We start from the raw sequence: 276,664 nt of genomic DNA, 5'->3' as shown, positions 1-276,664 counted from the left end.
TAGACAATGTGGGTAATGAACTACTAGGCCTATGTGTATTTACTGTAGACAATGTGGGTGATGAACTACTAGGCCTATGTGTATTTATTGTAGACAATGTGGGTGATGAACTACTAGGCCTATATGTATTTACTGTAGACAATGTGGGTAATGAACTACTAGGCCTATACTACTAGGCCTATGTGTATTTACTGTAGACAATGTGGGTGATGAACTACTAGGCCTATGTGTATTTATTGTAGACAATGTGGGTGATGAACTACTAGGCCTATATGTATTTACTGTAGACAATGTGGGTGATGAACTACTAGGCCTATATGTATTTACTGTAGACAATGTGGGTGATGAACTACTAGGCCTATATGTATTTACTGTAGACAATGTGGGTGATGAACTACTAGGCCTATGTGTATTTACTGTAGACAATGTGGGTGATGAACTACTAGGCCTATATGTATTTACTGTAGACAATGTGGGTGATGAACTACTAGGCCTATATGTATTGGATCTGGTCTCATGTATTGTAGACAATGTGGGTGATGAACTACTAGGCCTATATGTATTTACTGTAGACAATGTGGGTGATGAACTACTAGGCCTATATGTATTGGATCTGGTCTCATGTATTGTAGACAATGTGGGTGATGAACTACTAGGCCTATATGTATTGGATCTGGTCTCATTTACTGTAGACAATGTGGGTGATGAACTACTAGGCCTATATGTATTGGATCTGGTCTCATTTACTGTAGACAATGTGGGTGATGAACTACTAGGCCTATATGTATTGGATCTGGTCTCATGTATTGTAGACAATGTGGGTGATGAACTACTAGGCCTATGTGTATTTACTGTAGACAATGTGGGTGATGAACTACTAGGCCTATATGTATTTATTGTAGACAATGTGGGTGATGAACTACTAGGCCTATATGTATTTACTGTAGACAATGTGGGTAATGAACTACTAGGCCTATGTGTATTTACTGTAGACAATGTGGGTGATGAACTACTAGGCCTATATGTATTTACTGTAGACAATGTGGGTGATGAACTACTAGGCCTATATGTATTTACTGTAAACAATGTGGGTGATGAACTACTAGGCCTATATGTATTGGATCTGGTCTCATGTATTGTAGACAATGTGGGTGATGAACTACTAGGCCTATATTGGGTGATATACTAGGCCTATATGTATTGGATCTGGTCTCATTTACTGTAGACAATGTGGGTGATGAACTACTAGGCCTATATGTATTGGATCTGGTCTCATGTATTGTAGACAATGTGGGTGATGAACTACTAGGCCTATATGTATTGGATCTGGTCTCATGTATTGTAGACAATGTGGGTGATGAACTACTAGGCCTATATGTATTTACTGTAGACAATGTGGGTGATGAACTACTAGGCCTATATGTATTTACTGTAGACAATGTGGGTGATGAACTACTAGGCCTATATGTATTTACTGTAGACAATGTGGGTGATGAACTACTAGGCCTATATGTATTGGATCTGGTCTCATGTATTGTAGACAATGTGGGTGATGAACTACTAGGCCTATATGTATTTACTGTAGACAATGTGGGTGATGAACTACTAGGCCTATATGTATTTACTGTAGACAATGTGGGTGATGAACTACTAGGCCTATATGTATTGGATCTGGTCTCATGTATTGTAGACAATGTGGGTGATGAACTACTAGGCCTATATGTATTGGATCTGGTCTCATGTACTGTAGACAATGTGGGTGATGAACTACTAGGCCTATATGTATTTACTGTAGACAATGTGGGTGATGAACTACTAGGCCTATATGTATTTACTGTAGACAATGTGGGTGATGAACTACTAGGCCTATATGTATTTACTGTAGACAATGTGGGTGATGAACTACTAGGCCTATATGTATTTACTGTAGACAATGTGGGTGATGAACTACTAGGCCTATATGTATTTACTGTAGACAATGTGGGTGATGAACTACTAGGCCTATATGTATTTACTGTAGACAATGTGGGTGATGAACTACTAGGCCTATATGTATTTAATGTAGACAATGTGGGTGATGAACTACTAGGCCTATATGTATTTACTGTAGACAATGTGGGTGATGAACTACTAGGCCTATATGTATTTACTGTAGACAATGTGGGTGATGAACTACTAGGCCTATATGTATTGGATCTGGTCTCATGTATTGTAGACAATGTGGGTGATGAACTACTAGGCCTATATGTATTGGATCTGGTCTCATGTACTGTAGACAATGTGGGTGATGAACTACTAGGCCTATGTGTATTTACTGTAGACAACAATGTGGGTGATGAACTACTAGGCCTATATGTATTTACTGTAGACAATGTGGGTGATGAACTACTAGGCCTATATGTATTTACTGTAAACAATGTGGGTGATGAACTACTAGGCCTATATGTATTTACTGTAGACAATGTGGGTGATGAACTACTAGGCCTATATGTATTTACTGTAGACAATGTGGGTGATGAACTACTATGCCTATATGTATTTACTGTAGACAATGTGGGTGATGAACTACTAGGCCTATATGTATTGGATCTGGTCTCATGTATTGTAGACAATGTGGGTGATGAACTACTAGGCCTATATGTATTTACTGTAGACAATGTGGGTGATGAACTACTAGGCCTATATGTATTTACTGTAGACAATGTGGGTGATGAACTACTAGGCCTATATGTATTTACTGTAGACAATGTGGGTGATGAACTACTAGGCCTATATGTATTTACTGTAGACAATGTGGGTGATGAACTACTAGGCCTATATGTATTGGATCTGGTCTCATGTATTGTAGACAATGTGGGTGATGAACTACTAGGCCTATATGTATTGGATCTGGTCTCATTTACTGTAGACAATGTGGGTGATGAACTACTAGGCCTATATGTATTGGATCTGGTCTCATGTATTGTAGACAATGTGGGTGATGAACTACTAGGCCTATATGTATTGGATCTGGTCTCATGTATTGTAGACAATGTGGGTGATGAACTACTAGGCCTATATGTATTTACTGTAGACAATGTGGGTGATGAACTACTAGGCCTATATGTATTTACTGTAGACAATGTGGGTGATGAACTACTAGGCCTATATGTATTGGATCTGGTCTCATGTATTGTAGACAATGTGGGTGATGAACTACTAGGCCTATATGTATTGGATCTGTATTGGATCTGGTCTCATGTACTGTAGACAATGTGGGTGATGAACTACTAGGCCTATATGTATTTACTGTAGACAATGTGGGTGATGAACTACTAGGCCTATATGTATTTACTGTAGACAATGTGGGTGATGAACTACTAGGCCTATATGTATTTACTGTAGACAATGTGGGTGATGAACTACTAGGCCTATATGTATTTACTGTAGACAATGTGGGTGATGAACTACTAGGCCTATATGTATTTACTGTAGACAATGTGGGTGATGAACTACTAGGCCTATATGTATTTACTGTAGACAATGTGGGTGATGAACTACTAGGCCTATATGTATTTAATGTAGACAATGTGGGTGATGAACTACTAGGCCTATATGTATTTACTGTAGACAATGTGGGTGATGAACTACTAGGCCTATATGTATTTACTGTAGACAATGTGGGTGATGAACTACTAGGCCTATATGTATTTACTGTAGACAATGTGGGTGATGAACTACTAGGCCTATATGTATTGGATCTGGTCTCATGTATTGTAGACAATGTGGGTGATGAACTACTAGGCCTATATGTATTGGATCTGGTCTCATGTACTGTAGACAATGTGGGTGATGAACTACTAGGCCTATGTGTATTTACTGTAGACAATGTGGGTGATGAACTACTAGGCCTATATGTATTTACTGTAGACAATGTGGGTGATGAACTACTAGGCCTATATGTATTTACTGTAGACAATGTGGGTGATGAACTACTAGGCCTATATGTATTTACTGTAGACAATGTGGGTGATGAACTACTAGGCCTATATGTATTTACTGTAGACAATGTGGGTGATGAACTACTAGGCCTATATGTATTTACTGTAGACAATGTGGGTGATGAACTACTAGGCCTATATGTATTGGATCTGGTCTCATGTATTGTAGACAATGTGGGTGATGAACTACTAGGCCTATATGTATTTACTGTAGACAATGTGGGTGATGAACTACTAGGCCTATATGTATTTACTGTAGACAATGTGGGTGATGAACTACTAGGCCTATATGTATTTACTGTAGACAATGTGGGTGATGAACTACTAGGCCTATATGTATTTACTGTAGACAATGTGGGTGATGAACTACTAGGCCTATATGTATTTACTGTAGACAATGTGGGTGATGAACTACTAGGCCTATATGTATTGGATCTGGTCTCATGTATTGTAGACAATGTGGGTGATGAACTACTAGGCCTATATGTATTTACTGTAGACAATGTGGGTGATGAACTACTAGGCCTATATGTATTGGATCTGGTCTCATGTACTGTAGACAATGTGGGTAATGAACTACTAGGCCTATATGTATTTACTGTAGACAATGTGGGTGATGAACTACTAGGCCTATATGTATTTACTGTAGACAATGTGGGTAATGAACTACTAGGCCTATATGTATTTATTGTAGACAATGTGGGTGATGAACTACTAGGCCTATATGTATTTACTGTAGACAATGTGGGTAATGAACTACTAGGCCTATATGTATTTACTGTAGACAATGTGGGTGATGAACTACTAGGCCTATATGTATTTACTGTAGACAATGTGGGTGATGAACTACTAGGCCTATATGTATTTATTGTAGACAATGTGGGTGATGAACTACTAGGCCTATATGTATTTATTGTAGACAATGTGGGTGATGAACTACTAGGCCTATATGTATTTATTGTAGACAATGTGGGTGATGAACTACTAGGCCTATGTGTATTTATTGTAGACAATGTGGGTAATGAACTACTAGGCCTATGTGTATTTACTGTAGACAATGTGGGTGATGAACTACTAGGCCTATGTGTATTTACTGTAGACAATGTGGGTGATGAACTACTAGGCCTATGTGTATTTATTGTAGACAATGTGGGTAATGAACTACTAGGCCTATATGTATTTACTGTAGACAATGTGGGTGATGAACTACTAGGCCTATATGTATTGGATCTGGTCTCATTTATTGTAGACAATGTGGGTAATGAACTACTAGGCCTATATGTATTTACTGTAGACAATGTGGGTAATGAACTACTAGGCCTATATGTATTTACTGTAGACAATGTGGGTAATGAACTACTAGGCCTATATGTATTTATTGTAGACAATGTGGGTAATGAACTACTAGGCCTATGTGTATTTATTGTAGACAATGTGGGTGATGAACTACTAGGCCTATGTGTATTTACTGTAGACAATGTGGGTGATGAACTACTAGGCCTATGTGTATTTATTGTAGACAATGTGGGTAATGAACTACTAGGCCTATATGTATTTATTGTAGGCACAGATCCTAGTTTAACCCGTGAAACTGGACACTAAGTTTAGTTAATGTACAAACCTGTAACTCATACAGGTTACAATAGAATGAAAAAAAAGAGTCTGTGATGTTAAAACAGGAAATATCCTTAAAAACGGACTAACACTCGAATCAATAAACCGCTATTTCTCAGACGGACATGCGGTTTTAAATATATGAAACACTTCGGTTCTACGGAAATGGATAATCTAAACAATAAAATATAAGTAATGTTTGATTTCAATTATCAAAAACGGTTCTAATAGTGAAAAATATGCTGTAGTGTTTAAAAACTCGGCTCTGTCCCTTTAACTGCAGTTCACATTCTATTTAATGTTAAACCAAATCAATACAGAGATGTGAACAATCCAAATTCGGCATTATGCCGAGGGTATATGAAATGATTCGGGTGAATTACGAAGTATGCCGCAAACTAATTTCAATATAAAATTTGTTTCAAGACGAAAAAAAAGAGAAGAAAAACCGTGATGGTATAGCCATAAAATCTGTTTATACTAGTATACAATCCAGAGTTTATTACTGCACTTTTCCCCCTGTTTGGTACTACAAACACCAGGATGACCAGAAACACTTAGGTTGTACGGAAATGGATAATCTAAAGAATAAAATATAAGTAATGTTTGATTTCAGTGATCATAAATGGCTCCAATAGTGAAAAATATGCTGTAGTGTTTAAAAACTAGGCTCTGTCCCTTTAACTGCAGTTCACATTCTATTTAATGTTAAACCAAATCAATACTGAGATGGTGAACAGTCCAAAGTTTAGGTTTAAAGCTGCTGACCCTAGACATTAGCTAGTATAAACTAGTTTTTACTATTACAGTAATTTTACCATTAACGTACACATTAATTACAATTATCAACTCATGTGTCTTTGGTTATTCTGATGTTTACATTAGCTCAAAATTAATTTTAAACAAAACAAAAGGTGCATCCCTTGGAAACTAGGTTCAACAGTTGTTATTAAATGAATGTGAATTACAGTTAAGTCGGGAAGTATATTTGTGATATTAAATTCATAAAAATCTGATATGAAAATAAACAACTTTTAAAAGCCTTCACATTTATCATGGGTTTTTTTACAAGAGAAAAACTGAGTTTGTCTGCACACATCAGACAAAATTCATCCAAAATGTTACCAATATTTTTGTTCAACTAAAACAGTAGTGATTGGAATTGGTTGGATTTCATCATTGATCATCGGTTATAATCAGCTGGCACCAACCGATCAACTTTCGATTACACAATTGGTTAGAATTCCATGACCATAAGAAGGCTTTGAATTATAAGGACCATGTACCTATTGTCGTGTGAACCCTGCAAATGGCTACTTGTACCTTTATTAACTATTTAATGTAATGTTTCTTTATGTACACATGAAAACAAACCCAAACCACTGAATATTGCCATCTATTCTATCATCTAAACTGGAGGAACAGATACAGTTAACATTTTCCTACACAAGCGATTATGGATTTTTATAATCGATCATCACATCGTAAGAGCCAATCCGATCAATTTTTTTATTATAATTGATCATTGGAACACCACTATAAAACAGTAATAATGTAATCCTAACTCGATCATACCAGTTGATGATCTTCTGAATAGGTCCTCCACCTTTGTTTTTGGATCCAAGCTCTTTTTGAACCATGTGAAAGGGATACAGTGTATCAATTGGAAACTCAATAAAGACTGGACCTGACAAAAAATAAACACTAAAATGACTGGACCTAGAAAGAAACAAGCCTTTAGAGTGCTAGAGCAATCGTCCACTACCGGACCCAACACATTTTTGTAGCCCCTTAGTTCACAGGCTATAACTCTGCCACAAATAAGTAAATCACCATGAAGATAACATTCATCTGTAAAAAAAATTGATAAAGCTATACAAAAAATTTCAGGCTATAGTTTCCTCTGGTTGGACTTTCATTGACAAGAAATCTATATTCTTTACCTTTCTATTTCTCTTTAGGAACTTTTAAGTCCTCATTTACTAAAGTTCCAATCAAAACCAATTCCACCTATTTAATTTTGATTAAAATGAATTTTGATCCCCCACCTCTTGATATAAACTGAAATAACACAACAGACTGTAGCTTCTGGCAGTTTAAACAGTTTGTAGTCTGTTTTTCAGTCACCAGACACTAGAAACTATTATGTAATGACACACCAGTATATATTATGTAAGCAAATTTCATTTAAATTTCATATTTTAATTACTGCTTACTGTATAGTAAACAAACAAGACTCAATGTATTGGAAGTATTGCATTCTGGGTAATAGCATTGCTTTATTCAGTACCTGGGGTTCCTGACTGAGCAATCTGCAGAGCCTTCTGAATTGTTGGCACAATGTCTCGAATCTTCTGAATGGATGCTGTGAACTTGCACAGTGGTTTGAATAATGACATCTGGTCAATGTCTTGCAGAGCACCTCGGCCCTGTCATATATAAAGGATATTACAGTCTCTGTCAAATATGATTTGTATCTCACAGAGTAATGTCAGTTTGCACAACGAGTGTGATATGACATTGCAGGCTTCACAATTCTGTAATCATTCATTTTAGTCTGAATTGCAAGTTTATATGTACCTATAACATATTATTAACATATTAATTAAAGTTTGATCAAATAAACTTGAACTATTTAGTTTGGAACTGCATATTCATCTTCAACATTATTATGGTTGAGAAAAATACATGAAATATTTTCCAGAATAATATGTCCATCGCTATATAACCGTAAATAAAATGTGTTGAGTGTGTCGTTGAATAAAACATTTCTTCTGTATTGTCAGAGACAAAAGATCTACCACTAATATTAGCAAGTGGTCATTCCATAGAACATTTTCAAACAGCTTGTTTTCAAACATTTTCAAACACCTCTAGAGCACATCGATTTATTAATCATCGGCTAATGGAGGTCAAACATTTCATCACTGTGGCATGAAGTCAGAGATAACCTGTTACAATTTTGTCTGCAGCAGCAAGGGATCTTTTAAATGCACATTCCAACAGATAGGACAGCACATCCTTCGATACAGCAGCCATGGGCCACTGGATGGGGGAAAACAATCAGACAACAGATCCATGAAGGGGATTCAATCCTTTCACTGAAGCACCTCACGAAAGTGCTTTACTAATTGAGTCCCGTTGAACATTTTGAAAAGTTAAACTTTGTTTTGTTTAATCATCGGCTATTGGACGTCAAACATTTGGCAATGTTGACATATAGTCTTAGAGAGGAAACATGCTACATTTTTCCATTAGTAGCAAGGTATCTTTTATATGCACCATCCCACAGACAGGATAGCCCATATCACAGCCTTTGATATACAGTCGTGGTGCACTGGCTGGAATGAGAAATAGCCCAATGGGGGCTACCAATGGGAATTGACCATGCATCGGGTGAAACATTTTCAAAGATGGCAAATTAAAGAGAGAATACATACCTTCAGTAAGGTGGCCGCTGCTCCACCAATGAGCAAGAGAGGTGACTCTGCCATCTGAGCATTTTTCACAGCAGTCACAGTGTTTGTCAGACCTAGAGAACAATTTTTATTACTAAAAAACAAATTAAATCAGAAGAATCCCAATTTAAATAAATGAGAGACTGATGAACTGAATTTTTGCACTGAATAAAAAAAAAAATGTAACTTATGGTATTTTTCTTCAGTTTGGCTTCTAATTAACAGATTATTTACCAAATGAGTCAACCACCACCTCCAAAACCCCCCCAAACCACTGTTTTGATTTCATTTCCCCCCTCTCAACCCAATCCGCCCCCTTGTGGATAGAGATTAAAAAAAACAAAACATTTTTATGGTGATTACAATTAGTTGGTCAAATTACAAGACTACACAATAATGTTATAATAGTCTACTATATAATACCCACCTGGACCGGCTGTTACTGCCGCCACACCGACTGTTCCCGATAACCTTGCTACAGCATCTGCAGCAAATACTGCTGATGCCTAAATGACAAAGGCAAAGGTCTTGGCATTATCAGAAAACACTTTTGCCAAAAATATTCTACATTACAATATTGAAATTTATGATTCTAAATACAAAGAATTTATGTGAAATTAATTTTGGTGATCTTTCTTTTCAGCTTTCAGCTTTTTTAGAAATTTGAGAATAAGGGAAAACAAAAAAATTTAAGCTTCATAACAAAACAAAACAAATCTTCTCAGGCTTCTTAAAACCCAACAACTAAACTGAACAATGATTGTATAGTAATCTGTACTTCCTTGAATGATATCGGAACCTCTACATTTCATAGTATACAATATATATATTTATCTGTTATAGTTTTTAAGTTATGACTTCAGTAGTGTCAATGTTTTTTAAAAAAATAGAGAAGTTTAAATTCATTAATTTGTCAAATAAAATAAAACCAACACTTCAACACTCTAAGAATTATTTCACTACCAAATAAATATAACATCTAATACATACATTATAGAGAAAAGTATTCATTATTGCAACAACAAAAAATTAACAACACTAAATTGAGAACTTACTTCATGTCTTGTGTCAACAACCCGGATTCCAAGTTTTTCACAGGCAACTAATATTGGAGATATGTGACCTCCAACTAATGTAAAAATATTTTTTATGCCATGTGCCTGAAATGTAACAAAATAAAATATATGTATTTAAAAATGAATGGACAAAATAAAAACAAATCTTTAAATTTGCAGTAATAAAAGAAGAAGTTTGTTTTGTTTAACGACACCACTGGAGCACATTAATTAATTAATCATTGGCTATTGGATGTCAAACATTTGATAATTCTGACACGTCGAAAACTCGCTACATTTTTCTTAATGCAGCAAGGGATCTTTTATATGCACCATTCTACAGACAGGATAGCACATACCACAGCCTTTGATATACCAGTCGTGGTGCACTGGTTGGAACGAGAAATAGTCCAATGGGCCACCGATGGGGATCGATCCCACACCAACCGCGCATTTTACCACAGAGCTACATCCCGCCCTTAATAAAATAAAGTAAACGTAGAGAAAATCATTGAATCATCTTCAGATGCTGATCACAGTGGATGCTTGGCTTCAGATGCTGATCACAGTGGATGCTTGGCTTCAGATGCTGATCACAGTGGATGCTTGGCTTCAGATGCTGATCACAGTGGATGCTTGGCTTCAGATGCTGATCACAGTGGATGCTTGGCTTCAGATGCTGATCACAGTAGATGCTTGGCTTCAACTGCTTCTTAAACACTTAAGTGCTAGATAATCCAGCAATGTTGTTTAACAAAAGTACACTTGCATATAGTTAGTTTTATGCTTTTAATTATTGGTCACATGAATATTTCTGGGATACTGCTTATTAATGTAGGTGCCCAACTTTCAGGGAACATTTTGTTTTCAAAATCTTGATTAGCAGTAGTTATAGTCTGGGTGAGCAAAACAATTTGCCAAATTGCCTATTAAACTTCAAAAATGGCCAGTTATTTTCTAAAAAACATAAATTACTACATGAAATTATTTCGCCAAACTAAATTAAAATTCATCGACTGCTTTCAAAATTCACTATTGACGAATTTGGCGAGTGCCAGAGCTAGCCCCGAGTCAGCTGAAAATTGATTAGCAACTACTGTTTAATGTACCGATCTCTGAAATCTGTGTTGTGAATCACGATGCGATACTGAACAAAATGTTCCCTGTATTTAAAGTTCCAGCCCCTCGCTAGAAACTGCTGCATCTGCCTATGAATTTACCTGCAATACCTCTGCAACTATTTCACCACCATGTCTCGCCGTCTTGTCATCTGCCTAAAAATGAGAAACACACATACACATATTAAAAAAGAAAGAAATGTTTTATTTAACGACACCTCAACTCATTGTATTTACGGTTATATGGCGTCAGACATACATACACATATCAAATGATGGAAAATATATTGATGAAAAGAAATAACGGATCACACATATAGCAACAAGAAATAATGACTGCATCAAAAATCAATTCATATTGTCAGAAGTTGACTGGGAACATATAGGCAGCACATTCAACACTACAGACATTCAATCCCACATTACAACTTGATATGAAATACAGACATTACTATGCTAGTAGTGAACTGAATTTGGTCTACAAATTGATGTGTTCCCTTATTTCTTTCCATCAGTATACATAACTATTTCTCCTAGGGTTTTCCCTAGCTTGCTTTAGCATGCTGATGGTGCGACAACATTACTCAGTAGTCTAGTGCCATTTTGCCTTAATCAGCACATTGCTGTTCTGAGATTAAACAAGCCTTTTTCAATAATTAATTCTACAACTGGCCTCAGAAAATGTATTATTAATTTATAAAATATACCTGTTATATAGTTTGCCATTCATTTATTATTATTAAAGCAAGTACATTACTTACATTCATGTTTATTTTAGTTAATATTTTGTCTTTAATGGAAAACAAGTGTCCTGAAAATGGTGAATTGCCCCAAAAGCATTTAGTATACCATGCCTTGCCAAAGTTCTAGGAAAACACTATCTTGTATCACCTAAACTACATTTAAATAACTTGGACAACAGTTCAAATACCATTTGCAGTCTTTTATCTATAAGACAGATGGCATTGTCCAGATATCACATATACTACAATTAGTGTTTTTTAATGCTTAATATACTGCAAAAACTAACTTCATTAAATGCCAGATACAAGGCTTGAAACGGCCTGTGGCCAGGTCACCAAATTCGACCAATGTCCTGTTTGGGCGACTTATATATTAAAAAAATAATGGCGTTAGTCACCCAAATAATATTATCTTCTTTAGAGCTATAACACTATTAATATTTGTATTCCACATTAAAATCTTGATTGTGGTTCGCTTACCATAATTTGCCAACATGCATTATTATTTTTTGACGAGTTTTGAACCCTGCAGATACATCATTTGAATGTTTTTGTTTGAAATATTCCAGATGGTACAAAATACATATTGGTCTAAGACATTTAAAATAAATTACTCTCATATATAGGGTTCAAGTTAGGCTAGTAAAACAGGGAGAAGTTACACATTAAGGCAGAAGTGAGGTTGGGTGATTTAAGACTGATTTAAGACATGAGACTGATTTAAGGATAATAGTATTTTTGTTTTTATTTCCGAAACGCTTTTACTTTTCTTTTTACGTCAAAGTTCTCAAACCAAACTGAAAATATTTGCAAAAAAAACATTTTGGTAAGAAGATGGAATGGACTATACATGTATGGATCAATATTCAATTTGTATTAAAACAGCATCTTTAACCAAATATTTTATATGGACTCATGCCATAAGTGGTAAAATTATATAACAAGTTTTGTTTGGATGTTTGTTTATTTTAATTTTACTTGTGGCCCACTACCTCAAGTCTCGTGCCTATGTACAGTCATTTACCATGTCCATCTAAATTAATTTAATTTGTGTACAAGTTTACAAGAACTGTGCTTTATTGTCAATCTCTGACCACAACGGTAAAACAATGCATTTTTGAAGCTTTTCATACAGTTGGTCACATGATCTCCTTTTACGTGACCAGCTAGTGACAGTCTGCCCCAAGTTCAACCAGCGAAATGTTCGCTAACGTTCATGAACTATTTGAATGGTTCCCGACGTGGCCCTTTGGTTTAACGTGAAGCGTATAAACCGGTCAAGCGTACGTTTTTCCGCTCAGTCTGGCTGAACACAGCCCAGCCGTCTCTGTAGTACTCAGTCGCAGACATAAAGTCTGTATCAATTAACTGAATGGCGTAACAAGGAGATTTTTGTGTATTGTCATTACAAAATTCCGAGAAGGTTTGCAGAGAAACAAAGAAGGCCTATTAATGATCTTTAAACCGGCTCCATTGTGGTTGAAAGCAATGAATCTTGAAAAGTCAGCAACATTATTTTTCACAAGTTATTTTTGTTTGCAATTTATTTATTCAGTTCCCATGTGTTTATAAAACAGTACGTAACAAATGAAGAATAGCAATAAAATATTGTGTTGTTCTCCAATGTATTATTAATAAATATAATTTGATGGAAATAACCGAGTCCACTGGCTGATTGCAAAATGTCGTCACGTGATCTTTGGACAAAATGGAGACGAAATGTACAGATACTTCCCAGGGAAAAAAAAAGCCCAAATCACTGTGATTTTTTTTTTGAAAGAAGGCGACTTAGAACTTCACTATGGATGAAAAGTTAGGCGAAGTTTAATATAAAAGCACAATTATTTCGCCAACGTCGCCCCCTTGCGTGATCCCTGATATGCATATGGCAAAATAATGTTTTATAAAAATGTAATTAAATGTGAGTACTCTTCCTGTGAACAGACTTGAGTCTTGTTGTTTCAGTGCTTGCTTGAGGTACTTGCGTTGTAGGATCAAACCACCTCGGTGGATCCATTCAACTGATTGGGTTTTTGTTTTCTTGTTTCAACCAGTGCACCACAACTTGTCACTTTTAATGTGCATCCATTAACAATTTATCATCTCCAAGAGCGTTTTATTGTCTCTGGTGTTACAAGTGATAGACCACGGAGTGACAGACCTAGGGTGACCACAACAAAACAAGATCGGCATATTGTTCATACCCATCTGGTTGATAGGTTACGTTCCACCAATGAAACAGCTCGGACAATTATTGATAACCACCAGAGGCACATCAGCGGTCAGACAGTTGAGCGGCAGCTTGCAGGAAGAAACCTTTGAAACAGGCGTTCAGCAAGAGGCCCCGTTCTGACACAACAACACTGCCTAGCTCGACTCCAATGGGCCCAAAATTATGTGACTTGGCATCATAGACATTGGCATACAATTCTCTTCTCAGATGAAAGCCGATTTTGCATTGATAACCAGGACGGATGTAGGCGAGTGTGGCACAGAGTTGGTGAAAGTTATGCTGAAAGATGTGTCATTGAGTGGAACTCATGGGGTGCACGGAGTGTCATGATATGGGGTGGAATTGGCTTCAGTCAGTGTGTGGGACCCATAATCTTCCAAACTGTTGGCCCAGGTAATGGAAATAGAGTAACGGCACAACGCTATATTTATCAAGTGCTCAGACCAGAAATTCTTCTATTTTTTCGTTGTCATGGAAACTATATTTTACAAGATAATGCCAGTCCACACACTGCTAGGATTACACAGAACTTTCTACAGCAGCACAACATCATCACCATGTCATGGCCATCTCTTAGCCCCAATCTCAAACAAATGCGCCCCCGACCAGCAACCCAAGCAGATTTGCAGCAGGTGATATGTGACGCATGGAGATCCCCCGAGAAATAGTAAACCGTCTGGTCCAATCCATGAACCGCAGATGCAGGGCTATCATCAGCGCAAATGGATGTCATACAGAATACTGACTATACCAAAATTAGGTCATTGAAATAGACAGTCAAAATGTATGTGAAATGTTCACTTTAACAGGTCTACACAAAAACTAATAGGATTTAAACAATAATATTAATTAAAAAATAAAGAAACCTTGATTAAATATTAAATGAATTAATATTCGTGTTTCTTTTGTTGTTCATTATATATATAGTCTGAGACTTGTTAGCTACAAATATGTCGTTAAACGCTCATTCATTCATTTTGTTAGCTACAAATAAAACCAGATCTGAATAATTTCTTTACTTTTTTCAAGAATCAATGCTATCAGCTATGTAATTTACTACAAGTTATTTATTTTTAAGCCGATTGTTTTCTAAATTGCACACAAAAATAGTAAAAATTATTTATTTATTTCTGCAACACTTTTACTTTTTTCCTACACCAAACCAAACTAAAATTATTTACAAAAAAACAATTTGGTAGGAGGACTATTATTATATAGTGACAGTCGTAGCCATGTACAATGATGTAGCCTAAATACTAATAGTAATACTAATAGTAAAACATTTTGTAGGTTCAAAGTTCACATAAAATATATTATACACTGCTGAAATCAGATAACAACCTTATGAAAAAGTTGATAAAAAATTCCCAATCGCTTTAGGAAAAATATAGTCCCAACCGCGGTTGCTGACACACCAAATGGAATGGCAAATGACAACCAATTTCTTTGCAACTCTGAAATATATTTCTCAAGAGACTCCATGCTTATTTTTGTGACCTTGACCCTTCGTCAATAAAAAAATAATACATTATTTATTTATATATTACATTCTAACAGTATTTTATTTCATATTCATACAACATAATTATACAATATACACGTAGGCCTATTATATTTTTAAATATTGTTTACCAATCCCGCATAATATTTTACTTCTGTACTCAACTTCCGAGAAGTGTCAGAACATCAAAAAAAAAGTAGTGACCGACTCGTAGAGAGAAATTTGATAGCTGCTTGTCAGAACTTGCCAACGTGTTTGTTTTCAGATTCACACTTTGTTCTTCATGTATCTAAGATTTTGAATTTACAGTTTTGGTTTTTTAAAATGTGTTTTATATAGATAAGGGGTAGTGTTTGATTATATTTAAAATGAAGGCCTAACCAGTAGTCGCCCGTAACAGTAGTGTCAGTGAGTAACGGTATCCAATTCGTAATTCAGCTAACTTGTCTTTACAAATTTTTCATTATTTCTGCAGATGATAAAAACATTGATCAATTGAACGGCTTTTGATTTTAATTTGGAGATTAAATAGAATTTCGGATAAAAGTGATACGGTAATTATACTCCTTCAGTCCTTTCTCACAATATCGCGGGTTCCACAATATCATGGCATTTACATTTTTGCAGTTTAGCACGCGCAACGCCCCCTGGTGGCACTTTTATTATTAAAAATGTGATGACACATTGTATTGCCCATTAACAAATTTGAAGAAATGTCAAAATTTTGAGAAAGTATTCATAGTTTTACTGTTTGGTCATAAAATAACAGAGAGTGTGATTTTATTGACTCCCCTATGCTTATAAATAGCTCCAGTACTTAAAATACACGCATACAATTCGGCTCTGACAGCTATCAGACTGTCGTCTGGTTGTTGACAATCAAAACGAGGCTATAGACTGTCACAGTGTTACTATATTTAGAACGCGCAACCCCTAAAAATGTATGGAAACATTTAAGGGTCATGCCTATATTTATTGGCAATTTAAACAAAACATAACTTTTAATATGTTCTATTCTTGGTTTCACTCAATAAATATTGATTATATAACTGTTGAATCTTACTAATATGATGAACAATTTAAAAAATGCCCACATTGTCTTGCAGAATAAAAATAATTATTATTACTGACTTTTCCATTGGAAAATGTAAATATGTTACTACAATTGAAAAACGGAACATTTTAAGTTGAGAGCCATTTTTGACCCGTGCAGTCCACCGTATTGTAAGTTATATATGTAACATTTGCGATTTGTCGCGATATCGTGGTAACCTTCCTTGAACAGTGTACTTCCATCAACTGTTTTAATGTTAGAACTGGATTTATTTGTCAACACAATGGCATGGACATGATGCAGATATAGCAAAAATTGCAAAACAAGTATATTTACCTTCATATATATTAGTACATTTCTTTCAAATAGTTGAGTACCGCGATATCGTGGTACCCCAGTATATATTTTGTTTAAAAGCTGTAATGTTGAAAGTTTTTTTTATTATATTTAATAATTTTAAGTAGATTGATCAACAACATACATTTTTATACCATTGCTCACCATTAGCTAAAGTATGTCAGACAAAAATGTGTTATTCTCCATTTTGAAGTTCAGAAGCTGGGCCCACTATTCCATGAATTTGTCATACGCTGTATGAAAAAAACCCATCCCCAAAACCCCAGACTTGTATACATGTGGTATGATGATAAACATTTAAAGCTTTAATGTACCGGTAGTTGGCGAAATGCTGCTTTTTTGTTGCCAAAAGCCAACTAAACTTGCTGAGTTATTAACAATAATGAAAAGTTAAAGTTGATGTAATATTTTAGACCTACATGTAATCCAATGTCAAAAAACAAATCATACAACAGATGTCAAGACACTGACTTGTTTTGTGTCACAGGTCATTTTAACACCTTGTCAGTACATTTGTTTATTTTTATGAGTGACAGTGTTAAGTTGTTGGCAAAAATAATTTTAGTAATGCCAGAACATACTAATTATTACTTTTATTAGTTAACAATTATTACAATATTAGTTACTTAATACTATCCCATTTTTATTTCATGAAAATATTCAATTGTTTTGCTTAAATTTTATTATTGTAAGTAATAACAAAATACGACAATTAGAAAAGTGCATTTGTATGTTATATTATTTTTAATCATCATTTCCATTTTCAGATCTATTTATTTAAAGTCATATAGCACTAAAGGCTAGCACACTCTGAAAATGTTGCGAGAAATGGAAGATGAAGATACACTGTTTGACAAGCAGACGCTTCTTAACAGTGATCCCACTGAGCCTGATATTGAATTCTCAGGAGGCCAAAAGTCTGACTGGTGCAGCAAGTTCACCAAGACCATTGTACTTTCAATAGCGTTTTTCGCTTTGGTAGGTTTTTATGCTTTACATGTAGGTGTCTTACACCCAGTTGTCTTATTCATTCATTCACCCACACACATTCATCATGCATCGTTCATTCATTCATAGTAGGATGTTTTTCTTTTACTTTTACATTTATAAAGCCACTGCAGGGTTTGCACGCATCCTTGAAAACCCTGGAACGTGCTTAGATTTTATTTTCATCCTGGAAAATGCTTAAAACTTCTGAAAAAATTAATTAACCCCCTGGAAAGTCCTGGAATTTTATTATTATATATATATACTCTTCAAAAAAAGAAACGCAAAAGGGTACAAATGGGTTATAACTCCGATTTTATGTTTCCTACCGGTTCATGCTTTGTGAATATACGGTCATTGCATGTCCCAAACACATTCCCACGGTTACATTCGATAAAACGCAGCTACTGTACAATAAAGTTCCAAAATGTGAATATTCGCAAAAACGCAGCCACGTGCAAACCATGTCACCACTGCACGTGCATAGTCTGCACGTGCAACATGAACACCGACAGTATAAAAGTGCAGGGTGTTCGCTTGCCTGGCCTCTGTATCTGGCCGACAGTTGACAATCCAGGACATGCCACGTCTCAGTGAACCGCAGAGAAACAACGGCTTTCCTACAGAACAACAACATTAATGTCCTTCCTTGGCCATCGATATCACCGGATTTGAACCCAATTGAGCATCTATGGGACGAGTTGGACCGACGCCTCCGACAGCAACAACGACAGCCCCAGACCCTGCCCGAGCTGGCAGCAGCCTTGCAGGCCGAGTGGGCCACCATCCCCCGGGACGTCATCCGTACTCTGGTTGCTTCAATGGGCAGGTGATGCCAGGCAGTTGTCAACACACGCGGAGGCCACACCCGGTATTGACTCCAGATGACCTTGACCTTGGTGGTGTGTCCTATCACTTACTCACAATGGACTAGAGTGAATTGTGAACAATCCTGCAACATTTGGTAATTATCGGACTCACCATTCAATAATTAAATCAATTCTCCAAATGTTACGACAATGTGGTTTTGCGTTTCTTCTTTTGAAGAGTATATATATATATATTTTTTTTCATTTAATAATAATTATTTGGAAAATATATTTATAAATAATTGCGTTTGACGTCTGGCTCCAAACTATATCCTTCATGCAACAGTAATTATAAGAGGTTAAAAATATATACACAGTAAGAAGGCATGGACATAAATGAACACAACTTGTGATTGGTTGAATAAATTATGTAACTGTCAGCAGTCTTGTTTCTGATGTTTGTGAGTTCGAAACTACTGTCAAAAATAAATAATATAGATAGCTGTAACCAGCACCTTCCAACAAAACAAATACTATGCTTCTGTGCAGCGAGACTCATGCAAAAGTTGAGAACTTGTAGTTGACACATATTCTTTTGATCTCCATTGAAGTCTTAGACGACTCAATACACAGCAAAACGGTATTCATATGTCAAGGCATATCAACAAAGCGTGTCGTTAAAAACATTCCTTTTTGGGTAATGTATTCAGACTCCTGGAAAAATGAAAAAAGGTTCTGGAAAATGAACCAAAATGGTGCTTAAAAGTCCTGGAAAATTAAAATGTTTTAAGTGTATGAACCCTGAGATTAGGTGTAGCTTATGTTTGAGACATAACAACCACTGAATAAACAGTTTGCTGGGGTGTCGTTAAAAAACCCTTTCCAGGTAATGTATTCAGACTCCTGGAAAAATGTAAAAGTCCTGGAAAATGAAAATGTTTGAAGTGTATGAACCCTGCACTGACTTAGTCATTTTACACAGCATAATAAATGTAGCTACATAGCTAAAAATATCTAAATACATAAACATTGTTATTTGTAAATATTTTAGCTAATCGTCATATTTAGAATCCTTTTCAGCTAACTGATATCATAACCTGAGTAATCTTGTGGTGACAGCAAATTTGTTCTAGTATTCTCTAGACTAAATGACTTACATTTAATTAATTAAATTGAATTTGTGCTAGGAACTAGGGCTAGTACTGGTGTGCAGAAAATTTTACTAAATTATCTATTAAGCTTTAAAAATTGCAGAAACCCACTGCTATTATCTAACAAAATTAAAATCATTATATGAACTATTTGCCAAGTTAAAATTACCCTTGTTTGACACCTAATGGTCAATGTATTACTTGTGCTGGGATGTCACTAAGCATTCATTCATTCGTTCATTCATTCGTTCATTCATTCATACCAGTGCTCAACCTTAGTGGTAGCCTGGATTGTTTTGGATACCATTTCTTGCTCGGGCTACCAAATGTAGTAGTCTGCCAGGCTACTAGATTTGTTTTGCATGTTCAGTTACTCCGCAATCAACAAGACACTTAATTCATCAGTGTCTGAAATTCCACCTTTCATGTGCTTGCTCTGCTGCCATAAGTCACTGTAACAGTGTTAACTGGTACCCCTGTCTGACCCATAGATGGTGATTGCGCAATATGATTTAGTGAAATAAAAATAGTATTTTTATTAGTGGTAGGATTTTTTAACACAGCTGATTAATAAAAATAAGTAATTCAGTAATTTTGACTGAGGGGTACCAGATTTTATCACCTGGTATCCTGGTGGGTCAAGTTATGGTCACAGCCTGCATTCCAATGTAAAGTCACGGTCAAGGTTTTTATGAGATTTATAAAATTTGCCTGTACGTAGTAACTTTCCTTTCATGGATTGCTTGTAAAAGATTTTACCAAGTAATATTCTTTAAACTGCACATCTCTGTGTTTTCATAATGTGATGTGGTTGAAGTTTATTAACAATATAAAGAAATTTAATTATTTTAAATTAATAGAAGGAAAATATTGTAATTATGTAATATGCTCTAAATGAAATGGTGTTGCAAAAATTGTCATATTTTGTATCACATAATGGTTGAACAGCCCCTTAACATTCCTTTCCTTTCTAAATACTGGGACATTGCTATCATTATTCTATAATCGTCAATGAATTTTGTTTCAGCCAATTTCACTGAAGATATGCAGTCGGAAAAGTAAATTAACTCCTCCCCAGCTGCTGACTTTCTTTATAGTTATTTTTATGCTTATATCCAATTACCAGGGTAGGTTAAACCATGCTGTCCTGAGTACACCCCCCAGCTGTCTGGGCTGTCTGTCCGAGACAGTGGAGTAGTGGTTAGTGAGAGAAGTCGATGTAGTGTAATTGAGTCATTACAATCTTATGTCCGATGACTTAATCACTACACCACCGAAAGGCCGGTCTGCTGACTTCTTCATTCATTTTATTTATTTCAACTTATTTTTGTACTTATATCCAATTAAGGTTCAAGCACACTGTCCTGGGCACACATATCAGCTATCTGGGCTGTCTGTCCAGGGTTAGTTGTTAGTGAGAGAGAAGAGGTTATAGTGGTCTTACACCTACCCATTGAGTCGTTAAAACTTGCTCTTATGTCCGATAGCTTAATCACTACACCACCGGGGCCAGTCTGCTGACTTCTGATTACCTCTGAGTATTTATGCAAATTAGTTAATTTAGCCATCTGACAAATACAGGCACCTTGCCATTTCTGTGTTAAATTGTAACAAAATGCGTGATTTTTTCTGTATATTCAGGGCCTCTGTATTGCCATCCCGGGACCAACACTATTGGATCTTGGTGAGAGAGTCCACACCGACACGGAACATATGTCCATGATTTTCATGGCTCGGTCGGTTGGTTATCTTCTCGGCTCCATCGTCGGTGGATTCTTGTTTGACCACTTCGATCAGCAAATCCTCATGTTCTACACCCTGATAATGTCAGCAATAGCAACAGTTGTGGCCCCTTGGTGCACTGTCCTGGTTGTGCTGGCGGTGATGATATCGTTTCAAGGCGTGTCCATGGGAATTCTCGACACAGGTAAATAATACACAATGGCATAGCATGTCTTGCCTTTACTGCATGATGACAACACTGATTTATCCAGGATATTTCACCAGAGTTCCATGTCTGATGGGATTGGGAAAATCAATGCAAGTAATTCATACCTAGGATATGTTTTAAGGCCACTGAATGATGCAGTACACCATTGTTAAATTAATTTGTTAGAACAGACATAATTGAATATATATATATATATATATATATATATATATATATATATATATATATATATATATATATATATATATATATATATATATATTGGACATTTGTAGTACAGAAATTGAGAATTTTCATTTGGGAAGTAATTTATGTTCGGACCCACAGAACGCCTCGGGGGGTAAATCCCAGGAGAAACAGAAATGTAGATTAAAGTGCAGCTTAACATTTGTAATAGTACTGTATATACAACGTCGTTCAAGTAAAATTTAATTCAGTGTGTGGGGAGGGGTCTACAGTGTTTTAATAAGAGTGTCCAAAGTCTTTAATACATGTAGTTTGGTAGCTTTATTATACATGCCAAAACCAGCCAAAAAGAGAGACAGAGTTGGGTGGTCGTGACACTGTATTAGACCAGTTACATTTTAGATAAGTACTTCATTGTAAACATGCAGATTTTGAAATATTCAGAAGTTAGAAAACGTCACATTCAATTTCGAAATGAAAATTTTGACTTGAGACATTTATTTTTTAAACTTGGGTCGATCCCACCCTACTCAAAGTGAATTTTCCTTTTCAGTTTCTTTTAGGGGGAGCATGACCCGACCCTCCCTAAAACTTCACTTGCCATGGTCTTAGACACCCCATGCACAATTTCCTACACACTCGCCTGTCATTTGACCTGGGCTCCAGGTTATGATGTTCCCTTCTAAGGTGACTGCTTAATACAGACCTGTTTAATTAATTTCTGGCATTGATTCAGCTTATCTTTCTTTTTCTTTCTCCTACAGGCGGCAATGTTTTTTGCATCCAGATATGGAAACACAAAAGTGCTCCATACATGCAAGGCTTGCACTTCGCATTTGGGATTGGGGCATTCATAGCTCCGCTTTTGGCTCGTCCGTTCCTGAATCATATTGAACAACCAGGATTCCTAAACCACTCGCCCCAGCTAGGACATAGCAACAATTCATTACTCACCATACCACTGGGACTTACTTCACATGCTCCTAATATTCCAAACTTTGCACTTTTTAATTCCAACGATCATTACGCCCATCTGATTAACCGTCGAGATGCGAATGATGTCACAGGAAAAACTGATAGAAGTATGCCTACCACTCCTGCTACAGTAAATTATACAGTATCAGCGTTAAAAGTTACCGACAGCAATTACACCTCCTCAACAACTTTGGCTTCCACAACCAAACCAACTAGACCCACCAAGCCAGGGATTATTGAAGGAAAGCATTTGTCTATAGCTTATTCTGATGGAAAAAATGCTCAAGATGCAATCAAAGATGCTTCTAAGAAAAAGGTTTTAGGAGATAAAAACACTGAAGATAATTCAGATGATGAAAAATTGCACAATGTTACAGCCATTCCTGTTGGAACTGTTAATGTGAGTTTTGCCAGAAATAAAACATCTGATGAGAATGCAATGTCTGCCTTGATAATGGTCCCAACATCAACACCCACAGTGAGTAGTTCTGCAGAAACAACTTTAACTGCACAGATGCCGTCATCCACTACCCAGATGCCGTCATCCACTACCCAGAAGCCGTCATCCACTACCCAGAAGCCGTCATCCACAACCCAGAAGCCACCACCCACAACCCAGAAGCCACCACCCACTACCCAGAAGCCACCATCCACAACCCAGAAGCCACCACCCACAACCCAGAAGTTACCATTAACCAGTGGAAATAACATCCTGTCGTCAACAACATCTGTTGATCACAAGTCGCCACCAAGCACTGTTGATGAGTCCACCGTTAACCAGACATTAACCATTACCACAACCGAACAACCCAAAAAGCCGGAGACATTTGGCGATTTTGTGAACAAGACTCTGAATGCTGTGGCACATATGTCGAGAATTCAGTTTGCCTATGCCATCATTGGAGTCCTCCTGATCATCAACGCCTTTATGTTCCTCGTCCTTTACTGCAAGGACCGACGCCAGTCTCCATCACAGAGACGAGCGGGGAAGGAGAATCATCGGTACAGCGAAGAAAGCACGTCATTCCGTATGGTCATGCTTCTCCTGCTGTTTCTGTTCTTCTTTGCGTACGTGGGGATGGAGGTCACCTTTGGAGGTCTGCTTTCTACGTTTGTCGTGGAGTATCTGCACTGGTCAAAGGCTCAAGGTGCCACCGCTACTGCTCTCTTTTGGGGCTCGTTAGCCGCGGGGCGAGGAATAAGCATATTCATTGCCAAATGCTTCAAACCACCCTGCATGCTTATCTCAAATACATTTCTTGTCGTCATTGGTGCATTCATTCTTAGCTTTGGAATACAAATCAATGATATTTTTCTGTGGGTGGGAACTGTGACGATTGGTTTTGGAATGTCGTCCATTTTTCCAACAGGAATATCGTGGGCTGATCATTATTTTCCGTTAACTGGGAAAGCTACTGCTGTGTTCGTAGTGGGGTCGGCTCTAGGTGAGATGGCCATTCCTGTTTTAACGGGATACCTGTATGAAAATAAAGACAAGATGTTCCTCATGTATATGATGGTAGCAGTTGGACTGTTCTGTGTTGTTCTCTATGTAATAATGCAGTGTATTGCCTCACACAAGAAGACAAAATCGGCTTCGGAGACAAAAAATGGATTTCTTAGGCTTGATGACGATGATGACAACATACCCATGGACTCGTTGGCAGCCAGCTATGGGACCTCGGATTACGTGGAACAGGCCCGGAAAAGACCGGCGACAAGTGTAAAATCGGTGGTTAATGAGCCAGAATATGATCTACTGATCGACATTGACGACTAGGTGTAGGTTTCACAAGGAATGTTACATACAAAGAATCTAACTAGATGTTATACATGCAAAGAATAACGACTCTATTTCATGATTTTTCAAGCCCAGGGTTGAAAATTAGCAGGTTATCTTTATTGGCTACAGGTGACGAAGAATTTTACAAAGGTAATACATTGGGCAACCATCGATTTTAGGGTCTGGCGAGTATGGTACCAGTTAAAAACGAAACACTAAAACTGAATTAAATGGGACAAAACATTACAGATCTGGCAGCAGAAGACATAGAACATGTTCTATATTTTTACAGCGCCAAAATAATGAATTAAGGTATCATTCATATAAAAACATATTAATTTATTACGTTTTAAACCGATGCCATCTTAAAACAACATTTTATTGGGGGTAAAGATTCAGTGTACATTAAAACAAAACTTATTTACAAATTACCATCAAACTGCTTAGGTTAACTTTTTTTCTTTCTGATACAGGTTTTATGGCAATTGATGGAACATCCATGGTATGTCTGAATGACAAAACCATAATACATGACCAGGGCTGTATCTCTGCACAAAGCAGTCGAATGGGCATTTGGCAAAATAGTGGACGATTCCATAGATCTCTATCAAGTGCCTTAACTATAGCATAGTATAGGAGAAAAGCCACTCTTGAGAAAATCATTTACTGGTGAAGTCGCCCCTCTTGCATCACCACAAAGTTTATTACATCACTCTTGCATCGCCACAGAAGACTGCCACTCCCAGACTGGTTTACTAAAACATGCACAGTTCTACCTTTAGTCTCTTTGTACTGCATTATCTTTTACTTAAGAAACAATGCAAGTCAAGCAGCATACCTTGGCTGTTCTAGCATTTTGCCTTCACCCCGTATAAAAATTGGATTTAATATGTATAATTTAATGGTATTTTGTAAAGTAACCTTTTTATCTATACTTTATTTGTTTTTCAATTTTTTTTTATTGGAGTTGGTAATGGTTTAAATATTAATAACATGTTTTATATGAATTTCAACTTTATTCATTATGAAGTTAAACACCAATTCATCGGTTTCTTTTGTTGCAAACAGACTATATATGGTGAGCACATGGTTATTATTCATCAAAAAACATTCTAGTTTTGAGTTTGGCTGTTCAGTTAAATTTCTGTGTCATACTTGGAGGGCTAGTTGAATTCGAGAAGGGCCAGTAAGATTTTTCTTCAACTGGCCCTGCTGGCGACCATGGTTTTTATGTTAATTTTCAACCCTGCAAGCCTAGGTTTTTGTTCAGTGCATGGCTGAATGTATAAATATATACATGTATTGAATTTATATATAATTTAAAGATGGTACAATAAACACATTTTAATGTCAACAGAAATTGTGCTTTGAACATTTCCACTTGTCCACAGGACAACCACCAAGGTACATTTCACTTGTCCGAATAGATTTTCACTTGTCAGGACAAACAGACAAGTGCTTATTTCGAACGCTGTATACATATTTCATTAGTACACATGCTTGTAGCTGTGTGTGTTACTACTGACATTATGTAACCTTGTGAGATAATATTCATGACATTATTATTATAGATACATGTTTGTTGACAACAATTTGTTTAATACATTTTAAAATTTGTAGAATATACTTATGTGTCTATTTGTATTGAAATATGTGATACATATATGAAAATGTTATATACGGTACAGTAAAAAACAGTTATCTTGACGAAGGAACTGAAGCAAAATAAGCTCAAGATAAACAATTGTTGTTGATGACAATTATGTCATAGGACAATGTCTCAACTTTGAGATATCATAATCGTGGACTCCAGAGATTGAGATAACAATGTTTAATTCTATATATCAAATATGTTACACAGGGTACAAACATTTACATAATACGGTATGTATACATGTTCGGTAACCATTATATTAAAAAATGTGTAGTTTTTTTTCTTGTTTACTCTGTTCATTTATCCTACAGTATTGTTTTCTTGACATTTTTTTTCCCGCATAATATTGAGTTGAAAGTTTGTACAGTGAAACCTCTCAAAACCAGACCCTCTGTAAACCGGAATTTCCCCAAAACTGGACATTTTTCAGGTTTTTAAAATCAGTACAAAACTTAACCTCTCTAAACTGGATACCTCTTAAAACCAGACATTTTACTTGGTACCAAGGGTGTCCGGTTTAGAAGGGTTTCACTGTATATAGTTTTATCATGTATAGTTAAAGAACAAGTTTGACTTTTGTGGGCATTTTCCCATTTTAGTATGACCAGATCAAGTTTGACTTTCATGCGAAATGTATTCAAAGGCCCTAACTCTGAAAGATGGAATTTATCCATGTTTGACAGTTATGGCTCTTGAATGTAGAAGGTTAACAATTGGGGGCCCAAGAGGGGTCATGTATTGCTTTAGCACCACTCCGAGAATGCTTTTGTTTTCTAAAGGTTTTTGTTTTTATTTCTAGTGTAGATATGGCCAAGGAAGTGAAACCTTGCCTCCTCCACCCACTGTATGTACATAGTTTTGGTCCTGTTTACTGAGATTAGTTTCAGTAGTCTGTGTGATGAGATTACAGCATAATAAGTGCTTGCTTTCTTATGGTTTACTATCTGTTGTGATGATCTGTTCTGTTGAGTAAAAACTGCTACAAGAAAATCTAAACACAAGTTGCTGTTAAAGACCCAAACATTTGTTCCAGAGAGATGCAACACAAGATGCCAACATACCAAGTTTCAGACAAACTGTTAATTCTCTAGGGTTTGGGATTTCCCAGTCTCTAACAAAAACGTGTATTTGATTATTTTTCTGCTGAACTATATTTAACATAATTTTATAAATTAAAAAAAAAATTAAATATTGAAATATATGGTTAGAATGTCATCAAATCTCATGCAACAAATGGCTGAAATGCAGTATATACTACATGTCTGTTCCCTAAGGTAGTACTAATAGTAATAGTTTCTGGGATAAGTTCTTTTATTGATGTTTTTTCCTGACTTATTACATAGCAAACCATTGTTTGTTCTGAAAATCACTACTAAATATCAAAGAAACTGTTATTTAATGAAATATTTTTATTTGCTTAAACTTGAAATATCAGCAGTAAATACTTAAAACTGTAGCGGGTAAGTTCAATGCAAGTTTGAGTTACGCAGATACCTAGGTAAAAATCACGTGAACCCTAAGATTTTAAAATAATGTCCCGAGCCATTATTTGAAATTTTATTCAAATTGCATTTTTAAAGGTGCTCAGTACATATCCGTCCAATGAATTTTTTTTTTTTAACCAGATCTTCATAAACCGATTTAAAATTATTTTTCTTCAATATCTGAATGTATTGACAATTTTAATTTGAAAAATTAAGTACTTTAAAAAGATGTTATGCATGTACATAGAGAGTAGATCCAGATTTTTTCAAAGTAATCAGGACACTATTATTATTTTTTATTGAAAAACATGACCTCATATGTTTTATATTGGTTTAAATATATGAAATGGAACAAATTTTATTTACTGGGACCCTTTTTTTTTTTTTTTTTAAACGTTACGATCAAACTTTAAACTATTTCTGTGAATGTTGATTTAATATACGATACATACATGTGTATGTATACCACAGAACATGTATCATTATGATATAATTATGCACCGGGTATTAATTCATCTGGCCAAACTGGCAGGATTTAGCTTGGTCGGTAGAACACTTGCCTGAGGTGCTTTTGGTAGGATGATCAAATCTCCTTGTTACACCCATTCTGTTGTTAGGTTTTTCCCAATCCAACCATATGTTTAAAATGAACTGAGGTGTTGATAAATATTTGTTTGCTTTCCTGTTTAATCAGACACATGAGGTAACTGCCATGTACAACTCTTACCTGCTGAATAGTTTAAACATTTTGGCAAATATTTTAACTAGCTTCATTCATTCGAGCAATTTCCCCTTTCTCCTAAAAATAACTCGGTATTGTTCTGGTCAGAGTTGCTAGAAGACAAGACTTTGTGGATGGTAAAATTCACATATCGTTCAGTATTATTTGTGATTTCTGTGATATTGACATTGCTTCTATAAATTTTATATTCATGTTTGTAATTTGGGACTTTCTTTAAATATAAGCTATGTACAGATACAAATATATATGATTGCATTATTTTATATGACAACATTTACTGTTCCTTGTTTCTTGGGTACATATTATTTTCGTTTGTTTTCTGTTCATAAATTTGTATTTCAAAGATATGAAAAATTGGAAAATGTCCGAGTATAAATGTATATATGTAATAATCATGTAAATTAAGAGTATCTTTGTTATTTGGTTGACTGAATCCGTCCGCCTGTCGTAAGTTTAACTTGAGTGTTACATGTACATGAATATCATGTACAATCTGATTCGTTGTTCTTGCATTAACAGAGTTGGAATGTGAGATATCATGTTACTTTTCTGCAGCATTGACAGCATAACTTAAAAGTTTTTTTTTTTTTTAAATCCCAGATCATTTTAACATGTTGAAGTGTAAAGCTAGGATTTCCTGTGCACAATTATGGCAAGCTTATATGGTTTCATTTTGCGGCATGCTTACACAGTATCTGCCTTGTTAGAGTACATATATACAGTAAACAATGCATTTTTATATTCATAGCGCTCACTTGATGCACGGTTGGTTTGGGATCGAACCCAGTCGGTGGGCCTATTGGGCTATTTCTTGTTCCAACCAGTCCACCACGACTGGTATATTAAAGGCCGTGGTTTGTGCTATCCTGTCTGTGAGATGGTGCATATAAAAGATCCCTTGCTACTAATGGGAAATTAAAAAAATATATTTTCTCATTAAGAAATATTCTGCATTGGTGTAACATACAATATTATTGGATTATTTGATGCTTCCAAACCAATAACCTTGTCATAGACACAAAATGACATCACACAGTTTAAAGAGTTTGCGCTTCTGGCTTTCTGTTATTATCCTCGATTTACTTCCCAATATACTTTTTTTTTTGCTTTTGCAAGTACAAAATTATTGGGAGATAAAATCCAGTTTGACTTACATCTGTGGTTGTTAAAAAAAAGAGCTCCATTTGTTGAAGACATGTTTCTGTTGTAGAAAATTCAGAGCAGTCTTAATACATTTAAATAGATTATAGGGGTGAATCTTCCTTTCAACAATCACTAACAACCAATGTTTATTCCTAAGGATAATTTATCAGTATGATATACATGTACATGTATGCTTAGAAAACATTGTAAACAAACATTTAAAAACCCTGTATCACGCCAGTTTACTGTGTTCCCTGCATATATACAAATGTACTTGTAGTACCGGTGTGACATACCACACATGTGGATTCTCGAGTTTATCAATCAAATGATGTAATGCTTTTGTACTTAAGCCAAGAAATCATTGTACAAAATCAAATCTTGGTTATTAGTTAGTAGATAAAGAAAAAATGAAGTATACAATGATAATTAATCAGCCTTTGTTTTACTTAAAAATAGTCCATAATTTTCTTATAATATATATTATTATTTTTTTACATAAAATAATTCATATTTAGCTTAGTGCTCAATGAAGTTTGTTGATGTATTGAACATTATATAGTATGTGATAAATATTTTTGCATAATTTGCTTTTTCTTTTAACTTGAAGTAATAAATTGTTGCTTACCACTAGAATAATATAATTATCAAGTACATATATAGACATGTATGATTAATATAGCGTGTGATAAATGTTATGCTTCACTTGCCTTTCTAGTCCCCTACCGGTCCATCCGGAGAGAACTATAGGTTTCATCTCCATCCTTCTGTCTGTCCATATGTCTGTCCCACATATAGTGTTCTGGATGTTTTTTTTAGAAAGCCTTAAGATATTAACATGAAATTTTGTGTATAGCTTTATCATATACTGTTACAGATCAAGTTTGATGATTTACCAATTTTTAGGAAGTTATGACCCTTTAAATTTGTTTTCTGGACTTTTTTTTCTCAGAAAGCCCTGAGATATTAACCTGAAATTTTGTGTATATCTTTGTCATGTGCTGTTACAGATTAAGTTTACTTTCATGGCAATTTACCTACTTGGGAGACATAAAAAAAAACAAATTCCTGACTTTTGTTTTGCAGTGCCTGAAGGTATCGATATGAAATTTTGTATATACTTTTACCTTCATCATGTACTGTTACTGATCAAGTTTTAACTTGTATGGTGATTTACCCACTTTTCACAGAAGTACATGTATGGCCCTTGAATTTAACATTTGAGTTCGGATGGGGACATGTATATCTTTAGCAGTATTCTCATAATGCTTGTTTAAATCATATATTGATTTGTGTTCATAATCGCCTGTAAATATTTGTTTATCCTGCGATCACCAGATACTCACGTATAGTACTATATGATGAATTTTGTTATTAAAGAACACACTTCAAATCATTATGCTTTGGTATGTGTTGTTAATGGAGTAATTGGTTAGTGCATCACAAATTACGTATATATGTTGCAAACATTATTACACGATTCCAGTGTGATCCAAATTTGTTATTCTGAGTAGTGTTGCTTACCAAAAGTTTGAAAAAAAAAGATGTTCCCCAATAGAATCTGGGATCTTTTTTCAAAGATGACTTTGTACATGCAATATAGAAACTTTGATATTTTTCTTTTTGTATATACTTTTTGTAACATTGTTGTGACAAGTATATCGGCTAAAGTAGATCTCAAGTAAAGAGGTATTTGTACTAATGAGTACGTACAGTTACTAAGATTTGTTTTGTTTTGTTGTCAGTACTGGGACAGTATATGTAATGAGTTGAAAGTAAAAAAACAAAACAGTTGACAGTGTTGAGATTATTTGTACACTTCAATTTTTAAATATTGCTTTTTCTCTTGAATGTATGGTAAAACCTTTATATATACACAACAGTAGAAGTATTCAATCTAGGTAGAACTTAGGTCGAGTCCTCCAGCCCTCCCCTTATTGATATTGATATGTAGTGGAAGGCTAGAGGAAACTCTAAGCAATGCTTTGGCAATGGTCGACTACCAAATGATCGCAAGTAAAAAATAAAAAGTTTTTCCTAAATCTGAAGCCACAGAGCTTTAGATTAATTATTCTCAAGTCCAGTCATGACATTAAATTTACATGTTGTTAACCAGTACCAACATTACACGAAGAAACGAGATAGCTCTATGGAAAACGAACCTGCGCTGCACTTTGTTGGGGTAATGTACAGCAAGTGTGTTCCCACATCAATAAGGAAGGGCTGGAGGTGACTCGAGCTATGTAGAACCGGTGACAGGTTTTAAATATACTGTACTATTACATTCACTTCAGGATATTGATAAAGCTTGTTTATGTCCTAGGTAAACTAATTTTCATATATCATAAGCTTTACCGAACAAAAGTAAAAACTATTTCGTGAAGGCACGCATCAAAACAAGCATATAGTATGGTAACCCATGTACATGTTAAAATAAATTAGGACTTCGTAATCTATAGGGTAGTTACAATTCCCATTATTGTTACTATAAAATCCTTTCACAGACATATATATATTTTTTATTACTTCACATCACTGTTCTTGTACCGATTCTTATGCATGCTCATGGAAAAAATAAGGGAACACATAAATAATAAAAGCATATATTGCTTGCCACCAGAATCCTCATCCGTTTTAACATGAAGTTAACTGTTATTAATGTTCAATCCCACAGTACTGACATTCAATCCCACATTACTGACATTCAATCCCACATTACATTTCTGTATATTTCTAATAGTGAATTAAATATGGTCTTAAATACTGTGTTCCCATATTTCAGGGGTGGGAATTGGTGAACTGTAAACAAAAAAGAGGAAATCTAGAGGGGTCCCGGAAATTATTGAAATCCTAATTAAAAATCTGTGCCATCTGACACATTTTGGAGGAAAGGACGATTAAAATGTGAGGAAACGCAATGTTCCTGAGAGGTAAGCAGTTGATACCAAAGAATTCCCACCCCTGATATTTATTTCCATCAGTATAATATGTGTATATTTTATATTTGAATATGGCAACACTCGAAAAATACAATTTATGTGGTGGTTTATATTTAATAAGATTTTGTGGGAAACGATGTATCATTCTTGACATGTGGCAACCTGTTTGTAGACATGTTTCAATGCCTGTTCAGTTTGTTTTGTTGAACAACACCACTAGAGCACATTGATTTATTAATCGTCAGCTGTTGGTTGTAAACTTGCTAATAAATGGTCCCAAATTGAATACTCTATTTATTGTCCATTAATCCTATTTTTATAAATATGTAAGGAATAAACAGACACACAGTAAATGTTCTTATTAAGTCAGGGCTCGACCTTAGCGGTAGCCCGGGCTGTTTTGGCTACCGATTTCTCACTTGGGCTACCAGATGTCTAAACACGGTAGTCCGCCGGGCTACTACATTTTTTGGCACATCCAGTTACTACACAGTCAACAAGATGCTTAAACACCTAAAACATGTTTAAATTAAAATAAATAATTTGGTTGTTTTCTCGTTTTAATTTTTTTTAAATTAAAATTATGTGGATTCTGATTTTTACCGAGGGCTACCAGCTTTCATAACCTGGTAGCCCAGTGAGCTACCACTGAAAAATGATAAAGTCAAGGCTTGCAAGTGTGTTATGTCTTGAAAGGATGCAGTGTGACCTCTCTCCACAGAGGGTAGTATCAATTTATACCAAGATATTGTGAACAGTAGGAGTATAATTAGTCCAACACGTCTGCAGTCATTAGAGTTTGACAGCAGATGCATCGGACAGGAGTATTAGTTTATCTTATAAATTTGAACAACCAGGGTATTTATATAGTCATGTTTTAAAACAATGTTTGGATTCATATAACCAGATCTACAAATTTTATTAGTTGCTTTACTTAGTTATTTATTGCAAAAAAAATGAGATGGGCAGTTTTTACAAGTTGGTCAGGTTACATAAAAAAAAATACATTTAAAACACCCTGTTTTCCACAAAAAATTATGATTTTGTGCTGCTTATTTTGTTTGTGAATAAATATATTTTGTTCATCTGTGAGCGAGTTTGATCTTTTCAACATGGGGAAGATGGATAAAATCTTTTAGATAAAGAGTAACTGAATTATTGGCAACAAAAAAAAAGAAGAGTTTAAAAGTTTGTTGTTTAACGACACCACTAGAGCACATTGATTTATTAATCATAGGCTATTGGATGTCTAAACATTTGACATTTTCCATTAGTATCAAGGGATATTTTATATGCATCATCCTACCGACAGGATAGCACTGCCTTTGTGGTGCACTGGCTGTAATGAGAAACAGCCCACCAAGGGGGATCGATCCTAGACCGATCATGCATAAGACTGAATTTAATGGTAAAAAGTACATTAACCATCTAGCATTGTTTTAGCAATATAGTCTGTCTTACTGCTTGCTCGGGACAGAGTGCTTCAACCATAAGACAAAAGAACAAACTGATGAAGAGTCAAATATGTTTATTTTGCAGGTAACCAAGAGTTCCAAAATCAGAACACTAGATTGGCACAAACAAGATACTGTTACTGTATGCAAATTATAGCAACCTGAAAATGAATAGGAATGTAAAAAAAAAAAAAAAAAATTAAAAGTAACTAAATGGACGGAGTCAACACAAAATATGATTAATAATTCCCACAAACATAATAAATATAAAACATAATTATGACTGTTGGTAAAAGGGTTATTCCAGAAATAAAGAACGAGAGAACATTTCAGCGTATCTTTATACACACATTGATACAATATGGTCCTGTATTAGTTGAGGAAAGTTGTTGTAATGGTACTAGTAAGACAAATGGGCATATACTACTAAAGTCCGAACAACATGGTTAACAACTATGATAAGTTACTCTCCTTTACCATTAGACTTCCCCCACAAAAATTGCGGAACACCATTATAATGAGGCAGATTTTACATACTACATTGTAACCACAACACCTTTATCGACAAAAGCCAAGTAAATTTCGCTACCTGACATTTTGCTTTTTCATGGAATATTCTTTAAGAGAGTATCAGGACAAAATACTGGGGAAATCTAATGGTAATTAAAGGCAGGGGAGTAATTTATTTTATTGTAGTTTTCAACTAGGAGGGTTGGTGGATTGAAAAAGATTACTTGTGCAAAAGCTAGGAGTTACATCCCCAATGCAACCCATCCCAAAAACACAATGCATCAAATTAAACAGATCAAAAGTGATTGAATTGTAACATAACTTGTACATTTTACTTCTGACCAAGCTGAATGAAGATTAACGTTCTTTAATATATATTAATAACATTTTTGATATTTGTCAGATATGTAAGGATGTACATATTTAACTTCGAACACAGCAAGATATATATTTATTTCTGGAATAACCGTAACTTATTACAACAAAAAACATTTTGGTTATGATAACTGTTTTGCACTACAAATGTAATCAATAAATGATAAAAAAAATTACACTATAAACTTTAAATATTACAAGAACTTGTCAATTATAGTATCCATACAGATTGATGCAAAATATAAGACTGGAGAGAGAGAGAGATATACATTGTATATAAAACTGAAGTTATGAAACACCTAACTCAATCATCTACTGGTAAGGGGGATCAAATATTGCCCATAATTGGCCCAGTGGTTAAGTCGGTGCAGTGCAGTCCATATTAAAGCCGCACACCCTAGTTCCATCCAGCGAAAATAAATTATAATTTGGTTAATCTACAAACCTGTAACACACTTAGATCACGCTTTTATCAAATTGAGTGAAAAAGCAGGTTTTATATCGATAAATACCATGGGAATCCCCATGTCCCAATTGCTTGAAATAATTTTGAAAGTTAGTATTCTGATGTCACCGGTAGAAGCACAACAATGCCTACGTCACGACAAATTTCACAGACTTGGGGTGTGTTCGTTTCACCTCTCCTGGACATGTTCCAACTGTTCTGTCCTGGTTGTATCCCCTCTCCAGATATCGTAAGACTTAGCAAAATTATTCGTTTTAAGGGTTTGTAATGTTTTGTATTGAGACACTTACTTGTCTGAACTTTATTGTTACTGAAAATGTTCATGAACTGTGAAGAAAAATCTCACAAATGAACAACAACAAATCGGATGTTGATTGCGCGAACCGTGCACGAGAAAACAAACCGAACCAAAATGATAACGGTCACGTGATATACCAACGTCTGTGACATTAAAAATAGATTGGACCTTGCTTGCTTAACTGTTTTCTCTCGACAACACGTTTTGTGAAAAAAAAGCAAAAAATGCATTTCGTGCTTTTACACACATCAGGATTACCAAAAAGCACTTCAGGTGAATGGAAATGTGTATTCTAAATAATAAAATGTAAGTAAAGTGCAATTTTATTTGTGAAAAGTGGGGTTTAATAGCGAAAAACAACGCCGTAATGGTTAACAAATAAACGTAACTAGGGTGTGTCCCTTTAAGGAATTGTTAATGGATATTACAGATATTTTGCAATAAGAATTAGGATTTCAACTGGAATCAGAACATTAAATTTAAGCACACTTCATTCTCTGAAAAAAAAACGGACTTAAAGTTTGTTTAACAAGACCACTAGAGCACATTGATTTATTAGTAAAAAAAATTAACACTTTGTCAATCACATAAGAATCCAGTTCACAGTAACTGAGAAGTTAAAAACAAGAAAAATATTTTGCATTCAGGTATTTCTTATAATTCAGTGTCAGTTAATTGATATCTAGTACTGGAAAATAAATTGTGACACAGTTAACCTACAACTAATTTCACAGTAATAAAGTACAAATCTTTAAAAATGTGTATAAAACAATACCGACAGATGTTAAATTAATTATAAATAACTACAAATGCATTAACTTGGCAATAAATATTTATGCACCAACAATTCACTGTACCGGTAAGTAAAAAACAGTTTTAGGTTGCTTTAATTTTATAAACTGATATCAGAACATGACCATCTAAAATAAGTCTAAGTAGCAGTTTTATACCTTTGCTAGACGTAATCATTTTAATAAATACGAAGCTCAATTTTATAAAAAGCCTAAATAAATAAAAATTACACAAAATAAAATCACTAAATGTGAAATGAAAAACCCCTACTTCAACCAAAGTTTTTCTTCAGTAAAAAAATTGTCATATTGCCAATAAAAAAATATGATTCAAATCCATGAATAATAAAGTGATAAATAGTTGGATTGTTTGTACAGTAACAGTTTGATATATATAGATTATTATACGAGCTTGTATGTCGTATTGATATTACGAAACGAGTGTCAGGATTTTTGTATTGCCCGAGCGAATTTCGTAAAATCAGTACGATACACAAGCTGCGAGTGTAATAATTTCTTTATTATCCATATTTTTATTTTTGTTTTGTTTTTAGAATAGCAAGGACCGTCTCAAAATTATTCAACCACAACTTGAAGGAAACGATGAAATGACGTCATATTCCACATGCAGTCTGAGCTAAGACTGGGGAAGCAACGTCATAACATGATGTCATTTCCAAAAATTATGTCATTACACGTGTGCTTTGTATGATGATTATTAACTCGGTTATGTTGAACCATATGGATAATAAATCCATGTTATTCACTTGGATTTTAGAACTTTAACTTTAAGTATTGTCAATGTATGGTGAACATTCAGGTAATTAACATCAAGGCATTAGGTAGAATATTTTCCTTTTTTTGGTATTTGGAAATAGTTATCACAGATGAACACACTTAAGACATGGCCAGATGTGAAATAGACAGTCTGACCCATCTGATTTACATCGGACCTCTAAATGAATGACAGAAGAAGAAAGTTTCACATCTTTATGACTGACATGCCTTTCTTAACAGATAGGTTTTCTTATCACTGTCAAAAACAGAACACTATCTACTTATACAATACATCATAAAAATAATTCATAAAAAAAAAATTCAACAAAACTTAAAGATCAACAACAATGTGCATATTTTATAATATACCATCTCACGAGTATGCATTGTAATATTAACTAAAGGTCTGTTTCTGAGTAACTGTTTTGGTTTCATTTTAATTATTTATTTACCGGTAATTAATACAAAGACTATATATATTATATATATATATATATATATATATAAACATATATATAATAGTTTGGTTTTAAGTCCCATTTTCTGAATCAGTGGACTACAGATGTGGTTGAGTTAGGGTTTCATTAATGAGACCAGTTTTCACAAGTCCTGCAAGTGACCTTCTAAATAACGTTTTACCATAATCTATACAACATATCACATTTTATTAAGTTAGGTATCAAACATAATATATTACATTCTCATGTATACATAAATAAACATTTACTCCTGTCAAAGAAAACAAAATACTGGAATAAATATGATATGAAAAAACAAGCCCTAGTCAGCATAACAATCTGTTTGTGGAACGAGAGCAGTCAATTTCAATAAATACAAAATAGAAGGGTTTTGATTAAAAAACAAAAGGTTAAAGATATTTAGCTTACTTAAATATATGTTAGATATAATGCATGACTTCATATGTTCCATCGTGCCTTTAATGGAAATGCGGTGCTCAATACTAGCCAAATTTCACATCAATGACATAAAATGGAAACAAAGCTTTATTTCACAGATCAGTATTTAAGATCACCGATAAAATGATTAAGTTTTTCCAGGTGAAAGTGACAGCAATAAGAAACAAATATCTTTATGCAGGTATGTGTTTTACATTCAAAGACTAATTGTTTTGTGAATTGTTTTTGTTTTTAGGTATTGGTAACAAATATAAAATCACACAACAAACACTGATACATCAGAATATATCTAGTTATTTATTCCCTCCATTCCCAGGGTAGACCTGTTCAAATAAACCATACAAAATGCTTCGTCTATATTTGTACATTATCCTCACTTTGCTTTCTTATTGCTATAACTAACATACATGAATAAATCAACATTGTAAGTTTAGTTAGCTGAAAATTCGATTATTCAGGTCCCAACAAATAATATATTTTTAAAAACGGGCCATGTAGGTACTGGAATAAATCACGTTAACTTTATCCTAAATCAAACTTTAAACTAGATTAATATTATGCTTTGTTTTTGTTTGTTTTTTTTTACGAATACAGAATTTCATAAACAACTGTTGGTATCTGCAGTACATATATGCAATGAAAATAATGCATGCATACACATTTTGTGACATAAGGTTGAGCGCAAACAAGGCAAAACTGTATATGCATGCATTTTTCTCCCAAATTACAGTATGCTACACAAATTCTTGTTTGGGTGATATTCCTAGATTTGCCAGTATGCTTTTATTAGTGCACCAGAAAAGTATTTTCTTTATTACATCCCTACATTCACAGAGAACCAGGCGAAAGGAGTAACAAACACACAAACTTACCAAAAGATAACAGAAACATTTGGTCCCACAATGGTTCAGTTTACTTAAAGGTAACCCTATTATACAAGCCAACCCTTCAATCTGACCAGGATGTTGTAAAAACTTTCAAAACAAATCACAATCAAATGTACATCGTTACACAGATATCAGTAATCAATACAGCTAGCAAACTAGTGATCAGCATTTTTACTTTTAATCAAAATTTAAGGTCATCAGTCCAAAATTCTTCATTCAAAAAAATGGTACAACGGATCTTCATTGAGGCCACACTTCTAATTTAAAAAACCCAATTTACTGCTGTTTAATCCATTATTTTAGTTATAGGTTTGTTGAGTTGTTATTTTATTATTATTATTATTATTCATATATTAAAACTCTAACCCTAGCTATTAGTAGAAAATCCTTGTGATGGTTACCAAATGTTTACCATTAAATTACAGGTCTTACTTACTTTACCACGTTTGACAAATCCAATGAATGGCTCATCCTGGTGTTTATAGTACCTCGAAATACATATTTACTCAAAACAGAAAATATACTCATCTCTGAAATTAGGATCAGTGACCAATTTTTTTTTTTTTTAAATTGATGGAAAATTGTTTTTGTTCAGATTATATTATAGATTATATTATAAAATTATAGATAATTTTTCTTTACGGTTGGCCTCAGCAGGAAGCACAGAGTAATTCTTACATTAAAGGCTACACCACTCGATACGAGTTACAAGTGCCTCCTACGACAATAGCCAATTGTGACAAGACTAACATTATGATTTCAGCGGTTGCTATACAATCAGCTATTCTCATACAAGACACTCATATGACAAAGACGATCAGGCAACCCATGTCAGCATGGACACAGCAGCAAGGGACAGAACTGTAATATCACAGGTGTTCACCAAAAATAAAGTATTTTCTACACAACCATTGACAGTGGCAACACATGCAGGTGGACAAGTTTTATCCCGTAATAAACACATAAATCATGTAAGTATAGACATACTGTACAATAATACTCGGTGAAAGCTTTCTCTGTTCTTATAAAACTTTAGAATCCAGACTTTAGACTTTAATAAAGCTGAGTCCATAAAAAGAGCATGTAGAGTCAGGAGACTTTACTTAAGTCTTCAATCTGAACTTCAAAGTTGTATAAGCACGGGTCCTTGTAATTCTATTTCATGTTGCATAAAATTAACGGTAAGCCGATCATTTGTGCTTCTGATAAATACACCATCTGTTCTGTTAAAATGCCAAAGTGTAAAGCAGTCAGCGTTGGTTCTATAAACAGAAGTTAATCTGATTTCACTATGAAACACGTCCAATATGTCTCTGTACCATAAACAGACGTTATTCTGATTTCACTTTGGAACCAGTCCACGAGACGTTGGATACATTGGTGTTGAAACTCCTAAAGACTTTTTACTTGCAGTTTTAGGTCTGAAAACAAAATGATTACACACAGGTTATATAAAATTATAAAGGACAAGCAATTTGCTACATTATAAAATAAAAAATTTCATTAACCTTCTGACTACTGCAGGTGAAATATCTCACCCAATGTCACGTCGGTCGACATATTGTATACTGTATACAGAGCATTTCCCAATTCATATTTTCTGCCGTTCTGCACATGGCACTCACCGGAAATGGAAATATAATAAAAGAAAAAATATTTCTTTTCAAAATAGTGGCTTTTATTTTGAAAATACCTTGAAATTTTGAGTTCAAAAAGTGGTTTTCGGCAAGTATTACAACAATGGCGGCATATCGCAGTCATTTTCTGGGATAGATAGCTGATTGTGACAGCTAATTTGATAATACATTTTATCGTTTTACCATCAACGAAAAAAATCACCAAATATTGCAATATGAATTTAAAAAACAATTCTGGTCAGAATTCATATATGAACTTTATTTCATGTATTTATAAAACATTTAAGTGAATATATGCCAGTAAAAATGATAAACTTGTACCCAGTTAATGTGGTTTTTGTCAAAAATTAATCCAGTAGTCTAAAGGTTAACACAAAGTTTATATTATCTGACAGTTTTCTACAGACTACCACTGCACATTTCAAAGTCCAGCTCAAATTAAGCTTAGATAAATAATATTGACAAAACAGACAAGTGCCATAAATTATGCTTTAAGCAAGTGTCTGCAATTACTCATAAACAGAACTGGGTCCAAAAATCAATGCAGTAGCTTACTGTGTCAGTTATAAAATAAAATATAATCGACCTGTTCTTCTTCATTTATTTTTGTAAAGATTCATTACTGGTACAGAACATAAACAGTACATTAAGTTTCTATGATAGTGGATGCATAAATTTATTCTACAAGCCAAGTTCAAAAGGGCCAATCATGTCATAGGAACCATATATATATATTTTTTTTGTAACAAAAGTTGTGCCTTCATTCATAACTGGGGGCGGGACGTAACCCATTGCTAAAGCATTCACTTGATGTGTGGTCAGTCTTCCATTGATCCCTGTCAGTGGGCCCATTGGGCTCTTTTTCATTCCAACCAGTGCACCACGACTGGTATATAAAAGGCAGTGGTATGTGCTATCTTGTCTGTGGGATGGTGCATATAAAAGATCCCTTGCTACTAATGGGAAAAATATAGCGGGTTTCCTCTCTAAAACTATATATCAAAATTACCAAATGTTTGAAATCCAATAGCTCATGATTAATAAATTAATGTGTTCTAGTGGTGTCATTAAACATAACAAACTTTAAACTTTTATTCATAACAAACAGCTATTCACGCTGTTAGACTAAACTGGCATAACAGGTTCCTTGGAACAAAACAAAAGCAGAATTTTGTTGACCAAAATCTGCAAAAATAAGACTTTCTTATTATAAATCTGATACCAATCATTATGCAATTTAATATATTAAACTTATCTCTTTGAAATCTCTTAATTTGGTCGATTGTTCAGGATCGTGCTACATTACAAAAAACTAAATTCTGAGTTTGTTCGTACTAAGAAACAAATTATACCAATTAATTCTATGCTGAACCTAATTTTGGCTTATTTTGACCAATGTATAATAATTATTAAATGAGCAAACTCTTTGGAAATTCTAGAATAGAGGCCATTAAAAGTATTCACATCATTGTTATATTAACACTATCTTACCTCCATTTTTTCCCAAAATAGAATTAGATAACGGTAATGTAATAACAGAACAAACAATTTTTTTAGAGGAAACTAAAAAATTCTATGAAAACTTATACTCTAAAAGGAAATCCATCTACTGGCGATAACATCCAAAATATTAATAATATTAATGCAAATAATCTATCAGATGCAGTAGCAGAAGGCTTAAAAGGAGAAATAAAATATAGTGAAGCACTAGAATGTCTTAAAAATATGAAAAACGATAAAAGCCCTGGTTCAGATGGTTTTACGGCTGAATTTTTTAAATTCTTTTGGATTGACCTAGGTCGCTTTATTGTTAGATCTCTTAATTATAGTTATAATATAAATGAAATGTCCAACACTCAAAAATTAGAAATTATTACTTAATTATTAAATAAACCAAAGCAGTTTTTCAAAAATTGGCGTCCTATTGAACTGTATATACAAAATAGCTTCAGGATGCAAAGCCAATAGAATAAAAACAGTACTTGATACAATTATTGCTAAAGATCAAACTGGTTTTATCAAAGGCAGGTACATTGGTGAAAATATACGATTAATATTTGACATAATGGACTATACAGAAAGACAAAAAATACCAGGTATGTTGGTTTTGGTAGATTTTGAAAAAGCCTTCGACTCGGTCTCCTGGGATTTTATTGAACAAACACTAGATATTTTTAACTTTAAATATTCAATAAAAAAGTGGATAAATACTCTTTATAAAAATTCTGTGTCGCGAATATTACAAAATGGGTTTCTATCAGAAAGTTTTAAGTTAGAAAGGGGTTGTAGGCAAGGCGATCCACTATCCCCCTATATTTTTATCATATATGCTGAAATTCTAGCAATATTAATAAGAAATTCAAAGGATATTAAAGGAATACATATTGATGGGGAAGAATACCTTCTATCTCAGTATGCAGATGATACCACCTTTATTTTAGACGGATCACTCCAGTCCAAGGACGATACTTTAAGTGTATTAAACATGTATGCAGATGTTTCTGGTTTGAAAATAAATTACTCGAAATCGAAAATTATATGGATAGGAAGTAAGAAATTCTCAAAAGAGGTCTTTCATCCATCAAAATGGAAGCTAGAATGGGGAGCTGAATCTTTTAGTCTATTAGGAATAAACTTTTCTCTAAATATGCAACAAATGATTGATGAAAATTATGAATAAAAAATATTGGAAATGAAGAAATCTATTAAACAGTGGCCAACAAGAAAATTAACCGTTTTGGGTAGAATTATTGTGGTAAAATCGCTTGTAGGTAGTACTAAACCAAATAACTTCCGGCTGGGTCAAAGTTCGAGGTGCACCCAACTTTTGATAGAGAAGTGAACACCACAAGTCCTGTGATTGGTTATAAATGTGAGTGTGTTGGTTGTAAAAAATAATAATTTCATCTGGGTAAAAAAAATGTGCAATTTTATTTCATCTAGTACCAATGTGTCAAGTAGCCTTGTGCTTGAAACATGTATGGGGTACCTGTAAAAAAAAGTACTAGAATTTTGTGTGAAACTAGGGTAGTCATAGACGCTAACCCATTATCTCAGAAATGAGCTGCTTGACCCCCATTTTTTCCTGATTCACTTTAAGTGTAAGGGGTGGTAGTATTTATATCCGTGGCATTTATGTCGGTTGATACGTTGCAGGTAGGAGTTTTAGCCACATATGTTACTATTGTCATCTATGGGATTTGATTTGGTAGTATACACCCTGTAATACCCGAAATAACGCATTTACTTATTTCTTTACCAAATCCACCGGAAAGAATAATAAAACAAATAAATAAATTACTTTTTAATTTTGTATGGCAAAACAAACCTGACTGGATAAAAAGAACAATACTAGTGCAAGATTATGAAAAAGGTGGGCTTAAAATGATAGATATTATACATTTCTCTACAGCATTAAAACTGACTTGGATAAAAAGACTGTTTGGGTCAAATTCTAAATTGGCAAATATTTTTCAGTCTATAACAGGTTTAACAACCAGAGACTTAGTTATACAAGGTGATTTTTTAATTCAGCTTAGGATAAAGAAAATTAAAAATATGTTTTGGAAGGATGTATTAAATAGTTGGATCTTATTTCAACAAAAATTAACATTTCAAAATGAAGAAGAAATTCTAAGTTTGAACATTTGGAATAATAGTAATATACTAATAGACAGAAAACCTATATTATATAAGAATTTCATTGAAAAAAGGCGTTATATTTTTATATGATTTATTAGATAGCCAAGGGCAGTTTATGGATTATAACACTTTTAATGCAAAATATAATATACGATCAATTTTTTTAGAATATGCGTCTTTAATATGTGCAATCAAATTATTTATACGAAACAAAACAAATTTAAATAAACAAACATACGAAGTGCCTAAACATCCAGTATTTCCTTCGAAAATAAAGCTTCTTGCGAAAAACAAATCAGGAAGTAGAGAAATATATAAAGTACTGAATAATGCTACTGTAGTTCCTACATCATAATTGAAATATTCTCGTGAAGGATGCTGTTTTCCTACTTCAAAATGGGCAAAGTATTATAGTCTTCCATTTATGATTTTGAAAGACCCAACTCTATTATGGTTTCAGTACCAAATTTTACATAGGATTATACCAACAAATTAGTTTTTATATAAAATAAAGTATATTGCTTCCAGTACTTGTAACTTTTGTAATCAGCAACCAGAAACATTGCCCTAAAGTCAGTGAACTTTGGAAAACTATAGAACAATGGTTACAGCAAAAAGACGAATATATTCAGCTTGATAAAAGTATGGTTCTATTCGGCAGCATACATACAAATCATAAATTTGTGAATTGGCTTATTGTCAATGTAAAGCTTTATATATATATATAGAACAAAACTTCAAAAGAATATACTTCATATAACTGGAATTAAAAATGTAATTCCAGATAAATTACAAATAGAGAAATACATACTCTATAAAAACTGTTCACATAAAGAGTTTGATGAAAACTGGGCACCTTAGCAAAGATGTCTAGAAAATTAAATTTAGCCTTAATAGTTAAAAATAACTCCAATATAAGACACATACTGTTGGTGGTGTGTTTTTTGTGTAACCTAAAAGCCAATAACGTTTGTTTTCTATATTTGGAAATATGGATTTTTCTTTTCTTCTTTTCTCTCTGTCTATCTGTTTAATTTCTTTTTTATTATATATTTAGTCTGTCATTAATTTTGTGCTCCAAATTTGACTATTTGAATTAACTAGTAATTTTACTGAATGCACTTTATATTTATGTATCTATTGTTAGATAATGATTTCAGGGCCCCAACCTGGACATTATCAATATATAAATATCTGGGACAATAAATATATTAAAAAAACAACAAAAAAACAACAAAAAACAAAACAAAAAAACCACTATCTTACCTCGCTGATTTTTCTCTCTTCTTAGGATTTCTTGCTTTTGGATTGAAAAGTCCAGCACTGACAAAGTAAAAGAGATGAATTATTAATTAAATTGTAATAGACTTTTATTCTTAACATAAATATAGCTTCTGTAAGTCTGCAATTTTATCTCAAACTTGTGCAAGTGCAACTTGGGTGATTGCAGGCTTCACCACTGCAACAAAGTACCAGACTGAGTTCATAATACATAGAGTCACCAAGTACAAATAATAATGTACGGACATAGAATTTATTTCGGATCTAGTCAACTTAGTGGATATATTAACTGCAGCTGTGGAATGCAAATCAGTCATTTTGCCTGTGAAATTTGGGCGACTTTCCAAGATGAAAACAGAACAGTGGACAAACAAAAATAAAACAAAAATGAAATAAAATAAAAAACAAATTATTTTTAAAGTATTGAATGTCATTTCACCAATTTCAGGTTATTCTCTGATTCAAGTACCAAGCACTCTTCAGTAGAATAAGACCTTTTAGGATGAAAAAGTATGTTATCTTCACTAATAACTACTAACAATACCATTCACCGACATTTTAATTTATTTCACTAAACATTACATATTAAATAGCTGCCCTCTTCCACTGTAGTTTAACTTGCCATGTTTCCACATGTTACCATCAATTTCTATATATATATCCCACTACATATTAATAAATATTAATCTGACATCTTTCACAATTATTCAATCAGTCATTTTCATTACATATTCTCACCCACTACCACCAATATCTAGAGCTTCTGAATGTTACATAATAAATAGTTAGCTATTTCTGGTTCCAAACAGTGCACCACGATTTGTACATCAATGGCCATGGTATATGCTATACTGTCTGTTGAATAGTCCATAAAAACGATCCCTTGCTACTAATGGAAAAATTACCAAATGTTTGACATTCAGTAGCCGACAATGAATAAATCAATGTGCTCTAGTGGTGTCGTTAAAGAAAACAAACTTTCTCCACATGTTCTCACCTGCTACCATCAATATCGATATCTTCCTCCTCCTGGAGAGCTGTGTCAATAGCGGCCTGCACCTTGGGCGCTATGGCCGGACCCTCATAGTCACGGGTCGTCCGGTTCGGCATGTCCAGTTCCACTTGCAGAATGTTTTCACCCTTACAAGAACAAATGTTAATATGAGCACAAGCCAACGATATTATGTTATAAATGAGATATGACAAAACAATCAGTAAAATAAAAACTTCATTTAATTATTTTCAAAATGCTTTTTAATAGATTCACGACCTGCACATTCAGAGTCTGTACACTGAAGGTAGTACTAGACCAAATAACTTCCGGCTGGGTCAAAGTTCGAGGTGCACCCAATTTTTGATAGAGAAGTGAACACCACAAGTCCTGTGATTGGTTATAAATGTGAGTGTTGGTTGTAAAAAATAATAGTTTCATCTGGGTAAAAAAAAAAGCAATTTTATTTCATCTAGTACCAGTGTGTTAAGTAGCCTTGTGCTTGAAACATGTATGGGGTACCTGTAAAAAAAAGTACTCGAATTTTGTGCAAAACTAGGGTAGTCATAGACGCTATCCGTTATCTCAGAAACGAGCAGCTCGACTCCCAATTTTTTCTGATTCACTTTAAGTGTGAGAGGTGGTAGTATTCATCTCCGTGGCGTTTATGTCGATTGATACGCTGCAGGTAGGAGTTTTAGCCACATATGTTATTATTGTCGTCTATGGGATTTGATTTGGTAGTATACACCCTATAGTGTTAAAAATTCTCAATATTTAATGTTAAAGTCCATTACCTTATATCTTGGGTTACCTCCCATGGCAGATGCCATTTTTGAAAACTCTGAGACAGGACGTCGGTTACCAAGAGCAGACACAGGTCTCTTTGCCATTGTCTGGGAGCTGAAATCCAGTAAAGAATAGTGTTTGAGAAATTATTATTGTGCAAGTGTGTGTGTCACTGAACAAAACAACTGGTTTCTTTTTCTATAGCCAAGAGCAAATTACAAGTTATAAAATGTGATATTACAGAGTTTGTAAGTGTGGTAACACGGGCATTATCACAGAATGACAAGTAGCATGCGATACATAATTTTCTGTTTTTGCACCTTTTTTGTGCTGTATAACTTGAAATGTGAATTAAAAAGAAAGGAAAAAAGATATGTTAATTTTCAGATTACTTCAAAATTACAAATTAAAGAACATTTCATAAAGGACAAAACATATTTGTATATTTTCTTATCTCAGAGATTATCTGACTGGGAGCTAGTATAGTTGAGAACTCACTTTTTGTTTGCGAGTGGTCTCAGTTTCCACATGTCTTCATCTTCATCATACACAGCTCGGTTCTGAACTTTGGTTTTCTCTTCAGGTGGAATAAAATTTTCTATAATCAGCAGTCTGAACAAAGAGAAGAGAAATTAAGTAATAAATGCATTGCAAAAACAAAACACATCAATGTAGTTTATTTGCAGTTTGTTTTGTATCACATACATTGAAAATGTTGGTATTATTAGTCCACTACCAGTCCAACTGGAGGGGATTAAAGCTTTCATCTCCGTACTTCTTTCTGTCTGTCCCAATTATAGTTTCTATGACTTTTGTTTTGCAATGCCTCAATATATTGAGCTGAAATTTTGTGCATAGCTTTATCATGTTCTATTACTGAACAAGTTTGAATTTAATGGTGATTTACCCCTATTTGACAGAGTTATGGCCCTTGAAGTTAGGAGATACAAAAATGTGGGTTTTGTTTGACATTTTTTGGCAATGCCTGAACATATTGAGTTAAACCGGACACCCTTGGGACCAAGAAAAATGTCTGCTTTCCACATATTAAGCAGGGATGTGATACCTATTTTAAAACATAAGCTGAAAATATATTTTAAAAGCTGAAATATCTATATAAAGGTAATTTTTTATGCAAAAAAAGCTGAAATGAGATAAATCCCTGATTAAGATCTGTAATGATTTTTAAAAAGGGACCCTGTAAAATGTTCGGTTTTGAAATTCCAGTTACCAGAGGGTTTGGTTTTGAGAGGTTCCACTGTTTATACGTATACTGAGTGTAAGTGTGAGTGTATTTACTTGAGTTTGAGTTCGCGTGTGAGTTCCATCTGAGTCTGAGTGTGAGTGTATTTACTTGAGTTTGAGTTCGCGTGTGAGTTCCATCTGAGTCTGAGTGTGAGTGTATTTACTTGAGTTTGAGTTCGCAAGCTCCATCTGAGTCTGAGTGTATTTACTTCAGTTTGAGTTCGCTTGTGAGTTCCATCTGAGTCTGAGTGTGAGTGTATTTACTTGAGTTTGAGTTCGCGTGTGAGTTCCATCTGAGTCTGAGTGTGAGTGTATTTACTTGAGTTTGAGTTCGCAAGCTCCATCTGAGTGTGAGTGTATTTACTTGAGTTTGAGTTCGCGTGTGAGTTCCATCTGAGTCTGAGTGTGAGTGTATTTACTTGAGTTTGAGTTCGCGTGTGAGTTCCATCTGAGTCTGAGTGTGAGTGTATTTACTTGAGTTTGAGTTCGCGTGTGAGTTCCATCTGAGTCTGCTCCAGCTCCTGTCGCTCCTTCACGTGCTCCTCCTGCAGGTCCTGAATCTCTCGCTTCGTCACCTGCAGCTTGTTGAACAGCTGCAACACAAATACAAACAGTCACAGGCCTCTCACAACTGAAAATCTGTGTGACCCATTTATCGATTAATCAATCCTGGTAACCCATTGCCTTTTTGCGTAACCCATTATATCCATGTAAATGATGCTCCAAAGTTTGTGCGTAACCCATTATATCCATGTAAATGGTGCTCCAAAGTTTGTGCGTAACCCATTATATCCATGTAAATGGTGCTCCAAAGTTGTGTGAACAAAAAATAGGCAACACAAAATTAGAATTGCATGAACAACGCGTGAATGAAACGATCGCTCTCACAATTTTCAGAGGCCTACAGTCAACAACCAGTGCTGTATTGGTTAAGCCATTCAACTTAAGGCTGGTAGGTACTGGGTTTGCATCCTGGTACTGGGTTTGCATCCTGGTACTGGCTCCCATCCAGAGTCAGTTTAACAAGTCAATGGGTAAGTGTAAGGCCACTACACCAACTTCTCTCTAACTAACCCTCTGTCTTCGACAGGCTGCCCAGATAAACTGAGGTGTATGTCCAGAATAGCATGCTTGAACCTTAATTGCAGATAAGCATGAAAAATAACAGGGCTAGCTCTGGGTGTTTAGTAAATTTTGCTATATTATCTCAAAAATGCAAAACCTATAGCTATTTTTGAACAAAATACCAATTATTATGCAAATATTTTTTTCCAAATTAATTGTTAAACCGTTAATGAAATTATATGTAATACTGTATAAGACAGTGATTTGAAGTTTGTCCGTATTTTGTCACCTTCTTCAGTTTCTTCGTTTTGACATCGACCTCCTGTTGAAGAGAGGCATATGTCTCCTGCATTCCCACTGTGAACTCTTCCTTTTCCTCCAGCTTCTGCTGAATCTCTCGCTCGACACGCTTAAAACATTTAAACACACATTAACAGCAGTCATCTGTAACAATTCAAAACTGTTCAAATCTCACACTTGTCCCGCTGAAAACATTTAAACACACATTAACAGCAGTCATCTGTAACAATTCAAAACTGTTCAAATCTCACACTCGACCCATTGAAAACATTTAAACACACATTAACAGCAGTCATCTGTAACAATTCAAAACTGTTCAAATCTCTCGCTCGACCCGTTGAAAACATTTAAACACACATTAACAGCAGTCATCTGTAACAATTCAAAACTGTTCAAATCTCACACTTGTCCCGCTGAAAACATTTAAACACACATTAACAGCAGTCATCTGTAACAATTCAAAACTGTTCAAATCTCACACTCGACCCATTGAAAACATTTAAACACACATTAACAGCAGTCATCTGTAACAATTCAAAACTGTTCAAATCTCTCGCTCGACCCGTTGAAAACATTTAAACACACATTAACAGCAGTCATCTGTAACAATTCAAAACTGTTCGAATCTCTCGCTCGACCCGCTGAAAACATTTAAACACACATTAACAGCAGTTATCTGTAACAATTCAAAACTGTTCAAATCTCACAATTGTCCCGCTGAAAACATTTAAACACACATTAACAGCAGTCATCTGTAACAATTCAAAACTGTTCAAATCTCTCGCTCGACCCGCTGAAAACATTTAAACACACATTAACAGCAGTCATCTGTAACAATTCAAAACTGTTCAAATCTCACACTTGTCCCGCTGAAAACATTTAAACACACATTAAAGCCGCACACCCTAGTTCCATCCAGCGAAAATAAATTATAATTTGGTTAATCTACAAACCTGTAACACACTTGGATCACGTTTTTATCAAATGGAGTGAAAAAGCAGGTTTTATATCGATAAATACCATGGGAATCCCCATGTCCCAATTGCTTGAAATAATTTTGAAAGTTTGTATTCTGATGTCACCGGTAGATGTTGCTCGAAGCACAACAATGCCTACGTCACGACAAATTTCACAGACTTGGGGTGCGTTCTTTTCACCTCTCCTGGACATGTTCCAACTGTTCTGTCCTGGTTGTATCCCCTCTCCAGATATCGTAGGACTTAGCAAAATTATTGGTTTTAAAGGTTTGTAATGTTTTGTATTGAGATACTTACTTGTCTGAACTTTATTGTTACTGAAAATGTTCATGAACTGTGAAGAAAAATCTCACAAATGAACAACAACGAATCGGATGTTGATTGCGTGAACCGTGCACGAGAAAACAAACCGAACCAAAATGATAACGGTCACGTGGTATACCAACGTCTGTGACATTGAAATGGAAATATCCCGTCTAAAAATAGATTAGACCGTGTCTGCTCAACGTTTTTTTCTAAAACGTGCGTCCGTTTTTCAGAAATACGAAAAAATATTTTGTGGTATTACGAACACCAGGATTACCAAAAAACAGTTCAGGTGAATGGAAATGTATATTCTAAATAATAAACGGTAAGTAAAATGCAATTTTATTTGTGAAAAAATGGGTTTAATAGCGAAAAACAACGCCGTAATGGTTAACAATTAGCCGTAACTAGGGTGTGTCCCTTTAACAGAAGTCATCTGTAACAATTCAAAACTGTTCAAATCTCATTCGACCCGCTGAAAACATTTAAACACACATTAACAGCAGTCATCTGTAACAATTCAAAACTGTTCAAATCTCACACTCATCACACTGAAAACATTTAAACACACATTAACAGCAGTCATCTGTAACAAATCAAAACTGTTCAAATGTAGCTATTTGGTGTTGAACAAATGGCCGTTTCGACACTTTGTAGGGTAAAAAAATTGAAATTTGTTACTTCCACACAAGTTATTCTTACTAAAAGATCTGATACAGTGTTCTCGCTGGGTGAAAATTAAAGGATGGCGGCCGCAAGGCACCATACTCTTCAAAAACAAAACAAAAAAACAAACCACCAAAAAAAAAAGAAAAAAAAAAAGGTGGGGGTGGGAGCTTGGTTACCATATTGTTGCGTGTTGGTAGACTTTGTGGAAAGACAAGTAGACTCGTCTTTTATTTGAACCGAAGATGTTATCGGCCTGACATTCACAGGTAGTTCCGGTTTTACTGAAACGATCAACGTTTTAATATTATGTTAAAAAAGATTTCAAGATGTATGAAAAACAATAAAGTTTCTTGTACAGTGATCCCCTAATGTCGGATACATTTTTTGTTATTTCCATCTTCATAGAATGAATCGATCGCTGTGATAAAATATTATCGCCAGCTGATAAAAAGTTTAGTTTTTGTAAAGGCGGTGTATATATTATTTGGCACCCAAGATAAATTATTTACGTTGTTTTTATAAGCAGTGATATCCCCCCAATGCTTCATCTTCAGAGTAAGGGGCCCGGTGTCCCCCAGTCAGTCTACTTCCGATACCTCTGATCATGGTTGTGGTGTGGGGAAAATCCATTGGGTATGTCAAAGGGGACTGCTCAATGATGCATCATACCTCTGGTAACAATAGTATTTTTAAAACATGTATTACACTGAAATCAATTACACTGCAATACATACTACAATCATCTTGTTTTTTAATGAATCACATAAAAATTTGCCATAAGTATTACTTGAGCATTCCAGTCCATTACAACTTGCATATCAAAGGTTGTGGTATATACTGCTCTAAATAGGAAAATAATCATGAATGACATGTTATTGAATCGAACACGAACCTTTTGTTCAGCAATTTCTTGTCGACGGTGCTCCAGAGCTCTTTGCTGTTCATTTGTGTGGTCGACAATGTTTTTCCCTCCCATCAGCAACTTGCTTTCCATTGCCTGTAAAATTAATGACAATTTCATTATCATTTACTATTAAAGCAAAAAGAAGAAGACAGATCCCCACCCCTCAAACCTCTAATTAACGTTACACATGTCAGGATTTTTAAAAGGTGTCTAACAGGAATCACCATTATTAAACTTGTTGTGCCAACTTTTAAAAAGGCTACTCACAAGTAACTACATTGACCTGTATTCATTGCATACTTTAAAGACAGTGTCTTTTTATGAAAGGAGATGGTAATGTGTTCTTGTACATCACATGTGGAGAGTTGGCAATATTCATGTTAACAGTGAATTATCTGAATATATTAGTGAACTAAATGTTTTATTAGTTGCTAGTGATATTAACCCCTTTTTACTCCCACAATTAGAGGATGGTGGCGAAGATTAAAAACAGGGGAAGAAGACAGTGATGGAGGGAGTAACTGTTTTTTTTGGAAAAAATATACAAACACTTGAGTATCTTCTCTCTGCTATAATTTACCACAAGCTAGTCAATACGTCATGGCATGCAAATGAGGAAATGATGCTCTTTAACAATATGATTGCACACTTCTTTTAATGAGACACAAAACATATTCAACAGAAAAAAAACACTAAACATATTCACAGATATTGTGTACTCGTTTTTGAAATTGTTTACATGCTTATTCAAAGTCTTTCATTGTATTCTAAAGGTTAACTGGCATGTATGAATTTGTTGCAGAATATTATATTTTAAATGCATCAAACCTTGATTTTCATATCAAGTGCATCGCGCTGTTCCTTTTCTCGTCTCAAAACTTCCTCCTTTTCTGTCAAGGTTTCCAGAAGTTTGTTCTTCTCCTGCAAGTATTAATTACAAACAAAAATTATTAAAGCACTTTTTATCCCTGCACAATTAACACTAACATTTTGCCTTTTGCCTTCATCAAAGCAAAACAAAAATTAGGTAATACATTTATAATACCAGTACATTGATTTGATTTTAAAACATACAGTGTATATGACTGACAACATATCAGCACATTTTAAACTATGGTTTCTACTATTCAGCGTAACAGGATTATTTCACAATTTGGTCTATATGGAGATGACACACACCGCTGTCACCACAGCTTCTCCTACTAAATCTATACAGGAGTTTTAATAAGCTATTGCCACAGCCTTTAGTATACCGTTTGTGGATCACACTGGTTGGGATGTTAAAAACCCATTGGTCCTATGCGGGATGGGGGTGGGATTGATCCTAGAAACCCCCAACTGTGAACAAAACGTGCGTGTTGAAGAGCGTACCTCTGAGAGAAGTGACTGGTCATTGAGGATGGCTCTCTTCTCTTCCTCCAGCTTCATCTGGGCGTCCTGCATGTAGTGTTCAACATCAGCCTCATCCTCCTCCTCATCCTCACCGCCACTGTCCTCGATTATCTCACCTGGCAGAGAGACAATTAATGTCTGACGCAATTCATATCATGCAGTAACACTACCAACAAGTCTAAATCAATTGACATCACACAGTAACATTACAATCTAACTCATTTCACATCACAGTAACATTACTAGGTCTAACTCAATTCACATCACACAGTAACATTACCCTGTAACTCATTTTAATTCACAGTAACATTACCACCTAACTCAATTGACATCACACAGTAACATTACCATGTAACTCAATACACATCACACAGTAACATTACCATCTAACGCAATACACATCACACAGTAACATTACCATCTAATGCCATACACATCACACAGTAACATTACCATGTAACTCATTTTACATCACAGTAACATTACCATGTAACTCAATAAACATCACACAGTAACATTACAATCTAAGTCAATTCACATCACACAGTAACATTACCATGTAAGTCAATTCATATCACACAGTAACATTACCATGTAAGTCAATTCACATCACACAGTAACATTACCATCTAACTCTATTCACATCACAGTAACATTACCATCTAACTCAATTCACATCACACATTACCATCTAACACAATTCACATGACACAGTAACATTACCATCTAACTCAATTCACATCACACAGTAACATTACCATCTAACTCAATACATATCACACAGTAACATTACCATCTAAGTCAATTCACATCACACAGTAACATTACCATCTAAGTCAATTCACATCACATCACACAGTAACATTACCATCTAACTCAACTCACATCACACAGTAAGATTACCATGTAAGTCAATTCACATCACACCACACAGTAACATTACCATCTAACTCAATTAACATCACACAGTAACATTACCATCTAAGTCAATTCACATCACACAGTAACATTACCATCTAAGTCAATTAACATCACACAGTAAGATTACCATCTAAGTCAATTCACATCACACAGTAACATTACCATCTAAGTCAATTCACATCACATCACACAGTAACATTACCATCTAACGCAACTCACATCACACAGTAAGATTACCATGTAAGTCAATTCACATCACACCGTAACATTACCATCTAACTCAATTAACATCACACAGTAACATTACCATCTAAGTCAATTCACATCACACAGTAACATTACAATCTAAGTCAATTAACATCACACAGTAAGATTACCATCTAAGTCAATTAACATCACACAGTAACATTACCATCTAACTCAATTAACATCACACAGTAACATTACAATCTAACTCAATTCACATCACACAGTAACATTACAATCTAAGTCAATTCACGTCATACAAAAAAGTAAAGTTTGTTTTATTTAACGACGCCACTAGAGCACATTGAGTTTTTATCTTATCGGCTATTGGACGTCAAACATATGGTCATTCTGACACTGTTTTTAGAGGAAACCCACTGTCGCCGCATAGGCTACTCTTTACGACAGGCAGCAAGGGATCTTTTATTTGCGCTTCCCACAGGCAGGATAGCACAAACCATGGCCTTTGTTGAACCAGTTATGGTTTACACCTACCCATTAAGCCTTGTGGAGCACTCACTCAGGGTCTGGAGTCGGTATCTGGATTAAAAATCCCATGCCTCAACTGGGATCCGAACCCAGTACCTACCAGCCTGTAGACCGATGCCGATCACACATCATACAGTAACATTACCATCTAAGTCAATTCACATCACACAGTAACATTACCAACAAGACTAAATCAATGTGTAAATAAGTTTAATTTAAAAGTCTTATACATCTCACTTTTTTTTTCTAAATACATTGTATAATAAAACCATATAGAGATTTTTATCTTATGCATAATTTTGATATCTAAACATTATTATTAAATAATTATCATTGTACAAAAGTTAGTTTCCCTTACAAAGCTCATTTTAGTAAATACATGCAGAAAGATTTAAAAATAAAAAAATTAAAAATGAAAGGAATTTTTCCCCACCCTCATTTCCCTTTTACAATGCTGGAGATTATTTTGTATTCTCTGGTTTTTCCCCTACTCTGTTCAAACCAAATTGTATATCTATTTTTAACAGACTAAGGATTAATTTTTCAACTCTGCTTACCATTCTTATTTCTTCTCACTCTTCTTTTCTTCTTTTTCTTCCGTGGTCCACCACTACCATCCAACTGACCTTTCAACCTGTGCATAAACAATTAACATTTTGTTGCGATATGTATTTGCTGCTAAAATCAACATTGAATTTATTGAATCAGATTTATTCAATAAAATTAATAAGCACGTTTTCATGTGTCCACCAGCTGTCTAGGAATCGTAGGCACAGAGTTTTTGCATTCCACCTGAGACAATGGGTAATTTTTCATCCAACCAAAGTGAGTGCACCTCAATCTTAAAGGGGAATGGTTGAAGGCCACAAGTGTGATTATGAGTAGATGTAGCAAGCATTGCAAGTTTGATATAGCCCAAGTTCGAGAACTATCATGATAGCTCAACTGACATTAAGTGACAAGTATAACGTTATTAAACAGTTCCCCATTCCCCATCCCATAGTGGAAATTATGTTGTCTTACCATTTTCCTAATCCTCATTAAAAATATGTTTTTGTGCAGGTGCTCAAGACTTTCATAAAGTATTGCTTATACACGTACCATATAGTTAAAGCTAATCTTAACCACAAATGTGTATGCTTCTACATTAAAGGTTTATTGTGTATTGTGACAATACAATAAATGATTTTGGCAAACTACTTAACAAATACTCCAAAAAAAGTTTTTTTACTTAAAAAAACTAACTAAACTCAACACACATTAGCAATAAAAATTTATGAGCAAGAGTGAAATAATTCTATGACAAATAAAGTCTTAAATGATGACAATGAGATAAAATATTTAAAGAATAAATACAAACTCACCTTGCAATCTCTTCCTGGAACTCTCTAAGCAGTGCATCTTTTGGATCTTCATTGATCTTAGGTTTATTCTTAATGTTTTTAGCCCGGTTAGCATATCTGAAATAACATGGAAGAAAAGAATATTAAAACATAATGAAACATCTAATATTATTTCCCACCGACAATTATTTAAGCGATTAAAGATATCTTTAGATATCTGTTCTTTTATAGTGAATTATATTGGGAGTTTACAGTATTTTAGTGAAAATCTGTGTGTTTTTTGTAAGATAGTTTTAATTATATTGATTTGCATAAAGTCGATATCTGAACAATAACAAATGTAGGAAGCAGACAAAAAATATCAAAATAAATGAACAAATTTGTAATTTAAAAGTCATACTTTGTACAATGAATACATAAAAAACAAACAAAAACACAACAATTTATAAATATATTAACAACTTGACTTCCTTATTTGACAAAACACAGAAGAAAAAAAAAAAAAGAGAGAGACAAAGAACCTAATAATCAAGGACAAAACTTCTTTTTTTTTTTAAATATTAGGATGCAGAATGAATCTGTGCCTTTGGCCTTGACCATGGACACTATTTGTTTGAAGTAAACCATTTTTCTACATATGAAGTTACCTTAAAGTGGTGAGTGTTTCATCATAGTTGTAACCAGCCGGACCAATGTTGGCTACCATTACAGTCTTTGCATTTCCTCCAAGAGAGTCTGAAACCCAATAATATACCAATACACATTGTCAATAGTACAAAGTAGGAATGCATTAATTGTTACTAGATGCCAAATCTGACAACACTATTAACTGAGAATTATTGTGGAGCCAACTGCAGCTCTCAAACGTTGCAGTCGAACTTAGCAGTGTTACTGCAAAAGCTGCTGCAATGTCAGTTTGAACAGTATTTTTTAGAATATTTGGATATTTATTTTGTTATTGTTTATACCAAACCAATGTGGCATGTGCCCCCACTTTTCAGATATTTTGCTTTATAATACTGTAAAAGTGTATAAATATAAAAGTGTGCCCCCCCTCCCCCCTGGCACCTTCCTACGCCACTGTAATGGCTTATAACATATTAGCAATTGTCATTAGGAGCACTCATTATATGAATAGTACTTTCAATTATTAGTGTCTATCAATAATAAATACCTGTACTGGTATCAAAACATACCTTGTAAAAGACGTGTGAGCTTGGAATCTCTGTACGGAATGTAAGAACTCTTTCCATCAACCAGAGCAGATATCACATTTCCAAGTGCTGACAGGGATAAGTTGATTTTTGTGGCTTCTTTAAATCTTTCACCCTAAACAAACAAAAATAAGAAAAAACCCTGATGCAAAGTTTGTAAAATATGTTTAACTTGTGTTTGCTGCTGCTCAGACATACATGTATCTATCTGCCCTTGCTCTTGGCAAAATTATTTAGAAATATTGTGTCTGGTTTTAATGATTAGTATGATGGTGTGAAAACACTAGATTAAAATAAAGACCTTGCACTAGGCAGCATTCTCTAATGGCGGCAAGCAGTAAGTAAGAATCTGAGAAAAAAAATCCTGAGAAAAAAGGCACCACTACCAATAGAAAAAAATAAAAAGACCAAGACCGCCCTCCCCCACCTATCACCACAAGTAATTTGGTTTAGATATATTATTTCTATGATATCTGTATGGTATTGATAGTGAAGTACCGTGGATCCTGTTTTGGCTTGTCTCTCACTACCTGCCAAATCTACCATGTTCAGCTTCCCGACTCGTATGTGATTCTCACCATCCATTCCCAACTGAGAAAGAGAAAGTAAACATTTAATACAAGGCACAACTTAGCTTACTTGTTCACCTGAGATAGTACATATTCATCACTACCCTTTCATCTATTAACATTATTGTATGTATTAATATTACAGTCAAATCCGCTTAATTGCATAGCCCCGGAGCGTGCCAAATTTATGCTAATAACCGGTATAACCGATTATCTGATAGAGCCCCATTTCCAGATTATAACCAACGGTAAACTTTACAAATGCCTTGTGGACAGTCTATATTACTCTTAACTAGTTAACTGCAGAACATTGTCTGAATGCCGATACATGTTTGCATTTCATTTGTTTATACATGTATTTTAAAATAATAATTTATAAATAAAATAACAATAAATGTTGTAAGATCAAATATTTTTAATTTTGCATTGCTAAAAATCTGCAGTTGTGTTTACTGATGCTATTTCTAGCTACTAATATTCATGATGCAATTAGTTGCACATGGCTTTTCTACAGTTCACACCTATTGTTCTGATGTAGCCTTCCCAAGTGAAAAACAAAAATGATGTTTATTTCTTTCATGGGGAAAGCCACTTGTTATAACATAGACTGACTGTAAACTGTCGAGTGGCTGAAACAATGAATTAATTGACAACTAGTAATACACTGAGAAGGCATGGACAACTGGATTAGTTCATAGTTGTGAACATTTTACCTCAGACTTGGTAAGTGTGTCTCTGTTGAAAACAATACCAGTGATGTGGTTAGTTGCAGTTTTTATAAAAAAATTAAATTATTGTTTTAACATAAATCAACAGCAGTGCTAATGAATGTTAACTTAAAATACGTTGGTTCAAATATGACATACAAAATACAGTAAAAACTAATCATATTTAATTATTTTTATAAAATTTATTCTGGGACACAATTGCCTTGACCAAGTCTATCTTTCAGTTTTATCAAAACCTTTAAGCTAAGGCATGTGCACCTATAAATAACAATGGACTATTCCACTACTGCATGGGATGTTTTGTATGTTCTATCAACGGAGTTCCGTTGTCAGTGTTGTTTTAAGTGATTTTGTAAGAAAGGACAAATTACACCTGAAATCCTGACATCAAGACTTAAATGGTGCAATAATGGTCCCAGGATTACTGCAATAAACACTTGAACACATTGCTATAAGCACTACGATGAGTCTTGTAGCGTGAGATGTTAACATTGTACATCGCCTGTTTTAGTAACCGCTTTTACTTTTTTCTTGTTTTAATATTAATTTTTAATCAACATAGGACATTCTGCTTTATTCTCTGTGAAATATCAAAGGATTGTTGAACATTTTATGATGAATTTTTTTATATTTTGGGGGGGGGGGGGGGGGGGGGGGGGTGTTTTCGTATGCAATTAACCGGTTTATCTTTATAAAGCTATTCAAATATACAACATAATTTGTATCGATTTAATGCTAAATGGTTCTGTGCATCATAATAATATGCAAATAACCGATTTATGCTATAAACCAATATGCAATAAAGTGGATTCGACTGTATTAACCTTTTAAAGTGAAAATATGTAAGCAGAAGTTATAAACTTATAATCCCTAAAGGTGTTTTTTGTCCAAAGGAAGGAAACGTTTTATTTAAAAACACACTCAACACATTTTATTTATAGTTCTATGACATCGGACATATAGTTAAGGACCACAGATATTGAGAGAAAACCAGCTGTTGGCACTTCCTGAGCTACTCTTTTCAATTAGCAGCAAGGGATCTTTTATATGCATCATCCCAGACAGGATAATACAGCCTTTGTTACACCAGTTGAGGAACACTGGTTGGAACGAGAAATAGCCGTATGGGCCCACTGATGGGAATTGATCGCGCATCAGGTGAGTGCTGTACCATTGAGCTACAACCCGCTCATTTTTGTCCAAAACTTAAGTCTAACTAAGCTAACTAATTGCTACTTTACTAGCTATTACGGAGTCCCTTCATACGAATGTCACTACATTGACACCTGCACATCTAATTCACTAAGACTCACAAAATACACGAGGGATAAGACAAACAAGTCGGGGAACATTTTGTTTTCAAAATCTTGATTAGCGATATTTCTAGTCAATTGAAAATTGATTAGCAACTACTGTTTAATGTTTTAATATTGTGTATCGATCTCTGAAATTTGTGTAGCGAATCGCGACGCGATACTGAGCAAAATGTTCCTTGCAAGTACTGAATAAATAATAAATATTAATACACATTTTAATGCTCACCTCACTGCATTCAACTGTGATAATGAAAATAGCATGAGATCGGGAACTGTGTTCGTTCATATTTGTAGCTCTGGAATATAACACAAAAACATATAGCGAAACATTTAGTTCTTAATATAAACCCTTTAAAAAAAAAAACTGGTGTGGGGTTGGTATCCCAAGAATCAAAATGCACAAGTTTCAACTTTGTAACTCTAAAAAATCTTCAAAGATCTAAGCTTCAGCACAAATTGTCTAAAACTTGCTGATCATTAATTTGGTAACTGAACATTTTGAAATAACCTCTATTACCAGGTTGATCTGAATACTGCAAAGAGATTTATATACAGAAATGTTTTAAAAGAGACTTCTTGAATACAGTGATAAAATTAAGTACAAGTAACATAGTATCCACAAACATTTTTATTGTTGCTTAAACTGGCATTTTATATGAAACATTACATGAAAACTAATATTGGTTCAAGAATATTGTGCATTATTACTGTGATTTTTCAACTGTAAATTTTCCCCTCGTATACAACAGTTAACTTTGATAACTTGTATTTTATTATTAAATTTATTATTTGCAGAACCCATTTACATTTGTTATCTGTCCCAACCATAGGGATGAAGTGACAGAGTTACAAAACTATACATAGAGGATTCGTCACTCGTATTTTTTAATATGGGAAATATCAACCGAGGCTTTGTTAATCTGTATTTGTCGAGGCTCTGCCGAGACAAATACAGATCAACAGGCCGAGGTTGATATTTCCCATATTAAAAAATACGAGTGACGAATTCTATTTATCATATCACTGTCAATTTTGTTTATTTTTCACTTAAATGATTAATAAACAAAACCCCAACGCTCGGACTAACAATCTGTTATGACGTATGAATACATGTGCATGTCAATCAGTCAGCTGATTATCGGTTTGTCAATACACCTTGAAGGTTATCTATGCTTTCTGAAACTAGGTTAAAAGCGCAAACAAAGATTGTAGCTATTTAAACAATTTAATACTAATTTAACAGTTTTATATATAAACAATGAAATTATAATAAAATAACTGACAATAGCCAAATATTTCAAAATAACTTTTCGCAGCATTTTGTCGAGTACTACGTCATTGTCAGACATAGGCCTATCTACATCACTGACCTATTTAAGGGCTGCATCAAGTTCAGTCTGAGTCTGAATCACTGTCGAAAATGATTCTTCGTTGTTTTAGGGGGACAACAGGACTTTTAGGCTGAGCCACATTTATTACGATGTTGCTTTGGAAAGAGGTAAGACTGTTCGATTCGTAATGTCCCCCGGTTTCTTTTCATACACTGATGTAAAACTTGCACAGAATTACATCGAATTCTAAAACTTCTTTGGGGGGCATTTCATGTATTGGTCTGGACTCATTGATTGATTGTAGATAGTTTTTAAAAATGCGCATGTCGTATAGAGTTTTTTTGGGCAGTATTCTTATTTTCATTTTCTGTAATGACATTACCAATCATCGTATCATCTACTTCTACAGATCTACGAGTTTTGTTTTTGGGCCTGCCGGACTGTGGCGTCTGCTTCGATGTCCGTGGATCTACCCTATGCCCTGTTTGCACTAACTGTAAACATTCTGGTGACAATTCAGCTTGATAACTGGACCCGTCAATCATAACTATATAATTACCGGAAGGTAGAGTTGCTTTGATTGTAGCACTTCCTTTTTTATCGATAGTAACGCTATCTCCGACTTCAACAATTTTGACTGGTGTAAATAGTTCTACGTTTTCGGTATATAATTTGCATAGTAATGTAATTTGCATACTTATGTTCTAAATATTTGCATACTTATGTCTCAAAATATGTGATTTATGTAATGGGTGTGCCCAATGCTATTCCTTAGTAGTGATATGATAAATGTAAATATTACAATTCCGTAAACTGATCACAATATTCATTCAGTATTTACAATAGTTATAATTAAGAGGTTACCTGTATGAACATTAATGATAAAAATAAGTGTGGTGTGGTGGGAGTGTATGGTATGTGTGCGCATGCGTGAGTGTATATTTATTTTGTGTATCCCTATTTTACTAATAATTAATAACTGAAATAGAGAAACCGATTGCAAACAAAACCATCAAATATAGTTCTAAATGATTAATTTTTTCCCTTACCCAACCGCTCTGTTCTGGTTTCCTACATTCATAACATGTTCAATTTCTTTCACACTTTTTGTCACAAATGAAGACAAATCCTGAAAAGAAGAAACCAAACACCAGTCAACCATATGAAGTAGTAAGAAAATATGCCCCAAAACACTAAATGGACACCCCAAATATACAAGATCACCTACCAAGTCTACGTTTGTAGTATTTTCTACAAATTTATAAAATTTAGTTTATACTTTTTTCTTCTACAACGAGGGCTGCCACAACTGCAATCAGTACCAAATACTAGAGCTGGGCGGTATACTGTATATACTGTTCGGTATCGGTATCATGTCAATACCAATTTACCATACCAAGCAAATATCAAAATACCGAAATTTTGGTATTAAATTGTTTTTACCCCATATAGTAAAGCACTAACAATATATTTGCCTTGTGTATGGAATTTATTTAGATGAAATTAGTAGGCAAGCCTTAATTTGAGCATGCATTTAAAGCTCAGTATAACAAAAATAACGCTCAGTAACAGTATCGGTATTATGTCCGTTCCAAATACTGTACAGATACCAAGGTAAATCACCCCAAAAATACTGATACCGACCCTGAAATTTCAATACTGTCCAGCTCTACCAAATACCCCTAAATAAACCACAGCAAGTTTGATTCGTCTTACCTTCACATACACACCCGTATCAGGTCTTTCTTTTAGTTCTAAAAACTTAGACTGGTCTCTGGATAATAAATCACGGATTTCTTCCTAAAAAAAGCAAGAAAAAAAAAATGGATTGCCAAAGTAAATGTACCAAATCATAGCACTAACAAAATCAAAAGGGACACCCCTGGAACAAATGTTGTTAATTATTGCCTGTTAGGATTACAAAATGCAGTAAACAGAAAGTGACCCATAAGCAACACCTTACTTCCACATCAACTACTCTTTTTAATTAACATGACTGTTAATTATGTGACCTTTCACAAAGACATGCTAGCACCTACCATAGCATTTAATAAAGCAGTTGTAACTGGTTCAATTAGGAAATTGCAATTTCACTGCAGATATTAAGATATCAAGTTTCACTGCCAACCTAAACCTCAATCCATTTTAAACGATTACTGACAACCTATACACTAAGAGTATACAGAAAATAACAACACACCTGGTATATTTCGAGGTAAGATGCTCGAACAAGATACTGCTGGTTTTCAGAACGTGAGATGTGCTGAAATATCTGCTCAAATGAATTTGGTATCACACCCCTTAATTCTGGATCATTTTTAACACCTTCAGAAAAGAAAAAGCTATAATTATTATTATCATCAGAGAAAATAATAAAACCAATTGACTATGATCTCTCTCTGTTATAATTCAGGTTTAGCAAACAATGCCAAATTCATATGTTATAATTAAAATTGGGCAAAAATTTCTTGGTCAATTTAGATTAGCATGCTACTAGTAATGGTAAACCTGAAGAAAATTCAACCAATCATGAAGGGGAAATAACTCTCTAAATAAATCAATGATAAAATCAACTTTTTTAAAACTAAATTAATATACCTGTGTATTTATAGTCTTTTGCAGGTAAAATTTACAATCAGAGATGCTGTGACCAAAGTTAATTGGTTACTATATAAAACCTTCTGTGTAGTTTACTAGAAACAGTTTTACCTTGCATTGTAAAAGTTTTTCCAGTTCCAGTCTGGCCATATGCGAAAATGGTGCCATTGAAACCTTCTAACACCGAGTCAACCAAGCCGTAGAAAATGTCATCATATAGGTCTCGTTGCTTTGAACTAAATTAACAACAAGCACCTTAAGTGTTAACTATAATATCATCAATAGATTTCTTAAAACAAACTTGTTTTATTAAATACATTCATGATTCCTGAATATAATCCCCACCCACCCCCTTAAAAAACAAAAAACCATATAAAAATGCACATCATTATACCACCTATGTATGTGAAATAATTTGCATGGGTGCAGATGGTTTTCCGTTCATATATTCCCGAATGAATCCTCTTATGTAAAAAATATTTGAGAACTGATAAATGTCATGCACTACTTCAGTTTAAAATGAAATACCTGAAATTGTTTTCCCATGGCTTCCCAAAATAACAACTATGGACTATTTTTAATTATGTTATTAGTTTGATGGAAATTAATACTCAACCATGAATAAAGTTATGAATTAAAATGTTTTATAGTTAGTTATTATAGTCTGTATCTAACATTTGCTCCATTGAAAAATTTTTTAAAAAGACAATCAGATTTGTGAAGGCATTGAACAACATTGTTACTCAGTAGCTATTAATAAGCTCATGAGTAATCATGAAATTTGTGTGAGCATCTTATAAGTCCAAATATTGCATCAGTGAACGGCAGTGATCATGGATTTAACAAAGTTACTGTTTTAACTGTCTCTTGTCCATTAGATAAGAAGGCTTAGTCTGCCCGATGGCCATTTTGCAGTAAAGCATTGATATATAAGGAATAACTGGTTACTGTCTTAAGATATCGGCTTTATCCAGCGAAGGTTAGAATGGCGAATGCAGCGAGGCTGTGTCGAGCTGCATTTGCCATTAGACCTGAGTAGGATAAAGCGATATCTTAAGACAGTAACCAGTTATTTCTTTTATCCTGCAATCCTACAGGAATATTCGAAAAATCATGATTAATTCCAATTTTGTGTACGCAAATAGAGCATTGTCAACTTAGCAAGGCTTTTGCCGTATGATGTCATACAAGATACATGACGTCTGACGCTAGCTACATCCTGTCACATTAAAAATGTGTTTCTAAACTTAATTCATAAATAAATATACAAGTTTTGTATTGTTATCGCAAAACTAAAAGTTATTTGCATTTACTATACTTCAACAAATGATTTAAAGAGTATGTTTATCGAAAATCTACTCCGAAATACTCGAATCGAGTCGGGTTTATGTCACGTGACCTACATTTTTGGTTAGTGACCGAAAATATAGAGATTTATCTAGTTCAGGGTTCATACACTTCAAATGGTTTCATTTTCCAGGAGTTTTAAGGGCTATTTTCGTTCATTTTCCAGGACTATTTTACCTTTTTCCAGGGGTCTGAATATACGACTTGGAAAGAAGTTTTTGTTTAACGACACCCTAGCAGATTGTTTAGTCAGTGGCTGCTATGTCTCCAACATACAATACTTGTTACACATGGTCTACAGTAGTCACACCCCACTCTGGATATAACTTTTGGATGGTAAAGTTGTAAACTAAAACTGTTGAAATAAAATATTTTATTAACTACATTTGTTGTACATTGTACAAAATAGTGATATAAACATGTATCTAATACTCAAATAGAGTACATATATATATACACACACACACACACATATATATATATATATATATATATGCACACACACAAACAAGTATGAAACAGCTTAGAACGTTTATAATTATTGGTGTGATCTAAACCGGTCTTGTCCACGCCTCCTTGTGTAAATTAGTTGTCAATTAAATCCTTGCAGCTAAAGCTCAGCTGCTAAATCAAAGCGTGTTGCACGTGCACCTTCTGAAATATACATCTCCTTTGTTTTGGTTTGGCTCAAGTAGATCGAATAAACATATGCGACACCACCAAAAGAAACAAGTGTAACAATGTTATACACTGTTACGATTGTTGAAAGGAAACCTTTGCAAATCTCTATGGTGTTAAACTCATTCTTAATCTCACGTTACATCGATGGGGTTTATTTAAAGATATGGGCTTCTTTCCGGTCAAATGATTAATCATGGTCACGACTTGCCGCACAGGATTCAGACCCAAGCGGTGGGCCATTGTTAAAGCGATAGCTCACTTTGTGAGGTGTTAATTCCTACTTAATTATACAGTTTAATTAACGTTTACGAGCTAAATGGATTTATTCAGTTACTCCAATTTGTCGGGATTTAACAGGTCCATAAAATTATTTACATGCAAGTAGTCAACTTATATGACGTCAGACGCGTGCTTGTTTTTCTAAAAATAATTTTTTTTAGCCACCTGTCGTTAAATGTACACTTTCCGTTAGGCATTTTCGCAGAAGTGATTTACACATCTACCCGTTTTTCTTTTTCTTTTTTTTAATGTCATACTGGTATATATTTTTTATCCGGATTCCATGCTTGAAGAATTGTGTCGCCATCTCAATTAAGATTATCTACTTGTGCTCTAACGAGCACCACTACACCTATCTATAGACCAAATAAACCAACACAGTATTTCCTGCTCAACAACTGACCAATGGCAGTCGACCTCATTATAATCATCGATGCGTTTAGGTATAGTTTTTGGGGGGTGGTGTTCTTTTTTGGGGGGGGGGGGGGGGGGGGGGGGTACCTAGTCAAACACGATTATTTATGTATTTGTAACATCACTAAAAATAATTTAGAAACAAAATTTCGAATTTCCAACTTTCCAGGAGGTAAACTGACTTTTCCAGGACATTTAAGGATTTTCCAGGGTAAAAAAAAATAATTAAGCACTTTCCAGGTTTTTCCAGGATGCGTGCGAACCCTGTAGTTATTGTATCTTGCCAATGTATACAGTGACTGCTGGATAAATGTGGATACTGGCCCAGAGTGCATTTCAGTGGCTCAACCAGCCTCAGTGGTGTCGTGGTTCAGCCACTGGACAGAAGGCTGGTGGGTTCTTGGTTCGCAGTTTCTCACAAACCACTAACCAGCATTCCTGGACAGACACAATCATAAATGCTTACTGGTGATGAAGGAGATGTTAAACCATATTCCCAATTTTTTTATTCAGCACGTGTTACAAATTTCAGTGAGTAATGACAGAAACTGACTTACTCCCAGTCAAAAACTGAATCGAAGGTGAAGGTCTTTGGTGCTTCTGCAGATAATCCCTTGGGATTCTTCACATCAATGACTCCCCTCTTGACAAAGACATCAACAACCCTACAAGAGAAACAAAAACATGAACAACTATACAGGAAGGAAAAAATACCACAACCTATCAGAAGTCATAATAATAGCAGTACACTGGTGGCACCTAAGTCTGCGCACCTAAGCATTTGTGTTATATTTTAAAGTTAAAATATTTCTTTAAAAATATTAATTTCACTGCCACAGTACAATGGAACAATAAACGTGTTACAACTAAAGTTATTTTAATTTTAATGTTTTTTAAACTCAAGTAATGAGCGCATTTTTAGTGGGACCCCCCTGCATTTACTGGCCTGCATGACGGCACATAAGTCTGCGCATAAACATCAAAACAACCACTTCTGTCGCTAATGTTTACATAAAACAGCAACAAACAATGTATCCGACTTTTTACAAGTTCTAAATAACAAACACTTCCTGTTATAGTATGTTTCAGAAACATTTAGATTGTGCAAATGAGATAAATATAAATGGTGTTCCATGCTCCTTAGTTTGGACAACACAAAATGACAATATTAAAAAAAGCCAATGTAAAAATATTTGATCATTATTCACCAAAAATTTCTATTATTAACTCTGTAAATGAGCACAAATAGTGTTCGTTAGACATAGGACAATCAATGATAATTTTGAAACAGACTATAGCTAAAATAGGCCATGCTGTCAGTGCAATCTTCAAAGTCTGTGTGCAGCCATTTTGCATTGTGTCACTCGGAGGGAAATTCAAAGTATGCTTGGATGTTTACGTTAACAGATTAAATAAGACATTCATTTGATTTATGGATTCATAAATTACAATAAGGTATGTATTGAAGCTTCTATGTAAATTTATGTAAGTTGATATGCAAGGTTGAAGGTTGACAGACACGTGTTGACAGGTGATAGAAAAACACGTTGATCGAGGCTGGCAACAGTATACTTTTAGTGCATTAAAAGTGTTATCGACCAGTTTTATACATATATTCACAATCAAGATGTGTTGTTTTAACAACGGTTTTGTGAATTAAATTAACGGTGTTTGTTTGTTTACAAACATACCCCGACACTTGTTTCGAGACGTAATGTAATGTCATTAACGTGCGCAGACTTTTGTGCTGCGCAGACTAAGGTGACATGAGTGTACTACAAACCATCCTATGCTACACTGACATAAAAATAAGTTCTAGTTTGTAAGTCCCAAGCCAGAAACCATGAAGGTTCAGCATGTGGAATGTATCTTAAAATGTAGAAAAATAAGTAGAGACAGAAATTGGGTCCATAAAAGTTTTTAAACATTCCTAAATACAAGAACCTTGCATCAGAGTTTTTACTTTTTAAAAAAAAAATTTATTGCCACTCTGATTTGTTGGTTACCATTCCCTATCTAGGAGACAAAAACACACAGTGACCTAGCACTGACAAAAGACACTTCTGAACTCTTTCACAGAATGTGATACCACAGCCTTTGATATACCAGTCATGGTGCACTGGGTGGAAGAAGAAATAGCAGAATGGGCCCACCGATATGGATCGATGCTACACTGACTGTACATCAGGCAAGCACTTTACCATTGTGATATGTTCCACCTGCGACAATAGTGAAATACACCAGTTTTATTAAAGTTGTAGCTGTTTTAAATTAGAAAACATTGTAGCTTATAGCTTGGTTAGATAAGTAAGTTACCTCTGATGACCGTCTTTTATTTCTTTTTCATTCATGGGCCGGCATCTCACCACCACCTTCACACACTCATCAGACTTGCTTTTCGACTGCAATTTTAAAGAAAACAAATTTGAGGGAAAGGAAAGTAATGTTTATTTAATAATGCCTTGACACATATATATAAAACTACTTACAGTGGCGTAGGAAGGTGCCAAAAACGTGTGGTAGGGGCCATACATACATATATATATATGTATAAATATAAATATATATAAACCATCGCGGTTGCTACTGGATAAAGAAAAGTGGGGGGAAGACATACCCTCCTCACCCACTTCCTACGTCAGTGACTTAATATCTAATATGAGTTAACTCCAATGTTTTGTCTCAAAAGCAAGAGAAAAACCTCACTGTTGCCACATAAGCTACTCATAGTCAGCACTACCAAATAGTCTACAGGCAACCAATCTTGCATATATACACTTTTTACACATATACAACAGCACATACCATAAAAATTTTATAGACCAGTCACAGAGCAAATTTGTTTTTGTTTATAAAATTTATTTGCAAAATTCAAGTTTACTACACATTTGGTGACTCACAGCTTAAACCGTGTATACTCATTATCATAATAATTTAATTAAAAAAACATCAGTGGTTATTCATGAATGTTTAATATTTATTTCACAATCATACCAATACATTCATGGGTAACACTTACCATTGTACTGAAGCTTGTATAAACACTTCCTTAGTCACATTGATGAACTAACATCAAATGCATCATCTGCAGAAAAAAACAGCGATTTTAGATGCTGATTTAATCATTTATGTACATGTACATGTAGCTTACTTGTATACATTTACTTACACTAATTAGAAACGCAAAACTGTGACTTTGCATGCAAACTGTTACATACATGTTATATGGCCAACCTGGCCAGATGTATTCAGGTAGAAGTTCCAGCAATAGAAAAATCTGACAAGATTAAACTAACAACCAACATACAAACTTTCAAAGAAAAGGAAATGTTTTATTTAATGACGCACTCAACACATTTTATTTACAGTTATATCGCGTCGGACATATGGTTAAGGAACACACATATTGAGATAGGAAACCCGCTGTCGCCACTTCATGGGCTACTCTTTTCGATTAGCAGTAAGGGATCTTTTATATGCACCATCCCACAGACAGGATAACACATACCACAGCCTTTGATATACCAGTCGTGGTGCACTGGCTGGAGCAAAAAATAGTCCAATGGGCCCACTGACGGGGATCATTCCCATACTGAATGCGCATCAAGCGAACGCTTTACCACTGGGCTACGTCCTGCCCCTAACTTTCAAGGAAGACTCATAGCATGACATGAACAAAAATTCAATATTAAACACCAGTATATATATATATATATATGAGTATATGGTTGTGTTCAGGGCCGTTCTCGAATAGATCCTCTTTGGTGGGCTTATTGGGCAACTTCCAAGGCTATAAAAGATCCCTTGCTACTAATGGTTGTGTTGTAGGTTTCCTCTTTAAGACTATATATCAAAACTACCAAATATTCAACATCCAATGATTAATAATTCAATGTGCTCTAGTGGTGTTGCTAAACAAAAACAAATTTTAACTTATTGGATGCAGTGCACCATAAGCAGGGTTGAAACTTAGAATGCCAATCACTGGCTGGTCTTGTAGTAAACTCACCCCAGTGCTCAGTCAACTAGTATTCATCAACCCGCCCCCATCCCAATTCAGGCCTTTGACAATTGAACATTTACTAAAACCATTTATGGGTTAGGCAAAAACAAATTCAGGTAACCCATTTCTCAGTTTTTTACATAATAGGAGAAGCCACGGTGACGTCACATGTTTTGATCACGTGGTACCGCGTGAGCGCTGGTAGGCAAGAAACCAGCTGACAATACTGGCATTAGTAGTAATGAACAATCGAATGTTTTTCCGTCAATTAAATCAGTGTAGACTAGTTTTGATGAATGGTATTTTGTCGTGGTAATTTCATATGTTGTTGTTAGATGCACAAGTCACTGTAGTAAGGATTATGAAATTAGTTTCATCAAATACAGTGGAAGCGAAACGTTGAACAGTTTAAGCTGACAACAATCAACTTTGCCCATCCCACAACGGAGATCGTCATTTTATACAAGGTTTGTTGTATGTTATTCATTCGTAATACTAATACACGTCCGTCAGTATTTATTGAAATGAAAATTGAAGAGATAATAAAATAAAAAATAATAATAATAAAAGCCCCCACAAAACTGACATGGAAACAAAGATACCCTGTGAACAGTAGGCCTACCCAGTCAATCGACAAACGTTTTATATAACTTTTTGTTTGTATTGACAGATCCATTATAGTGGGTAAAACAAAAATCTGAATATATTTTATATTGTATTATGCCATAAAATATGTAGGTGGCTGGAGTATTTATATTTTTAATTAAATAACAGGGAGCTGTGTGTGTGTGTGTGTGTGTGTGTGCGTGTGTGCAATCAAGCATATATATATTGTTTCATATGAAAATGGTTCTGAAATATTTCCATTTATTAATTATATTAGCGGTATATGTTAATTATAATGTTTTACTTTTTTTTATTGAAGAAGTGATCCACAGGTGTATTTGTAATGTGTAAGTTGATTTTTTAATAATAAAATAAAAGGTATAAACATTTCAGGGTGGGATATCAGATGTATTAAATCATTTGTTTGGGATTAAAAATAAATAAATACTAATAATAAAACTGGATATTGATCCACAAGTTGGTGATAGCCACCATATTTTATTAAAAACATAAATTATGTTATATGCATTTATTATATAAGTTATCTGAATTTGTTTGCAGCAAATAAAGAAAGAAAAGGGGAGCTGATTGTATTTATAAGTATTATTGTCATCAGTGACAGATGTCAATATGTCTTCACAAATACATTTATGTGTATTCAAATATTTCAATATACACAATATAAAACTTTCATACTTATATATCATAGAAATTTACCAATTTTCTTATTTTTTTCTAGGTATCAGTGATCCCTGTTTATGGACAAAAAGAGAACCGGCAACTCTTGGATGAAAAATGGGCCTTTCACGATGAATTAAGGGCGTTTAAGTTTTAGGGTGAATTAAGGGATGCTAAGGAGAACACTGGTATCAGATTCAGCGATTCTTTTCTACAGTATCTCATGTTTCTGTGCATAAGAAGGATACCAGAACTGTTTTCACTGACTTTCCAAACTACCATATGCAATATTATTGGTGCTATTCAGTATGTGATGATGACATTGATAACACTTGGATTTAATCTTCTTTTTTTACCACGATCTCTATTTTCTAATAAAAACAGACTTTACAAAATCAATAAAATTATGTCGAGAAACAATAGACAACACATATTTATTATTTTCTTTTTCTATTATCATTATAAACCAATGATCAAATGATATTTGCATTGTGTTAATGTGTGTCTTACATTAAAACATTGTATTGTTACCATTTACAGTAATTTGTTGTTTTAACTGGTTTATTAATCAGGTTGAAAGTGATAGCCTTTGAAACTGTGCCTCTTGTCAAAGGTAACTGACACTGTTTTAGATTTGAAAGGAAGGAATCTTTTATTTAACAATGCACTCGTCATTTTAATTACGGGTATATAGAGTCGGACATGTTTAGGGATCACACAGATAATATTAGGGAGGAAACATGCTGCTGTCACACAATGGATTACTCTTTCCGATTAACAATAAGGGATCTTTTATATGCATCAGCCCACAGACAGGATAATAAATAGTGTAGCCTTTGTTACACCACTTGTAGAGCACTGGCTGGAATGAGAAATAGCCCTATAGGACCACCAACAGGAATCAATCCTAGATCGACTGTGTATTAAACTATGTCCTGGCCTGCATGGGATTAGGCGATTAAAATATTAATGGCAATTTTTATGTATATATATATATAAAAAATAATGCTACAAAATGTTCTGAAGATGGAACCACAAAGGTGAGGGATGAAGTAAATTTGAGATATATCCGGTTTAAAAGGCTAAGTTTATGTATATGTATATGTATATGTATATGTATATGTATATGTATATGTGTATGTGTATGTGTTTATATTTATGTGTATCTATATGTACATATATATGTATATGTATATGTATATATACATATATGCATATATATATATATATATATATATATTTATATATATATGGGTTATTTAAAATTGTTTAAAGAAATAATTTCCTTTAACAAAGTGTAGGCCAATTATTTCTTTTAAACAGTTTTAAATAAAAAATATAGGCCTACTCGTTTTATTTTATTATTTTTATTTCTGTGTGCGCGCGCTCGTTTGTAATGCTTTACTTGAAATATGGACCAGACGCTTTAAAAATACATGGACTAAAAATATTTATTCAGGTGAAAAGAAAAAGAAGGAAGTTTGCTATAGTTTTGAACTCGGTCAATCGTCAAATTTTATGGGTGGAAAGAGTACATGTATCTCCTCCATACAGGAGCTATGTAGAATAGCGTTCCCGTGCTACAAGCGGTAATTTAAGCACGTGTTGGCCATTCTTTGCTATTCACGCTACGCTAGTTCGCTTTGTTACTAATGGCCATTATGATAGACTTCTGCCTACCAGATGCGCGCGCATGCTGATACGTGACGTCACTTCCCTAAACACATGGCTTCTCCTATATGTCATGACCATGTAAATGATATCATAAATTCAATTCTCAAATGAAAAATGGGTTACACAAAACTATGCACTTCATTACAAGTATTTGTAAGTTATAAATTTGTGTGTGGGTAAATGCCACACAAATCTGTTTACGAACAAGCTGGGCTAAATAGCATAACATTATGTATGCTCATTCAAATCAGTTTTATCAGCCATGTATCTATGAACAATGTTTTTGTTGTACATTTTTTTTAAACATGGTTGTTGGGGAAAGAATTGAGTCCCCTCCCCCTTGGAGTATTGAATTATGTAATTAACTCAGTGTTGTGCTAAGCACTACGAGTAATGTAATCATGTAGGCCTATTATGCATGGTTCTAGAATTTGGTTATGCCGGTAATACATTACTTTGTATTATTACTACTACTACTAAGTATATGAAACAAAACTAAGCCTTATAGCACGAATGACAAACAATAATACGAAAACATTTAAACAAATATTAATTAACTACTACCGAAATATGATCATTTTACTGAAGGTTTGTGAAAAGACATCACTTCATGACAGACACAAAAAGTCAATATTTCATGAAAACAACTATTTTTGAACATGCGCAGTTGGATTAGACGGTTTCCCGGGCGTGTTTTCTCCCTTATGAGAAATAACCATAAACAAGAAAGAAGCGTAATGACGATAAAGGGAATCAGTTTTACTAATAGTCTCGTTCTTCAGGTTTTGTACAGAAGCGACGGGTCTTGGGATCGATCACCATGAACGTTTAAACGTCGTCTCTCTCTCTCTTTTTTTTATTTTTTTTAAATCAATAAATTATTATGATAAAGCATTACTAAGAATCGTTGGATGGCATGCAATTAAACAATTTTATAAAGCGCACTTATTGCGTTACACCCTATACTTGTGAGATTTTTGCTTCCTCAATTGAGAAGCAGATAGTTTTAAGACAAAAACTTTTGCTTTAATTAAAATATTAAATAATTATATTAAATTATATTTAAAATACCTACTTTTGTGAAACAAAACAATCTAAACGTTTAAATATTGTTAGAACTGTTTTATTTATTCGCATAAATATAGCCCAACACTAATTAACAGCACGTGTAACTTGCATATTAAATAGAGGATACTCCCATCGTGTCTTGTGATATCATAATTTATCAGCACTCGTTAATAAAAGTATGAAATCCGAGGCTTGCCGAGGATTTCATACTTTTATCAACGAGTGCTGATAAATTATGATATCACAAGACACGATGGGGGAATTCTTTTTATCATGTAATGTGGGTTGATTGTCAGCGGTAGACTCGTTAACTAACAGAACGGCAATGGCGTGACGTCACTAATGGTCGGTTTAGCGCTGAAATAAACATAACAGTGACGTAACAAAACAGCGGAGATATCACAAATTATAGTGCCATCGATATCTCCTACAAAAGCCATATATTGTTGCCAGGATATGAATAACAGTAATTTAGAGATATTGGTCTTCTAGAGGTATTTTCCAGTACTAATATTTACAGTGGCATAGTAAGGTGCCAAAGGGGAGGGGCGGGGCGGCACAAACACATACACATGTAAAAGTAAATATATATAAACCATCGCTGCTGCTACTGGATCAAGAAAAGTGTGTGTTTGTGTGTGTGAATGTGTGTGTATGTGTGGGCTAGTCATTTATTATTGTTTAGAAAATTCAACGTGTATATTGTTAGTTGTCCTGTAGCAGCTTGAGACTGTCTTGACACAGGCAGGAATCCAGGGAAGGAGCGGGGTGGGGGTGCGAGCATGGTAAGAGATCTTTGATCATCCTTTTATTTAATTTTTTCGTTGACGTCAGCGAAACACCCCCCCCCCCCAAAAAAAAAAAAACCGGATGGCGCCCCACCTGTCTTGACGTTATGTGTTATGTACCATTTGACGCGCACCGGAATTTTCATGATAGTGGTATATATTTAGAAATATATCCTATGTATGTGCATGTGAGATAAATTAGAACACTTCAAATGATCATAAATATGAGCATTTAATTTTATTCGTCTTCAGATAAGGTTTGAACATTCTGGATTGAAAGTGCAGACGAAACACAGTGGTAAAGCGCTTTCTTGATGTGCGGTCAGTTTAGGATTGATCCCTGTCGGTGGGGCTATTTCTCGTTCTAGCCAGTGCAGCATCCTGTCTGTTGGATGGAGGGTATAAAAAATCCCTTGCTACTGATAGAAAAATTTATCGGGTTTTCTCTCCAAGACTAGGCCCTGTATGTCAAAATTACCAAATGTTTGACATCCAATAGCCGATGATTAATAAATCAATGTGCTCTAGTGGTGCCTTTAAACAAAACAAACATTAACTTTTTCTGTGTTGAGGATATAGCCCAAGTACTCTGCCGTTAGAGCTAGACGGAAATATGGAAGTTCTAATTGTATTTTAAAGCACTCTAACGATTATACATTTCCAAATGTCCGTCTAAACAGCAGAGTAGGCGTACTTGGACTAGGTTGAGAAATGCCCGACGAATTGTGGTATAGGCCTACACTTATAAACAAAATTCAACTGATCCATGTGAAAAAATTATACTGCAAATTCAAACATCAAACTAAATTTTCGAGAGAAACATCATATATCTTGAATCTAAATAAAACTAGTTGAGAATTGGTTGGAATTCCATCATTGATGATCGGTTAAAACCAATTTATTCAGACCGATCAATTTTAGAGTATACAATTAGTTACAATTACATGAACTCAGGAAGGGTTTTAATGATTAAAATCATTAATTTATTGTCATGTTAATCAGGAAAGACTGCAAATGACTGATTTTAACTTTATACCTATTCAGTATAAATCCGTTTTCTTCAAATGTGAAAACAAAATACACACCAGCATATTTATATAGCAATTTTATCACCAATTTTCCACCACAATCGATTATATATTTATTTATTTTTACAATTGTATCATAACATTGGTAGAACTCAACCAATCAATTTTCTATTATAACGGATCATTGTTGGAACATCACTATCAAAAACAATGGAATTGTAAGTAAAGAAAGTAACTCTGTATTGTAAAATAAGCATAAAATTATACTACTATTTATGATCATCAAGTGCTACTTATTTTGTCTTAGTTAACTATCTGATAAGCAAAAACTAAATACTCAACTTCTAATAACAGTAGAATTTTATCCCTGGGCACACCAAAGACTGCAACAAATGAGTTTTGTTTAAATCTTGTTTTTGTTCAATATTTAACAACACCACACAAAACCAAAACACATCTTAATGGGAATTTGTGATAATGAATGACCAGTTTAGCATATGGAGCTGCCTTCCCCAACCTACTTGGTTATTATGCTCATGAGTCAATAAAGTGATCAAAAGCAAAAACAGGACCAGCTATATGGATCCCTCCAGACAAGCCATTATAGAAAGGAAGAAAACAGATGTCAGGTGAATAATGTGCAGTAAAACTTGGCAAATTAATAAAAAAAAATCAAACAAAAGGTCATTTGTTAAATATATTTATTCCAAAGTATAACTATTGTTACTGAAGAAATATGGTTACATCTTATTTTACACATGAAAACTTGAGAAATACATACAGGATCCATTATTGTTTTCTAATCACAGACTACCACTAACAGATTCATAACATTAAGAAGTCAACATACTATATGATAAAAACCATACACAGACACTAGTCAGTTATTGCTTTTAACCTTCTATCCAACAATAAATATTTTAAAATTGTATTTATTAAAAAAAAGAGAAAAAAAGCAAGTGTTTTGCAATATGATGTCATCCATGGCAAGTGAAAATTCTTGGTTAGATTTTATGTAAAATAAAATATCTCAAACTTTAATTTCCAAATAAGTATTTATATTTTAAATACCATAACAGAAAATATATCCATAAATACTGTACATTATACATTTAAAAATCTAGTCCTTAGTAAACAAGTCTAGTCCTTTGTAAACAAGTTGTGTTTGGCTTATGCCACTTGACAATTGATATATCTAACAGCAAGATAAAACTTTACTTTGTCTGGGTACCATATTCTGTCAATTCAAAAGATGACTGAAGGATAGATGATAAATACATGTATGTACATATTGCTTGGAAATGGCCAACAAAATAGGACCCCAACACACAGTATCCCCAATTAACCCAACTTCAGGTGGTTTGGTGGGTCTGTAACACTGTCAAAATGTTTAAACATATTTCCAGTATAAAAATGATACAAAATTACTTCTAAATGTTTGCATAAACAAAACTAATAATGTTCCTTCATAAGTCTATGATGCTAAACCTATTATTCATCATACAAAGCAACAATGCTAAGAATATGTACTATAGGACTGCAATAAAAATCCATGACTTTTTAAAGATTTTGCAGTGCATTTATTTTCAGTATCTGCTGTAAACAAACCTCTTCAGATTAAATGCTCTTTTATGAAAATATGAATATTAAAAAGGTTCCAGAGTGTTTTTTCAAGTATGGACAAAATGAAAAGGTATAAACCTAAGTGATACGAAAGACAAAGACAATTATAAATTATTTATAAAATGAAAATGTCAAATGTCAATATTTTCATTCATTAATTAACTGACAACAAAGATCAGGCCTACATAAAGAAAGCACTAAAATGCTTTATATATAATTATAATTTGTGCTACACACATTTATTTTGATTGCAAACTAAACAAAGGTACACCAGTGTTCTAAATTATGTACATATATTTGGAATGTATCAATAATGAAAAGGGTTACAATATCAAAAGTGCTTGATACCTAGTTGATGTATGGTTAAACTACTTTATTTTTATTTATTTGCATAATCTAGTATAGAGATAGACATGTAAAACTAATACCTACACCATGAAAATGAGAACACTGAATTAATTCAGACATAAACTACATGCAAAAATGCTATATTAATTTTCACTAAAGATAATTCCATTTATTGTTTTGATACAAAAGACTGGCAGTGTTCTATGAATACAAATATTATAAAGATCCACTAAAGTAGTAATGAAAATAAAGCATCATTTGCATTTTACTTTTGTACAAATAGGTACTGAGCAAATGAGAGATTGTAACCTAAATATTAATCTGAATAAAAATATAATATGAAATTTTTTTAAAAGGCAAAAACTCCATGATTTTTAATTTATTTTAAAGATACGCTATTTAGTCATGTATTAAGCTACTCTCTATCTTCATAAATCATCAATTTAATTTTATGATTCATGTGTAATGCAAATTAATGAATAATTCATGTCTAATGTTTTAGCATATTTCAAAACATTAAAAAGCTATCTATTAACCACACATTTCATAAAAATATGATCTAAACCAGTAATAAATGCAGACAATGTAGCAGATACACTGTCAATACTATTCCGTAAACTTCTTAATTTCTGTCAAAGAAAATAAGTTTTACTCTTAAATAACATACAAAATCTAAGTTCTTCTTTCAGAGGTAATACTAACTTTAAGAACAAGAAGCTAAAACAACCTACAGGTTACTTGTACAAGATATATACAGCATACATGTACACGAGTTAATAATCAAGTTTGATTATGGAAAAGGTGTTTGAATGACTTCGATGTTGCAGTGATGCAGTCATGAAGATGGAAGTCACATGATCATGGCATTTGTCTCCGAGCAGCCCGCTGCTTGTCAAATCGAGCCTCCATGTTTTCTAGGACTTGCGGCGTATATCGCACAACAAGACGAACAACACCTGAAAATAACAACAGTACATAATATATAAACTATTCCTGTATAATTTTTTTTGAACAAACTTGTTTCTTCCTGTAGCTGGTGATCGGTCATTTAAAGGATAGAAAAAATAATTAAAATAATATTAAAAATACAGTTACATAAGGAAGGAGAAGAACAATAAGAAGAAGTGTTTTATTTAACAACACACTCAACATGTTAACTATGGTTATATAGCATAAGGTTAAGTACCACACTGATAATAAGAGAGGAAACCAGTTGCCTCCATGCATGGGCTACTCTTTTTGATTACTGGTTGGCAAGGGATGTTTTATATGCATCATCCCAGAGACATGATAGTTCACACCAAAGCCTTTAGTTACACGAGTTGTGGAGCATTTGCTGGAATGAGAAATAGCCTAATATCCTAATGAACCTAGACTGCCCATGCATCAGGCAAGCCTTTTACCATTGGGCTAGGTCTTGTCCAAAATTTACATGAAATCGGACTTGAGAAAGCATTCTTTGAAAACTTGCAGAAGAGTATATTTGTACAACAATGTATTAATATTAATTACATTATTAAAATAGTTTTGCCTTTTCCACCAATTCAAATTTACCTGCCAACTACTTATCATCTTATTACCACAGTAATGTTCCATAGCTACCAGATGGTTTTAATAGGTTAGAGATAAAATCCAGATTAGTATGAGGTGTTTTATGTAAATGATTACACAATATCTGCACAGATGGTTGATCATGACATTTCACTTTCATACAAACTTTTAACTCAAAACTTGAAATGTTTCAATACTTGTTTAAGAGCAATCACTTAATCTACCCCCATTAACAATCCAAGGCATGACAGCCCCCATTAACAATCCAAGGCATGACAGCCCCCATTAACAATCCAAGGCATAACAGCCCCCCCCCCCATTAACAATCCAAGGCATGACAGCCCCCCCCCCCCCCATTAACAATCCAAGGCATGACAGCCCCCATTAACAATCCAAGGCATGGCAGCCCCCATTAACAATCCAATGCATGACAGCCCCCATTAACAATCCAAGGCATGACAGCCCCCATTAACAATCCAAGGCATGACAGCCCCCATTAACAATCCAAGGTATGACAGCCCCCATTAACAATCCAAGGCATGACAGCCCCCATTAACAATCCAAGGCATGACAACCCCCATTAACAATCCAAGGCATGACAATCGATGTCTTACTAGATGCATTCTTCAGCAGTTCCACAGCTTTTTCATGGTGTTCACCTTCCACACTCTGAAATAGGAAAGAAGTCAAATGTAACAATTTTTCAGTCAAACATTACATGTAATAATAATTAAAAACAAAACAATGTGAGATATGTATAAGAGAAAAAAAAAAATTCAATTGAAAAGACTGCCCTAAGGATAGCTATATTAGACAGAGTGCAATAATATAGTGATAAAAGAAATCATCACACCAAAAATATCTCTATAAAAACAAAACAAATAAATCCATGTAAATTAACAAATGAACTGAGTGAATAATAGATTTAAAAAAAGCATAAAAGTATAAATTATCATTTGGATATTAAAGGTATTACAAACAACACACAATTTTCAAATCAGCTTTTTGGCAAATTGACAAAGACATATATTTGCCAAATTCAACTTTAAATTGTATTTGGTTATTTGGCGAATGGCAGCTTACACGCTGATAATGGAGATATAAAAAGTTTGCTTTGTTCAATGACACCACTAAAGCACACTGATTTATTAATCATGGGCTATTGGATGTCAAACATTTGGTAATTTGTTTTCTCCAATAGTAGCAATGGATGTTTTATATGCACCATACCACAGACAGGATAGCACATGCCTTTGATATACTAGTCATGGTGCACTGGCTGGAACGTGAAATCGTCTAATGGGCCCACCGACGGGGATCGATCCCAGTCGGACTACGCATCAAGCGAGCACTTTACCACTGGACTACATCCCATCCCTAAATGAGCAGAATGCAAGGGTCCAACTCCAACAGTCAGTTCTGGAATTACACATACATGTATCTAACAATAACAACCAGAAATATGTCGATGTGTGTTCTAGTACATACAGATGAAGGAAGGAAATGTTTTATTTAACGACGCACTCAACACATTTTATTTACGGTTATATGGCATCAGACATATGGTTAAGGACCACACAGATATTGAGATAGGAAACCCGCTGCAAGGGATCTTTTATATGCACCATCCCACAGACAGGATAGTACATACCATGGCCTTTAGTATACCAGTCGTGGTGCACTGACTGAAATGAGAAACAGCCCAATGGGCCCACCGACCTGGTCACCAGCAGATGAATGCAAAGAAAGGATGGATAAGCCGAATACCACACGACTCTTGCACCACATAATATAAGACATATAATGGACACAATCTAAAATTTATTCATACAACTCCATTGACGGACAGAAGCTGGTCTCCACGCTTTAACCCCTTATGTTTGTCTGCCACTCCATTGGGAATAATACGAGAGATGTAGATCGGAGAGTTTTGTTCTTTGCCACCCATCACATTAAAACCTAGGCCTTCCTCGGTCTTCATAAGTTCAACAACTCTAGGATGGGCGTGGCCTTCACTAGCTGCAAATGCAGCAACTGTTGCCTGCAAATACGATAATAAATTAGTAGAAACAGAGAATATATGTGTAAGGCATCAAGATAAAGACTTGTTTATACTTTAACAATATAACAAAATATTCAACAATAGTATATAGATAACTTTAATAAAGTACCTGCATATTATGTGTCAGGCAAGTATATGAGAATGAACCTCTAGCTGCTATATCAGGTATCGTTTCTTTAACCATCAATTTCCCAAAGGCTGGGACAGCACACGCAAATACGTTTGGACAAAAAAATTCACTTACCTAATGGAAATACTGAATTTGTGATTTGTTGCACCCCAAGACACTACCACTGAACTACAAATTCATATTTACCCCTTATTAGCTATTAGCTATTAGTGTTGAGTGTCACACTTACAGTAATTATGATCAACAACCGATGGGAACATAACTAAACACAGATTAAACACAGGCATGGTTATTTTTTTATTTATAACTGTTAAAAACAGTGTTACAAGGAACAAAACTAAAAAACAACAACACCAGATTAACACAAGTACAAGTATTTTTATTTATAACAAAGTAAACAGAGTTGTGGTTGGTTGGAAGGAAGGAAATGTTTTATTCAACAACACACTCAACACTTTTACTTAGTTATATGTGTCAGACATATGGTTAAGGACCACACAGATACAGAGGGGAACCCGCTGTCGCCACTTCATGGGTTACTCTTTTATATTAGCAGCAAGAGATCTTTTATATGTACCATCCCAGACAGGATAGTACATACCACAGCCTTTGTTACACCAATCGTGGAGCACTAGTGAACGAGAAATAGCCCAATGGGGCCACCGATGGGAATCGATCCTAAACCGACTGCGCATCAAGCGAGCGCTTTACCACTGGGCTACGCCCCCCCCACCCCCACCCCTGGTTGGATGGATTCAACACAAGTACATGTATTTATATCACTCACCTTGGCTGTTGCATTAGCCCTGATCTCTGCACTGCCGGACAAGTCGACTGTCTCGTACACATTTTCATACACCTCCCTGACAGCCGTCAGAAAGTCACTCTGCAGAATGCGTTGAAGAGCTTGTAGTTTCTGGGATGGAAACTCCCCACCTGAAATATCACCAGAACAGGCTGCTGAAAATAGTCAATAGTTTTTAAAGTGAATGAACTGCATTGAGCTTAGTGAATGAGTGAATGAGCTTAGAGCATGTTTAAATGTTACAAGAACAAATTGGTTAAATGATTTAAAAAAAAAACCGAACTTGACAGTTGAGGAAACTGATAACGTAAGCAAATAACTCACCTACTGCAATTTTGAGCCTGCCTACAACGTTTGTAACAAATATAAAAAGCAAAAATTATCCATTCAACCAATAATTTTTATCCAGTCTAAAAAAAACTGCTATTGGCAATTCATATCGCAATGACGGCAATTACCTTGCAACTGGTAGGGTGCATATTTTCATAAATATTCTAATTACAACAACAGATGTATTTTAAAGTGCCAATCGAAGTCACATTATTTAATCTTTATATTTATTTATATTTAAATTTGTGTAGTGGATTGTCACAATATAATTACACTATTTCTGTTACCCGACACAAATATTAAGATATCAATGGTATACAGTATGTTTGTCTGCGGCTGTTAGTGAATACTAATGAAGAGGACCTATGCAAGAAAAAAAATCCTTACTTCTCTGCAGCATGTCCAACAATTCAACAGCTCTGTTCACATCTGTTAAATAAAAAAATATAAAAATTAAAAAAAGAACTTACAGGTAAATATAAATGTTAAGTCTTAAAATTCTTTGATCATATGTGATATAATTCACTACTATAAAATAAAATTGACTAGAATACAAAACTCAATTTGATAAACAAATCATCCCATATTCAGGGCGTCTACAATTTTTTTTAAAATCCACTAACCATGGGATTAGTGATCTTAAACATGTACTAACCACGATTAAAAATTCACTAGGCCTACTTTAAAGTTAATACAATTATACTAAATAATAGTAATAATCAGATGTCACCTAAACTTAAAAACACTAACATTGGGGTTTGGGTTGGGGTCAAGATATTCATATTTACAACATAGACTTAACTGCAACATTTGACTTTTTTCCCCACTACTGTCGGGCATGGCAATAGTAGTTGTTTACTAGTCCAACAATGAATATCTCCAGCCATGGCAATGGGGCTACCATAATGTAGAAGCCCACTGGTTTTTTAAAACTTATTTATATAAATTGAATCACTGTATATTGGCAATATTACAAAGTATGATAATGAAACTTTTAACTTGGAGATAACCAAGAGCTCTATAGAAATTGGGCTTTAGCCAGTTTAGGACTTGAAGTTAACATTCTAAACTAAACACTGTGAACCTAACTAAAAAAAACTTGGAAGCAAAATATTTATTATAGGGACACACTATTAGAAATGACCCCCCCCCCCCCCCCCTCCATTAATTTATAACACTTTACTGAACATTTGTAGTTCAACTGTGACATCATATTCATATTTGTGGATTGACACTCCATGTAGTGAGATTGCAAACACAGGTCTGTTAAAATGATTAATTTAATGTGATATCACTTGCATAAATTCTAAACTTGTTGCATACTGTACATTAATCAACCACCAACTAATGTTACATTGGCAGCATTGATTAACAAGATTCCTATTCATTTCTACACACATAATATAGACAGGGATGGCCACGCTGTAAGTACATTGGTAGGATTTCCATATTTCCTCTATATATAAATTATAATCATGACCCCATCCTACTCTTTACCCTAACCTTAGATAGTTATCTCACCAGGTTTATCTTAATGATCCAATCTTAACAAATTTTAAAACCAAGGTAGTTTAAAGTTACATTCTCTGGTTACCATATTATAACATCATGTACAAATGTGAAATACAAGCTCAAATGCACTTTAAAAAAACTTATGTGTGTTCGCTATGAACGGATATCGTCAAACATATACGCTTGATTCATCGCCTGTGCCACCATAGTTCGGCAAAGCACAAACGACAGCCTGTTGTCAGTTTCAGTTAACATGTGCGTTTGCCGATTTCAAATTGTAGGGTTCGTCTCAAAAAATTAAAAGAGAAATCTTGCGCTGTACGAAGAATGTTAGGTTGAGGATACGGTACTAGAGTCTTTAGTTAAAACCGGTTTGATCTTGACAACGTTTGATACCCTATCGACAGTCGTACCGTCCTATTTCAGAATTGATATTTTATAAAGTGTTAGTAGAACTTTCAAAATTTAGTTTGTATACTAGTAACACATTAATCATGTATATATTTTTAAAATAAAATATACTAAAGTAGACAATGAACGTTTTCACTTCTTAATTTTACGATGTTAAATGTTAAATTTTAATGTTAAAATCGACAAATTCAAATAAATATTATTTCGTTTGGAAAGGGTAAAGTTGGGGGTGGGGGGTGGGTGGGCGACGTGCGTTGTTTAATGACATCAAAGATAAAGCATTTTGATTTAATAATCATACAACCGTAAATAAAATGTGTTGAGTGCGTTGTTAAATAAAACATATCCTATCCTTCCTTCCATCTGCTGTTGGATGTCTAACATTTGGTAATTTTGACATATAATCTTAGAGAGGAATCAGGTGCATGTGCAGGGGGAGGGTATTGGAGGTTGAAACCCTTACTTGCCCAAGCTTAAAAAAAATTTGAAATGTATTTTGGGGGGGAGCATGGCCCCATATAAACTTGGCTTAGCACAGTCTATAACCCCAACCCCGCTGAAATCCCTGCTACATTTTTTTTTAGCAAGGAATTGTTTATATGTACCATCCCACAGACAGAATATCACATACCATGGTCTTTTTGTATACCCGCCGATGGGGATCAATCCTAGACTGACCGTGCATTTCCAAAAAAAACCTTTTTAGGTCTAAGTAATGAATAAAAATAACATATAGTCTTGAAAAATGTTACATAAATCGAACACAGTACCCTCTTCCTCTACCCCTAGTGCGTTACGTAATTAGTAACACCTCCTTACATGTAACGCATATGCCAACAGCTAGCCACTGTCAAAATTTCAAGGCAAATCCCCCACTCACCGACCCCTGGAAAGGCGTTGTACCATACCTCTATAGATATAAATATGTTTTGGAGATATGAGACGACCCCTCAATCAAGACAGTTAAATATGTTAAAAAAATTGCGAAATCTCACGTGATCTCTTGTTGGGGGAATTCTATACTTGTGATGAGCCAATGAAAACCGAGTGTTCCACTTTCAAAATCATGGCTTTGTTTTGGACCTAGATAAGCCAGCGTATGAAACCAATGTGGAGTGCGGCGTCATATATGCACCAAACATAATTGGATTTTCTGTTCTATATGCTTAAATAATAAAAATATTCCAGGGAATGTAGTTTTAAACATTTATGGTAAATTTTTATATATTTTGAGGGCTATTGTTGCTGCAACAATAACTAAGGTCGATGACAGATACAGGCTGCACCATTACTTTGCCTTCATGTTATTACATATTCAATAAATATAAGTAACATATCCAATATGTCAGGGAACATTTGTTTTCAAAATCTTGATTAGTGATATTTCTCGTCTAGGACAATTAATTAGCAACTACTGTTTAATCTTTTAAAATTGTCACATTGTGTAGAAACCTTTGCCACTTTCGTAGCAAATCGCAATGCAAAACCGAACAAAATGTTCCGTGATTGTACACAACTGGGAAACTTTCTAAAAAGTTTGGGACGTAAAGTATGGTCGCATTATCCAACAAATCATAACTAATTCGATCCCTGGCTACAGATTTTCGAAGCTATTTTAATGCTATGAGATCATAAAACAGTAATAAGCTACAGCGTCATTTAACACTTACCAAAGCGTAAGACTGTTTTACAACAACATAGCACTAAGATATGTTCGAAAATATGACCCCTAGGCTTTACAAACTAAAAACAATTGAAAACTTCATAAAGGGAGGTAATCATAAACAAAAATAGAATTCACAAGGTTTTACTTCAGCTTTTAAACATATTATACAGCAAGTGATTATTTCTAAAATTTCTATACATATTAAATAAAGTACTGAAACATGTAAGTAAGAATATGCTTCCATGTTTTAATTATTAACGCAGTAAAATCGAAACTACCTCTTTCAAGAGTCAAAGGTTCTGAAACCGACGCCATACTTTTTCTTTTTCAGTACGTATATTCCTCCTCTATCCGTAGAACATCACTATATTACTTTTTCAGCCACACTTCAAGTTACAACGATAACTTGAAAGTGTTGAAGATCCCAAAGGTATTAACTTGGCAGCATTGATCACTTTGAAACATTCAATATTCGTTTGTTTAAAAAAAAAACCTGTGTAATTTATGGAGTACGGACAATTGCTCACCGGATAATTGCTCACCGGACAATACCTCACCGGACAATTGCTCACCGGACAATTGCTCACCAATAAAGTGAGAAATAGGACAATTGCTCACCTTTATTATTATTACTGTTTACTTTCCTTTTTCATGATCACCCTAATGTCGTGGTCACCTTTGATATGTTTTCTTTTGTTAATAAAACATATAATTTCTAAAGGCACAACTTCGAAGCTGTGTTAATAACACAATTCACTTAATTAATGTTATTGTTGGTTTAGGTAGATCAAACCTTTAAAAGTGTGTGTTGTTTTTAGTAATTAGTTACTTTGTAGCCTTTTATCACTACACTTAATACATGAAAGCTTTAAAAAAAAAAAAAGGATTAAAAACATCACAAAAAATAGTAAAATTGACATGACTCACTCACATAGGAGTACTTCTTCAATTATAGGTATATATAGTTATTGGGTTTCTGTTTGGAAGATTGGGAGATTTCCTTCAAAACATCTCGCACAATATTCGATTGTGCTGAACATTTCTATACTGAACTGATGTGCTGAACTTGTTTAAAATATAGTTGTATTATAATTGGTTTTGTTATTTTATTAAAATGTGTTTAACTGACATTTCTATACTGAACTGATGTGGTTAAACTTGTTTAAAATATAGTTGTTTTATAATTAGTTTTGTTATTTTATTAAAATGTGTTTAACTGACATTTCTATGCTGAACTGAGGTGCTGAATTGGAATAAAATATAGTTAATTTAGAATTAATTTTGTTATTTTATTGTGTTTAACTGATATTTCTATACACCCACTGATACTGGAAATGAAATTTTTATTTAAAATTTTTTTTTAATTAAAAATGAAAAATAAAGGTGAGCAATTGTCCTATTTTTCACTTTATTGGTGAGCAATTGTCCGGTGAGCAATTGTCCGGTGAGGTATTGTCCGGTGAGCAATTGTCCTACATTCGTAATTTATTCGATATTTTTCACCGAAGCATGACAGTTACTATTATCCTGTTCAATTATTTAGACCCAAAGTTTTTTGCAAATGTTACGTTTATTTCCTATTCGATATTTGTTTTCTTTGCATTTACATGAAAACAAACCCAAACCCCGACAGGTTTTATATACAAATCATCATATAAAATGCACGAAGTTGACTTAATTCCACTTTTTAAAAATCTCTGTGTCTTTTGAATGCACGTTATTTCTCCTATAAATAACTAAGGTCATTTGCATATCAAAAGCATCATTCTGTAGTGCGTTTCAAACTAATGTTCGGTTCTATCGTCCTATCCGCACAAATCGTAGTAAGACCTATATTTAAGAAAATATCTGTAAACATGAAGCAGGCGCGGATTCAGGTGGGGAGTTCAAGTGACAAAACCTCAGTTTGAAAAAAAAATATGTATCAAATATTATAATTATATTGTGGAATACACAAGCGCGCGCGCTGAAGGGAGAGACAGACAGACAGAGAGAGAGAGAGAGAGAGAGAGAGAGAGAGAGAGAGAGAGAGAGAGAGAGAGAGAGAGAGAGAGACGTCATTTATGTAACGACGCACTCAACATATTTTAATCTATGGTTATATGGTTATAGGGAGAGAGAGAAGAATATGGTATGCATGCGATTGGTGGAGGTGTGACCCTCTACACAACCCCAACCCCACTTAAGGCTTCTTTTGTATATGGAGCGGGACGTAGCTCAGAGGTAAAGCGTTCGCTCATGGTAGGTCGACTGATCGATCCCATATGGTGGACCCATTGGGTTGTGTCTAGTTCCAGCCTGTGCACCACAACTGATGTATAAAGGCTGTGGTATGTGCTATCCTGTCTATGGGATGGTGCATATAAAACGTCCCTTATTGCTTATCAAAATTGCTTATCGGAAACAGTGGCCCATGTGGCGGTAGCGAGTTTCTTTCTTACTGTCATAATGCTCCTTAACCGTTTCGTCTGACGCCACATAAACGTATATCAAATGCGTTGAGTGTGTCGTTAAATAAACATTTCTCTCGTATGTATGTGTAGTCTATATGCATTTCTAGTCCATTAGTTTATAGGTTGTTAGGTTGTTTGATAGTGAATGATATGGAAATAAATTGTTTTTGGTGTTAAAGAGTTCATGCATATATTAAAGTAATACTCCTGATGGGTATGGAGAAATAACTTAATCAGTCGACGAACTCATTTCTTCATCACTATCTTCGTTAAGGGGGACTATCACAGGGGGTATTTTATTTCTTATAAAACTATTTTGTTTTCTAAAATCTTCTTCGATCTTTATTACATGTTTAACTGCGTCAGAGAAGTGTGTAGGTGTGACAGAGTTCAATGCATGTGCAAGTTCTCTCCGCACTGTGGTCATTTTACCATCATTATGACGAGCTATGTGCCCTTTGACTTGACTCCAGATTAGTTCTATCGGATTGAGTTCAGAATGTCTTGGCGGCAGTCTTAGACACAAGTGCCCATGGCGTTCAGCAATATCATCAGTAACAAATTGCTTTGCACATTTGTTACTTTTCACAAGTTCACAAAGAACTGGCTTTGTCATGTTACTCTCAAAAGGTATATTTTTGTTTCGTAGCCACGACTGAATTTCTTCCTTTTTAGCGTTTAGTGCAGGACATCGTGTAATCACAGTTAATTTGTTGTGGTAGCTTACGTTATCCATGACGATAACAGAAGGTTCTGGTAGAGAAGGCATAAGTTGTTCTTCAAACCATTTGATGAAATTTTCATGATTCATCTCACCATGATAGTCTCCGTCTGTTTTTTTTAGCCTCAAAGATCAATTCACAGCCATCTATCAATCCATATTTATCACAGCCAGCATGACAAATAATAAGTCTTTTTCCCTTCCCAGTCACCGAACAGAGTTTAGGAACTCGATCAGCAGCGTCTGATTTCGGCAGGTGATTGGCGGTACTTGTGCCCGGGTGGATATCTGTCCAGTGGTGGGATGTTGTGTGGTTGACATTCACCCAGGTCTCATCTTGATACACTATTAAATACCCCTGTTCTCGTAAACTGGATATTTCATGGAGATAGGACAGTCTCCTGTCTGGTATATTGGCGTGCTCAAAAATCACTTTTCCGGTTGTAGACATATGTTGGTATTTAAAATCGAGGTCATGGAGTGTTCTTCGTAAAGTTGATATGGATATGTTGATTCCACATTCCTCCCTTAAAGCCACGTTAATCTTATGTAATGTAGGTAATTCGCCCTCTCTATAAAATCTGTATACTCGTCGTCCGTCTAATAACATCTTTATCAAATAAATCGATGAGTTTTCGGTCGCGTTTTTTAACAGTGATTTCTGTGCTTTGATTCGTAGAGCTTAGATTTTTCACAGTTCTTTTTACTGTTGAAACCGAAACTTTAAGTGCAGCGGCAACTCGATCGACAATTCGATAAGAAGCATACCTAGGTCTACCGCGCTGATATTCATCTACAAAATAATCAAAAACGTTCTTAATACACGATTTTACATCAACTGAAGTGTTTTTCGATTTACCCATATTTTTCCTCAAATAACAATAACAAGAATGTCGTCTAATACGTGGTTTACACATTGCTACAATAGCACGTGCACTCATAGATCGAAATAATGATGTTATTGACCAAGCAATGCTATCGTATTTTGAACATTCAGGGCTGTGTCTGCGGGATGAAAAAGTGGTTGAACCCATACGAGTCCGAACAATAGCCCTTTGGTTTTTCGCATTACAAATGTAACACCCAACCCCCAAACCCCAGCCCCTAGCACCACCCTAAATACTATATATATATATATATATATATATATATATATATATATATATATATATATATATATATACTACTACTCAAAAGAATTTAAGGGTCAAACATTTATAACCAAATAAGTTTCAGAGTGTATTAGATTGATGATGTAAACTACACCAATTTTTTAATTTATTGTTCCATATTTACAAAAAACCCACAAATAAACGTCACTGTATACAAGAAAGTCACATGACATGCTGTCAAAGTTGAAGGTTGTCAAACATGATTTTACACATTAGAACATTCGTTTAATAGTGTGTGAATCCACCCCTGGCGCGAATACACTCGACACATCGTTGCCTCATGCTGTTGATCAGACGTCTGAAGAACTCTTGGGGAATGGCCTGCCACTCTGCCATAAGAAGTTGACCCAGATCATGAAGGTTAGCCGGAGGGGCATGGTTATCCCGAACTCTCCTGCCTAATTCGTCCCAGGCGTGCTCTATTGGGGCCAAGTCAGGAGAATATGCTGGCCAACCCATCCTGGCGATACCTTGTTGTCTGAGAAAGTCCGTTACCACCCTGGCGCGGTGGGGTCTGGCATTGTCATCCTGCAGAACTGCCCCGCCGCCAATCTGCTGAAGGCCTGGGAGAACCAACGGCCGGATAATCGCATTCAGATAGCGGATTCCATTCAGATTGCCATCCACCACATTGAGGGGGGTCCTGTGGTGGATAGAGATGCCGCCCCACACCATGACGCTGCCACCACCGAACCGGTGACGTTGTCTAACGTTAACGTCAGCGAAGCGCTCCCCAGGACGTCTGTAGACACGAACCCGACCGTCGTTGAACTGGAGACTAAACCTGGACTCATCAGTGAACATCACTCGGCCCCACTGAACACGTTGCCACCGCAGATGAAGCGTGCACCAGTGACGTCTGGCCGTTCTGTGACGTGGTAGGAGTGGTGGTCGAACAGCCTGGCGACGGCAGCGTAGATTATTGGCTCTCAAGACGATTGCGTATGGTTTGATCAGACACTCGAGTTCCAGTCGCAGTCCGCAGATTGTCACGTAATCGGCGTGCAGTGGTTGTGCGTTGACGTAGAGCCATATTGGTGATGTAGCGGTCCTCTCTATTTGTAGTGCTTCGGGGTCTTCCCGAACGTGGACGATTTCGAACAGAATTCGTTGCTTGGTACCGTTGCCACAGTCGGCCAACGACACTCTGACTGACACCAAGTCTCAGAGCAACATTTCTTTGCGTATTGCCATCCTGAAGCCAAGCAATAGCCCTTCCTCGATCTTCGATAGTCAGTTGAAGTCGTACCATTATTGAATTTGGAGTGTGCACCGTACACGAACGCAAGCTCCAATTATACGGAAATTCAGCATTGGGAACATGGAATACACGTGCAAAGCGTGCAAATGAAGCGCTTTGTGAAAAAGCAAGTTATGGGCACTTAGCAGACCTTTCGCTTTCGCCCTAATTTACATGCAAATGTAAGCATGTTTTCGCCATTAGAACTAGTCGACAGTGTCAATGACAGTGGATTTTAATTCATTTATGGATTGCTTAGACCCACTTTCGTCAAAATGGAACAATACCATGCGTGAAATTATGGTCTAGCTAATATAATTGACATTCAGAAAATAATGTCGAAAATATCGTCTGACCCTTAAATTCTTTTGAGCAGTAAGGCAAATTAAATAACATTTTTATTATTATTTGATGTTGGTGGCCTTTGACATTTTATCCCCTCCCCCTGGTCTTCTGGGTCCGGCCCTGCATTAAATTTATTTATAAATTTGGAAAGCATATCCTGCGGTGTGTGAGGTGATTTGTGTTTATTACTGTGCTACACCTCAGTTGTGTTAGGTTAGGTATGGTATGCTAATATATAATTGATATAATAAAATAAAAATACATAATACATTAGCTAAATTTATTAAATATAATGCACCTACAAGAAAGGGTTACATGTTCTGTTTGTTTACATCTATGTTTAACGGAAAGATTAGACAATGCTGTTACACACGGCAAAACAATACTAACCTTGATTTAGTGAAACACGCTATAATGGCCTTCATGTAGCCTCAGATCCCAATGTTTTGATATGCAAATGACCGTAGTTATTTATAGGAGAAATAACGTGCATTCAAAAGACACAGAGATTTTTAAAAAGTGGAATTAAGTCAACTTCGTGCATTTTATATGATGATTTGTATATAAAATCTGTCGGGGTTTGGGTTTGTTTTCATGTAAATGCAAAGAAAACAAATATCGAATAGGAAATAAACGTAACATTTGCAAAAAACTTTGGGTCTAAATAACTGAACAGGATAATAGTAGATATATTAGTATACAGTGAAGTAAGTGAAGTGAAAGAGTTTACGTGCATATTCAGAGCAAGCTGTTGTAGCGCACGCCTATACTGGGCACAGGGACCGGCCTTGGCCGGATCCCTCTCTCCAGGACAGGAAACTAGTATACAAGATATGCTTCGGTTATATACCTGCAAATGAACGGCCATCACTGGTCAAAAGAACCAAGTAGCCAGCTGTATGTATATTTACATGGTACAAATAAAAATATTATGGTTACTACCCAACCAAAATTACTTATTTTGAAAATACACCACTCAATGATAAATGCCATTTCGCTTTCAAAGAGGGCATTTTCGACGACAAACCCCACCTAATTAGTTTCATATTTCAGAGGTGCAACGCCTGATTTTAGTTCACATGTTAGAGTTACGGAATGAATGAATGTTTAACGACACCTCAGCATGAAAAATATATCGGTTATTAGGTTAGAATTACGGACAAGAACTGGAATGATTAATGAGGCAACAGAAAAAGAAAACGTAAAAACTTAGGTTATAACTTATAACATTTCCTTCCTTCTTTGATATAGCAGTCGTGGTGCATTGGCTGGAGCGAGGAATAGCCCAATGAGCCCACTGGCGGGGGATCGATCCTAGACCGACCGCGCATCAGCCACTAGGCTACGTCCAGCCCCACATACAGACTCCGACGTTTTTTGTCAGGACATGACAAACAGATGATATCGATGATAAGAGAGTGTTGATATATATATATATATATAATGTGACGAGGAATATGACACCGTTACGTGACGTTTATGTGTCCACATACTGGCATTTCACGTGCATTGAATGCAGCATGATTGAGCATGTAGTGAACGCATTTCACACCATTTTGTGTGTTTCTGCTATTGTATGTGTAACGAAAACAAAACCAGGATTAAAACCCAGACAAAAGTACTAATCAATGGCTTCCTGTCATAAATTGTTATTTTAAGTCCAATAAATATATTTTTCATTAATCACAACAAAATATTGAAAAATATCTGTTTTGCGTTTTCATTGTGTGTCAGTATATATATATATATATATATATATATATATATGTATCTGTCTATCTATCTACACACACACAGAATCGCCCGCATATTGCAGACTAACCACGATACGCTCTGAGCTATTAAGGCATCCATAAAAAGGATGCTCTTTAACTCAACCACATGCATGGGGCCTATTATCTATGCGGTCGATCCCACTTACGTGTATGAAACAGTGGGCAGACCAGACACTGGCTAGTATGTATTTATGTATGAATATCTATATATTGTATGTATGTCGAGGTTGACTGTTACATACGTAGATATTAACGCACTGGCACAGGGGGTAATTAAATCCTTTCTGGCCTCACATATTGTCCCATGCCGTTGCTGGGACTCGAAACTGTGGCATCGAATCCCCCGCATATTGCAGACTAACCACGATGCGCTCTGAGCTATTAACACAGCATAATTTACGAATGTTAATGAAGTAAGAGAAATCTCAAGCTGGTGATGTAGTTTCTTGTATTTACTTTCCAAACATGAAACGTGATTAATAAATTAACAACACGGGGATACAGATAATATACAAGTCAGAGCTCTTTAGTGAATGACACACAGGTCTCCCGATAGAGTTTGCTTATGCTACAAAACTGTCTCTCGGATCTTCCAGTAGAGTTTGTGCTTCGGTGAGAGAACTTCAAGGCGTGTGAACAATATCTGTTCTCCCCGAGTCTGTCTTTCATGGGTAAATTAACCTTATTTATAAGATGCATACTAAACACGTATCTATGTAATATACAGTTGTCAAGGTGTACTCGTTCAGACGCCTGTAATACCCGTGGCAACAATTAAATTGCATTATATTATATTGCTCGTTACATATTTAATTAGTGCTTGACACTAATTGGTTTGATTGGCATGTCTCTAAGTGGATCCCATGGCAGACGTCAGATTACCAATTAACTAATTCTAATTAATGCACATGTAAAAATAAAGATATAATCCGTATTGTTATAAAGTTGAAGTTTAGCACTGTGACACTATTAAGACATCCATAAAAAGGATACTCTTTAACTCAACCACGTGCATGGGGCTTAGAATATACACGGTTGATCCTACTTACGTACATGAAACGGTGGGCAGACCAGGCATTAGCTAGTATGTATTTATGTAAGACACCCGACAGCTCTCCCCCTTAAATAATATTCCGATTAAATACGTATAAAATTTGCTGATGGGTTTCTTCCTGTTGTGTGATTAATATGTGAATTTTTTTTTTTATTATGGAGCTCGAAAATGATCGATATAAAGGTATTTAACGTCAAACATAGGATTGTTGTTGTATTAGAGCTCAAATCTTTGACTACCTTTTGGTAGATAGCGATTGCGCAGAATTTATATAGGTTGGTTTCTGGCGGTAAGAGGTTGTTGATAACTGTCCAAATGTCCGTCTAGCTCTCTTACCGTCATAGCTCTCGGGCTAGACAGGGCTGTGCTCCGCACTTACTGTCAGTTGAGGTATCTCGGTACCACCCAAGCCCGGGGTTAACAGAACCCACAGTGACTGCTGGGTAATCCTACCCCACTTGGGGGGGGGGGGGGGGGGGGTCCTTACACTTGGACGACAGTACCCACAATCACAGCCTTGGAGTGAGTGAAACTCGGCGTGACTGTAACCTCCCCATTGAGCTTTGTTTGTGGTCAAATGTAATAAACAAAGAAAAACACGATATACGTTTATTTATTCCTCAAGCTTTATTTGTTAGCACCTAAACAGGCAAGCAGTATTGCGATTTTCTGCCATTGCAGGACATTACAACAGGTAAACAGCCAAGCTATACAACAGTCAGTCCATTTTTCAAATGTCTTAAAGTACGGCCATTTTTGTCAGGAGATGAAATAACAGCGCTGTTTGATACGGCGCTAGCCGTTTTGAAAACATTCCCAAGGTAATTGGCTTTTCTTACTTGACCAATACCTGAAATGGAAAAGGGTTTCAATTAAACCAGCAGTAGCAGCAGCAGTAGCAGCAGCAACAAACGATTTTCTGATCTCATTATTATTTTAAGCAGTTACAACTAAAACTAAACGATATACTTTGTAATATAGTTAAAATTACCAGTACATAGTTTTAATTCACCACATTTATAAATAAGATGAAATACGATAAATGCCTCCGACAGCGACAACCACAGCCCCAGACCCTGCCTGAGCTGGCAGCAGCCTTGCAGGCCGAGTGGGCCACCATCCCCCGGGACGTCATCCGTACTCTGGTTGCTTCAATGGGCAGGCGGTGCCAGGCAGTTGTCAACACACGCGGAGGCCACACCCGGTATTGACTCCAGATGACCTTGACCTTGGTGGCGTGTCCTATCACTTACTCACAATGGACTAGAGTGAATTGTGAACAATCCTGCAACATTTGGTAATTATCGGACTCACCATTCAATAATTAAATCAATTCTCCAAATGTTACGACAATGTGGTTTTGCGTTTCTTTTTTTGAAGAGTATATGTTAATGTTATCCCCTCCTGCTCATTCAACTAAGTCCCCCTCCCCACGCGCGCACGCACATAACTCGAGTATCACTCTGCTGCCCTAATCGGTACCAGATCATCATCATAATGAAAACGTATTGCTATCAGCTTCGCACACCACCAAGTAAACAAGAAACTGCAATCAATACATGTACCTTGTTGGACACTGCAATCAATACATGTACCTTGCTGGACACTGCAATCAATACATGTACCTTGCTGGAGACTGCAATCAATACATGTACCTTGTTGGACACTGCAATCAATACATGTACTTTGTTGGACACTGCAATCAATACATGTACCTTGTTGGACACTGCAATCAATACATGTACCTTGCTGGACACTGCAATCAATACATGTACCTTGCTGGACACTGCAATCAATACATGTACCTTGTTGGCAATCAATACATGTACCTTGTTGGACACTGCAATCAATACATGTACCTTGTTGGACACTGCAATCAATACATGTACCTTGTTGAACACTGCAATCAATACATGTACCTTGCTGGAGACTGCAATCAATACATGTACCTTGCTGGACACTGCAATCAATACATGTACCTTGTTGGACACTGCAATCAATACATGTACCTTGTTGGCAATCAATACATGTACCTTGTTGGCAATCAATACATGTACCTTGTTGGACACTGCAATCAATACATGTACCTTGTTGGACACTGCAATCAATACATGTACCTTGTTGGACACTGCAGTCAATACATGTACCTTGTTGGACACTGCAATCAATACAAGTACCTTGCTGGAGACTGCAGTCAATACATGTACCTTGCTGGAGACTGCAGTCAATACATGTACCTTGCTGGACACTGCAGTCAATACATGTACCTTGCTGGAGACTGCAGTCAATACATGTACCTTGCTGGACACTGCAGTCAATACATGTACCTTGCTGGAGACTGCAGTCAATACATGTACCTTGCTGGAGACTGCAGTCAATACATGTACCTTGCTGGACACTGCAGTCAATACATGTACCTTGCTGGACACTGCAGTCAATACATGTACCTTGCTGGACACTGCAGTCAATACATGTACCTTGCTGGACACTGCAGTCAATACATGTACCTTGCTGGACACTGCAGTCAATACATGTACCTTGCTGGACACTGCAATCAATACATGTACCTTGCTGGACACTGCAATCAATACATGTACCTTGCTGGACACTGCAATCAATACATGTACCTTGCTGGACACTGCAATCAATACATGTACCTTGCTGGACACTGCAATCAATACATGTACCTTGCTGGACACTGCAATCAATACATGTACCTTGCTGGACACTGCAATCAATACATGTACCTTGCTGGACACTGCAATCAATACATGTACCTTGCTGGACACTGCAATCAATACATGTACCTTGCTGGAGACTGCAATCAATACATGTACCTTGTTGGACACTGCAATCAATACATGTACCTTGTTGGACACTGCAATCAATACATGTACCTTGCTGGACACTGCAATCAATACATGTACCTTGCTGGACACTGCAATCAATACATGTACCTTGTTGGACACTGCAATCAATACATGTACCTTGCTGGACACTGCAATCAATACATGTACCTTGTTGGCAATCAATACATGTACCTTGTTGGACACTGCAATCAATACATGTACCTTGCTGGACACTGCAATCAATACATGTACCTTGTTGGACACTGCAATCAATACATGTACCTTGCTGGACACTGCAATCAATACATGTACCTTGCTGGACACTGCAATCAATACATGTACCTTGCTGGACACTGCAATCAATACATGTACCTTGTTGGACACTGCAATCAATACATGTACCTTGCTGGACACTGCAATCAATACATGTACCTTGCTGGACACTGCAATCAATACATGTACCTTGCTGGACACTGCAATCAATACATGTACCTTGCTGGACACTGCAATCAATACATGTACCTTGTTGGACACTGCAATCAATACATGTACCTTGCTGGACACTGCAATCAATACATGTACCTTGTTGGCAATCAATACATGTACCTTGTTGGACACTGCAATCAATACATGTACCTTGCTGGAGGTACCTTGTTGGACACTGCAATCAATACATGTACCTTGCTGGACACTGCAATCAATACATGTACCTTGCTGGACACTGCAATCAATACATGTACCTTGTTGGACACTGCAATCAATACATGTACCTTGCTGGACACTGCAATCAATACATGTACCTTGTTGGACACTGCAATCAATACATGTACCTTGCTGGACACTGCAATCAATACATGTACCTTGTTGGCAATCAATACATGTACCTTGTTGGACACTGCAATCAATACATGTACCTTGCTGGAGACTGCAATCAATACATGTACCTTGCTGGACACTGCAATCAATACATGTACCTTGCTGGACACTGCAATCAATACATGTACCTTGTTGGACACTGCAATCAATACATGTACCTTGCTGGAGACTGCAATCAATACATGTACCTTGTTGGACACTGCAATCAATACATGTACCTTGTTGGACACTGCAATCAATACATGTACCTTGTTGGACACTGCAATCAATACATGTACCTTGTTGGAGACTAGCAATCAATACATGTACCTTGTTGGAGACTAGCAAGGCGTGCGTTTACATCCCGCTTCCGTCTGTTTTCTGTGGTACAAGAAGTCTGAAAGAAAACCAGTGTATGCTGCTAACACAGATCTGAAACGTAATTATGTTTCGATGTTGCTATCTTTTTTCTTGTTACAAACATCACTGGCGTAGGAAGCGGGGTGGGGGATATGCCCCCACGTTTCTTGATTCAGTAGCAGCAGCGATGGTTAATATTTCGCTAAATAATTAAGTTTTAGTCAGCTAACTTTTGAAATGTACCTTTCATATAGTAGCTAAACGTATTATTAGTCAAATATAAAATGTAAGATAACTTATTTTTAACTTGTTTTCCAACCCATAGCTATTGTTGAAGAATATACTACAAACTGTATGCATTTAAAATACAGAAAAAGTATTTTGTTTTTTAACGACACCACTAGAGCACATTGATTAATTAATCATCGGCTAAGTCAAACATTTAGTAATTCTTACACGTAGTCATCAGAGGAAACCCGCTACATGTTTCCTAATGCAGCAAGGGATCTTTTATATGCACTTTCCCACAGACAAGAGCGCTTTATCACTGGGCTACGTCTCGCCCTTGAAATACAGGGAAAATGCCACTAGTATCTTGATGTCACTCTTCCCACTTTACAACACGATAACCGGATTACAACGGACACCACTTAATGCTAGGCTTTCTGATCTAACGACTTCTACGACTGTCCAGTTGCTAGTATGAGCACCCTTGCAACCCGATTCTCGCGGTGTACTCCTCCTACGATCGATTAGTTGTTAATCTGAGAGTACCTATCGGGAGTTGTGACAATTACCAAAAACACAACAACAAAAAAACAACAAAACAAACCCGTCAAGTTGGCCAACTTCGTCGAGACAGTTGGCAGTCTGCCACGACAAAGTCGGCCAACTTTCTGTTCCCACAACTTCTACGACTGTCCATTTGCTAGTCTGATCGCTCTTACAACTCGATTCTCGTCGTATAACCAATTAGTTGTTAATCTAAGCGCAACCGTCGAGTTGTCCAACTTCGTCATGACAGTTGGCAGTCTGACACTAGCATCAACGAACTGTCCTGAGTTTGCTCCCATTGTCAGATGTTTCTGACCGTGTTTCTGATCTTCCCCCACATCCCGAGTCAGGCCACCGATCTTATCGGAGGTCGGACTCGGGATGGGCGTGTTCGAAACCCTAGAAGTATATGGGCACGTTAAACTAGTTATCATCATCATCATCTGATCTTCCAAGTGTTTATATGGGGCGGGACGTAACTCAGTGCTACAACGCTCGCATGATGCGCGATCGATCTAGGATCGATCCCCGTCGGTGGGTCCATTGGGCTATTTCTCGTTTCAGCCAGTGCTAAACAACTGGTGTAACAAAGGCCGTGGTATGCACTATCCTGTCTGTGGGATGGTGCATATAAAAGATCCCTTACTGCTAACTGAAAAGAGTAACCCAAGAAGTGGCGACAGCAGGTTTCTCCTCTCAATATCTGTGTGGTCCTTAATCATATGTCCGACGCCATATAACCGGAAATAAAATATGTTGAGTGCGTCGTTAAATAAAACATTTCCTTATCTCCTACTGTTAGTAAGTAGCCCAAACTGGATTTCGCCTCTCAATAATGTCATATGTACGAAAAACAATATTTGGACATAAAATGAAGTTTGACCTACTACAAACACTAAGATATCAGAAACACATTTCTTACACATCCATTGCTGAGGACATTATTTGTTATTTTGATAACACACACTGTTAACACATATATAAGTGTGAACAGTATGTGTTAACGTTTGATAATAATTCAAGACATACGACTGGCTATCATAGGTGATGACTAGGTCGCCAATGCCATACCATCCAATGAAAAAACAAACACACGATCGAAATCGATTACATAACTGTGACATATAGTTAACCCGAAATTGATTTGTCTGTGACGCCTAAGTTAGCTACAAGGGCAAGAGCAGTAAATAACTTTAGTTCGGAAAAGACGTTTACATTTGCTTAAAACCTGTGGGTTTTTTAGGATATGTAAGAAATTGTTTTTTGTTTGTTTTTGTTTTGTTTAACGACACCACTGGAGCACACTGATTTATTAATCATCGATTATTGGATGTCAAACATTTGGTAATTTCGACATATACTAGTAGTCTTAGAGAGGAAACCTACTACATTTTTAAAATTAGTAGCAAGGGATCTTTTATATGCACTATCCCACAAACAGAATAGCACATACCACAGCCTTTGATATACCGGTCGTGGTGCACTGGATGGGGCGAGATTCAAGAACTAGAATATTATATTCGTTTTTGTTGGATACATTTTGAATGAACTCATTGTAAGACAACTGGTATCTAACGGCCACTCATGTAGTATTCTCTCTTTACTATACAGAGTAACACATGTATTTAATATGTAATTACAGTAGTTAAAAGGGCCCTGTTAGTCGGCAACGTCTTAACAATGACATAAAACTCAGGACAGTCCACTTAATATATTTAAATACAAATAGAGACTTTTAAAACTATAATTCAGACAACATACCCCGTCACAGTGTACGCCAACAGGACATACTATAAAAACGACAATTCAGACAAGTTACCCCGTCACAGTGTACGCCAACTGGACATACTATACAAACGACAATTCAGACAAGTTACTCCGTCACAGTGTACGCCAAATGGACATACTATTAAAACTACAATTCAGACAACATACCCTGTCACAGTGTACGCCGACTGGACATACTATTAAAACTATAATTCAGACAATATACCCCGCCACAGTGTACGCCAACTGGACATACTATTAAAACTATAATTCAGACAACATACCCCCCCTCCCCCGTCACAGTGTACGCCGACTGGACATACTATTAAAACTACAATTCAGACAACATATACCCCCCCCCCCCCCCCGTCACAGTGTACGCCGACTGGACATACTATTAAAACTATAATTCAGACAACATACCCTGTCACAGTGTACGCCAACTGGACATACTATTGAAACTATAATTCAGACAACATACCCTGTCAGTGTACGCCGACTGGACATACTATTAAAACTACAATTCAGACAACATACCCTGTCACAGTGTACGCCAACTGGACATACTATTGAAACTATAATTCAGACAACATACCCCGTCACAGTGTACGCCGACTGGACATGCACTGACGATACATTCAAATGTGAGATTGGTGCACCCCTGCAGTCTAAATGCTGAAAAGTATGGACTATAGATCGTCTGGTTCACTGTTAGGAATCCATCGTTCTTCTTGAATACAACTCCATCTCCACAGCTGCAACGAGAAATACGCTAGGCTTGAAAATGGGAAGAATTTTTAAAATAGCAATTAGTGAAAAAAAAGTTAATAGAATTAAAAAAAAAGTCAAAAATAAAAAGAATTGACTGCTCGGCCGAATATTTATATAATTTGGAGCATTTTAGAAGGACAGTCCAAAAATAAATAAGAGAAAGATGAGAGGATCGGACTATTTAATAATAAAGTAATTTCAACATAAAATTTTGAACGAAGGTCTAAAAGTTTAAAGTCCGATCTATATGTCCACGTGTGTGGCCTCGTTAGGGCCGTTAGGGTGCACAGCTTATAGGGACGAGATGGGTTGCATCCCGTCAAGAAAACCCCTAGATTGACAATCATTAGACGTTGAACGTGTAATGCTGTGTTGAAATACAGATCTTGACAAGCCGGATCCGTCTGAACGAGAGTATCAGACTAGGATCTAGTCCAGTCGTCATGGGTTGGTATTATGGTGCGAACGGGTCCGACTCCGGAGGATACGAGATGGTATCAATATAAAATAAAGTAAAGTCTAGAAAAAAGTAGTAAGGGTCGACCCCGCTTCCTATTTCTTCTTGGAGTGGGGCGGTCAATCTTCCAGTGCTGCTAGGACAGGCTCAGACATTTAGAGACTAAACACGAACAACCGTGGCGTTCTGCAAAATGTCATGGAAAAACTAGTCGACATAAGTCAGCCGGAGAAATGACGTGGATGCAAGGAATCTCGCTAAAAGAGAATCCAACGTGGTGGTGCAGGCTGTCGAAACGAAAAGCGTTCCAGCGTTCAATCAGTTCCAATTGCCGCATACATCCCAGTAGAAAACTCCATTTCGCGGACAAAAACAAAACAAAATGCAGAATTCCAATGTCCAGCACACGAAAGCACGTGCAGTATGTACAAGCAAAACAAACACGTCTTATCGCGTCGAGCTTCAGACAAGGAATGATACATTATGAACGACCGTATTCAACAAGAAATACATTCTGAACACAAAAACATCACCATAATCAACAAAAATACATTATGAACGACAAAACTATCACCGTAATCAACAAAAATACATTATGAACGACAAAACTATCACCGTAATCAACAAGAAATACATTCTGAACGACAAAACGATCACCGTAATCAACAAGAAATACATTCCGAACGACAAAACCATTACTGTAATCAACCAGAAATACATTATGAAAGACAAAACCTTTACTGTAATCAACAAGAAATACATTCTGAACGGCAAAACCTTTACTGTAATCAACAAGAAACGTTTTTTGGTTTTGGTGCACTGTGATGAACGTCAATAGGTACAACTATAAACCAAGTTTCACTGACCTAGAACTTATGGTTTGTTAGAAACTGATCTAAACGCGAAATTTACGCAAACATTTTTGTCCGCCGCCGCCTCCGCCAATTGAAATGTAATCTCTTTATTTCGACCTTGCACACGGCAGTGTCAGACTCAAAGGGACATTTTAACCACTAGCTACTACATGTAGGAAAACAACTATCATAATCAAGATAATCTTCAAATGTGGATTCTGTTGTTTTTATATGATAAACGTGTCGATCTGCGTCTGTTACATACTTTATGGAAACCAGGCTTAAGTATCATACAGTAGATCTGACCAAAATCAGTGATATCGCGTGTCTCGATGACCTTTCATTCGCCAAATCAAGACACAAAATGGACGGTGCCTAAACATGCTGAACCGCATTGGTTATATAACTGATTGCAAAGATGGGTCACCCGAACACGAATATGTTTGGATCATGTCAGATCCTCTAACAGTAACCAAAGCTAAGTGGAAGTAAAATATCCGATTTTGGTCATATCAATAATCGTGCTTACCCGGCAATCAGAATCGTGTAGTTTCTAACTTCATTCGTCGCCCAGCATTGTTGTGCTTTCACGAAGTCAACACCTGTTAAATATTAAAGTACTAAAACGGTTTTATTTGAGCTGCTAGCTTGGTGGGTGTTTTCTTTGTTTGCCGTTTTGTATTATGAGAAGTTCTAATTTTAGAATTCTTGTCTGTCTATATTAAGTTCAATACGTGGATATGCAGACCCATTCTCCGTCTCTGTCTCTTTGTCTCTCTTTCCTGCCTGCCTCCCTCACCCGTCTCTCTCTCTCTCTCTCTCTCTCTCTCTCTCTCTCTCTCTCTCTCTCTCTCTCTCTCACACACACACACACACACACACATGCCCGCACAAACGCACACACGCAAGCACACACACACACACAGAGAGAGAGAGAGAGAGAGAGAGAGAGAGAGAGAGAGAGAGAGAGAGAGAGAGACACACACACACACACACACACACACACACACACATTATGATTATCGTGCATGGCATGTCATTACTATGTTTGTTGCTGTGTTTAAAACTATTAACCCTTACAACGTTCATTTATTCACAGAAATATAAATTTGTGCTTGTATCAAACTAAGGTTCTAGCACACTGCCATTGGTAACAATACCGGCAGCTGGACAACTGACCAGTTATGGTGATGACAATTCGGATGATGGTGCCCAGAGCAATGTCGCTATCCATGACGTTATCCCTGGTGTCCACCAACCTAAGATCTATACCAGACGTAATGGGTTGGCCTTTATCTTCGTATATCGAATTGGGAGGCTGTTTACTGAAATAAGAAACAGAAGACTTTGATGATGATGATGATGATGATGATGATGATGATGATGATGGTGATGGTGAAATATAGCAGACGTAATGGGTTGGCCTTTATCTTCGTATATCGAATTGGGAGGCTGTTTACTGAAATAAGAAACTGAAGACTTTGATGATGATGATGGTAATGATGATGGTGGTGGTGAAATATACCAGACGTAATGGGTTGGCTTCTATCTTTGTATATCGAATTGGTAGGCTGTTTATTGAAATAAGAAACAGAAGACTTTGACGATGATGATGATGATGATGGTGGTGGTGGTGGTAGTGGTGGAATATACCAGACGTAATGGGTTGGCTTCTATTTTCGTATATCGATTTGGGAGACTGTTTACTGAAATAAGAAACAGAAGACTTTGATGATGATGATGATGATGATGATGGTGATGGTGGTGGAATATTTAACTTCAAAACTTGGCAGGGCGGTAGCCCAGTGGTAATGCACTTGCCTGATGCGCTGTCTGTCTTGGATCAGTCCCCGTTTAGTGGTCCCACTGGGCCATTTCTCATTCCAGCCAGTACACCACGACTGGTATGTCAAAGGCCGTGGTATGAGCTATCCTCTCTGTGAGATGGTGCAGATAAAGGATCCCTTGCTACTAATGGAAAAATGTACCAAGTAATGAGATAGAAAAAGCCCTGCTTCAACTGCATGGGCTACTCTTTCAGTTAGCAGCAAGGGATGTTTTATATGTACCATCCAACATGTACAGACACAACAGCGCATACCACGACCATTGATACACCAGTTGTGTAGTCCTGCATGGAACGAGAAACAGCCCATTGGGCCAATATATGGGGTTCGATCCTAGATTGATTGTGCATCAGGCGAGCACTTGGCTACCTTCTACCTATTACTCCGGATGCTAGGAAAATAAGCATTTAGCGGCTAAGCATGCCATGCCCAGCTTAATAAAACACATTTTAGAACAATCGTACCTGGAATCAATTGAAGTTTTGTGTGTCTTCGATGAACCGAAGTTGTCGTAACTGCACACGACCAAGTACTGGTCTCTGACCAGCAAGATTGACGATCTTTGATTGATAGAGTCCCAGGCCAAGTCGAGTATGAGTGTGTACATTCTAGAGTTGGACTTCCGCTGTGAAAATGAAATAAACTTTTAAATAATTCCAACAATACACTATGTTGACCAGTTGTAAAGCAAAGCAAAGAAAAACAAACAGACAAAAGAAAGTAAATTGATAAGTAGAAGTAAAGTCTTAAGACAACAAACACCACTAACCAACAATAAAAACCCACACACCCATACGTACGTACAAGATATTGCATGTTCCCTACTAAAAACTAAATAAATGCATTATATTCATCTGCTAAATTGTGGATTGTTCAGGACACTTCGGATTTCGGAGTGTGTGGGGTGGTGTGCACACCCCCAGCAGCTTCCCTTTGGTACGTGCCTCAAGTAGGCTACCTCTTGTAGCTCCGACTGTCAATGTAGTAGTGTTGTATAAAGTGCTCCTGCTGGCAATGTAGATTGCTTTATCTGTAGAACGATAGAAGCATCCTATCTACTGGCAGTGTAGATTGCTTTATCTGTAGAACGATAGAAGCATTCTATCTGCTGGCAGTGGAGACTGCTTTATCTGTAGAACGATAGAAGCATTCTATCTGCTGGCAATGGAGACTGCTTTATCTGTAGAACGATAGGAGTATTCTATCTGCTGGCAATATAGGTGGAAAACAAATTAGTGCAGTGCACATTAACGCGCTTTAAACACACACACACACACACACACACACACACACACACACACACACAAATTGACTGGTGTTTGCAAAAAGTATTACAAGGTGTGGACGGTGAACCTTGCGGAACTTTTGTCTTGTGAGTATGGAAAGCTTTTTATTTTTGTTTCTTCTTCATTCAGGGGCGTAGGCTAGGGGGGTTCGGGGGGGGGGGTTCGGACGACCCCCCCCCCCCCCCCCCCCCCCCCCCCCCCCCCCCCCGCTTAAACAAATGGTCCGCTTTCAGAGCTAAAACATACAGGTTTATATATATGGAGTTTCTGGTGGTGCAAAAATAAAATAGAAAAACGTCCACTTAGTTCATATTCGAACCCCCCCCCCCACCCACCCAGGTCCAGATCACGCTACGCCCCTGTCGTTTCTCCTTTTTCTTGATTTGTTTTTATTAGGCCTAGTTAAAGCTAGTTTCGCCCTGCCTTCACCACTTTAAAAAAAAAGGTGTTTTAAAAATGTTGCGAAACTATAGCTTAGGCTAAATAGCAGTATCGGGTTAGTCCTATTAATATGTAAAGCTAGACATGTAGTCCCATGGATATGTTAAAAGTCTGCACCTCAGTTTATATTTGTGGGAAAATGCGTATAAAAGAGCCCTTGCTGCAGTAGGCAAAATGTAGTGTTTCCTGTTATGACTACATGTGAGAATTACCAAAGGTCTGACATCCAATAGCCGATTATTAATTAATTAATGTGCTCTTGTGTTGTCGTTAAACAAAACAAACTTTAACGTTTGTTATTGAAACCTTCAAAAAGAAAAAACAAAATTTTGAATGCCACTTCGATGGTTTCCGTATATTACGGACATTGGCGGAAACAACTATTACGTCAACAATTCAATGACGTTTCAGTATGGTTATGGACGTCAAGTTGCACTGCGTACATTCTTGTAAAATTAGCTTAAATTCAGAAATATGTGGACAGTATCGCTATTTGACGTCCATGAGCATATTTAACGTGTACAAAAACTCCATTAAATTACTTAGTATGTATAAATTATCAAATTTTAAAGATGTGGTGCAGCTGCCCCAACGGTAGCTAGAAGGCCTACTGTTCTACAGTGTGGATATCAGTATTATCACCAAGACAGGTCAGTGTATTCATTACATATTTTAGTAAAATATCTATAAATTATTTCTTAGTGATATAACAGTGCTATCAATTACTAGTGAGATCAACGTTTTAGGGGCAGATACAATAATGTTTCTAGGGAGGGGATGTAACGTTTAAAAGGGGTACCTACAGTATTCCAGGAAGGGGCGCAATTTTTAGCATTCAAACGAACAGCAAAATCATTGATATATTATGGCAATCGTCCCCAGAAACACAGTCCTGTCCAACATATCTCCCACTAAGCACAAATAGGGCCTAAACAAAATCACTACAATCAAGAAAGGTCTTGACATCCAGTAGCTAGGATAATGACCGCGATGACCTTAACGAGAGGTGTGTGTATGCATTTGATGTATGGGTATCTATAACTTATATTTATGTCGGGGACTGACTGTTACATAGGCCTATATAGATATTGACGCATTGGCGCAGGGGATAACGAAATCCTTTCTGGCCTCAGAAAATGTCTCATGTCGTTGCTGAGACTCGAACCTGTGGCACCGAATTGTCCGTACATTTCAGGCTTGACACGATACGCTCCAATGGGTGGGGGCAATGACTCAAGTTTAAACAATATTTTTATTTCTATTCAATGCTTTAATGAATGGGATGAATACTTTCATACCAAGAACCGTACATATATATAGCAATTCCAATTGTGCCGTACCAGTATAAACCGAACTGGACATATTTATTAGGACTCTAAAATATAAATATAATCAACCATATAATCCCGAACCTGAAATAAAAGCAAATCTTACCTCGAAAAGACATTTGGAACCGTCTTGATTCGTGAAGCCAGCGTGTGCCAGATAATGGACCCCGTCTGATGTGTTCATTTGCAACACGTAATTATTTTTGCAGTGGACGTGAATAGTCATGGGAAGATCGGCGGTAACGGTGATGGGAACGAGGTTTATTGGAGATGGGTTACATTTTGATGTCACTACAAAAAAGAGAAGTTTTGAAGGTCAAACAGTTTGCCCGTCCAACCCCTACAACACTGAATAAACGCCACCAGTAACAAATATAGTCAAACTTCGACCCCTCAAACTGAAGCGACGGCCCCGACCGAATTGCTATTTACAAACTATTAACAGACTTCGAAAAATCAAACCTCGAAAACCCAAGCAATCTAATGGTGGTGGTCGTGGTGGTGGTGGTGGTATTCCAGTTTTATACATTTAATTTCGTACTAGGTTAAAAGACATTACCAATGTATAATGAACAAGAAAAAGAAAAGAAAAAAGTTTTCTTTATTTGAAATTATTCAATTTGAATCCATTTAGTTTTTGTGTCTTATTAAAATATCGATGTCTTGTGAACATTTTAGGCCCATTTTGACAGTCTATTTATCGAATACATTTTATCATTAAAAAAAAAGAATCGCATTTTCGGGGGAACATATTTAAATAAAAAAACGTACCTTCATACAGACTATTTGGTTTCCTAACCACTATCGGTCTCTGAAATTAAACGAAAAAAACCACGATTCACATTAATACTGGTTTGTACGCTGTCACGGGGATCCTATAATACCCGTAACTGAATGAAACACGATTATCCAAATATCTCTCTCAACTGTATATCTATTAGATCTCTCTGTAACGGGCAATTCAACCCGCGTGTGGCTCGTCTAGGTATGATCAGAGATAAGATCTTATATAAAGTATATGTAATATAGCACGTTTAGTTCACTAGAAAACACAACAAAAACACTATACACTTTGGAATCTGTATTACTACTACGCAGACAAATGTACTGCCGCAGTAGTTAATTAACAAAAACAAATAATAACAACCCAGAACTGATCACTTAATTAGTTAATCTCTAGGTGTCTAGTTTACACAATATTGTAATCACTTCACCGTGACACAACACCCACACGTGTGATAATTGAGAAACGCTTCCAGGGGAACTTAATTAATAAAGGAATTACAACTCTATTCCTAACTGGTTAATTTTTAATTAACCCTTACTACTCATTCAGTAACGTGTGATAATTGAGAAACGCTTCCAGGGGAACTTAATTAATAAAGGAATTACAACTCTATTCCTAACTGGTTAATTTTTAATTAACCCTTAACTACTCATTCAATAACCTTGTAATACAGACTTAATACTGGTACCTATCACAATAAAGACAATAACCTACAGTTTACCTAGGTCCTCTAGGATGACTGGTTAAGCTTTATATATATTAGACAGTGAGCCTACAGTTTACTGCGTCAGATGACCGGCAGCACCGTCTAAATAATATTGGTATAATACAGTATTAAAATATTTAAAGTCACATCAATCACATCAAGGTTATACACAGAGCAGAACATATACAATTACCAGTCCGGACGGACAACGATCCCTGGAAGCCTTCCAATATGTTTCTCCCTGATATCTCTAAAACCCTAGCTATTTATCATAAAAGCCGAATATCGCCTGGGGGTACATCGCGGCCCTCCCCCTATCAAGTGATATTTCCACAGCGACCATGACGGCAATTTTCTCTTAGATGGCCAGACTCACTGTCGCCTAGTCGGTCGTAAAAACCGCACTCGCGGAGGTATTACGTAACTACTGGCCACATGGCCTCCGCACCTGGTCTGGGTGTGTATTGAGAACTGCACACGGCCCTCTAAAACAATTTATATCGCCACAGGCGAAAACAAAATTAAGAGCATGTTCCGTCACATACGCCATTCTACAGGGCCGTACCCATCGAGGGGCAGGGGTGCAGCTGCACACGTCTCACAAAAATGCGACAAATACCATATAAGATTTTTAAACAGTGTTTTTTTTATTCAGCCTATATTACTATGCCTTGATTCTTTTTACTGCGCCCCCGTCCCCCTTTCCCCCGTTACATTAGGCCATGAACAGTCCTGTCGTCGACATAATTTTCACAAATATAATGATTCTTGATTGGACGTACTGTAACCTAAAGGGAAATATTCAATGATAACAAATTATATAGTAATAAATCGTATTGTTCATAGATCGTGAGAATGATCTGTAAAGAATAAAAGTACCAGTAATCTTATGTACATGCTGCTATAGTAAATATTCATCATCAACAGTAACGGGAGGAGTAGGTTTCCTTGTCACCATATCATTTAAATCTTAAAAATCTATGTGGAGACGAACAGTTTGTCCAGCACTATATAACTATATATAACTACATGTATAAACATGTTGAGTCATTCACGTTTCAAACTATCGGGCGGGTGATAAATTACTCTACTCAAAAGCTATAGGCGACTGATTTGCATTACATCGCAAGTAAAGCTTGCACATATTGACGGAAAAACGTTTTGAATGGCACACATGGAACAATATAATTATACGGGTATTCAACCATTGGGGTTATAGCAGCTTCTTTTCACATAAAACGCGGAAAGCGCGCTGAAACCATGGTTTTAGGTGGACGATAAAATGCGCTTCTGAGATAAAATTAAGGTGCGCTTGGGCGCGCAAGTGCGATCGCGCACCTCAGTTGTAAAGAGCTGCATGTAAAACCATATATAACTATATAATTATAACAGTTATAAAAATAATAAGTATATAACCCCCTTCATAGTCCATTCCTTGACGTGGTGAAGGGGCTTGTATGTCTCAGTAACCCAGAGAGCTATGCCAGCAGGAGCTATGGCTTCCGTTAGGGACACCTAAGCTGGACTGGTCATTGGGTAGAGGCTAGACTGATGTGGACTAAGGGCGCTGAAGTCAGAGGTATTGGGCCGCACGACGCACTCAAATAGACCACAATATCATGCACCAAAAGCTATTATGACTACTATATAACTACATGTATATGTATATGTGTATATATGTATGTGTATGTGTATATGTATGCAAGCGTATGTGTATTTTGTAACAGTAGATTCACATCTTTAGTTATGAAGTTAAAATTTATAAAACCGATATGACATGTTAAAACGGCCAAACTGTAAATGAAAACAAGGGACATTAGCAAAATTATTTCCCCCATTGTAATAATTGACTTGCTTTTAGTTTTGATTGTTATAAGCATTTATGTGTACAAGTCCGATTGGGCTATTTCTCGTTCCAGCCAGTTCACCACGACTGGTATATCATAGGCCGTGGTATGTGCTATCCTAATTACGGAATGATGCATATAAAAGATCCCTTGCTACTATATGTGAAAATTACCAAATGTTTGACATCCAATAGCCGATGATCAACAAATCAATGTGCTCTAGTGGTGTCGTTAAACAATTTTTTTTTTTATGAGTACCTGATTTGCCATAGTATTTAAGTTTAGAATTTTTAAAAATTATTTATATATATATACTCTTCAAAAGAAGAAACGCAAAACCACATTGTCGTAACATTTGGAGAATTGATTTAATTATTGAATGGTGAGTCCGATAATTACCAAATGTTGCAGGATTGTTCACAATTCACTCTAGTCCATTGTGAGTAAGTGATAGGACACACCACCAAGGTCAAGGTCATCTGGAGTCAATACCGGGTGTGGCCTCCGCGTGTGTTGACAACTGCCTGGCACCGCCTGCCCATTGAAGCAACCAGAGTACGGATGACGTCCCGGGGGATGGTGGCCCACTCGGCCTGCAAGGCTGCTGCCAGCTCGGGCAGGGTCTGGGGCTGTGGTTGTCGCTGTCGGAGGCGTCGGTCCAACTCGTCCCATAGATGCTCAATTGGGTTCAAATCCGGTGATATCGATGGCCAAGGAAGGACATTAATGTTGTTGTTCTGTAGGAAAGCCATTGTGAGACGTGCTGTGTGAGGCCTGGCGTTGTCATGTTGGAACACTGCGTTGGCGTTGGCCATAACTGGAACGATGTGTGGCCGGAGGATCTGGTCAATGTAGCCCTGTGCATTCAGGTTGCCCTGCACGTGGACCAGGTCAGTTCTGCCAGTGTTTGAGATGGCTGCCCACACCATGACACTACCCCGCCGAATCTGTCCACTTCCTGCACGCAGTTTGCCGCATAACGTTCACCACGACGCCTATACACGCGACATCTTCCATCATGACGTCGGAGCAGAAATCGGGACTCGTCAACTGAACCACACCTGTCTCCATCGCAGTTGAGGCCATTGTCGATGAATCTGGCACCACACTGCAGTCGGAGTCGACGGTGTTGTGGTGTTAAGATGACACCTCGAACTGGACGTCTGGCACGAATTCCTACCTCACGTAGGCGGTTCCGTACGGTCTGGTCGGATATCCTGCGCAAACCTGGTATTGCTGCGGCTGTGGAGGTGGCAGTAGTCAATCGTTCCCGAAGGTGGCGTACCCGGATGTAGCGGTCCTGCCCGGGGGTAGTGACCCGTGGTCGACCGATCTAGGGAGGTCACGTGTTGATCCATGTTGCTGGTAACGGTCCCACAGTCTGGAGATGGTGCTTGGGGACACATGGAATGCCCTGGCAACGGCCGTTCTGGATTCGCCTGCGTCTAGTCGGCCGATGGCATTGTTTCTCTGCGGTTCACTGAGACGTGGCATGTCCTGGATTGTCAACTGTCGGCCAGATACAGAGGCCAGGCAAGCGAACACCCTGCACTTTTATACTGTCGGTGTTCATGTTGCACGTGCAGACAACGCACGTGCAGTGGTGACATGGTTTGCACGTGGCTGCGTTTTTGCGAATATTCACATTTTGGAACTTTATTGTACAGTAGCTGCGTTTTTATCGAATGTAACCGTGGGAATGTGTTTGGGACATGCAATGACCTTATATTCACAAAGCATGAACCGGTAGGAAACATAAAATCGGAGTTATAACCCATTTGTACCCTTTTGCGTTTCTTTTTTTGAAGAGTATATATATATATATATATATATATATATATATATATATATATATATATATATATATATATATATACGAATAATATTGTACGCAGTTTCAAAATTAATTACTGTCAGTGTACAATTGCAATAAACATTGCCAGAGACATTGGTTATAAAGACACTGGAATTCTAAACAAGAAAATTCATTTCGCCAAAACGGCCCTGTTACGGTTCATAGAGACTCCGTGTTCGAGATAAAAAAAATTGGGCAGTATCCCAGTTGGATACATACATTTCAAAATCTGGTATCCCACCTGATAATTTAGTATCCCACTTAAATGAAATTCATAAATAACATCGTAACAAATGTGGACGACACTGTTACTTAACTTCACCAGTAAATGACGACTTTCACCGTTTCAGCGAAAAAAATCCCGCAGGATTACCCCCCCCCCCCCCCCCCCCCCCCCCCCCCCCAACATTATATGGTATCCCGGTGGGATACTGGGTTATTGAAGTCTGGTATCCAAAATTAAATACTGGTATCCCCGGGATACCGTTAATCTCCAACACTGAGACTGGATGACAGTGGACGCGGCCCGTGCGTGCGGTCCGAATGTTGGTCAGATGCCTCTGTTTGTTGCGTTTTGGGTATATATAAGCCATATACAATTATTTCAGTGCGGCTGGCCGCTTGCGTTTTGGGCATATAAACCATATACAATTATTTCATTGCGGCTGGCCGCTTGCATTTTGGGTATATAAACCATATACGATTATTTCATTGCTGCTAGCCGCATGCGTTTGTCAGACGCACGCATCGCACACATTCAGTGTAGACGGCGACGCTCTCATTGAAATTAATGTATTTCGATTTTTTCTTTTTATCCGGATCGCACGCACGCACGCACGCACGCACCGCTTCCAGTCTACATGCGCCTTTACAATGGGTGCAAACTCAGAACAGTCCCTTTAAAATAAGATGTATACTTACAACACACACTATGTAAATGCTGACCAGCATAAATAGTAATGGTATCTGGAAAACGAAAATATTGGATACAATGTTTACGAAAAAAACTCACTCATTCTCTGTCTGTCTGTCTGTCTGTCTGTCTGTCTCTCTCTCTCTCTCTCTCTCTCTCTCTCTCTCTCTCTCTCTCTCTCTCTCTCTCTCTCTCTCTCTCTCTCTCTCTCTCTCTCTCTCTCTCATATATTGTTAATCAGTTATCCAGTAATAAACGGATGTACTAATGAAGTTCCAGACTAGGATCCTCAGCTCCGAGTTCTGACTACGCACTTGACCCTTATGAGGGTGGGACGTAACTCAGTGGTACAGCACTCGCCTGGTGCGCGATCGATTCCCGTCGGTGCTCCACAACTGGTGTAACAAAGATCGTGGTATGTACTATGCTGTCTGTGGGATGGTGCATATAAAATATCCCTTGCTGCTAATCGAAAAGAGTAGCCCATGAAATGGTGACAGTGGGTTTCCTTTCTCAATAGCTATGTGGTCCTTAACTCAGACGACACATAAAATGTGTTGAGTGCGTCGTTAAATAAACCATTTCCTTCTTTCCTTGACCCTTATGAAAGAACTGCTTATTTTAAAATATTTTAAAAGGTAAACTTCAGTTGCGCATGTGAAGTAAAGTGTGCAGGGAGAGGGTTTCAGGCGCGTGCGCGGGGGGGGGGGGGGGGGGGGTTTGGGTCGACCCCCCGTTCAAGGCGAATTTTTCGGGCTTGTTATCGGGCTTCGCCAGACACCTCGACCCCTCCCCCCCTGCAAATTTTCCTGCGCACGCCCCTGGGTTTGTACTGTGAAGCGCGAAGAGATATCGAGTCATTCTAGGAAAATATATTTAAAACAAAATCCCTTGGAGCAGGGCAAGGGGAGGGGGAGGCTCGATCCCGAACGCGCCTATCTAAATTTATTGTATTGACAATAAATAGTTAACGAAACTTACCAAAGGACATTTTGTCGATACGCCCATGATGTCAGACTGCAGAGCAGATCAGCGCGGAAGTAAATACACATGCATCGTGTATACGCGCGCGGAAGTAAATACACGTGCAGAGAAATGTACACGCTTCAGGCCTGCACGAAAGAAATATTTGTGTCTCGACTCGGTATAATATCCGCCCGGTCCCCTCCATTATTATTTTTAGTTAGGTTAGGGGTTAGGGGTTAGGGTTAGGGTTAGGCTTGGGGTTGGGGTTGGGGTTGGGGTTGGGGTTGGGGTTGGGGTTGGGTTGGGGTTAAGGTTGGGGTTAAGGTTAGGGTTAAGGTTAGGGGAGGGGGGGGACCGGGCGGATATTTTTCCTTGATATTCGTTAGTCAATATACATTTTTGTATATATATATTTCTGCGGATAATTTAACGTGCACGTTCAGATCAAGGCGATGTAGCGCACTCCTGTCTTGGGGTGGGGGACGTACCCCAGTGGTACAGCGCTCGCTCGATGCGCGATCGGTGTGGTATCGATCCCCGTCGGTGGGCCCATTGGGCTATTTATCGTTCCAGCCAGTGCACCACAACTGGTATATCCAAGGCCGTGGTATGTACTATCCTGTGTGTGGGATGGTGCATATAAAAGATCCCTTGCTGCTAATCGAAAAGAGTAGTCCGTGAAGTGGCGACAGCGGGTTTCCTCTCAATATCTGTGAGGTCCTTAACCATATGTCTGACGCCATATAACCATGAATAAAATGTGTTGAGTGCGTCGTTAAATAAAACATTTCTTTCTTTGCCTGTCTTGGGCGCAAGTTCACGCCAGGTTTTTTGTTCGTACACAGGAGAGATGGGAAGGGAAAAGAAGGTACTCTCATACATAAACCTTCATGCACAAGGGGGCGGGATGTAGTCCAGTGGTAAAGCGTTCGCTTGATGCGCGGTCGGTGTGGGATCGATCCCTGTCGGTGGGCTCATTGGGCTATTTCTCGCGCCAGCCAGTGCAACACGACTGGTATATTAAAGGCCGTGGTATGTGCTATCAAGTCTGTGGGATGGCGCATATAAAAGATCCCTTGCTGCTAATCAAAATGAGTAGCCCATTAAATGGCGACAGCGGGTTTCCTCTCTCAATATCTGTGTGGTCCTTAACTATATGTGCGACGCCATATAACCGTACATAAAATGTGTTGAGTGCGTTGTTAAATAAAAAATTTCCTTCCATCGTGCACAGTGGGGCACCAGCAGGCGGATGGTGGTATATATGGTGCTATGGAATTTGGAATGTCCCGTAGGATTAAGCCAAAGAGAAAGGGAGCGCAGTTTTGTAGAGGAAATTATGCGCAATTTTGAACGGTCTGCCAAAAAGTAAAATAGGGAGCTACGTATAGTTTTGGAAGATTAGTATGCCGAGAGTAGCTCGTTAAGTGGACCTAAAACTGGATTGCAGCTAACAGTCTTTTATATGCTCTCCAGGGCCGTAGCTAGGATTTTTTGCTGGGGAGGGGGGGGGGGGGGGCAACTGAGTAGTCAATAGTCTAAAACTCCATAAACAGTTAAGAAGAGAATTTTCTTTAAGTTTCTATAATGCTTTCCGGATTTTCTTCTGGCCTTGCCCCCCTGCTAGCTACGGTCCTGCTCTTTCTCCATAGTTAGAATAGCATACAGCACTGCCTTTCATACACCAGTCAAGGGCGTGATGCAGCTTGGTCAGAGAAATCTAACGACACCTCAGACCTCAGCCAAACGTCAGGACCGTAGCCAGCTGGTGTCATTAAGGGGGTAATTCAAGTTTTAATGGGGAGGGGCACACTTGATCAAAGCATGCACACAAGTCTAGCAGATTCTAGAGGATAATCGTTTTTCAGGGTGGGGTGTGGGTGAGAGATGGGGCGCAAAAGGCCTACCAAGCTATCTACAAGAGAGCCCTAAGACATCTTCTCAAGACAAAGGTCCTATCTGTATGGAACCATGGCTTACGACTGTGACCCCGGGCCTACACAACGGTATTATCTGTAATATAATTCGCAAGGCCTTTTTTAATAGTTTCTGATCCTTCTGATCGCTTCTCATCCTTTGATCTACACTGCCGACTGCCATCTTTACCCGATGCCGCGCCTCGCAAGGATCTTTTTGCGCGAATGTCAAGTGGACTACCGTACAGACACATATGCCAAATATTGCGTACAAAGATGGATCCTTAAATTCAACCTCCATTGGCGCTGCCATCTTTGTGATCACGGCGGCTGAGTATATACTATAATTATAGCCTCGGCGAATGAAAAGCTGGCTATCTACACAGCGGTCGTAGTTTTTGGTGAAAGCCTATTGTAAGGCCAACACACACTCACACACACACACACACACACTCACTCACTCTCTCTCTCTCTCTCTCTCTCTCTCTCTCTCTCTCTCTCTCTCTCTCTCTCTCTCTCTCTCTCTCTGCATATAAAAGATCCCGTGCTGCATTAGGAAAGATGTATTGGGTTTCCTCCGATTCTGTCAGAATTACAAAATGTTTGACATCCAATAGCCGATGATTAATTAATCAAGGTGCTCTAATGGTGTTGTTAAACAAAACTAACTTTAACTCACCGGGTCAAAGTTCGAAGTGCACTTAAACTTGGAATGACGCATTAAAGTTACATTCTCTGGTTACCATATTACAACATCATGTACAAATGTGAAATACAAGCTCAAATGCACTTTTAAAAAAAGTCGTGTGTGTTCGCTATGAACGAATATCGTCAAACGTATACGCTTGATTCGCCGCCTGTGCCGCCATAGCTCGGCAAAGCACAAACGATAGCCTGTGTTTCTGTGCCCGGCTGTGGACAGTTTTGGCAGACGGGTAACACATTTGCTTAATAATTAAAAATACACAGTTTAACCAAACACATTAAAACTTGGAAGATAACTAGCTAAGATAACACAGAAAAGTGTGCTAATGTTAGTTTTTTTTGTTAAAGTATTATATCTTGCTTTGGTGAGGAGGGGACGCTTTTTAGCAAATTTGCGAAATTGGCCTCTGGAATATCCATTGACGTGTCATGTTTACATCTATGCTGGACAAGATTTATGATGAAATGTTATTACATTTTGTGAGTTTTTCTTCTAATTAGGTCCATTTGCTTCAGTTTACGTTATAAAAGTCATAAAAAAGTATGTTAAAAAAAATGCTTGTTGTATGCTAAAACAACAGCAACCTCATCGCCACTATCAGGGTGGGGCCTACTACTGAGGACTGACCCCAGGGCAGCAAAGGGGGCGTCACAGTTGGTCCTGATAAACTTCTGTCCATTAGAAAGTCTAGAATAAAAAAAACCCCAGATTTCCTGAACGTCCCCGAGTTTGAAGTTAATTCTCTGGTTACCATATTATAACATCATGTACAAATGTGAAATACAAGCTCAAATGCACTTTTTAAAAAGTCATGTGTGTTCGCTATAAACGGATATCGTCAAACGTATACGCTCCATGCGTCGCCTGTGCCGCCATAGCTCGGCAAAGCACAAACGACAGACTGTTGTCAGTTTCAGTTAACACGTGCATTTGCCGATTTCAAATTGTAGGGTTCGTCTGAAAAAATTAAAAGAGAAATCTTGCGCTGTACGAAGAACGTTCGGTTGAGGATACGGTACTAGAGGTTTTAGTTAAAACCGGTTTGATCTTGACAACGTATTATCGACAGTCGTAACTTCCTATTTCAGAACTGATATTTTATAAAGTGTTAGTAGAACTTTCAAAGTTTAGTTTGTATACTAGTAACACATTAATCATGTATATATTTTTAAAATAAAATATACTAAAGTAGACAATGAACGTTTTCACTTCTTAATTTTACGTGTTAAAATAGACAAATTCAAATAAATATTATTTCGTTTGGAAAGGGTAAAGTTGGGGGGGGGGGGGGGGGGGGGGATTGTATAACGACATCAAAGAAAGCATATTGATTTAATAATCATCCGACCCCATACAACTGTAAATAAAATGTGTTGAGTGCGTCGTTAAATAAAACATATCCTATCCTTCCTTCCATCTGTTGTTGGATGTCTAACATTTGGTAATTTTGACATAATCTTAGAGAGGAATCGGATGCATGTGCAGGGGGAGGGTATTGGAGGTCGAAACCCTTACTTGCCCAAGCTTAAAAAAAATTGAAATGTATTTTTTGGGAAGCATGGCCCCATATAAACTTCTATAACCCCAACCCCGCTGAAATCCCTGCACACACACCTTGGAAACCCGCTACATTTTGTTTTTAGCAAGGGATCGTTTATATGTACCAGAAAGAAAGAAAGAAATGGTTTATTTAACGACGCACTCAACACATTTTATGTTACGGTTATATGGCGTCAGACATATGGTTAAGGACCACACAGATTTTGAGAGGAAACCCGCTGTCGCATTTCCATGGGCTACTCTTCCGATTGGCAGCAAGGGATCTTTTATTTGCGCTTCCCACAGGCAGGATAGCACAAACCATGGCCTTTGTTGAACCAGTTATGGATCACTGGTCGGTGCAAGTGGTTTACACCTACCCATTGAGCCTTGCGGAGCACTCACTCAGGGTTTGGAGTCGGTATCTGGAATAAAAATCCCATGCCTCGACTGGGATCCGAACCCAGTACCTACCAGCCTGTAGACCGATGGCCTGCCACGACGCCACCGTGGCCGGTATTTATATGTACCATCCCACAGACAGGATATCACATACCATGGTCTTTTATATACCCGCCGATGGGGATCGATCCTAGACTGACAGCGTATTTCCCAAAAACACCTTTTTAGGTCTAAGTAATGAATAAAAATAACATATAGTCTTGAAAATTGTTACGTAAATCGAACACAGTATCCTCTTCCTCTACCCATAGAGCGTTAAGTAATTAGTAACACCCCCTTACATGTGTAACGCGTATGCCAACAGCTGGCCACTGTCAAAATTTCAAGGCAAATCCCCCACCCACCGACCCCTGGAAAGGCATTGTACCATACCTCTATGGATATAAATATGTTTTGGAGATATGAGACGACCCCTCAATCAAGACAGTCAAATTTGTTCAAAAATTGCGAAATCTCACGTGATCTCTTGTTGGGGAATTCTATACTTGTGATAAGCCAATGAAAACCGAGATCGGTACGAGCCCGTCAAAAGTGTCCCACTTTCAAAATACTGGCTTTGTTTTTGACCTGGATATCCAGCGTAGTGAAACCAATGCGAAGTGCGGCGTCATATATGCACCAAACGTAGTTGGATTTTCTGTTCTATATGCTTAAATAATAAAAAGATTCCGGATACTGTCGCTTTAACAGACTTGTTTTCATAAGACGTAGTATTGTCTGACCAGTAAATTCAACTAATTTCATTTGAACAACTATTGTTGACCTTGAAACATGTGCGGGGGTTCTACTAAAATTAGGATAATTTGTGTGCGGAAATTGTGCAAGTTTGGATTTCTAAGCTAGTCTCTGGAGTGGGAGTCCTTCTACAGGCGGTACAGGAGGGATGAAATAGCCCGTTACGAATCTATATGGGGAGTGACGGTCCTCCTAAGGACGAGTACCTGATAGTGGATCATGGAAGCAATCACTACTCTGCCTAAAACATCCCTTCGACTCTGCCTTGTGCATATATACAATTTTGATTATGGAATACGGTATAGCGACCACCAAGCTAAGGGCCGCAACTCTAAACGCGAAAACAAAAAAGTGACCCCGAATAGCTACATGTAGATTCCGGCTTTACGAACAATAACGACTGAATTAATCGTCAGAAATCGGTAGTGTTCGTAAACTAAGATGATGAATAAATGTGTTTACGTGACTCTAGCACCTTAGTTGTGGTGAAATTATTTTCCCAAATATAGGTTATCAATTTGTAACCATTTATCAGTCATAAACACCATTTATATGTATATGTTATTATGTGCAATATTTTAAAGAACCGATTTATGTCACTAACAAAAATTTAAACCGATGTAAGTAAAATAATTTAAGTAATTATGATTGACCGGGATTTTTATACCAAGGGTCATAACTTTGAAATTCTCGCCACTAATTTTAAGATTGTTTCTTTCATAGCGCACACATAATCTTAAACTTGCATACATATTGCAATTATAATCAAGACTGACTGATGCCAAAAATAAAATAAATAAATTGCAAAAAAGATTTAATGAGCATAAATTATTTTCAGTCTCGATTTTGCCTCATATTTGACTAAATACAGTTATGGGCCAAATATTTTCAGTGTGACAGTTGAAAAGCAAAAGTATAAATGTAATACATAAACATGACAATTTGGTAAATTTACAATGTGAAAATAAAAGACAAGTATGTACTTTAGATATACATTAAATAAAGGTATTGCAATTTGTTCACATATGAATATTTATAGTTCACATTTATTTATCTATAATTACCAAATTAATTTCCACCGACAGCCCATAACGACTCCATACTAATGTCTCTTGATCTAGTTGGTTTGTTCACCTCATAACAAAACAGCTTCAAAACGTGAATTGATATAAAAGTTAACAATGTTTATCGTCAGTTCAATATATTATCATTAAAATTAAAATGCTAACACTTGGCAGGAACAACATATGTACTGTGGCCAGAAGGAATGATGGTTAATTAGTTTTCAAGCCAATGTCCACTGTTAAAGCAAAATAAAGTTGCACTTTTCAATGCTTTATGTATGTCATATTAAAAATACTCTACACCAAATAATTGTTTACCTACCCTGGGTTTCTGCCAGAGGGTACGGAGGGTAAAATTACATGTATGTACCTGACACGGGGATTCTATAATTCCCGTAACTGAATAAAACACGATTATCAAAATGTCTCTCCTACTTGTATATCTATTAGATCTCTCTGTAACAGGCTGTTAAACCCTAGTATGGCTCGTCTCTAGGTATGATCAGAGATACGATCTTATATAAAGTATATATTATTATAGCACGTTTAGCTCACTAGAAACACAACAAAACACAATACACTTTGGAATCTGTATTAATCTACGCTGACAAATGTACAGCCGTAGTAGTTAATTAATAACAGCAATAATAACAACCCAGAACTGATCACTTAATTAGTTAATCTCTAGGTGTCTAGTTACACAATATGCGAATCACTTCACCGTTACACCACACCCACACGTGTGATAATTGAGAAACGCTTCCAGGAGAAGTTAATTAATAAAGGAATTACAACACCATTCCTAACTGGTTAATTTTTAATTACCCCTAACTACTCATTCAGTAACCTTGTAACACAGAATTAATACTGGTACCGATCACAATAAAGACAATAACCTACAGTGTACCTAGGTCGTCTAGGATGACTGGCTAAGCTTTATATTACCAAATACTCATATAATGTTAGAACAAGAAGTCTACGATTTACTTCGTCAGATGACCGAAGACACTGTCTAAAGAATATTGGTATAATACAGTATTAAATATTTAAAGTCACATCAATCACATCAAGGTTATACACAGAGCAGAAATGATATTTACCAAAGTCCAAACGGACTAACGTTCCCTCGGAGCCTTCCTATTCGTTCTCCTCGATATCTCTAAAACACTAGCTATTTATTATAAATCAGGATTTTGCCTGGGGGTACAAGGCGGTACCTCACGTATCATCTCATATTCTACCTCTTCTAGAGTCGGTATATTTCTCTCTGTTCGTCAGTCTGGCTGTCGCCAACCGCGAGCAATCTCCTGGCCATAAACAGCACTACCGGAGATATTACGTAACTACTAGCCACATGGCCTCCGCACCTGGCTGGGTGTGTATTAGGCGTACCGATCGAAGACCGTCGCGCAGAAGTATTACGTAACAAGTTGCCCACCTGGGCTTAAGTGCAATTAAACTGCACACGGCCCTCTAACACAAGTAAAATCGCCACAGGCGAAAACAAATTAAGAGCATGTACCGTCACAGTACCCAAAAAATCTCGGAAATTAATGGATATATTTTGTTTTAATTTTTAGATAGATTATAGTAAGAGAATTTCTGTTTAAAGATTGTAAAAGTGCATTAAATAAAATGTCCAATAAAAAAACTAACATTTCAAAACCATACGCCTTTGAATATATTTAGTTTTATTACGTATCCTCAAATTATTTTCTGGCAGAAAGCCTGCTACCTTTGGCAGAGGTTGAAACAATTGGTCGTCTAATTTTCGACTGTTACCATAAAATAAAATAATTAATCACTTTTGGCATCTAGCAATTTAAAGCAAAATTTACAATAGTTACCACTTGGAATAAGCATCATATATTATTTTGTTTTGTTTTACCTGTAATATATTTAAACCAGGAATTCCTTCTTCCTCCATGAATGATTAAAGAAAATAACACTGGATATATTGTAATTATTTTTGTTTTATTCCAATATATAACACGTGTTTTATGTCAGTATGTGGAGCAAACTACCTGAAACAGTTGGTTTGAAATCCTGAAGATAAAAGGAAATGGCTCCTAACCTCAGCCTCTACATATTATCTACATTTGTAAAGGTCTGTAGGAACGATATTTGAAGTGTGTGTGTGTGTGTGTGTGTGTGTGTGTGTGTGTTTGTGTGTGTGTGTGTGCGTGTGCGTGTGTGTGTCTCTAGTGAGGGCTATAAACTAGATTTTAATCGTTATATCATCTTTATTTATGTAGAGTAGTGAACATTTTAAACATACATTTTCGTCCTCAAGTGTAGGATGGAGAACAAGCCCCAAGGCCCGCCCTCTCCCACCCCAGCCCAGTCTTACGGGCCTGGTGTATTTTATATTAATAAATACAAGGAAGGAAATGGTTTATTTAACAACGCACTCAACACATTTTATTTACGGTTATATGGCGTCAGACATATGGTCAAGGACCACACAGATATTGAAGGAGGAAACCCACTGTTGCCACGTCATGGGCTACTCTTTTCGATTGGCAGCAAGGGATCTTTTATAGACACCATCCCATAGACAGGATAGCACATACCACGGCCTTTGATGTACCAGTCGTGGTGCACTGGCTGGAGCGAGAAATAACCCAATGGGCCCACCGACCGCGCATCAAGCGAGCGCTTTACCACTGGGCTACGTCTCGCCTGTAATAAATACAAAGACTACATAATGATATTGTCAATAAGACATATTAGTTGTAAAGTGATTGTCAGTATTTGCTTAATAATTAAAAATACACGGTTTAACCAAACACATTAAAACTTGGAAGATAACTGGTTAAGATAACAAAGAAAATTGTGCTAATTTTAGTTTTTTGTTAAAATATTATATCTTGGTTTGGTGAGGACGGGACGTTTTGTTTTGCAAATTTGCGAAATTGGCCTCTGGAATATCCATTGACGTGTCAAAAATATATGATGAAATATTATTACATTTTGTGTGTGTTTCTTCTGATTAGGTTCATTTGCTTCAGTTTACATTAAAAAAGTCATAAAAAATTATGTTTAAAAAAATGCTTGTTGTATGCTAATTTTACAGTATTTTAATTATCATATTTGGATTCTACGCATATTTTAAAATTAGAAATGATCTTAGTACATATAAGTATTTGCATGATTTAAATTTTTCACTCCATGTTCACTTTGGCGCGGAATGATCAACATGCGTTTTATTTATCGGTTCCTCGGTGGGTTTAGATGCTTCCAAAAAAAAAAAAAAATGATCCCAAAAGAGTTCGTCATACATATCTTGCAGTTCAGTTGCGATCGGTAGGTTAAGTCTGGAGGGGCTATGTGAAGTAACTGTTTCGGCCACTTTGGTCAGTCGGTACTTGGTAACTTGCCGCATGATACCAGCGCTTGTTCTTATATTGTACATGTTGTACGAACCAAGTGGCTGCACGATTGAAGTCACCCGTCAACCATCTCGCCCATCAATTTTCACTAAGTCATTTTAAAGTCGCACGCCCTAGTTTCAGCCCGCGAAAATTAATTCTAATTTTGGTTAATGTACAAAACTGTAACACACTTAGATCACGTTTTTATAAAATAGAGTGAAAAAGCAGGTTTTATATCGATAAATACCATGGGAATCCCCGTGACCCAATTACTTGAAATAATTTTGAAAGTTAGTATTCTGATGTCACCGGTAGATGTCGCTCGAAGCACAGAAATGCCTATGTCACGACAAATTTCCCAGAGTGCACACAGACTTGGGGTGCGTTCCTTTCACCTCTCCTGGGCATGTTCCAACTGTTCTGTCCTCTCCAGATATCGTAAGACTTATTGGTTTTAAGGGTTTGTAACGTTTTGTATTGAGATACTCACTTGTCTGAACTTTATTGTTAATGAAAATGTTCACGAACTGTGAAGAAAACCCTCACAAATGAACGACAAGCAAACGACAACAAATCGGATGTTGATTGCGCGAACCGTGCACGAGAAAACAAACCGAACCAAAATGATAACGGTCACGTGGTATACCAACGTCTGTGACGTTGAAACGGGACGTTCCCCTCTGAAAATAGATTAGACCATGTCTGCTCAACGTTTTTTCTCAGACGCGCGTGCGTTTTTAAGAAATACGAAAAATGCATTTTGTGGTATTACAAACACCAGGATTACCAGGATTACCAAAAAACACTTCAGGTAAATGGAAATGTTTATTCTAAATAATAAAATGTAAGTAAAGTGCAATTTTATTTGTGAGAAAATGGGTTTAATAGCGAAAAACAACGACGTAATGGTTAACAACTAGGGAGTGTCCCTTTAAAGGGACATTCCTGAGTCTGCTCCAATTTTTAAAGATGTTATCGACTAATAAAATATTTCTACGATTAAACTTATATATTAAATATATTTTCTTGTTTAGAATATTAGTGGCTGCATATTAAACGTGTTTCTGGTCGTTCTAATATTTGTAGTAGGTTAATTTTCATTTTATTTCCTAAAATAAATTTTTTCGTATGTACGAAATTATTTGAAGACAAAAGGATTTCTTACAAATATTAAGACGACCAGAAACACATTGAATATACAGACACTGATATTCTAAACAAGAAAATATATTTAATAGGTAAGTTTAATCGTAGAAATATTTTATTAGTCAGAAACATCTTACAATGCAGCAAACTCAGGAATGTCCCTTTAATATGACAACCCAAAAATATAAATATAAAATAATTATTTTTGATACAACGAACGTAAACGTTTTAATGTCATGTAATTTATGAATGGAAGAAAGTAGTTCCGTTGATCAGCTGACCGAGGTCGTGACCTCCGAAGAAGCATATTCCACAATGTGAAATACGATTTCTCTCACAGTTGTCTCCCACACTGCGGTGTAATATACAACATTTTTGTCATGTTAGCGTCGTAATCTCTGTATTGATTGATTGTAACACATTTTATTACATACCTATTCAATATTACTAAAGTGTTAAAGACATTTTCAAACCGTGTGATACATTTATTTTGTATCGCACATATGTGCGGTCTGGACCAGAACTTTTAAATGGGGAATTCCCTTTTTAATTTTTACTGCAGTCAACGCCTTTTATTTACTGACGTCATGTATGATTTACAAATTACGTCACATCGTATTTGAAACATTACACAAAGCTTCTTAACGTTAAAGCAATCCATGAAAGTAGTTTTGATCATAGATTTAGCAAAGTGTTGTTTTTTGTAAAACATGAAATAAGGATGTAATAAATACAGAACTTCACATACGTTATTTTCGCTTCCTATTTATTGCACTCGTTTATTTTGCGAAAGAACATACCAATCAACTGCCACGCGGGCTCGTGGTATATATTATTGCGCAAAATAAACTCGTGCAATAAATAGGAAGCGAAAAACAACGTAAGTGAAGTTCTGTATATGTATTGCTGTTTTGAAAACCAAATGGATTAGGCACAAGTTATACAACTTACTAGACCTTCTTCATAATACATATACGTCACGACAGTAATAGCGATTATTATACGAACTTGTGTGTCATACTGATTTTACGAAACGAATGTCAGGATTATTGACACGAGTTTCGTAAAATCAGTACGACTCACGCGCGAATATAATAATTTCTTTATTATCCACATTATACAAAATATAACTTTTATGAATAACAAGCTAGGAGCATGTCAAAACGTTTGAAACATTACTAAAGAGAGACGACGAAACAACGTCATTTTCCGAAATGATGTCATTTTTCATAAGCGTTTACACTGAGGAAGCCACATTAAGTTATGGCGTCGCTTCACAAAATTACGTCATTCGTGGTGCACGTGAAATCATTATGAAACACGTGGGTCATACTGATTATATTTCTCTGATTCTGTGGCGTAGGCAGGATTTTGTATTGGGGGGGGGGGGGGGAGTGGGGGGCACCTGGCAGCCAAGTAAACAATGATATCGAGTATGCCACTGAACACACCTAAATTTCCCTGGATTGGGGGGGGGGGGGGGGGGGGCCCCCCCCCCCCCCCCCCGCTACGCAATTGCGCTGAATATCTTGAACTATGTGGATAATAAAAATATTTATGCAATTTAAATATGAATAGAAATAAATATTATGCCATGGAAAGAAAGAAGGAAAGAAAGAAAGAAACAAAGATTATCTGTGTTCGATAATTAGACAGCACGTTTGCTACAATCAAAATAACAAAAACACAAACAAGCAGTCGTAATCTGACTACGTAGAGGCTATACACGAATATCCATAGATGGAACGAGAAATAGCCCTGTGTGCCACCGACGGGGATCGATCCCAGACCAACGAGCGCTTTACCACTGGGCTACGTCCCGCCCCCTATGTACTAATTAGTCCATTGGGCTATTTGTTTGCTCTAGCCAATGCACCACGACTGGTATATCAACGGCCGTGGTATGTGCTATCCTATCTGTGGGGTGGTACATATAAACGATTCCTTGCTGCTAACGGAAAAACGTAGCAGGTTTCCTCTCTAAGACTACATGTCAACATTACCAAATGGTTGACATCCAATAGCCGATGATTAATAAATCAATGTTCTCTAGTGGTGTCGTTAAACAAAACAACAACAACAACAACTTTATTTACTAATTAAGGGAAATGTTTTGGTTCATTTATGTATTGATTTTCTTGGAAAAATATTTATCTGTTGTCTTTTTCACTTAAAATACTTTTACCATTTAAAATGAATTGTAAATGTATTGCCTGAAATCTTTGCTATGAATTCCAGTGAATGCGTCTCTGCCTTTCATATAAAATGCATACAGTCTGTATAAAGTAAAACGATATAATATGGGATTGAATGTGGAATGTCAACAATGTGAGACTGAATATCACTTCCTGACACTGTGTGATCCGTTTTTGTGTTGACAACAATTCATGCGCAATGTTGCCGACCTCTGCTAGTCGTGCCTTTACTTTCATTCCGGAATTGAAAATCATATTTAATCTTTACAATTTGATCGCAGTTTGTTAACAAAACTTTTGGATTTACATTGATTACTTTTGAAAAAAATATTTGTTTATTGTAATATTATATACTTAGGGGATATCACTGTGTTTCGTTGTTTGTTGATTTGAATCCAAAAATTGTGTGATAAATCCTTATAGTTAACAACGAAATACAGTCATATTATCCCTATACCAATACTACACCTATTAGGAGTATCTGTTTATTAAAGAAATCCCACACATTTTAAAAAACCTAATTATCTATTCTCCTTACTTACGATATTCAATGAAAATGCTTGTAGTAAGTGAAATTATGACGTAATATATATATTATTTTCTTTCCTTTGACATGATGTAACTGACTCAGGAGCGAAGCAAATTGTAGTGTGTATTTTGAATATGATTTTTTGTAATACAGGATACACTAAAAATATTGTTTCCTTTGATGTTAATTTGTGTTGCAAAACGTATGCATATGATTGGAATTTACATTTGTGAAGTGGAGTTTCAACCTCATATTGAATTATTTCGAGCAATTCGCTTGGATTAATTTTGGCCAAGAACCACGTTGATGGGATAGGTCTACAAATTTATATCTTTTACTAACATATTTTCACTTATTGTTATTATAAATAAATAAAAAAATATTCATTTACGAAATGGTAAGCATTATTGTCAAAATGTTGCGATATTTTAAAGAAGTTAATGTTGTTTAAAATTGTGTTTACCAAATCGATAGTCATATCCATTTTGTTTTCTTTATCAATTTTATTGTCCCAAAAAGTATGTTCTAAACAAAAATGGTGTACTTCAGATTGTGATACAGTTATTTCTGCTGAACCTGCTTGTGCCATTTTGGGAACACAGACTAGAATAGCAGGCAATATGACACATGATCGAATTGACTGCAGCGATCGATCAGGGACCGGACCTTACTCGGGGAGGATGGGTATTCATTACTGCTAACGAAGTCTTAAAACTTACAGTGGCACGAAATAATAATAAAATAATAACAATAACAATAATAATCTGAAGTTAGTAATATTTAAAAAAATATTTATAACAACCAGACCCGTAGCCAATAGGGGGTCGGTCGCCCCCCCCCCCCCCCCCCCCCCACGGTTTTTTTTTTAATTGTTTTTTTTTATCAATATGGCCCCGGACCCCACTAAGCAACTCGGGCGCTTCGTGCCTCACCATAAGCCTAAACGACCCTCCCCTCACAATCCTGGTTACGGGCCTGACAACGTTTAAAATTCAATGGAAGGCACGGAATTAATATATTAGCAAAAACACCACACATGAGGCCAAATAACAGCATATCGGACGAGTTCTCCGAATTTTGTCATCGTGATAAATCATGGTTGCCCATGACAGCGTATATTTATCGTCCGATTTATCACAAAAATTAACCAATGGCCACAAGTCTTACATGACAGTTGTATTAGAATAATAAATGGATGGATGGATGGATAAATCAATCAATAAAATACGACTACCACGATGTTAAGGTAGAGTTGTTTTCTTAACGTTATTATTCATGAAACTTTTGTTGACTAGTTTTATTTAGGGCACTTGATGACAATAGCATTCATCTCAAATCAAATAGGCCATACATATTACTTGGTTTTCCGAGTTAAGCTGACGATAACTACTGAAGCATTGCTGGTTAGAATTGGTCTGTTCAGTATTGGCCTGTTCAATGGTGCATAGACAAAAGCTGTTGGACATTCATAATGTTGTATTGACATTATGAATCAAACCTTTTCTTTAAAAGCCATTTGGTCCACTAGGCGTTAGTTTTGAACTGCATTCATATACGTGTACTAAATACGTTTTCAAGTCATATAAATCGGTCATTATTTCGTCGAAATAAATATAAATATAAATATAAGTATACTACATTACCATAATACATTATACATATATGCATTTATTTTAATTTGACTCAACACTATAAAGTGCTTAAATATACAACTGGATATATAATTCATATATCTCAGTTATATTAAATAATCATTAATTTAAAAAGTAATAATAATAATAAAACTATTTTCATTCCATAGGTGATGAATACACTTTGCCATATATCTTTTTAAAAATTCCATGTGCTGGAAGTTCAGTTGGCATGATTTGAGAATAGGACTTTAGGTGAAATTTTGTCTGGGGTTTGAGGCAGAAAGGGTGAGCAATAGCCATGACATTGAGATATATTTATCGATAAAAATCCATGTGGTTTGTGTCTTAAGACACAATAATTGTTCGATCAAGTCTTTTTTTAAACATAATTTTGACTGCCATGTGCAGATATACGAATTTTATAAACGGAATATGCCTTTGTCATTCCGAATTAATGATTGGAGACTTGTGAGCGAGAAATCAGTTTAGTGTTTTCTCGATGGTACTGTGAATCCACCGCGACTTGACAACGACGTCATCAGTTGGTTTTATTTAACGACACCACTAGAACACGTTGATTAATTACTCATCGGCTATTGGATGTCGAGTATTTGATAAATCTGACACGTAGTCATCAGAGCAAACCCGCTACAGGTTTCCTAATGCAGCAAGGGATCTTTTATATGCACTTTCCTAAAGACAGTAGGCCTATTTTGAGGCAGCCTTCTGTATTATGTAAACCTCGAAACATAGTGTGTCATTTCAATATAGACTTAGTCAAGTTTATTTTGCAATATCGGTCTCTTTCTTTTTCACAATTATGAACACAGACGTTCAGAGAAGCAGTCGAAGCCAGATTGATAACAGAGTTTTAGTCAAATGACTGGGTGTATTTTTCACAACAGGTAGAGTGTATCGTAAGTCATATTATTTTCTTTTTCCATAACACTACATGTATATCGGTATCGGTAATACAGGGCGGTACCCTGATCAAAATCCTAAGAGGGAGGGGGGGGGGGGGAGGAGGCACTACTTTTCATAAACAAATGAAACACTATACAAATTAAACCCTGAGATGTATATGCTATTTTCTGGAATAATAAAAAAAGATTCTCAGAGGGGCAACTACCCCCCCCCCCCCCCCCCTCCGGAGGGTACGGCACTGTAATAGTACGCACCACAGGTTTGATGAGCTTTAAAAAAAAGATTTGATCTCTTCCGACAATCCTACCTTTTGTACGTTGGTATTACCTCCATCTTAAAATCACGCCCGGAATTAGGTTACAAGACATACAGGTGATATACCTCACCGAGCAGGGATGGCCATGTTAGTGGCTATATCTTTACAAAGAATTCACACTAATGTATGAATTGTACGTTGCGTACAGATATATGCACCTGATAAATGTGTTCATGACTATGACTTTTTAAATAAAGATCATAAATACATTATGGGTAAAAAGATACAAAGTAATAGGAAATTACTAGTCAAGATTAATAACTTGAATGTCACGCTGGGCGATTGTGGTAATATGGGTATACAATGACAATGTTATACTCAAAGGTTCATTGAGAGCAATTTCCTCAGTGCGTCACATGACCTACAGTCAGCCTTTTCCCTCACCTCAAACCACATAAGTGGGTTAGGTTTACCCTTCTGGTGTCTTTAGCACTCTTCTGATGAAATAAAAACATCACGTAATTTTGCAGGAAAATGAAGACCATTCTGTTTCTAGCAATATTTGCCGGTAAGTTTCTTTTTTTGTTGGTGTTTACTGGGTTAACATTGTCCTGTTGGTGTCTTGTTACAAAGACTAATAAGCAAATAAATCAGTAATTCGTTCACTTGTAAATGTTGAAAAAGCCGTTGACTTCCTTTCATGGAACTTCTTAGAAAAAGGTTTAGCTTATTTTAAATTGAGCTCGTCAATTCAGAAATAGATAACAGCTTTCTATAATTAATGTGAATCGTGTTTATCCATGAATGGTAATATTACTGAGCGCATTAAAGTTGGCAGAGGATGTATATTATATATATATATATATATATATATATATATATATATTTGTTTTTTGTGTTGGAATTCTTGGGACCTTGGTGTAAAATAAAATATATAAAAATGATTGAGATAAACGGTAATGAATTTAAAATATCAGTTTGCCAATGACATAACCATACTATTAAATTGGAGAAAAAAAAACCTGTCCCAGCATCTATGGAAACATTACAATATTTTACAAATATCTCGTGTCTAAACTTTAATGTAGATAAAACAAAATAAGATTAGACAAAAAACGAAATGATCATAGAATTTTATTTTCCAAAATATAGATTATAATGGACTACTGAATTGACAGTTATTGATGTACAATTTTCTACTATTCTATATCAAATAGAAGAACTAAACTATAATGCAATGCTACAAGAAACGAAAAAGTGGACAGCCACTTTTGGAACCTTGAAAGCGTCCCTTTTGCCATGTAACATAGTTTCGCTTTGAATCCCTATCTTTATACCGAGGTAGGAAACTGATTTAATACCTGCAGATATTTCTTTTATTTCTAACTCTTGTCGGTAAATCAATGGAAGATAATTTGTAATCCTACTGTAAGCGAATGATTATAACATTATGATTATATCAATATAGCGGAAAGTAAAGTTAAACGTTTTAGCCAGATTCCTTTGTTTTGATTTAACCAGATTCATAGGCATAGAGAAACAAATCGGCGAGTAGGGGAGCACAGTTGATGCCAGTGGGGAATCCTATTTCCTGTCTATATGTCCTATCCCCAAATTTGACATATACAACGAGGAAGTCCAACATATCACATATGTTTGTCTCGGTATACTTTAATTTGGATTTACTCTAGGTTTTTATGAACTGTCCAGTTCGTAGAAGACAGTTATGTATTTATATCTTCGTTCACCGTTTTTTTGTAACAAATGACCCATTGATTAAAGAATGGAGTTTCTTCTTAAGTCAAAATGCAAAAAACCAACAACTAACGTCAACTGGATTCCAAAATGGTCTGAACATATCGCTGAGTATATTTCTACACTAAATAATAGAGGAATCAAGTTTGTAGGACAGTGTAATATTTAACAAAACTAATTGTATTATATTATTAAGTATTATATTAATTTGTGTTTCATTTATTGGTAAATTATATTGATACACACACACACACACACACACACACACACACACACACACACACGCGCGCCCGCGCACGCGCACACACACACATGTGGACATGTATATATAATTGTTTTGCAGATTTATAATATTAATACGTAGGTAACCTTTTTGTAACACGTTAGCTTTTTTATTCTTATATGTTTATTTTATCAATATGTATCAATTGTATTTTGTATACTAGATTGTGTTTTATTGCGAAAAATAACATCAATCACGACCAAAATGTTTTATTTAAAAGAATATGGCATATGTACCATTTGTCTTGTGGTTAACTTTAGTTAGGTTTAATAGATTTCCTTTACATGCCACAGCTAATACTCTTTTCACTGTCTGAAATATATATTTACATAAGTAGATCTGAGAAGTCAAACTAAGTTTAAGTAATTAACTATAACAATATTTCGTCAGCCAGCGCTTAACAGTTACTCTCTTTATATCTTATTCACTTGAGACAAAATGTAGTAACTGGAGAGAGAGAGAGAGAGAGAGAGAGAGAGAGAGAGAGAGAGAGAGAGAGAGAGAGAGAGAGAGAGAGAGAGAGAGAGAGAGAGAGAGAGAGAGAGAGAGAGAGAAAACAGACAGTGGGGACGGAATGAGAAGCCTCACTGTCGCCACATAAGCTGTAAGGGGGGGGGGGGGGGGGGAGTTGGGAAGTTTCTCAAAAATACAATAGAGCATACTACGGCATTTGATATAGCAGTCGTGGAGAACTGATAGGGGCGTGACAACCGTGGACAATCGATCCTACGTCCTTTCGCACCTCAAGAGACAGGACAGTACATTCCACGGCCTTTGATGTACCAGTTATATTAGACACTAAATAGTCGGAGTTTAAAATGCATTCGTTCAAATAACATTGTGACGGTACATGCTCTTAATTTCTTTTCGCCTGTGGCGATATTAATTGTGTTAGAGGGCCGTGTGCAGTCCAATAAGCACTTAAGCCCAGGTGGACACTTGGTTACGTAATACCTCCGCGCGACCGTACCTTCTAATACACACCCAGCCAGGTGCGGAGGCCATGTGGCTAGTAGTTACGTAATATCTCCGGTAGTGCTGTTTATGGCCAGGGGATTGCTCGCGGAATGGCGACAGCCAGTCTGACGATCAGAGAAAAATATACCGACTCTGGTCGAGGTGGAAACTCACATGATAAGATTCGGTGCCGCGATGTACCCCCAGGCGATATTCGATTTGTAATAAATAGCTAGTGTTTTAGAGTTATCAGGAGAACGAAATAGGAAGGCGTCCGGGGGGAACGTTAGTCCGTTTGGACTTTGGTAAATATATTATTTCTGCTGTGTTGTATAACCTTGATGTGATTGATGTGACTTTAAATATTTTAATACTGTATTATACCAATATTCTTTAGACAGGGTCTTCGGTCATCTGACGAAGTAAATCGTAGTCTTACTGTTCTATATTTATATATTAAATTTATATTTATATATTTATCCTAGAAGACCTAGGTAAACTGTAGGTTATTGTCTTTATTGTGATAGGTACCAGGATTAATTCTGTGTTACAAGGTTACTGAACGAGTAGTAAGGGTTAATTAAAAATTAACCAGTTAGGAATGGTGTGACGGAACATGCGCTTAAATTTGTTTCGCCTGTGGCGATTTTAATTGTGTTAGAGGGCCGTGTGCAGTTCCTAATGCACTTAGCCCAGGTGGGCAACTTGTTACGTAATACTTCGCGCGATCGGACATTCCAATATGCACTTAGTCCCGCTGTGGAGACCATGTGGCGAGTAGTTACGTAATACCTCTGCGAGTGCGGTTTTTACAACCGTGATTTTGGCGACTAAGGCGTCAGTAAGTCTGACGATCAGAGAGAAATATAGCGACTCTAGTAGAGGTGAATATCAGATGATAGGGGGAGGTACCGCCTTGTACCCCCAGGCGTTTTCTGATTTTGGAATAAATAGCTAGGATTTAGAGATATCGAGGAGAACGGAAAAGGAAGCTTCCTGGGAACGTTAGTCCGTTTGGACTTTGGTAAATATCATTTTCTGCTCTGTGTATAACCTTGATGTGATTAATGTGACTTTAAATATTTTAATACTGTATTATACCAATATTCTTTAGACAGTGTCTTCGGTCATCTGACGAAGTAAATCGTAGACTTTTTGTTCTAACATTATACGAGTATTTGGTAATATAAAGCTTAGCCAGTCATCCTAGAAGACCTAGGTACACTGTAGGTTATTGTCTTTATTGTGATCGGTACCAGTATTAATTCTGTGTTACAAGGTTACTGAATGAGTAGTTAGGGGTAATTAAAAATTAACCCGTTAGGAATAGAGCTGTAATTCCTTTATTAATTAAGTTCCCCTGGAAGCGTTCCTAAATTATCACACGTTACTGAACGAGTAGTAAGGGTTAATTAAAAATTAACCAGTTAGGAATAGAGTGGTAATTCCTTTATTAATTAACTTCTCCTGGAAGCGTTTCTCAATTATCACACGTGTGGGTGTGGTGTAACGGTGAAGTGATTCGCATATTGTGTAACTAGACACCTAGAGATTAACTAATTAAGTGATCAGTTCTGGGTTGTTATTATTGCTGTTATTAATTAACTACTACGGCTGTACATTTGTTAGCGTAGGATAATACAGATTCCAAAGTGTATTGTGTTTTGTTGTGTTTCTAGTGAGCTAAACGTACTATAATAATATATACTTTATATAAGATCGTATCTCTGATCATACCTAGAGACGAGCCATACTAGGCTTTAACAGCCTGTTACAGAGAGATCTAATAGATATACAGTTAGGAGAGATATTTTGATAATCGTGTTTTATTCAGTTACGGGAATTATAGAATCCCCGTGACAAATGGTGTTGTAATTCCTTTATTAATTAAGTTCCCCTGGAAGCGTTTCTCCATTATCGCACGTGTGTGTGTTAGCGTTTCTCAATTATCACACGTGTGAGTGTTGTGTCACGGTGAAGTGATTAGCATACTGTGTAAACTAGACACCTAGAGATTAACTAATTAAGTGATCAGTTCTGGGTTGTTATTATTGTTGTTATTAATTAACTACTGCGGCAGTACATTTGTCAGCGTAGGTTAATACAGATTCCAAAGTGTATTGTGTTTCTGTTGTGTTTTCTAGTGAACTAAACGTGCTATAATAATATATACTTTATATAAGATCGTATCTCTGATCATACCTAGAGACGAGCCACAGCGGGTATAACTGCCTGTTACAGAGATATCTAATAGATATACAGTTAGGTGAGATATTTGGACAATCGTGTTTTACTCAGTTACGGGTATTATAGAATCCCCGTGACAAACATTTATTTTCTACCTGAATCACCATTTGGCAAATGTCCAAAAAATTATCAATAGGATAGTTATCAATAGGAATATTTTGGAACCAGCATAACACAAGTAACTAGGTTAATGTATATCATTCGCAGTAGTTATTTAATTTAATGCCAAGTAAATGTTATTTAATATGATGCCATAGCTGTGGTAGCAAGGTACCTTTGACAATATTATACTCAATGGTTCCTTAGGAACAGGTTCTTCAGAGCATTACCTCACTGAGTCAGTTTTTTGTTGTTGTTGTGACGGTATTATTATTATTATTATTATTTATTTTTTGGGGGGGGGGGGGAGGGGGGTATTATTCTTTAAATTATTATTATTATTATTTTATTTTTTTTGTTATATATATTGTTTGTTTGTTGTTTTCTAAGAAATATTTAAGCAGTTTAAGTTTACCCTCTTGATATCATTGGCTATTTTCCGTTGAAATAAAAATGTTATGTAATTTCTGCCTGAAAAAAAGAAGCCATTCTGTTTATGGCAATATTTGCTGGTAAGTTTCTTTGTTGTATGTGTTTACTGGGTTAAGATTGCCTTGTTGGTGTCTTGCTGCACAGACTGAAAATCAGTAATGTGCCATTTGCCATGTAGTTAACCTTAATTAAGTGTAATAGATTTGTCTTTAAATGTCATGACTAATACATTCACTCTCCTTAAGTTTTAGTGGCGCAACGTAGTCCAGTAGTAAAGCGTCCGCTTCGTGCGAGATCGGTTAGGAATCGATCGCCGTCGGTAGGCTCATTGGGATATTTCTCGTTCCAGCCAGTGCACCACGACTGGTATATCAAAGGCCGTGATATATGCTACCCTATCCGTGGGATGGTGCACATAAAAGATCTCTTGCTACTAGTGAACAAATGTAGCGGGTTTCCTCTCTAAGACTATATGTCAAAATTACCAAATGTTTGGCATCCAATAGTCCATAATTAATAAATCAATGTACTCTAGTGGTGTCGTTAAACAAAATAAACAAACAGACAATAATTCTTCCTGTTTTAATTTTATGAATTATTTCTTTATCAGAGAAAGTAAAAGAGGGAAAGCCTGAGAAAAAGAGAATTAGGGGTGGAGGGACGTGAGAGACATAGGAAACTCGTTGACGCCAATTAGACTATTTCTTTTTTCTTGTATTATTTCTATTGTTGGGGCTATTGACTGTTCCTACTGAAAAACAGCAAGTGTTCTTTCATAGCAACCATTTATAGACAGAACACAACATACTACGGCTTTCGATACAGCAGTTGTGGGGAACTGATAGCCTACCGTAGAGACGAGACCACCGAGGACATTAGATCTTAAGACCTTTAGCATCTCAGGCAAGAAAAGTGACTTTTTTCTGGGGAAATCTTCACTGTAGAAAGTGTTATCTTCACTGTAAGAAAGCTGGAACTATTTTCCTGCTGGCATTTTAAAAATAAAGGTAAATTGCCAAAAGTTATATAATAAATAGAAAAGTTAATGTTTTTTGTCAAATATGATTTATATCCTCTATATATAACATATCTATGCAAGTCGTGTACATAGAAGATCGGCAATGAAAAGTTTAAATAATCCACATGAAATTAGAGTAGGTAGGTAGGCAGGCTCTTAAAACAAATTAGGTAAATTATTTAGGGTAGGTTAAAATTTGTTTTGTTTAACGACACCACTAGAGCACATCGGCTATTTGATGTCAAACATTTGTTAATTTACTCGTAGTCTTAAAGGAATTCGCTGCATTTTTACATTAGCAACTAGGGATCTTTTATATGCATTTTCCTACATATCACGGTCTTTGATATGCTAGTCGTGATGCACTGTTTGGCACGGGAAAAACAATCGGAGAATAGGTCCACTGAAGTGGTTCGATCATACGAACCTCGTATGAGCTCTACTGAATGAATTAGATGATATCCCATCCCCCTTGTTATTACTCGTGTGCTTCGTATGATTTTTATTAACTCGGTTATGTTGAACCATGTAGATAATACATAGAGCGACTCGTGAGATATGATTGCAAACTTCAATTGATGAGATATAAATCATATTTGACAGAAACATGAAATTTTCTATTTATTATATAACTTTTGGCAATTTACCTTTATTTTTAAAATGCCAGTAGCAAAATAGTTCCGGCTTTCTACAGTGACGATAACACAGTTTAGAGTGAAATTTTCACTCTAAAATGTGTTATCGTCACTGAGTGACTGATAACACTTTTATTTCACTGATATTTTAAGATATTTCACTAAATGTTATATAATAAATAGCAATATCACACGTACGATAGCAAGAACAACTGAACATTGGGCGGCGTATTTTCATTGTGGTCCTATGTCAAAGTTGAAACTACAATAATATTTTATTTATAGATTTATTTGTAATAAATAACTACAAATTAATCGATCTCATGCATAATCTTTCCATAATTAACTCAAGAATAATATTGTTTAAAGACTTCTACTGGATGACAAGAAGATTTTTCAAATAATTTGTGGCTAAATATAGCTTGGTCACTATCTTTGTTTCTTTGTCAGTTATCTGCAAAGAATTATGGAAAAACACTTAGTGTGTTGAATGTTTACGCATAAAACTAGTGACGTCACTCTCAAGAATCCTCTCTAAAATACTCTCATTTTTCTACTAGTAAATGGAATTATTTGGTTATAATTTTTACAGGCATATAGCCGAAGTTATAAACTTTATGTTTCAAAGCAAATTTGTTTTAATATTTTGGTGGGAACCTCCATTATTGTATTTTTGACCTTTAAGGTATATATATAGCGAGACAGCAAATGTTTCTTAAATTTAATTATTTTTATTACAATTTATTAATATTCATGTATATGGCCACAAGATTCATATACATGTGACTAAAGGCAAAATAATTATTAAACACCCTGGAAAAACAAACACAAAAAATATTTAAATTGAAAAGTTTTTATAGTTATATGTCTAGTCTGACATCTAACAATAACACAGAGTATTAAATAAATTAGTATGACAATACACACAAAGAAGTCGGATTAACATATGAATAAGCATGTTTCGATGTGTGCACCCACATGCTGCTCAATGTTTCCAATTTTAGTCCTACAAAGTATTCGACATGGGTGTGAAAGTTTTTATGGGTTTACTTTGTGGTAACATTAGCATCATCAGGTCACAACCGGTGTCTATCTATTCAATCTCGTTTGTGCTCATTGCTATGCAAATGAGATATCAGTATTAAATTATCAGCTACACGTTGGCCTAAATTCGTCCTTTGATATACCAGTTATATTACATTTTCATTTCAACTTATTTTAGTGCTTATATCCATTTAAGGTTCAAGCACGGTGTCCTGGGCACACACCTCAGCTTTCTGGGTTGTCTGTCCAGGACAATGGATTAGTTGTTAGTTGGACAGACAGCCCAGAGGTGTGTGCCGAGGACAGCGTGTTTGAACCTTAATTGGATATAAGCACGAAAATAAGTTGAAATGAATGAAATGGAGTCACATAGCTGGTCATTGCGTTTGAAGTTGACCTAGATAATGTAGAAAATCGAGCGTAACGAAACGATAGCGGTGTGGTGGGCCGTATATGTATCAAACAGAACTGGATAGTCTATTCTAAATATATATATATCACAGGGACTGCAGCTTTAACTTGTTGAACAAACATGCCTTTCCTTCCTTGTCCCAGAATCACCATCTGGCAAATATCCAAACGGTTATCAATAGGAATATTCTTGAACCAATATAGCATAAATAACTAAGTTAATGCCTTTGGTTCGCAATAGTTATTTAATACAATACCCTGGTATACATTTATGTTTATTTCGTAAATTGATTGATTATTGGCTGGATTTTCAACGAAGCGTGGGTAGAAAAACAAACAGTTGTTGCTAGGAAATAGTAATCAGTGTAAACACGCATGTGTTTTATAAGTCGTTAACTTTATTGTGAAGAACTGACAGAGCATAATAATGTATAGCACGCGCCAACGAATCGTCGTTGTTGACAACGTCTCTGCACATTGTTCGGTCAAAAGGGTGTCTTTGTCCGCGTTCAGTCGATGTAGTGCGAACGTTTGCCTCGAATAGGGGGAAGTTCAACTGACCGTTTGTCATTATCGCTTGATAGACTGATTTTTACGCTGCACGTTAAACCGAATTACCATTTCGGGAACCAGTCAATTCAATTCTTTATTCACCGTAAGTATAGCGGCTTATTGGTATGAACAAACAACAATACTAGTAAACATACATGTACATACAATTAGGATAATAAATAGAACACACACACACACACACACACACACACACACACACACACACACATGTACATATATATTCTCAATAAGGAGAATGTAAATTATAGTTTTATAGGTAGAGTATTATATACAAATTGACATTCAAATGCAACATATTATATATCTTGATAATTCCAGTATATTTAGACTAAGGAAGTTCGAATGCTTTAAATATATATTTTCCCAATTTACACAATATATTTTTGTTTTTACTGGTCAGCAACTGTATAAACTTTAGCATAGATGGCCTATTCCAGTAGTATTTCTTTATATAATTTTCTCTTAAATCTCTGTACAATGTACATATTAATACAAAATGATATTCATCTTCTACATCTCCGCTATTACAATAAATGCATACTCTATTGGGACGACTTATTTTCTTATATCTACCAGTTTCTATTGCCAAAATATGTGAAGATAGCCTTAATTTCGTAATACATGTTTTATAAATATCAGGTATAGGTTTGACCAAGTATTGTTGAGTTTTTAAGTCTTCGACCAAGTATCTATACAAATTGCCGCATTTCACAGATGTATTTATCTGATGGTAAAGATTCTGCAATGCTTGGTCAAAAATCCTTTGTTTAATTAGTGATAAATAATACATCGTACTTTCTACCAGATGATCCTGATTGTCCCAAATATAACCAAGCCCCAACTCTTGAAATGTTTTCTTAATAAAAAATACCCAGTTATTTTTATAGACGCAGCTAGATTTCATCTCACTATACATTGTACTCATTATACAATTATCAGTTTTGATCAGTTTGAACCAATATTTCATCATACGATAGGTACGTTCATGCACCAATGGATATCTACCTAATTCAAAATAAATCATAATATTGCTTGTACATCCTTTAACTTTTAGAACATTTTTACAAAAATCAAGGTGAATTTTTTCAATTAAATCTGCTTTTTGAAAACCCCAAATTTCACAACCATAGAACAGTACGCTAGCTACATACGTATCAAATTACGCCAACAATGAACTTTGGTTTAAAAACAAGGGCTTGGAACTTTTCTTCATTGCAAAACATGCTTTTCTTCCTTGTTCAGATATACATTTTATAGCATGTGAAAATTTGCAGGTAAAATGTAGGACAATACCAAGATAGTTAAATTGGTCTACTACTTCGACCGAGTCACCATCATAGGACCATTTTTCATCATCTAGTAATTTACCACGTTTTCTGAAAATCATAATTTGGTTTTTGTTTTATTTACAGTTAAACCCCATTTGTTATTATAAAGGAACAATGTGTCAAGCATATGCTGTAATCCATATATACTTTCAGAGAAAATAACCATATCATCTGCAAAGCGTAACAGAAAAACACTGAGATCTCTAAACATAGTATCAGGGCAACCCTTAACAATAAATTCATTTTCTAGGTCATTTAGGAAGAGTGAAAAAAGTATCGGTGATAAAACTTCACCTTGCATTAGGCCAATGGTATTTTTAAAGAAATCAGATCTAAAACCATTTACATTTATGCAGGATCTAACACAGTTATACATAGATTTTAATACTTTTAACAGTTTGCCATTAATTCCGTACTTAAATAGTTTGGTCCACAGATTATATCGATTCACAGAGTCAAACGCTTTCTTATAATCCACAAAACAGCAATATAATTTACCATTATGTTCCAGAGATTTCATTATTATAGAATATAGCGAAAATATAGCATCAACAGTGCTAACTCCTTTTCGAAAACCAAATTGCGCATCTGTTATAATGTTGTATTCTTCTGACCACTGATATAACCTCTTGTTAAGCACACCGGTAAACAACTTAGCTAAACAGCTTACCAAACTTATACCTCTGTAATTGTTCGGATCATTTATATTACCTTTTTTATGGACTGGTACAAAAAAAGTAAAGTTTGTTTTATTTAACGACGCCGCTAGAGCACATTGATTTTGTTATCTTATCATCGGCTACTGGACGTCAAACATATGGTCATTCTGACACTGTTTTTAGAGGAAACCCGCTGTCGCCACATAGGCTACTCTTTTTACGACAGGCAGCAAGGGATCTTTTATTTGCGCTTCCCACAGGCAGGATAGCACAAACCATGGCCTTTGTTGAACCAGTTATGGATCACTGGTCCGTGCAAGTGGTTTACACCTACCCATTGAGCCTTGCGGAGCACTCACTCAGGGTTTGGAGTCGGTATCTCGATTAAAAATCCCATGCCTCGACTGGGATCCGAACCCAGTACCTACCAGCCTGTAGACCGATGGCCTGCCACGACGCCACCGAGGCCGGTGGACTGGTACAATGACAGCAATTGACCATACAGTCGGGTAAAATCCAGTGTTCAGTATTACATTAAATAACTTACAAATCACTGGCAATAATATATTTTCAAATTCGATAAAGAACTCATTCATAATACCATCTAGCCCGTGGCTTTTGTTGCGTTTTAATTCTCTAATTACTGCTAAGACCTCGCTTTCATTAATTGGCTTGTCTAATTCATCAAACACAGTATCACTATTTTCATTGGTTTCATAACCACAAGTCGTATCTAAATTAATATCAACGGAACTACTGTCCTTAAAATAATTGAAAAATTCAGTTAGTGTTATATCAGCTCGATTCTGTTTACTTTTTGAAAAATATTTATAAAATTGTCTAGGGTTATATTTACGTAAGTAATCTAATTGGTTTTCCTCTAGTAACTTGTATTCTCTTTTCAGTTTTAATTCCATTTTCTTATACTCATGTTTACATTCATGCAGTGATTTATGATTTTTATTACACTTATGCTTGTTGAATGCACGCAAGGAATCCATATATCGGTTATACAACACCCTGCAATCATGAGTGAACCATGGTTTGTCGAATTTAGTATGCGAGAATACATTTTGTTCGTATTGGCCACTATTATTGTTACCGACTAAAGATTTCCCTCTACTTTTGTGTTTCGCAACAACGAATTGCTCTGTTATATCTTTTAGAGTATGAGTAAAACTATCAATAATGTTATGTTGTGAATTTTCTATATCTATAGGTAAACAAGCATTCAATAAATCGATGTTAACACGTAAAGCCTCTGAACACAGAGGTTTGTAGTCAGCTGACCACCGACACCTATCGTATCTGTGACCTATTTCACCTGGTTCTTCCTCCCTCCCATCAGCCAATCGGAGGCCGACTAGCTGTAGCGATACGAGCAAAGAGGCGTGATCTGAATATTGATTAAAACATCCCACATTAAACGATTCAATACATTTAAATAAACTTGGCTTTGTAATTAAATAGTCCGCAACACTTACACCTTGCGAACCATTGAAGGAAAAATCACTGGAGAAGCCATTATTACATCGTCCGTTAACAATACGGAAGCCTGATGCTTTACAAAAATTAAGTAACTGCCGCCCAAATCCGTTGATTCCTTTATCTGGGTTAGAACGGTTGTCCTCAATCAGATCGTCTGTGTACGAACATACATTTTCTATATGGCCAAGGACAGTATTGTCCAAATTATAAAATTTTATATAGTCAGCATTTTCTGCTGTTCTACTGTTAAAATCGCCAATTAAAAATACATCACCCAAGCCCGAATACAATTCGACACTGTTATGTAATTCCTGGTAAATATCGATTTCGTATAATTTATAGTAGGACGAAGTTTGTGGGGGTAGGTAAACACAGGCGATAAATGTATCATTATTGCGTTTACTGAGAAGCTTATCAATTTTCAACCAAATAATACTATCATAGCTATTTTCTACAACCGTTATGAATGGCTTAAACTTGTTTTTGATCATTACGATCAATCCACCGCCTTGAAAACACTTTCGGCGTTTCATAGCAAACACAAAACATTCGTAACCATCAATTGCTAACTCGTAATCGTTTTCCAACCAACATTCTGATAGAATAACTAAGTCGTATAGTAAAATATGATTTTTGAAATTATCGTCACATAGTTTTTCACGGAAGCCCCCGTGCACGTTCCAAGCTATGCAGTGTAATAGGTCATTCACATTCTCCGACTTGTCCTATACAGTCACTTCTATGGGTTCATCTACCGCACGTGGTATCGGATGGTTGTGCGTGTCGACAGTAACTGTTGGTGACGAGGAAACACGCGAACGTTTCGTTGGCGGTCTCGTATCACGCGCTTGGGTCTGACTGGGTCGTAGTTGACTCTGTGTGTTCTGTACCACATCACGATACGTACGCTGATCGGCGTGTATTTTTTCATCATGGGGTCTCCCATTAACAAACAATTTGTCCCGGACCAGTTTTGTCATGTGCCCAGCTTGTCTTAATCTCTTAGCCACAGGATAGAGTTTTTTCCGGCGTTCTTCGATCACGTACGAAAACTGTTCACTGATACCGTACAGCTTTCCCTTTAACTGGTATGCATGATCTTTGATTAAAGTTATGTCACGTTGGATTAGAAATCTGGCCACGATTGGTCGATATGCCCCAACACGTTTCCTTCCGAACCGATGAACATTCCCAAACTGAAAATCCACGTCCAATCCAAGTTCATGTTCCAGGAATTCTCTTATCTTGTACTCGGTAATTTCATTAGGACTCTCAGCAAGGCCAGTAAATATCAGATTATATTTCATTGAGCGGCATTGCAGGTCAGTTAGCAAATCTTTCATTTCATCATTCTCTCTTTTCAGTGCATCCATTTCCTTTTTGTAATCTTCATTACTACTGCCGGTGTTCTTAAGAGTGCGCTTTATCTGATCTATTTCAGCTTTATTTTTATCACTCATCGTTTTAACACCATCGTACAGATTACTCAACCCTTGCATATTTGTCTCCATGTTTTTGTTGTTCACGTGAACACTTTTAACATCGGCCTCTAGTGAAAGTACCTTGTTTGATAGTGACAAGATAGACGATTGAACGTCTTCAATCTTTTTAGCATATGTCTCTATATGTATAAGTCTGCTGCTCGTTTGTGTCACTAAATGAACCAAGTACTCTATGGAGGGCTCCGGGTTCGAACTATCACCATACATCACGCCTCTAGTATCATGGAGCACAGTAGATAAAACACCTTCACCTGTCGCCATTGTTTATTGCTTAATGAATCTAATGAGTAGTTCTCACAACTCGCCGTGCACCATAACTTTGCTTAAATGAGCTCGAATAATATTAATTTCAAATATAGAAATGATATTAGACATTTGCGTGAATTATGGACACGATGGATACAGCATCATTAACGATAGTATATATACTTCATAAAATAGTTATATTTGGAAATGTTCCGCGTGGAGGTATGAGTGGAAATCACATGTATATTCACTCGACATTTGACTTTCAGACTTACATACTTCTTTTTTCCTTTTTTTTCTTTTTCCCTTCCAGTGATCTTCAGTATTCTGTTTTCCTGTAGTTTTCAATTCTTCTGAAGTATAACTTTACGTCATTTTTGTAAATTTATCGGGAGCTCTCAAATTTCTGTCCACCATTTTCATTCAGACATGCGCACTCAGTCAACAGTTTGCAAGCGTTTAACGAAAACCGATTGACTGAACATTGGTTGTTGCGTTTAAGGTTAAATAAATACCCGCCTCGGTGGTGTCGTGGTTAAGCCATCAGACATAAGGCTGGTAGGTACAGGGTTCGCAGCCCGTTATCGGCTCACACCCAGAGCGAGTTTTAACGACTAAGTAGGTAGGTGTAAGACCACTACACCCTCTTCTCTCTAACTAACCACTAACAATTAACAACTAACCACTATCCATAGCCGAGGTGTGTACCCAGGACAGCGTGCTTGAACCTTAATTGGATATAAGCCAAAAAAACAACTTTTAAAAAACCAACCGACAGAGCACCTTCACTGAAAGCTCGTTGCGTGGTAACAAGCATTATTGTAACCCAACCATTTGTCACCCTTTAAAGGAGGGAACAATTAAGGCATTTGGCCTAGTATGCATATTCAACGATATATAATGCACATTATTGCTTACTATCAACAAGTATAATATATATTTAATTAATAATACGGTTAAATGTGACAGCTATTATATATAACGGGCGCAGCCATTTTGTACCATCCCAGTGAATACGCCCTCTGGCGAGCTGGTGGTTACGTAATACCTAACATGTCACGTCAGGAATTAGTCTTCGAACTGAAGAAACAAAACATATCTGATTTTTGCGAATGCATCGCAATGTTCTGTAATAATAGCCATCCCAGTAAGCCAGCAACAATTATATATTATTTTTCAATACAAAATAAACCACCATTGTCAAAGTATTGAAATAACTGTATTATGTTTTGTACATAAATTAATCCATGTACTGAAATAATAATCGAAGTGTTTTCTTGGTTAATTGGTCTTTTCTTTCCGTGGCCTGCACCTGTGGTTCCTGATTGGCAGGTGTATATTTAGACTGTCCCCAGACACTGTGTCTAGACACACTAAAAAGACGTGCCTCTTTTATTAAGATCACAGGGTACTGTGTGGTACCCCTCAAATCCTAATGGGCATTATCATCCGTCCTGCTTTATTACTGTAAGTAATTCTGTAAAACCCTTGATTATGTAGATTTCCCATCTAAAATCACAAAAGTGACCAATTACGTCGTCCCAAAGAAAAGAAAAGTATACCTTGGGTATCGTGAGTGGTCGTTTTTGGTCGAACGTAGCCTACCAATAGGCCTAATAATATGCAATTTTTCTTTGGTTTTAAAAAAAGAAGAAAAATGCTATAACTCTATTTCGTTCTATTGATGCAAATTGAAATATATTTAGTTAAATAGTTTATTATACTATCAAGTCATTTATGTTGTTTTACAAGTCAGGTTGATGAAAGCGAAGCGCCTTGTCGTAAATTAGAGCGTTTGTTTACACTGTGCATAGAAGAAATGAACGGAGCTTGTCGTAAATTAGAGCGTTTGTTTACACTGTGCATAGAAGAAATGAACGGAGCTGACATCACTTCGCCCCAAGCTATACCACCGGTCGTCACAAAAACGAAACAAAATGGCTGCCCCCAGTTAGCAGGAATAATCATGTTTTTTTAATTAACTTTAAAATTACGCGTTTTTCATTTGTTAAAGTGTCAGTATGTGTTGGTGGTCCGGGTATGCGTCTTTCCAACACATAAGGCTCTTGTTTGAGTTGATCCTACCTTTAACACTAATAATGGAACCAATATTGTAACTTTTGCGTTGGATATACTAATGCATAATATAGTTGATAATGTCGATGCTGCATCAGTTGCAGACAACTGATGTCACTTGTTAACAGTAATGGGTGAAATTGTAACCATAATGTTCTTAAATATAACTTCAACTAAAATTAACCTCTTTTTTCCGCTTATTAATTTGTACACATTGTCGAGCAAAAACCTTTGGATGGTTGTTATGATGGGATACGGTTGTCTTTCTGTCCATTCGTCTGTTCATAATTTGATAAGGTCCTTAGTTCATCCTTAAACATATTTTGTATAAACTCCAAAAAATGGTTTGATATCAAATATCATTTTATGTTTATGTAGGTGGGGGGATCGAACTACCTCAGTGGATCCGTTCAACTGATTGGATTTTTTTCTCGTTCCAACCATTGCATCACAACTGGTCAACGACCGTGGTTAGATACGATAACGTAGCGCTGACATCTACACGGTCTTCTGTTCAGCGCTACGAGATAAGGCATATACCCCATGTGTAGCAAAAACAAACTTTAGTGTTGTGCAAAAACCCCATTCACACTTTGTTGGAAACACTTACTCGATATCGTTGATATATATTAAATTAATTGTTGTTACAGATATAATTAATACAATGCAGATTAACAATTATCAGACTAAAAGCGTTCTTCGGCTGCCATGACAGATAATACGAGAATCTCGTGAGAATGTGAAATATCCATACATGAAAATATATAATCTACTAGAGTAATTTTTGTTTTATGATATATATGACGAAATATATTTCTTTATTTCTTTTATCTTTTAAAACTTAAACTTAATAGTTTGTCTAAAATTATGAAAAATAAAAACATACCGACATTTAAACTGCATTGTCTGCTATCGGAACTTTTTTTGACAGAGGTCAAGGTAAGTAGACCGGTTTTCATTTTAATGTGGCGAAGCATTGTAATAATATAGATACATTTTTTTTTGAATGACGTCACTTTACATCTCTATACAAGAAGAATAAACTGGGTGAATGACGTTTTAGTTTCAAGAACGCTGGAAACATTTCAATGCAAAATTGCTATAGAATTATTATTATTTTTTTTTAACATTGCTAATGCACTTCACTCTGAAGAAAATCTTGTGATTAAAAAAACTGTACTATTTACGAAATATGGATTTCAAGTGATATTACTGTAGGATACTTATTGTGTACAAAGCCAAAATAAGGGTGCGAAAAGTGACCGTCGTCGACCGTAATGGTTTTTAAAGTACTTACAGTGCTAATCTTTTGCTAGTAATGTAGTGGTAGAATTTCATTTTAATATTAGTGTGTATTTTGTGCATTATTGTAGTGGCCTATCTCAAATCTGAGAGGAAGAACTGTAAATAATATGTTGACTGTGCTAGTAGTGTAGTCTTAGACTTTAATTAATCAATTTGTTGTTATTATTAACACTGTATTAATTACTATTAGTGATCGCAAAATATTCCCCATGTGCTCATCTCGGACAGTATATGGTTTCAAAATACCTACAGTTTATAAATATATAGTTTTATGTATGTAAAAACAAATATTACTCGACGCAGTTTCTGCGGTGCTCCGAAGAAAATAGCGGAGGAAACTACTTACAACCAACATGGTAGTAAAGAGATAAGAACAGCCAGACGATATTGTACATTGCGAATTTTAAGGGCTTACCAATACATATGACATCTTTATGGCGCCTGATGCGTGTCAGTTGCCCCCCCCCCCCCCCCCCCCGAAAAAACCAGGAAAGCATTATAGAAACTTACAGAAAATTCTCTACAATACCGTAACTACGGCCGTGGTATGTGCTTTCCTGTCTGTGGGAAAATGCATATAAAATATCCCTTGCTGTATTAGGAAAAATGTAGCGGGTTTCCTCTAATTAACGTGTCAGAATTGTCAAATGTCCGACATCCAATAGCCGATGATTAATTAATCAAACAAACTTAGCCTCTGTGGTCAGGGCCGTAGCATTATAGAAACCTTAAAGAAAATTCTCTTCTTACCTGTTTAATGAGTTTTAGACTATTAACTACTCAGTTGCCCCGCAAACAAAACATCCTATCTATGGCCCTGGTGGTAATACTAGTATTCTGTGTTCTACAGCTACGATTTATACCAAGCGCTTTTGTACTTCTGGTAAAACATGTTCCGCTTCAGTGTTATTCAAGATTTACTTTGCGACACCGTTGGTATCTTAGTACGTTTCCCACAGTTCTACCAAACTTATCAGTTAATGCACAGTATACGTCTGCGCGTGATTTTCTTTATTTATTTTAAATTATTTTCGTGCTTATATCCAATTAAGGTTTAAGTACGCTGTCCTGGACACACACACAAGCATCAGCTATTTGGGCTGTCTGACCAGGACAGTGGATTAGTTGTTAATTGTTAGTGAGAAAGAAGCGGGTGTAGTGGCCTTACACCTACCCAGTGAGTCGTTAAAGCTCGCTCTGGGTTTGTGCCAATACCGGGATGCGAACCCTGTACCTACCAGCCTTGTGTCCGATGGCTTAACCACACGACATATATACCTACAGTGTTTAAAAACTAAGGTCTGTCCCTTTAAGGCACGGTGGGTTAATTGTTAGTGGTTAGTGAGAGAGAAGAGTGTGTTAAAACTCGCTCTGGGTTGGAGCCGGTACCGGGATGCGAACCCTGTACCTACCAGCCTTGTGTCCGATGGCTTAACCACACGACACCACCAAGCGAATTTTACTTCTGGTAAGGAATGTTCCGCTTCAGTGTTTATTCAAGATTTAGTTAAGAGACACCGTTGGTATCTTAGTTAAGAGACACCGTTGGTATCTTAGTTAAGAGACACCGTTGGTATCTTAGTATTTCCCCCACAATTCTATCAAACTTATCAATTAAAGGCGCATACCCTAGTTTCAACCCGTAAAATGAACACTAAGTTTTGTTAAGTTACAAACCAGAAACATATTTGGATAACTTAATAAGGGTGAAAGTCTGTGAAGTTGAAACGGTGAAATACCGTTAAAAATAGACTAAAACTCTACTCCATAACTTACTTCAGACGCACGTGGGTTTAAAAAAAAAAAAAAAAAAAATGCATTTTGTGATATTAGAAACACCAGGATGACCAGAAAAACTTCGGTTGTACGGAAATGGATAAACTAAATTAAACAATAAAATAGAAGTAAAGTTTGATTTCAGTAATCATAAACGGCTCTAATAGTGACAAATATACCTATAGTGTTTAAAAACTAGGGTATGTCCCTTTAAGGCACGGTATACGTCTGCACGTGGATTTCTGCTTCGCCGGGTCTAACTAACAATCTTGTCAGTAGAGCTTCTGCGAAAAATTAATGAACTAATACATTTTTAAGTGGTCTCTAAACTAATGAAAGGAAATGTGTTCAACTGTAGATTTAATGTATTTTCTTTCAAAACATTACATGTTGGAGCTAGTCTGCTCTACAGCCCCATGCGAACATAAATTGTCCATTACAGTAACAAAACATAAAGAAGAACACGGCATGATGTGACTGCATTATGAGAGTGTCTCTGTTAGTATTGCGTGTATCGTGATATAAAGAGAATAATTATATCTGAGACCCGTTCACGTAGGTGAGAGAAATGACGAAGATTATGAGACAGTTGATGTGGATGAAAGACACTAAGAAAATGGTGAGACAGTTGAAGTGGATGAAAGAAACTAAGAAAATGGTGAAGCAGTTGATGTGGATGAAAGAAACTAAGAAAATGGCGAGACAGTTGATGTGGATGAAAGAAACTAAGAAAATGGTGAAGCAGTTGATGTGGATGAAAGAAACTAAGAAAATGGTGAAGCAGTTGATGTGGATGAAAGAAACTAAGAAAATGGTGAGACAGTTGATGTGGATGAAAGAAACTAAGAATATGGTGAGACAGTGGGGAATAGAGAAACGAAGATGGTGAGGCAGTTGATGGAGAAAATGGTGCTCAATACAACTGATGTGGATGAGATCAAATATGATGATAATGAGATAGATGATGTGGATTGGAGAAACATAAAGGTGGTGAGACAGTTAATGTGATGAAATAAACGAAGGAACTGGTTTATTTAACGGCACTCAACAAATTTTATTTACGGTTATATGGCGTCGGACATATGGTTAAGGACCACACAGATATTGAGAGATGAAATAAACGAAAATGGTAAGACAGTTGATGTGGATAAGAGAAACGATAAAAACGATGAGACAGTTGATGTGGATGAGAGGAACAAAGAAAATGGTAAGACAGTGGATGTGAATGAAAGAAACGAAGAAACTGGTGAGACAGTTGATGTGATGAAAGCAACGGTGAAACTGGTGAGGCAGTTGATGTGGATGAAAGAAACGGTAAAAATGGTGAGACATTTGATGTGAATGAAAGAAACTAAGAATGTGGTGAGGCAGTTGATGTGGATCAAAGAAACTAAGAATATGATGAGACGGTTGATGTGCATGAAAGAAACTAAGGAAATGCTGAGACAGTTGATGTGGATGAAAGAAACTAAGGAAATGACGAGACAGTTGATGTGGATGAAAGAAACTAAGAATGTGGTGAGGCAGTTGATGTAGATGAAAGAAACTAAGAAAATGGTGAGGCAGTTGATGTGGATGAAAGAAACTAAGAAAATGGCGAGGCAATTGATGTGCATGAAAGAAACTAAGGAAATGGTGAGGCATTTGATGTGCATGAAAGAAACTAAGAATGTGGTGAGACAGTTGATGTGGATGAAAGAAACTAAGAATGTGGTGAGGCAGTTGATGTGCATGAAAGAAACTAAGAATGTGGTGAGGCAGTTGATGTGGATGAAAGAAACTAAGAATGTGGTGAGGCAGTTGATGTGGATTAAAGACACTAAGAAAATGGTGAAGCAGTTGATGTGGATGAAAGAAACTAAGAAAATGGCGAGACAGTTGATGTGGATGAAAGAAACTAAGAAAATGGTGAAGCAGTTGATGTGGATGAAAGAAACTAAGAAAATGGTGAAGCAGTTGATGTGGATGAAAGAAACTAAGAAAATGGTGAGACAGTTGATGTGGATGAAAGAAACTAAGAATATGGTGAGACAGTTGAAGTGGATGAAAGAAACTAAGAAAATGGTGAAGCAGTTGATGTGGATGAAAGAAACTAAGAATATGATGAGACGGTTGATGTGCATGAAATAAACTAAGGAAATGCTGAGACAGTTGATGTGGATGAAAGAAATTAAGGAAATGACGAGACAGTTGATGTGGATGAAAGAAACTAAGAATGTGGTGAGGCAGTTGATGTAGATGAAAGAAACTAAGAAAATGGTGAGGCAGTTGATGTGGATGAAAGAAACTAAGAAAATGGCGAGGCAGTTGATGTGCATGAAAGAAACTAAGGAAATGGTGAGGCATTTGATGTGCATGAAAGAAACTAAGAATGTGGTGAGACAGTTGATGTGGATGAAAGAAACTAAGAATGTGGTGAGGCAGTTGATGTGCATGAAAGAAACTAAGAATGTGGTGAGGCAGTTGATGTGCATGAAAGAAACTAAGAATGTGGTGAGGCAGTTGATGTGGATGAAAGAAACTAAGAATGTGGTGAGGCAGTTGATGTGCATGAAAGAAACTAAGAATGTGGTGAGGCAGTTGATGTGGATTAAAGACACTAAGAAAATGGTGAAGCAGTTGATGTGGATGAAAGAAACTAAGAATGTGGTGAGAGAGTTGATGTGTATGAAAGAAACTAAGAAAATGGTGAGGCAGTTGATGTGCATGAAAGAAACTAAGGAAATGGTGAGGCAGTTGATGTGCATGAAAGAAACTAAGAATGTGGTGAGAGAGTTGATGTGTATGAAAGAAACTAAGAAAATGGTGAGGCAGTTGATGTGCATGAAAGAAACTAAGGAAATGGTGAGGCAGTTGATGTGCATGAAAGAAACTAAGAATGTGGTGAGGCAGTTGATGTGCATGAAAGAAACTAAGAATGTGGTGAGAGAGTTGATGTGCATGAAAGAAACTAAGGATGTGGTGAGAGAGTTGATGTGCATGAAAGAAACTAAGGAAATGGTGAAGCAGTTGATGTGGATGAAAGAAACTAAGGAAATGGTGAGGCAGTTGATGTGCATGAAAGAAACTAAGGAAATGGTGAGAGACTTCAAGTGGATGAGAGACAAAAATTATGATATAATGCGCAGGTGCATCTCGCGGAAACCACTATCAGGTAGTAGTTTGCTACAATCTACGTGTGGTGGAGAATCTAGTCATTTAGACAATGGAATGCGAGCTTGCTGAGGTATTTTGTTAGGTACGCCTCGAACACAAAATACACCAATTGGTAAAGGAAGACTGATAAACAGACAGTCAGTCAGTCTGTACTTTGGTAAATACGAAAATAAATATGCATTTGGCGGTCTTCTCAAATAGACAGATTGACAGGCAGACAGACAGACGATGAGCATTCAATTTGTATTTTAAAAAATACCAAAATAAATATTTATTAATGGAAAAAATAATTTTACTCTAAACAGGTTGAATTAGTAATTGCATTTCTGCTCATTATTGTTAACGCTTTTAAATTTGTATTATATCATGTAATTGCATATTTGACATTTCAGTTTGCATGATTTATATACATATTACTGTTATATTTTCATTTTATATCACAAAATGGCTATTTTCTTCCACTGGATTTAAAAAAAACAAACATTATTTTACAGACGGCGGCTCTATTCTGTACAACTTCGTACATGTGCTTTGTTAAAACCCCCACATTATTGTAATCCTATTGAAAAGTACAGACGGTGGCTCTATTCTGTACAACTGTGTACATGTGCTTTGTAAAAAACATTATTGTAACCCTATTGAAAAGTACAGGTGGCGGCTCTATTCTGTACAACTGTGTACATGTGCTTTGTAAAAACCATTATTGTAACCCCATTGAAAAGTACAGGTGGCGGCTCTATTCTGTACAACTGTGTACATGTTCTTTGTAAAAACCATTATTGTAACCCCATTGAAAAGTACAGGTGGCGGCTCTATTCTGTACAACTTCGTACATGTGCTTTGTAAAAAAACCCCACATTATTGTAATCCTATTGAAAAGTACAGACGGTGGCTCTATTCTGTACAACTGTGTACATGTGCTTTGTAAAAAACATTATTGTAACCCTATTGAAAAGTACAGGTGGCGGCTCTATTCTGTACAACTGTGTACATGTGCTTTGTAAAAACCATTATTGTAACCCCATTGAAAAGTACAGGTGGCGGCTCTATTCTGTACAACTGTGTACATGTTCTTTGTAAAAACCATTATTGTAACCCCATTGAAAAGTACAGGTGGCGGCTCTATTCTGTACAACTGTGTACATGTTCTTTGTAAAAGCCATTATTGTAACCCCATTGAAAAGTACAGGTGGCGGCTCTATTCTGTACAACTGTGTACATGTTCTTTGTAAAAGCCATTATTGTAACCCTATTGACTGGTATCACATCTTACCTGTTATGGGCGCAATTGCAACAAGTAAAGTCACCAGGGCTGCGTTCAGCCAGACCAACAACGTCCGCTAGACTGGCTTATGCGCTTCACGTTAAACCAAAGGGCCACACCGGGAACCAATCAAATAGGTCGCGAACGTTAGCAAAACGTTCGCTGACTGAACTTAGGGCAGAGCTTACACAAACGGGCATAACCGTCATTTATAATTTTCTACAATATATATTGAAAATATTGATATAGAAACTTTCTTGAATGATATATCAAAACTTGATAGTTTAAATGTACCTAGAGACCGGGCAAACAAGGATAATAGCAGGGTAAATGGGCATGGTCTTAGAATTCTAGAATTATGTAAATTACATAATATATATATACTAAATGGTAGATGCGGAAAAAATAAATATGTAGGTGATGTAACTAGTAAAGACTGTAGTCTAATTGATTATGTTATTGGTTCTCATCATATCTGTGAAATTGTTAAAAATTTCGAAGTCTGTGAATTTGACCCACTTTTCTCTGATATTCACTGTGCATTAAGGTTTGTACTTACCTGTAACAGTAAAGATGACTCGAATAGACACGACACAAATAACGAATGTATAGATGAAGAACCAATACCTGTTAAGACACGTAGATGGATTCCCAATAAACGCGAAGCATTTATTAATAACATTGATAGAAACCTATTTCAAACAATCTCAGTAATTTTAGACAACGATTCTGTTGATATCCAAACACGTGTCAACCAAACAGCCGCTACATTGAAAAATCTATTTATAGACTGCCGCAATAACATTTGGTCACGTGCATGCACGTTTCAACAGCCGTGGTAAATGGCCAAATAGTAAACGACCTTGGTTTGGGAAAAGGTGTCAGAATAAACGAACAAAATAGTACGAGTCGAAAAAGCAGTATGCAATAAATAAAAATATAGCTAACAAAGTTAGATTAACAAATGCTAGTAAATCTTGTAAAAAGTGTATAGCAAAAGTCATTTCAAAAAGTAAATTCATTACGGAAAAGAAAATGCGACAACTACGTTCCAATGACCCAAAAGAATTTTATAAAATATTTAAGGGACCGAAAACACCAGAAAAACACACACACCTTCAGTGGATGACTTTAAAAATATTTTCAGAGATCTAAATAAGAGTGACCAAAATCATACTGTACCAGATTTTAATATAGACGAAGTAATTGACGAAGTAAATAATAATGATACCATAAACGGAAAATTTAGCGAAGACGAAATTAAAAGGTCCATGAATCAATTGAAAAATAACAAAGCGGCCGGCACCGACCAAGTAATTAATGAATATATTAAATCTACTGCTGATTTATTCATTCCATTCTACGTTAAATTGTTTAATACAATACTAGATCATTCTGTTTTTCCAGACGAATGGCTTAAAGGTACAATTATCCCAATCTATAAAAATAAAGGGGACCGTTCATTACCTGACAATTATCGACCATAACTTTACTCTGCTGCTGTTCTAAATTATTTACAACTATACTGAATAACCGCTTAAAAACTGAATGAATGAATGTTTAACGACACCCCAGCACGAAAAACACATCGGCTATCGGGTGTCAAACTATGGTAATGGAAACAAATAAGGTGATGATCAACATCAACAGCAAAATTCAAGATATAAATAAAAACAGTGTAAAGAACTGTGCAAAAATACAAATACAAATACAAATATCACAGATAGATACTGACTTTTACTCTAAACTTCAATTTGTGCTGTATTGGCCATTCTCAAAGAGAATGTTACACCCCTGCACCAGCTTAAGAACATTTATTGAAGAAAATGATATTTTGAGTGAAGCGCAGTCAGCTTTTCGAAAAGGATATTCAACAATATATTACATACTTTGATAGATATTAAAAAAAAACACCCAGAAATTATTATGCACTTTTGTCGATTTCCAGAAAGCTTTTGATATGGTATCTCGTACACACTTATGGCATAAGCTACTGGATTATGGCATAAACGGTAAATTTAAAACAATTATCTACCAAATGTATAAAGACATAAAATCATTAATATATGCAAACAATCAGAAATCTTCATTATTCCCATGCAGCAACGGCGTCCGTCAGGGTGAAAATTTATCCCCAGTCCTATTTTCCTTGTATCTAAATGACCTAGAAAAATATTTAATTATTTAGTTACCCACATCAATGAAAACCAACAAAACCCGCTCGACATCGGCATTCACTTACTTTGCTTACTTTATGCAGATGATACTGCTATATTAGCTACCAATGCCGCTGATTTACAACACACACACTAAATGTATTCGATCAGTACTGTAACAAAATGAAACTAAAGATAAATATCTCAAAAACTAAAGTTTTAATTTTCAATGGAAATGCCAGAGATTATAAATATACTTTCAAAATTGGAACATATGTTCTTGAAAATGGTACGGAATTTAAATACCTTGGGGTCACCTTTAGCAAATTAAATAATTTTAAAACGACCAAGGCCCAATTAAAACATCAAGCAGCTAAATTTATGTATTTTGTATTGGCGAAATCTAAAGAAAATAATCTATCGACTGAGTGTAAACTTAAAATGTTTGAATCAATGATTCTCCCAATCTTGTTATACGGTTGCGAAGTTTGGGGATATGAAAAAAACGATATATGTGATTCTGTTCAAATACATTTCTTCCGACACATCTTGCCAACCAAAAAATCCACCCCATTATTTATGTTATACGGAGAATTGGGGAAAGTGCCCGTGGAATTAAATATTCAAAGAAGAATGGTTTATTACTGGGCACGCATTATTTCAGGGAAACGATCAAAATTATCATTTCTTCTATACAGGTGCTGGGGTGTCGTTAAACATTCATTCATTCATTCATTCTTCTATACAGATTTATGTTGACAGATCATGTTACTAATAGAATAAATTATAATTGACTCACTAGTATTAAAAATATTTTGGAGCATTTAGGAATGAGCGATGTTTGGATATCACATACTTTTTTATCGAACAAATTAAAAGTAGGCAAAATGATCAATATTTACAAATATGTAACAATAGCATATCAATGTCATCAATAGGCAAAACCTATCAACTTTTTAAAGAAGAACTCATTTTTGAAAAATATTTAAATATAATTCCCGAAAGGTTGTGGAGATTAATTATAAAATTTAGAACGTCAAATCACTATTTACCTGTCGAAACTGGAAGGTGGAATAACATATTATTTGAAGACAGATTGTGTACTTTATGTGATGAAAGTAACATTGGTGATGAATCCCATTATTTATTTGTATGTAAATTTTTTCATAATTCCCGAGTAAGATTATTGTACTAGACCCTGCACCTACAAATTCAAAGAACTAATGAGAAGTAAGAAAATAAGTGTATTAAAGAAGTTGGCGAAATTTATAAATGTGCCAGGTTTTTAAACGTCCTGATAACTGAATAATTCATGTCACAATCAAAACTGTTTCCTAGCTATATTACAATTATTATTATTATTATTATTATTTATTATTACTGTACCATGTACTGCCATTACTACTACTACTACTACTATTATTATTATACTACTACGACTACCATTACTGCTACCACCATTATTATTATTATTATTACTATTATTATTAATTACTACTACTACTACTACTACTACTACTACTACTACTACTACTACTACTACTGTTTCAGTTATTATCAATTAATATCATATACAAGTAAATACATGTATTATGTATTATTTCATCCTCCTGTAAACCATCTTGTCACGTTTATACTATGTATTATGTATGTTCCTCTAACGCCGTTGTGGAACGGGCTGAGTGTAATACAGTTCTGTTCTGTTCTGTTCTATAACTATGAAAGCAATGTCCCACTATTGCATTCCACTGACTGTAGTGGTTGCAAATGAGACGGTTATTGCTATCGGGTTACACTAATGGTTACATTTCGCCCGTAGGTGTTACAGTTACGCTCACTATATTAGGGTTACAATAACGGTTGCTACATAGAGAATAATACATGAGTGGCCGTTAGATACCATTTATCTTACGAGTTTTAAAATGTATCTAACGAGCGAAAACGAGTTTGATACGTTTTTAAACAACGAGTTGTAAGATAAGTGGTATCTAACGGATACGAATGTATTATTCTATTTGTTATACATCCTCAAAACCCAGGTTTTAAGCACATGTTAACATCTTTTTCGACTAAAAGTTATTTACAGCCTTTGCACTTGTAACTGACTTACGCGGCACAGACAAATGAGTGTCACAGTGTAATTGATTTCGATCGTGCTGTTTTTTTCATTAGATGTATGGCATTGGTGACTTGGTCATCACCTAAGAGCAGCCAGTCGTATGTCTTGAAATTGTTAACAGACGTATATGTGTAAACAAGTATGTGTTATCAAAAATAACGAATGATGTTCTCACCAACGGGTGTGTAAGAAAATGCGTTAACATAATATTATAATTTGCTTATTAGAAAACCTGTACGTCACTACACTCTTCTGAGCAGCAGTTGTTTCGTTACTCATCCGTGCATTATTGTTTGCTAATTCTTACAGCAACAAAATATATTTTTAAAACATTGTGTTATCATTCTGCACTTGCTTTGCATAATCTATGTTGTTATTATAATTACACGTTTTGGACGAAAAATATTTTAAAATGTCAATACAACATCCAAAAGTTAAAGTTTTTTGTTTTGTTTAACGACACCACTAGATCACATTTATTTATTAATTATCGGCTATTGGATGTCGAATATTTGGTAATTTTGACATATAGTCTCAGAGAGGAAACCTGCTACATTTTTCCATTAGTTGTAAGGTATCTTTTATATGCACCATCCCACAGACAGGATAGCACATACCAGTCACGGTGCACTGACTGTAACAGGAAATAGCCCAATGGGTCCACCGACTGGGATCGATCCCAATCCCAAACAAATTGAATGTTTGTAATGAAATGTATAAGTAGTTAATTATGAAAAACAAAACTGAATACCTTTGCCGTTGAGTTGTAGTTATATGTTTTAACTTGTTCAAGGACATTTATTTATTTATTTAATCGTTGATTTACCTATTTATTTATTTATTTATTAGTTCATTCATTCATTCATTATGTGGTGTTTATTTTTTTCAGTCATGTATTCACATACAGTTGGCATTGGTGATCCTTGTTCAGACTGTCAAACCACTTACACTAATGGTGGCAAAACCTGCACGTAAGATTACGTCTTTTATCATCCATTAAAGGCTTTTGTAAGAGATATCGCTGGCACTATAAATTGCAATATCTCCTGCGATATCTCCGCAATATCGCTTCTTATAATCTTGATTTGTCAAATTTTAATCACAAGACAATGTTTTGTTACGTCACTGTGTTTGTTTCAGCGCTAAACCTATCATTAGTGACGTCACGCCACTGCCGTTCTGCTAGTTAACGAGTCTACCGCTGAGGTCTCACTACACAGATCACTTCCGGGTGAGAGTTCATTCATCACGGTCCACTATAGTTCCTAATTGTGACACATGTTATGGTTCAAATATTCACTTCTAGGAAATGGTGAAGAATTAAAACAATATGTATGTTTAATGGTAAGCCTTCTGGCTGTATTTTGCCCATGTTATTTTGTAATATTGTGCATCGACCTTTTGGGACATGGGTATATAGCGCACGTGACAGCCGGAGTGAATCGATTAATGAACCACCTGTTCGGACCGGTACTACAGCCAGATGCGGTCATATAGCAAAAAACTGAGACGGAAATGTTCTCAATTTTGCAGTGAAAATAAATGCTTATATAATGTATGTTCGCAATGGTGTATGTTGTTGGTGCCAATGAGAACCCGTTCTATGGGCAATCTTCACTTGAAGTTGGGCAGTTTAACATGGGTTTCAATGGCAGATGACATCTGTGTAGTGAGACCTGACATTCAACCCACATTATTGACATTGTTTACAACTGTCGCAAATGAGAAGAATGATAATGGATGATAAAAAGAATACCCCCCCCCCCCCCCCCCCCCCCCGTGTCTGGTGATATCGTAATTTATCAGCACTCGTTGATAAAAGTATATATATATATATATATATATACTCTTCAAAAGAAGAAACGCAAAACCACATTGTCGTAACATTTGGAGAATTGATTTAATTATTGAATGGTGAGTCCGATAATTACCAAATGTTGCAGGATTGTTCACAATTCACTCTAGTCCATTGTGAGTAAGTGATAGGACACACCACCAAGGTCAAGGTCATCTGGAGTCAATACCGGGTGTGGCCTCCGCGTGTGTTGACAACTGCCTGGCACCGCCTGCCCATTGAAGCAACCAGAGTACGGATGACGTCCCGGGGGATGGTGGCCCACTCGGCCTGCAAGGCTGCTGCCAGCTCGGACAGGGTCTGGGGCTGTGGTTGTCGCTGTCGGAGGCGTCGGTCCAACTCGTCCCATAGATGCTCAATTGGGTTCAAATCCGGTGATATCGATGGCCAAGGAAGGACATTAATGTTGTTGTTCTGTAGGAAAGCCGTTGTGAGACGTGCTGTGTGAGGCCTGGCGTTGTCATGTTGGAACACTGCGTTGGCGTTGGCCATAACTGGAACGATGTGTGGCCGGAGGATCTGGTCAATGTAGCCCTGTGCATTCAGGTTGCCCTGCACGTGGACCAGGTCAGTTCTGCCAGTGTGTGAGATGGCTGCCCACACCATGACACTACCCCCGCCGAATCTGTCCACTTCCTGCACGCAGTTTGCCGCATAACGTTCACCACGACGCCTATACACGCGACATCTTCCATCATGACGTCGGAGCAGAAATCGGGACTCGTCACTGAACCACACCTGTCTCCATCGCAGTTGAGGCCATTGTCGATGAATCTGGCACCACTGCAGTCGGAGTCGACGGTGTTGTGGTGTTAAGATGACACCTCGAACTGGACGTCTGGCACGAATTCCTACCTCACGTAGGCGGTTCCGTACGGTCTGGTCGGATATCCTGTGCAAACCTGGTATTGCTGCGGCTGTGGAGGTGGCAGTAGTCAATCGTTCCCGAAGGTGGCGTACCCGGATGTAGCGGTCCTGCCCGGGGGTAGTGACCCGTGGTCGACCGGATCTAGGGAGGTCACGTGTTGATCCATGTTGCTGGTAACGGTCCCACAGTCTGGAGATGGTGCTTGGGGACACATGGAATGCCCTGGCAACGGCCGTTCTGGATTCGCCTGCGTCTAGTCGGCCGATGGCATTGTTTCTCTGCGGTTCACTGAGACGTGGCATGTCCTGGATTGTCAACTGTCGGCCAGATACAGAGGCCAGGCAAGCGAACACCCTGCACTTTTATACTGTCGGTGTTCATGTTGCACGTGCAGACAACGCACGTGCAGTGGTGACATGGTTTGCACGTGGCTGCGTTTTTGCGAATATTCACATTTTGAAACTTTATTTTACAGTAGCTGCGTTTTATCGAATGTAACCGTGGGAATGTGTTTGGGACATGCAATGACCTTATATTCACAAAGCATGAACCGGTAGGAAACATAAAATCGGAGTTATAACCCATTTGTACCCTTTTGCGTTTCTTTTTTTGAAGAGTATATATATATATATATATATATAGGGCCTATATATATATATATATATATATATATATATATATATATATATATATATATAGGCTATTTCATGGGTTTTTTTCGAATACGATTTTTATGTCAACGAGTGATGTGTGAAAACCATATTTTCACGAATTGCGAAGCAATGAGTGAAAATATGGTTTTCGAGTTGACATAAAAATCGTATTCGGAAAAACACCATGAAATGGTCTATTTATTATATACATATTTCCTAATTTTTTTATAATATCTTTCGCTCTTTGATAATATCTTTCACTTATTCTATCGAAAACACGTAACGTCATGATATATTTCTTCCTATGGAACTTTGCCAGAAAATTTACTTTACCATAGACTTTTAAAAAGAAATTTGATTAAAATGTATCTTTATTAACATTTATTTAACAATACTGCGGTGCAAACATACCTGACAAAGCGATCCTCTAAAAACTCCCACAAATACAAAACGAGTCGAACGCCGTTAAATTGTTACACTTACACTCGATGGAACTACATTGTGTCATCATTATTTAGTTTCGTATTCAATTTGTTTTATATATTTTATCGTAATTGCACTTCGTATCCCGTTTTTATAGGTACAGTTGTTTAAATTACATATTTTATTTTTCAAATACGATCAGATGCATTGGTAATCATCAAATTTAAATACGAAGAACAGAGACAAAGGGAGATAATTTAATCATGCACTTTTACAAAAAAGTAAATACGACTTCTATATTTTCACTGTAGCTAAAATACAGTGAAAATATGACTTTTCACCGGATATGACTTTTATGGTTTCCGTAGATCTATATATTTCATTGCTATGTATAATATATATATATATATATATATATATATATATATATATATATATATATATATATATATTTCTCCTGCAACCAGAGTTTCTAATTTCCCATTCTTATCTTCACAAGATAAAGCCGATATCCGACGTTATTAACTAGTTATTCTCTATATATTGAATTAAGTGGATTGGCAAACAGGCCTATATAAATGTCTCTCCACGAGATGGCTTGACACTCGGTATACAATTACACGAACGATAAACAATATTTATCCTGCAACCACTAGTTCTATTGACAGAATATGATGACGGATAAAGCAAAGTCATGTCCTGCTACTACTAGTACTAGCAGGACATGACTTTTGACGTCATTCATGTGATGTCACACGCATAGCTACATTACAGAATCGCTCATTTGACTTCTAGGTCATCATACAATGTTGCTGAAATAACACAAATAATAACTTTTCCCCTTAATTTTTATGGTTTGCAGGATAAAGATAAAAATTAGTTAAGGAGAAACGATACTATCGCATGCAGCGCCACTATAGTTAGCAGCGGTAGACTTGTTAACTGGCAGAACGACAGTGACGTGACGTTACTAAGGCTAGGTTTAGCGCTGAAACATACACGATGAGGTAACAAAATACCGTCCGTCTATATATATATATAGAATACTAAACGAGCTTGCCTGTCATACCAAGTTTATGCAACGAGTGAACAGTTTTGGTATCTGACGAGCGAAAGCGAGTAAATACCAACACTGTTCACGAGTTTCATAAAAATGGTATGAGGGGCAAGCTAGTTTAGTATTTTATATATTACAAACCAACTGCAAGCAAGCCGCATCGCAGAAGTAAACAGATGTCAAGACCTGCTACAGGTTATTTTTCTACGAATTGGGTCAGCAAGTGATCTACGTCACACGTAAATAAAAACGACGTCATAGTAAGCAACGCGACGTCATCAATGTACAGTTTAGATTTTGGCGCGAAGCTTGCATAAAGGCTACCGCAGACATTTGCAACTTTGTCGCATGTAATTGAAATTGCATGATTGTAAAGCAACTTTTTTCTCGTTGCACTGATCCGCACACACATGCGACAACCAGCAATTTTAGTCTAGTAGTGATCACGTGACAGTCAAAATGGCGGGTTTTTCTCCGTATTTGTTTCGACGGTGGTCATCAAGACACATTCTACAACATATTTTTATGACGAAGAAGATTGAATTTACGTAAAGTAGCACGGAATTCGTCCCGCACTCTTTTTGGTCCTTTAGGATATAACCACACAAAGTGTGTAGAAAACCTATACTATAACGTGGTATTCCAAGCACATATTCTATTCCTGCAAGACACATCTCCCTTTTAGCCGTGTTGCTATATTCAGGGGATGCTGTGTCAAACGACATAGCATTGTCTGCCACATTACCACTAATTCATCCGCTTTTTCTGTAAATAACATGCTGCTGGAGGCTGCCATTTTGAGTCATGTGATCACTATCTATCCGTTCATTGGCAATTTAAATTATTGCGTCAAAGTTTTGTTGCATCGAAGGCGCACACGTTTGCGACGGTGTGCAATTAGATGCAATTACATGCAATAAAATCAAACATGTTTGATGGGAGCAATTTCAGTTGCATGCAACAAAAATTGCATCGCAGGCTAGCGCACACGATGCAACGACGTACGACTTTTGTTGCATGCAAGGTCTGAGGTGGCCTTTAATAATTGTTAATTAACGTATTTAAAGTCACAATAATGACTGAATTGTAGATCAGACCAGCAAAGATTGAGCTGAGTGAATGGGATTGACGAGATGTGACGCTGACATTGTATACATAGGGCCGTAAAAACTAAGTAGCATGTCGACGACATCGTTTTGGCTTTGTACACAGCACAGGTATCGCCAAACAACAACGTAAGATATATCATAGTAACGTTATGTGATAAAAGAGTATATAATTTATATATATATATATATATATATATATATATATATATATATATATATATATATATATATATATGTAACAATAGCATTTGTATTGCGGGTTTCTGTTTGGGGATACCTGTGGTACATAGTGGGTCCAAATATATCTTATCGCAATTTCCATTCATGGCCGTATTTCGTAATGATACACTTTTAAATTACACTATTTTGTACAAAAACGGTTAGATACGTTAATAGTCTCTGAACAAAACATTTTTAACAGCAGTTTTGCACTTAAATGTTTTTCTAGCGTTCGGGAAAAGGACGTGTCATGCACCCAGTTTATCTTATTGCAGGGAGATACAAAGTGACGTCATTCCAATATCGACGTCATTCAAATTAAAAAATTACCCCGCCAGTCTGCGTGTGCCAATATTACACTAGTCAGATATTGAGTAATTGTTATGACATGAGTAATATCTTACACTGGTGTGTAATAAATAGAGGATATTACATGAGTGTCCATGACAGACGATGTTTACGACACGAGTACCTAAATTATCATATTTCCCGAGCGAGAGCTAGGGATATGCGATAATTTAGGCACGAGTGTCGTAAACATCGTCTGTCATGGACACGAGTGTAATATTCTGTTTATTACCGTAGAACTGTCTTGCTAAATGAACATTCCAGTCATTGTTTATAAACTAACGTTTCCGTAACGACGGAGTAATGTTTGTTCATTGATGTCTCGAAAACCAAGTCACAACCCGTTCTAAAGTGACGTCATATTTATACGCCCATAAGTAAAGAGTACACATGTATCAACAACTGTAAATTGTAAAACATGTGTATACTAAAAAGCAAACAAATACACAGTAATTGAATTAATTAGTAACGAGTTAAATGTATTAAGTAATAACCAGGAAACAGTAAATGTTGTTATTCACCTCATTTGCAACGAACCAGTCAAGCTTACTGTGGGTCAATTGACAGAGTCACAACACTGCTAGCTACCGCGGATTTTGATTGCGGATAAACGGTAATATTAAAAGTACCTTGCACATTTAAGACATTAAATGTTCCCAGGGGTTGGATAATGCTAAGCACCCTACCAACAAGTCTTCCGTCAATTTGGACGAGATCATTTACTTGATTATTAGTAGCCTTTTTTCCCGTTCTACACAATTTTGTCGTCTGCTATGGTCGACAACAGTCACTTTTTGGACCTTTGTTTTGGCATCGTACACAATAAATAAAACATATCCAACGGTCGGGAAGTAGAGAAATATATAAAGTACTGAATAATGATACAGTAGTTCCTACATCATAATTGAAATATTCTCATGAAGAATGCTGTTTTCCTACTTCAAAATGGGCAAATTATTATAGTCTTCCATTTATGATTTTGAAAGATCCAACTCTACTATGGTTTCAGTACCAAATTTTACATAGGATTATACCAACAAATTAGTTTTTATATAAAACAAAGTATATTGCTTCCAGTACTTGTAACGTTTGTAATCAGCAACCAGAAACATTGCAACACTTGTTTTACGATTGCCCTAAAGTCAGTGAACTTTGGAAAACTATAGAACAATGGTTACAGCAAAAAGACGAATATATTCAGCTTGATAAAAGTATGGTTCTATTCGGCTGTCACGGGGATTCTATAATACCCGTAACTGAATAAAACACGATTGTCCAAATATCTCTCCTAACTGTATATCTATTAGATCTCTCTGTAACGGGCAGTTCAAAACCGCTTTGGCTCGTCTAGGTATGATCAGAGATACGATCTTATATAAAGTATATATTATTATAGCACGTTTAGTTCACTAGAAAACACAACAAAAACACAATACACTTTGGAATCTGTATTAACCTACGCTGACAAATGTACTGCCGCAGTAGTTAATTAATAACAACAATAATAACAACCCAGAACTGATCACTTAATTAGTTAATCTCTAGGTGTCTAGTTTACACAATATGCGAATCACTTCACCGTGACACAACACCCACGCGTGTGATAATTGAGAAACGCTTCCAGGGGAACTTAATTAAGAAAGGAATTACAGCTCTATTCCTAACTGGTTAATTTTTAATTAACCCTAACTACTCATTCAGTAACCTTGTAACACAGAATTAATACTGGTACCTATCACAATAAAGACAATAACCTACAGTTTACCTAGGTCTTCTAGGATGACTGGCTAAGCTTTATATTACCAAATACTCGTATAAATATAGAACAGTAAGACTACGATTTACTTCGTCAGATGACCGAAGACACTGTCTAAATAATATTGGTATAATACAGTATTAAAATATTAAAAGTCACATCAATCACATCAAGGTTATACAACAGAGCAGAAATAATATATTTACCAAAGTCCAAACGGACAACGTTTCCCCGGGATACCTTCCTATGGTCCTCCTCGATATCTAAAAAAAACTAGCTATTTATTATAAAACCAGAATATCGCCTGGGGGTACAAGGCGGTCCTCCCCCTATCAAGTGATATATCCCCAACTCCCAGAGACGCATTTTTCTCTTTGATCGCCAGACTTAATGTCACCAGTTCGCTAGAGATTCCATGGTCGCGCGGAGGTATTACGTAACTACTGGCCACATGGCCCCCGCACCTGGCTGGGTGTGTGATTAGCAAGGGTATCACGTAACAAGTTGCCCATCTGGGCTAAGTGCATTTGGAACTGCCCACGGCCTTCTAAAACAATTAATATCGCCACAGGCGAAAAGAAATTAAAAGCATGTACCGTCACACACCCCCACCTCAAAAAGGATATTTCCTCTACTCTAGGAATAGGGAAATATACTACATTAAAACAAAAAGGTACGTTAACCGACGCATATGGGCATTTATAACACATGTAATAATAAGGTGACTACCAGTAATCACACTGAGTCTCTGAGTCCCTGGTATACAAATAAAATATATATAAACAAAACAGAAATCAAGAATGTCAACATATTATCATAATGTTCAACTTCGGGACAGGGCATCAGCGATTACATTGGATGTGCCCTTGATATGTTCAATGGTAATTGGGAATTCTTGCAGAAGAAGACTCCATCTCAAAACTCTCTGGTTGGTGGCTTTCATTCTGTGAATGAAGGTAAGCGGATTATGATCAGTAAAGACCACCACTTGGTGCACTGCCGATTTCACGTAGATCTGAAAATGCTTCAGAGCTTGTACCATGGCCAAAGCTTCCTTCTCTATAGTGGAATAGTTCACCTGGCGTTTGTCATACTTTTTGGAGAAGAAACTTACAGGATGGTCCAGTCCATTTTCGTCTTCCTGGAACAGCACAGCTCCAGCTCCCACGTCACTGGCATCCACAGCTAGCTTGAAAGGCATTCGGTAGTCTGGCGCTGCCATCATGGGGGACGAGGAGAGCATCTGCTTGAGACGGTTGAATGACTTCTCGCATTCATCTGACCACTGGAACTTAGTTTCCTTTTTTAGCAGCGATGTGATGGGGGCCGCTACCGTCGCAAATTTAGCACAGAAACGACGATAATAACCGGCTATGACCAGTAGGTTAGCACGAGACCCAGAGGATATTTGTGATTTGTCTGATACGTGTGTGAGCCATGAAATTGGAGTGGATGAGGTTATCAGTAATATGGTAGATAAGTCAACTGAGGAATTAAATGTGGTGGAACCTGTTGATCTTCCGCAGAGGGGAATTGAACCAGTTGTGTTTGATAGAGGGGATTTACCTTGTAATAGACAAGAGTTAATTCTAGAGCAGGGGGCTGATCCAAAATTGTTGGCAGTTCGCACTACATTGTTAACTGAGAGAGTATTGATGAATAAAAGAGTTAGGGATAGGAGGTTGCCGGCGACCGAACTAGCTAGTAAGCAACTGAGCCATGCTCAGAGCAAAATAAAATCAGTGTTTGATAGGAAGGCTAAGAGTCGGGAATTTAAACCAGGGGATAAAGTGCTGCTGTACCTTCCCATTAAACGGGGTTCATTACAGAACAGGTATTTCGGTCCCTATGTTGTGCACAAACGGGTTAATGAGACAGGGTATGTGATAAACACTCCTGATAGGGTTAGGAAAAGTAGGTATTGTCACATCAATTTGCTAAAAGGTTATTTTGACAGACTGCCGATAGTTCCAGAGAGACCGGTCCAAATTGAGAGACACTCAATTTCCTGTGATGACGTCAAGACTGCAGAGGTCAAGTTGGCTAACGGCCAGATTCTAGCAGACTTGAGCCCCCAGCGAGCAAAGTTGACTACGTTGAAACAAGACAATGTTGATAATGGAGAAACGCTTCCAGGGGAACTTAATTAATAAAGGAATTACAACACTATTCCTAACTGGTTAATTTTTAATTAACCCTAACTAATCATTCAATAACCTTGTAATACAGAATTAATACTGGTACCTATCACAATAAAGACAATAACCTACAGTTTACCTAGGTCCTCTAGGATGACTGGCTAAGCTATATATATATATATATCAGAACGGTGAGCCTACAGAATACTGCGTCAGATGACCGGTAGCACCGTCTAAATAATATTGGTATAATACAGTATTAAATATTTAAAGTCACATCAACCACATCAAGGTTATACACAGAGCAGAAAATATATATTTACCAAAGTCCCGTCTGAACTAATATAGATCGTTCAGTGGACGGACAGCGATCCCCTGGAGCCTTCCAATATGTTTCTCCTAGATATTTCTAAACCCTAGCTATTTATTCAAAACTCTCAGAGACAGCGAATATCGCCTGGGGGTACAAGGCGGTACCTCACGTATCATCTGAATTTCCACAGCGACCAAGACGGCATATCTTTCTCTTAGATCGCCAGACTCAATGACGCCAAGTCGCCAAATCACGGTTGTAAAAACCGCACTTGCGGAGGTATTACGTAACTACTGGCCACCTGGGCTCCGCACCTGCGCTGGGTGTGTATTAGAAAAGCTCGATGACAGTCGCGCAAAGGTATCACGTAACAAGATGCCCATCTGGGCTTAAGTGCAATTTGGAACTGCACACGGCCCTCTAAAACAATTAATATCGCCACAGGCGAAAACAAAATTAAGAGCATGTACCGTCACAGGCAGCATACATACAAATCATAAATTTGTGAATTGGCTTATTGTCAATGTAAAGCATTATATATATAGAACAAAACTTCAAAATAATATACTTCATATAACTGGAATTAAAAATGTAATTACAGATACATTACAAATAGAGAAATACATACTCTATAAAAACTGTTCACATAAAGAGTTTTTTGTTTTGTTTTTTGTTGTAACCTAAAAGCCAATAAAGTTTGTTTTTTATATTTGGAAATATGGATTTTTCTTTTCTTCTTTTCTCTCTGTCTATCTGTTTAATTTCTCTTTTATTATATATTTAGTCTGTCATTAATTTTGTGCTCCAAGTTTGACTGTTTCAATTAACTAGTAATTTTAATGCACTTTATATTTATGTATCTATTGTAAGATAATGATTTCAGGGCCCCAACCCTTACATTATCAATATATAAATATCTGGGGCAATAAATATATTAACCCCCCCAAAAAACACACACAAAAAACCAACACAAAAACCCCCCAAAAACAACAAACAACAACAAACATATCCAACGGTAATTTTTTGATATGATAAATTTGACAAAAGGTACTTTTTATTTCTTTCATCTTTTAAAACATAAACTTAATATTTTCTCCGGAACAATAAACAAAATACCGACTTGTAGGCCTAAACAGTGTTGTCTGCTTGTTATAGAAATTTGACAGGGGTCAAGGTTAGTAGATCAGTTTTTATTTTAATGTGGCAAAGCATTGTAATATAGCTAATTTTGAATTTGAATGACGTCAGTATTCCAATGCCGTCACTTTGTATCTCCTTACAATAACTATAAATTGGGTACATGACGTTTCCGTTTTAAGAATAATGGAAAAATTCCAATGCAAAATTGCTATTGAAATTTTTTTGTTTGAACATTACTAATGCACTTGAATGTGTTTGAAGACAATCTTGTGATTAAAACATTGTACATTTTAAATATGGCTTTCAAATGATATGGTAAGATATGCTACATTTATTATGTACGAAGCCAAAACAAGGGTGCGAAAAGTGACTGTCGTCGACCTTAGCATAGATTTCTAACAGTCGTGAACGTTATATTCATAATTATGTGTTTGATGTGTCACAACTACATCGTAATATAATACAAGTTATCATAAATAATCAAATAATGTTTTATTAAATTAATTAAAAACAGGTATTTGTCATTACGGCATGTGATCAGCTTACACTCGTAGTAAAACTGTATGAATGAAGAATGTATTATCTGTGGAATGTCGTGTCAGCCAATCAGAAAGAAATGTACTCTTACAACAGCCAATCGTTAAACGACAATGCCAGGAGGACATACGATTCAGGTATGACATACGAGGGAAATCGTACGATAAATATGACCCTCATTATGCTGTACCTCGTAGGTAATAAAGGCTAATAGCCATAGTCTGCTTCTAGTTTTCAAAACATATTTTCTGATATATAATAATCATTTTTTCAATGGAAAATTATGTTATTTGTACTGTTTGTGTTTTTAAGAACTCAAATGAAACTGTTTTTAAACCAAAGTGCCCAAACGATTTATGGTGGATTTTTTTTTTAATGAATTTGTTTCTATGTATGGGGTACCATCGATTTTAGGGTCTGGCGAGTATGGTACTAGTTTTAAAAAATGCGCTAATACTAAATCGAATGTGATAAAATACCGCGTCTGTGACAAAACCAATCGCGTCTTTTTGACATATGTTATACAATGCTATGATAAAAATGAATCGTATTTAATTAGTTTATCTTATTCTGGGACAAAATCAAAATCTATCTTGTAGTTTTAACTCACACAAATAACGATGGAATTTTCTAATAATACAGGAATTATTCCACTGGTCATTTAATTGATTTTCGTTGTCGGTATTATTTTATGAAAATCAGATCTAAAGTCTTGATATCAATACTTACGTGATGCCATAACCGTCCAAAGAGTATTGTAATAAACAATAAGTACGTTTTTTTTTGTTTTGTAGTATAACAAAGTGCATCGTATATTTTGATAAAATGTTTGTTTGTTTTTCCACGTATTTATTATTCTTTCGATATTTATGTTATTAGTAGCCTACTAGTGTAGCATTTACAATATCTAAATTAACCGCACACGTGTTCGCGCGCGCCCGCGCGCATTACTACATTTTACTGTGGGAAAATGTTAATTGTGAGGCTATTGTCCGTTTGTATGAAAAGGAAACCTATGAATTGGCATGTAATTCATAATGAATAAAAATAAAATTCTGATACCGGCTTTAATTTGACCTCTCCGTATGACGAGTTAACCACGCCCCCCCCCCCCCCCCCCCCCCCCCCCCATCACACATGGTGCTAGGTTAGACAAATTTCAATAATGGTTGCCGATTCGCATAGGTCGATAGGAAAATCAACCGATCTGCCAATTAAGTTTTTGCCTTAATTTATTGAGAAATATTGTTGTTTAATTAAAACGCAGACAAGAGGAAACATTCAGGTATTTAACTACAGGGTGCATTTACGATTACAACGTGATTTAAATCGACGAAACCATTTTTACTTCAGTAAATCGCAGCACAAGAACACGGAAATGACGAACGTCGAATGCAACCAAAACAACATTTAGTGACATTGGCAATGACATTAAAATACAAGGCGTGGGGGAAAGGTATCAGTGTACCATAATTTTATGCACGAAAGGTTACAAAACTATAACAGAATAGTCTCCTGTGCAGGAATTATGCGGACATTGGTTTATAGACCTGCAGCCCAGACCAGTTATTCATGTTGAAAGGGCCACAAGGTTTGACCTCACTGACTGATGTAGTCATACCTGGACAACCGAAAAAGCAATTGCTGCCGGCCCTGGGGGTGTGGCTTTGACCCCCCCCCCCCCCCCCCCCCCCCAATGACAATTTCAAATTGACGATGAGTGGCATTTATTCAAAGTAACAGCGCCAAGGCTAAACACATTATCCCTGGCTTCAGTGAGGTCCCATGACTACATAATAACCAATGACAGCAATTTTATGTCGGGTTTACCCACAGAAATACCACTATGTTTTAATGTATACAACTTTTATAGAACACGCCACAGACATGTACGCTATAACGAAGTTATACGTTTTGATTTTTTTCTGTTTATGAATAATACCGTTACATAATTATCATGAACAAACAGCGGGAATAGTGCTGACTAACATGAGCAAACAATAGCAATACATCGACTCTACATGTTGACTATACGTGAGGTTAAACACGGGTTGCAGGTATGGTGGCAGCTAGTCTCTCGGAGTGACTCAACATGTTGGACATTTTGATTGTGCGGCGCTAGGTTCATACCAATACTCAGGCTTTATTATGGCCTGTATACACAGAGAACGAGAACGTCATCACGACACTAGGCTCAGACCCTGTAACAAGGAGGCATTGTTATGGCCTTGAACATAGATTACATTAGAGGCCACTCATACAAGGCAGCTCCTGATGTTGTGTTTAAGCTACATGGCCAGCAAACACCACAAATTGTTGAGCGAAAAGCACACTTGGTTTCGAAGCTTCTCCCAGCATCTGCATCAATGTTACTTTGATGGCGTCCTATTCGTCCTCTCGATCACTGTCCTCATCGCTGTCATCACTCCACGCGTTGTCTGACTCTTCATCATCACTGAACATCTCTTCTGATGTCTTTTGTTCACTTGTCGTCAGGGATTCTGGGAATGAACGTTCCAGGTACCAATCAGGTTCCAAGCAGGTGCCATTTTGTGTCCATCCATAACCAGTTGGATCGTCACGAGTTGGCTGTGCCTCTCATCCACATCTTCGCCACAAACTGGGCTCTTTTGATAAGGTTCACCAGGATCTTGTTGCAAGGGGGTAGCGAGGTACAATTGATCTTTGTCAACTTTGACAGTTGCTGCTTGGCATTGCCGCCACTCATTGCTGTCCAGCAAGCCCAAGAAGAATGACGAGTATATCAGTTTCAGTGGACCTTGTCAACTTACCAAATGAAACACTTTTGACATGGAAGGCTATCAAGGTGTCAGCCTCTTCATGCTGACCTTGAAGGTAAGGTGGTTCTTCAGTTTGTAGCAGGTCATCCTCGCTCTTCAGCTGGATGCATTTATCACCATGGGAGATACAAATTATTTTCTCACCAATGACCTTGTTGTGGTGTGGCCTCTGCCACTCCTCCATAAGGAAACAGGCAAATTCCTCTTTGAAGGCGCCGTTCTTTAGCAGTTCAGTCTGGCGCTGTGCCTGTTCAGGTCTAGTGATGATGAATGCTTGGTTGCCAGCTGCTCCACACGGTCGTCTTTCACAGTTTTTGATAGATGGTGATTGGTATTTGTTGAGGACAAGGTGGATTTGTTCACACTGGTTACGGCACACCTTCACTAATAGATATCGGGCCATGGTGGCATATGTTGTCTTGCTGTGTTGGAGAACAGTTTCGTGCAGGATGATCCCACCATCTATCACAGTGGCCTTGATAGGTGGTAGACTGCTGTCAATCAGTGCAGCATCTTGTCGTCTCTGTTCTAAGGCTTTGGTAAGGATTGACTTCTCAGTTTTCAGCAGCCTTCCATTACAGTGGGCGAGAGAGAGAGAGAGAGAGAGAGAGAGAGAGAGAGAGAGAGAGAGAGAGAGAGAGAGAGAGAGAGAGAGAGAGAGAGAGAGTGTGTGTGGTACTGCAGTGATTGGATAACTGAGTACCGGGTAGGTAACGAAGATATATTGACTTGCTTGCTTTGGCAACGACAGTCAGGAGTCTCCCAAAGACATCCCTGACTCCTTTGGCAGCATTCAGCTTCCTAACTGTTGTCCTCGATCCCTTCACATTCTCTGCAGTAAAGTTCTGCATCTTGGTTCGAGCCACGGTTTTCAGGAAACTTGAGCCATTTAAAGTGCATTCTGCCTCAATGAAGTGTGTTCCCTCACTACATTGTTCCCAAGAGAAAAGTCTTCGTTTCATCCTTTGTTGCCTTCCCTGATGCAACATTGACTAGCTCAGTGGGTGCGTTGCTGGCAAATGTATCGCAGGTCTCTTTCAGGGCACTGGCAATGGCATCAACGTCTGAGTTGTCACGTCGGATTCTCCATTTCCTTAACTGATTAGCTGGTTCTTCTACATGCTGTAGACCAACAAGTTCACGGAGCTCTGATAGGGCCATACCACGTTGGGTCAGTGACAGACCACCTCCTGAAGGCACCCTCAGAGTTGGTGAAAGCCGTGATACCTCTCATTGGAGATGCAGCATCCCTGTTCCAAGGTCAAGTCGACTCCACACCTAGCATATGATTTTTTTTTGTCCTTCAAATTGAAAAAGCACCAATATCCAGGATCTTACGGGCATCAGGATCTGCTTGTCGTAGTTTGTGGAGAAAGAGTGAACCCCATCTGGCATAAACTTAGGTCTATTCAATGCGAAGCAAACCTCAAGTACACGTATGTATCAGTCCACATCGTTGGTACGTACAGCCCTCTGCAATTCTCGATACACCTTGATGATGTAATACACATGGCCCAAAAAGCTGCCGTGCTTCCGTATTTTCCATCGTTGGTGTCATGAAAGAAGTTCTCATATCCTGTCATGAGATTCTTGAATGTGGCTGACTCGGTGAGATCGTGTTCCATGCTGCTATCACAGTCAGACATCGCTTCCAGAAACAGCGAACCATCATCTTCTTCCAGTAGCTCGTAGTACTTAGACAACAGGGCTCGTTCTATCGCGGCAGCCACAATTTGGTGGATCCTGGTATATCTATTGTAGAACTTTCCATTCATGACGCCAGCGATAGATCCTTAAGCCAAAACGCCCGATTCAGTGAGAATGTATACAGTCCCTGAATCAGCCAGGAATGTTCCCAAAGCTCCAAAGTACGTTATTTCAAGATGGAAGTTCCCTAGCAGAATAATGACCCTGTCAAATGTTGGTGTTTCAAGAGCTTGAATAGAATATGCCTTCAGTGCAACAGCCAAGTCATACGTCACGACAGTTGTCACGGGGATCCTATAATACCCGTAACTGGATGAAACACGATTATCCAATACACTTTGGAATCTGTATTAACCTACGCTGACAAATGTACTGCCGCAGTAGTTAATTAATAACAACAATAATAACAACCCAGAACTGATCACTTAATTAGTTAATCTCTAGGTGTCTAGTTTACACAATATGCTAATCACTTCACCGTGACACAACACCCACACGTGTGATAATTGAGAAACGCTTCCAGGAGAACTTAATTAATAAAGGAATTACAACTCTATTCCTAACTGGTTAATTTTTAATTAAACTTACTACTCGTTCAGTAACGTGTGATAATTGAGAAACGCTTCCAGGGGAACTTAATTAATAAAGGAATTACAACTCTATTCCTAACTGGTTAATTTTTAATTAACCCTTAACTACTCATTCAGTAACCTTGTAACACAGAATTAATACTGGTACCTATCACAATAAAGACAATAACCTACAGTTTACCTAGGTCCTCTAGGATGACTGGTTAAGCTTTTTATAATTATTTAGGACAGTGAGCCTACAGATTACTGCGTCAGATGACCGGCAGCACCGTCTAAATAATATTGGTATAATACAGTATTAAAATAGTCAAAGTCACATCAATCACATCAAGGTTATACAACAGAGCAGAACATAAAATGATTTACCAGTCCGGACGGACAGCGATCCCCTGGAGCCTTCCTTATGTTTCTCCCCGATATATCTAAAATCCTAGCTATTTATTCAAAACTCTCAGAGACAGCGAATATCGCCTGGGGGTACAAGGCGGTACCTCACGTATCATGTGGATTTTCCACAGCCACCACGCCGGCATATCTTTCTCTGATCGTCAGACTGGCTGTCGCCATTCCGTGAGAAATCCCCTGGTCATAAACAGCACTAGCGGAGTTATTACGTAACTACTGGCCACATGGCCTCCACACCTGCACTAGGTATGTATTAGAAAAGCTCGACGACCGTCACGCAAAGGTATCACGTAACAAGTTGCCCACCTGGTCTAAGTGCATTTGGAACTGCACACGGCCTTCTAAAACAATTAAAATCGCCACAGGCGAAAAGAAATTAAGAGGTTTTCTCCGATAGGCATGCTGTCGAATCGGTGTAGCGTTGGGTTCCAAGCGCACATCTTGGCTTAAGGTATTGGTAACCGTTGGAAGGTTCTGACAAATGGAAACATTGTCTTGTTTCAACGTAGTCAACTTTGCTCGCTGGGGGTTCAAGTCTGCTAGAATCTGGCTGTTGGTTAATTTGATCTCTGCAGTCTTGACGTCATCACAGGAAATTGAGTGACTCTCAATTTGGACCGGTAACTCTGGAACTATCGGCAGTCTGTCAAAATAACCTTTTAGCAAATTGATGTGACAATACCTACTTCTCCTAACCCTATCAGGAGTGTTTATCACATACCCTGTCTTATTAACCCGTTTGTGCACAACATAGGGCCCGAAATACCTGTTCTGTAATGAACCCCGTTTAATGGGAAGGTACAGCAGCACTTTATCCCCTGGTTTAAATTCCCGACTCTTAGCCTTCCTATCAAACACTGATTTTATTTTGCTCTGAGCATGGCTCAGTTGCTTCCTAGCCTTCCTATCGCTAACTCTCTTATTCATTAATACTCCCTTGTCCTCAGTTAACAATGTAGTGCGAGCTGCCAACAATTTTGGATCAGCCCCCTGCTCTAGAATTAACTCTTGTCTATTACAAGGTAAATCCCCTCTATCAAACACAACTGGTTCAATTCCCCTCTGCGGGAGATCAACATGTTCCACCACATTTAATTCGTCAGTTGACTTATCTACCAATTTACTGATAACCTCATCCACTCCAATTTCGTGGCTCACACACGTATCAGACAAATCACAAATATCCTCTGGGTCTCGTGCTACTCTTCTGGCCATAGCCCTAGTCATTACACACGCAGGATATCTAATCTCATCAACCTCACTCTCTTCTATTGGTAAAGGGCTGTCTTTAATTAACAATTGGTCACATTTCGGATGGCAACACTGACTGGTCAAATCATTACCCAACAAAACTCCTATGTTTTCAACAGGCAAGTCCTTTACAACACCCATAACGACTGGTCCCGTCACAAACTTCGAACACAAGAAAACCTTATGTAACCGGACAACCATTTTTTCTCCAGTAACTGAGGTTAAGGCCAAACTACTTCCTGTATCTGAATTTTCTATACCAGCTAAACACTCTGACGTGATCAGCGACTGACTACAGCTGGTATCTCGATAGATTGATATTGCCTTAGGACACAATTCTTGTTTCACATCACAGACCATACCAGTGGACACATACGGGTTTACTTTCTCTGCCATGGGACTAACCATTAACTCTCTCGCTAACGGAGCTGACTTCACTAAACCGACCACTTGCGCATTATCGCGTTTCCTTTTATAACAGTCCCCGACAAGATGGTTATCCTTTTTACAGTAACTGCAATGCGGACGAAAAGTTCGTGCATTGGCTGATAATGCAGGTTTATCCTCACTTTGCCCACCAGGTGCATTCCTTGCCTGACTAGCTGACCAACAATGACTCTCCCCGATAGTTACTTTCCCGGGAAAAACCTGGCTGAAATTTCTTCTTAACACCCTGTTGTATAGAGCTACCCTGTACTGCCTGAGCTTTGTGTATTAACACGTAGTCATCTGCCACTATGCCTGCCTCCTCTATCTTTTTGACATCACGATCCTCTAAATGAATACGTAAGCTAACTGGTAATCCATTTTTAATGTCCTGTAAGATCAACAACTCCCGTAACTCGGTATATGACTCTACCTGATGAGACACCACCCATTTATCAAACATCCCTGCCTTCTTAGCTACAAACTCACTATAAGACTGACCCTGCGTTTTTCTCAACTCGCTATACCGTAAACGAAAATCCTCAGGTCATAAGCCCTCAACACTGCAGCCTTAACTAGGTCGTACTGACTTGCTCGCTCATCACTCATTGAATTATAAGCTACACTAGCCTTCCCCTTAAACTTAGACACGGCTAACAATATCCACTTAGACTGCGGCCAATTTAGCTGCTTAGCGGCCCGTTCAAAAAGTTGGAAGAACATATCTACCTGCTGGTCATCAAATACAGGCACTGATCTATACGCCTCCGACATGTTAAACCCATTTCCTACTTCTCGTCTGACTTCTTCAGTATTCAACTTTAACTCATGTTCCACCCTTAATTTTGCTAACTGGAATTCTCTATCTCCATCTTCTCTATCCCTCTCTTTTCTTTCTCTCTCTCTCTCTCTGTCTCTCTCTCTCTCTCTCTATCCCTCTCTCTATCTCTATCTTCTTTCTCTCTATCCCTCTCTTCTTTCTCTCTATCCCTCTCTTCTTTTTCTCTCTGTCTATCCCTCTCTTCCCTTTCTCTCTCTCTATCGTCTTTCTCTCTATCCCTATCTTCTCTTTCTCTCTCTCTATCTTCTCTCTCTCTATCCCTCTCTTCTCTTTCGTACTCAAGCTTTTTAAAAGCTAATTGTTGTTCCACACTTAACTCATTTATCTCTATCTCTGGAACAATCTCACTGTCTTCCATAACAGGACTATCACCAAAAACTTCCTGGATAATAATTGTCCTTATATCTCCTAAGGTTTTAGCTGATGTTAAATCAATTTCTCGCTCACCCGCGATTTCAACTAACTCGGCCTTACGTTATCGCTTAATCTCCACTACACTGAGCGTAGGCCTATCCAGCAAATTCTTATCCATGTTTAGATATGACGCACTTATTATTAATTAATTTTCTAGTGAACAACGTTGCTACTTCTAGTTATTTGTAAAAATAATTTATAAAGCCCCCATTTACAAACAATACTTTTTTTTTAAATATGCATGTCCCGTTTCAGATCCGGGACGAGCGCCCCAATGTTCACTCCTGTCATGGGGATCCTATAATACCCGTAACTGGATGAAACACGATTATCCAAATATCTCTCCTAACTGTATATCTATTAGATCTCTCTGTATCGAGCAGTATTTACCCGAGTGGCTCGTCTAGGTATGATCAGAGATAAGATCTTATATAAAGTATATATAATATAGCACGTTTAGTTCACTAGAAAACACAACAAAAACTAGGTCCTCTAGGATGACTGGTTAAGCTTATTATAATTATTTAGGACAATGAGCCTACAGATTACTGCGTCAGATGACCGGCAGCACCATCTAAATAATGGTATAATACAGTATTAAAATATTTAAAGTCACATCAATCACATCAATGTTATACAACAGAGCAGAAAATAAAATGATTTACCAGTCCGGATGGACAGCGATCCCCTGGAGCCTTCCTTATGTTTCTCCCCGATATATCTAAAATCCTAGCTATTTATTCAAAACTCTCAGAGACAGCGAATATCGCCTGGGGATACAAGGCGGTACCTCACGTATCATGTGGATTTTCCACAGCCACCACGCCGGCATATCTTTCTCTGATCGTCAGACTGGCTGTCGCCATTCCGCGAGAAATCCCCTGGTCATAAACAGCACTAGCGGAGTTATTACGTAAGTACTGGCCACATGTCCTCCACACCTGCGCTAGGTGTGTATTAGAAAAGCTCGACGACCGTCGCGCAAAGGTATCACGTAACAAGTTGCCCACCTGGGCTAAGTGCATTTGGAACTGCACACGGCCTTCTAAAACAATTAATATCGCCACAGGCGAAAAGAAATTAAGAGCATGTACCGTCACAACAGTATATGTCTGGTTCATCTCTTCTGCAACTTTCATAAAACGTTTCATCGTTTCCTGTACAACATCATTTCTTGTTGGAGGTAAGGAGATAAGGAGATGGGGTTCATGTAGGTGATTACCGTTTGTGACCGTTCGTCAATCACAAATTGTGACAACAATTCAGTGAAGAGTGGCAGCTTTTGTGTGAAAGACTTTAAGTGGCCATACAAACTCGAGTCCTCTCTGTTGGAGCTTTCCTATTTCTGTTAGCCTGAATTGTGCCCGCTTCAGGGAGGAGTGGAAGGGAGGAATAGATTTTACCTTGTCATAAAAAAAGAGTTTGTTTTATTTAAAGGAGCTCAATCACGGATTTAGTGTGCCTTGTTTCTCTAAATATGCATTATAAATGGAAATTACATTCATTTGGAATACCAAACCTAGTTATTGTATGATCCAAAACATTTTAATTGAACTACGATCGAGGGAATTCCACGACACACCCGGGCCGGCAGCAATTGCTTTTTGGATTGTCCAGGTATGACTACATCAGTCAGTGAGTTCAAACCTTGTGGCCCTTTTAACATGAATAACTGGTCTGAACTCCCACTCTATTAGATTGTGGCAAGTGAAGTTTATGGGTCACGGAGTAGTCATTTTGCCTTAGAATACATATTGCAAAAAAACCAACACAAAACATTTGCTGGAGCGGAGGTGTGTGTATGTGTGTGTGTGTGTGTGTGTGAACACGCGCTTGGATTATAATGATACCTCTGTATACATTTTTGTTTCGGTGTACATGTATATGGATTACAAGAGTCGTGGCGTATTCTTACATAGCTGCACTGCTTGGACCAACCGATATAGGCACTTGCCCTATTTATAAAACCAAAGCCAAACACGAAATGAAAAACAAAATCACAACTTGCGTAGCCAGAGGGTGGGTTGGTGAGGACCACAACATCTTTGCCTCTCCACTGTTATGTATACAAACATATTGGCCCGTCTTCGTTCTTGCAAGACCTATCAGGGCTGTCTACGTTTGGGTACCCCATCCCCTCTTTATAAAAGCAGGCTGTCCAGCACACCCTTATCAAAAGGACAAAATTAGGAATGAAAATATAGAAAATGTAGGACAAAAGTAGGAAAACAAGGAAAAAGTCGGATAAAAGTAGGACTGAAACAGTACGTAGCGACATTATTTATTTCAAATTACTGTACACTATATTAATCAATATATATATATATATATATATATATATATATATATATATATATATATATATATATATATATATATATATATTTACATGCATAGTAGTGCTGATGCACAGTAAAACAGATTAACATGATTAATTACACTTTTCCATAATGTATTGTGAAGTCATACATACACATTTTACATTATAATCATGTTAATCATTGGAAAATATTTTGGCTTTCAGGGTGTAATTTTAATATGTGGAGATTATATGGTGTCACAAATTGCTGTCAAAAAAAACCCCATTCCTATAACTGTTGACTTTTATAATAACACAAGGAATATGCACACTTTAACAGCAATTCGCGGCATTAATTCGACAAAAAAAGTTAAAAAAACCAGCCTGGGTATTTTGAAGAAAAAGTAGCAAAAATAGGACAAAGACCAAAAAGTACGAATAAGTAGAAAAAGTAGGATCATTGGACAGCCTGTTAAATATTTGCCAATTCAACCAGTACAAAACAGGGTTTAAAGAAATTATAAACTCATGTGTTGTGGCAACAACTGTTGGGATCAAACTTGAAGCTTCTGTTCCCGACGAACACTTCCTCATTCACCCCCAAGTCTGAATTACTCCTTAGCAGCAATATGTCACACACACACACACACACACACACACACACACACACACAGACAGACAGACACACACACACACACACACACACACACACACACACTGAATATTGCATTAAATGAAATTGTTGAAAGTGTTTTATTGTTAGCAACAATTTCACCCTCTGCCCCAGTGTTTCTTTCACATACCAGTTGAAACGATTATATTATTTCTATCATTCTGTTCTCAATATCAAGATGCAATGTAATTTGTTAAATAGTTTGTCTTCAGAATCTCATCTAATCAATGACTCAAAAGACATTGGTTCAGTTGCTGAAATATATAAAAACAAACATGTTTAGTATTTCACATCCATTTGAAGAAGTATATACTTAATTACATATCGTTTTATTAATTTAATTTCAGGATTTTGTTTTTAACAGGAAACAAAATCAGTGTGACTAAATTGTTTTTATAAAATTAAAGTATAGCAGTATATTAAAAAAGTAGTAAACAATGTATTAAACTTTGACAATATTATTTGATTTCTATTAGAAAGTTGCACACAACTACATATAAGATGACATGTGGAAGAATGCCTACCTTTGCCTGTGCTTTGCAAAAATTTTGGGTATAAAATAATGATGAAAAACAAATCCTATTTAGGGTAGGTAATAAAAACAAAACGGACTTAAGTGCCCCACCTAGGTGGTTATGGGTTTGAAATGTTTTGAAAATTTATTAGTGTCAGGACATTGCATTTCATGCACTTGACCAATTGTAAACAGCAGTTCTCTGACTATCATTTATCTAACTGTTTTTATCCTACTGGTTTTAAAGGCTGAACTCCTGTTTTTATGTTTAGTTTTCTCCTGACGATGTCAACATTTAGTTGACAAAACGTTGAGATTTTAAACTTTTAAACAGAGACTACTTTTATTATAAATATCATTTATCTAAACATTAAAAAAATATATCCATTAATTTCCAAGATTTTAAGGTACATAATTTTACCCTCGGTACCCTCTGGCAGAAACCATTAAGTGGAAAATTCTAAGAATTTTAAAGCACTGGTCAAATACCACAAACACTTGAACATAATGTAATAACAGAGGAGTATAAAACAAGTCTCACCAATGAATGTCCAAATTTACTTTTGTTCTTTTGGTGTGGGGCTTCCTTGTAAATGTTAACAGAATAAATGTGGGACTCTCTTGGTGACAATACACTGAAACGGAAAAAACCCATACATGTAGTACCTGTTTAATTAACATAGTAAACACAACTGTCATTAAGGTGTAATAGTACACAATAAACAGAAGGTGCATGTTAATATTTTAGGATTTGTTCAAAATAAAATCCATTTTGTACAAATACAAACAATAAAGGAATAATAAAATATCTTACCAATATTTATTATAAATTACCCAAGACTGTAATTGATCTGGTGTTAGGTTAAGATATCTTGTGGTAAAATTGTGTTGTTTTAATTGGGGGAGGAGGGAGACTAGCGGATGCAAAACCAGCTAAACTTAAAATTTGTTTTGTTTAAAGACACCACTAGAGCACATTGATTTATTAATCATCAGTTATTGAATGTCAAACATTTTGTACTTTTGACATGTATAGTCTAGAGTGCAAACCTACTACATTCCCATTAGTAGCAAGGTATCTTTTATATACACCACTCAACAGACAGGATAGCACATACCACATCCTTTGATATACTAGTCGTGATGCACTGGCTTACATCGAATAAAACCGAGAAACCGTAAACACACACACACACATATATTTTTAGGCCAAATTTATAAAATTCCAGACAATACTTCCTTATCCCCCTAAATCTCAAAACCGTATAGGCTACTCTCCCCACCCCAACACATACGCGCGTGTAGGAAAATACTGATTTTTATGTCAGTCGTGCGCTCCACATAGCTGTCATCGCTGTTAACACATGTCAGCAGAAGTATCTGTTTACTTTGATTTTTTGATTTGGCTGGAGGGGTCAGTTATTTTAACTAATTTTAATGCTAACTATACAAACACGTTACTATGGGATGGTGCATAATATGATATAAAAGATCCCTTGCATGTTCATGATAACATGAAGTGGCGACAGCGGGTTTCCTCCCTCAATATCCGTGTGGTCCTTAACCATATGTCCGTAAATAAAATGTGTTAAGTGCGTCGTTAAATAAAACATTTCCTTCCTTCCTGTACGACAAAACCGTAATACATGATCAGGGCAGAATGCAGTCGAACGCACATTTGGCAAAATAGTGAATGATTCTATGAATATTTATCTAGTGTCTCGTCTACAGGACAGCCACTCCCGAGGAAATCATTTACTGGAGATTTTATCACAATTGCATCGCCACAAAGTTTATTTCATCCCACTTGCATCATCAATCAAGTTTATTTCATCCCTGTTGCATCGCCACAAAAAGGACTGCCACTACCAAAATAGTTTTACTTAACGCGCAGTTCTACATTTAGTCTCTTGTTTTTTTACTGCATTATCTTTTACTTCAGAGACAATGCAAGTCAAGCTGCATATTTTGGCTGTTCTAGCATTTCGTCTTCATCCCTGTATTAAAAATGAGATTTAATCTGTATAATTTAATGGTAACTTGAAGAGAATTATTTATTTTATTTATACAGGATTTCTATTTTAAAGAGACATTCCTGAGTTTGTTGCAATTTTTAAGATGTTATCGACTAACAGAGACTTTTTAACGATTTTCTGCATAAAATATTAGTGGCTGTATATTAAACGTGTTTCTGATCGTGCTAATATTTGTACTTGGTTAAATTTCATTTTATTTCCTAAATTTTTTATATATTTAATATGCAAGTTTAACGGGACATTCCTGAGTTTGCTGCAATTTTTAAGATGTTATCGACTAACAGAGACTTTTTAACGATTGTAATTACATATCCAATATATTTTTCTGTATAACATATTAGTGGCTGTATATTAAACGTGTTTCTGGTCGTTCTACTATTTGTACTAGGTTAAATTTCATTTTATTTTCTAAAATATATTTTTTCGTACGTACGAAATTATTTGAAGTCAACATCCAATTTGAGCGTCTTACAAATATTACGACGACCAGAAACACATTAAATATACAGACACTGATATTCTAAACAAGAAAATATATTTAATATGTAAGTTTAATCGTAGAAATATTTTATTTTTCGGAAACATCTTACAATGCAGCAAACTCAGGAATGTCCCTTTAATATATAAGTTTAATCGTAGAAATATTTTATTAGTCGGAAACATCTTACAATGCAGCTAACTCAGGAATGTCCCTTTAATCGTAGAAATGTTTTATTAGTCGGAAACATCTTACAATGCCGCAAACTCAGGAATGTCCCTTTAATTTGTTTTATTTGTGTTGGTATGGGTTTAAATTTCTCGAACCCGAGATATCCTGGACTTGCGAAATAACGCATGTCGAAATAGCGATTTTTTATATCATCGTCATCATTATCATCATCACCGTCACCACCATCACCAACACCAACACCACTATCATCATCTTGATCATCATCCTCATCTTCATTACTTCATTGTGTATGAATGAATTTCATTTCAGTGAGATAAAGGCATATATAAAATGTCTCGATGAGGTGGCTGGTGATGTGTGTATACGTGACACATTTTACGTGGGCGAAGCGGACGGCGACCGTGCAAATGTTGCTCCTTGTGGCAAGTATAGTTCAGAAATGTAAAGCTTGGAGGCGGGATCTATCTAGATTTTTCTTCTTTTTTTAAGAAAGAGAGAGAGAGAGAGAGAGAGAGAGAGAGAGAGAGAGAGAGAGAGAGAGAGAGAGAGAGAGAGAGAGAGAGAGGGGAGAGGGAGGAAGAAGACAAAGAGAGAAAGAAGAGATACAGAGAGAGAGAGAGAGAGAGAGAGAGAGAGAGAGAGAGAGAGAGACACACCCATGTGTTAATCATATTATATTCTTTTCTCTTTTTGTTGATAATTCATCTATTTATGCTATCTTATTATCTTTATCATAATGCATGACCCTTAAAGGGACATTCCTGAGTTTGCTGCAATTTATAAGATGTTATCGACCAAGAGAGACTTTTTAACGATTGTAATTACATATCCAATATATTTTTCTGTATAACATATTAGTGGCTGTATATTAAACGTGTTTCTGGTCGTTCTACTATTTGTACTAGGTTAAATTTCATTTTATTTCCTAAAATATATTTTTTCGTACGTACGAAATTATTTGAAGTCAACATCCAATTTGAGCGTCTTACAAATATTATGACGACCAGAAACACATTGAATATACAGACACTGATATTCTAAACAAGAAAATATATTTAATATGTAAGTTTAATCGTAATAATATTTTATTTTTCGGAAACATCTTACAATGCAGCAAACTAAGGAATGTCCCTTTAATTTGTTTTAAGTCGCATTTGAGATTTAAGAAATATATCCTAATGGTTAAAGTTTGGACAAAACCACTACAAACACAACTGATATAATTGATGTGACTTGGTTTGTGAGTGGTCAAATCATTATATTACCCGTCACTATAGATATCTAGATAGTATGTAAAAACAAAACAAAAATCACTTCGTTTGTCCTTATTAGATTTAATGCGGAATGAATGTGCTTACCTTGTAGAATTTGGCGACACATGCAAGTGTCAAGTGGAACGGACAATGGCAATCGTTAGTACCCACACGAAGGAGTGCAGGTTTGTATATTATCTTTTTATTGTTGTATTTATTATCTACATAGTACACCAATTGCGTGTCAGTTTGTTAGGGGTTAGGGTACGGAGTTGTGGTATAATTCTGGAGGGGTGTTTTTTTTGTTTTGTACTTGGCATGGGAACGTGAGGGGTTTAGGTCTTTCCACCGTTCGGGGTGTGTGTAGGGTTTGTTTAGGTCTTTTCATTATTGGTGACTGTTTTGTTGTGGGGTTAAATTATATTAATTACATGACAATTTCCGAATAATAGTGTTCTTTATTCAACATGAGAGAAATCAGCTGAAGAACAATACGCCACGTGTGATTAATGTATCATGTTCGTGTTAAATGTACCGAGAAAACTTAACTTGCTATCATACACCACACAACCTATGCTGCAGAGAGCGAAACGCATTTGTCAGTTAATATTACCTTCTTCAGGATTATCAAACACCACACAATCTATACTGTGGAGTGTAACGCATTTGTCAGTTAATATTACCTTCTTTAGAATTATCAAACATCACACAACCAATACTGTGGAGTGTAACGCATTTGTCAGTTAATATTACCTTCTTCAGGATTATCAAACATCACACAACCTATACTGTGGAGCGAAACGCATTTGTCAGTTAATATTACTTTCTTCAGGATTATCAAACACCACATAACCTATACTGTAGAGTGTAACGCATTTGTCAGTTAATATTACCTTATTCAGAATTATCAAACACTACACAATCTATGTTGTAGAGTGTAACGCATTTGTCAGTTAATATTACCTTCTTCAGAATTATCAAACACCACACAATCTATGTTGTAGAGTGTAACGCATTTGTTAGTTAATATTACCTTCTTCAGAATTATCAAACACCACACAATCTATGTTGTAGAGTGTAACGCATTTGTTAGTTAATATTACCTTCTTCAGAATTATCAAACACCACAAAACCTATACTGTACAGTGTAACGCATTTGTTAGTAAATATTACCTTCTTCAGAATTATCAAACACCACACAAGTTATACTGTAGAGTGTAACGCATTTGTTAGTTAATATTACCTTCTTCAGAATTATCAAACACCACACAATCTATGTTGTAGAGTGTAACGCATTTGTTAGTTAATATTACCTTCTTCAGAATTATCAAACACCACAAAACCTATACTGTACAGTGTAACGCATTTGTTAGTAAATATTACCTTCTTCAGAATTATCAAACACCACACAATCTATGTTGTAGAGTGTAACGCATTTGTTAGTAAATATTACCTTCTTCAGAATTATCAAACACCACACAATCTATACTGTACAGTGTAACGCATTTGTTAGTAAATATTACCTTCTTCAGAATTATCAAACACCACACAAGTTATACTGTAGAGTGTAACGCATTTGTTAGTTAATATTACAGGGCCGTAGCTAGCAGAAAAAATTCGGAAAGCATTATAGAAACTTAAAGAAAAGGAGTTTTAGACTATTAACTACTCAGTTGCCCCCCCCCCCCCCCCCCCCAACACAAAATCCTAGCTACGGCCCTGTATTACCTTATTCAGAATTATCATACACCACACAATTTATAATGTAGAGTGTAACGCATTTGTTAGTTAATATTACCGTATTCAGAATTATCACACACCACACAATTTATACTGTAGAGTGTAACGCATTTGTTAGTTAATATTACCTTCTTCAGAATTATTATACACCACACAATCTATGTTGTAGAGTGTAACGCATTTGTTAGTTAATATTACCTTCTTCAGAATTATCAAACACCACACAATCTATGTTGTGGAGTGTAACGCATTTGTTAGTTAATATTACCTTCTTCAGAATTATCAAACACCACACAATCTATGTTGTGGAGTGTAACGCATTTGTCAGTTAATATTACCTTCTTCGGAATTATCAAACACCACACAATCTATGTTGTGGAGTGTAACGCATTTGTTAGTTAATATTACCTTCTTCGGAATTATCAAACACCACACAATCTATGTTGTGGAGTGTAACGCATTTGTTAGTTAATATTACCTTCTTCAGAATTATCAAACACCACACAATCTATGTTGTGGAGTGTAACGCATTTGTTAGTTAATATTACCTTCTTCAGAATTATTATACACCTATGTTGTAGAGTGTAACGCATTTGTTAGTAAATATTACCTTCTTCGGAATTATGATAAAGCCTCGATATTTAAATATGGGGCCCGTTCCGGTTTCTTAAATTTTTTGACAAAAGACGTTAAGTGCCTACTCGTTGAAATAAGCATACATGTGCATTGTAGTTTGAACAATTTCTGAGAAATAAAAATGTTCGATTTTCAAAAATTTATTTACAAGTCCTAATTTCGCCGACCTTGCCAACATATACAACGGCTTTTGGTGAACTGACTGTGGCGGAATAAAATCTGAGTCTATGGAAGGCGATCGACCCTATCACCCATCACATCTCATTTGAACGATCGTTCATTAAAGTCTGGTTTCTTTTTTGCGATGAAACTGGCAGGTGATGAACGAAAGGGGATTAAACCTTTTCAGTTTTCCAGATCGCTGAGCGTCTGTGTCGGTTCCATTCGTGTAGCCAGGGCCCATAATATTATATTCAATGTTATCTTATATTAGTGCTTCGAAATCGTAAAACCATCGTGACTATGGCGTGCGTTGTAGTGACGTCATAGCCAGGATTTTATATTATCAATCATACAAATAATGAAATTGGGGGGGGGGGGGGGCAACTACAATATCTATAAGTGGTGGAAAGGGCAACAAGCAAATATAAAATGTGGTGGAAAAAAACAAGGTGTCTCCCATGACCACACACACACACACACACACACACACACACACACACACACACACGAACGGACACGCACACGCACACACCAAAAAACATGTCCGGGCCCATATTTTCGAAGAAACTTAGCCTACGAAATCGTAAAATCATCACACCCTATAATGGTTTTACGATTTCGTAGCACTAAGATAGCTTCGAAAATATGGACCTAGGTTTGTATTGGTAGCATATACTTACAAAGTCATACAGGGCTGTAGCTAGGATTTTTTTTTTTTGGGGGGGGGGGGGCAACTGAGTAGTTAATAGTCTAGAACTCCTTTTCTTTAACTTTCTATAATGCTTTCCGAATTTTTTCTGGCAACTGCCCCCCTTGCCCCCCTGCTAGCTACGGCCCTGTCATACTGTTTCCTATAGTCTAATCTGTCCATTATTTTGACAGTGTGTCTTTTGTACGCATTTTAAATTTGTATATTTTTCACATTACAAAAACTACAGCTGAAAAATCTAGGCGAACTTTTACATTCGGTTTGGGTCATGTTTTCATGTGTTAATAATATATATATATATATATATATATATATATATATATATATATATTATTATTATTTTTTTTTACATAGGGCTAACCTAGCAGAACTCGAATGTTTGCTGGGTGCATCACAGACTGCCTGCGATGAAGTAAAAACAAACATCCAACTTCTTACAGAATTGGAAACCAGAACCAAAACTACACTTTCCTGCCGTATGTTATAATGCTGATTCTACTAATGAAAAAAATGTAGCCGGTTTCCTCTCTAAGACTACAGGTCAAAATTACCAACATACCCCCCCCCCCCCACCAAATGTTTGACATCCAGTAACTGATGATTAATAACTCAATGTGCTCTAGTGGTGTCGTTAAACAAAACAAACTTTAATTCTGATTACAAGGCTATTCATTCTGATTTAAAAAAAAAAAAAAAAATTAAGATGAAAAAAAAAAGACAAACATCCAAACTACCAAAAAAACCCCATAATTATTTTTTAATGAGTTCTCAAAATTCAATTTGACAGGAGTGGAACTAAAAATCCTTTGCGCCTACCGAGTATCCAATGTACTGAGCCCTGGTAAACTCATGGGGAGGGATGTAGTCCAGGGGTAACGCGATCGCCTCTTGTGCGATCGATCTAGGATCGATCCCCTTCGGTGGGCCCTTTTAATACTTTTCTCATTCCAGCAATTCTTCCACAGATGGTGCAATATATAGGCAGTGGTATGTACTAGCCTGTATGTGGAATAGTGAATATAAAAGATCTCTTGCTGCTCATTGATGAAACGGAAATAAGAGTTGAACATCAGCCAGCTCCTATTGTTAACGAGGGAGCCTATTGTTATCGAGGGATCCTATTGTGTGGTCTTATTAACAGCATCATCCAGTGTTTAAAACCTGGCGTTGATAGCTCGTTATATGTCGACGATTTTCAGATTTGCTACAGGTCGTCCAGTATGAGTATCATTGAACGTCAGTTGCAGCTTTGTTTGAATAAACTTCAACAATGGGCAACTGACAATGGATTTCGATTCTCAAAGTCAAAAACAGTCTGTATGCATATCTGCCAGAAAAGAGGTCACCATTTAGATCCACAGCTGTTTCTGGACAAAACTCCGGTTCCAGTTGTGGAGGAGACCAAATTTCTGGGGGTTATTTTTGACAGGAGGCTATCTTTTGTTCCTCATTTACAGTATGTAAAAAAGAAGGGCTTAAAGGCCCTCAATATCTTAAAGGTTATTGGTAAGACTGAATGGGGAGCAGATCGAAAGGTTATGCTCCGACTTTATAGATCTTTAGTTCGGTCTAAACTTGATTATGGGTGCATTGTGTATGGGTCAGCACGTAAGTCTTACTTGCAAATGCTACATCCTATACACAACCAGGGACTTAGGCTTTGTCTTGGTGCTTTCAAAACATCTCCTGTGGAGAGCTTGTACGTCGATGCACACGAACCTAGTTTGGGTGCTAGACGTGCAAAGCTTTCTCTGCAGTATGCTACAAAGATTAAATCAATGCCAAAACATCCTGCACACAATGCGGTGTTTGATAATAAATATATGAAGTTATTTGATGCGAAACCGAATGCGATTCGAACATTTGGTCTTCGCATTAAGCAGTTTTTATCAGTTTCCAACATTGATTTAACAGACATTTTGGAAACGCCTTCATATTTTATTTTGCCACCTTGGTGTATCAAACCACCAAAAATTGTATTCGATCTTGTGCATCTAAAAAAAGATCGCACAGATGCAGTTATTTATAAACAACATTTCATGGAAATCCAAGAAAGGTACTGTGATTACATTCCTGTTTACACAGACGGATCACGGGATGGGAATTCGGTGGCTTGTGCTACAGTGTTTCCATCAGACACAATAATTTCCATGAGATTGCCCGATTCAGCATCAATCTTTACTGCTGAAATTTGGGCAATCATTAAAGCCCTGGAACAGATTAAGGATTCGTATGCATCCAAGTATATTATTTTTACAGACTCACTTTCGTGTCTTCAAGCTCTACAGTACATGAAATTGGAGCACCCCTTAGTTGGGATGGTGATACGAAAGTGTGTCTTTTTATCAATTGCCAATAAAGATGTTATACTGTGTTGGGTACCCAGCCATGTTGGCATTAGGGGTAACGAAAAGGCAGATGTTGCTGCCAAGTCTGCTTTGAACTTGCCCCGTGTCCATGTTGGTGTCCCCTACAGTGATTTTAAATTTCATATTAACCAATATATCTTTTCGACTTGGCAAGATGATTGGGACGATGCGGTTGCGAATAAGCTTCATTCTGTCAAGGCAGTCCTAGGAGAGTGGCAGTCATCCTACAGGCGATGCAGGAAGGATGAAGTAGTCTTATGCCGTGCCCGCATCGGCCATACATATTTGACGCATTCATTTATTTTAAAGAAGGACCCTCCTCCTCAGTGTGAACACTGTCAGTGTACACTGACTGTGCGGCACATTTTGGTGGAGTGTGATCATCTCAAGCCGACAAGAAATGATATATTTGGCAACAGAAATGTTTTGGAATCGTTTAAATTCCATCCAATGTTAATTGTAAAGTTTTTAAAACACTTTGACTTCTATACAAAAATTTAAGATATACTTAACTTGATTTTATATATTGTATTATACTTCCCCCCGACAGCTCCTTACACTGTGGTTTTACATGAGTCTATATAAATATGTTCATATACTTACCATTTGTGACACCCAATAGCCGATATGTATTTTTGTGCTGGGGTGTCGTTAAACAAACATTCAATCAATCAATCTATTGCATGGGCGTGGTGCAATACTGGAAGTTCCCATCGCGCTATAAATAGATCGCGTCACCCCAGTCGGTTAGGTCTAATAAGGTCATCGTTATTAATGGTAGCGTTTGTTATTACTAGTATTGTACTTAATCTACTGGAAATTAGTTCATACAACGCTTGTTTAACGAACAGTGGTTTAATATTATATTTTGTTTGATGTATAGACGACAAACGCGATTTCAAGTGAGACGAAAGTTTTTGTGTATGCTACTCAATCGAGGTCACATATCTAGCTACTCTCCACAACACATCTGCATTGTTGGTTGAGTCTATTCCGGAGGGGTGATTTCAGTTTTACTGCTATGTAGTTAGAAATCGTTTTAGGGTATGATCGAACCTACCACCCCTCTGATTACATGAATTGGTTATCAGTCATGTTATCTATACTATCTGTAATAATTATAAAATGAGCATGTCCATTCTTGTATTTTGAATGTACAATAAAGAGTTAGGTTTAGCGTCATTGGGCCATTTATGATCGGATCGCCAATCAAGACATATCAACAGATAGCTCTCGTGCAGAAAACATCTCGAGATGGCGACTTTGTAAAAGTTTGTTGATTTTTATATTCGCCAGTAATAAATGTTTTAAAGGTAAATTAGATCGTATAGGTAACTGAGACGTTTTTTTTCTATAACGTGTAACAATTTACCAATGGCGGAAAAACGACAATTTCTGAATAACGTGAAGACGGTCGAAGCGTTAGATAAATGGGCTAATGCACATCATTCCTCTGATGACGAAGAAGTCAACATGAAGCGGATCGAGTTACTGGCAGCAAACCTTTCTGGTGAAAAGACTGGATTATCTCCAAAACGATATGACTGCAGTATGTGTTGCAAAACATTTACTTTAAGGAAAAATCTATTAAGACACAACAGGTCTATACACATGAGAGAAAACTACAAGTGTGAGCAGTGTGGAGTCTCCTTTAATCGTCATGATAAATATATTACACACACACGTCAGCATGGTGTCAAGCGACCGCGGACCACACAATCACCTGTGTCAAATAAACGACTGTGTCTTCACTCACTAGAGAATACTGTGAACAGTATTACAAACAATGCTCTACCCGCTCGACTGGATAAATGTAACTGGTGTGGTCATTTTAAGTGTTTACTCCCGGGAAAGCGTTTTTGTCAAGCTTGTTCAATGAAAGGTCGAGAATGTAAACAGTGTCACCATCCACTTCCCGAGAGATTTTACAGCCAGCGGGTCAACCAGTGCGACACCTGTGTGAGGCGGCGTGAAAGATATGAAAACAGACGAAATCAGGCCGAAGCAGGACGTGTGGAAGCTCTTGAGGGAGCGGTGTCAACAACTACACTTACACCTAATCATGCAAATGATGTTGACATTTTACAGTTCTTATCAGATGAAGAAGCAAATATAGATAGAATTCTGCATGAGTTTTTGTTGCAAAAGAAAGGTATGAAGTGGTTCTTAACATTAAAAATTAAATGTATTAAATATGATGAAAACAACGAAAGCATATTAGCTGAACCTGTGCTTAGAAGTACACATTTTTTAACAACCAATATTTCTGAAATAGATCAACAAATAGCAGAGGCATTTCAAAAATTGTACACATCATCACAGGAGTTTCAAGCTGAAGGGAGTGGGTGGGCTATCGATCAAATCATACATTTGGAGGTCAATACAGCTGAATATGTTCCATTGAGTGGTAGCAGCTATATCCCTCTTCCAAAAGTCCTGACTAAGAAGAAAGCTATCCTGAATATTCAGAACGAAGACCAAAAATGTTTTATCTGGTCCATATTGGCAGCGCTTCACCCAATATCTTTTAAGGATAATTCTAACAGGGTAACGAAATACCAACCTTATGAAAGTGAGCTTCACCTAAAAGTCAATGCCTATCCCTCTCTCTCAAATATCCAAATTTGAAGACCAGAATGAACTATCTATCAATGTATTTGGATACGATGAGAAGGATGGGGTATTTCCTATGCATATAAGTAATGTTGAGGTGCATAAAAAAGTTGATTTATTACTTCTTAGTCAGGGAGGGCAGAGACATTTTTGGGAGACAGAACAAAATACAATGGGCAGACCTTTTATTGTAGACGATGTTTGCATGGTTTCTCTAGGCAAGACTTGTTAAGCGAGCACACACCTTACTGTACTCAACACGGTACTCAAAAAGTTAGACTACCTTCAGAGGAAAAGAAATGGGTAGAATTTAAAAGTGTACACAAACAGCTAAGGGTACCGTTTATCATCTATTGTGACTTCGAATCTGTTACCAAACAAATTAGTGGTTGTAATCCATCCCCAGGTGTATCACATACCACACAGTATCAGAAGCACGAACCTTCTGGTTTTTGTTACAAAATTGTTGCTTCTGATTCCCGTCGGGGGGGGGAGGGCCAAATTTTGGGGGGGAAAAAAAAAAAAAACCCCCCTTTTAAAGGGAAAAAAAGGTTTTTTTTCCCGGAAGGGGTTTTTCCAAAATTTTAAATTCCAAAAAAGGGTTTTTAAAAAAAGGGGGGAAAAAAAGGGGGGGGTTCCCGGGGGGAAACGGGAAAAAAAAGGGGGGGGGTTTAAAGGGGTTTTGGGGGCCCCAAAAAAAAAGTTTAAACGTTGGAAAAAAAAAAACCGGGGGGGGGGGAAAACCCCTTTTTTTAAAAATTTTCCGGGGGGTTTTCCCAAAAAGGGGGGCCCCAATTAAAGGTGGGTTTTCAAAGGCCTTTTTTTGGGGGGAAAATTTTTTTTTTTAAAAAAAGGTAAAAAAAACCCCCCCCCCCTTTTTTTAAAAAAAAAGGAAAAAATTTGAAATTTTAAAATTTTTAACAAACCCAAAACCCCCGGGTTTTTTAAAAAAAATTGGGTTTTGGGGCCGGGGGGAAATTTTTTTTTTAAAAAAAGGGCCCCCAAATTTTAAAAAAAAAGGGGGGGGAAAAAAAAAAAAACAGGGGGTTTTTTTTTTCCAATTTAAAGGCCAACCCAAATTGGGCCCCCGGGGAAAAAATTTAAAAAAATTTTTTTGGAAGAAAAATTTTTCTTAAAGTTTTTTTTCCGGGAAAAAAAAAAACCAAAAACCAAAAAAAAAAAAAAAAAAAAAAAAAAAAAAAAAAAAAAAAAAAAATTTAGTTTAAAAGAAAAACCAAATTCCTTTTGGGATTTTTTTAAGGTTTTAAAAAAATTTTCCCCCAAAAAACCTTTTTTAAAAGGGTTTTAAAAAAAGCCAAAAACCCCTTAAAAAAAGGGGTTTTTTTTTAAAGGGTTTTTTTTAAATTAAATATTTTTAAATTTTTCCCTTTTTTTTTTAATTTTTTAATTTTAAAAAAAAAAAATTTCCCAAAAAAAATTTTTTAAATTTTTTTTAAAAAAAATTTTTTTAAAAATTTTTAATTTTTTTTTTGGGGTTTTACTTTTTTAAAATTAAAAATTTTTTTTTTTCCCAAAAAAACCCAAAAAAGGGGTTTTTTTCCCTTTTTTTAAAAAATTTTTAAAATTTAAAAATTTTTTTTTTTTAAAAATATTTCCAAATTGGGGAAACCCCAAAATTTTAAAAAAAAATTTTTTAAAAGGAATTTAATTTAATTGGGGGGGGTTCCTTAAATTTTTTAAAGTTGGGCCCTTTCCAAAAACCCCCCTTTTCCCCTTTTTCCCTTTTTTAAATTGGTTTTTTTAAAATTTTTTTGCCGGGTTTTTTTGGGTAATTTTCCCCTTTTTTAAAAAAATTTTTTAAAAAAATTAAATTTTGGGTTCCCATTTCCCCAAAAAGGTTTTTAAATTTCCCCTTTTTTCCCCTTTTTTTTTTTTTTTTTTTTTTTTCCCCCCCCCCCCCCTTTTTTTTTTTTAAAAATTTCCCTTTTGTTTTTCCCCGGGGGGGTTTTAAAGGGGGGATTTTAATTTTTCAAAAAATTTTTTTTTGGAAAGGGTTTGGAAAATTTTTTTTTTTTTTTTCCCCTTAAAAATTTCCTTAAATTTCCTTTTAAAAAATTCCAAAAAAAAACCCCCTTTTTTTAAATGGGGTTTTTTCCCCCCAAAAAAAGGCCAAAATTTTTAAAATTTTTTGGGGGAAAATTTGGTTTAAAAAAAATTTTTTTTGGGGGAAGGGGGTAAAGGGGAAAAGGGGTTTTTCCCCCTTTTGGGTTTTGGCCCCTTAAAAAAAAGGGGGAAAAAAATTTCTTTTAAAAAACCCCCGGGGCCGGGGGTTTAGGGCGGTTAAAAAAGGGGGAAAAAGGGTTTTAAAAAAATTTTTTTTTGTTGGCCCCCCAAAAATTTGGAAAAAAAAAAGGGGCCCTTTTTAAAAAAGGTTTTGGAAATTGGGAAAATGGGAAAAGGGTTTTTTAAATTTTGGGGTTTCTTGGAAAGGGGGAATTTTTTTTTTAAAAGGGAATTGGTTTTGGGGGGCCCTTTAAAAGAAACCTTGTTTTCCCAAAACCGGGGGTTTTTTCCCCTTCCTTTTTAGGTGTTGGGGGGGAAAAAAATGGTCCCCCAAAAAAAACCCCCCCCGGGGAAGGGGGAAAAAGGGGCCCTTTTAAATTTTCCCAATAAAAAAAGGGTGGTTTCCCCTTTTTTTAAAAAAAATGGTTGGTTTTTTTCCCCTTTTTTGGGGGGGTTTGGGGGGAATTCTGGGGGTTTTGGGTTTTTAAATTTGGTTGCCCCTTTTTATAATTTTTCCTTGTTTTTGGGGGCCCCCCTTTTTTTGGCCCTTTTTAAAATGTGGGTTTTTTAAACCCTTAAAGGGATTTCCATTTTTCAGGTTTTCCGGGAATTTTAAAACCCCGAAATTATTTTTTCAAAAATTTTTTTTTTTAAAGGGTTTAAAAAAAAAACCAAAAATTAATTTTTTTTTTTTTTTTAAACCCGAAATTTGGTTTTCCAAAAATTTTTTTATTTCCTGAAGGGTTTTTTTTTTTTTAAATTTTTAAACCCCCCTTTTGGGAATAACCATTTTTTTTTTTTTTTTAAAAAAAATTTACTTTCCAAAAATTTTTTTTTTTTTCCCAAATTTTGTTTAAATTTTAAAAAACCCCCTTTTTCCTTTAGGTTTTAATTTTTTTTTTCCCCTTTTTGAAATTTTTAAGGGTTTTTTTAAAAAACCTTTTTTTTTAAAGGAAATTTTTTTTCCCCCTTTTAAATTTTTTTTTTAAAATTTTTTAAATACCCTTTTTAAAAAAGTTTTTCCCAAAAACCCCTTTTGTTTTTGGGCCCTTTTCCCTTTTTTTAAAAAAACCGGAAAGGGTTAAGTTTTTTAAAAAAAAAAGGGGATTTTTAAATTTCCTTTTTGGAAGGGGTTTTTTTTTGGGTGAAAAATTTGGGTTTTTTTAATAAAAAAATTTTTTTTTTTCCCGGCCTTTTTTTAAAAAACCCAAAAGGGGGAAAAAATTTTTTTTTTAAAGGGCCCTTTTTGTTTTTGGGGCCCCTTTAAATTTTAAATTACAAATACTTAAAAAGGGGGTTTTAATTTTTGGTTTGGGGAAAGGAAAAAAAATCCCCCCCCCTTTTTTTTGGAAATTTTTTTTTGTTTTAACTTTTAAAAGGGAAAAGGGTCTGGGGGAAATTTGGGTTTTAAACCCCCTTTTTGGGGGAAAAAGGGGGGGTCCAAAAAATTTTTTTTGGGGTTAGGGGGGGGGTTTTTTTTTGGGGAAAAAATTTGGGAAATTTTCCCAAAAAAAAAAATTTCCTTAAAACCCTTGGGAAAAAATTTTTAAAAAGAAAAAAAGGGCAAAAAAAAAGGGGGTTGGCTTAAAAGGGGATTCCCGGGGACCCCCCAAAAGAACCCAAAATTGGAAAACCCAAAGGGGTTCAACCCATATATATCTTGTAATACATTGATAGTATCAGCAGGAATTCACACCATCATTGTCCGACGAAAGATTAGATACATCGCTAAGTCCACTCCCACCAATGCATTTCATTCCCTGTCCACGATTCTGTTCCTTTTGAACTTTGTACGTAACGATCGTGAGGGAGTATTGTCTTGTGCGCGAGCCACTGCTTGATATGGTGTAACTTGTCAAATTTCCTTCATTTTTCACGACTGTTAAAGTTTTACGTACTCCCCGAAAAGGATGCTGGGTGTTTTTGAATTGAGTAATTTCAGACCACTATTCCGTTCCACCCTTCAGTCGTCATCGTTTTAGATAATTGACCAACCGCAATGCTGCCTACTACATTTCTACTGAATGTAGTAATTTGCTTGCATTACAATGTTGTCATTCCGCGAGGCCCCTTTCAATCAATTCCATAATACGGAAATCTTAAAATCGTTGGGTCTTTTTTTTTCTATTTTTCCACTTCGTTTTCAAAACGTGTAGTTAACATGCTACATCACATCTGGGTGTGATTCATATCCCGCAGGCTTATTGTTAATCTTAGTATCGGTCGTTAGCGTGTATTTACTTTTTTTTAAAGTGGTACCAGACCAAGAGGTTCTACGTCCTCGCTTACAATACACGTAGTTACACACGTTCCTGCACACAGTTGAACACCTCTCAACAATATAAGTTTCATTATCGGCAGTGACCCTATTTGATTACGCTACAATGTGTGCTTTTCACACTAATACTACTAGCGCGCCAACTAGGAACCCTCTCGGTCCAAAATTTATCACTGGCTCGTGCACGAACATACATCCGATGCTATTAAGCGACGGGAACACTGGATTGGGTGACTAATTTCGACTCATGTTAAGATGTAGGAGAAGAGCGGTAAGTAATGAGACAAACGCTACCATTAATAACGATGACCTTATTAGACCTAACCCACTGGGGTGACGCGATCTATTTATAGCGCGATGGGAACTTCCAGTATTGCACCACGCCCATGCAATAGAAGACCACACAATAGGATCCCTCGATAACAATAGGCTCCCTCGTTAACAATAGGAGCTGGCTGATGTTCAACTCTTATTTCGTTTTCATCAGCTCATCAAAAGCAGTTGCCCATAGAGTGGCGGCAGCGGTTTTCCTCTCTCATTATTTGTATGATTGTTAACCAAACGTTCAATGCCGTATAACGGTAAATAAAATGTGTTGAATGTGTCGTTGAACCAATTTCGTTTTTTCTTGTGTAAGTTCAATAAAATGCAGGCCCGTAGGAATGATATCTGACCAATATCTAGTTAGGGAGGCAGTCTCTAGTGGGGTTGGAGTGTGTGTGTGTGTGTGTGGGGGGGGGGGGGGGGGGCAGAAGCCAGATTTTTAACCCTTTTTATTCTGACTAGGACAAAAAAAACAACACGTACATTTCCGTCTTGAAGTGGAAAGAGAACAACGTGTTATCTCCGAGTGGATTCACAAATCATATGCCGAATTTTCTATTTAATGTTTCAACCGTGGTTCGTTTTTCGATATAGATCTTTAAATGATTTTTTAATGAATTAGGTTCAAGTTGTGAATTATTTTAAATGGAAATAAAAATTTTTACTATTAGCAACCCCCCCCAACACTCCCAGCCCCCCCCCCCCCACCCCTGGAAATTTAGGCAATTGAGCCGCACCTCCAACGCCTATCCTTGGATCCGCGCCTTTACCTGTTGCTTTAAAAATGTATTGCTATGTCGTCTTGTTTTCTTAATTACAGCGTGGAGTGCAACTTGTCAGTGTCAGGTGGACCGAGGGAAATTAGACAGATCTACCAATCAGAAGAAATGCGAGTACGTTCACATTCTCTTCAAAGTCTGTATTCATTTTATACCTCACGACACTATAAATGGAACACAATTTTATAAATTTATCCTGCAACCACCGTTTTTATTGACAGAATATGATGCCGGATAAAGCAAAGTCGTATCCTGTTACTAGCAGGATATGTCTTTTGTCGTGACGTCACACGCATCGCTGATTTGACCTTTAGGTCATCGTACAATGTGGCTGAAATAACAGAAATAATAGATTTCCCCTTAGAGTTTATGGTCTGCAGGATAAAGATAACTAATTAATGACGTCGGATATTTGCTTTATCCTGCAACAACCGTTTCTGTTGACAGAATATGAAGGCGGATAGAGCGTCGCGGAATTTCCCATTCTTACCTTCACAGGATACAGCAGATAGCCGACGTCATTAACTAGTTAGTCTCCATATAACTTACCTTCTGAATATATTACCTAACAGTTAGGTTAAAGGTAAGCTTCGTTTTTGAGTAACCACAACGTTTACTGAATATATTTTGAATACTAAATATTTTAGAAAAAAACAAACATGTCTACTTTTTGGATGGATTTTGTTAATTTTTACCATTTATACCAGCTACCATTTTTGTTACCATAGTAACCATTCATTTATAAATTTGCTTATTAAAATAATCTTATAAAATGCAGATATATTACGGGGTATATTCAATAGAGTTTACTGTTTGTACGTTTTACGTCATATCATATTTATATTATTCAGTTTAAAATCACAGAGTATAGGCGGAATCTGGACGTAGCTCAGTGGTAAAGTGCTTGTCTGAAGCGCGGTCCATCTGGAAACGATCCCCGTTGGTGGGTCCATTGGGCTATTTCTCCTTCCAGCCAGTGCACCACGTCTTGTATATCAAAGGCCGTGGTATGTGCTTTCTTGTCTGTGGGATGGTGTATGTAAAAGATCCCTTGCTACTAACGGAAGGATGTGGAGGGTTTCCTCACTAAGACTGTCAGAATTACCAAATGTTTGACATTTTACCGCTCCCCTAGCCACCGTCCCTAGTCTAGTATGCTTATGTCATAGTTTTAATCACGTTAGGATATTTATATTTTGTATAAATGAACTGCCACACCCATAAACATACGAGACAGGGGGCGGGGACAACTGCCCCTCTATTGCTGGAGCAAAATCTCAAATGCAGGCAAAAATGATAAAGATATCCGGGCAAAATGTGTTAACCTGAGACCTTTTTACCATGTATTTTCATCATTCTACCCTCAACATTAGTTGTAAATCCATGTAAAAATGTGTAGTGATTCGTTTGCAATCCAATATAGCTGTTTGGTAGTAATGCTAATATGAATAAATGTTGTTATCCAGATTCGGGCATTTTTGTTTAATTTGGGCAAAAGCCAGTCTGCCCCCCCCCCTACAAAACTGGGAGACCGTGCGCCCATGACCACATCTATAACAAACTTCAACGTCATACACCACGTGACTGGGGTATATATAGAGAATAACTGCACGACGTTCAATTTAATACCATTTTTATAAACGAGTGTATTAGAAATTGGTATCTAGCGAGCGAAAGCGTATTATTAGTATTTTAATATTGTAGTATTTTATTTATTACCTACCTATAATTATTGCTTAGAATTCATCAAACAAATGTATACATCCAGAACAGTTGGTGTTCGAGTGTCAGCATAGGCCCCGCCCACAATCGAGGTTAACAACCCAGATTTTGATTTCACAAAATAATAGTTTATTCGACGGAGCTTTTAAAACTAAAAAGTTCAGCGAGCCGTTTTTCACTAACGTTTACGAGCTATTTCGACTGGTTTCCGAAATGATCATTATTTCTAACATGAAGCGCATAAACCAGTGTGCTGGACGTTTTTCTGCTCGATCTGGCTGAACTGCACTGCTTTCAATAAGAAATCTACAAAATCTTACGTCACATTGTGTTGACCCCATTCTGGCCAGCTTTGTTAAGGAAAACGGTATCTCATAATGTGATCTCCGATTTTGTTATTAAACTCCGTTGTCTCTCTTTTCGTGCTGGGGTGTCGTTAAACATTCATTCATTCATTAATTCCGTTATCTCTCACAGGTATGAAATATTATTTATTACACCGCGGTGGAAGAGATACTCATGTGATATTTATCGTCTCTTCGCATTGTGGAATACGTCTTTTCAGAGGACATGACCTCTGATCAGGTGATCAACTGTGTCACACAATACAAGTCCGCATAGATAAGATCTTCATACAAAACAAAACGTGTGCCCATCGTTGTTTCGATTCATATTTTTATATCGGAAATAGCAGCATAATTAAATAAAATGACCACAATATGACGTCATTCCCTCCCCCCACCAGTCTTTGATCTATGCATTTTCATGTCTTGTTTAGTTATTTTGGAAGTCATTATGTGCTTCTTTTTTTTCATTGATGTACGGTGTAATAAATAAATTATTATACTCGTTTCTGTGTGAAACCGTTTATATTACAACTTGTATCGTTTTAATCTTACAACACTCGCTTTCGCTCGTAAAGTATGATTGAAAACACACAACTGCAGACTAAATGCATCGTTTTTATGGTAACACAGACACAATACAGATGGAAACCCGCCGTTGCCCCATGTTAGCTATATCTAACGACAAAGTAGCACTTTTCCATTATCAATGGATCGAACCATTTTGTAAAAGTGACTGATTTATTCTTCTTTTCATTCATTCATTCATTCATTCATTCCATTATCAGTAAGTCACTCATTCGATGAAATAGCGAGTCAACCAGTCGGTCAGTCGGTGAATCGGTTAGTAAGTCTATGTGTTAGTTTGTCAGCAAGTGAGTATGTTAGTCAGTCAGTCAGTTTTGGTGTATATTTTCAGTGCTTACAAAGCCGAACTTGCGTGTTACATCAACGATCCGGACACCACCAGCTGCAATGAGTCTCCGTTCAAAGACACGGTGCTGTTTGCCAAACAACAGGCCACAACAGCAGTAGCAGACTGCCGTAAGTGATTCTTCAACATGCATTGCACTCGGACATTATACTAGGATATCAGACGCTTGGTGTTGGCATCAGGGGTAATGAAAAGGCAGATTCAGCTGCCAAGTCTGCTTTGCCAGGATTGGTGTACCTTATACTGATTTTAAACATAGTGTTAACCAATTTATCTTTTCGACTTGGCACGATACGTGTAACGGTGCGGTTGCGAACAAGCTTCAAGCTAGTCGGGAGAGTGGCAGTCCTCCTATGTACAGTGCAGGAAGGATGGAATAGTCTTGTGTCGTACTCGCATCGGTCATACATACTTGACTCATTCATTTATCTCGAAGACAGATCATCCACCTCAGTGTGAGCACTGTCAGTGTACTCTGATGTTATACCACATTTTGGTGGAGTGTATTCATCTAAGAGAAACTAGAAAAAATATCTTTGGACGAAGAGATGCGATGGAATCCTTTCGATTCCATCCTCAACTTTTATTGCAATTTCTTCGAGATATTGACTTTTATTCTAAATTTTAATTTTATCTATCTGTGATATTTGTATTTTTTGCACAGTTCTTTACAATGTGCTTTAATTTAACAGTTGCATTTTTATATATCGATGTTGATCACCACTTAATGTTTGCATATACCATAGTTTGACACCCAATAGCCGATGTATTATTCGTGCTGGAGTGTCGTTAAATATTCATTCATTCATTCATTCAGACAAGTGGCATTTTGGATTAAAGTCGTAGTTGTTAGATATTGTAAAGACTAAATATGATCGGCTGCTGCAGCTTTGTACCACTAAATAACGCATTAGAATTGATGTATTATATATTGTGTGTGAATATCTGCTGTAATTAATGAAAAGTAACGTCACAGACATTAATGCCGGAATGACTCAAATATATTTCCACTGCTACAGCGAGTGGTAGTCATATAGAAATCAACAGAAACTCGTTAGATGACAGTCACTGTTACCGATTCGGGGTGGTGTGGGTTACGTGGTAGCGTTGCCGTGACCGTTTATATATTTCTAAGTGCAACTACTAGTTGGTCAAATGCACCACACACCGATCGGCCAAATATTTATACAATAAATAAGCTTTGTTGTCATAAATAGCACACTACTAAAAACAGCAAGATCAACAAATAATATAAATAACACTAGCTTTATTTACATAGGCCTAAATACATTTGTATTCTTCTCTGTGTGATGTAAAGGTGCCCGAGACGAATTTATAATTAAAGTGGAGGGGAGATAATTCCTGGGGCGAAATAAAAAAGGAACAAACAGACGGACGTGGTAAATCAGTAACCTAAGTCTATCTAGCGATTAACACGGCGTCCGAATATATATTTTGGTCACGGTATTAATTACCTCTATTTCTGTTACAGCCGGAAATAGCGTAAACAAAATATATTTTATTGAAGTTAATGTTATTTGAAGTTAATTTCCACGCCATAGAAGCTCTAAGCACAAAACGGGATTTTGTTGTTTACAATGACGTGAGGGCGGTTTCAAATAGTTTTCAGTCAAATTAAAGTCCAATTGTTAAAGGGACATTCCTGAGTTTGCTGCAATTTTTAAGGTGTTATCGACTAATAGATACTTTTTAACGATTGTAATTACATATCAAATACATTTTTCGGCATAAAATATTAGTGGCTGTATATTAAATGTGTTTCTGATCGTTCTAATATTTGTACTAGGTAAAATTTCATTTTATTACCTAAAATATTTTTTTTCGTAAATTATTAAAAGACAAAATCCAGTTTGGGCTTTTTACAAATATTAAGACGACCATAAACACACTGAATATGCAGACAATGACATTCTAAACAAGAAAATATATTTAATATGTAAATTTAATCGTAGAAGTAGATTAGTAGTCGGAAACATCTTACAATGCAGCAAACTCAGGAAGGTCCCTTTAAGATATTAATTTATATAATAATTTTCTGTTAGATAATATTCTTATATGTCTTGTACAACTAATTTATTACTTAGTAAGACATACTTGTTTAGTTGTAATCTAAAACTAAATCAAAATATGAAAACACTTACGTACCCGTCAATGCCGAAAATAGAACTCCTCTTGACGTCTGCTTCAACGGTTTCTTCAAAAAGTACATTATTTATTAATTTCCAACAGGATTACTTTTATTTTATGAAAGTAATCATTGTAAATAAAGGAAAGGTATTATTTCATTATTAATTTAATTTAACTAAAGCACAATACACACAACTGGTCACATGCGGTTCGTTTACACACATAACCGGAGTTTGCCAATCGAGTGTTTATTTATTAACTTTTACAATAGACATGCTGAATGTTTTAGCCATCATGTCTCAATCACTATGTACTGTAATTAACTAAACGGCACCTGTATTACATGTATCATAAAATATAAATTTTACTTTTCACATTTCAGTCTCTGAAACCTGCAAGTGCCATGTTTTGTATTTCACAAACGACAGAAGCACAAGCGAACTGAACTGCGCGTAAGTTTTAATTAGAATATATTTCTCCCACGCAAATTTATTAATGATGGTGGTATGTTTTAGACAATTTGGATGTGCATTTACTCGGAGGTGTTCTGTTATTAATAATAAAAAAAAAATTTATATGTGAATTGGCGGCATTCAAACCTACTTCACCGATTCACATGACATTGACAGCCCGCGACCTTAAGTATGAAAAATGTATCGGCTGTCTAGGCTGTCTATCCATGTCATATTAGTGGGTCAGTGGCGAATCCAGAAAATCCATTTGGGGGGGGGGGGGGGGGGGTGGGGGTAGTGACATGAAGTGGAATGCCAAGGGAACTTAGGGGGAGATTTGGAGGGGGATCGTAAAAAAAGAAAGAAAATTAATATATAATAAAATTATAACTATCGCAAAATTTAGGGGTGGGGGCGGGCCCCTGGCCCACCTAGATCCGTCTCTGTGGGTTAATGGTTTCCAGTAGATGTTAGTTGTTAGTGAGTTGGAAGTAAGTGTAGTGGTTTTACACCTCTCCATTGAGCCGGTTATACTCGTCTGGGTGCAAACCCGGTACCTAAAGACCTTAATAAATGGTGTAAGGTCTCACTACACAGATCACTTCCGGGTGAGAGTTCATTCATCACGGTCCACTATAGTTCCTAATTGTGACACAAGTTATGGTTCACATATTCACTTCTAGGAAATGGTGAAGAATTAAAACAATATGTATGTTTAATGGTAAGCCTTCTGGCTGTATTTTGCTCATGCTATTTTGTAATATTGTGCATTGACCTTTTGAGACATAGACAAATAGCGCAAGAGACAGCCGGGGTGAATCGGTTAATGGACTACCTGTTCGGACCGTTACTACAGCCAGATGCGGTCGAAAAGCAAAAAATGGAAATGTTCTCAGTTTTGGAGTGAAAATATAATGTATGTTCGCAATGGTGTATGTTATTTGTGCCAACGATAACTCGTTCTGTTGGTAATCTTCATTTGAAGTTGGGCAATTTAACATGGGTTTCAGTGGCAGATGACATCTGTGTAGTAAGACCTAACCATTACTCCACCGAGGGCGATTTCCGGGATTCGTCGATATATGTCAACACTAGAAAAACCCCAAAGTGCCACGCTTGGACTTGTACGGTCATGTTCCAGTCGCTGAGACGGATGAACTTGACAACATCATGATATCTTGTGTTTAATGTTATTGTTTGGTTGTTCATTTGGGCAGCAGTCGGAAGACCGCATCTGGAGTCATGTGCGTTTTACAAAGACGGCGCCTTGGCATAGAACCATAGTAATGACGCGGTGCACAAATTATAACTAGACCATTTAAATAGTAGTTTTAACATGTCTGTTTCCTTATAACAAATATGAAAGTACTTGTAATAGGTATGTTCTGAATCTGTTGTGATGGTACGCCTAGCTAAGGTCTCATTATACATACCACTGAAATCCATGTTAAATTGACCAACTTCAAATGAAGATTGGCAATAGAACGGGTTCTCGTTGGCACTAACAACATACATTATATAAGGAGTTCTTTTCACTCCAAAATTGAGAACATTTCCGTCTCAGATTTTAGTTATATGACCGCATCTGGCTGTAGTACCGGTCCGAACAGCTGGTTCGGGAACCCATTCACAACCACCGGCTCTTCCGCTATACCCATGTCCCAAAATATCAATGCACAATATTACAAAATAACTTGGGCAAAATCCTGCCAGAAGGCTTACCATTGAAAAAACCCAATTGTTTTAATTCTTCCCCAATTACTAGAAGTGAATATGTGAACCACAACATATGTCACAATTAGGAACTATAGTGAACCGTGATAAATGAACTGTCACCCGTAAGTGAACTGTGTAGTAAGACCTAAGCTTTCTTTCCAAATATGACGCTTTCCGTCTGTCGTTACATCACTTCCATCTTTATAACAATGGTATCTTCCGGTGATAATGAAACAAAAGTGCTATTTGAAAATTTACTGTAAAGTTTTCTTTAAACATATAGCAGTATGATTTTATTACTGAAAATTGATGTGGTTATTTTTCTTCTGCTTACCTTTCAAACAAATCATTTTCAGGGCCATAACTGCTGTCAAGGCCTGCGTAACCGCTATATCAGACGTAAATGAATTTAGTTGTGATGGAAGCACTACCCGAAGCAATGTAGTTACATACATTGACGATAAAGCAACATCACTGAACTGTACTGGTAGGTGCAGGTGCTTTCATTCTCTTAATCTCTCTCTCAATCTCTCTCTCTCTCTCTCTCTCTCTCTCTCTCTCTCTCTCTCTTCTACAGATCCAATACTATCGGCAGGTGATATTTCAGGCATATCAACGGAAGATACAGGTATAATACTATTGGAAGTTGACGTTTCAGGCATGTCAACGGAAGATACAGGTATAATACTATTGGAAGTTGACGTTTCAGGCATATCAACGGCAGATACAGGTATAATACTACTGGAAGTTGACGTTTCAGGCATGTCAACGGAAGATACAGGTATAATACTAGTGGAAGTTGACACTTCAGGCATGTCAACGGAAGATACAGGTATAATACTATTTGAAGTTGACGTTTCAGGCATGTCAACGGAAGATACAGGTATAATACTATTGGAAGTTGACGTTTCAGGCATATCAACGGAAGATGCAGGTATAATACTATCGGAAGTTGACATTACAGCCATGTCAGTGGAAGATATAGGTACACAAATTTCAGGCATATCAACGGAAGACCCGTAACCTTATCGTGGGGCAGGGGTGTAACATTCTCTATGAGAATGGCTAATATAGTACAACTCTCCTTATGGACTAACAAAGTTCAAATAGAAGGGTAGTCAAGGAGGCCCGACCTGATCAATCGGCTGGTCACGCCAAGCTTAAGAGCAAACAACCTTTGTTTTGTTGATTTTAGCCACGAACAAACATTGTATAAATAATCATTTATATTTGTTGGTCTTGGGGCGGTGGCTAGGGTCAATCAGTTGATTTATTATTATTATTATTGCCTGAGTAAATCAGCCATGTATCCAGGGCATGAGTGTATGCTGGTTTATCCGCAGCATCATGCCCCTTTGTTGGTGGGTGGGGGCATGGTCGATGAACTGTACAATTCAAATTATGGCCAAAATTTGCCAACATGAAGAAATCAAAGGTAATTTCTGACAGAGAAAAAGCAGGACAGCAAGCAGCAAAAACTGCCCAGCAGCAGAAGGAAACATCTCAGAAAAAGAAACAAATTCCTACTGCTGCTGTTGTTACTACCTCTACTAATACAACACAGGTGTCTTTGGATTCAGGTAGGTCGAGTGCTGGGGTACCAGTACCCATTCTCCCCTTGACAAGAAAAGACAAGTCACCCAGTAAGGATCACTGTTCTGGTCGGATTAAAAAGGCTGGACAGAATTCCGTTCAGACCAGCAATATGTTTGAGGCTTTGGATGATGTGGATGACGAGATGAAAATATCATCACTTGATCATCTACAATCAAAGTGATCATCACCAAAGCCAAAGATAATTCCCATTCTCCCACCTGATGATAAATAAAATTATTCAGTGGAACTGCCGTGGGCTTAAGCCCGATTTTGACTGTACAATAACTTTCACCAAACTGATAATATACTCTTCAAAAAAAGTAGGGGAACTCTAATAAGAATTTACAATTTCTAAAATGTAAGGTATATTAGCTGTGGGGAATAGTTATATGATAATAATGCATTAATTGTGCAAACATTACAACCGGTAGTTCAGTATTACAGTAGGTTTTATGACCACTAAAGATCTTGCAGGATAAAAACAAAACAATAACAACTGTATGATCAACAGAATGAAAAGATTGACAGAAATAATGTTCCACTGTGATTAATGGACCTCCCTGGAAATTGTTAAAATCGAGAATGACACCCCACGCACGTGTACGGGGCAACTGCGTGATGCATGTGCAAACTATGGAATGTGTTTCAGTGTGTTTATAAACAGACCTGAACGTTCTTTACTAGGATATGTGTGGTCAAAACGTATGTTCGGTCTAATAGTTGATATTAACATTAATATTCCAGGTTCCCCTACGTTTTAAGAAGAGTATATATCATCTGGGGGTGTTTCCATTATTGTTAATGAAAATATTCCCCAGAGTAGTTACATCAACTACTAACTAACATCAACTACTGCAACAGTCTGACATTATCGGTGCTGATGATCCCATGTCTTTGTTTACTTACATTCTAAAGGACATTGCAGATGAAACTATTCCTAAAATTTCGGCAGTACCAAAGCGTTTCAGTGCACCATGGTTTAATGATAATTGCAAAGATGCAATCAAAGAGCAAAACAGGACCCTCAAGAGGTTCAAACATGAACCTCTTATCGCACTGCTAGGGCTAAAGTTCGCAGAGAAAGAAAGAAATGTTTCATTTAACGACGCACTCAACACATTTTATTTACGGTTATATAGCGTCAGACATATGGTTAAGGACCACACAGATTTTGAGAGGAAACCCGCTGTCGCCACTACATGGGCTACTCTTTCCGATTAGCAGCAAGGGATCTTTTATTTGCGCTTCCCACAGGCAGGATAGCACAAACCATGACCTTTGTTGAACCAGTTATGGAACACTGGTCGGTGCAAGTGGTTTACACCTACCCATTGAGCCTTGCGGAGCCCTAACTCAGGGTTTGGAGTCGGTATCTGGATTAAAAATCCCATGCCTCGACTGGGATCCGAACCAGTACCTACCAGTCTGTAGACCGATGGCTTAACCACGACGCCACCGAGGCCGGTAAAGTTCGCAGAGAGATCAGAGGGAGAGTAAGAAATGATCTTGAAGAAACTTTGTATCCAAGCTAAATTCGTAAACATCTGTAAAATCTGTCTGGAATAGGATCCGTAAGATCAAAGGTAAGGAATCCAGTAATACAGTTCGTCAATTATCTGTCAACAGTACCAGTCACATCCCATCGTGACATTGCCAATGCCTTGGCAGATCATTTTTCACATAACTCGTCTTCTGATTTCAGTACAGATGCTTTTACATTTGCTAAAAACATAGCTGAAAAGCAACCTAGAATGCTGAGGTATACAACAGGCTACTCTGTGGAAGAGTTGCAGGATGCTGTACGTAGCGTCCATGACACTTTAGCAGGGCCAGATAAAATCAGTTACTAAAATATATACCTCAATCATCACTATTGGTTCTGATGACTTTTCTTCTGATTGCAGGAAAGCAATTATTATTAATATTCCAAAACCTGGTAAGGATCCCACGAATTCTACCAGTTATCGCCCTGATGCTTTGACAAGTTGCATTTGTAAAACCGTGGAACGAATGATCAACCGTAGACTTGTTTGGTATCTTGATTCCCACAAACTGCTTACTAACGTGCAATGTGGGTTCAGGCCTAGACATAGCACGGTCGATCATCTTGTTAGATTTGAAACGTTTTATAGGGAAGCTTTTATCCATAATCAACACTTAGTGTCAATCTTTCTTTCTTTGGAAAAAGCTTACGATACCACGTGGAAGTATGAGATTTTAAAAGACCTTCATCGCATGGGCCTAAGGGGTCGTTTGCCCGATTTTATTTCAAATTGCTTAAAAAATACGTTTTACAAGGTACGAGTTGGATCCACTTACTCGGATACCCACCCGCAGGAGATGGGTGTACGTCAAGGTGGAATCCTGTCATTTTTACCCTATTTTCTGTGAAAATAAACAGCATCATCCAATGTTTTAAACCTGGTGTTGATAGCTCGTTGTATGTTGATGATTTTCAGATTTGCTACAGATCGGCCAATATGACTACAAATGAACGTCAGTTGCAACTTTGTTTGAATAAACTTGAACAATGGGCAACTGATAATGGCGTTTGGTTCTCAGTCAAAAACAGTCTGTATACATATTTGATAGAAACTAACTCACCATTTAGAACCACAGCTGTTACTGGACAACACTCCGATTCCAATTGTGGAGGGGACCAAATTAAGTTTCTGGGTTTATTTTTGACAGAAGGCTATCTTTTGTTCCCCATTTAAAATATGTTAAAAAGAAAGAATTAAAGGCCCTTAATGTTTTGAAAGTTATTGGCAAGACTGATTGGGGAGCATACCGAAAGGTTATGCTTCGTCTGTATAGATATCTTGTGAGATCAAAACTTGATTATGGATGCATTGTATATGGGTCAGCACGAAAGTCTTATTTGCACATATTAGATCCTATACACAACCATGGACTTAGGCTGTCTTGTTGCTTTCATAACATCTGTGGAGAGCTTGTACGTTGATGCACTCGAACCTAGTTTAGGTGATAAACGTGCAAAGCTTCCGTTGGAGTATGGTATCAAGATTAAATCTTTACCGAAACATCTTGCACAAAACGCCGTTTTTTATAACAAATATATGAAGTTGTTTGATGCGAAGCCGAATGCCATCTGAACATATAGTCTTCGCATTAGGCATTTTTTGGGTCAGTTTCCAACATTGATTTAACGGAGATTTTGGAAACTCTTTAATATTTTGTTTTGCCACTCAGGTGTATCAATCCATCGAAAATTGTATTCGATCTTATACATCTAAAGAAAGATCGTACAGATGCAGTTATTTATAAACAACATTTCATGGAAATCCAAGATAGTTACCGTGAATACATCCCTGTTTACACAGACGGATCACGGGATAGGAATTATGTGGTTTCTACTGCAGTTTTTCCACGAGACAAAATATTTTCCATGAGATTGCCTGATTCAGCATCAATCTTTACAGCTGAAATTTGTGCAATCGTTAAAACCTTGGAACAGATTAAAGATTCGTGTGCTTCCAAAATACATTATTGTTACTGACTCACTTTCGTGTCTCGAAGCTCGCCAGTACATGGAATTAGAGTATCCCTTAGTTGGGATGGTGATACGAAAGTGTATCTTTTAATCCATTGCCAGTAAAGATGTTATATTTTGTTGGTTACCCAACAATGTTGGCATTAAGGGCTCCGAATTTGCCCCATGTCGGTGTTGGTGTCCCCTACAATTATTTTAAATATTATATTAACCAATATACTTTTTCAACTTAGCCAGATGATTGGGACGGTGCGGTCGCGAACAAGCTTCATTCTGTTAATCTAGTCATGGGAGAGTGGCAGTCTTCCTATCGGCGGTGCAGGAAGGATGAAGTATTCTTGTGCCGTGCCCGTATCGGCCATACGTATTTGACAGATTCATTTATTTAAAAGAAGGTCCCTCCTCCTCGGTGTAACATTGTCAGTGTATACTGACTGTGCACCACATTTCGTATGTACGAAAAAAAAATATGTTAGGCAATAAAATGAAATTTAACGTAGTACAAATACTAGAATGATTAGCCAGAGTACTCTGACTGTAAGAGAGCTAGACAGACATTTGGATATAAATACGCTCTCATTACAGTCAGAGACCAAGCTATGTATTTTTTATTTTTTTTTAGCAATTCCCGACAACCAAAAAGTTGGCAAAGATTTCCGCTCTAATACCACAACAATCCTATGTTTGACGTCAAATACCTTTACATCGATCATTTTCGAATTAACTGATTAAAAAAAATTCCACATATTAATCACTAATACACATAGAACAGAAAGAAATCCAACAGCACCCACATTCAGCTAGCTTCGTGACACTATTTCGTGACGTGGATCACGTGATCGCCCACTGGGCGATTCCGCCTAGTAGACGGAATGGCTGAGTGGGCGATCATGTGACGCAACGTCACGATATAGGTCGGCGAACTTAGAATTCTGCTGTCCGGAGTTTGCCGAAGCTTAGCTGAATATGGGTGCTGTCGGGTTTCTTTCTGTAGTGTGTGTATTAGTGATTAATATGTGGAATTTTTTAAAATCAATTAACTCGAAAATGATCGATGTAAAAGTATTTAACGTCAAACATAGGATTGTTGTGATATTAGAGCGGAAATCTTTGCCAACTTTTTGGTTGTCGGGAATTGCCAAAAAAATACATAGCTTGGTCTCTGATTGTAATGAGAGCGTATTTATGTCCAAATGTCCGTCTAGCTCTCTTACAGTCAGAGTACTCGGGCTATAGAATGATCAGAAACACGTTTAATATACAGCCACAAATATTTTGTGCAGAAAAGGTATATTTGATATGTAATTACATTCGTTAAAATGTCTCTGTTAGTCGATAAAAATTGCAGCAAACTCAGGAATGTCCCTTTAATGTTTAATATTTTGAAAACACTTTGATTTGTATACACAAATTTTAAATATACTTACCTTATTATTTGTATTGTATTGTATTCTCCACAGTTTTTTACACTGCGTTTTTTACATTTTTTTATGACACCCAATAACCGATGTGTATTTTTGTGTTGGGGTGTCGTTAAACATTCATTCAATCATTCATTCATTCATTCAATCATCAACGGAAGATGACTGTCTCACAGAAGAAAAACAATTAGAAATATCAAAGTCATCGCCAATATCGACCGTAGAAGTATGAGACGTCATGGTTGTTCGGGTTTAAATCGCGTACACGACAAAGTGCGTTGGGTCTAATGCGCGGACTAAATGTTCGCTCTGATGTAGACTTTTGATTTATATTACTCAATTTCATTAACTGGTAAAGAAACATATTAGTGCATCAAATTAGAAAATTTGTTTCTAATTTTCATTATTAGTCATACTTACCTAGTGCTAGCACAACAAATATGCTATTCAACCTGAGTCATACCTACACACTCCAGAATTCTCTCCCTTGCCGGATATGCGCAATGCTATCCTTGCACGGGCTACCTGAACTTCATTCTCGGTTCAAAGTCCACCCACCGAGGGAAAGCCTCATAGGGGTGGGTGGGAGGTATAGTTTGTTGTGCTAGCACTAGGTAAGTATGAATAATAATGAAAATTAGAAACAAATTTTCTAATAGTCTTATTCAACTTACTGTGCTAGCACAACAAATATGCTATAACGGACGTGCAATGACACCGTTAGAGCACGTGAATTCAACATTAATGAGAGGAGGTAAGAAAATAGAGGACTTACCCGTATCCAAAAAGCTCCTTTGAAGTAATGACATGGAGATAGGACGAACCACGACATACGGTAACAAGGAGTCAAAAAAACAACTTTTGGGAATAAAAAGGGGCTTCCCAAAAGAAAAACTCATCCCCATGAAAGGGAGGAAAAACATCTCCCCAGGGAGAGGAAACGGTAGACAACACCTCAAAAACCCCCATCCCTCAGAAAAGGGTGGAGTGTTAAACATGTCCGAAGCGTGAATCGATGGCAGTCGGACGGAAAAGAGGTCGACCCCTTTCCGTTGCCCTGCGCACAGACACGACGTGTTGAGCCGCAATGACTGTCTGGATCCTACGCGTACCGTCAGGACCAACCGCCATATCCCGGAAATAGAAACGGTCAAAAGTGTGCCGTCCTTTCCAAACCCCTGCATTCATGACCTTTATAATATCTAAAGAGTCATGAAAATTCAGCGAAGCAGAAATGGCTCGGATCTCATGTGGTTTAACAGAGAAATTCCGTAATACATGATCACCCGCCATCTCATATGCTAGCTTGATGGTAGCTGCTATCCATCGAGACAAAGCATTTTTTGTGACATCACCCGGCCTAATGGTATAAGAAATAAACAATCTCTTTTTACCCTGCCGCCGGTTTTTCGTACGCTCCAAATAATACTTCAATGCTCTCACCGGGCAAAGAAGTCTATCCGAGTTATCAGATGACAGTGTACGAGATAATTAGAAAATTTGTTTCTAATTTTCATTATTATTCATACTTACCTAGTGGTAGCACAACAAATATGCTATTCAACCTGAGTCATACCTACACACTGCAGAATTCTCTCCCTTGCCGGATATGCGCAATGCTATCCTTGCACGGGCTACCTGTAACTTCATTCTCGGTTCAAAGTCCACTCACCGAGGGAAAGCCTCATAGGGGTGGGTGGGAGGTATAGTTTGTTGTGCTAGCACTAGGTAAGTATGAATAATAATGAAAATTAGAAACAAATTTTCTAATAGTCTTATTCAACTTACTGTGCTAGCACAACAAATATGCTATAACGGACGTGCAATGACACCGTTAGAGCACGTGAATTCAACATTAATGGGAGGAGGTAAGAAAATAGAGGACTTACCCGTACCCAAAAAGCTCCTTTGAAGTAATGACATGGAGATAGGACGAACCACGACATACGGTAACAAGGAGTCAAAAAAACTTTTGGGAATAAAAAGGGGCTTCCCAAAAGAAAAACTCATCCCCATGAAAAGGAGGAAAAACATCTCCCCAGGGAGAGGAAACGGTAGACAACACTACCAAAAACCCCATCCCTCAGAAAAGAGTGGAGTGTTAAACATGTCCGAAGCGTGAATCGATGGCAGTCGGACGGAAAAGAGGTCGACCCCTTTCCGTTGCCCTGCGCACAGACACGACGTGTTGAGCCGCAATGACTGTCTGGATCCTACGCGTACCGTCAGGACCAACCGCCATATCCCGGAAATAGAAACGGTCAAAAGTGTGCCGTCCTTTCCAAACCCCTGCATTCATGACCTTTATAATATCTAAAGAGTCATGAAAATTCAGCGAAGCAGAAATGGCTCGGATCTCATGTGGTTTAACAGAGAAATTCCGTAACACATGATCACCCGCCATCCCATATGCTAGCTTGATGGTAGCTGCTATCCATCGAGACAAAGCATTTTTTGTGACATCACCCGGCCTAATGGTATAAGAAATAAACAATCTCTTTTTACCCTGCCGCCGGTTTTTCGTACGCTGCAAATAATACTTCAATGCTCTCACCGGGCAAAGAAGTCTATCCGAGTTATCAGATGACAGTGTACGAGATAAACTGTGAATGACAGTAGGTGGAAACTCTTCCCCTGGAGACTGGTTTTTAGCAACAAAGATAGGGTCGGTACGTAAAGTGACAGACCCGTCCGAATTGTAATCAACCAAGTCATGCAAAAAAGCATGTATCTCACTGATCCGACGACAAGCTGCCAGTGAAACCAGAACAGAGTCTTCCACGTCAAGGCACGAAGACTAGCAAACCTCAACGGCTCATAAGGCGCACCCTTAAGAGCATGCAACACCAGAAAGACATTCCATTTCAGAATAATGGAAGGTCGTTCAACCGTGGATTGTAATGATTTAAGTAAATCATGCAACACCAAGTTGGTAGAAAAGTCACGACATCCACACTGTTTAAGAGTAGTGAAAATCGCAGCTCTGTGACTTTTCACTGTCGTGACTTTAAGTTTCCTTTCTTGGACCAACGCCAGAAAGTACTCCGCTAAATCGTTGACAGTAGGCGATAAGGGATCGAAATCCCGTGCGTTCGCCCAACGAACCCACATACGCCAGTGACACTGATAAACCGACTCGGTAGATTTGCGCTTTGCTGAAGAGACGAGATGCGCAATTCTTGTCGAAAAACCTCTGCGTCGCAAGGAAGCCCTGATAACCTCCACGCGTGAAACCGGAAGACCTCCGGCTTCGGATGCCACACCGTCTGACTCAGTCGCTGGCTGAGTAGATCGGACAACACTGGTAATCGGAACGGGACTGCCACTAACAGTGACAGGAGCTGTGGAAACCAGGGCTGCGCCACCCACAGAGGAGCTATCAACGTCACGTGACAAGGTTCCTGGACCACTTTGGTCAACACCTTGCCGAGTAAGACAGGAGGAGGGAAGGCATAAAAATCCAGTCCCGTCCAATCCATACTTAACGCGTCGTACTCCAACGCCAATGTGTCCGGTACCGGGGACACGAACACCGGCAATTGGTTGTTCAACCGTGTGGCAAACATGTCCACCTGTGGACTGCCCCACACCCGAAGAACCGCTGCGACCACCCCTTTGTTCAACATCCACTCCGTCTGAACAGGGGTATGTCGACTGAGGGCATCTGCTAACACATTCACCGATGAAGGAATGTGTTTCGCCCACAGAGTGGTCCCTAGTTGGTCGCAGAATTCCAAAATCGCAAGAGCTTTGCAACCCAAAGTCTCCAATTTGGTTCCACCCCAACGATTGAGATATGCCACTACCGACGTATTGTCGCATCTCAACAAAATTCGACGGTGTCGAAGAACACACCGGAAATGAAGACAGGCACGATGCACTGCCTCCATCTCCAAACAGTTGATATGAAGCTTCCTCTCGGAGAGATTCCATACCCCTGAAATGTGTTGATCCAACAGATGAGCCCCGTACCCCTGCAGCGACGCATCCGTGAACAGGATCAGATCCGGAGCAGGGGGGTGCAACGGAACCGATAGGGACATGCACTTGTCCGACAGGCACTCCTGTATCGGATGAGTGAACCATGGGCCCAGAGGCACTATCGTGTCCCAATTGTGACCGTCCCACCGTGGGGACAAATGCCACTGGAGTGGTCGTTTGAATCGTCTGAACCGCACGATCAATGAGGCCAGAGATTCGAGGTGGCCCAACACCACGTGGAGAGATCGTACCGTAGTACTTTGCTCCCCCATCAAACGTCGCGCCGACGTTTGGAAATTGTGGATACGCGCATCGGTGGGACGAACCGACGCTACCACAAGATCGAAGACCACTCCGAGATATGTGAAAATCTGAGCCGGCATTAACTCCGATTTCACCCAATTGGGAATAAAACCCAATTGGAGGATCGTGTCCAAAACCAACCCGACATTGGTCTGACACTCCTGTTGCGACGAAGCTGGGATCAACCAATCGTCCAGATAGGTATGCATTCGAACCCCTAACAAATGAACATGACCTACCACCGCTTTTACCACACGTGTAAAAGCATGGGGACTCGCCGCCAAACCGAACGGGAGCACACGAAACTCGTACGCTTTCCCGTCGAACAGGAAGCGCAGAAACTTCCAAAACGCCTTGTGCACCGGGACATAGAGGTATGCGTCTTTCAGATCGATCGACACAGCCCACTCCCCAATTTGAAGCAGGTTCTGGACCGAATGAACCGTTTCCATTTTCATGGAAGGAACATCGACGTAGACGTTCAGTGGCTTCAAATTTAGGATTGGTCTCCATTCCCCATTTTTCTTCCGGGCGAAGAAAAGATGAGAATAAAATCCCGGAGTGTCCAGACTGACTCTCTGGATGGCCCCTTTGTCGAGAAACTCGGCAATCATACTCTCCACTAAAACGCGCTGATCCGCGGACGGTAACGGCAGCATTCTCGGAGTGGAAGTAAGAGGGGGGCTCGAAGAAAAGGGTATTTTGTAACCGTGTCGAACGACCGACAGAACCCAGGGGTCGAGACCAGGCAGCTTGCACCAATTTCGAAGGAAATGGCGGAGCCTGCCCCCCACGGGTATGGTTGCTAACGGTACCTCCGAAAGCAACTGCCGATCGTTCACGTACCCTCACCCCAACCGCTTACCACCCGTAGGCGCAACACCTTTGGTGGACTGAGAACGGAACGCAGTACGACGTTTGCGTCCTCGCTTAGCGGAAGACGGGTTGTTACCTGGTTGCCTCCTAGTGTCAGGAACCCTAGGGATCTGAGCCGACTGTAAAAAAGCAGCCTTTTTCACAGGAGGAGGCTTGAACCCCGAAAACGTGGACCGACGTTTACCAGAGGTTGAGGGTCGAGTGTTCGGGACTGGTCGCGACAAATCCTTGTCTAGGACAATATTAAAATTGGGACCGAAAAGTAAATTTTCCCGTACCGAACGTGTACGAAAAAACGTCTTCGCAACGTTTGACGCACTCAAACCCGCCAGGTAATGGTCACGCCGTAACAAAAGACTGTTCGCAAACAATCGGCCAGATAACTGAGCGATATGCTTAGAGGCTTTTGACGCAGCCTCCAAACAGCCTTTCGCCATCGCGGGAAGGCTCTCGACAGCCTCATCCAAGCCAAATAGGAACGTACCTAAATGGTTATTAACCTGGAACATCGACTTAGCCAGCCGTTCGAACGATTCCAGATCCGCGATTGGCAATGACACATGCGGCGATGGGGAACAAGCGGCTTGGACACTAGCGGGAACGACCGCCGGATGTTCGAGAAAATCCGCCCCCAACGTCTCATAGGAGTCGGCACGAAAAATGCGCGCTCCCGTTAAGATTTTCCCCGTAGGCAGTGCCGTTGGGTACTCATCAACACCCACTCCCAGGATACGATCACTGCCAGTGATCAACACATCAATGTCACAAAGTGAACTGTGCGCCTCCTGTGCAAGTGGTAAACCCGACTCCTCACGAGGAGTGACCAAATTCAAAGAACGGTTCCCGAAGGAGACACCCTTGAATGTAGGCTGGGCCTCAACCTGAGGTATAGCGTCCCCGCATACCTGTCGGACCTGGTCCCTGACAAAAGCCAGAACCGCCGGATAATCGCACTCCTCCTCTACCTCCGAACTGAAGTGAAAGAGAGCTGGGTCAGCGACAGAATCCGGTCCAACCGACACTTCCTCTGAAGCCAGGTCACTGTCCACTGGATCCCGAAGATCGATATGGACTCCTCCCCCTAATCGAGACGCCCCTGGGGCAGCGTCTCCCGAGACGGAAACAATAGGAACCGAACGACAATCCCTAACTGCATCGTCAAACTGCTGGCGAGACGCAGTTTTTGCTGGTTTTGGCGGAAAACCAGGGGGAGGGAAGGAATGGGAGCCGTCTGCGAAAGCAATGATCCCAACTGAGGCGAAGCGTTCAAAAATTCCACAAAACTCCGAAACAACGTTTCCTGAAAGCCTAACGGTCGTTCCTGCGCCAAGTGCGGAACGGTCGGAGTTTGCGGCCACAGAGTACCCCCAGCCGAGGAGTATCTGCGCGAACCTCGTCCTCTATCGAGTAAAGTCGAAGAGGTAGGGACCAAAGACGGTGCAAACTGTGAGGAGATGTCCATTGCTACCGAAGTCACCGGACCCTTGGGGTAAACATATGCAAACGGAGGACCCAAACGGGATGAGTCCTCCACCCAACGGTAAACATCGGTCGGGATGCCATCAGAGACGGATCCCGGCATCGGATCAACTGGCTCAGTTCGAAGCAAACTGGCAGAACTCTCCTCGGGCCTTGAGAATGCTGAGGTGCCGAAGCGACTGTCAGCAATCGAAGGCAAAGTCGGGGCCACCTGCTCTGCGGACGAAGCAGTGGACCTATGAACAACGGAGTGCATGTGCTCGGTAACCGATGAAGTCGTCAAAACCGGTGCCGCGACGACTCCACCCTGCCCCCCTTCTGTTTGTAAAGGTAACCGTAACGACGATGGCGACGCCCGCAACGAAGCCACACAAACAGAAGAAGGCGCCGTCACTAACGAAGACGGCCCACGTACCACGGTCACAATAGGAGCCCGGGGGGGGGGGGGGGCGCTCCCGAAGTATCTGTAACTGTACTCGTAACACGGACCGAAGAAGAAACACCCTTGTGTTTGCCCCCTTTCCGGACACTTTTCGAAGTGTCTACAGACTTATGGGACCTACCCACTAAGTCCGACTTGCCGACTACTGCCGAAGCAGACGACAAGATTTTGCTGGTACCCGAAACCTAAGTCTGCGAACCGAACCGAACCCACTGGTCAGGAGACCACGTGGCGCAGATCTCACACTGACGGTCTTGAGAACAAGACCGACAGTCCGGACACAACACGTGTGTGTCTTTACGTCGTAAAGGAAATGGACAACCATCTCGCGCACAAACTTTCCGTGCGCTAGCTGTCAACGAACTCGCGTCGGACATGGTAAATTCAACACAGAATTCCCAACTACCAACCGTATGTCAAGTTCAACCAAAAAAACAAACACAAAATTACAAGTAAAGAAAACTTTTTGCCAAAGCTTAACAGGTGTTAACAGGTGGACTGCAGAATTGAGAATGAAGTTACAGGTAGCCCGTGCAAGGATAGCATTGTGCATATCCGGCAAGGGAGAGAATTCTGCAGTGTGTAGGTATGACTCAGGTTGAATAGCATATTTGTTGTGCTAGCACAGTAATTTGAATAAGACTATACACAAGTTGCATCACCTTAACTTGTGTGTTAAACTCGTTTCAAGCGGTCGGTCAATACCGAGTTAACAATCGTTTTCTAAGAAAATACAATATAACACTAGGCTTATTAATAGCGGTGTGTACGAAAACGCAACACTGACGAAAACTCGTTGACAATTTCAGGCTTAAAAAAAATCATACTCGCACTCGCCAAACCCAGATCCAGCTTCGATGTGTTTTGGGCCTTAGTGTCGCAATCTCTGACTGAAAGCCACTTGATTCACATGTCACGCGATCCGAACGGTCTTTTGTAACCACCGACTGTCGTCATATTTTATCCTCAATTGCATATTTAATTGGTCATAATTGATGAATGTTAGTTACTGACATTTGTTTATTCTGTAATTCCTAAAAAAACGATTAGAAAGTTTTCATTTTATTACGGATATTGCCATTTATAAAATTACCGGAAGTGGTAGGCTCTAGCGTTCATCGTTACACGTTTCTGTTTTGGGTGCTAAACAATATTTACACCGCCTATATAAAAACGAAACTACGTTATCGCCTAACGATGTCGACGTGATGTTTCATTTGAGGAAAAGAGAAATAAAAGAACAGAACACTTTCAAAAATCTTTATTCTGATCTTCAAGCTTTATTATTGCGGTTCATTCTGTTGAACAGGTCGACATCCCTTATCTGCGTCCAGTTCAACTACACAAATGCCGTGTGGGTTTATACGTCGTACCAAACGTTTTGTATCAGATATTGAGGTGCAAATTAAGGATTCGGCTAATGAACAGCCATATACGTTAAACATAATATACACAAATATTTATTCACCAAATTGGGAATTTTGGTGTTGAAAAGTTGGGAATTTTCAATGCCATTTGGGAAGGTGTCAATGTTTGGTACCGTACAAAGCCTGGATAAATAACTTCGCCCTCTCTGTCTCTTCTCGTAAAATGTTGGTTCAGAGTTGAAACGACATATTATTTAAAATAATAACCCTAATACACAGCTACATTATAGAAATGAGAAAAAAAGAGCATGTTCTTACAGCAGTTTAGTTGTATTATGGTTAACACACACCTTCATAAATACAAATTAAACACAAAGTATGTTATCACTGCAGTTGTACTGTGGTTAACACACACCTTCATAAATACAAATTAAACACAAAGTATGTTATCACTGCAGTTGTATTGTGGTTAATACACACCTTCATAAATAGAAATTAAAAACAAAGTATGTTATCAATGCAGTTGTATCATGGTTAACACACACCTTCATAAATAGAAATTAAAAACAAAGTATGTTATCACTGCAGTTGTATTGTAGCTGTCATGGGGATCCTATAATACCCGTAACTGAATGAAACACGATTGTCCAAATATCTCTCCTAACTGTATATCTATTAGATCTCTCTGTAACAGGCAGTTATACCCGCGTGGCTCGTCTAGGTATGATCAGAGATAAGATCTTATATAAAGTATATATTATTATAGCACGTTTAGTTCACTAGAAAACACAACAAAAACACAATACAATTTGGAATCTGTATTAACCTACGCTGACAAATGTCCTGCCGCCGTAGTTAATTAACAACAACAAATAATAACAACCCAGAACTGATCACTTAATTAGTTAATCTCTAGGTGTTTGGTTTACACAATATGCTAATCACTTCACCGTGCCACAACACCCACACGTGTGATAATTGAGAAACGCTTCCAGGGGAACTTAATTAATAAAGGAATTACAACTATTCCTAACTGGTTAATTTTTAATTAACCCTTAACTACTCATTCAGTAACGTGTGATAATTGAGAAACGCTGCCAGGGGAACTTAATTAATAAAGGAATTACAACTCTATTCCTAACTGGTTAATTTTTAATTAACCCTTAACTACTCATTCAGTAACCTTGTGTCACAGATGGACGAGAGATTGACTATCAGCAAGACATATTGTCCAAGAAACAAGTCAAACAACAAAACATTTCAACAAATTTATATACAAAATATAAATATACAAAATGACGATTTCACTCCAAACACATCACTACCCCAACCTTAAATTAAACCCCCCAAAAAAACTGTATTCTGGTGTCCATGGTAAACCAGTCTGAGCCAACTAGCTTCTAGTCAATGTTCGAACCTTAGTTACATAATCATTTTAAACCAATTCAGTTTGTATCATTATAAACTCATCTGAAATTCACTGTCATTGCGAATACTATCAATATCTTGATGACGACCAGACACTAGCACATCTTGGATGGTTGGCTGTTGACATCTCTTGCAGACATCCTAGCAACAGTCCGCCACCACGCTAGTCTGTAGACATCTCTTGCAGATGGTTCTCGTACAGTTCCGCTGGTCACATCTGTGTCATCCCTCACACCCAGTTATAGCTAACATAGCTATCATAGCTCTCGTAGCTCACATACTTCTCATGGTTCTGGCTCACGCTCAAACCCAAAGGTTCTCGTGGTTCTGGCTCACGCTCAAACCCAAAAAGCTGAAACAAAAATGTCTACAAATAGGCTCACTTAATATAATTATGGCAATAAACTACCACCTCATTATCAAGCCCGTCTGACACTTATAAAAACTATTGTAACACAATAAACCAAACTAACCTTAACCCCTTGTTGTGTACCATATTTACTCCTGGCGCACAACAACACAAATTACGCTTAACCCTCTAATACGGTCAGTTACACAACCGAAAACATACACTATACACACACCCAAGTATCCTATAACAAAGTAAAACTACCTAAGTTCTAGCACCTGATTATGCACTAATATACAACACCACTTACATGTATATCTAAATACAAACAAATAAACAACCCTATTAATAATCACCACAAACAAATTACAATTAACTAAATTGCCCTGTATTTGAGTCTTGGGGGGGAAAATATAGTCAAACTATCTGTCCAAAAGACTAAACCACATACCTCCTAAGAGCCATTTCCCAGTCAACTTGCCTGCTGGAAACCTTCTTGGCAAATGTCCTGATGAACAAACAGGTGGCGTTTACCTTTCTCACAGCCTGCATGCTTTTTACCTGCAGCTTAATTTCCCACTGAAGAAACTCAATATACTACTCATAAAAAGTTATGACAACGTTTTCACAATTTACCCAGTATGTTCATGCTCTACCAGATATGACAAACTATTGGGCATTTATTATATAAACCCCCTCTAACATCATAACATACATAAAACTAATCTTTTCTGTGACACCTTGTAACACAGAATTAATACTGGTACCTATCACAATAAAGACAATAACCTACAGTTTACCTAGGTCCTCTAAGCCTTAATAATTATTTAGAACAGTGAGCCTACAGTATACTGCGTCAGATGACCGGCAGCACCGTCTAAATAATATTGGTATAATACAGTATTAAAATATTTAAAGTCACATCAATCACATCAAGGTTATACAACAGAGCAGAAATAATATATAATTACCACGTCCGGGCTGAACTGATATATTTCGTTCAGTGGACGACGTCCGTTTCCCCTGCAGCCTTCCTATGTTTCTCCCCGATATCTCTAAAACCCTAGCTATTTATCATAAAAACCGAATATTGCCTGGGGCACAACGCGGTCCTCTCCCTATCAAGTGATATTTCCACAGCGACCAAGCCGGCATATTTTCTTAGATCGCCAGACTTGATGACGCCTAGTCCGCCAGCAATTCCCCGATCGTACCGAACTAGCGGAGGTATTACGTAACTACTGGCCACATGGCCTCCACACCTGGACTGGGTGTGTATTAGAGAGAGCTCGACGACCGTCGCGCAGAGGTATTACGTAACAAAGTGCCCACCTGGGCTTAAGTGCATATTGAAAACTGCACACGGCCCTCTAAAACAATTAATATCGCCACAGGCGAAAACAAAATTAAGAGCACGTTCCGTCACAGTAGCATATATCGTTTTATTCGTTTTATGATATTCTAAGTTACCATTATTAATGATGAAGCTATTTATTACTGTTCTTCCTTTTCAGGTTCGGGTTCAAATGTAATCCGCCTCTCCAAGTTCGCAGCTGTTGCTATGGTGATACTGTGGAAGACCATTTAATATGCTGGATACATTTTGTCGAGATTTGAACGTTATTTTAAAACGTTTGAACAATACATTGTATATTATTAGATGATAGTTTGGCACATTGTTACATCTTTGCACAAAGAAATGTAATAATAGAATCCGGTGATAAATTTGAACATTTATTTGCTTATGCTTTCATCTGCGTTGACTGGTATCAGCACATTTTCCAGATGTATACGAAAACGATATACCATACATGTCATTTTAGGAATCAATGATCAGTGCCTTGAATATAGTTCTACATAAGGAGAAGAATCTTCCGACTATGCTAACACATTAAAACATTTGGTTTGTTTAACGACACCACTAGAGCACGTTGATTTATTCATCATCAGCTGTTGGGTGTCAAACATTTGGTAATTTTGACATTTTAGTTTTAGAGAGAAAACCTGATAGGTTTTTCCATTAGTAGCAAGAAATCTGTTATGTGCATTAACCCACAGATATGATAGTAGATACCATGGTCTTTGATATACCAGTCGTGGTGCACTGGCTGGAACGACAAATAGCCCATGGGTCCATCGACGGGGATTGATCCTAGACCGACCGCGCATCAGGCGAACGCTCTATCACTGAGGTACGTCCCGCCCCCGCTAACACATTAAACAATATGAAACATTCTGAATGATCTGGTTTACATTAAACAATATGAAACATTCTGAATGATCTGGTTTACATTAAACAATATGAAACATTCTGAATGATCTGGTTTACATTAATTCTTCAAGTTTGACATCCAATAACCAAGTTATTTTTATGTGATGGCATGTCGATAAACTACTATCTCCAATCCAACGTCTGAGGAGAATTCTTTTTGGAAATTTTGACACCACCCCCTATGGGTTGGAATTGTTTTTACAGCATACCATTTCGGACATGCAAAAGAAATCAAAGCGGCAATATCCGGAATATGTTTTATTATTTAAGCATATAGAACAGAAAATCCAATTACGTTTGGTGCATATATGACGCCGCACTCCGCATTGGTTTCACTACACTGGCTTATTCAGGTCAAAAACAAAGCCAGTATTTTGAAAGTGGGACACTTTTGACGGGCTCGTACCGATCTCGGTTTTCATTGGCTTATCACAAGTATAGAATTCCCCAACAAGAGATCACGTGAGATTTCGCAATTTTTGAACAAATTTAACTGTCTTGATTGAGGGGTCGTCTCATATCTCCAAAACATATTTATATCCATAGAGGTATGGTACAACGCCTTTCCAGGGGTCGGTGGGTGGGGGATTTGCCTTGAAATTTTGACAGTGGCCAGGGGGTGTTACTAATTATTACGTAACGCTTTAAGGGTAGAGGAAGAGGGTACTGTGTTCGATTTACGTAACATTTTTCAAGACTATGTTATTTTTATTCATTACTTAGACCTAAAAAGGTGTTTTTTTTTAGAAATGTGCGGTCAGTCTAGGATCGATCCCCATCGGTGGGTATATAGAAGACCATGGTATGTGATATCCTGTCTGTGGGATGGTACATATAAATGATCCCTTGCTAAAAAAAATGTAGCGGGTTTCCAAGGCGCGTGTGCAGGGATTTCAGCGGGTTTGGGGTGTTGAGCGAAGTTTATATGGGGCCATGCTACCCCAGAAAATACATTTTTTTTTTAGCTTGGGCAAGTAAAGGTTTCGACCTCCAATACCCTCCCCCTGCACATGCACCCGATTCCTCTGTAAGATTATATGTCAAACTTACCAAATGTTAGACATCCAACAGCAGATGGAAGGAAGGATAGGAATGTTTTATTTAACGACGCACTCAACACATTTTATTTACGGTTATATGGGGTCGGATGATTATTAAATCAATATACTTTATCTTTGATGTCGTTAAACAACACCCCCCCCCCCCCCAACTTTACCCTTTCCAAACGAAGTAATATTTATTTGAATTTGTCGATTTTAACACGTAAAATTAAGAAGTGAAAACGTTCATTGTCTACTTTAGTATATTTTATTTTAAAAATATATACATGATTAATGTGTTACTAGTATATAAACTAAACTTTGAAAGTTCTACTAACACTTTATAAAATATCAATTCTAAAATAGGAAGGTACGACTGTCGATAATACGTTGTCAAGATCAAACCGGTTTTAACTAAAGACTCTAGTACCGTATCCTCAACTGAACGTTCTTCGTACAGCGCAAGATTTCTCTTTTAATTTTTTGAGACGAACCCTACAATTTGAAATCGGCAAACGCACGTGTTAACTGAAACTGACAACAGTCTGTCGTTTGTGCTTTGCCGAGTTATGGCGGCACAGGCGACGCATGGAGCGTATACGTTTGACGATATCCGTTCATAGCGAACACACATGACTTTTTAAAAAGTGCATTTGAGCTTGTATTTCACATTTGTACATGATGTTATAATATGGTAACCAGAGAATTAACTTCAAACTCGGGGACGTTCAGGAAATCTGTTTTTTTATTTATTCTAGACTTTCTAATGGACAGAAGTTTATCAGGACCAACTGTGACGCCCCCTTTGCTGCCCTGGGGTCAGTCCTCAGTAGTAGGCCCCACCCTGATAGTGGCGATGAGGTTGCTGTTGTTTTAGCATACAACAAGCATTTTTTTTAACATACTTTTTTATGACTTTTATAACGTAAACTGAAGCAAATGGACCTAATTAGAAGAAAAACTCACAAAATGTAATAACATTTCATCATAAATCTTGTCCAGCATAGATGTAAACATGACACGTCAATGGATATTCCAGAGGCCAATTTCGCAAATTTGCTAAAAAGCGTCCCCTCCTCACCAAAGCAAGATATAATACTTTAACAAAAAAAACCTAAAATTAGCACACTTTTCTGTGTTATCTTAGCTAGTTATCTTCCAAGTTTTAATGTGTTTGGTTAAACTGTGTATTTTTAATTATTAAGCAAATGTGTTACCCGTCTGCCAAAACTGTCCACAGCCGGGCACAGAAACACAGAAATGTTGGAAAATATTATAATGTTGTCACATACTGACAATCACTTTACACCTGATATGTACTGTAGACAATATCATTGTGTAGTCTTTGTATTTATTAATATAAAATACATCAGGCCCGTAGGAACTGGGATGGGGTGGGGTGGGGTGGGTGTGTGAGGGGCGGGCCTAGGGGCTTGTTCTCCATCCCACACTTGAGGACAAAAATGTATGTTTAAAATTTTCACTACTCCACATAAATAAAGATGATATAAAGATGAAAATCTAGTTTGTATCCCTCACTAGAGACTGTATACCCCCCCCCCCCCCCCACACACACACACACTTCAAATATCGTTCCTACAGGCCGGTACAGATGTGGACAATATGTAGAGGCTGACGTTAGGAGCCAGTTCCTTTAATCTTTAGGATTTTGTAATCATGATTTCAAACCAACTGTATCAGCTAGTTTGCTCCACATACTGACATAAAACACATTTGTTATTATATATTGGAATAAAACAAAAATAACTACAATATATCCAGTGTTATTTCTTTAATCATTCATGGAGGAAGAAGGAAGTCCTGGTGAAAATATATTACAGGTAAAACAAAATAATATATGATACTTATTCCAAGTGCTAACTATTGTACAATTTGCTTTAAATTGCTAGATGCCAAAAGTGATTAAGTATATTATTTTATGGTAACAGTCGAAAATTAGACGACCAATTGTTTTAACCTCTGTCAAAGGTAGCAGGCTTTCTGCCAGAACATAATTCGAGGGTACGTAATAAAAACAAAATATATTCAAAGGCATATATTGGGTAGTTATGAATTTGAAATGTTGTTTTATTGGACCATTTTATTTAATTTAACTTTTACAAATTTTAAACAGCAATTATCTTACTATAATCTATCAAAAAATTAAAACAAAACATATCCATTAATTTCCGAGATTTTTTAGTACATACATGTAATTGTACCCTCTACCTGCGTACCCTCTAGCAGAAACCCAGGGTAGGGAACCAATTATTTGGTGTAGAGTATTTTTAATATGACATAAAGAAAGCATTGAAAAGTGCAATTTTATTATGTTTTAATAGTGGACATTAGCTTTAAAACTAATTAACCATGATTAATTCTGGCCAAAGTAGGCCTACATATGTTGCTCCTGCCAAAGTGTTAGCATTTTAATTTTAATGACAATATACTGAACTGACGATAAACATTGTTAGCTAAACGTTAAACGCAATCTGATTAAAATCAGCTCCACTGGCCTGTACTGGAAATTCACGTTTTGAAGCTGTTCTCTTATGAGGTTAACAAAGCAACTAGATCAATCAGTCTTGTTTATAATAGCAATATGTATGCAAGTTTGAGATTCTGTGTGCGCTATGAAAGAAACAATCTTAAAATTAGTGGCGAGAAATTCAAAAGTTATGTCCCTTGGTATAAAAATCCCGGTCAATCATAATTACTTTAATAAATCAATTCTTTTACTTATGGCGGTTTAAATTTATGTTAGTGACATAAATCGGTTCTTTAAAATACTGCACATAATAACATATACATATAAATGGTGTTTATGGTTGATAAAGGGTTACAAATTGATAACCTATATTTGGAAAAATAATTTTACCACTTTTAATTTGCAACTAAGATGCTAAACTCACGTAAACAAATTTATTCATCATTCTAGTTTACGAACACTACCGATGTTTAACGATTAAGTCGGCCGTTAATGACTGTAAAGCCATAATCGACATGTAGGTATTCGGGGTCGCGTTTTTGGCGACATGATAAAAAGCGTTTAGAGTTGCGGCCCTTTGCTTGGTGGTCGCTAGTTGTTTTCAAAGAGTGTAGTGCTGAGCCCACTGACAGTGATAACAATAGCTTGTCAAATAACCTGTCTAGTGACATTTATTTAGAAACGTTTGGGCCCGGCCCTAGCCAGAGCTTGGCCCTGGCTGGGTCCATACATGATAAACTGAATAATGTATACATTTAGCCCCCGTCTCAAGGCCACTGCCATTGTTGGCAGTCAAAAAGGTGTTAAGTGCGAGTGCGAATAATTTTTACATGCTCATATACCATTAGAGCATGTCCGTCCCGGGGCCTGTCTCTGGATAGCCAGTGACTTGCTCCGGGACAGAACAAATTAAGGGGACAATTTTGAAATTTACATCCAAAAATTAAATAGTGGGCCTTTAAACTTTTGATGCGCATCTCTAATATTAATAAAAATAAAATCTACTCATTAAATTTGGTCGCTAGATTAGATTGGGCGGTCAAAAAGAAATTAGATAGATAGATAACTAGTTTAACGGGGGGGGGGGGGTGAATGGACAGAATTTTGAAATTAAGAATTAGTAAAAGAAATTAGTAGGATTAAAAAAAAAAAATTTACAAGCCAAAAATAAAATGAATTGACTGCTCGGCCGAATATTTATATAATTTGGAGCATTTTTGAAGGACAGTCCAAAAATAAATAAGAGAAAGAAGAGAGGATCGGACTATTTAATAATATATTAAAAAAAAAAGAGGCAATTTCGACATAAAATTTTGAACGAAGGTCTAACAGTTTAAAGTCCGAGCTATATGTCCACGCGAGTGGCCTCGTTAAGGCCGTTAGGGGAGAGGTGGCGACTACGGCGAGCCTATGTCCGGAGTTGCAATCAGCGATGGGATGAGTTGCTTCTTAGAGAGCAGATCTCTGATGACTACGCGGTAACCGGCGCCTCAAATCGTCTTGACGATCCTGTGGATTGTTGAACTGTCCATCTCGTAGAGGAGGATCGCTTGTCGGTAGGTCTGCTGGCGCCGGTGCGTCACGATGAGTCCCGTCGCTGAGCTTTGGAGCCGAATGTTGTGGAGCTCGAAGTGGCTCCCGTCTGGCAGCGGTCTCCAGTCCTGGTTGCAAAACCGGCCCCTCAGCTTCGCCGTATCGGTCGTGTCGCCCTGGACGTAGTCCCGGTACTGAACCTTACGTTTCCCCAAGGCCAGTTGCCAGGTATCTACGTCCTCCTCCGGGGGTGTCGTCTGTCGGACAGGCTGGCTTGCAGGAGATGTTGCTTTCCTCTTGACGGCCGCCGTCGCCTCATCAACAGCAGGGCGCTTCTCAACGGGAGCGGTCTGTATAGTCGACCGCTTCACTGGAGGCGCTGGAGTGGAAGTGTATCGAGGCGGCGGCTACATGGTCATAGCAGTGTCCAACAGGTCGCTCGTCACCTCCGCGGTCGATTCCGTCTAGCTTCATAGTTGTCTCTCAGTGGAATCAAAAGGTGTTGAGTTCGGGTTCGGGTAAAGTTTGAACGTGCATATGTGCCACGAGAGCTTCACGCACGCCTGTCACGGGCTTAATCTCTGACACTCGCCAGTAACTAAGTCCGGGACAGGCGGGTGTGTGTGTGTGTGTGTGTGTGTGTGTGTGTGTGTGTGTGTGTAAGTTTGAAGTGGGCGGAATTTGGAATAATTTTTTTTATTAAAGGTCTAAAAAGCCTAAGTCCTACGGAGAACAACCTGCATCCTAACCATGTCCGGACTAAGAAATTAAAACCAAAAGTATTTTTGACTGCTCGGCCTAAAAGGTTTTAAGGTAATTTGAGCAATTGAACGGGCGCCATAGTAAAGTGCGTTGGACTATTTATAAAAAAATAAACATAAGAATTTTGAGCCACGGCCAAATTTTTTAAAGTCCAACTAAGCCCCAAAAAGGAGGTTATCTGTCCTAGGTAAGGTTGGTCTATGTTGGAGTGTGTTGACTGCCAAACAGCTTGTTGTGCAGCTCGTACTCGCCGCCGTCCTCCAGGGGTCTCCAATCTGCGTTGTGGTGGCCTCCACGAAGAGTCTTAGGATCAGCTGTGTCCCCCTGCAAGTATTGATGCAGCGTCTTATGCATCTTGGCGATCGTAAGTGACCACTCGTCATTCTCAGGGTTGGGGGGGGGGGGGGGGGAGTGACTACCGCCACTGGTGGTTTCGTCTTGGCTGGTTGGACGGTCGGTGAAGTCGCCTTCCTCTTCAGTGGGGCCGCAACAGCAACAGCAAGTCCTGGCGCCGACTCAACGGGAGCGGTCTGTATAATCGACCGCTGCACCGGAGTCGGCGCCCGTGGTGTGGAGGTCGGTGGAACCGCCCTCGCAACCTGACACATTGCTATGTCAAGGTTGAAGTACGGTTCGTTCGGGGATGCTGGCGTCAATGGCACTGGTGTCCTCTTCGGTGGTGACGATGGGGGCGGCGACGCAGAAGGACCCGCCGCTGGCGGTTAAGCTGCCAGTTTTGGATCCCCCCGAGCCGCTCCCGGCGCACGTCTCCTCCTACTCCTCTTCGGGTGTTCTTTACCGGGTCGCCATACACTAAGGTCACGGTCGCCCCGTGTACGCGACTCGGTACTCCAACACGGCTCCAAAGGAAGCCATCATACCCCCCAGGTGGAGGGGGGGGGGGATAGCTCGAGGTTCGAAGGTGTTGAGATGGAAATTGAAATAGCGAAAACACCGAGAGTGCAGGGCTGCAATCAGGTCCGCGCTCTTAGCGGTGGAGACAGTTTCCTGCCTCGAGTCAGACCACCGATCTTATCGGATGCCGGACTCGGGGTAGGCGTGCTCGAAACCATAGAGGTATATGAGCACGTATCTAAGTTCTCAGACAGTTTCGATTCCTTTTCGGAACGAACTGTTAAAACTGCACGTAGACACCAGGCTGACGAGCCGGCGATCAACGGCGAACGGGAAATCCCGAAGCAACCTTCGGTAGCCTCTGGTATGGTTACGAGGGCAATATATCGGTTGTTGCAGCTCCGAACACGACCGAGGGCGGCCCTGTTATAGGACAAGAGAGGAAGCGCCGGTACGCTAATTCACCTGATTCAAATCTAGCTGCCTCCCCTACCGCTGGGGAATTAATTAAATCTAAACCGGTACCCCCCCCCCCCCCCCCCGCGGCTAAACGAGTTAGAGCAAAGCGGAGGGTGGACTTAGCTTCTACAAAAGCAAACACCAGTTTGCCTACATAACTAAACACCCATGATATGGAGGTGGATCCTTCCCCCCCCCCCACTCGAACATGTGGCCCCTGGCCCCCGGGGGAGGCCAGGTGAGGTTTCCCAGTTTTATAAAAAATATCAAGCCTACTAGGGAGGGTGGGGGTGTGAGCCAAGTTAGCCCACCTTGCTACCCAACAAATCCCAGTCCCCTATCATACTGTTAACAGAGGAGGGTCGACTCAGCAGGGAAGAGCCAACCCCCCCCCCCCACCCATCTATGAGGAGGATAGTAAAAACTGATTTGAGAGGAGTTTTAGGTGGGACCCTACTCCAATCAGTCAGAGCAGCCAATCCCAACTTATCCATTACCAATATAACGGTATGGAACAATGGCTTACCTGGATGCCCGACTTGCCTGTCCCCCGGGGGCAGGGACCATAAGGGTGAAAGGGGTGGAGCATACTCTACATCCATATCAGGGTAAACCCATTAAATGTGCCAGGTGCTAGAGATGGGGGCATACCCAAAGAAAATGCAGTTTGGCAAGGGAGCACCCCGTCTGCTTTAGGTGTGGGGCGGCTCACCCCAGGACAGTCCGTGCACCAGACCTGTCTCTTGTGCGAACTGCCGGGGGCCCCACTGCACTCATGACAAGGAGTGCCCTGATTATAGGAGAGCGCTCCGCCTGATGGCTGACAGGGGTGCCCCCACAGGTCGACCGGCAGGTAGACAAGCGATTCCACGGCACCCCACAGTCTCGACAGCTGGCGCAAACTGCTAGAAAGAATGAGTCGTCTAATACATATACGGTGACTCAGTCTACTAATCGTATGTCTTATGCTGGCGCGACCTCAGGGGCAAATAAATTAGATTCAATTCAATCAATTACGACTCTCGATTTGGTTAGGGTCATTTCAGGAATTTTTTTGACGCGAGAGGTTCCAAAAGCCCCCCATTCTAAATTATTTTTAGATGACATTATTGAGGCTTCTAGAGATGCGTGCAGGGTTCTAAATGATCACCTGGCTATTAAAGTTAATGCTAATGCCATTGAAACACGCAGTGTTTCATGGTACAGAGCCAGGGATCTTGGTTATTTTGCAATGGAATGCCAGGGGCCTGCGTACCAACGGACCAGAGCTTAAAACATTTTTGGAAATAAATAAAGATATTGATGTTATTGCCATTCAAGAGTCCTGGATTCCAAACGTAACAGACAAAATTAAACGGACTAAATTGTTTACAGAATACAAAATTGCCGGTTATACTGGACTCGTTTTTACGAATGACAATACTATAAGGGGAGGAGTAGCTACCTTTGTTAGAAATGTATATCCCACTCTCAAATTAAAACTGCTAATACCCATCCAAGTATCGAGTCAGTGGGGGTGTCTATCCACACTAAAACGGGGGGTATTAATATTTTCAATTATTATGTTCATCCTACGACTTCCGCTAAAAAATTAAATTTAAATAACTTTTTGGCACCGATTGGTAACTACTAAAAAAAATTAACAACATGTTTTGGATTTTAACTGTAAAAATAAATTATGGGGTTCTAAAGTTACCAATCTACAAGGCCGTACTATAAATACTTTTATTGAAAAATTAGAGTTGACCTGTTTAAATGACGGAAGTTCGACTTTTCTTTCTGACTCCTACCACACTTGGTCTTGTTTGGATATTACGTTAGTTTCAAGTAATATAGCGACAGGTTGTGAGTGGGAGGTGCTGCATGACTTGGGTAGCGACCACCTCCACATAAGACCACTTATAATATTTCAAATATTTGGATAGATAAAGTAAAGTATAAGAATAAGTGGAATTTTGATAGAGCAAACTGGTCTAAATTTGGACACCTTTGTGCTAGATTGGATCATGAGCAGATAAGGAGATATCAATATTGATAAATTTAATAAAAATGTAGTTTGGGCTATTATCAATATTGCTAAAGAATCAATTCCAGTTTATTCTATGAAAAATAATGATAATCCAGTCCCTTGGTGGACTGATGAACTTTCAAAATTAAAAACAAATTAAGAAATAAAGCTAGAAAGCTCTTACAAAAATCTAATACTGAGGAAAATATTAGGAATTTTAAAGATATAAAATATAAATTAAAACTCAGTATTAATAAAGCTACACAGGCCTCATGGACTCAGTTTTGTGGTTCTCTAAACAAGGACTCAAAGGTTAGCGAGGTGTGGTCAAAGATCAAAAGGGTGAAGGGGAAACCTACTAATAATAAAGTTTTACTTAAAAATAATAACTCCTGTAAATCAAACCAGGACAAAGCTAATCTATTAGGAGCTACTTTTAAGAATAATTCGGCTACTACTAATTATACCAGAGAATTTCAAACTAGGAAAATTAAAATTGAAAAAAGACAGCCCTATCCCCCAGTAACCCTGCTCCTTGAAGGACGACCTTCCTTATAATGCACCTTTCACATTGCAGGAATTGTTTAGTGCTTTTGGTGGCCGAAAGGCCACAGCTCCTGGCCTTGATAACTTTAGCTATATTTTTCTTTAAAATATGCCCACCAAAACGCTTGAACTTTTCCTGGAATTGTTTAATTTAATATGGAGTGAGGGGTACCTCCCCCTAGAATGGAAACACGCAGAAGTGTTTGCACTTCCAAAAATGGGTAAGGATCTCTCACTCCCTACTAATTACAGACCTATATCATTAACATCAAGCGTCTGCAAGACCACGGAGTGCATGGTTAACAATCGCCTTATCCACTTTCTGGAGGTAAATACGTTATTGTCTATTTTCCAGAGTGGTTTTAGAAAACACCACTCCACTATAGACCACCTTGTTCGTCTTCAAACCGAGGCAAAAGATGCCATGCGGAATGGACACAAGGTGGGTGGGGTGTTTGTGGATATAGAAAAGGCGTACGACATGGTCTGGCGACGTGGCCTGTTAATTACAACATATCAAATGGGGATTAGAGGAGCGATGTTCGCCTTTATTTATAAATTTTTGGAAGATAGTACATTCGCTGTCAATGTTAATAGTTGTTTTCCCCCCATTTTGACTTTGGAAAATGGTATTCCACAAAGCTCAGTGATAGCGCCTACTTTATTTGCAATTTTTATTAACGATTTGGCTGAGGCACTTAACACTACTAACAAAAGTAATAAAACTAAATTAAGTATCGGTCTCTTTGCAGACGATACAGCCTTCTGGAGAGTTGGAAATAATTATGATGACCTTCAAAAAGACCTCCAGTTGGATGTTAATAATTTGGCATTGTGGTCCAGAGCTTTGGGTGTTACCATTTCCAAATCTAAAACTAAAAGTATTATTTTTCATAAAAAAAAGACAATTTAAATCCGTGTGTGATCTAAAACGTAAACTGAATCAGGTTATTATTAACCAGGTGCAATCGGTCAAATTTCTAGGAGTAATCTTTGACCACAATCTTAGTTTTGGAAAACACATAGCTGAGGTGACTGGTAATTGTACCATTTATATTAATTTACTAAGGGTATTATCAGGCACACCATGGAGCGCAAACAGAAACGCTGCTCATGATCTTTGAGGCTTTTATTGAGTCCAGATTGCAGTATGGTGCCCAGGCCTTTGGATGTGCCTCCCAGACTCAGCTGAGAAAACCTGATGGTGTGTATAGTAGGGCACTCAAAATAATAGTTGGGGGCACTATCTGCACGCCATATGATAGTGTCTTGGTGGAGCTGGGGGTAATGCCATTTGCCTTGAGGCGAATCAGGCAGGGGTTGAAATATATAAATAAGATTCGTAGCCTTGTGCCCGATTCTCCAGTCAACAACCTTAAACCTATTAAAATGAATATAAACAGAGATAGGGATATATCTATTGTATCTTATCTTAATAAATTTGCAAATGACTTTGGGATGGTTGGGCTACAATCTAATTAAAATTAGCTCCACTATTACATGTAGATCTAAAGACAGCCAGTTGGAGCTCATGTCCACCAATCAAAACCTTACTTGCAGAATCCTGCAGGTGATTTAAAACTAACAACACTGCGTAGTCCCCAATGTCCAGGTAACATTTCGTCTGTAAATTTAAATTTAAATATTGACCAATCACACTTCGCCTTTTATAACGTTATTTGGAAGCATACAAATTCTAAAGATATCGGGCGAGTCTATTTTAGTGGCGGCAGTACAGCGAACCATACCAATACGTACGGGGTGGGTTATCAGTCTTCAATTTTACATTAAAAATTATTTATTTATTTATAAAATTTAAAAAAACTAAATCAGTCTTCAGTTTTACATTACAAATTATTTATTTTATAAAATAAAACATGTTTTAAGGCATTCGTAATTCACACGAAACATGTCGTATACCCTCAGGAAAATTCGGAATGTTTTCAAATTATTTTTAAATCACTGGCAGGATTCTGAAAGTAAGGTTTTGATTGGTTGACATGAGCTCCAACTGGCTGTCTTTAGATCCACATGTAATAGTGGAGCTAATTTTAATTAGATTGGTTGGGCTACCACTAAGCAGAATAGAGACTAGTGTCGATCTGCCACTACTCCAAAAGTTCATTACCACATCAGGGAAGAAATTATTTAAACTAATAATCCAAATTTTAAGAAAATTATTTTGCAAGCAGTGGTTGGGGAATTTTACCCAGATGTGACTCAGGTCTATAGAGACGGGTCAAAGGATCCAGCCACTGGAAAAACCAGGAATGGCCTTTGTAATAAAAAATTTTTAATCTACTAAAAAATCTGTAGCTATTAGGGCTAGGCTATCAGATAATATCTCGGTTTATACTTCAGAATTAATGGCCATACTGTAAGTAGTAAGGGGGCCTGTATAGTGCCATGACCTACTTTTCCGTGACCTTGACCTTGGTGTAGGTGTGACGTCATTGTCTGACCTTGGCATAGGTGTTTAGGTGTGTGACCTTGATGTGGATAACACCCCGCCCGTGTCCCTGACCGACTTAGGTTGGTACTGACGTCCTTGGACTGGCTCTGACCGATTTGTTTAGCATTGACCGACTTAGAGGACAGTGACTGATATACCTGGGCAGGTGTGCGACCTTGGTGTAAGTCATAGCCTTGACGTACTTGGTGTGACTCATGGCTTATCCTTGACCTACCTAGAGGACAGTGACTGGCATACCTGGTGCAGGTAAGCAGCCGTGACTCATATTTTAGCCTTGGCATACTTGGGCCGGTACTGACGTCCTTGGACTGACCTTGGACTGCTAATTTAGAGTATAAAAAGCTGTCTTTTCGTAGCAACTTCATTTGCTCACCGAATATTCTATAGACGAGATCTACGCCCAGTTTACTCCAGAAGTGATATTCACATTTTTGTTGCTCTTTATTTTGAAAGAAGAAGATGGACCAGTCATCTTGCTCTTCTGTAGACAGAGAAGAATCGCGATGCCAACTAGACATTGATAAAGATGTGTATGTCATGGCGAAGCGGTGGAAGAAAGAACCTTTAATCCACATACGAAAATTCGAGCACAATAAGGAACATATGTACCCCACCAAACGGGGAATCATCCTGAGCCTAAAACATTGGGTTGAACTGTGTACACAAAAGAACCAAATAGAAGAAACGATCTGTGATTTAAAGAAAGGACTTGATGTCAAGTTGTTTAGTCATATCGGATCTAACATTTATGCGAGCGTCGGCAAGAACATTGCAGGTGTAGACCTGCGTCAGTGGTGGTGTTGTGATGAAACCAAAACTGTGAAGCCATCGAAGAAAGGAATTTTGCTATCTCTACCTCAGTGGAAGAAACTGAAAGACAGTTTAGAAATTATGAAAGACTTTGTTCCAGAACTGAACTCTGTTATACCTTGCGCCATGCAGGATGATCACCAGAATCAACTGGAATTCCAACAGTGCTCCTTCTGCAACCCCAACGAGTATCACCAGTGGTGAACGAGCAAGACAAACATTTTGTTTTGGATGAACTCAAAGGTATAAGAGAATGGATTTGTGGTTTACACTTCATTTGCTTTGTGACTGAGCTAGAGAACAGACGTGTTTTATGATTCTGACATTATTGTGTCTTGTTGCACTCTATCTGGAACGGAGAAAATGGCATCGGAATATTCGAACAGTGTTAGTAGCAGCAGCAGTAGCGACGAGGACGACGTCTTGGTCTGCAAATGTTCAGAAAGACATACAATCAAATGTAAAAGCGTGACTACCAATCAAGATGAGAAAAAGAGTACTCATTATATGGATCAAACGGATGCTACACATGAAATTGGGGATAGAACTGAAGATGGCGAACTCGTGGATGAACCCACAGATCAGACGGATGCTGACGGTGAAACAGGTCCTGACAATGATATTTTCTACTATGCTGACGACGATACTCGTGAGTACGCCACAGATGCTGACAGTGAGGATGACTTGTATTCGAGACGTTTCTTGTTCTGTCATCATCCCGAAATGAGAGGATTCTACAGACGACTCTACACCTTTGGTTGGTGGCCCCTTCAGATGAGTCACATACCGAGGGAACTCGCCAAGGCCGGTTTCTTCTACATGGGAGACCACGATGCCGTCGTCTGTTACTGTTGTGGACTACGCACCTACCGATGGCAGAAGATGGACGATCCAGTGATGGAACATTATAGACTCTCCAAAATGTCCCTTTGTGAACAACATGTTCAGACATTAAATGTTTCAGACACTTGTGTGCTATGTTTTCATGTTGTATGTTGTGAATAAAACCGCGAATAACAGGTTTTGCTTTCTTATTTATGTCCTGCGTCCATGAGTGTGTCTCTGGACGTGTCCCTATGGTAGTGACACTGGTAAAGGGTAATATTTTGGTAACAATGTTTTTGGGGAGCTCGCACGATGAGATTTGTGCTTGGGAGGAGGGGCACTAGTTATACGTATCACACACATTCAAACATTCCTGTACCATATCTTTATGCATCATAAGGTACATAAGTGAAATAGTTTTGGAAAACTCGCCATTTGAGGTAGAACCTTCAGAGGAGCAACATGTCAGACCAGTACAAGTTATATGTACCCGACGTGGATAAGTGGACCCGTTTCTATGAACTGCAGGCACAAGGTAAACTTCAACCTCACTTTGAAATTCAACGTGGTGGGGAAAGTCAGATCATGTACAGTGTGGATCGATGTCTAGAACTCTACGATCCCACGTGGAAAAAAGAAAAAGAGGAAAAGAACAAGCCCCCGACACCCAAAGTCGTCATGGTCTCCCCAACACAACAGGTGGTAGAGCAAGCCAAAGCCGATTTGAAACGGAAACAACAGCAACAACAACAAAGTGGTACGGGTTGGAAAGCCCCGAAACTGCAGAAGCATTTCTAAATAAACTATAAAAGGAACTATGTGGGTCAGATATCGTCATTTCATTTAGAGTCGTCATGCAGAGAACATGTTCAGAATGTGGTTTCACATTCTCGAGGAGAGACGCCATGTTAAGACATTTTCAACAAAAACATGCTAAAGGTCTACCACCACCACCACAGCAGCAGCAGCCACCACCACCACAGCAGCAGCCACCACCACCAGCATCACCACCACCACCATCATCATCACCACCAGCACCACCACCATCATCATAACCATCATCATCATCACCACCACCACCACCACCACCACCATCATCATCACTCTCACCACCACCACCACCATCATCATCATCATCACCATCACCACAACCACCACCATCATCATCACCACCACCACGACCACCACCACCACCACAGCAGCAGCCACCACCACTACCACCACAGCAGCCACCACCACCACCACCACAGCAGCAGCAGCATCCCCTAAGATTGATACATCCCTTCACCATGATCGTGTCGGAACCCACGTCGTGTGGAAAGACATTTTTGGTATACAAATTGTTGAGGGATGGTAAAATCCAGCCGCCTCCCCAGCGCATCATCTGGCTCTACAAACAATGGCAACCCCTCTACGACATCATTGGGGCAAACGTTCGAGTGAAATTTATTCAAGGCATACCCCAAGATTTGGAAAAGGATCGTTATTTCGATCCCAGAGTCAGAAATCTCATCGTGTTGGACGACCTGATGTGTATGGCTAATAAAGACCCAAGGATCACCGACCTGTTCACAGAAGGAAGTCATCACAGAAACTTATCCCTCATCGCTATCAACCAGAGCCTGTATCACAGCAAGGACCCGACACAGAGAAGAAACTGCCATTATCTAGAGATGTTCAACAACCCCATCAACAAGCAGCCAGTTTTGACTTTGGCATGGCAGATGTATCCGGAAAACACTCGTCATTTCATGCATCAGTTTGAAAAAGCTACCCACAGGCCCCACGGACATCTCTTAGTGGACTTGAAACCGACCACGCCCGAACATTGGCGTCTTCGGCCTAATGGTTTAGAGACGGGGCCGTCCGAATGGAATAAAAGCACGAGTGTAACGGCGAATGTCTCAGAAGACGTGCAACCACCGTCAAAGAAGAGCTCTACGTGCAAATTATGCAAAGGGACCCATTCAAGAGAAAACTACCAGGCATACCCGCCTACGAAAGTGACGACGACGAAGATGATGAGGTAGAACCCTATCTGAAAAAAGTCAAGAGGATGCAGTCTTGCAATACGTGTGGTCTGGTCTTTAAAGACGGGAGCGACTTGCAGCGACACGTGAAAACGTGCGAGGGAAATGAAGAGTCGTCGCCCGACCTGGAAAACGAAGGCATTCGTCTCATGGTGGAACGTGAATTCGACTATCTCCAAAGCAAGAGGAAATGCTACGAAGAAAAAAAACATGTCCCAAGATGCCATCGAAAGAAACATGAAGACACTGCAATAGAAGTTATTTAAAGACACGTATTCTCGCTTCCTGACGTATATGCATTACTTTGACAAAGGTCCCAACACCAGGAAAATTCTACAGTTTGTGAATCCAGACAGAGATGTGAGACCACAGATTCGTTCTAAATTAAATCAGTATCGTTCATGGATCCGCGAATATTTGGATGAACAAGACGACGACGATACCGACGATGATGAATAGAAATGAACACTCATATTATTCACATGTCGCCCTTAAGGCCTCTCAATGTAACCCAATGTGTGTCCATTGTATGTGTAGTTGTCTCTAGAGAGACCAGCGATTGTACTTTAAAAATAATAAAAATAAAAACCGAACCATTGCGTTTGTTTTTTGTGTTTTTTACTCTATGACTAGATTTGTGATTGGATATTTCTATCGCTACTTTATAGTAGCAAGAGCTGTGTGTACAAGACAGAACATACCACGACCTTTGATATACCAGACATAATATAGTCCGGGAGCCCAGAGAGGTTTAATTAGCATTGTGAGTACAAAAGGTCTGAGGCCTGGAATATGTATGTGTGGGCTGTGGGACCCCCAAACGGCCATTCTTAAGTGTCATCTCCTGTACCAATCCGAGGGGCCGCCCCTCAAAATACCCCAAATTTTAAGTTTAATTAGCATGGTTGAGTACACCAATCAAACCTACACCAAAATGTTCTCTGTTGATGTACTAATTAAGATCCACCATTCTTAAGTGTCAGCTCCTGTACTTAGTCCACTTAAGAACGCCCCTAATTAGCACTAATTAGAAGTTTAATTAGCATGGTTGAGTACATCAACGAAACTGATGCCAAAATATTCTTTAGGGTACCCTGACTAAGGATCAGTGATTCTTAAGTGTCAAAACCTGTACCGAATCCACTTAAGAACTGGTCAAAGGTCATAATCCACCCAATTTCAGGTTAATTAGCACGATCGAGTACATCGACGAAACTAACGTTAAAATTTTCTCTGTTGATGTACTAATTAAGATCTACCATTCTTAAGTGTCATCTTTTGTACTTAGTCCACTTAAGAACGCCCCTAATTAGCACTAATTAGAAGTTTAATTAGCATGGTTGAGTACATCAACGAAACTGATGCCAAAATATTCTTTTGGGTATCCTGACTAAGGATCAGTGATTCTTAAGTGTCAAAACCTGAACTGAATCTACTTAAGAACGGGTCAAAGGTCAAAATCCATCCAATTTCAGGTTTAATTAGCACAATCGAGTACATCAACGAAACTAATGTTAAAATTTTCTCTGTTGATGTACAAATTAAGATCCTCCACCATTCTTAAGTGTCAACTCCTGTACTTAATCCACTTAAGACTGCCACTAATTAGCACTAATTAGAAGATTAATTAGCATGACTGAGTACATCAACGAAACTGATGCCAAAATATTCCTTAGGGTACCCCCACTAAGGATCAATGATTTTTAAATATCAACCCCTGTACTGAATTCACTTAAGGTCAAAGGTAACAATTTGCCCAATATTAGGTTTATTAGCATTCACGAGTACATCAAAATATTAATATGTTCTCTGTTGGTATGATAAACAAGACCCACGATTCTTAATGTCAACTCCTGTAGTTAGTCCACTTTAAATGCAATGAATGTGAAATGAAAATGTATGATTAATATAACTAAATAGTTTTCTATTTGATTGTAATATTATATGAATATGATGATATGACTATTTCCACATTTGAACAATGAACGATTACATTTACTTGATCTACTCATTGCCTTTAATTCTCAATGTGAGTGTTATAGCAGTGATACTTTTTGCATGAACGAGAGTAACTGCTGTAATAGTTATACATACGTTGATCCATTGTTTTTACCAGATTCTGGTGAAATTCTGAATGTACTATTAGTTAACAATGAAAAGTCTGGTATACCAAACTTAAGATACAAGCTAGTTCACAGGGTCCATAGGTGATAGTTCTGGGCGATGTAATGGCAACTCATTTGAATAATAAATTTTGGTGAATTCTGTCCAAGTTGCGAGCCACATGATATACTTTCGATTCCACGCCATAACACATGACATAAAAATGGGATTTCTCCAAAACTACAGCGTGAATAAAGAATGTGAGTATGTGATTACTATAAATGCAGTCGAACTCCAGGACTAGATCAAAACAGAAAGTGCGTCCCTAAATCTAAACTAAGTTATTAATGTGATCAAAATTCAACTCAAGGTTCAATTTTTTTATTAGTCACCAGACAGAAAGAAAATTATTGATCAAAACAGAACTTGAGTTCCAGTCTGGTTCCATTTCATTGCCTGCCTAAACAACTTTCACCTTCTTTAATCTTCATCCTCAGAAAGGACTGCCTCATCTTCAGATGATACTGTCATGTCTTCCTCTTCAATGCTCTCATCACCAACGATCCCGTTTTCATCTGGATGAGGGTTTCATGGAATATTGGTTGATAATATCCATTGTAAAAATCCCAACCATTTGATGCAGTTGGATGTTGTTGGATATCAGTGAGATCGGCATTCACCCACATTTGTGCAACAAAGGATGCATGTTTCATATGAACGTTTAGCTCTGCCTCACATGGTGGAATGGCACTAGTATTTATGCCTTTCAGCTTCTCCAACGGATTCTTTGTCGTTGACTTTGGTCCATAACCCTTTTCAAATATCTTGTAGGAAAGGTATTGAGTGTTGTCTTTCTTGTATCCTTTGCTTCATAGATGCTAGCGGTAAATGTTTGCAGGGTATTTTGTGTGATATGACTGCTTCAATTGCCATATCTTCAAATGCTTTTTGTACCTTTGTATTATTTTCCAAATTAGCAGATGGTCTCAACTTTCCCTTGCGAACAAATGATCTAGTGTAGTCACTACCAGTGAATGCATGGAATCCTGGTAGTGCTGCACATATCTGAGGGCCAAGTATCAAACTCAAACTTTCTGCAGTGATACAACATGATGACTGCTTTGTCAGTACCTGACGCACGGATGACTATGTCTCCTTTTACCCCAGTCTTATGAGTGTCATTAACTGCTTTTGCATGAAGGCATATTTTGGTATCCGCCTCCTCGTGGTTATTTCTAAGGTCATCGACCACATCACACTTCAGAACTCCATCTACAACTTTGAAATGATGGCATTCCCCTGGAATATCAAGGTAAAGCTGGCGGCTTCTAATTATCTGTGCATATTGCTGGTCCTGCCACTCCCTTGCCAGGAACTGTGAAAGTTGGGTTTTGAATGATCAAAAACTTTCTGTTATCTGCTCCTCTTCTGCCTCACTCCATATCTTTCAAAGATGGCTGTGGGTAGTTGTCAAAGACGAGGTGAATTTGAATGATAGACAATGCCATTGTTTGAATCAGAATGTTTCTTGCAAGTCCTCCGTAAGTTGACGGTAGACAGTGAGGTAATGTATGGAGAAATTGGCCGTCTACAATGCATACACGTGTGAATTAGGGGTGGCCTTTTTCATCTTTCACCTCTGATTCCAATAAATGGAAGGGAGCGCTTTTTTCGGTTTTTGCCATTTTTCCATCTGTGCTGCACATTGACAATGGTACAGGTGTGAGTGAATATTCAAATATGAATGGCAAGTCCAGAGTCTGTTTGGTTGCTAGTAACACCAGGTGAACCATAAGATATCTTGTACTCTTAAGTTCAGCTATTCTGTGGTCTTTAGCTCTTTGATTCTTCACACAATCATTTGTAAAGGACTTTATCTTCTCTTCAAATCTGTTGAGATCACTAATGCAGGACTGTAGGAATTCTCGATGGTGTGACTGTCCATTTTCTGGAACGCTGAGCAGACTTTCCCGAATCTTGTCACTGGCAGCCTTCCCTGTGCTTATGTTGAGCAGATAACAGGGAGTTTTTGATAACTGGACCCGAACAAAAGAGACCACAGGTCATGCCTTGAAATCGAGATCATTCAAAACCCAACTACCACAGTTCCTGGCAAAGTTGTAGATGAAGTTCTCAAGTGGGAAGTGGTCGATGACCTTAGACATAACTACAAGGAGGCGGATACCAAGATATGCCTTCATGCAAAAGCAGTTGATGACACTCACAAGACTGGTGTAAAAGGAGATACTGACATAGCAGTCATCATGCTGTATGACTGCAGAATGTTTAAGTTGCCACTGTGGATTGATGTTGGTACAGCTGCCAGAAATAACCACAGATATACCAATATAATCACTATTTACCAGATACTTGGCCCTCAGATATGTGCAGCACTACCAGGATTCCATGCATTCACCGGTAGTGACTACACTGGATCATTTGTTCGCAAGGGAAAGTTGAGACTATCTGCTAAGCTGGAAAAGAATACCGAGGTACAAAAAGCATTTGAAGATATGGCGATTGATGCAGAACTCAGTCATATCATACAAAATACCCTGCAAACATTTACCGCTAGCATCTATGGAACAAAGGATACAAGCAAGACAACACTCAATGCCTTTTGATACAAGATATTTGAAAAGGGTTATGGACCAAAGTCAACGACAAAAAATCTGTTGGAGAAGCTGAAGGCCATAATTGCAAGTGCCATTCCACCATGTGAAGCAGAGCTAACCATGCATATCAAACATGCATCCTTTGTTTCACAAATGTGGGTGAATGCCGACCTCACTGATACAACTGCCAGAAAGCCTCATTCCAGATGAAAACGGGATTGTTGATGATGAGAGCATCGAAGAGGATAACATGACAGTATTATCTGATGATGAGGTAGTCCTTTTTGATGTACTTGTAAATGCTAATAAACCTAATATTGGGCAAATTATTACCTTTGACCTTAAGTGAATTCAGTACAGGTGTTGATATTTAAAAATCATTGATCCTCAGTGGGGGTACCCTAAGGAATATTTTGGCATCAGTTTCGTTGATGTACTCAGTCATGCTAATTAATCTTCTAATTAGCGCTAATTAGTGACAGTCCTAATTGGATTAAGTGCAGGAGTTGACACTTAAGAATGGTGGAGGATCTTAATTTATACATCAACAGAGAAAATTTTAACGTTAGTTTCGTTGATGTACTCGATCGTGCTAATTAAACCTGAAATTGGATGGATTTTGACCTTTGACCCGTTCTCAAGTGGATTCAGTATAGGTTTTGACACTTAAGAATCATTGATCCTTAGTCAGGGTACCCTAAAGAATATTTTGGCATCAGTTTCGTTGATGTACTCAACCATGCTAATTAAACTTCTAATTAGTGCTAATTAGGGGCGTTCTTAAGTGGACTAAGTACAGGAGATGACACTTAAGAATGGTGGATCTTAATTAGTACATCAACAGAGAACATTTTGGTGTAGGTTTGATTGGTGTACTCAACCATGCTAATTAAACTTAAAATTTGGGGTATTTTGAGGGGCGGCCCCTCGGATTGGTACAGGAGATGACACTTAAGAATGACCGTTTGGTGGTCCCACAGCCCACACCTACATATTCCAGGCCTCAGACCTTTTGTACTCGCAATGCTAATTAAACCTCTCTGGGCTCCTGGTTTAATACACTAGTTGGCTATAGCGTAATGGGCCACCGACGGGGATCGATCCTAGATCGACCACTGTATTTACCCATTTGGTAATTAAAAAGCCCTGTAGAAAGGCTTGTACTCTAGGGGAAATACTTGTGTTTAAAATGTAGTTAAAAGATCATAGGTTAGATTGGAGGGTTGAGTTGCAATCACGCGTTCTTTCTTCAAAGCAATGGGCTGGGGACGTTTCACACACACACACACACACACACACACACACACACACACACACACACACACACACACACACACACACACAGAGCTTAAATTTCATTTTATTTCCTAAAAATCTAGTTTGGGCTTCTTACACATATTAAGACGAACAGAAACACATTGAATATACAGACACTGATATTCTAAACAAGAAAATATATTTAATATGTAAGTTTAAGCGTACACATATTTTATTAGTCGGAAACATCTTACGATGCAGGAAACTCAGGAATGTCCCTTTAATACATTGTGACAGTTACCAAATATTTGACATCCATTAGCCGATAATTGTTGTGACGGAACATGCTCTTTTGTCAGCGTAGTGTTAATACAGATTCCAAAGTGTATTGTGTTTTGTTGTTTTTTCTAATGAACTAAACGTACTATATATATATATATATATATATACACTTTATATAAGATCTTATCTCTGATCATACCTAGAGCCGAGCCACTCGGGTATTGGACTGGCCGATATAGTGCGATCTAGTAGATATACAGTTAGGAGAGATATTTGGATAATCGTGTTTTATTTAGTTACGGGTATTATAGGATCCCCGTGACAATTGTTTAATCAATGTGCTCTAGTGGTGTCGTTAAAAAAAACCTTTTTCTTCTCTTGTTTCTAATCAACTACAGTTGGTAAACGGTGTATACCATCAAATGAAATCTAGTTTCAGTTTGGCTACCCAATTTGGATGACAAAACTAATCCGTGATCAAAATCGTATATATGCACAAGGCAGTCGAACGGGCGTTTTAGGCAGAGTAGTGATTGCTTCCATGATCCACCATCAGGTACCATCCTTAGGAGGACCGCCACTCGTCTAAAAGATTCGTAACAGGCTATTTCATCCCTCCTGGACCGCCTGTAGAAGGACTGCCTCTCCAGAGACTAGCTTAGAAATCCAAACTTGCACAAGTTCCGCACATAAATTATAATCCTAATTTTAGTAAGACCCCCGCACATGTTTCAAGCTCAACAATAGTTGTTCAATTGAAATTAGTTGAATTTACTGGTCACACAATACTACATCTTATGATAACAAGTCTGTTAATGCGATATTCCAAAAACATGCGACCTTTTGTTTAACGACACCACTAGTGCACCTTGATTAATTAATCATCGGCTGTTGGATGTCAAACATTTTGTAATTCTGACAGAATCAGAGGAAACCCGATACATCTTTCCTAATGCAGCCAGGGATCTTTTATAAGCACTTTCTCACAGACAGGAAAGCACATACTACGGTCCTTGACCAATAGTGGTGCACTGGTTGGAACGGGAATCAGGTGACTGGGTCCACCGAGGTGGTTCGATCTTGCGACGCAATCACCTCAAGCGAATACTCAACCGATTGAACTAAATCCCGCTTCTTGATCCGGTGAGATGCTAATTAGTATTATGCTTCTAAACATAATGAGTAAAGTTTCAGTACACTGCACACTTAATTTCTGCTCATCTTTTGACATAAGTAGAAGGTATATTTTGGCTAAATATGAATAGGTAAACAAAGGTTACATTATTTGACTTTGTGTTTGCGTTTTCTTTATTTGGCATACTTTAGCAGCTTAATAACTGTTTTCATCCTTCCAAGGTATGATTCCTGAAGTTAAAAGTTTGCTTTGTTTTACGTTGATACCACTATAGCACATTGATTTATTTATCATCGGCTATTGGATGTCAACAATTTGGTAATTTTGACATATAGTCTTAGAGATGAAACCCGCTACATTTGTTCCACTAGTAGCAAGGGATCTTTAATATGCGCCATCCAGTAGCAAGGGATCTTTTATATGCATCATACCACAAACAGGATAGCATATACCACGGGATTTGATGTACTAATCATAGTGCACCTGCTCGAACGAGAAATAGCTCAATAGGCCCGCCGACGGATATTAATATTGATCCTTGACTAACCGTGCTTCAAGCGAGCACTTTACCACTGGATTAAAAAAAGAAATGTTTTATTTAACAACGCACTTAACACATTTTATTTACGGCTATATGGCCTCAGATATATGGGTAAGGACCACACAGATATTAAGAGAGGAAACCCGCTGTTGCCACTTCATGGGCTACTCTTTTTCGATTAGCAGCAAGGGATCTTTTATATGCACCATCCCACAGACGGGGTGGTACATACCACGGTATTTGATATACCAGTTGTTATCACTGGACTACATCACGCCCCATCTGCTTTCCTCGTTATACTAGCATAGGTTTTGTTTAATGTATTTATTATTAACTTGTATTTACCTTCTCAAATATACTATATCACCCACATCTAAGCATAATTCGTTTATTTGTATTTAGGTGTGTTCTAACACTCCAAATGTCAGCAGACATGTCGAAATTCGTTAAATTAAAGGTAGTGTCAACAAAAATGAGGATACGCCATTTGATAATCATGTGGTTGTTTAAAAATATACGGAGCAACATTTAGTGAAATATCTTAAAATTTTCAGTGAAATAAAAGTGTTATCAGTCACTCAGTGACATAACACATTTTAGACTGAAAATTTCACTATTTCACTCTAAAATGTGTTATCGTCATTGTAGAAAGTGTCATCTTCACTGTAAGAAAGCCGGAACTGTTTTGCTGCTGGCATTTTAGAAATAAAGTTGTATAATAAATAGAAAATTTCATGTTTTTTGTCAAATATTATTTATATCTCATCTTGTGAAGTTTGCAATCATATCACGCACACTTCAGTCGAAAATGCGTCGTGTTTTGACTAATGTTGAGAAGGGCAATGGAGTGAATGAATGAATGTTTAACGACACCCCAGCACGAAAAATACATCGGCTATTGGGTGTCAAACTATGGTAAATGCAAAAACAATGTGATGATCAACATGAATATAAAAATTCAACAGTTAAATTAAAACACGGTGTAAAGAACTGTGGCAATGGAGTAGGTCGGATACAGGTTGAACACAGTCAACGAGAAGTCGCGAGGCACTTTAATGTCAGTCAGAGTGTGATTGGATGGATGACGCAACGACTTCAAATGACTGGATCCGTTTCTTATGTACAAAGACCAGGACCAGCATTAAACAAAGCAAAAACATGACGCATTTTCAACTGAAGTGTGCCTGAATATGTGGATGGCAATCATGCACACTTTTATACCCATGGCGAGAACGCATTGAACGGACACAACATACAGAATGTCAGACATGGGTGCGTTGAGACAACCCATTTGTTGGGGTGATAGTAGGTACATGTGTTTGCATAATTTCTACCATTTTGCTGTGGCCTATAACCGGAAGTACCATTACCCATATTGAAATCCAAATGCTACTTAGGAAACCTCACTCTGGGCCTAATCCACGAAGGCGATTCCTTTTATAATTAGTGTGCTGGACGGCCATCGTTAATGTGTAGCACTAACAATATGAGTGACCCTTCAATAGTGACGCTGAGTATATATAATAGATGTAACCAGTACTTCGCATGAGAAAGTTAAATGGGGTGTGTTGGCCTTACACTTGTGACTAGGCTTTCCACCAAAACCACGACCGCCATGTAGGTAGCCAGCCTTCATTCGCCGAGGCTATATACACAGCCGTCGTGATCACAAAGATGGCGGCGCCAATGGAGGTTGTATTTAAAAAATCCATCTTTGTACGCAATATTTGGCATAAGAGATTGTTTATTTAACGATGCACTCCACACATTTTATTTACGGTTATATAGCGTCTGACATATGGTTAGCAGCAAGGGATCTTTTATATGCATCATCCCATAGACAGGATAGCATATGCCACGGCCTTTTATGTACTAATCATGGTGCACCTGCTCGAACGAGAAATAGCTGAATAGGCCCACCGACGGATATTAATATTGATCCTTGACTAACCGCGCTTCAAGCGAGCTGTTTACCACTGGACTAAAAAAAGAAATGGTTTATTTAACGAGGCACTCAACACATTTTGTTTACGGCTATATGGCGTGAGACATATGGTTAAGGACCACACAGATATTGAGAGAGGAAACCTGCTGTCTCCACTTCATGAGCTATACTTTTTTCGATTAGCAGTAAGGGATCTTTTATATGCACCATCCCAGAGACAGGGTAGTACATGCCACGACCTTTGATATACCAGTTGTTACCACTGAACTACGTCCCGCCCCATCCGATTTCCTCGTCATACTACCATAAGTTATGTTTAATGTATTTATTATTAACTTATATTTACCTTCTCAAATATACTATATCACCCACATCTAAGCATAATTAGTTTATTTGTATTTAGGTGTGTTCTAACACTCCAAATGTCAGCAGACATGTCGAAATTCGTTAAATTAAAGGTAGTGTCAATCAAAATGAGGATACGACATTTGACAACCATGTGGTTGTAAAAAAAATATACGGAGGAACATAATAAATGTGTTTATTACACATGTATAACATTTAGTGAAATATCTTTAAAATATCAGTGACACTTTTCAGTCATTCAGTGACATAACACATTTTAAAGTGAAAATTTCACTATTTCACTCTAAAATGTGTTGTTACTGTAGGAAGTGTTATCTTCACTGTAAGAAAGCCGGAACTATTTTGCTGCTGGCATTTTAAAAATAAAGTTATATAATAAATAGAAAACTTCATGTGTTTTGTCAAATATGATTTATATCTCATCTCGTGAAGTTTGCAATCATATCACGCACACTTCAGTTGAAAATGCGTCGTGTTTTGACTAATGTTGAGAAGGGCAATGGAGTAAATGAATGAATGAATGTTTAACGACACCCCAGCACGAAAAATACATCGGCTATTGGGTGTCAAACTATGGTAAATGCAGAAACAATGTGATGATCAACATGAATATAAAAATTCAACAGTTAAATTAAAACACAGTGTAAAGAACTGTGGCAATGGAGTAGGTCGGATACAGGTTGAACACAGTCAACGAGAAGTCGCGAGGCACTTTAATGTCAGTCAGAGTGTGATTGGATGGATGACGCAACGACTACAAACGACTGGATCCGTTTCCTATGCACAAAGACCAGGGTCAGCATTAAGCAAAGCAAAAGCACGACGCATTTTCAACTGAAGCGTGCGTGAATATGTGGATGGCAATCATGCACACTTTTATACCCATAGTGAGAACGCATTGCACGGACACAACATACAGAATTTCAGACATGGGTGCGTTGAGACAACCCATTTGTTGGGGTGATAGTAGGTACATGTGTTTGCATAACTTTTACCATTTTGCTGTGGCCTATAACCGGAAGTACCATTACCCATATTGAAATCCAAATGCTACCTAGGAAACCTCACTCTGGGCCTAATCCACGAAGGTCATACATTCCATCTTTCATACTTAGTATGTTGGACGGCCATCATTAACATGCAATACTAACAATATGAGTGAACCTTCAGTAGTGATGCTGAGTATATATAATAGATGTAACCAGTACTTCGCATGGGAAAGTTTAAATGGCCGTACACTAGGCTTTTCTCAAAAACTACGACCGCCGTGTAGATAGCCAATCTTCATTCGCCGAGGCTATATACACAGCCGCCGTGATCACAAAGGTAGCGGCGTCAATGAAGGTTGTATTTAAGGAATCCATCGTTGCACGCAATATTTGGCATATGACACCAGCTGGCTACGGTCCTGACGTTTGGCTGAAGTCTTAGGTGTCGTTAGGTTTCTCTGACCCAGCTTCATTACGCCCTTGGCTGGTGTATGAAAGGCAGTGCCGTATGCTATTCTAACTATGGAGAAAGAGCATATAAAAGAGCGACAGCTGCAATCCGGTTTGAATCCTCGTTTACTGGCCTCGGTGGTGTCGTGGTTAACCCACCGGACATAAGTCTGGTACATGTATGAGAGCCCCTTCTTTTCCATTCCCATCTCTCATCACGCCCAAGACAGGCGTGCTCTACATTGCCCTACTCTGAACGTGCACGTTAAATTATCTTATTCAAGGGCGTCCGCAGAAATTTATATATACAAAAATGTATATTGACGGACGAATATCAAAAACATTCAGGTCCAGATCCGTGACGCAAATTCCCCTTGCCACCCTTCCCCGCGAACGTGTATTTACTTTCGCATTTGTCATCATGGGCGTATCGACAAAATGTCCCTTAGTAAGTTTCCTTAACTATTTATTGTCAATACGATTAATTTAGATAGGCGCGTTCGGGATCGACCCTCCCCCTCCCCTTGCCCTGCTCCAAGGGATTTTGTTTTAAATACATTTTCCTAGAATGACCCAATATCACTAACAACTTCCTCTTCAGAGTACAAACCCTCTCCCTGCACACTTTACTTTACACGCGCAACTGAAGTTTACCTTTTAAAATAGCAGTTCTTTCATAAGGGTCAAGGAAGGAAGGAAGTGGTTTATTTAACGACGCACTCAACACATTTTATTTACGGTTATATGGCGTCTGACATATGGTTAAAGACCACACATATATTGAGATGGGAAACCCGTTGTCGCCACCCTTCGATTAACAGCAAGGTATTTTTTATATACTCCATCCCACAGACAGGATAGGTAATGCCACGGGGAAAATATTCACCCGCCCCCCCCCCTCCCCCCCCCCTTCATTCATTCATTGGCAAGAATGAATGAATGAATGAATCTTTAACGACACCCCAGCACGAAAAATACATCAGCTATTGGGTGTGAAACTGGTAAATACAAACATGAAGTGATGATCAACATCAATATAAAAATTCAATAATTAAACTAAAACACAGTGTAAAGAACTGCAAAAATACAAATATCACAGATAGATCAAATTAAAATTTAGAGTAAAAGTCAGTATGACGTAAAAATTGTAAAACTAATTCTGGAGGGAATCGAAAGGATTCCATCACATTTCTTTGTCCAAAAATATCTTTTCGAGTTTCATGCAGATGCTTACACTCCACCAAAAGGTATCGCACCGTCAGAAGATACTGACAGTGCTCACACTGAGGTCGAGGATCTTTCTTCAAGAGAAATGAATGGGTCAAGTAAGTATGACCAATGCGGGCACGACACAATACTACCTCATTCTTCCTGCACTGTCTATAGGAGGACTGCCACTCTCCCAAGACCGGCTTGATGGCATGAAGCTTGTTCGCAATTGCACCGTCCCAATCATGTTGCCAAGTCGAAAAGATAAATGTGTTAATACTATATTTAAAATCAGTATACGATACACCAACCCTGGCATGAGGGAAATCCAAAGCAGACGTGGCAGCAGAATCTGCCTTTTCATTACCCAAAATACAACATCTTTATTGGCAATAGATAAAAAGACATACTTTCGTATCACCATCCCAATTAAGGGATGGTCCAGCTTCATATTGCGCAAAGCTTGGAGACACGAAAGTGAGTCGGTAAAAATAATAAATCTGGATGCACTAGAATCCTTTATTTCTTCCAAGACTTTTAATAACTGCCCAAACTTCAGCACTAAAAATTGATGCAGAGTCAGGCAATCTCATGGAAAGTATTGTGTCTGATAGAAAAACTGTAGCACAAGCCACATAATTCCCATCCCGTGATCCATCTGTATAAACAGGAATGTAATCACGGTACTTGTCTTGAATTTCCATGAAAAACGGTTTATAAACAACAGCATATGTGTGATTTTCTTCAGATGCGCAAGATCAAACACAATTTTAGGTGATGTAATACACCAAGGTGGTAAAACAAAATATAAAAGAGTTTCCAAAGTGTCTGATAAATCAATGTTGGAAAGTGATAAAAAACGCTGAATGCGAAGACCAAATGTACGAATAGCATTTGGCCTTGCATCAAACAACTTCATATATTTGTTATCAAACACCGCATCATGTGTTGGATGTTTCGGTAATGATTTAATCTTAGTAGCATACTGCAGAGAAAGCTTTGCACGCCTAGCACCCAAACAAGATTCGTGTGCATCAACGTACAAGCTCTCTACAGGAGATGTTCTAAACGCACCAAGACAAAGCCTAAGTCCCTGGTTGTGTATAGGATCTAGCATCTGCAAGTACGACTTGCGTGCCGACCCATACACAATGCATCCATAGTCCAGTTTTGACCTCACAAGAGATCTATACAGACGGAGCATCGCCTTTCGGTCTGCTCTCCATTCTGTATTACCAATAACTTATTGAGAGCTTTTAAGCCCTTCTTTTTAACATATTTGAGATGGGGCATAAAAGATGGCTTCCTGTCAAATATAACCCACAGAAATTTAGTCCAAAAACAACTGTGGATCTAAATGGAGACCTCTTTTCTGGCAGATATGCATACGAACCGTTTTTGCCTTTGAGAATCTAAAGCCATTGTCAGTTGCCCATTGATGAAGTTTATTCAAACAAAGCTGCAACTTACGTTCAATGATACTCATATTGGACGATCTGTAACAAATCTGAAAATCATCGACATATAACGAGCAATCGACACCAGGTGTTAAACACTGGGTGATGCTGGTAATCTTCACAGAAAATAAAGTTACAGACAGGATGCTACCTTGAGACACACCCCTCTCCTGTGGGTGAATGTCGGACAAAGTCGACCCCACCCCTAATCAGAAGGAAAGTCTCCAGAAAACCATTCAAAATATTCAAAAGAACCATCAAAGATGATTCAGGTTTTAATAACTGATAATGAATTTCATCTGGTCCTACTAAAGTATCATGGGCTCTAGGGTGTATACTACCAAATCAAATCCCATAGACTTTTTTTTACAGGTACCCCATACATGTTTCAAGCACAAGGCTACTTGACACATTGGTACTAGATGAAATAAAATTGCACATTTTTTTTACCCAGATGAAACTATTATTTTTTACAACCAACACACTCACATTTATAACCAATCACAGGACTTGTGGTGTTCACTTCTCTATCAAAAATTCGGTGCACCTCGAACTTTGACCCAGCCGGAAGTTATTTGGTTTAGTACTACCTATACTGATAACATACATTTTTCAAAAAGTTTCCAGCTATGTGTCTTTATGACAACCAGGATCTGGTGTATTCTGACATAAACTGACAACCTCACTGAAACTGTTGTTTCTACAGTGCAACCTAATATAATGTACACCTCAAAAAGCATATATATTGCATATAGTTTTGTACAAATGCAATATGTCATATTAAACAACAAAATGTTTTAAAATAAAACTCCTGAAGATATTTACTTTCAGTTGGGTGTGTGTACTCGGGTATATATGTAGAGACAACAAAGATAGTCAGAGTACCTCTACCCCATGCTATTTTTAATATAAAAATAAATTGCTATTAAAATCTTAGTTCAGGTTGCCTATATATAATACCATATTTAAGAGCAGTTGTATACGGCAAGTCAAATACCATGTAAAAAGAAATTATTGAAATCTTTACAGTATGAATTATAGGCCAAACCCAACTTTTCTTCAGTGCTAACTTTGATTCAAACTCCATTCAGAGCCATGTACAGAGATTATTGTCAAGGTCAAGGTCATTGTGAACTTGCATGATCGAGTGATGGCTAATTAATCAACCAGTATAGTTTAATTAAATAAAATGACAAAATCATAATATTTTTTATTATGCACTGAATATGTGCTATAGGGTGTATACTACCAAATCAAATCCCATAAACGACAATAGTAACATATGTGGCTAAAACTCCTACCTGCAAGTATCAACCGACATAAACGCCACGGATATAAATACTACCACCCCTTACACTTAAAGTGAATCAGAAAAAAATGGGGGTCAAGCTGCTCGTTTCTGAGATAACGGGTAGCGTCTATGACTACCCTAGTTTCGCACAAAATTCGAGTACTTTTTTTTACAGGTACCCCATACATGTTTCAAGCACAAGGCTACTTGACACATTGGTACTAGATGAAATAAAATTGCACATTTTTTTTACCCAGATGAAACTATTATTTTTTACAACCAACACACTCACATTTATAACCAATCACAGGACTTGTGGTGTTCACTTCTCTATCAAAAGTTCGGTGCACCTCGAACTTTGACCCAGCCGGAAGTTATTTGGTTTAGTACTACCTCTACGCATGCTACAATTCCTCCATAGAGAAATGCCTGTTGTATACTTCAGCATTTTCGGATGAAACATTAATGGACCGCTTTTCAGCTTTAGCTCGGACAGATGTAAAAGCATCTGGACTGAAAGCAGAAGGTGAATTATGAGAAAAGTTGTCTGCCAATGCATTGGCAATGTCACGATGAGACGTAACGTCCACATCATTGACAGACAAATGATGAACTGTATTACTGGATTCTTTACCTTTGATTCTACGGATCCTATTCCAGACAGATTTTACTGATGTTTGTGAATTCAACTTGGAGACAAAAGTTCTCCAAGATGTTTTCTTACTTTGTCTAATCACTCTTCGAGCCTTAGCCCTAGCAATACGAAATGCATCCAGGTTATCCCCAGTAGGTTCACGTTTGAACCTCTCAAGGAGCCCGTTTCGCTCTTTGACTCCTGTCACGGGGATTCTATAATTCCCGTAACTGAATAAAACACGATTATCAAAATATCTCTCCTAACTGTATATCTATTAGATCTCTCTGTAACAGGCTGTTAACCCTAGTATGGCTCGTCTCTAGGTACGATCAGAGATACGATCTTATATAAAGTATATATATTTATAGCACGTTTAGCTCACTAGAAACACAACAAAAACACAATACACTTTGGAATCTGTATTAATCTACGCTGACAAATGTACAGCCGTAGTAGTTAATTAATAACAACAATAATAACAACCCAGAACTGATCACTTAATTAGTTAATTTCTAGGTGTCTAGTTACACAATATGCGAATCACTTCACCGTTACACCACACCCACACGTGTGATAATTGAGAAACGCTTCTAGGAGAAGTTAATTAATAAAGGAATTACCACTCTATTCCTAACTGGTTAATTTTTAATTAACCCTTACTACTCGTTCAGTAACGTGTGATAATTTAGAAACGCTTCCAGGGGAACTTAATTAATAAAGGAATTACAGCTCTATTCCTAACTGGTTAATTTTTAATTAACCCTTAACTACTCATTCAGTAACCTTGTAACACAAAATTAATACTGGTACCGACTACAATAAAGACAATAACCTACAGTGTACCTAGGTCGTCTAGGATGACTGGCTAAGCTTTATATTACCAAATACTCGTATACTGAAAAAGTCTACGATTTACTTCGTCAGATGACCGAAGACACTGTCTAAAGAATATTGGTATAATACAGTATTAAAATATTTAAAGTCACATCAATCACATCAAGGTTATACACAGAGCAGAAATGATATTTACCAAAGTCCAAACGGACTAACGTTCCCTCGGAGCCTTCCTAATTCGTTCTCCTCGATATCTCTAAATCCTAGCTATTTATTCCAAAATCAGAAAACGCCTGGGGGTACAAGGCGGTACCTCCCCCTATCATCTGATATTTCACCTCTACTAGAGTCGGTATATTTCTCTCTGATCGTCAGACTTACCGACGCCATCGTCGCCAAATCACGGTTGTAAAAACCGCACTCGCAGAGGTATTACGTAACTACTCGCCACATGGCCTCCACAGCTGGACTAAGTGCATATTGGAATGTCCGATCGCGCGAAGTATTACGTAACAAGTTGCCCACCTGGGCTACGGGAAATGAAACTGCACACGGCCCTCTAACACAATTAAAATCGCCACAGGCGAAACAAATTTAAGAGCATGTACCGTCACAAATGCATTCTTGCATGTATCATTAAGCCATGGTTTGCTGAAACGCTGAAGTCTTAGGATTAGTTTCATCTGCAATGTCCTTCAATCATTGGCATAACAGAAAAATAGTTTTAATATATAATTTAAGTCATCAAAAAAGGATCCGTTAGTCGTAAACATGTTCTTAAATACTATGGCAAATCAGGTACTCATAAAACAAGTTTTGTTTAACGACACCACTAGAACACATTGATTTGTTGATCATCGGCTATTGGATGTCAAACATTTGGTAAGTTTTATATATAGTCTTCCGTTAGTAGCAAGGGATATTTTATATGCATCATCCCACAAACAGGATAGCAGATACCACGACCTTTGATATACCAGTCATGGTGCACTGGCTTGAACGAGAAATAGCCCAATGGGCCCACTAATGGGACTTGTACACATAAATGCTTATAACAATCAAAATTAAAAGTAAATCAATTATTACAATGGGGAAAATAATTTGGCTAATGTCCCTTATTTTCATTTACTGTTTGGCCGTTTTAACATGTCATATCAGTTTTATAAATTTCAGCTTCATAACTAAAGATGTGAATCTACTATTATACAGTACACATGCACACATACACACGCTTACATACATACACACGCTTGCATATATACACATACATATACACACGCTTGCATATATACACATACACATACACATACACATACACACGCTTGCATATATACACATGCACATGCACATGCACATACACATACACATACACACGTATATAGTTATATAGTTGTACAGTTATATATCGTTATACATACAGTCCTTTACAACTGAGGTGCGCGACCGCACTTGCGCGCCTAAACGCATCCTAATTTGATCTCAGAAGCGCATTTTATTGTCCACCTAAAACCATGGTTTCAGCGCGCTTTCCGCGTTTTATTTGAAAAGAAGCTGCTATAACCCCAATGGTTGAATACCCGTATAATTATATTGCTCCATGTGTGCCATTCAAAACATTTTTCTGTCAATATGTGCAAGCTTTACTCACGATGTTTTCCTATGTAATGCAAATCACTCGCCTATAGCTTTTGACGAGAGTAATTTATCACCCGCCTAATATTTTCAAACGTGAATGACTGGACATGTATATAGTTATATGTTATATAGTGCTGGACAAACTGAGTATCTCCACACAAACATTTAAGATGTACATGATATGGTGACAAGGAAACCTACTCTTCCCGTTACTGTTGATGATGAATATTTAATATGGCAGCATGTACGTAAGACTACTGGTACTTTTATTCTTCACAGATCATTCTCATGATATCTGCACAGTAAGATTATTACTATATAATTTGTTTATCACTGAATTATTTCCTTTTAGGTTACAGTACGCACAGACGAGAATCACGTATACTTGTGAAAAGTAACTGTGGGGGTGTGGGTGGGGGGGGGGGGGGCAGTAAAAATAATCGAGGCATAGTAATATAGGCTGAACAAAAAGGACACTGTTTAAAAATCTTATATGGTATTTTTCGCATTTTTGTGAGACGTGGGCAGCTGCACCCCTGCCCCTCGATGGGCACGGCCCTGTAGAATGGTGGTACAAACCAGTATTAATGTGAAAAGGGGGACGGGATTTAGCTCAGTCAGTTGAGTGCTCGCTTGAGGGGCTTAAGTCGCAGGATCGAACCACCTCGATGGATCCATTCAACTGATTGCGTTTTTCTCTTTCCAACCAGTGCACCATAACTGGTCAAAGACCATGGTATGTGTTTTCCTGTCTGTGGGAAAGTGCATATAAAAAATCCCTTGGTGCATTTAGAAAAATGTAGCGTGTTTCCTCTGATGACTACGAGTCAGAAATACCAAATGTTTGACATCCAATATCCGATGATAAATTAATCAATGTGTTGTAGTGGTGTCGTTAAACAAAACAAACTTTAACAAACAAACTTTTAACGTGAAAAGTATTTCTTTTCAGAGACCGATAGTGGTTAGACAACCAAATAGTCTGTATCAAGGTAAGTTCCAAAATTTAAAGGCAATAATTCATAGCTAGGTAACTTTAAAATAAAAACATTTACAAACAACAAATATTTAAATACATATATGTACTATATACAAGCTGAATACTTTTCCATAATTGTACTTTGAAAATTAGATGTAATCCATATAAAAATGCGTAGTGATTCGTTTGCAACCTTATATAGCTGTTTGGTAGTAATGCTAATATCAATAAACGTTGTTTTCCAGATTCAGGCATTTTCGTTTAATTCGGACAGAAACCAGCCTAACCCCCCCCCCCCCCCCCCCCCCCCTCAAAATTGTGAGCCCGTACGCCTGTGTGTGTACTATCATCTCTTATTTAGTTATGAAGCAAAATGCCCGAATATTTTGTAACAATACTATTATATTATAAAACAGGTACGGCCAAAAAGTAAACGAAAACAAAAGACACTCAGCCAAATTATTTTCCCCATTGTAATAATTGATTTGCTTTAAGTTTTGATTGTTATAAGCATTTATGTGTACAAGTCCCGTCAGTGGGCCCATTGGGCTATTACTCGTTCCAGCCAGTGCACAACGACTGGTATACCAAAGGCCGTGGTGTGTGCTTTCCTGTTTGTGGGATGGTGCATATAAAATATTTCTTGCTACTAATGGAAAAATGTACCAGGTTTCTTCTCTAGGACTAGGACTAAAATTAATTATCGTCAGTGTACAATTGCTATTAAAGGGACAGTCCCGAGTCTGCTGCCATTGTAGCCTAACATGCTTAAGGGAGCGACGTAGCCCAGAGGGTCGATCCTCGTCAGTGGACACATTAGGCTATTTCTCATTCCAGCCAGTGCTCCATAACTGGTGTAACAAAGGCCGTGGCATGTACTATCCTGTTTGTGGGATGGTGCATATAAAATATTCCTTGCTAATCGAAAAGAGTAGCCAATGAACTGGCGACAGCGGGTTTCCTCTCTCAATATGTGTGTGGTCCTTAACCATATGTCCGACGCCATATAACCGCAAATAAAATATATTCAGTGCGTCATTAAATAAAACATTTCCTAACATGTTTACAACAGATCCTTTTTGATGACTTAAATTACATATTAAAACTATTTTTCTGTTTAGGATATCGTCGCCCAGTAGTAAAGCGCTCGCTTGATGTGCGGTCGGTCTAGGATCAACCCACGTTGGTGGGCCTATTGGGCTATTTTTCGTTCCAGCCAGTGCATCACGAATGGTATATCAAAGACCGTGCTATGCGCTATTCTGTCTGCGGGATGGTGCATATAAAATAATCCTTACTACTGATAGAAACATGTAGCGGGTTTTCTCTCTAAGACTATGTAAAAATTAAATGTTTGATATCTAACAGCCGATTATATTATAAATACATCATTGTGCTCGAGTGGACACCTCTAAACAGACAAACAAACTTTGTTTGGGATTTCAGTATCTGTATTAACAAGGTGATTGTTGAAGTCCTAAACTGTGTAGTATTTCACCTTCCAATAATTTCGTACGTACAAAAAACAAAATCGAAGCAAAATGAACAATGACTGCTATAAGCATTACCAAACACATTGATTTATAAAGACACTGGTATTCTAAACAAGAAAATGTATTTCGCCAAAACAGCTCCGTTACGGTTCATAGAGACTGGATGACAGTGGACGCGGTGCGTAGTACGTACGGTCCGACTGTTGGTCTGATGCGTCTGCGGCTTGCGTTTTGGGTATATAAACCATATACGATTATTTCATTGCGGCTGGCCGTATGCGTTTTGGGTATATAAACCATATATACGATTATTTCATTGCGGCTGGCCGCTTGCGTTTTGGGTATATAAACCATATATACGATTATTTCATTGCGGCTGGCCGTATGCGTTTTGGGTATATACACCATATATAGAGGATATTATATGAGTGTCCATGAGAGACGATGTTTACGACACGAGTGCTCTCGCTCGGGAAATGTGATAATTTAGGCACGAGTGTCGTAAACATCGTCTGTCATGGACACGAATGTAATATTCTGTTTATTACCGTAGAACTGTACTGCTAAATGAACATTCCAGTCATTGTTTACAAAATAACGTTTCCTTAACGGCGGAGTAATGTTTGTTCATTACTGTCTTGAAAAACCAAATCACAACCCGTTCTAAAGTGACGTCATATTTATACGCCCATAAGTAAAGAGTACACATGTATCAACAGCTGTAAATTGTAAAACATGTTTATACCAAAAAGAAAACATATACACAGTAATTGAAAAATTAGTAACGAGTTAAATGTATTAAGTAATAATCAGGAAACAGTAAATGTTGTGTCTCACCTCATTTGCAACGAACCAGTCAAGCTTACTGTGGGTCAAGTGACGGAGTCACAACACTTCTAGCTGCCGCGGATTTTGATTGCGGATAAACGTTAATATTGAAAGTACCCCTTTATATAGCACCTGAAAAAAGTGAATGCACACATTCGGAATTGGAAGTGTTCACAGCTAGAGTGTGCGACTGTGAAACGGACTGTGAAGAGGACACACCATTATCAATCGCACGTGTCGATACGATTTCATGGGACGACGCGACTGGTTCGTTGCAAATGAGGTGACTGAGTGCCCTGTGTTTATCTTCTGTGACGCGTATTTTTGTTTTCATGTTCAGCCAAAAAATCACCGATGTCGTATTTTGCCATATTAATAAATCTCTCACCCTCAGCTCCGCCTGACACCTCTTCACAAACTACATCATAAAAAAAAATCATCATTCTTAAGTTCTGCGAGAACATTTTCGGGTAGGTAGTTATCATCGGACGAGGTTACGCGAGTCGTGGTTTCAGGGAGGACCTGTAATCGATGGCGATGCACTGGCTTCACCCCCCTCGGTTTCAGTTTGCACATTAAAGACATTAAATGTTCCCAGGAGTTGAATAATGGTAAGCACCCTACCAACAAGTCTTCCGTCAATTTTGACGAGATCATTTACTCGAATATTTGTAGCCAAGTTTGCGTTCTACACAATTTTGTCGTTTGCTAATATACAACTACATCATCATGTAATACAAGTTAGCATTAATAATCAATTACTGTTTTATTAAATCAATTAAAAACACGTATTTATCAGTACGGCATGTCGTAAACAGCTCGTGACAAGCTTCCACTCGTAGTGAAAATGTATGAATGAAAAAAGTAGTATCTGTGGAATGTCCTGTCAGCCAATCAGAAATAAATGTACTCTTACAACAACCAATCGTTAAACGACAATGCCAGGAGGACATACGATTTAGTTATGACATACGAGGGAAATCGTACGATAAATATGACCCTCGTTATGCTGTACCTCGTAGGTAATAAATGCGATTATTTCATTGCAGCTGGCCGCATGCGTTTTGGGTATATAAACCATATACGATTATTTCATTGCGGCTGGCCGTATGCGTTTTGGGTATATAAACTATATATACGATTATTTCATTGCGGCTGGCCGTATGCATTTTGGGTATATACACCATATATACGATTATTTCATTGCGGCTGGCCGTATGCGTTTTGGGTTTATAAACCATATATACGATTATTTCATTGCGGCTGGCCGTATGCGTTTTGGGTTTATAAACCATATATACGATTATTTCATTGCGGCTGGCCGTATGCGTTTTGGGTATATAAACCATATATACGATTATTTCATTGCGGCTGGCCGTATGCGTTTTGGGTTTATAAACCATATATACGATTATTTCATTGCGGCTGGCCGTATGCGTTTTGGGTATATACACCATATATACGATTATTTCATTGCGGCTGGCCGTATGCATTTTGGGTATATAAACCATATACGATTATTTCATTGCGGCTGGCCGTATGCGTTTTACAGACGCACGCATCGCACACATCCAGTCCAGACGCTCTCACTGAAACTAATATAGTTCGATTTAATTTAACCGGACCGCACTCACGCGCCGCTTCCAGTCTATATGAGTCATTACAAACTCAGGACAGTCCCTTTAAAATAAGATGTATACTTACAACACACACTATATAAATACTGACCAGTAGAAACAGTAATGGTGTCTGGAAAACGAAACTATTCTCTCTCTCTCTCTCTCTCTCTCTCTCTCTCTCTCTCTCTCTCTCTCTCTCTCTCTCTCTCTCTCTCTCTCTCTCTCTCTCATATCATGTATACGCGTGTAATGTATTTACTTAGAGAAAAAAATATTTGTGTATCGACTCATCAGAACAACAGTTATTTGTCTTCTTGCAAATAATCATTTCAACGATTGGTCTAGATGTTGAAAGGAAGTCCATCATGGGCGTTCGCGGAGAAGGGTGGCAAAGTACATCGTGCCCTTTTGTTGGAACTGGGATCAAAAGCAACCCAGTTCTGATATTTGGAATTTTGAGTCCAAGACTGACAGTAAATACATTTCCACATATTTTCGGTAAGAAATCATTTGATGTGTATAATATGAGTGAAGCGGCATTGGCGAATCACATGGCTGGCAAGAAAAACAAATGTCTGGAACATGGCCGAATTTTATATACTGATTATTGAGTAACGTGAGTCTTGAAAAATATGTTTTTGTCTTGGAAAGTCTGTAAAAGGTCTGGAATGGTTTTGTTTCCAAGGTGTATGAACCCTGTTAAATACAAGCTCCATTAACGCCGCCATCTTTCTGATCACGGCGGCTGTGTATATAGCCTCGGCGAATGAAGGCGGGCTACCTACACGGCGGTCGTAGCTTTTGGGGAAAGCCTAGTGTAAGGCCAACATACCACATTTAAACATTTCTGTTGACACTACCTTTAATTTAACGAATATCGACATGTCTGCTGACATTTAGAGTGTTAGAACACACCTAAATACAAATAAACTAATTATGCTTAGATGTGGGTGATATAGTATATTTGAGATGGCAAGTACAAGTTAATAATAAATACATTAAACATAACTTATGGTAGTATAACGAGGAAAGCAGATGGGGCGCGACGTAGTCCTGTGATAACAACTGATAAGGTCGTAGCATGTACTACCCTGTCTGTGGGATGGTGCATATAAAGAATCCCTTGCTGCTAATCGAAAAAGTATAGCCCATGAAGTGGTGACAGCGGGTTTCCTCTCTCAATATATGTGTGGTTCTTAACCATATGTCTGACGCCATATAGCCGTAAACAAAATGTGTTGAGTGCATCGTTAAATAAACCATTTCTTTTTTTAGTCCAGTGGTAAACAGCTCGCTTGAAGCGCGGTTAGTTAAGGATCAATATTAATATCCGTCGGTGGGTCTATTGAGATATTTCGTGTTCGAGCAGGTGCACCATGATTAGTACATAAAAGGCCGTGGCACATGCTATCCTGTTTGTGGTATGAATGAATGAATGAATGAATGAATGAATGTTTAACGACACCCCAGCACGAAAAATACATCGGCTATTGGATGTCAAACTATGGTAATGCAAATAAATAAAGTGATGATCAACATCAATATAAAAATTCAAGACTTAAACAAATGAATGAATGAATGTTTAACGACACCCCACCACGAAAAATACATCGGCTATTGGGTGTCAAACTATGGTAATGGAAACAAATAGGGTGATAATCAACATCAATAGAAAAATTCAAGATATAAATAAAAACAGTGTAATGAATGAATGAATGAATGAATGTCTAACGACGCCCCAGCACGAAAAACACATCGGCCATTGGGTGCCAAACTACGGCAATGCAAATAAATAAAGTGATGATCAACATCAATATAAAATTCAAGATTTAAACAAAAACATAAATATCACAGAATTTTACAGATACTGAATTTTACTCAAAATTTTAATTTTGTGCTGTATTGGCCATTCTCAAAGAGAATGTTACACCCCTGCACCACGGTGAGGTTACAGCACGCGCAGGGGTTTGTGGTATGATGCATATAAAAGATCCCTTGCTACTGAATAATGCATATAAAAGATCCCTTGCTACTAATGGAAAAATGTAACGGGTTTCATCTCTAAGACTATACGTCAAAATTACCAAATGTTTGATATCCAATAGCCGATGATTAATAAATCAATGTGCTATAGTGGTATCAACGTAAAACAAAGCAAACATTTAAATTCAGGAATCATACCTTGGAATGATGAAAACAGTTATTAAGCTGCTAAAGTATGCCAAATAAAGAAAACGTAAACACAAAGTCAAATACTGTAACCTTTGTTTACCTATTCATGTTTAGCCAACATATACCTTCTACTTACACCAAAAGATGAGCAGAAATTACCGAAAGGACAAAAATGGTCAAATGTGAATTGTAATGAAACTACTATATATGCACAGATGAATATGGTCATTATGTTTAGAAGCATAATACTAAATAACATCTCAACGGATCAAGGGGCTGGACGTAGCTCAGTGGTAAAGCGCTCACTCGATGCGCGGTCGGTCTGGGGTCGATCCCCGTCGGTGGGCACATTGGGTTATTTCTCGTTCCAGCCAGTGCACCACAACTGGTACATCAACGGCCGTGGTATGCGCTATCCTGTCTATGGAATGATGCATATAAAAGATCCCTTGCTGCTAACCATATGTCAGACGCTATATAACCGTAAATAAAATGTGTTTAGTGCGTCGTTAAATAAACAATCTCCTTCCTTCCTTCCTGACCGGGTCAAGGTGCGGGATTTAACTCAGTGGGTTGAGTATTCTCTTGAGGTGATAGCGTCGCAAGATCGAATCACCTCGGTGGATCCAGTCACCTGGCTTTTTTTTTCTCGTTCCATCTAGTGCACCATAACAGGTCAAGAGCCGTAGTATGTGCTTTCCTGTCTATAATTACTATAAAAGATCCCTTGCTGCATTAGGAAAGATGTAGCGGATTTCCTCCGATTCTGTCAGAATAATAAAATGTTTAATCCAATAGCAGATGATTAATTAATGTGATCTAGTGGTGTCGTTAACCAAAACTTTAACTCACCGGGTCAAAGTTCGAAGTGCACCTAAAGTTGGAATATCGCATTACCAGACTTGTTATTATAAGATGTAGTATTGTGTGACCAGTAAATTCAACTAATTTCAATTGAACAACTACTGTTAAGCTTGAAACATGTGTGGAGGTTCTACTAAAATTAGGATGATAATTTCTGTGCGGAACCTGTGCAAGTTTGGATTTCTAAGCTAGTCTCCGGAGTGGCAGTCCTTCTACGAGCGGTCCAGGAAGGATGAAATAGCCTGGTACGGATCCTTTAGACGAGTGGCGGTCCTCCTAAAGATGAGTACCTGAAGGTGGATCATGGAAGCAATCACTACTCTGCCTAAAACGCCCGTTCGATTGCCTTGCGCATATATACGATTTTGATCACGGAATACGGTTTTGTCATCCAAATTGGGTAGTCACACTGAAACTAGATTTGATTTGATGGTATACACCGTTTACCATCTTTAGTTGATTAGAAGCTAGAGAAGAAAAATGTTTCTTTTGTTTAACGACACCACTAGAGCACATTGATTAAACAATCATCGGTTAATGGATATCAACTATTTGTTGGTAATTGTGGCATGTCGTCTTCAGAGGAAACTTGCTTCATTTTAACAAACGAAGGAAGAAGGAAATGGTTTATTTAACGACGCACTCATCACATTTTATTTACGGTTATGTGGTGTCGGACATATGGCTTAACAAAAGACATCAGTAAGCTTAGCATATTCTCTACAAAATTCATTAAATGCCAGAATACCTTTTGACATTTCTTTGTTAGCGTCATATTGTTTTCATCACAGACCACTTCTGAACAGAGTTTCAGTTAAACTTGATCCGTGATACAGGGAACCATCAGGCACACGGTGGATTGTTCGTGTATTTATAAAAATGTCGGCTAGATTCGTTAGTCTGATTCGTAACGATAAATGTAATTTTGTTAGCTCTAAATTGTTGTCCAGGACACCGTTTTACGAAGCGATCTTTGCGCTAACATCACGTTAAGTCCATTGCTACCATAGGTACTTAAGGTGATCTTAGCGCTAACATCACCTTAAGTGCATTGCTACCATAGGTACTTAAGGTCATCTTAGCGCTAACATCACCTTAAGTGTATTGCTACCACATGTACGTAGACAATCTTTGCGCTAACACCACCTTAAGTGCATTGCTACCATAGGTATTTAAGGTGATATTTGCGCTAAAATCACCTTAAGTGCATTACTACCATATGTACTTAAGGTGATCTTAGCGCTAAGATCGCTTCGTAAAACGGGGCTCTAATCATTAAGTTCAAAAACTTGTCATAACGTCGACACCTTAAACGGAAGAAATTGTATTAAAACCCTCAACATATTTAATGGAAAATACTGAAAGTATCTGCTGTAACTTAATTAATTTTGTTGAGTATATGACCGAGAGTTGTATCATTGCAAACTCCACAGGAAATATGCAAGACTGCAAATAAAGTGGACATAATAATAATATGTTAAGACGAAATGATCAGATGACTTGCTGATGATCAGGTCATCATAATACTATCATGTATCTTTTTGGGACAAACCAGTTTCCAAATATCCATTAATTTAATTTAATTTCAACTTATTTTCGTGCTTATATCCAATTCAGGTTCAAGCACGCTGCCCTGGACACACACACATCGGATGTCTGTCCAGGGCAGTGGCTTAGTTGCTAGTGGGAAAAACGAGGGTGTAGTGGTCTTACACCTACCCATTTAGTCGTTAAAACTCGCTCTGGGTGGGAGACGAACCGGAAGCGAACCCTGTACCTACCAGCCTTATAACCACAACACCCCAGATGCCTGTTATTTCCATTCCGTAGATATCGCTTTATATACTTGTTGGCAAGGTTGTCCATCTAGGTTGTGATCTTATATTAAACGGCATTTCCTCGGTTTCTTTCCAATTCAACCAATCGGATATCAGCATTTCGATCGTCTTAATCGCGAAGACACACCAAAAAACCGTCTTAATCACAAGTCACGTGACCAAAATTAATTCGACACAATTGGCCAGAAATCATCGCCAAGAGCTATACGAATGACATCAAAACAACTGGCGCGAATACGCAATGACGCTAGCCCCGCCCATATCAAGTACGGTAATAAACCTATGAAAGAAATGCCGTGTTTTTTTAAAAAAGAAACATCTTAATGCATTGTAACCTATTCGTAGACACAATTATTTTACAACACTCCGTGTCTTGGTTTTGTTGTAGTTGTTGTTTCGACATTAGAATATATAAATTTTTGAAAAAAAAAAAGAGGAAAAACTTGAGATGGAATAACATGTCGATGAATAAATTAAATACAGAATACCTTGTCAAACTGTTGAAGCATGTTAATTTTACATATTTAATTATTGTTACACATTTGTAATTAACATCAGTTATTGACAATATAATGATTCAAGGCTTGCTTAATGACAAATCAGTCGATATTTCAGATAGTTGTATGCCTGTTTCATAGCTTTTATTCTCTGTGGGGGACATATCTGTATCTATATTTAGCCGTTGCTGCCAAAATATATTCAATCTTTGCCTCTGTCCCTCTTGATACATAATATTTATATAGAAAGAGAAAGATAGAGAAGATATATATATATATATATATATATATATATATATATACATTTGTACCGAAAATAAAACTATGTGAATTGTATTTTGCAGAAAAAGTGTTATATGAGACCCTAATTCTCAAAGGATTTCAATATTGGTAACATCTAAATTCTCCAATCCATTAACTCCCCATCATCTAAGTTGTTTATTCCTAAATGCTCTGACAAATAGTTTACAATGCTTTTAATATAGTCACTCTGTAGCAATTCTGTATAAATATAACTGTGGTGC

General features: G+C 37.4%; 6 protein-coding genes and 1 long non-coding RNA gene across 12 annotated transcripts in view; 3 read left to right on the top strand and 4 right to left on the bottom strand.

The window, feature by feature from the left end:
* Positions 1-15,688, bottom strand: part of LOC121381878 (2-hydroxyacyl-CoA lyase 2-like) — a 32,831-nt gene extending 17,143 nt beyond the window's left edge. Inside the window, exons 1-7 of the mRNA XM_041511267.1 lie at positions 15,543-15,688; positions 11,328-11,381; positions 10,108-10,212; positions 9,480-9,558; positions 9,035-9,126; positions 7,885-8,023; positions 7,170-7,281 (exon numbers count right to left, since the gene is read on the bottom strand). Coding sequence (XP_041367201.1) covers positions 7,170-7,281; positions 7,885-8,023; positions 9,035-9,126; positions 9,480-9,558; positions 10,108-10,212; positions 11,328-11,381; positions 15,543-15,683 — 722 coding nt within the window. The 5' untranslated portion in view covers positions 15,684-15,688. The remainder of the gene's footprint in view (positions 1-7,169; positions 7,282-7,884; positions 8,024-9,034; positions 9,127-9,479; positions 9,559-10,107; positions 10,213-11,327; positions 11,382-15,542) is intronic.
* A 193-nt stretch (positions 15,689-15,881) lies between these two features.
* On the top strand, positions 15,882-29,660 carry LOC121380505 (sodium-dependent glucose transporter 1-like). 2 transcript variants are annotated; one of them, XM_041509338.1, is made up of 4 exons: positions 15,882-15,987; positions 17,881-18,091; positions 21,702-21,987; positions 22,962-29,660. In XM_041509338.1, exons 2-4 carry the CDS (start codon positions 17,930-17,932, stop codon positions 24,950-24,952), a joined length of 2,439 nt encoding a protein of 812 aa, XP_041365272.1. In that variant the 5' UTR covers positions 15,882-15,987; positions 17,881-17,929; the 3' UTR covers positions 24,953-29,660. The 2 variants fall into 2 exon arrangements, with proteins under 2 accessions (XP_041365272.1, XP_041365273.1); XM_041509339.1 differs by having other exon boundaries at positions 15,892-15,955.
* A 6,404-nt stretch (positions 29,661-36,064) lies between these two features.
* On the bottom strand, positions 36,065-75,685 carry LOC121380896 (kinesin-like protein KIF3B). Its single transcript, XM_041509921.1, has 24 exons — positions 75,592-75,685; positions 71,086-71,151; positions 70,383-70,468; positions 68,624-68,731; positions 65,457-65,581; positions 64,948-65,072; positions 64,464-64,547; positions 63,797-63,876; positions 61,643-61,712; positions 59,302-59,394; positions 58,786-58,918; positions 58,237-58,324; positions 57,611-57,706; positions 56,804-56,880; positions 54,570-54,706; positions 54,027-54,119; positions 53,187-53,291; positions 50,332-50,451; positions 49,452-49,570; positions 48,231-48,344; positions 47,741-47,846; positions 46,950-47,092; positions 45,938-45,994; positions 36,065-40,813 (listed from the first exon to the last, which is right to left on the bottom strand). The coding sequence occupies exons 2-24, from the start codon at positions 71,086-71,088 to the stop codon at positions 40,735-40,737; spliced, it is 2,241 nt and encodes a 746-aa protein (XP_041365855.1). The 5' UTR covers positions 71,089-71,151; positions 75,592-75,685; the 3' UTR covers positions 36,065-40,734.
* Positions 75,686-78,595: 2,910 nt separating this feature from the next.
* Positions 78,596-88,690, bottom strand: LOC121380808 (protein lin-7 homolog C-like). Of its 3 annotated transcripts, none has more exons than XM_041509789.1 (6): positions 88,628-88,690; positions 85,148-85,189; positions 84,413-84,561; positions 83,265-83,474; positions 82,048-82,102; positions 78,596-80,838 (listed from the first exon to the last, which is right to left on the bottom strand). In XM_041509789.1, the coding sequence occupies exons 1-6, from the start codon at positions 88,662-88,664 to the stop codon at positions 80,741-80,743; spliced, it is 591 nt and encodes a 196-aa protein (XP_041365723.1). In that variant the 5' UTR covers positions 88,665-88,690; the 3' UTR covers positions 78,596-80,740. The 3 variants fall into 3 exon arrangements, with proteins under 3 accessions (XP_041365723.1, XP_041365721.1, XP_041365722.1); XM_041509787.1 differs by having other exon boundaries at positions 84,413-84,585; positions 88,628-88,686; XM_041509788.1 differs by having other exon boundaries at positions 84,413-84,582; positions 88,628-88,664.
* Positions 88,691-97,721: 9,031 nt separating this feature from the next.
* LOC121380490 (vitelline envelope sperm lysin receptor-like) lies at positions 97,722-117,891 on the bottom strand. 3 transcript variants are annotated; one of them, XM_041509315.1, is made up of 10 exons: positions 117,788-117,890; positions 116,815-116,859; positions 111,470-111,509; positions 110,805-110,989; positions 108,108-108,268; positions 106,976-107,121; positions 106,326-106,398; positions 104,310-104,469; positions 101,144-101,210; positions 97,722-97,959 (listed from the first exon to the last, which is right to left on the bottom strand). In XM_041509315.1, exons 1-10 carry the CDS (start codon positions 117,812-117,814, stop codon positions 97,817-97,819), a joined length of 1,047 nt encoding a protein of 348 aa, XP_041365249.1. In that variant the 5' UTR covers positions 117,815-117,890; the 3' UTR covers positions 97,722-97,816. The 3 variants fall into 3 exon arrangements, with proteins under 3 accessions (XP_041365249.1, XP_041365251.1, XP_041365250.1); XM_041509317.1 differs by lacking the exon at positions 101,144-101,210 and having other exon boundaries at positions 117,788-117,891; XM_041509316.1 differs by lacking the exon at positions 116,815-116,859 and having other exon boundaries at positions 117,788-117,874.
* LOC121380491 lies at positions 109,880-163,846 on the top strand. Its single transcript, XR_005958949.1, has 3 exons — positions 109,880-110,020; positions 134,783-134,820; positions 163,671-163,846. It is a non-coding gene; the product is annotated as an uncharacterized LOC121380491 (long non-coding RNA).
* A 27,366-nt stretch (positions 163,847-191,212) lies between these two features.
* LOC121381838 lies at positions 191,213-230,809 on the top strand. The gene is made up of 7 exons (XM_041511201.1): positions 191,213-191,262; positions 194,679-194,800; positions 204,973-205,045; positions 207,917-208,041; positions 210,462-210,531; positions 212,604-212,734; positions 230,518-230,809. The coding sequence occupies exons 1-7, from the start codon at positions 191,228-191,230 to the stop codon at positions 230,589-230,591; spliced, it is 630 nt and encodes a 209-aa protein (XP_041367135.1). The 5' UTR covers positions 191,213-191,227; the 3' UTR covers positions 230,592-230,809.
* Positions 230,810-276,664: the final 45,855 nt, after the last annotated feature.

This window comes from Gigantopelta aegis, chromosome 9 (assembly GCF_016097555.1).
Source record: "Gigantopelta aegis isolate Gae_Host chromosome 9, Gae_host_genome, whole genome shotgun sequence".
Classification (NCBI taxonomy): domain Eukaryota; kingdom Metazoa; phylum Mollusca; class Gastropoda; order Neomphalida; family Peltospiridae; genus Gigantopelta; species Gigantopelta aegis.
Note: the sequence above shows the minus strand (reverse complement) of the source record. Positions and strands in the feature narration are given on the sequence as shown.

What these genes read in the sequence shown, in the direction of transcription:
- LOC121380490 (XM_041509315.1), bottom strand. Translation starts at nt 117,814, where the DNA reads ATGGGCGTATCGACAAAATGTCCTTTG. An exon ending in TATCGACAAAATGTCCTTTG is followed by an intron (nt 116,860 to 117,787) that starts GTAAGTTTCGTT and finishes TTCGTTTTCCAG; the next exon opens with ATACCATTACTATTTATGCT. An exon ending in AAAACTTCAATTGATTCCAG is followed by an intron (nt 107,122 to 108,107) that starts GTACGATTGTTC and finishes TTCTTATTTCAG; the next exon opens with TAAACAGCCTCCCAATTCGA.
- LOC121380808 (XM_041509787.1), bottom strand. Translation starts at nt 88,664, where the DNA reads ATGGCGTCGGTTTCAGAACCTTTGACTCTTGAAAGAG. An exon ending in TTCTGTCCGTCAATGGAGTT is followed by an intron (nt 82,103 to 83,264) that starts GTATGAATAAAT and finishes TTCCTATTTCAG; the next exon opens with AGTGTGGAAGGTGAACACCA. An exon ending in ACTGCTGAAGAATGCATCTA is followed by an intron (nt 80,839 to 82,047) that starts GTAAGACATCGA and finishes TGTTATTTTCAG; the next exon opens with GTGTTGTTCGTCTTGTTGTG.
- LOC121381838 (XM_041511201.1), top strand. Translation starts at nt 191,228, where the DNA reads ATGGCAATCGTTAGTACCCACACGAAGGAGTGCAG. An exon ending in AACAGCAGTAGCAGACTGCC is followed by an intron (nt 208,042 to 210,461) that starts GTAAGTGATTCT and finishes TTCACATTTCAG; the next exon opens with TCTCTGAAACCTGCAAGTGC. An exon ending in AACATCACTGAACTGTACTG is followed by an intron (nt 212,735 to 230,517) that starts GTAGGTGCAGGT and finishes CTTCCTTTTCAG; the next exon opens with GTTCGGGTTCAAATGTAATC.
- LOC121380505 (XM_041509338.1), top strand. Translation starts at nt 17,930, where the DNA reads ATGTTGCGAGAAATGGAAGATGAAGATACACTGTTTGACAAGCAGACG. An exon ending in CAATAGCGTTTTTCGCTTTG is followed by an intron (nt 18,092 to 21,701) that starts GTAGGTTTTTAT and finishes CTGTATATTCAG; the next exon opens with GGCCTCTGTATTGCCATCCC. An exon ending in CATGGGAATTCTCGACACAG is followed by an intron (nt 21,988 to 22,961) that starts GTAAATAATACA and finishes TTTCTCCTACAG; the next exon opens with GCGGCAATGTTTTTTGCATC.
- LOC121380896 (XM_041509921.1), bottom strand. An exon ending in AGTGAGAAGAAATAAGAATG is followed by an intron (nt 54,707 to 56,803) that starts GTAAGCAGAGTT and finishes TCTCTCTGCCAG; the next exon opens with GTGAGATAATCGAGGACAGT. An exon ending in ACACGCGAACTCAAACTCAA is followed by an intron (nt 48,345 to 49,451) that starts GTAAATACACTC and finishes CTCTTTGTTCAG; the next exon opens with ACTGCTGATTATAGAAAATT.